Raw genomic sequence first — 248,745 nt, 5'->3', positions numbered from 1 at the left:
AATTGGAGCTTGCGTTCGTGTACGGTGCACACTCCAAATTCGACAATGATACCACATCAACTGACTATCGAAGAAGGGTTATTGCTTGGCTTCAGGATGGCAATACACAAAGAAATGTTGCTCTGAGACTTGGTGTCAGTCAGAGTGTCGTTGGCCGACTGTGGCAACGGTACCAAGCAACGAATTCTGTTCGAAATCGTCCACGTTCGGGAAGACCCCGAAGCACTACAAATAGAGAGGACCGCTACATCACCAATATGGCTCTATGTCAACGCACAACCACTGCACGCCGATTACGTGACAATCTGTGGACTGCGACTGGAACTCGAGTGTCTGATCAAACCATACGCAATCGTCTGAGAGCCAATAATCTACGCTGCCGTCGCCAGGCTGTTCGACCACCACTCCTACCACGTCACAGAACGGCCAGACGTCACTGGTGCACACTTCATCTGCGGTGGCAACGTGTTCAGTGGGGTCGAGTGATGTTCACTGATGAGTCCAGGTTTAGTCTCCAGTTCAACGACGGTCGGGTTCGTGTCTACAGACGTCCAGGGGAGCGCTTCGCTGACGTTAACGTTAGACAACGTCACCGGTTCGGTGGTGGCAGCGTCATGGTGTGGGACGGCATCTCTATCCACCACAGGACCCCCCTATATGTGGTGGATGGCAATCTGAATGGAATCCGCTATCTGAATGAGATTATCCGGCCGTTGGTTCTCCCAGGCCTTCAGCAGATTGGCGGCGGGGCAGTTCTGCAGGATGACAATGCCAGACATCACCGCGCCAGGGTGGTAACGGACTTTCTCAGACAACAAGGTATCGCCAGGATGGATTGGCCAGCATATTCGCCTGACTTGGCCCCAATAGAGAACGCCTGGGACGAATTAGGCAGGAGAGTTCGGGATAACCATGCCCCTCCGGCCAACCTTCATGATCTGGGTCAACTTCTTATGGCAGAGTGGCAGGCCATTCCCCAAGAGTTCTTCAGACGTCTGATCAACAGCATGAGGCAACGATGTGTCGAGTGTATTCGCGCCAGGGGTGGATTCACACACTATTAAACGAATGTTCTAATGTGTAAAATCCATGTTTGACAACCTTCAACTTTGACAGCATGTCATGTGACTTTCTTGTATACAGTGACGTTTATTTGTGTTTTTTTGTAAATATGGAACAATAAATTAAATTTTTGGTGTAGTTTACATCATCAATCTAATACACTCTGAAACTTATTTGGTTATAAATTTTTGACCCTTATATTCTTTTGAGTAGTATATATAACATAATACAACAGAGATGTATTAATTTTTATTACAATATTAATTAATGGTAAAACACAAGAATTCACGTGACAAGGGATTGGCATTAAAGATTATAGCCAGGATAGTGATGTAGGTCCAGAGGAGACACAGATAGGCAGCATGGGTGGTGCTTGTCAATTTGACGTTTTCAATATTTGCACTAGTAATAGGTGGCATGCTCCTGGTTAAACGTCCAATAACAATTTGAGGGATCCTGTCCCATTCCTCTTGGAGAGCGGCGCCTAATTCAGCCAAGTTGGTTGGCTGACGTTGACTTTTTCGGAGACGTCGTCCGATGATGTCCCACAAGTGCTCAATGGGTGAAAGGGCTGGACTTAGGGCTGGCCATGGTAGTGTGGTGATGTTCTGTTGCTGCAGATACGCAGTGACCAGTAGACTCCGGCGTTGTCGTCCTGAAAAATAAAATGGCGTCCAGCCTGACGTGCGAAGGGCACAAAGATCGGTGCAAGGATGTTGTCACGGTAGTACTTCCCAGTGACCCTCCCATGAACAATATTCAGCTGGGTTCTGGCAGGCATGGTGATGCCACCCCACACTATAACGGACCCTCCTCCAAATTGGTCATGAGGACGAACGTTGACATTGGGGTAGCGTTCATTGGGACGTCGCCAGACACGCTATCGTCGATCATAGAAGTCTAGTGTGAATCTGGACTCGTCTGAAAACAATACCCGAGTCCAACGCCTATTAGCCCAATGTATACGATCTTTTCACCACTGACGTCTGGCAGCAAATAAATAAATGTTTTATTTGACGACGCACTCAACACATTTTATTTACGGTTATATGGTCAGACATATGGTTAATGACCACACAGATTTTGAGAGGAAACTCGCTTTCGCCACTGCATGGGCTACTCTTTCCGATTAGCAGCAAGGGATCTTTTATTTGCGCTTCCCACAGGCAGGATAGCACAAACCATGGCCTTTGTTGAACCAGTTATGGATCACTGGTCGGTGCAAGTGGTATACACCTACCCATTGAGCCTTGCAGAGCACTCACTCGGGGTTTTGAGTCGGTATCTGGATTAAAAATCCCATGCCTCGACTGGGATCCGAACCCAGTACCTACCGGCCTGTAGATCGATGGCCTAACCACTACGCCACCGAGGCCGGTCTCTGGCAGCAATGTGTCTTGCAGTCAAATGTGGGGTAACGTAGAGTCGACATGCATGGATGTTACTTCTGTGCATTCTATGCAATCTGTTACGAATAGTCTGACCAGACACTGTAACACCAGTTGTAACATGGAGTTCTCTTGCGATTTGATTGGCTGATTGACCTCGATTTCTCAATGTGTAAGTCCTAATGAAGCGGTCCTGAACATGAGTTATGGCCCTTGACCGTTCTGAACGGGAACGATCATCCACATTTCTGGTTTGTCGATATCGTGGCCCATAATCGGCTAATGACTGATTGTAGCACATTAAGTCTACGGGCCACAATTCGCTAGGTGGTGCCTACTTGAAGCATGCCTACAGCCCCGAGACGTTCCAGACGTTGGAGACGTCGCATCGTTAGAAAGTTACACAATGTTGTAAAGAATGTGACAGCAAGGTTATGATTTAGTGTTTCAGTAACAAACAATAATGAATATTGCCACAGTGTGCACACAACGAAAATAAATGTTCAATTTCAAATCACACCCTTCGCACGTGCAACGTCACGTAACATGCTCGTGATCAAAACAATCGGTGCTCTTTGAGTGCTGGAAACATTAACGCACATAGTGCACTTATTTTGAGTTATATATATCTCATTTCATTCAATAATTATTGATATTTGAAATGGAATATGCCCTACTTATTTTTAACAGTACGTATATAAAACAGGTTTCGTCTTCAAGACTATATCTGTCAAAATTACCAAATGTTTGACATCCAGTAGCCGATGATTAATAACTCAATGTGCAAAACAAAACAAATTTTTAACATTTTCGAACATTTATTGTTACTTATTGAGAACAAAATGTCGTTGAATCAGCTATATACAAGTTTGGATGAATGATGTAACGTAAAGGCTCTAAGCATTTATATATCACAAGCACCCCCCCCCCCCCCCCCCAAAAAGCAGCAAACAAACCAGTTTTAATAGTAACAGGTCTCAGCTGTATGGACCTATAAGGTACGTACTGTCTTCATAGTACATACCATAAAGGTCGGTCACAAAGAAATGTTTTATTTAATGACACACTCAACACATTTTTATTTGACATATGGATAAGAACCACACACATAATGATGGAGAAAACCCATTGTTAGGCCTACCCTTTTTTTTTATTAGCAGCAAGGGATCTTTTACATGCATCATCCCACAAACGAGATACCACAGCCTTTTTACACTATTTAACACTGGCAGGGACAAGAAATAGCCCACAAGGCCTGCGAACAGAGATTAATCCTAGGTCAACTGTGTATCAAACACTTTCCCATTAGTATGACTTACCTACATCTCACCCCTATAGATTAAAATAGGTCAGATAAACATTATTTAGCAACACCTCAGTAGATTTTAATCTATGGCTATTTAGTGTTTAATTGCAACAATTTGCAAAAATGTCACATTTTTCATTAGCAGGTGAAATAAACATTACCAAAATATTCGGCCTACTGATGCTGGAACGGAAGAACCCATTGGATCTACTGATGTTGTTATGGAAAGAACTGGATCTACTTATGTTGAAACAAGGAAGAACCCATTGGGTCTACTGATGTTGTTATGGAAAGAACTGGATCTACTTATGTTGAAACAAGGAAGAACCCATTGGATCTACTGATGTTATGGAAAGAACTGGATCTACTTATGTTGAAACAAGGAAGAACCCATTGGGTCTACTGATGCTGGAACGGAAGAACCCATTGGATCTACTGACGTTGTTATGGAAAGAACTGGATCTACTGAGGTTGGAACAGGGTAGATCCAATTGGATCTACCATTTTGGAACAAGGGAGAATCCATTGGGTCTACTGAGCTTGGAACAGGGGAGAATCTATTGACGCTGGAACAGGAGAAACCATTGGATCTATTGACATTGTTACGGGAAGAACCAACTGGATCTACTTATGTTGAAACAAGGGAGAATCCATTGGGTCTACTGAGCTTGGAACAGGAGAGAATCTATTGGATCTACTGACGCTGGAACGGGAGAAACCGTTGGATCTATTAACGTTGTTACGGGAAGAACCAACTGGATCTACTTATGTTGAAACAAGGAAGAACCCATTGGGTCTACTGAGCTTGGAACAGGGGAGAATCTATTGACGCTGGAACGGGAGAAACCGTTGGATCTATTGACGTTGTTACGGGAAGAACCAACTGGATCTACTTATGTTGAAACAAGGAAGAACCCATTGGGTCTACTGAGGTTGGAACGGGAGAAACCATTGGATCTATTGATGTTTTTACGGGGAGAACCTATTGGGTCTACTTAGGTTGGAACAGGGGAGATCCAACTGGATCTACCATTTTGGAACAAGGGAGAATCCATTGGGTCTACTGAGCTTGGAACAGGGGAGAATCTATTGACGCTGGAACGGGAGAAACCGTTGGATCTATTGACGTTGTTACGGGAAGAACCAACTGGATCTACTTATGTTGAAACAAGGGAGAATCCATTGGGTCTACTGAGCTTGGAACAGGAGAGAATGTATTGGATCTACTGAGGTTGGAACGGGAGAAACCATTGGATCTATTGATGTTTTTACGGGGAGAACCTATTGGGTCTACTTAGGTTGGAACAGGGGAGATCCAACTGGATCTACCATTTTGAAACAAGAGAGAACCCCCATTGGGCCTACTGAGGTTAGAACAGGGGAGAACCCATTGGGCCTACTGAGGTTAGAACAGGGGGGAACCCATTGGGCCTACTGAGGTTAGAACAGGGGAGAACCCATTGGGCCTACTGAGGTTAGAACAGGGGAGAACCCATTGGGCCTACTGAGGTTGGAATACCGGGAGAACTTACATTTAAACAGCATAAGCTAATTAAATATTAGAATACTACCAATCATGTAGTTCATTAATACTCATAAGAGACTGTCCGAAGTTGGCTACCAGTGTAAAGATGAATATCAGTGTCTGGGATTAATGTAGTAGCCCAAACAAGATTTTACCTCTCTTATTCAGAAACATGTTAACAATAGAAGCAAACTCAGAAGTGTGACATAAGATGAGTAAAGAATTCTCGTCTTATAAATTTCATATCATCAATGCAGTACAAGAGAACTTTTCCTTTTTTTGGGGGGGGTGTGTGTGTGTGTGTGTGGAGGGTGGGGGGGGGGAGTGGGCAGTCATTAATCCTTCAAAAATTTGTACTCTAAATTACATGAAATATAAGTAATCTGGCACTCACCCTGAAAACATACCAATCCCTCCCTCCCTAGCAAAACAAAAAACTCAGCTGTAATACATATATATATATTTATTTATAAATCAACAACAGTGAAGTTTTCTCACTGCAGCTGTTTTTCTCATCAAGTGTCATTTATAATCTAGTCATCTGTGGAGTTCTGGAGATTTTCCATCAATGACGATTTCTTCAGTTTTTTCTTTGGTACCTCTGTATAAAGAAAGAAATCAGTATCTAACCAAGTTTGTATGCCAATATATTATATAAATATAATCATCAAAAACATTACCAAGAATTCTGCAGCATTAAATGCCTCGCTTATTACAAACGTATTTGGTGTTGCTCATAGTTTCATCCATAGATGTTCATTTCAAGGCATGTTAAAAAAACAAAAATCATGTATTAAAAAAAACATTAGCAATGCATTGAGATGAACATTTATAGTTCAGGGGTGGGAATTTGTGAACTGTAAAAAAAGAGGAAATCTAGAGGGTCCCAGAAATTTTTGAAATCATAGGTTAAAATCTGTGCCATCTGACACATTTTGGAGGAAAGTACGATTAAAATGCGAGGAAACGCAATGTTCCGTCAGACGAAAACAGCTGATCTGAGGAGAATTCCCACCCTTGATAGTTTAAAGTTTGTTTTTTGTTTAATGACACCACTAGAGCACATTGATTTATTAATCATCAGCTATTGGATATCAAACATTTGGTAATTTATACATAGTCTTAAAGATGAAACCTGCTACATTTTTCCATTAGTAGCAAGGGATCTTTTATATGCACCATCCCACAGACAGGATAGCACATACCACAGCCTTTAATATACCAGTTGTGGTGCTCTGGCTGGAACGTGAAATAGCCCAATTGGCCCACAGATGGGGATGGATCCCAAACCGACCACACATCAAGTGAGTGCTTTACTACTGGGCTATGAGGAGTAGCTCAGTGGTACAGCACTCGCTTGATGCGTTGTCAGTTTGGGATCGATCACCCCCATTGCGCTATTTCTCGCTCCAGCCAGTGCACCACGACTGGTACATCAAAGGCCGTGGTATGTGCTATCCTGTATGGGATGGTGCATATAAAAGATCCCTTGCTGATAATCGAAAAGAGTAGCCCATGAAGTGGTGACAGTGTGTTTCCTCTCTCAATATCTGTGTGGTCTGATGCCATATAACCATAAATAAAATGTGTTGAGTGCGTCATTAAATAAAACATTTCCTTCCTTATAAAATGCTTAGACCTGTCTCTAACAGTAACACCATACAAAACTGTATGCAGAGATGTGAGGGGCTGGAACAAAAAAGCTTACTGTGGCCGGGGTCCAGGGGCCGCTTAAGGGCCCCTGAAGGAAAATTGTTGTTTGCAACCCCTGGAACTGCCAAAAATTGCATTCAATGCTAACAAATCTAAACTGGTTCTGACTTGTAATATAAGGCATACATCATAAACTTGAAACCGTAAAACATACAAATGAACCTTGTGTGGTCAACAGTATTGAACATATGTCTTTGTTTTTTTAGACGAAATGGAAAAGCGCATTTACTTGTTTCCACATAGCTCTCGCATCCCTGTGCATGAACACAGACTGAGCTTGAGGATAGACAAGAGGTTTTATAACTAAAGGTTTTATAACTGACAAATAAACAAACCTCTGAGAATAATGAAAATTGGTGTCAGCCATTTAGGGATTAAGCAAAAACAAATTCATGTAACTCATTTTGTTTTAGCATAACCCATCATAACCATGTAAATGATGTGCACATTTTTATGCCATATCAAAAAAGATTGACATGCAAACAAAACCACTGTTCTCGCAATTTTCTTAGACTTGATAAACAAGCGACCACCTACCATCATGAAAGTGCTTGGCCGTCTTTTTCCTCAGTGAGTCAATGTCTTCCGCCATCTCGGCCCATTCGAGAACCAGCCTTCTGCCGTACAGATGAGTACTGTGACATAATGCATTGAAGGCTCTCTGAAAACAAATCATATTATTATTAAGTAAATTTTAAAAATGAATCATGCCAAACATCTCACGAAACAGTTAAAAGGTCCCTTTTTTCTTTTTTTTTAAATAGCACCAAAACATGTGAAATCAAGATAAGAGGCCTGGAATCATTGCTTTGCATTATATACACAATAGGGGCGAGATGTAGTCCAGTGGTAAAGTGCTCACTCGATGTGCGGTCGGTCTGGGATCGATCCCCATCGGTGGGCCCATTGGGCTATTTCTCGTTCCAGTCAGTGCACCATGACTGACATATAAAAGGTTGTGGTATGTACTTTCCTGTCTGTGGGATGGTGCATATAAAAAATCCCTTGTTGCTAATCGAAAAAAGTAGCCCATGAAGTGGCAACAGAGGGTTTCCTCTCTCAATATCTGAGGGGTACTTAACCATATGTCTGATGCCATATAACGGTAAATAACGTGTTGAGTGCATCATTAAATGAAACATTTCCTTACATACACACTAGATGTAACCCTTGTTTCGCACACAAACGTTTAGATGTGGTGGCCTTACACTGTGCTTTCCTCCCAAAAATACACCATGTAATTAGTCGGCCTTAATTAGCCACGGCTATGTAAAATGGCTTTCATGTATACAGCCACTTCTGTGTTAAGTTATAATCATAAAGATATCGGTTCGCGTGGAAGTTTTATGTATGGAGTTCATCTTTATTTATTTATGTGTGTACGGTAATCAACTGGAAATGAGTGCCAAAGGATCCTTGCAGCATCTGGCAAGTACAAAATTGGCAGTTGGCAGTGCAGATGAAAAGACGAAAATTATCAGAAGGATTGGAAACTGTTAAATAGTTCTTGCATGTGATATTATAGATAATCATATTATATTCAAATGGGAATGAGTGAGAGTCACTGAGTGAGTCAGTGAAAGAGTCGGTGAACTATTAAGTTCAAGGGCTATAACTCCGTCAAAAATTGGCAAATATCATGAAAGTCAAACTTAATCTGTAACTGTATATGATAAGGCTATAGACAAATATCTCGAGGCACTGCAAAAGAAAAAAGTCAGGAAAAATATTTGTGGGACAGACAGAAAGTCAGAAGAACAGAGAAAAAAAACCTATTGTCCCCTCCAGTTTTGATCGGTAGATGGACTAATAAGAAATCTAGTTTTGTATCACTGAATAATGAGACATGCTCACACACATATTCATAAATTAAATAGTATGGTCTTTAGGGGCTATTAAATGTACTATTACCATGAAGTAAAAGTAAAGTGAAACCTACCTTTGCATCCTGTTTGGTGAGGTAGTCAACAAAGGCAAATCCTCTGTGTGTTCCAGTGCCACTCATTTTCTTAGGTAGTCGTACAGTCTTCAACTGGCCAAACACCCTGTAAGAACACCATGTGTCAAACATTATAACTACATCTTTTCAAGACAAAATCAAGAACATATTTCATTAAACAACATCTGAACAACATATCTTTCTATATAAGTTGTTAGCATAAACTCCCAGACATTACAAAAGAAGAATTCTGGTGCGGAATTAAATGTCTGGCCTACCATTAACCTATTGAGTGTCACTCTTAGTTGCATCCACAGATGTTCATCTTCATGCATCTTAAATATAAAATTAAAAAAAAATTCAATTGAAACAAATAAAGAAAGAAACTTTTAATTTAAAAACAGATTTTAAAACATTTAACCACGCATTGAGATTTTTTGCGAGGGGGTCCATATTTGTTATCTTGAAGTCACACATTTTCATCCTTGCCTCTCCCATCCCTGTTCCTATGGGCCTGCTTTCACACAGACAGACTAGCATAGCTGACAGCCTAAACGAATTGTTTTTTAAAAGTGATGTGTCTGTCCATTGATGGGGGTTGATCCTACACCCTACATACCTTGGAAACACTCTAAAACTGAGCTACATCCCACATCTAAAACATAAAACAATATTATTGTATACTAATAATTATTGTCTACAACACTCTGGTGCCTAAAGCAGATAAATTAAACAGCTGGCTGTACAAACCTAAACAATTCAAACACTTCTTTCTGGTTTGCCTCAAAAGGAATGTTTCGAACTAAGATCTTGGATGATTTTTGTTTGGTTTTTGTCTGTTTCTTTCTCCCAGCAACTTGTGGCTGTCTAAAAAGATAAAAAAATAGGAAATAAAATGAATGCAATGACTAACAAAAATCAATATAACAGGAAGAATAACAGAGCTTTTCTAGTTGAGGGGATTATACAGAATATACAACAGTCAGAGATGCTTTAATCTAAAACATAAAGCATGCTCACTGGGAAAAAGAAGGCAGTTACAGTCACGTGACCAGAACTAGAGGGAGTATGCAGTAGAAGAATTTAGGCCATCCCATTGGCTGTTGGGATGTTCGGACCAGACTACTAGCCGTAGGAGGGGAGTGCACTTGTTTTGAGGACAGGTAATGTGAAAAGAAAATACAACAGTCAGAGATGTTTTAATCTAAAACATAAAGCATGCTCATTGGGAAGGTTTCTGAATCATAAATAGCGTTGGGTGTTTTCTAGGACATTTTAAAGTCCGAGTTGCACACATCAAATGTTTTTCTAATACTGGGTAACTCTGCAACCCTTTGTAGCTAAGATAACAGTTTCAATGGCATTTTCAGACCACATTTTGCAGTTATGTGTAAGAGAACAGTTTAATTTGTCATTATTACACAAATAAATAATTAACTAAAAAACTGTGACAAAAAAGTTGCATGCTGTGGAAAACCAAAAAAACTGTAGCAATCTCCACGGCATTGCCAATTGCCATGGTTAATTGCTAGAGTTGCTTTGATATTTATTGGCCATGATATTAAAAATATTTTTTAACTCGTAGATAGCCATGATATTCATAGACATATTAACTCACAGTGTAACTCTGTTTGATATCTTCAGCTCCAGACTATGACCATCCAGATGTTTGTGTTGTAAAGTTTTCAGAGCCTCCTGCGCACTCAACCTCTGCTTGTACTCAATGAACCCGTACCCCATTGATAACATCTGACCTGAAAAATTAATTTTAATAATTTAAAATTGTGTCATGAATATCTCATAGATAACAGCCAACATTAAAAATTATATCTCATAATGCTTAAAAACAATTGTGTGTTTCTGGATATAAGCCCCCAAAATTATGTAGGTTAGCTTTTTTCTTTTTTACTAATTTCACTCCTACACGTCTAGATAAAATGTTATGAAGGTACTCTTTTCACCTAATATATATTAATTAAAAGCAAAACACCTAAAAAACTAAATAATAATATAGCAAAACAAAGTTAGTGTCGGAACTTTTATCTAGGTAGGGTTTATGGATACACACAATTTACTTAGGCTTAATTAAGATTGATTTCCTTGTTTTAAAAAAGAAGAATATTAAATATTGACAACCAGAAGATATTTCTCACGTAATCATAATGACACCTCACCTTTGTTCAATACCAGTAACATTCAAACTCACCTGGATGCTTGAAGTCTTTCTTTTTGGCAATTGAAACCATTTTAATTTTCCCACATTTCTCAAACATCTGAAATTATGACATAAGCAATTAAATTTTACGGTCACTATACATTTCGGTCTTATAACAGTTCTTTAGGCTTAACCACTCGCAATTATTACTATAAAAATAATGTATCCTAAATTCTTAATGAATGTCTCTTTATTTTATTTGTTTGTAACATGAACATGATGTATTTACTCATATCCAGATATATCCAAATCGCACTTATTTTATTCTTTGAATTTAATGTGGAAATGTCTCATATTAGAGGGACAATCCTGAGTTTGCTGCAATTTTTAAGATGTTATCGTCTAACAGATACTTTTTAACGATTGTAATTACATATCAAATATGTTTTTCTGCATAAAATATTACTGGCTGCATATTAAACGTGTTTCCTAATATTTGTACCAGGTTAAATTTCATTTTATTTCCTAAAATATGTTTTTTCATACATACGAAATTATTTGAAGACAAAATCCAGTTTGGGCTTCTTACAAATATTAAGACGACCAGAAACACATCGAATATACAGACACTGATATTCTAAACAAGAAAATATATTTAATATGTAAGTTTAATCGTAGAAATATTTTATTAGTTGGAAACATCTTACAATGCAGCAAACTCGGGAATGTCCCTTTAATACTGTTTTGAAATTTGCAGATATATCATTCTATTTAACTAGTGCTAAATAAAATTAATAAATAAAAGTAGGTTTATATATCATGTATATAAGATGAGAACTTTACATTTTTAAAATATTTTTAGACATTTTACAATTTTAATTAAAGTCAAACCTTGCGAAGATCGTCTTCTGCGGTGTCAAAGTTGAGATTCTTCACAAACAGTGTGCTCTCGGGTTCCGTCTCTTCCTCACTGTCAGAATCAGAACCTGCTTCATCACTTGGTGTCTGTCAAAAATACATTTGTATCACAAACATTTCAAATACACTAGACCTATAAGTTTTTCCAAAAAGACAGAATATACATTATAATAGTAATGACAGCTCTTGATATTTTTGTCAAGTTCTGATCTTGTATCATACTGACTGACACTTCCATATACAGTGAAACCCCTTTAAACCAGGCACCCTCCTTACCAAGACAAATGTCCAGTTTAAGAGGCATCTGGTTTAGAGTTTTGTTCTGTTTTTTAAAAAGGGACTCTGTAAAACGACTGTTTTTGAGGGAATTCCGGTTTACAGAGTGTCCGGTCTTGAGAGGTTTCACTGTATATGATACACGTGTATATACATGTATTACATAATTATGTTGTCTAACAATAACTAGCATTCAGAGAGCAACTCCTGTAATTAAGAAAATGTCCACAGCCAAAAAACATGCCATTGAAAAGAAACTTAATAAAGGAAAAAAAGCACTGTGGACAATTAAAAACTCCACAGCACTGCTGATTGCCGTAGGCAATTGCAGGAGTTGGAGAGTACTCCTAAAGCAATACATGTTCCCTACTGGACTCAGTTCAAAAGCCATAACTCTGTAAAAAAATGGGTAAATGGCCATTAAAGTCAATCTTGTTCTGTAACAGTACATAATAAAGCCACACCCAAAATTTCAGCTTAATATCTTAAGGCATTGCAAAAAACGTCTGGAAAACAGTTTAATTTCTCTTACAATTCAAGGGCCATAACTCTGTCAAAAATGGGTAAATCACCATGAAAGTCAAACTTGATTTGTAACCATACATGATAAAGCTATATACAAAATTTCAATTCAATATATATATTGAATAATTGCGGAAAAAAAAAAAAGAGTCCAGAAAACAGTATGTGGGAGAGACAGATGGACAGACAGACAGAAAGAGAGACAAAGAGACAGATGGACAGACAGACAGAAAGAGAGAGAGAGACAGATGGACAGACAGAATGATGGTAACAAAACCTACAGTCCCCTCAGACTGAACTGGTAGGGAATTAATAATATGTTTATTTAATACATAAGTGTAAATGTTCTAATCTAAAGGCTAAATGTATTTTACACTACCTAATTAAAATAACTTTGGTCAGTATTTTAATAGAATTGAAATGTAGTAAACTACACTTTTTTTAAAAGACATTCATCAGACATTTTATGACGAACCTTTGTGCTAACTTGACTGGTCTCCCCAGTAGTTTCAGTCTTGTCACCTTCTTCCATGGGCGCCTCAGGTTCCGATTTGAACACACCAACTGGGGCCCATTCGAGATACAGTGGAAGATGGTGGAACTGAAATGGTAATACAGTTTAGTAAACAATGGGATAGAGCTAGCTCTGGGTGAGCAGAACATTTTGACAAATTATCTATTAAATTTCAAACATTATAGAAACCCAGTTATTTTCTAACAAAATATTAATTATTACATGGAATTACATGTATTTTGCCAACTTAAAATAAAAATTCACCACTTGTTTTTAAAACTTGCAAATGGCAAATGTGACGAGGGCAAGAGATAGATCGGATGGGAGATAACTCAATCGTTTAATGTAGGATCTAGTCATCTGTTAAATTGTCTAAAACATATAACATTATATATGTAACATTAAGAAGCTTCCTGAAATTGTGTGTTACGTTATGTTTAAGTGTTAAAGACAATATTATATTGATAGTAGTTAGTATCAACTAACACTGAGGTGATTGCCTTATTAATTGTGGTATCAAAACCTATGGTATGTGCTGTTCTGTCTGTGATAAAGTTTAATTTCAAACAACATGGCTGCCGTCTAATAATGTCAGACAATGCTCATGTTACACAATGTAATCAAGTTATAATTCTTACAGCAGTTACTTATACTCACTGCATGTTTAATGGCCTCCAAATTACAACTTACTTATTGACCACTAAAGCTACATGTCCATGTAATTCAGTGATAGAAATAAGAAGAAATTTTCACTAGTCCACTAGACAAACACATCTAGAAATCTACTTGTCCGACAATTGTTTTACTTGTCCAAATAAATAGTTTGTTTTATTCAAGTAGAAGGATAATATTTTTCATTGCTCAAAATGAAACTTCATTGAACATTTTCACTTGTCCACTGGACAACCACTAAGGTACACTTTGTTTGTTCGAGCAGAATTTCGCTTGTCAGGACAAACAGACAAGTGCTTATTTCGAACACTGTAATTAATTTTTAATCAACTTTAAAATTATTTGTCACTTATTTAAGTTGAATAAAATAAACATTTATAAAATGTTACAGTATTCTCTGAGACTGGCAAAGTTAGTTCTAACAGCTGCATAGCTATTAAATCGGGGGGTAAAAAAAAAAACTAAAACAGTTACCTTTGTGTAGGCCAGCTTTGTAAAGCCTGCCCGAGCTTCAGTAGGCTCAATGTATTCTATGATGGCGCAGATCCCAGATGGTGGTATAACCAGACGGCGAACCGTGCCAAATTTCTCAAACAACTCTCGCAGTTCCTCAGCACTAGTTCCAGCTGGCAGATTCTTGGCCAAAATAACAGTTTTACTTCTTGCTGCAGCCGCCTAGTGAAACAAGAAATGAAGGAAATGGTTTATTTAACAACGCACTTAACACATTTTATTTACGGTTATATGGCGTTGACATATGGTTAAGGACCACACAGATATTGAGGGAAGAAACCCGCTGTAGCCACTTCATGGGCTACTCTTTTCGATTAGCAGCAAGGGATCTTTTATATGCACCATCCCATAGACAGGATAGCACATACCACGGCCTTTGATGTACCAGTCGTGGTGCACTGGCTGGAACAAGAAATAGCCCAATAGGCCCACCAATGGGGATCGATCCCAAACTGACGCGCATCAAGTAAGCGCTTTACCACTGGACTATGTCTTGCCCCTATCTAGTGAAACAAGAAATAGTAGTAGTAAGAAACACTACTAAAAAACAAATCTATCTGAACATTTTATGTAGATTGTTTTATGATGAATAGTATCAAGAAGATGACCTAATAGCTTGTCTAAAGGCATATTTTTGTTGTACAAATTAACATTTGTTAGTTACAATTAACATAGTAAATATATTTATTCCAATTAACCATGCTAGAAGGCACATATTGAACAGATAATGTATGAAGAGAGTTACTTTTCTAAGAGAGACATTCAAGTATTTTTAAGAAAAACAGATAAACAGTGGGGTTTTTTTTTTAGTATCAATTAAATTTCAGTACATATGAAATAGTTTATTGTTATTTTAAAGTATTTCTATTACCTGACTAAAACTGTCAAGTGAAACTGCATTCTGTATGAGGAATTCCCTTGTTTCAGCTACTATCTGTGTTTCTCCCAGCGCCATCCGAACACCAAGACTCTCCTTTCCTTCCTGAAATATTTAACGTTACTAGCCTACATTTTTAAAACATACATTTAAATTTAGCATTGCCCAAAACCTATAAAAAAACACACTGTTAGTACAACATGGCTCAGTAATGAAATTTGTTCCTACTTAATAAATATATTTTTAACAGCTGTGAAAAGAAGCAGAATCTTCCAAATACAGTGAATCCTGTCTATACTGGACCCTCAACAAACCAGAATCCTGTCAAAACTGGCCAAGTTTCATGGTGCCAAATTTTTTTAATTCTAACATGTGACTCTCACAATTTAGTTGCAAAGGTTATATGACTATATTTTGTTAGATCCAAAGTATTTAAAGTTTAAAACTTGATATAGTTTATTTTTGGTAATACAGTCAAACTTAATTATCTACACTCTTTAATCTTGGAAGTCAAGGAAATCTTAAGGTAGAAAAATTGTTCAACAGCATAATTTTCACCAATAACTTTCATTATGTTTATCTCCAACCATCAATCTTTTCAGCTTGTTGCTTTGGTCCCTTCAGTATTATGATAATGAAGTTTGATTGTATTACCATTAACAAAATAAGTCAACTTTTAACCTTTAATTATTTTAGATCTAAAGACTAAGGTCTTATATTCGAAAATAAAAAGTTAAAATTAACAAAATAAGATGTTAAAAACTCCGATTTTAATCTCACCATGACAAAATTTTAACTTAGAAATTCAACTTACTGCATCAAGTATTTTACTTTTACTGGTTGCAAACTTTTCTGCCATAACATCAGCTATTGCATTAGCACCAAGAAAAAGAGTATTCCAATTGTAGGAGCTGAAAAATATAACATTTCAATAAATATTGGTAAGCATATTGGTAGAAACAAAAAATGTTTTATAAAAAATACAGCTAAATACATAAACTTAGCACTGAGCTAAAGAACAAGGAATGTTATATTTAATGATGCAGTCAACACATTTTAATCAGTGATATGGCATGAGACATATGGTTAAGGATCACAAAGATAATGAGAGAGGAAACCCCCTTTTGCCATGCAATGGACAACTCTTTTCGATTACAGCAAGGGATCTTGTATATGCCCCATCTCACAGACAGGATAGTACATACTATGGTCTTTGTTAAATCAGTCATGGTACACTGGCTAGAATGTGAACTAGACCAATGGGCCCATCAATGGGGATCAATCCTAGGCGAGTCCTTTAATACTGAGCTACACCCTGCCCTAACACTGAGCTAAATGTAATAATTGCCATAAGAAAAGTAATACCTATATTATCTCAGCTTCTGACATCCAACAAAGTGAAACAAAACCAGGATTAAGCCAAATGGACACAGTGACATCTTTAGCCAGTTATTATCCATCAAACATGAATTAAAACACATCTTTAATTTGTAAGAAAAGATACAATTCAGTTGTTATTATGCATTATAAATTTCACAACCATAGCTTAACACATCATTTTCTACAAGCACATTTAAACTTTGTAATATAACTACTTTATGAAAACACTAAATTTACAATACCTCTTGGCTAGAGATTTTTTCTCAGCTTCTTTCTTTTTCTTGAATGATGATTTCTCTGAAACATGAAACAAACATCATACAGTTATTTCATAATGAATGTTTAATGACAATCCAGCACAAACATAAACATCGGCAATACATTGAGTGTCATAAAAGCCAGTTATTTGATAAATATATATCACAATAATATATTTAATTACAATGATGATGAGTTTACAGTCTATTGTATTTGTAATATCAAAATTAATTTTAATCCATTATTTAATTTGTGAAATAATATCATTTACCTGCCAATTCCATTTCTTCAGTTTTGGGTTTGCCTGGCAGGATGTGTAACATTCTCCCCTAAAAAAAAAGAAGAAAAAAAAAAAGAAGCAAATTATAAAAATATCTTCATTTTTTCTTCATGATAAAACATTCTCATTGTAAATGTCTTTAAAAATACAGCCAATACACTGTTTCATTAGTTTTATGGTAACCAAATTATAAAGAAGGAATAAAATTGACCAAAGTGAGTAACATTTTATATCCTTGTGACAACACACATATAATAATATAATAATGTTGATTTAATATAATTATTTTTAAATTGTTAGGGGCAGATCCAAGTTTTTAAACACAATGACACATTTTTTATTATTACAGTCATTTTTGATAATTTAAATAAAAAGTACTTCCATTTTATTGTTTAAAATATCAATTTTCATACATCTTAAGCGCTTCTAGCCATTTTGGTTTTTGTAATACCCCAAAATACATTTTTCAGAATTCTAAAAACACACATACATTTGAGAAGTAATGATTACTGAACCAACTCTAGACTATTTTCAAGACGGTATATCTCTGTTTAAACATCACACACTTTAGTTTCACTCTGTGTTACAGGTTTGTACTTAGTGTCCATTTTCACGAGTTGAAACTAGAGTCTGCGCCTTTAAGGCCAACAGTTTACCTGGAAGACTGTTCCATCAAGCTGTGTGAAAGCCGTGACTGCATGTTCTGGCATCATAAACGTGATGTGGGCAAAACCTTTAATCTTCTTTGTGAGTCGATCTACTGGCAAATTCACCTCAGTTAACGGACCTGAGCAGAATAAACAGGTTGTCCATCACATGAGAATACATTTTATATAACAACTACATACAAAACACTTTACAGACAACTGTTTGCTTGTTTATTCTATTTAACGACACCACTACATTGATTTAGGAGTCATCAGCTACTGGATGTCAAACATTTGGTCATTTTGACATTTATTCTTAGAGAAGAAACTGCTATATGTTTTCATTAGTAGCAACAAATCTTTTAAATGCACTATCCAACAGACAGGATAGCACCTACCACAATCTTTGATATGGAAGTCGTAGTACACTGGTTCCAACTAGAAATAGCCCTACCGAGAATGGCGTATCTTTGGTACCACAGAATGCATGGATAAAGCGCTCACTGATAAACACCTTCATGCATTAAAATCAAGTAAACACTATTTATTAATGACACCAAAGAGAAAACGTTTGAGGCATGTTGATTTCACTTTTTACATTAATATGTTTCTTGTTTTAACTAAACTCACCGAAGGTTTTAAACAACTCTTCCAAATCATCCTCCGTACACGTATAAGAAAGATTTCTCACAAATAAACGTCCAGACTGAAAATACAAAAGGACATATCAGACTGAGTCGTATAATGGATGACAGACATCACAATAAGTCTAGCTAAGCCTGAGACCATGTCTCTGAACATACAGACCACAGTAATTATGGTGGAATAAAGGAATCTCACAATTTGTAAACTCTTTGACGAAAGGTTAATTTTCAAAAATATAAAACATTATTTGAAAAGTTCACATTAAGAGAACAATAACTTAATATTTTACTTCTTTAATTGTTTAGTTCATTCTTCTTTTCTTTTTTAAATGCACAAATCGCATTTACAAACTTTACGTTATCTAATGAAAATCTGAATGTACATTTGCCGCTTCATCAGAAAGATGACAAATAAAGGGTATTTTATACTTTTATCTTACTAACAATGTAGAACAAACAACTGCCTCTAATAGTTCACTAATGGAGGTTTGGCTTTCCATAAAAGGCTTATAACTTACTTAACTTATTATAAATGTTAAAGACAATTTAAACATTCCTCAACATTTTTTTCCCCCATAATAATTAGATTAATTGTTATTTATATTACCTCTGCAATACCCTCTTCTTCATCCATTCTGCCTTGTTGCTGCAAAATAAAATGTATACATATTTTAAATGAATCTTTGTGAACCCTATTTGGGAGAAATTAGATGCTGTAAAGTAATCAGATAGAGCATGATTCTGCAGAGTGAAATGAAATTATTGTCAACATCGAACTTAGCATTATCATGGTTGTAGTCATTTAAAGGTGAGGTTGGGGGTTACGTTGTTGTTGTTCTTCTTCTTTCTTTTTTTTGGGGGGGGAGGGTAAAATCTTTTTGTGTTTGTAAAGATCTGATTCCAACTAAACTCTTATTGCATTTATTTTTAAAAAAAACATTTTTGAAATTTCTTACTTCATAAAAAAACAAGTATAATTGTTATGTCACAGTCAGAACAATCAATATCAAAGAATGTTTACCCTCTCACATTAGCGTATTAGCACAAACAAATTATTACAATAAAACTGAATTCATTTTGGTTTACAAACTTTAATTTCAATATAATTAAATAAGGAAACAAAGACCAGACCAGACCAGACCAGATATTTATTCAGTTACTGAGGCCATATGACCAAGATAACTACTTTTAAAACAAATAAATCATTTATGTGTCTACAAATTACAATACATGTATATTCAATTATTAATTTCAATATAACATTAATTTCAATATATTTAAATAAGAAAACAAAATATGCTCCAAAAAACAAATTCAATGTTTATGAGAAGAAAAAAACACTATTATTATTATTATTATTATTATTATTACTATAAAACTTTTTTTGTTACTTAACAGAATAAATGAAGCTCTCACAATTTTTAACTCCCACGGTTTTGGCTTTGGTTCTGCAACATCAGCGGTTTCATCGGACTGTTTGGACTGTTTCAGAAAGACCCGGTGGGTACCTTCAGAGAAGGAAGGAAGGAAGGAAATGTTTTATTTATCGACACACTCAACACATTTTATTTACACTTACATGGTGTCAGACATATGGTTAAGGACCACACAGATATAGAGAGAGGAAACACGCTGTCGCCACTTCATGGGCTACTCTTTTTGATTAGCAGCAAGGGATCTTTTATATGCACCATCCCACAGACAGGATAGTACATACCACAGCCTTTGTTACACCAGTTATGGAGACTAACTGGAACGAGAAATAGCCCAATGGGCCCACCGATGGGGATCACCTTCAGAGATGACAAAATGAAAAATGAAAAAGCTTAACAAATTAAGCAGGAATAATATAAGAATGAAGGAAGGAAATGGTTTATTTAACGACGCACTCAGCACATTTTATTTACGGTTATATGGTGTCAGATACATGGTTAAGGACAGATATTGAGAGAGGAAACCCACTGTCGCCACTTCATAGGCTACTCTTTTCGATAAGCAGCAAGGGATCTTTTATATTCACCATCCCACAGACAGGGTAGCACATACCATGGCCTTTGATATACCAGTTGTGGTGCTCTGGCTGGAACAAGAAATAGCCCAATGGGCCCTTCGACGGAGATCTATCCGACACCGGCCACGCAACAAGCGAGCGCTGTACCACTGGGCTAGATCCCGCCCCAATATAAGAATAAGTACTGAACAGTAAGAACGAGCTGACACTGCAGTCCAATAGGGAGGATATTTCAAGGGGGGATGCCAAATTAGGACGGCCCAAAATGCATGTTAAAACAAATTTTTTTTGCCTCTTTTATAATACTGTTGTTTTTTGTTTTATTTTTATAAAAACCTCTGAATATAAAACTTTAAAGAAAGTACTTTTTCGGTTGCATGCATTCTGATCATCAAAACCTATTTGAAATTTTTGGGGGGTAATCATGTAACAGTGGATTATGTGAGATGATAATGGGTAAAATACTTTCGGTTGTGTGATTTTTGCCAACAAGCTACCAAAAACGATTGCTTCCATGAAATCTGAAGGCCTATCTATGGCATGACAACAAAGTAAGAATTACACTTCTCAAGTGGAATGGGGCAGAGATCCTCCCTCACCCAATTCCTATTCACCTGCACAGGACACAGATGGGAAAGGCTACACACTATTCATGAAATTCCATTAATCATCTTTCAAATTTAAATATTCTACCGAACATTTACAGGGCAAAGATGGGCATGGCTACACATTACTCATACAGTTCCATCAATCGACTTTTCAAATCAAAGTATTCTACCTGACAATGACATTTCAAATGGATAACCTTTGTGACACATTACACTTCATATAATGTCCTACATGTTGAGTGCTTCTGTCATTTTGCAACTTAATGAAACAAGTTGTGTTTTAAAATATTTCGGAAATCTCTTTCAACGGATTATCAAAGTGCATATAATGAACAATGCTTACCAGCAACTTACCAATAAAATTTTTGTTTCTTCCCATCGCTTGCTCGAGGACTTTTTCATTTGCAAATTCTACATATGCAACACCTAAAAGAATATGAATTAAAGAGAATAAACTCAAAAGTAAAATATAATCAATTAGTTAAAATATAATCTACAAAATTAATATAATGCTACACCACAAAGTATGCTTCAAGTTTTTTGTTGTTTTGGGTGGGGTTTTTTTTGCAATTTTATAACACTGAACTAAGACTGTTCAATCACATTTCTGGGGCAAAATTTAAAAGACAAAGAAAAAAAAAGATTTTTAACAAACTATAAGCTGGACCCCATAACCTCCATCATTAATCATGGGTTGAAATTAGCCAAAATTCTTGCCAGATATTCGGTCCGGCAAGCTATACATTCTGTCGGCCCGAATCAAACGCTACCAGACCAAACATGATCAACTCAAATGAATGTGTGAATATAAATGTAAAATACAGGACAACACGCAAAGAAATCTCACAGCCGTCTTTCAACCCTGTACAAAAATATATGAATACTACATTTTAACAAAATCCAGGCAAATGTTTCTATGCATGACTAAAATTAAAAACATCAATTTAGTGAAATACCAATGGGTCTTTTCTGAGAATTCCTTGGTATTCTTATACTTGTTGGTTTCAAGGGCTTGAAAAATTCGTGGATTGCTTTCTGCAATAAAATAAAAAACATTCTTCAGTGACTCTCTATATATCAGATATATTCATAGTCAATACAGTGTAGTTTTTTGTTGCATTTTTAATTTTAGAATTTTTACAAAATGAATGAAGGCTTAAAAAAAATTAAAATATTAGTTACACAAATCAAATGGCTACAAGTATTATAGATGTGAGAATGAATCAAAGATTATTCTCAATAATAGTGCATTGCAGCCCAGTAATAAACTGCAATATAATTATATGGTAGATGGTAGACCAGTTACTATCAATAATTAATATATTATATTAGGCAAATTTGTTAAGATATTTTGTTACCGCACGTCACGCACTGAATAAACATACCTCTCCAAAAAACTGCTTCATGCCTCTCATTTTTATCACAAATCTTTTACTGGTGTCAGTCTTCTAAAACAGAAGGAAAAAACAAAAATTATATTTATATTTTAGGTGGTCTGATCATTTTGCAAATGCACAACATACATATTACCTACACTTTGTTAGCCTGTGGTCAACAATTATAGTACAAGTGTCAATTATTAAAGGGACATACCCTAGTTTTTTTTAAACACTAAGGCATACTTTTTACTATTAGAGCTGTTTTTGATAACTGAAATCATACTTTACTTAGATTTTATTGTTTAGATTATCCATTTCCACACATTCAGAGTGTTTTTGGTCATCCTGGTGTTTTTAATATCACAAAATGCATTTCTCATATTTTTAAAAATGCACGTGTGTCTGAGAAGTAACAGTTATGGGTTGATTTTTAGAGGGTGGTATTTCACCATTTCAAAGTCACAGACTCATGTTTGACTCAATTGTAACTTTATCCAAATGTGTTACAGGTTTGTAGATTAACTAAACTTAGTGCTAATTTTCATGGGTTGAAACTAGGGTCTGTCCCTTTAAGAAAATTATACATGTTTTATTAGTTTGGATCTCATATTTTGAGTGAAAAACAGTGAACATCGAATACAAATATAAAAAATAAAACCCAATTAAGGTTTTCTGGTCATAGCCTTTAAAAATCAACACAAGATACTGTAGTAGGTAATGGTAAGAAAATCAATTAGGAGGTTTGGTGAAATATTGATTGAAGATGCTGCAAATTATATGGCTGGTGACTTTTTAACATTTCTAACAAAGTAGGCCTAATCACAAATAAAAACTAAACCTGAACAAATGTTTAACTTACCCAGAAATATAATGGAAGGAAAAAAAAAGAAATATGTTATTAATGACATTTCAGCACATTTAATGCTAGTAGGCCAAATTTACACAGGTTGTTTACGTCTCAAGTACAGGTGTCTGTCTTCATGTATTTACAATGCTTAAATACTTGCATATAAAAATAACAGGGGACGGGATGTAGCTCAGTGGTAAAGCACTCGCCTGATGCACAGTTGATTTGGGATCGATCCTCATCGGTGAGCCCATTGGGCTATTTCTCGTTCTAGCCAGTGCACCACAACTGGTATATGAAAGACCGTGGTATTTGCTATCCTGTCTGTGGGATGGTGCATATAAAGATCTCTTGCTACTAATGAAAAAATGTAGCAAATTTCTTCTCTAACACTATATGTCAAAATTACCAAATGTTTGACATCCAACAGCCAATGATTAATAAATCAATGTGCTCTAGCGGTTTCATTAAAACAAAAACTTTTAACTTTTAATAAAAACTGGTTATTTTTAAACTTCGTCATGAGCCAGAGGAAACTTGTTTCCACAATATAGGCTACTCCTACAGATAAGCAGCAAGGGATCTTTTATATGGACTTTCCTCATATTCCTGATATTAATCAGAATGAGAAAAAATCAAATCCATCGAGTGAGATTGATCCTACAACTCATTACACGTCAGGCAAGCACTCTACCACTGAGCTACATCCTGCACCGTAATGGAGGAAAATCGAGCAACAACAAAACTAAATTCAAACCTTGTCTTCAGTGTGAAGATTCTTCTTATCAGACCTTGTCTCATCTTGTTCAATTTTCTTCCCCTTTCCTGTTTTTCCTGTTTCACTCACACCATCACTTGCAGAGTCTGTTGGTTTGTTTTTTAATTTGACTTTTTTAGATTTTTCATCAACATTTTTACTAGAGTTATCTTTGTCCATTTTAATATTTTTCTGTTGTAAAGTCCCGAATATTTCATCATCATCTGAATCATCACTCAATTCTTTTGTCTTTTTCAATAACTGTTTCTGTTTAGATTTTACTTTTGTCTTTTTTTTATGTTTTGCAGTTTGAGTTTCTTCATCTGAATCACTTGAATCAAGTAACAGTTTAGAAGTTTTCACCTTGGATTTTAAATACTGAAAGTCAAAGAAAAGAGGTGCTAAAATCTGTATGACTATACAAAGTCTAAAACATATCTATGACTAATTAAAAAAGAAAACCCCCAAAACAGAACATTGTAGCTAGGAATGAACAGGATTAAAATGCAAATTTCCTAAGGAATAAATGGTAATTAGTGTGGCTAGACAAATAGTTTTGTTTTGCTGTAAGGATCTACTAAACCAGTTTTCAAGATAAGAGACAAGATGACTGGCTAAGTCATCCAGAAAAAAAGGAATACAATTTAGTCTCCTTTTGTTAATTAATAATAACAAACTGCTTCTTTGTTAGCAGTGAAACAAGAATTTTGCAGAATTAAATATCTCACCTACCATAAACTTTTTCAGTGCAATGTGTTGAACATCCATAGGTGCAACTATAAACCAAGTTTTACTGACCTATTTCTTATAGTTTTTTTTCACACAAAACTATAACATTAAAATTTCAAATGTTGATGCTGTTGTCACCGCTGCAATCGGAAAAGTAATACCAATACCTAACCTTATTAATTAGTAAATGTGAGACAAAGGTAACCACTATCCCTGTAATGGGAAAAACATTTCCCAGTAAGAACAGAACATTTGTCAAATAATTTTGGATGTTCTCAAAATTAGATAACACTACTTTAACAAATATTTTTTTTACCTCTAAATCTGAAAGACCTGTCTTGCTAGCAATTGATTCCTTCATTTCACATGACTCATCTTCTGCATCCTCTGAAAGAAATCAATTTAAAACATATTTGCTAGATTAAAGAGTAATTTACAATGGTATAAATTATTTATAAATAATCAAAACAGGATTCCATTTCCTGTCATAATGAAAACCAATTTATCAAAGCATTTGCTTATGAACTTCATCTGAAAAAACACTTTATTAAGTTCATAAACATATCATATGAGACTGGGGTGTCCAGGGCAAACTGTCTCCCAGTGCTGAAGAAAATCTTTGAATTCAGGCAAAAAACAATCAAAACATTCAAACAAACTAAGCTCTTCTACCTTTTCAACAGGTATTTTCATAATTCAACTCACAATATTAGTTGTAATCCAGGTAACATTTGCAACATTATATAACTGTTTAGTTGGAAAGCTAAGATGAATAAACATTGTTATCTAGAATGATCCTCTATGAATTGGTAAGAAAATATCCCCCCCCCCCCCGCTCCCCCGGAAACAAAAGGTTTATGGACATACTAATGGAAGTACGGACAGCCAACGCTATCCCATAATATGACTCGTCAAAGTTGGGCGTATAAAAAATAAATAAACCTTTTTCTGATGTTATTTCTTCTTCTTCTGGCATTTCTGCTTCTGAAGAGGAAGCTTCGAATATCACATCATTTCTTCCTTTGTTGACAGGGGACGTAACTGTTGCAGTTTTTATGGCATCATTACTCCAAACAGGTTTAGTACCAACATTTTGATGAGCATCCAAAAATTCTTGAAATTTGGGGTCATCTTTGAGCTAATGAAAGAAGAAATAGAACACAAAACACTCACTCTTTAAAATTTGTTGCAAAAGAAATATATATTTTTGAGAAAGCTTAAAATCTTTTAAATTTTAATATATATATAGGGCCTAAATAAGAACAGAATTTGTTCAAGTTACGAATAAATTTCTAGGTTATTGTGGTAATCAGTATTAACTATTAGTTGTGACCTTTTTACTTCAGTTTTGCATATCTGTAGTAATAAAATAATTAACCCATGTGATAATTTAGTGTATTAACCTGGTTAATAATGGTATGCAAATTTGCAAGGTCTCTAGATAATGTGTTGCTGTGGATAGGTCATTTGTTTACAAACCAACAAGATCTGTATATCTGAGCATAACATTTTCAAAGATTTTGTTAAAATGCATTACGTCAAACTAATTTGTGCTAATCGTGATGACATCCTATTCCCGATGGTGGTGACTTTAGTACTGTGATTTACTAAGAATTTAATTAAAATGTTATTTTAGAAGAGTTATAGGATAAATAGAATTTGCTACTCATGTTTTGTAATATGTAAAATATCAACCTCGTCTAGTTAATCAGTATTTGTCAAGGCTCTGCCGAGACAAATACCGATTAATATAGACGAGGTTAATATTTTACATATTAAAAAATACTTGTAACAAATCCTCTATTGACAGAACTTACATCTCCAAGAATTTCATTCAACTTTTCATCTTTGGCTTTCTTCTTTTTCTTTTTCTGAAACAAAGTTCAATAAATAAAGAAATGGTATAAATTTGATTTATTTCTGAAATCAATACATTTAATAGGTAAAAATGTATAATATATTTGAGCATTATTTAATCCCTATCTTTCTGTTTTCTATCTTTTTCTTTTGAAAATCCACTAACCAAACATAAGAGTAACATTTAGGCAAATAACAGTTACACTAATTCCTGTAGCTGTAACAGCAAAACAAACAGAACAGAAATGTTCGTTTCAGTATTCAATTTCAGGGCTAGCTCTAGCACTCGCCAAATTCACCAATTGCGAATTTCAAAAACAACTGGTGAATTTTATTTTAATTTGGCGAAATAATTTTATGTAATAATTGATATTTTGATACAAAATAACTGGGTTTTTGCAATTTATTAAAGCGGCAGTATCCAGAATATTTTTTATTATTTAAGCATATAGAACAGAAAATCCAATTATATTTGGTGCATATATGACAAAGCACTCCGCATTGAATCCACTACGCTGGCTTATCTAGGTCAAAAACAAAGCCAGTATTTCAAAAGTGGGACACTTTTGACGGGCTCCTACCAATCTCGGTTTTCATTGGCTTATCACAAGTGTGGAATTCCCCAACAAAAGATCACATGAGATTTCGCAATTTTTGAACAAATTTAACTATCTTGATTGAGGGGTCGTCTCATATCGCCAAAACATATTTATATCCATAGAGGTATGGTACAACGCCTTTCCAGGGGTCGGTGGATGGGGGATTTGCCTTAAAATTTTGACAGTGGCCAGCAGTTGGTATATGCGTTACATGTAAGGGGGTGTTAATAATTACGTAATGCTCTAAGGGTAGAGGAAGAGGGTGTTGTGTTCGATTTACGTAACATTTATCAAGACTACATGTTATTTCTATTCATTACTTAGACCTAAAAAGGTGTTTTATGTTTCAATTTATTTATTTTTTAGCTTGGGCAGGTAAGGGTTTCGACGCCCAATACTCGCACCCTGCACATGCACCCGTTTCCTCTTAAACCAATATGCTCTAACATTGATGTCGTGAAACAACACAAACTAACTTTACCCTTTCCAAACGAAAGAATATTTATTTGAATTTGTCGATTTTAACACACTTAAAATTAAGAAATGAAAACGTTCATTGTCTACGTTAGTATATTTTATTTTTAAAATATAAATATGATCAATGTGTTACTAGTATATAAACTAAACTTTGAAGTTCTACTAACACTTTATAAAATATTAATTCTGAAATAGGAAGATATGATTGTCGATAATATGTTGTTAAGATCAACCCGGTTTTAACAAAAGACTCTAGTACCATATCCTTAACCGAACGTTCTTCGTACAGCGTAAGATTTCTCATTTCATTTTTTGAGACGAACCCTACAATTTCAAATCCACAAGCGCACGTGTTAACTGAAACTGACAACAGGCTGTCGTTTGTGCTTTGCCAAGCAATGGCGGTACAGGCGACAAATCGAGCGTATACTTTTAACGATCTCCGTTCATGGCTAACACACGAGAGTTTTTTAAAAGTGCATAAAGTTGTACTTGTATTTCATACTTGTACATGATGTTATAATATGGTAACCAGAGAATGTAACTTTAACTTTAACAGATAATTTGGTAACCAGAGAATGTAACTTTAACTTTAACAGATAATTTGGTAACCAGAGAATGTAACTTTAACTTTAACAGATAATTTGGTAACCAGAGAATGTAACTTTAACTTTAACAGATAATATGGTAACCAGAGAATGTAACTTTAACTTTAACAGATAATATGGTAACCAGAGAATGTAACTTTAACTTTAACAGATAATATGGTAACCAGAGAATGTAACTTTAACTTTAACAGATAATATGGTAACCAGAGAATGTAACTTTAACTTTAACAGATAATTTGTACAAATTTGTGCTTGTATTTCATATTTGTACATGATGTTATAATATGGTAACCAGAGAATGTAACTTTAAGTTTAACAGATAATTTGTACAAATTTGTGCTTGTATTTCATATTTGTACATGATGTTATAATATGGTAACCAGAGAATGTAACTTTAAGTTTAACAGATAATTTGTACAAATTTGTGCTTGTATTTCATATTTGTACATGATGTTATAATATGGTAACCAGAGAATGTAACTTTAAGTTTAACAGATAATTTGTACAAATTTGTGCTTGTATTTCATATTTGTACATGATGTTATAATATGGTAACCAGAGAATGCAACTTTAAGTTTAACAGATAATTTGTACAAATTTGTGCTTGTATTTCATATTTGTACATGATGTTATAATATGGTAACCAGAGAATGTAACTTTACGTTTAACAGATAATTTGTACAAATTTGTGCTTGTATTTCATATTTGTACATGATGTTATAATATGGTAACCAGAGAATGTAACTTTAACTTTAACAGATAATATGGTAACCAGAGAATGTAACTTTAACTTTATCAGATAATATGGTAACCAGAGAATGTAACTTTAAGTTTAACAGATAATATGGTAACCAGAGAATGTAACTTTAACTTTAACAGATAATATGGTAACCAGAGAATGTAACTTTAACTTTAACAGATAATATGGTAACCAGAGAATGTAACTTTAAGTTTAACAGATAATATGGTAACCAGAGAATGTAACTTTAACTTTAACAGATAATATGGTAACCAGAGAATGTAACTTTAACTTTAACAGATAATATGGTAACCAGAGAATGTAACTTTAAGTTTAACAGATAATTTGGCGAAGTTTTCTGCTGACCCAGAGCTAGCCCTGAATTTGTTTTGTAAAATCTGTTTCACTGCACAATGCCGATATCCAACTTAAACCCTCACCTTTAAAGTCTGAGAAATCTCCGTCTTTTCCTCAGTTATTTCTACTTTCTTCTGATAAGTGGAACTCTCCGCTGAATACCTGCTCCATGCTCGCGGCTTAGTTTTATCACCAAAGTCTTTGGAAAATTCAACCTGAAAAAATATATAACATTTATTCATTTAGAGGTATCTAGATTCATCAGTGCAGAAAACAAAGCAATGTTCTTACTTAATAATCATTTGTATAGGTTTACATATTTTTAACATGATTAATTAACATCACTCATGTCAGTGCATGTACATTTAATTAGTGTTTTTGAATGTGTTCTAGTTTTTTATAGTTTATTTTTGGGGGGGTTTTGTAACAATTCCATGTAAAACTGATTATTATAAAAAATAACATAAAATAAACAAAATGCTAATGCATGACCTAGTAGTTTAGGTCGCTATATTATTATTACTATATAACAGCAACAGAAAGAAAATTTAGTTTGTGGGACATTATAACTTTAATTAAAGGGACTATACCACATTTGCTGCAATTGTTAATATGTTGCTGATGAACAGAGACATTTCAACAACTGTAATTACATATTATATATATATCTGTTCCTCCTAGCATTTGTACTAAGTCAAACTTCATTTTATTTACCAATATATATATTTTTTGTATGTATAAAATTATATGGAGATCAAATCCAGTTTGAACTACTTACAAGTATTAAGATGATCAAAAACACATTAAATTGTAATTTTAGTTGTTAAAAGATTTTATGATTAGCAAACAGAATATGCTCGTTAAACTGCTGAATTTCATCCACAATCCCAACAAGCAGTGAGAATGCATCATCTCTTTGGATACTTTTCTCCATCACTGGATTTTCAACATACTCAAGCCACAGGTGTCATTAAACATCCATCCATCCATCCATCCATCCATTCTTAGGTTACATGATAATGGGTAACATATTTTCAGTTACAGGCAATTTTGCTGACATGTTACAAGAAATAGTAATTTTCGTAACTTTCTATGGCATACATACTTTTACAAGTTAATTAAATGTGACATAAATAATTCCCTAATAAAAAATATTGAAAGATCTGCAAACCTGAACTTTGGAAGCCTTTATGTAAGTCTTATCAAACTGTTTCTGTGCAGTCTGGGCTTGTTCTGGAGTCTTGAAGCCAATAAAAGCAAATTTTCTAAACACACCATCTTTAGTAAACTTCAGACAGCAATCTGTAATTTGACCAGCTTTGCCAAAAATACTACGCAGATGATCCTCCTTGACCTATAAAGAAAAATATGACATTAGGCATTTTATTCTAGGTTACCTCCAACTAATTTTTTTCACATTTGTTTCATGAATTTAAATTATTTTAATATCGAAAATATACATGTACTAAGAAGCATTCAACAACATTACCATTTTATTTCATTTTTAATTTTAAATTCCTCTTAGGTACTTATATTACTGAATATATTACATAACCATAACCATTTTGTGGGGCGGGATTTAGCCCAGTGGTGAAGCACCCACTTGATGCACAGTGGGTCTGGAATTGATCCGTCGGTGAGCACTACGACTGGTATATCAAAGGTCGTGGTATGTCCTATCCCGTCTATGGGATGGTGCATATAAAAGATCCCTTGCTACTATCGGAAAAATGTAGAGGGTTTCCTCTCTAAGACTCTATGTCAAAATGTTTGACATCCAATAGCAGATTATTAATTAATCAATGTACTCTAGTGGTGTCGTTAAACAAAACAAACTTTAAACTTTATTATTATTGTATGCACAGGCTATTTAAATTTCCAGCTAGATGTATTCATATTTGAAGAGCATGCCATCACTAACTTGAGTCTTGTGATCAGTCTACAAGCATGTGCATGTGGACTGCAGCAAGTATGCATGCATGCAGGCCTACTGTGTATCAAAATCTACCCATTATATATATATATATATATATATATATATATATATATATTCTTTATTCCTCTGGTAGAGTTCGAACAGTACAGATTATGATACATACATAATACATAAAAGGCAATGCACAATGATTAATGGATAATACATAGTACTTGATACAAAATACATAATAGGTAATATATACAGTGGCATGGGAATAAACGCATGGTGAGAGAAGTACATGAAAAAGGTTATTGGTTGATCAGAATCACGCTCATATAAATTCACTCGCCATCCTGCCATTCTCTCTGTCCCTCTGTCTCCGTCCCCCCCCCCCCCCCGCTCTCTCTCTCTCTCTCTCTCTCTCTCTCTCTCTCTCTCTCTCACACACACACACCGCTATAAAGATCTGCACATTTGCACAAGAACAAACAGTCATGACTGTCTACAGTATATTGGTCTTCATATTGTTAACGTACTATATTTGCGTTATTTTATAAATGAAGTGTATGACAGTTTCACTATATAACATAGATGATTCATCATCAATATTTATTGGAGGTTTACAGGACAGGAGTTTTGTAATAAAAATATCATCGGGGCAGTTGTGTAATTCTACACTGAGGTCAATAGGACAGATATCAAGAAGCGTTGTCCTGAATGTATCTCTGGTTGTTGTTAAGTATGAACAACTAGTCATGACGTGTGTAAAAAGATCAGAATAGTTACTAGTACATAACGTACAAATACTGTGTACCGAGTTTGGCCTCCATGTAGCACATATATTTATCAAGTGATTTGCTTGCTCCTTTAGTGATATTTAGTGATATTTATCAAGTGATTTGCTTGCTCCTTCGAGATTTGCATGAATTTTTAGAAAATGTGTTGTATCGGGGTTTAAAGAAATTCGTAACTGCCAGTTAGTTTCCTCAAATTCTAAAACATGTTTTCTTACAATTATATTGCAAATATGCTTACTAGGGAATACTGATGTTAGAAAAAAATTCGTTGAGGTGATGCAGTAGATTATATTTACGAAGAATTGTGTATATATCCGGTGCAAAGCCAATATTTGAACGAACACACTGATTTTTAAAACTTAGTAGTCGAGTGATTGCTATTTTGTAAGCCAGAGTCCACATGGGGCATCGCAAAAGATGTCCTAAATAGTATAATTTGTTTCTATCTATATGTCCTTCAAGGGATATACTGCCAAGAAGTCCAAGACAAAAATTGGTTCGTGTTCTTTTAGGAAGACCCTGGATAATCTTTATTACAAATCTATATGCTCTTTCTAATGCCAATAGTTCATTTGTATTTAAATTATTCCATAATTCACTACCGTACAAGGCTTTTGATAGGCACAGCGAATGAACTAGTTTGACGCTAGTTACAGGATTAATTCCACGGCAGTGACAACCAGCCTTAACTAGAGACATGGCTGTGGATTTTATAGTTTTGCAACTCTCGAGTGTTCTGTCCCAATTATTTAAAGACCTTTGTAATTTAATGCCAACATGTTTTATGGTTGTTGAACATGGCAGTTCCTTTCTATACAGAATAAGTTTTGTATCCGGATCCTTACAGAAGTCAACAACTTGTGTTTTAGAAGCAGAGAATGTAAAACGCCATTTAGCGCTTTATCGCTCACATATTGAAATCATATTTTGCATGTCACTTGGAGTAGGAGAAATAATAGAGATGTCATCTGCTTGAGTTGGGCAAGAAACTCTACTATCCAGGATCATTGCACCTTTGTTGGATTGGGTTAAATTATTCAGCAATTCATTAATAAACAATACATACAATTTGGGGGATAGTATGCTTCCTTGACACAATCCTCTTTTCAAAGGAAAGTGTGAAGAGAAACTATTGTTTACTAAGACCTGTAGTTTACAGTTTGAATAGATTGCTTCTAAAGTAAGCCAGACTTTGGGGGATATACCAGTTTCAGAAAGTTTCCACAAGAGACCAGAGTGCCAGACAGTATCAAAGGCTTTAGCACTATCTAGAAATGTAACAATTACTCCATCACCTCTTTCTCTATAGTGATTGATAGTTTCTTGTAGAATGAACGAAGTGTCAATGCTAGAAAGGCCTTTTTGAAAACCACATTGGTGAATATTAGGAAAACTTTCTGAAGAGTTCAGTTCTGGCATTAACGTTTCAAGCACTCTTTCAAAAACTTTAAAGATTACAGATAGAAGTGCGATACCTCTGTAAGAGTCTCTGTTGGATTTCGACTTACTTTGACCTTTAAATAAACAGACTAAAACCCCTGAATTCCAACCTTCTGGAATGTGCCCACTGTTTATTACCAAGGAAAATAACCGAGAAAGGCAAAAATAAAGATAAGAACCTCCATATGTTCTTAGAATATTTTGTCTGGCCCACAAGACTTGTTATTCGGTAGCTTAGAGCAGATTTTGCTAACAAGAATGGGGGATATATCAACACTATCTTTACTTGTAGCGGCAGTTAGCTTAAATTCTGAAACTTTCTTTTCAATAGTTGATTTAAAATTGGCATCAAAATGTTCATCTTCTGTGTCGCTAAATACTCGACTAAAATGTTCTGCCATAGAACTACAAATTTCTTGTGGTTGTGTTATAGTTGTATTGTTGACCTTTAAAGACATAATATAGCTACTTTTTTTCTTATTTCTAAGTTTGGTCCGTAACATTTTGTGATTTGTTTCACAATCTTTATCCAAGGAGCTATAGAAGTCGCGTTCATAGTTTAAATAAGCTTCATTTAATTTCGTGCGGAATAAATCTTTTGCCCTTATTTCTAAGTTTGGTCCATAACATTTTGTGATTTGTTTCACAATCTTTATCCAAGGAGCTATAGAAGTCGCGTTCATAGTTTAAATAAGCTTCGTTTAATTTCGTGCGGAATAAATCTTTTGCCCTTTTATAAAATCTGTACACATTATATTGAAAACCGCGGGGCCTGTCGGCTACTATCCACAATCGCCTAAAATGTGACATATCTTTGTGGCATTCCATAACTGTTTTAGACCAGTATGTTTTTACATGCTTGTTAAACCTTGAACAAGGAATTGTTTCTTTGGCTGCCTGATTTAATGTATGGACTATATCTAAGTGGAAGCGCTCAATTTCTGCTTTATTTACATCGTTATTGGGTATGTGTATTGGCCATAGCATGTGGGACACCACAAACGTATAGTCCGACAATGTATGTGATCGCCTAGCCTTTTCCCATGATGGTTTTTCGGGCACTGTGCCTACTTTATTAGTTAATTTTTTTTCTTTACTGTACATATTATGGGTTTATGGTCTGATAATGAGAGCACATGATCATCTTTAACTAGAGCATTACTTATATAAGGAATTAACTCTTCGGGTACTCGATTGCAGACATCGGGCCACCTGCGTAAGCTTCGAAAGTGTAGGGAGGACCTTTACAAAATTCCTGAACGTGGACCGATACAAGACTATTTCTAAGAAGAAATGCGTGACATAGATCACTTCTTTTGTTTGTTATAAAGTTATATCTCGGCCCAGCTATTTTAGCATTTAAGTCACCTATTATATAAACAATACCTTTTGCGCTATAGGCAATATACAGTTCTTCTACAATGTTTAAATATTCGTTAAATAAATCATCAGATAAGTTAGACGCAGGCAAATATACACAAAATATATAAATATCTGAGGAGTCACCGAGCACAATTTCCACTCCAACTATTCTATCTATCACAGTCTACTTCAATTGCGTTACAGCAGTGCGCTGAACGATTGTGGAGTAAAATGGCGACACCTCCTTTATTTACATTACAAAATACTGAAGGGTCACGTTCTGTTGCACATTTTACGAATGCAGTATAATTGTTATCAATAGAATTTTAAAAACTGCAGTTGTATTGTCGTAAGTGGTGCTCAGTGATACCACATATATCTATTCTATGATTATTTAAACATTTGATTAAATAAGGAGTTGCTGTCATGATACCTCAACAGTTCCAGCACATAAAATTAATATTCTGATATTCCATTGTCAGTATTTCTGTATTAAATTGGCTAAGAAACTTGTCTTTCGGTAACCAGGATTTTACATATACCCCACTAGGCCAAAAGTCGGCACATTCGATTTTTTCACGATGTTCGTAACATATATTTATCTGAGCAGAAGCGGACTTCATTGTTTCTTTATTAAAAAATCTGAGAAAGGTTGGTTTCACACCTTTTTCTATAAGAAAATCTCTTAAGCCTGTTTCCGTGGAATATTTGCTGATTCCACCAATATAAAATCGGGCTACTCTAGGCTTTCTTGTTACACCACAAAAAACTGATTGTTTGGCAAACGTTGCCCTACACTGGTCGCCGGGTGCCCAGACGCTAATCGTGTTTAAACACACAGAAGAAGTATTACTTCGCTTGGAGTTTACAATGGGAGACTGATCGTCATGACTGGTGTGATGATTATCCGTTCTTTCGATCGTCGACAACTGTTCACAAGCAGGGCAATCTCGACTAGTGGTACACTTGCTAACGGGGGGTAATTTCGAAGATTGGTTTTGGTCAGTTTAAGAATTGTGACTCTCCAGCGAAGACGGTGTTTGGGCGTGTATATCAGGGAGTGCAGCTGTTGTGTAAGGTGACTCAGTCATTGTAGATGTTGTCGATTCACGTACTGCACGGCCCTCATCTACCGTTATGCCAGTGTTATATGTCTCCGTCGAATCAGTGGTTTCTTTTGATTCAGTCTGTGTAGTTGACGTCTCTTTATGCAGTGTGTGGGATGGACGACTTGTGTTGGCAGTCGCTTCGGCATAGCTTTTTAATTTTAGTTGATGTCTTTGTTCTTTTTCTAGATTACCAAGGCGTTTCCTTAGATCAGTTGTCGATGTTGTCACCGATGTTACTAACACCTTCAGTTCATCCACGCTGCTTTCCATGTCATTTACTTTAGAGTTTGTTAGATGTACTTTTGACTTCAGTGCCATAATGCAGAGTTCGACAAATCCGCTAGCCCAATGCCCGTGGCTAGTGGTTTTTAAGTTCGGGCTAGTGAGAAACGCAAAACCACTAGCCCGCAGGGCTAGTGGTTTCCACCTCCCTCCTTATTGCTCGATCGTGTTTGTTGTTTGCTTTTTGTTTTTTTCTCTCGGCTGAAATTTCGTTTAATAAATTTGATTGTGATGTTTGTCATCGAATAATATCAACAACGCAATCAGTATATAATAATAATCCACTTGAATTAGGTCTGCAACCTGCAGTAACATGCTATCTCTACACCGCCACAGTTACAGCATGCATTGTTAAGTTTTGCCCTTTCAAGTTTCTGGCACAGGAAATAAGTCTAATGACATGCGTGTTTTGATTGGTTGGACACATCACGTGGTAGTTAATCTCGCACATATGTTTTAGGCCAAGAACTTGGAAATCACCAATCGCGACGACAGGTTAATCTCAATCAAGTAAACGCCAGTCATGCTTTGAATTTCAGTTTGTTTTATTTACCTATTGTTTTCTAATTTAACACTTCGCTGACATGTGGTTATCGGCAATCAGGAAAACAATTTACTTTAATGGTAACTGCACATGCAATGACTCTGCTTGGCCTATTACGTGTAGCGGTCTGGATAATGCGTCACAGCTGCCGATACAATATGATACCTTTTTTGTTCATTAATTAACAACGGATTAGATGTCGCCGTTATATTCTTTTGATATCAGTCTGACACAGGATAATGCCCTGTATTTGAGCAATTGGCATCACCGTCCCTGGCAACATAAATAGTAGGGCCCTAAATGTATAACCCACTACCGAATACACTGCATCTATTACTGTGTGTCACACTGTCGTACCCTCATTTAAATTTTATTATTTTGATAGTGGTTTTAGATATCAACCATGAGTTTGCTCAATTATTTTTCCCCGGAGGGAGGGCAAAAGCGAAAACGGAACAATGACAATGGATCACACTTGACAAAAAAAAAAAACGTACAACACGACAAAAAAATGAAAGTTACAACATGATTTAAGTGTTTGTTTTATTTTACTGTTATACTCGAAAATGTGTTATGTTACAAAAATTATATAAAAATCCAACTATAATTGATCAGGAATTTGGGCTAGTGCTTTATCTTGGTGGGCTAGTGGTTTTAAAAATATTTGTCATACTCTGCATAATGCCCATACTTTTGTGATCTTCAACGCGAGTTATATTTAAGCATCCATTGTCGACTTTAGATTTTACATAGTTAAAGTCTTTCACCAGGGCTATATGCGATTCTCGTAGTCGTTTGGTTGCACCAAATAGTTCTGGTAAAGGATCGACAGTTTCTTTAACAGCAGCTAAAGTTTGAATTTGTGTTTTTAATTCACTTTTCAAGTTATCAGTGTCAGATTGAATATTTATGTTATTCTCATTGACCTTCCTAAACTCATTTTGAATTTGCTTGACTATGGGAATTTGCAACAAACGGCCAGGGTAATAGTGCATTGGGCACGTTATGTCAATACTTTTCTTAACGTGCACAGCGAGTTGCTTCCCTCTATGTAGCATATTTAAAATGGCAGGGTACTTTTGACGGTCAGCATTGGAAGATTTATTTTGTTAATAATGACACAAGTAGTTTTTAGTTTGTGTCTCCATTTGTTACGCTATTTCGGTTGAGAAACATTTCAAACATGGTGCCACAAGTTTTGAATACCAGCTACATAATAGGGTATGTATCAAGGTCCAGACGTAGAAGAACCACACATTCTATCATCTATCTAGGCCGGATCAGCGGGTGAGTACTGGTAGATGCTCCACACCATTGATCAATTGACAGCTCAAATTATTGTCAAATTTAACATTCCAAGCATGCGATCTTTTCTACAAAAATTAATATTTAAATAGTTTCGTGTATTTAATGGTAAACAAGCATTAGCCTGATTAGGCTAAATGACAATGTTTGCGACTTCATAAAAACGAGTTCACGAAAACATATTACGGAAGCATAAAAACCGTATTAAAATTTTTAATTACCCCATTTGGCAAATTTTTAATTATCAGCCTAGACATAACTGTGACGGACAAATGTATTCTTGTTATTTATTATATAATGTATATTATATATTAACAAGACTATGTTTGTTTTGATAATTTTCACATGTTCATCAACACATGGCAGCCATACCACCGGAAGTTGTTTTTTAAAGACTATTTCACCAGCAACCGGAAATTTAGGAACAATAGATAATTTGGCTGATTTGTTGATATATATAGTGGTTGGGGTTTTTGGGGTTTTTTTTGGTGTGCGTGTGCTGTGTGTGTGTGTGTGTGTGTGTGTGTGTGTGTGTGTGTGTGTGTGTGTGTGTTTGTGTGTGTGTGTGCGTGTGCGCGCGCGTGCGTGTGTGTGTGTGTATGTGCGCGCGTGCGTGTGTGTGTGTATGTGCGCGCGCGCATGTGTGTGTGTATGTGCGCGCGCGCATGTGTGTGTGTGTGTTTAAATAAATGTTTTTAAAACAAACCTTACTTAAGCGGTCACGCAAAACAGGGAGTAGATAGAAGTAGCAATCTAATTAAAATTAGCTCCACTATTACATGTGGATCTAACACCGGCCAGTTGGAGCTCATGTCCACCAATCAAAACCTTACTTGCAGAATCCTGCCAGTGATTTAAAAATAATTTGAAAACATTCCGAATTATCTTGAGGGTATACGACATGTTTCGTGTGTATTACGAATGCCTTAAAACATGTTTTATTTATAAAATAAATAATTTGTAATGTAAAACTGAAGACTGATATTTTTTTATTTTTTTTAAATAAATAAATAATTTTTAATGTAAAATTGAAGACTGATAACCCACCCTGTACGTATTGGTATGGTTCGCTGTACTGCGGCCACTAAAATAGACTCGCCCGATATTTTTAGAATTTGTATGCTCCCAAATAACGTTATAAAAGGCGAAGTGTGATTCGTCAATATTTAAATTATTATATTTACAGACGGCGAAGGCTGAATCCGGGGTTACCTGGACATTGGGGACTACGCAGTTACCCATACCCATAAATTATTATTTACAGACGAAATGTTACCTGGACATTGGGGACTACGCAGTGTTGTTAGTTTTAAATCACTGGCAGGATTCTGCAAGTAAGGTTTTGATTGGTGGACATGAGCTCCAACTGGCTGGTGTTAGATCCACATGTAATAGTGGAGCTAATTTTAATTAGATTGATAAAAGTAGCCGCTTAAGACAGATGGCCGTTGATTACAGGTTGCCACATATAGAGTCTTTTAAAAATGTGTTGTTGTTTTACTGCTAATTAATGGATGTGTGCTTCACAGTTGACTATAAATCAACTCAATACCGCCAAACATTGAATCAATACATGTTATCACACATAAAAAGGGTATCTATCATTTCAGAAACTGTGCAAGGCTCAATATTTTTTGACACCTCCTCGTACGCTGATGGTAATACTATATATATATATATATATATATATATATATATATATATATATATATATATATATATATATATATATATATATATACATATACATATATATATACAGGTTACGTACGTTTCCCAATTTTGGAGAAAAAAGCGCCTATTAAACTTGAATATTAAAGAATTCCTTAAATTGCACTGCTGGACAGTACATATCATGGTCTGTAATCTATTAATTTATTCATTGGGCACTGGTTAGAATGGGGAGCAATATTAGACCTATCACACCTTAGAAAGTTTTAAAGTGAAAGACCCTATAGTTTTTAAACACTACATCGTTTTTATGAATTTTAAAAGAAAACGATCACTGATCTTCGGTTTGAAATTACTGTGCACCCCATGTTCTTTAAAAGTAACTAAATAATATTCAAATGTCCATTCGTATCAACAAAAAAATTAAAACTGAAACAGTATGTAACGTTAATGGTAAATGAATCATTGATATTTAATAGATTATGACTATAATCACTGTGCGGATAATCTCACACATCACACGATTCTGTACAAATATGCAAAGCCTGTAGATTTTATTAATTATATATAGATAATAAATTGCATGATATTCCCGACATTTTATTAGTATTACAATATTTTTTTGTAAATATAAAAATATTACTTCGTTTTCTTTTAATTAAAAAAACTAAAAACAAACTTGGGGGGGGGGGTCGTTAAACATGTAAGGGAGACAACTATGATATAAAATGGCAGACGAGAAAAATGTTCATGCTCGAATGTTAATACAGTTAGCAAGATCCCTAGGTGTCTTGAAATCAACACCGGAGGAGAAGGTGGTATTTTTGTGGTACCATTAATAATAACAATTATAGCGTGATATTAAAGTTTATTGCATGGGCACTTGACTTGGGATTTCTGATGACATGTTTATGATTTATTAGACTGATAATCAGTAGTCTCTCACAATAGTTAATTATTGTGCGATTAAGAATCGGAGAAATAACTTTCTTCTTTTTTTCAACTGACACAGTTATTCCTTAAAAAATTAATTTTCCCATTGGACTTGTTCGGAATTGCTAGCACATTATAAGTGATGCTTGTTTCTTCTATATTTCTTCTTCCCCCACCCCCTCCCCCAGATCAAAGCCAGAACTACCTTCCGAACCAAATTGTTAACAACTACAATAAATTACTTTCCTACCTTTAATTACCGTTACATTTCCCCCAAATTTTGTTCAGACACAAGTTGTGAAAAAACCATTACAGTGACACAGATTCCACAAGTGAGACTAATGATGTCGCCAGTATCGACTTCACTGAGATAGCATAGGGAAAAATACATGCAGTTTTCTGCCATCTGCCATTTTGGTTTTTTTATGGAATAATCTTCAAGAGGGATGAAAGCCTCCAAAGTATGTCACATAATTAATATAAAATCAATGATCTCTATTGGTATCATTAACCTTTAGACTACTGGATTAATTTTTAACAAAAACCACGTTGAGTGGGTACAAGTTTATAATTTTTACTCACATATATTCACTTAAATATTTTATAAATACATGAAATAAAGTTCATATATGAATCGGTAAGTATTATTTTCGTGGGTTTGTTTTTGTAATTTTTATTATTTTTAGATCAGCTAATGGTGATTAAAATCAGGATTTTTTTTTTTAAAGTTGCATTTACTTACGGGCATTTGTGGCCAACTGTCCAGTATTTATGACCATTATTCCCGATAACTGGTTTTCTGACCAGAATTTTTTTTTTAAACCCCAACTCTATTCATATTGCAGTATTTGGTAATTTTCGTTGTTGGTAAAATGATCAAATTTATTATCAAATTAACTGTCACAATCAGCTATCGATCCCTGGAAATGAAGGCAACATGCTTGCCGAAAACCACTTTTTGAACAAAAAATTTCAAGGTATTTTCAATTGAAAAAATTTAAACAAAAGCCACCATTTTGAACTAAAAATTCTTTTTTCTTTTATTATATTTCCGTTTCCGTTGAGTGTCGTTTGCAAAACGGCGGAAAATATTAATTGGGGAATGCACTGTATACAGTGTACAGTATGTCGACTGACGTGACGTCGGGCGAGATATCTCGCCTGCAGTACTCAGAAGGTTAAATAAAAATAAAAATACTAATAATAAAATTAATATGACGTCATCACGTTTGCTTTTATATTATAACATGTTATGACGTTGTTAGAATAAGTCATATCCTTTTACCCCTCTTGGAGAATATTCCATAAAAAGTCAAAATGGCAGCCGTCACAAAATTACATGCTTTTTGCCCTATGCGATCTCAGCGAAGTCGATATGGGTGATATGGTTATCATCTAGTATGTGGAATCTGTGTCATTGTAATGGGTTTTTTCAAGATTTCTGTCTGGACAAAATGTGGGTAAAATCTAACGAAAAATAAAGGTAGGGGAGCACTTTTTTGTAGTTGTTAACATTTTGTTTCAGGACTTTAAAAGTCTGAACCAAGTTGTTAACAACTACGATAAATTACTCTGTTACCTTTAATTACCGTTAAAGTTTTCCCAAAATTTTGTCCAGACGCAAGTTGTGAAAAAACCATTACAGTGACAGATTCTACATATGAGACTGTAACAATGTCGCCAGTATCAACTTCACTGAGATAGCATAGGGCAAAATACATGCAGTTTTCTGCCGTCTGCCATTTTGCTTTTTTATGGAATACACTTCAAGAAGGGTGAAAGCCTCCAAAGTATGTGACATAATTAATATAAAATCAATTATCTCTACTGGTATGTTTAAACAAACAAAAAAATCATTAAAAATAATATTACGTCATCACATTTGCTTTTATATCATAACATGTTATGACGTTATTAGATTAAGTCATATCCTTTCACCGCTCTTAGAGAATATTCCATAAAAAGTCAAAATGGCAGCCGGCACAAAATTACATACTTTTTGCCCTGTGCAATCTCAGCGAAGTCAAAATAGGTGACATGGTTATCATATTTTAAAAACTGTTTTGTCTGTTCTCAACTGTACTGCTATCTAGTTATTGAAATCACATGATTGTCATAGAGAGGGTAAAAATGTGACAGATTCTTACTATACATTGAAATGTTTATGTAAACAAAAACAAGAAATTATTATATGCATAATGTTTTATACATTTTATTACTGAAAGTGAAAAGGTAAACATTACTGTTGGTAACAAGTTAGTGTGACAACACTGAGCATGCATATCAACAATTTGACGAGTGAAAAAGGAAATTTATTGTGTATGAAACCAAAATGATGGGAGTGTAAATTGTTGTTGACCTTAAATCCAATGTTGATTGGACCCCCCCCCCCCCCAAAAAAAAAAGATGAAAAAAAAGACATACAACAGTAAATAAAAAATAACCAGGGGGCCGTTCCAGAGCTTTTACAGTTTGCAACACATCAGTCGGCTGCAAGCAGCAGGTTTGCCTGATATAGGCCAAGAGCATAGTATATATACTGTAGGTCCTGAAATTAATGCAATCATAATTTTAATGCGAAAATGCTTGTGTTATTCGCATTAATAATATGATGCATTTATTTCTATGTTTTGTCTATGTGTCCCACGTTATTAAAACAAAACAAACAAAGATTAAAATTCTAACATATAACACAATTGGAAAACAGTTCATTGTAGGCAAGTCTGACTAATTGTTGACTAGTCCAGCAAGCTATGTGTCACACTCTTTTAAAACAAAGATTAAAATTATAATACATTTATAAAACAACTGTAGCATAATTCATTGTAGACAAGACATACTAATTGGACAATAATCTAACAAGATGCAGCACGCGTGATGATTGGCTATCCTATCAAAAGCGGACATGAATGGGTTTTAGCATGCTAATCCTGAGGTCGACCGTTGCTTTGATTTCACTGTTCAAGTTCACTGTAACTTAGTTGGGTGAATTGTTCTTTTGTTATGACTTTGAAATATGTCTACCTTCTTAGGAAGATACAGTTGTAATTGTACATATATGCTAATGTTTAACCAGATTTATGTAACCATACCCGTTATAAAATTGAACGCTGCAAAATATGCTTGGAGTTGATCTCACCAAAAACACTAAGGACTAAACAGGTTAATTGATGTGTGCACAGATATGTTAGTAAGTTGATCTCATTGAAGACAACCGTAACTTGGATTGAACCAAAAAGTACACGGACGTGTGTTGCTAGGAAAGTAATATTTTAAAGGGAGGCCACTTGCATTAATTTCATGTCGCATTTTAGTCTGCCCACCATCACTCACATTAATTTAGGGACGCGTTAATTTCAAGATCTACAGTGTGTGTGTCTATATATATATATATATATAGACACACATATATATATATATATATATATATATAGACACACACACACATGCACACACACACACACACACAGTAGAATCTCATTGTCTCGAACACTGTCAGTGCATAATTAATTGGCTTAGGGATTTTTAACTCCTTCAAATTGTCAGAGGTTGATAGCTCTATTCGTATTATGGTCCATTTTGGACTACCACCACTGGTACTTCACAATGAAGCCTCAAGTGACAGTCTTTGCCAAGTGGCAATTACACCATATGCAGTATTTTAGGAGATCAAGATCTCTCTACAAAGTGTATGTAGTTAGATGTGAGTACAGTGCTAAAACTTGTTATACATTTTAACGTAAAGTTCTGCAAAACATTTGTAGAATTGCTTGATTGTTACAGCTGATATATACATGTACCACTAACACATTGTATACTTTAGATAAATTTTAATATAAAGAAAAATGTTGTAGGTAAATCGTCTGCTGTCATTTTGTCCACCCAAGTCAACACGGGGATCTCTGAAACTTGATACCAGAAATCAAGATGCCATCATCGCCCTTGGAGTATACTTCTTGGAGTCGGGGCTGCAGGTAAAATGTCGAAAATACAGCAGTGTGGTTAAAATTTGGTTTTCAGTTAAATAGCAGACCTCTGTGTGATTAATGACTCCACTAATTTGCATTATGGAGAGCCATTTAAAAAATACCATATTGATACCATATAGATTCAAATGCTAAGGGGAGCTAAAAATTACTCCTTGATCTGAATGAATGAATGTTTAACGACACCCCAGCACAAAAATACACATCGGTTATTGGGTGTCACAAATGGTAAGTATATGAAAATGTTGTTTATATATATTTATGTGAAACCACAGCGTAAGTAGCTGGGGGAAAAGTATAATACAATACATAAAATCAAGATAAGTATATTTTAAAACTATAGAAGTCAAAGTGTTTTAAAAACTTTACAATTAATTCTGGATGGAATTTAAAGGATTCCAAAACATATCTGTTGCCAAATATATAATTTCTCTTTGGCTTGAGATGATCACACTCCACCAAAATTTGGTGCACAGTCAGTGTACGCTGACAGTGTTAACACTGAGGAGTAGGGTCCTTCTTTAAAATAAATGAATGCGTCAAATATGTATGGCCAATGTGGGCACGACACAAGACTACTTCATCCTTGCTGCACCACCTGTAGGGTGACTGCCATTCTCCCAGGACTGGCTTGACAGAATGAAACTTGTTTGCAACCGCACCGTCCCAATCATCTTGCCCAGTCAAAAAGCTATATTGGTTAATATGAAATTTAAAATCACTGTAGGACACCAACATGAACAAGGGGCAAGTTCAAAGCAGACTTTGCAGCATCATCTGCCTTTTCGTTACTTTAATGCCAACATGGCTGGGTACTCAACAAAATATAACATCTTTATTGGCAGTTGATAAAAAGACACACTTTCGTATCGCCATCCCAACTAAGGGATGCTCCAATAGTCTCGGGAGAGTGATGGGGAGCAAGAGTGATAGCTCTTCTTAAATGGTGAGGTCTGGTTTTAATTTACTATTTATAGTTTTCTTTCCAATAATTTTGCAAAACATGAATTCTGTTGCTCTTAATTTTATTAATAAAAATACATACTAGTATTGTTGGTGTATTAACAAATTATTTGAAAATTAATTGTGTCTTTTTGTTCCGTAATCACTTGTCTTTGTAGTACATGGTAAAACTAAAAGTTTTTACAATTATTTTTTTATTATTAATATTATGATTTTTTGTTTTAGTACAAGAAGAAAATACTTTCATACCTTCTCTTTGTTCTACAAGACCTGCCAAAGGCTCAGTGGGTGGAAGGACCTCGGGGGATGAACAGATACAGTGAGTGCAGTTGTTTTAAAAATCTTGATTAGCAGTGTTTCTAAAGTCCAAACCAAACAACTGCTATAAATTACTCTCCTACCTTTAATTACTGTTAGATTTTCACCAAATATTGTCCAGACACTAATCGTCAAAAAACAATTACAGTGACGCAGATTCCACATAAGACACTATAACAATGTCACCAATATCGACTTTGCTGAGATTGCAAAGGGCAAAAATACATGCCTTTTTCTGTTGTCTGTCATTTTGCTTGTTTATAGAATACTCTTCAAGAGGGGTGGATCAATATGACTTAATCTAAGGGACCGTAGCAAAAGTATATGAAACCAAGAGACTAAATCATTTAGTGTCTCTGCAGACCCTCCCCCCCCCCCCCCCCCCCCCCCCAAGAGACTAAAATAAGAGCAACTTTGGCGAAACATTGGTGGACGTGCCCAAAGTGCTATGTGAACCAGTTTGTTTTTGTTGAAAGAGACAGGGAGAGTCTTGTTCACCTAACAGGCATTTTGGTGGTTTTTATTCTCGGAACGAATGCGGAAATATTTCCTCGATGTACGTCATACAGTGTGGCCAGTCTACGTCATAACCAACAGGGTTTCCGTAAACAGCACACGGGCTACGTTACTAATACCTGCAAAGAGTTTTGATAAATCTCGAGTACGTTCAGTGTAACGGCACTCTTTCGAGGTAACACTCAAAGGAAACATGGCAAAAAAAAACCTTAATATATCTAATGTCTTTGCACTTTATTTCATGTAATTTGAGAAAGTGGTAAGATATTAACATAAGTGTAATTAAAATACAACCAATTTCAGTCGGGAAAAAATTACGTCACTATGTTGTTTTGTGACATAGATTGGCCACACTGTCCTATTTCGGCTGTATTCAACTTCAAGATGCATTGTAAAAGCATACGCTGCACATGGCTTCCGTTTCCGGTTTGGTATTGTCGTCTGTAATGAAAAACGTCGCGAAATTTGAAACTACACAGATCGTTTTTCAACTGCTTTTTTATTTTTAGAGGGTGAAGCCTTTTTTTGCAAAAAAAGACGAAATGACCCTAGTGGATTCTTTGACCCCCTTCCTCCTAGACAATTGTTTTTGTCTATTTTGGCTTCAAAATACTTTTGCTGTGGTCCCTAACAACATCGTGACATGCACTACGGTATAACGCACTCATCATGACGTCGGATTAATTACATAACATACTAAGGAGGCTTCCACCCCTCTTGTAGAGTATTCCATAAAAAAGCAAAATGGCAACGGCGAAAAATCACATATGGTTTGTCCTAGGAGATCTTAACAAGTCAATATAGGTGGTATGGTTTCAGTCTAATATGTGGAATCCATATCAATGTCACAATTTACTTTTGGACAAAAAGTGGAGAAAATTTAACAGTAATTAAAGGCAGGAGAGTAATTTATCGTAGTTGTTAACAATTTGGTTCAGACTATAGTTAATTAAAAATTGATTAGCAACTACTAATTAATGTTTTAGCATTGTGTAGCGATCTCTGAAACTTGTATAGCGAATCGCAAAGCAGTACTGAACAAAATGTTTCTTGGAGTGTTATCCTGTTTTACCAGAAATAATATATACAGTCAAACCTGCTCCAGTGGCAATAAACTGACCTGTATTAAGCAGCCGCATGTTGTATTTATTATTTAAAGTAATTATTTAGTATTCATATATAAATTGTTTGCCCATTCCAAGTCAGTTGTGGTAAATTATTAAAAGTGTAGACCACAGTTATGTTATTTTGTTTTTATGAGCCTGAATATTGTGACGTTAAGAATTAAATTATTTTCAGGATTGCCTATGACTGAATGTTTCAGCTTTTGTCTCAACACAATTCTCAGTGATGTAGCATTCAGAGATGCAGATTCCAAAGATGAAGTAAGTCAGCAAGAATGTTTAGAGACTCTTTAGAAAAAGAAATGTTCAGAGTGGTAGTGTAGTGATATGAAGTTCTATTGGTCTCGGCTAGTGGGAGTTTTATTATGTTAATTCAGGTGGTAGAACTCCGGTCTCTCTTCTGTTTTGACTCCACTGTGCATAATCTTTACATTAGACAAACCTTGATGTGATAAAAGTTCATGCGAGTGATTAATTACACCCCTAACTTAGATTATGGGGAACCATTTAAGATACTACCGTATTGCTACCATATAAATTTACATGCTAAATATTACTCTCCTTGAACTAGTCTCAGGGGAATGGCGAGGTCTGTTTAATCTGTTCCAACAATGAATGCACAGTTCTTCAGATTCACTTGATAGGGGAGTTAATGAATTCATTAATTCATTTTAATTTATTTTACAACTTACTTGTATGTTTTAACCACCAGACAACCTTTTGGCTTTTAGCTTTTAATACTGTATAACCCATCTTATAAGTGATTTTAAGTGTTGCTGTTTTTAGCAATTGTTTAATATAATGTGATATTATTACTGATACCACAGATAACAAACATGTTTTGATGTTTGCTCTGCTGTACAAGTCTATGATTCGTATTTCAGATAATATCAAAGCAGCTGGTTGTTATGGAAGTCCTGACAAAGCTGTGTGAAGGAGAATATGCACTACCAAAAGGTATAATTGTTCTCAGTTAAATAATTAAATTAGTTTGTTTTGTTTAACGACACCACTAGAGCACATTGATTAATTAATCATACCATGGCCTTTGTCCAGTTGTGGTGCACTGATTGGAACGAGAACAATCCCCGATCTGTTGAATAGATCCACCGAGGTGGTTTGATGCTGCAACACAAACATCTCAGGCGAACGCTCAACTGACTGAGCTAAATGCCACCCTCACATAATTAAACGTTTATGCTAGGATCACCTGTATTTTATCAGTTTCTTTTATTTTACCGATACCAAATGGATTTTGTTGATTGTATTCCTGTTATATCTTGTGTCATCGTCACCTGTCGCAACATTTTTCTGTGTATGAGATAGCCATAGTTACAAAAATATTTGGTTTCTTATGTCACCAGTGTTTCCAAATTTGTGCACAATATTTTATTTGTACAAAAAGGCAATGGTCTTTTGTTAGTCCCCTATTGGTCCAATCGGAGGGGACTATAGGTTTTATTTTCTTTCATGACGATTGACCCATTTTTGACAGAGTTATGACCTTTGAACTTAGGAGATAAAAAAATGTATTTCTGGGCTTTGTTTTTCCAAAGCCTCAAGATATTGAGCTGAAATTTTGTGTATAGCTTTATCATGTTCTTTTACAAATCAAGGTGGACTTTCATGAAGATTTACTAATTTGTGACAGAGTTATGGCCCTTGAATGTAGGAGATACGAAAATTTGTTTTCCGAAGTCTTTTTGCAATGCATCAAGATATTGAGCTGAAGTATTGTGTATAGCTTTATCCTGTTCTATTACAAATCAAGTTTGACTTTCATTGCAATTTATAAATATTTTACAGAGTTATGGCCCTTGAACTTGGGAGATATGAACATTTATTTTCCTGACTTATTTTTTCTTTTATTATTATTAGTTTTTTTTTTCCTGAAGATATTGAGATGAAATTTTCTATATAGATTTAACATGTATTGTTACAGATCAAGTTTAACGTTCATAGCAATTTACACATTTTTCACATAGTTATTGGTACTGAACTTCGGAGATACGGAAATTTGTTGGCCCCGGTAGGGGACATGTATTGCTGTAAAAACATATTTGTAATGGGTAATCTGTACTGAATGGATTGCAACTAAGGAATACAGGCCTTCTAACTGAAAGCTCAGTGCTCTATGGCTGAGCTGTTAAATGTATGACCTTTAGCTGCTGGCAACCTGAGCACTTTATACAACTATAGGGGCAGGTTGTAGCCTATTGGTAAAGTGCACGTCTGATGCACAGTCGGCTAGGATCAATCCCCCTCGGTGGGCCCATTGGGCTATTTCTCATTCCAGCCAGTGCACCACAACTGGTATGTGCTATCCTGTCTGTGAGATTGTGCATATAAAAGATCCCATTCTACTAATGAAAAAATGTAGCAGGTTTTCTCTCTATGACTGCCTGAAAATGACCATATGTTTGACATCCAATAGCCGATGATTAATAAATCAGTGTGCTCTAGTGGTGTCATTAAACAAAACAAACTTTAACTCCATACAACTATACTGTTACATATTTCATAATTGGTCAGAAAATCAAACAATTTTAACTTTTTAATTAATTTTTTCAGATACTCTTTGTTTCTCCATTGTTCCTGTTCTGATTGGCATGGCTCGGGCTATGGGGAGATCGAGTGATGAGAATCGGCCGTTGATATCATACCTTCTGTCTGTGAAGACCGGTCAGCCTTATAGCGAGCAAGAACAGGAAAAGGCAACAAGCAAGCGGTCTTTCAGCACATTTCGACCTATTCTGCCACGGACATTATCATCTTTAGTTTTAAACTCCGAGAGCCCCAGTCCACACAGCCCGTCACCTACGCCGTTTGATTATTCAGAAAGAGCTAAAAGAGAACGGTCACCTTCACCCTTGTTGGTGTCCTTCAGAGATTCACCGGGAAGTAATGACAAGGGTGATCCGGCGATGGTGTACTTTAACAAAGTGGGTTCAAGTTTTACGAGAACAAAACCATGGGGTTTTGAGATCATTCCAGAACAAGATCATATCAAGTTCTCTACATCACATCTTCAAACTCTTGTCAATGTTGTAAGTAGCTTATTACTCTGGCATTTTCCATGGTATTCACTCTCTTTGAAAGTTGGAGGTTCTTGTATATATACCGGCCTCAGTGGTGTAGTGGTTAGGCCATAAGTCTATAGGCTGGTAGGTACTGGGTTCAGATCCCAGTCGAGGCATGGAATTTTTAATCCATATACCGACTCCAAACCCTGAGTGAGTGCTCCGCAAAGCGCAATGGGTCGGTGTAAACCACTTGCACCGACCAGTGATCCATAACTGGTTCAGCAAAGGCCATGGTTTGTGCTATCCTGCCTGTGGGAAGTGCAAATAAAAGATCCCTTGCTGCCTGTCATAAAAGAGTAGCCTATGTGGCGACAGTGGGTTTCCTCTAAAAAAACTGTCAGATGACCATATGTTTGACGTCCATTAGCCGATGATAAGATAAAAAATCAATGTGCTCTAGTGGCGTCGTTAAATAAAACAAACTTATACTTCTTTTTTTTACTTGTGTATATATATATCTACTAAATATAGTCTGTCTACTAAATACAGTGTGTTGTATAATTCTATCCATGAAAAATGGGTGGCAGTTAGTTAAAATTTCAGAGTTCATACTGATTCTGGAAATCATTGAAAACTATGCAATTTATATTTTTCATTTTTCAGGTCTTGAAAAAGTATGAAAAAACTATTTTGCGTGCAAGTTTTGAAAAAGTTTGGAAAATGAGCAAATTTCAGTAACTTGTGTGACATCACCCGAACACAGTTTTCTTTTTCATGCATCCGTTAACATTTCTGGAAGCTAATCGGCAGTTTCCGATTTTATACACATGCACAGTGTGCATTCGGAAGTTGGTCATGAATATATCTTAAAATAAGCAGGTTTTGATTTGTGGTCATCATAATCTGTGAAAAGTAAGTCGGGGAAAATGGTTTAATGTGTTTTGGAAAAGGTATGGAAAAAGTAGGGAAGTTAGTTTTGAAAAAGGTGTATGAAACCTGAAATTTTCTTCCTACCACTTACTAATAATACATTTTGATTTCTAAAGGTTGTAATCTTTGCATTGTCAGTTTAATCTTGGGGTTATAAAAACAAATACTAATAATTAAAAAATCTAAAGGTTGATTTAGGTTTTTATATCTTTTATTATTCTTTTTACGATCTTAAAAGTATTTATTTTTTACAGGCAAAGAGGCTTCTGAACAAAGATACATTAAATAATTTGGATTCTGTGTTGTCAGACATTTTGACTGATAAAAGTGTGGTAAGTAGCTAACAGGGAACATTTTGTTTTCAAAATCTTGATTAGCAATATTTCTAGTCCATTGAAAATAGTAACTACTGTTTAATGTTTTAAAATTGCATAGCAGTCTTTGAAACTTGCATAGCAAATCGCTACGCGATACTGAACAAAATCTTACCTGGCTAATGTGTTAGTTTATTCCAAGTTTTATAAGTTCTGTATTCAGATTCATTTATTCAAACATGGATTATGTAATTATTGAATTCATTAAAATGTCAGTGATATATATTTTGTTTATCATATTAGTAATGTGTTTGATATTTAAAAGATATAATTATTAGTCCCCTACCAGTCCAACCGGAGGGGACTATAGGTTTCATCTCCATCCATCTGTCCCACATATAGTTTTCCAGACTTTTTTTTAGAATGCCTTGATATATCGAGCTGAAATTTTGTGTATAGGGCAATTCCACGGTTACTGACGGAACATTCAGACATTTTTTAACATCGTGATTTTTTAATTTTATTTTTTAAAGTATTCAATAAAATTCTTAAGAATGTTTTTGATTGAAATAAATATGTTGTGACAAAGTCATGTCAAAAGAAATTTTCATTGCATACAATCTCAGCGCAACTACAATCAGAAATGAAGTGTGGGTAACTGACGCAACAAAAAAAGTAACTTGTATTTGACATATCTTTGAACTTGCCAAAATTCTCTGAATCTGAAGTATCAAGTTTTCAGGTATATATAGAAATGTGTAGTGTACAGGTAATCTATGATCACTAGAACGAGAACTAAGTTTTCTACAAGGAATTTTTTATTAATGGGTAACTGACGTAACACTAAAAGTAACTGACACAACATTTGCGAATCATAAAAACTAATAAGAACATATTTTAAAAATAAAATATTTGTCTTTGGCAACTGGTTCATCCAAATTGTAAGAAATACATAAATCTTAAAGGGAATTAAAAAACTAACAAAAGGGGCATTTTTGGGTTGGGGGGTCAACCCCCCATTTCCCAACCCTATCCCTGCTCAAAACAAATTATTATTATTATTTTAATATGCATATACTACATGCATTTGTCATGATTAATTTTACTTGTAGGATGCAAGAAATTGCATTTTAAGACATCAGTTGCTCACAATTTTTCACAAACACCCCCCCCCCCCCAGTAACTTGGGCAGTTGCACCCTCAATGCCAGCCAGTCTAAACCCCCACTCCCTTCAAAACATTTTGCACACATGCCTCAACAATGAGACAACAGCTTACGTTTACATGTACATCTTGATTCGAAGTGTAATCATTTGTTTTTTTTTGCAATTTTCAAGTATATACTGCATTTACTTTCTTATGTCATTACCATATGACTGAACCAAACCAAATATTTCGTAAGAAATCGATGAGAATAAGGCAGATATTGTAAATAGCCCATATTCTTTCTTTAAAATCTGGGGTTTTTTTTATTCTCAGCATGCTGTCCTGTCTCATTTGTTGTTCTTGTTTGATTTAAATTTATCTTGCTCCATTTTTCACTATTCTCTGTTCTTTTCCCTCTCCAACCTCTTTCTGCCTTCATTCAAATGTGCTTGATTCTCGTTCATTTTTTAGGTTGCTGTCTTGGGAGGTATTCTACAAAAAACATCAGCAACTTGGATATTTTTAGGAGTAGTAATCCATTTATCAAATGAAAGGACATTTGCTATTTAGAACTATTAAAGGGGCAATCTAATACACATGTAGTTGCATAATATATTTCCAAAATTTATTATTATTATTTTATTTATCTTTTGAAATGTAAAGATTATTCTTGAAATAAGTTACATGCCCATAAAACATTACAACCAAATAACTTATTTACAGGTAAAAAAAAGAATTATATCATTGCAAAATTAATTTCAGGTGACCCAACAGTTAATTGCGTGAAATCACATTTTGAATTTGAGTTGCAATTGTACAATGACAAAGGATTGGCTTTTTTTTTTAATAACTGATGCAAACTGTTTATGTACTTTACAATTTTAGCTAAGAATTCATGGGAAACCACTGTGGCAGTAAGGTGTAATGTTGATTTATTTTTCTGAGTTAATTATGAAAGATTATGTATGAAATCATCTAATGTGTAGTTATTTATCATAAATAAATGTAAAAATAGCAAAATAAGTGACTTGCCATTACATGTATGAAACTGCAATTTTAAATTTGTGTTACCGGTAATTATTATTGAATATTATAGATACTGTTTACAATAAACGGTGCTGTACATATATTAATCTAAGCTAATGAAACAACGTCTACCTCTGCCATCACATGCAATAAAATATATCTAATGAAACAAATTCTATGTGCATCTGACGTCAAAAGCTATACAATATATATCTTGAAGTATAAGGGTATATACATTGATGCTTGTGAAACTGCTATCATCTACATACATGTATCTATTTAAAAACAGTGTTAACTAAGTCATGATTATTTTATTTTAGTTAAATAGACATCTTTAGATTAACTTCTAAGGAATTACAGTATTTGCAGTTCTTGAAAACCTTTTTTTTTTTTTAATAGTTTTACACAGATGTGATAATAAAGAAATTATAAAACTTACAAGTGCAAAGGTCAAGAAAATTCTGAAACTTATTGTTAATTTTTTTATAGTACTCACTCTAGTTTGGGAATTAACACATTTCACAATCTTACATTATGCCTCCAAGAAATATAACAATTGAAAATAATGTATGTGTTAATGTGTTGCGTCAGTTACTGACTGGGGAGTTATGTCAGTTACCAATAAATTTTAATTCTTGGTGTGCCCACTTAGATTACCGGTATTATGTTGCCATGTTGTGTAACCAAGAATATAAAAAAATATAATATATGGTAGCACTGTAGGAGGTCAATATTAAAATTAAGCTTCAAACGGTAACTGACGCAATGAGGTAATGCTATAAGTTTCAAGATTTTATTCATAAAAATCTATTCCAAATTTATTAATTTGTGTTGTTTAGGAATTACCATTATGATCTTAGAAACAAAATCCAATACTTACCTTTATCATATTCATCAAATTTTAATGACATTTTTGAAAAAAGATTTCAGTGCAATTTGGGTTCTATTCTTAGGAGGAAATAGCACAAATTAAAGATGGCCACCAAGTCACATGACACAGTTTTGAATTAAAACCTGAGTATTTTATGGTTTATTGATTATCAACAAATAATTCTATGTGAAAAATAAAGGCATAACAGTGAACAAAAATTTCACTCCAGAGGTATCATTTTTCGTGGAATTGCCCTATAGCTTTATCATGTATTGTTACATATCAAGTTTGACTTTCATGATGATTTACCCATTTTTGACAGTTATGTGCCTTGAACTTAGGAGATACGAAAATTTGTTTTCCATACTTTTTTCTTCAGATATTGACCTAAAATTTTGTGTATAACTTTACCATGCATTGTTACAGATCAAGTTTAACTCTTATGGTCATTTACCCACTTTTAACAGAAGTATGGACCTTGAATTTAGGTGATAGAAAAACTATTGGATTCAGTAGGGGACACATATTGCTTTAGAATACTTGTTTGTTTTTATTTTTATTTTTGGAATTAAAAGGAAAAATTTACATTTGTGTTACAGAGTTAAATTCACTACACATAATTAAAACTGCACATAATTATTGTTTAATGTGACAGTTTTATTGTGGTGACCATCATTAAAAACTACTCTTAACAACTGTTGGAAAATAATGTTAAATATTTTGTAAGCACTCTCATTGCTCCAGAATTTTATTTAAGAATGATTTCAGTACATCACTTGATGACTTGAAAATCATATTTGCAAAAAACCCACCTCAAAAACCAGCACAAAATAGCCTTTATTATTTACATCAGTGCACATTGGTTTCATTTTGTAAATTTTCTGTATTTTGCCTTAAAGCCAGTCATGTGTTTAGAAAAGTACCTTGACATGAATTGAGGTAATAACGTAAATTTTATATTTGTTAATAGAAAATATATTTATATATTTTTTAATCTTATTTACAGCAACACAATTTGTTTCGGTTTCCATACAAGTCATATCATGAGACAGTAACACTTGTTATCGTTACTGTGCTTCGGGATGTTTTGGAACAAGAAAAAGGTTTGATGTTTCTTTTGTAACAGGCGATTTTTTCCCTACTATTGGAAACACGAGGTTTCCGCCCCCAGAAATTGCCTGTTCCCCAAGTTCTTTTTATTTAGGACTCGTATTTTATCAAACTGGCTATCACAGAAGAACAACGATGATGAACAGAAACAGTTTATTACCATACGAATAACAAGACTAAAAACCCCAATACATTGCGCGCTGATACAAATAAAGAGAGAATGAAGGGATCAACAGCATTAATAAACAGCAGATAAACATTATTTTAACTTAGTTAATTCAAAATTAACCATTCCTGTTTCACTTTTATTATTTTTGTGAGCTTTATTATTATGTTTGTATTGTAAGCTTTAACATAGTTTGTTTGTAATTTGTCAGTAAAGGAGCAGATGGGTTAAGGTTTCTGTTACTGTTTGTTTATGTATGAAATTATTTACTCTTTAAGCTGATAGCTTTGACCGTATAAATTTCTTGAAAACTACTTGACAGTGTATTGACTAAATAGCAGCAGCATGAACATCCATACACTGTTATTGTTAATAATTGTATTAAAGAAAAATATTTTTTTCCTAGCTAAAACTTACATTTAAATTACACAAATATGTATATAGAAAAGTTTTTCCTTTATGCAAGTATTAATTATTTTGTTACATTTTCATTTTATAAATGTCTGTGCATAGTGAACATAATTTTCTTTTAACGCAATATTTGGACCAACATCTTGACAAGCCCCACACCCAAGTGTTACATAACATTTGAATAGCCCACATACACCCTGTACAGTCGAATCTTTGTTAAGCAGTCATATAGGGATGTATTACAGAGCTTCTAGAATTGTTATAAACATCCACTAGCCATGGAATCAGTCAGATGAACATTTTACTAGCCATGATTACAACTTCACTAGCCCCACACCCAAGTGTTACATAACATTTGAATAGCCCACATACACCCTGTACAGTCGAATCTTTGTTAAGCAGTCATATAGGGATGTATTACAGAGCTTCTAGAATTGTTATAAACATCCACTAGCCATGGAATCAGTCAGTTGAACATTTTACTAGCCATGATTACAACTTCACTAGCCCAACTATAAGTAAATACAATTTTACTAATAGGAATAATCAGATATGTTAACTAATGGAGATAGAGCTTAAAAACCCTTACATTGGGAAGGGTAGGGTAGGATATTCATACATACCAAATAGACTTAAATGTAGCATTTGACAACTTTTTTTTTTTCACTAGCCGTCAGGCATGGCAATAGTAGTTATTTACTAGCCCAACATTGAATATGACTAGCCATGGGAGTGGGGTTACCATAATCTAGAAGCCCTGTAGTATTAAAATGTAAACCATTAATATAGTTGGTTGCTAAACAGATGGCTGCTTGGTAAAGATGGCTAGTTTGAGCCAGTTCTGAAATATATACTGCAGACTTACTTGTGAATGAATTATATATGGATACAAACTTACATGAATAATACATAACCTGACCTTTCATTTAAGTGCACTCTCACACCATTTTGTTAGGAACATGTCAAAAAAATCCAACACTCAATGAAATGTCTTTAATTTTCAACTTTTTTATCAATAATTATCATTTCTGGTTGTACATATATGTGAAAATCTCTTCTTTTTTTCTCTTAGACCTTCCTGCAACATTTATGAAGGACATTGAGGAGTTTATTCGCAGTGTGTACTATGCCGGACAGGATGAGTTCAAGCATGCTACCAAAAACAAAGAGCATGACAAATCTTTCAACCCTCAGCAACTGATGGTCTACAGCAATGCAGCCTGTGTTGATCTCCTTTTTTGGGCCATTCGAGAGGAATCTGGTGGGGTTTATATAATGAATATAGCACATTTACCACATTATACATAATTATATATGTCTGTTGCAGTTATTGTAAATTATTAATATTATCAAACATAAAATACTGTTTAGTGAGTCCATATAAATGCTGATATTTCCTATATCAAGTACCAAATATGTTGCGTTATCTCTATTAGTGTGATATTTAATACTAATAGTATTCAAATGCTGATATTTCCTGATGGAAAAATATTAAGTACTAAATAAAGATTTTAAAATATTTCCAAAACTGGTAACTCCAAACAAATATGTTGCGTTATCTCTATTAGTGTGATATTTAATACTACCGTATTTGACCGGAAATAAGCCCAGGGGGCCAAGACAACTCATTGTGAGCTTGGCATGGGGTGGGCTTATTCCCAGACAAGGGGCCAGTTTTGTTGAATTTTTTTTTAATAATTATAATTAAAATAAATAACAATATCTAATTATCAGAAACACACCTTCTATGTTACAATTACTTACCAGTGCTGTTTATTTACATCCAAAATTTAATGCTGAGAAGACTTAAAACAACAGCAATTAACAACAAACTCAATAGCCTATACACACGTTTCTGACACGGGCAGCTAGCTTACACTGCAAAGAATTGTCAATCTAAGGTCATTGTTCTTAGCCAATCAGAATACGGTATTTGCTTAATTAGCATTAACTGCGGACCCAGTGTGGTGGTAAAAATAGACACTGGTTTTTAGTTCATACTTGGCTTGGATACTTCAGAGAAATACTGCAGGCATGAAATTGAAAACAATGTTACACACTGTTATTGTTAGACTGCTAAATCTCACTGGTGGTAAAATATTGTGTTACATTTGTGTTTAATTATCTGCAGGAGGTATGACCTTTTAAATGAACTTTGAGCAAACTTGCAATTTCATGTTATTTATAAGGTGACGAAGTTGGGGGTGGGCTTATTTACGAATGAGGGCCTAATTTCTTAAATGCTATCAAAACGGAGGTGGGCTTATTCAAAGACATGGGCTTATTTCCGGTCAAATACGGTAATAGTATTAAAGCATATTTAAATATTTCCTCAATTCACATATTCAGATTCATAGACACTGAAATTAGTTTTAAATCTATTGTGCCTTTGTATTTTTAGCAGTCACTTTAATGTTTGATCTTGTAATTGTTTTGTTGTTTTTGTTTGTTTTTTCACTTTGATTCACTTTGATTTACTTTGTTTTCAGAAGCTGAGAATTTGTGCCTGATGCTAACAGAAAAAATCAGCATGAATACAGACAAGAAACTGCTGTTTACACATTCACCTCTTATCCTTGTAGCTTTGGAGGTATTTTTGTTTCATGTTTTGCCAGTCTTGATACAGTAATTGGGCATTCTCCAGAGATCATGTTGTAGACAGTTTGTCTCTATCCAGTTAGAAAAAAGTATTTTTAAACGATCAACTATATATGCTGTGTTATTAGCCAAACACTTTAAATTAAGTTTACTACTTTTTCCCGCCTTCTCCGCATATTATAATTTTGTTTTCATTGCCGTGCCTGATTGTTGGAGATTGGTCTGTCCATGTTTTAAGCTCGATAATATGGTTAGGCAAATTTGATTTTTGATTGACAAAGTAGGATGCCATTAACTACATTGATATTTCAGTTACATCTTTGTCAGTTAATGGCAGGTAAAATATATTATTCTTGTATATATGGAGAGAATACCATGTGACATTATTGGTATCACTCGGCAATCTATAATATTAATGTATGTGGGATACCATTTAAAAACATTGATTGGCTACTCCATGGTCATGGCTAGATGCCAAAGTCACATTGCCAGTGAAATTAGCACTGCTGAAACTGATTGCTCTGTGATATGGTAACCTTGAAAGTGCCATAAATACATTTTGGTTAGAAAAGATATTTTAAATTCTTTTAAACGTTGTTTTTGAGGATATGTAAGAAATATAATACTATACTGGTCTTCATTAGGTGTTTATGTTCCAACTTTTTCTTTAAAAAATATATCCTACATGCTTTTGCTCATTAAATATATTTATCAAATAATAAGCTGTAAAATAAATAGTATTCTCTGTTTCACTAGTCTAGGATTGTTCCCTGTTGTTGGACCCATTGAGCTATTTCTCATTGCAGCCAATGCATCACGACTAGTATATCAAAGGCCGTGGTATGTGCTGTCCTGTCTTTGGGATGGTTCTTATAACAGATTGCTTGATACTAATGGAAAAATGTAGCTGGGTTCCTCTCTAAGTCTGTATGTCAGAATTACCAAATGTTTGACATCCAACAGCCGATGATTATTAAATCAGTGAGTTCTAGTGGTGTCCTTAAACAAAACAAATTTTACCTTTAACACTGTGTCACTAAGTTGATTTTCCATTACGATGACAATTTGATATCTTAACTTAAGCTCTGGTTCATCCGTAGTTTGTTTTCCGATATTCAGGCTGTTGGTAAACTGGCTGTCAAGTTCCCATCACTGGCACCCTCCATGGTATCATCTCTAAGAGATTTCCTGGTGAGTCCGTCACCCATCTTGAGCAAACTGAACAAATACGCTTCTGCAGACGCAGTGTCGGGAAATATCAAGATCACCGTCACTGATGAGGGCAAGGTATCTAACAGCATATCGAAGAAACCAAGAAACAAACTGTTCACAATGTTTGAGAACCTCAGGGATAACGCCATACATAATATATGCAGGTAAGAATTATTAACTGTCGAGGGAATAACTGCGTTAAATGCAGGACAGGATGTCCAGTATTGATCACTTACTAGGAGCATGGCATAACTCTGTGGTTGTTGAACTTGTAGAATTAGTACTCTTTGTGGATCTTTCAGGCCAGTTTCTGTTCAAAATCATTTTTCTGTTATTTGTATATTAAATGTCATGGTGTGTGCTATCCTGTATATGGGATATCCCTATCAAAGGTCCTTTGCAGCTACTTGGTAAACATAGATCAAGTATCACTTTGGACAATGTGCTGTGGTGTTATTAATCAAATTTCATTTCCTATATCATTATTAGTACATAATGTTATGATTTTGATTTCTAATCGCAAGAGAAGCTTTCTATTGTATACTGACACACTTTAAAAACGCAATTTAGTTTTAATGTGACACTAAAAACAATATCTATTGCATATCTATGAATGTATTACTATAACATGCTAAGATGTATTCCTGCATGTCAACGTGTGTTTCTGAATTTATAGCGATGATTAACTTTTCATTCAATTAACACAAAATGTGAAAACATAGAATTTGGTGTAAAACTGACAGTGTGTGCAGTATGTTCACAATACTTTGCACGTGCAAACTGCACACATTGGACACATAAAAAGCACAGATTGATTATTGGATAAGTTGGTGTGAAACAATGAAACAACTCAGCAATGATCAGAGGGAGCAAGCATTAGGAATGCTGATGGGTAGAATTTTGCAAAAACGGGTAGCTAGGAATTTTCAAGTGCACCCTTCAACAAGTTCAAGGTTGAATGAGCGATATAATCTGATTGGAATTGTTCATGACCATCCTCGATCAGGCCAACTTTCGGTTACTACCCAGAGACAAGACAGACAGATAAGGAGAAACAATACATCTTAGCACACTATAGTAATACATTCATAGATACACATTAGATATTTTGTTTGTCTCACATTAAAACCAAATTGCGTTTTCAAAGTGTGTCAGTGTATTATGAAAATGACAAGTAGTTTGTAATTTTTAATATATTTTTCGCTAATGCAAAGAATAACAAATCTAATATGTACTAATACTAGGGTCAGACTGTCAACTGCCAGCAGAAAGTTGGCTAACTCGACGGTTGCATTGAGTTGTGAATGCGCTCAGACTAACCAACTAGACATTGCATTGAGTTGCAAGTCATATACGATGAAAATCGAGTTGTAAGAGAGCTCAGACTAGCAACTGGACCGTCGTAGAAGTTGTGACAGCAGAGAGTTGGCCAACTGTCTGCTGGCAGTTGGTAGGCTGATCCTAGCACTATTTCAAATATTACAACACTTCCTTTCACTATTATGTTTGTCCAGGGCATTAAAGGCTGCCGTTCAGCAAGACCCAGACTGTATCCAGGCTTTCTTGGCGACCACCTCAAACAGACTGTACCGAGCTGAGATGAGTGACAGGTATGTTATGCTACCGCCTTTGTTATGTACACCTGTTAATGTATTTTTGTGCTGGGGTGTTGTTAAACATTCATTCATCCCTGTTAATGTATTTTAATATGTTGTACATAGCCCCCTACCCACCTAACCCTACTCCCATTGTTATGGTAAAAGATTTTAGTTTCATAGTTTTATGTCATTTCCCCATTTTGCTCATTTTCCCATCCTGAATTTAAAAACATTGTCTTAAGTGACAAGGTGTTTTGCTTTTGATATGTGTACAAATAAACTGATTATAATTTTGAAAGTCATGGCTTCATATCTTTAGATGAAGACTGAAACACATATTTGAGAAAAGCGATGCATATTCATGTAAAAGATAATCTAAGTATTTGGGTTTGTAACTTTAAAAAATAAGAAGTATATTGCGGGATTAAATACTTTAGCAACTGAACTTGTTAAATTTAAGGTTGGATTTTGACATATTTAATCTGCATGTTGTGCATGTTTCTAGGTGATGTTTTATTTCTTTTAAGGATGCATCTGTTTGTATATCAATAGGCAGTGTACAGAATTAACATTTGATGTAACCAGCCAAGGTCAACATTGTTAATGTTTTCACACATTGTCTAGCAATATATAAAGCCTGCTTAGTGTGTATTTTTTTTGGCAAATTATAATGGCGTGTATTACATATTTGCAGCTGACCGTGCTGTATTGGATATATAGTCAGCAAATTATAATCATTCCATGAGCATCTTAGCCAACAGAGGCTGGCTTCTAATGTTAAATTTGTACACTGATGAAAGTTTTTTGCTAAAAACTGTTGCTTGTTATATCAAATATGGAATATATACGTAGGAGAATTTCTCATTTAACATTCTGAGCCAACTTTTAAAAACAAATCTGATTGCTGTCTGAAGCACCATTTCAGTGCGGGTTTGTCAGCAGGCCTTTATAGACAGTTTTTCCCCAGGACATTTTTTGTTTTTTTATCATCCATTAAAGGCTTTTGTAGGAGATATCGCTGACACTATAATATTCAATATCTCCTGTGATATTATCCTAGAAGATTTTGCTTCTTATAATCTTGATTGGTCAAATTTTAATCACTGCATTCTAATTTAAATGAAAAGAATGATAAAAAGAATACCCCCCTCATGTCTTATGATATAATTTATCAACACTCATTGATAAAAGTATAAAAATACTCGGCAAGATTTTATACTTTTATCAGCTCGTGCTGATAAATTATGATATCACAAGACACAAGTCAGTGTCGTTAGTATGAGTCGGTCAGTTTATGAAAAATAATTATTCTTTTTTTTCTCTCTTCTTTTTCCCCCCAAGATTAATTTTGGCAGTAATGATGATGATCATCATACATATGTGTGCTTACATTTAATGCGGTCTATCAGAAAAAACATGCTAGTTCTTTCCAGTAAGCAGCATTGGGATTTTTGTCTCCACTTTTTCATTAAGATAACACAGAATACTGTCTTGGATATACTTCTCATGAAAATTAATGATCCCGGAAAGGTATTTCATTGATCTGTGACCTTTTGCACAGAAGTTATCCCCAAGCTTAATTCATGTTGATTGGTACTTAGTCTTTTAACAGTAATTCACCAGAAGATGGTAACTTGATTTTACTAAAAAATTATAACATGCTACCAGAGAGTTGTTATTTTTTTTTATTATTATTATTATTATTTTTTTTTTTTTTACAATGTCCACAAAAAAAGTAAAATGTCTTTCCTTTTATGCAAAACATATATTAAATACCAGACTGTAAATGGAAAACTTCCTCAAAGTACAAAGTTAAAACAAACATTTTGCAGTAATAACATGGGACCGGCCTCGGTGGCGTCGTGGTTAGGCCATCGGTCTACAGGCTGGTAGGTACTGGGTTCGGATCCCAGTCGAGGCATGGGATTTTTAATCCAGATACCGACTCCAAACCCTGAGTGAGTGCTCCGCAAGGCTCAATGGGTAGGTGTAAACCACTTGCATTGACCAGTGATCCATAACTGGTTCAACAAAGGCCATGGTTTGTGCTATCCTGTCTGTGGGAAGTGCAAATAAAAGATCCCTTGCTGCTAATCGGAAAGAGTAGCCCATGGAATGGCGACAGTGGGTACCTCTTAAAATCTGTGTGGTCCTTAACCATATGTCTGACACAATATAACCATAAATAAAATGTGTTGAGTGTGTCGTTAAATAAAACATTTCTTTCTTTCTTTCTTTAATAACATGGGACATTGTTTACATCATAGGGGCAGGACGTAGCCCAGTGGTAAAGCACTCACTTGATGTGCGGTCGGTCTAGGATCAATCCCCGTTGGTGAGCCGATTGGGGTATTTCTCTAAAAGATTCCTTGCTCATAATAGAAAAATTTACCAGGTTTCCTCCCTAAGACTATATGTCAAAATTATCAAATGTTTAACATCCAATAGCCGATGATTAATAAATTGATGTGCTCTAGTGGTGTTGCTAAACAAAGCTATTTTGTTGTGCTCATGTCATTACCATGTGTCACAATACTGTTCAAGCAATAGAATTGCAGAAATGTTTTATATACCTGTAGTCATTAAATCATTGGTCTTAAGGCTAGTAGGTTCTATGTACTTAACTGTTTGGGTGGGTTTTTTTTTTTTGTCACCGATATAGAAAATTACACATATGATGACACTGATAAACCAAAGCTGTAATGATGTTTCAGTGACTTTTGACTTTCTAAACAGCAATATTTAATATGCCCATTGTCTCGTTGGGTGTGAGTGTATTTCTGAATATATGGTGCTGGTATCTGTGAAAGCCAATTTGGTTATGTTCAAGGTCTGCCTATCCTTGTTGTGCATGCTGTAGTTCTACGTTTTGTTTAGGTTTTAGCGTTTGTTTTGTTTTGTTTGCGCCTTAGGCTTAGATTGAATAATGTGAAAACCCCACCACCAGAATCGAGATGGCATCAGTTGAAAGTCGTCATCAAATTCCTTCGTCCATCAGCATCATTACACGATTTCAAGCTTGCAGACTTACAAAGGCAAAACAATCTTTGTGTTACTCTAGCTTATACCTGTGGGCCATATCAAATTATTTTGTTTCATTTTGAAACTGAAATGGGGTCCGAATTCAGTCAGTAGTGTATGGAAAACATTCACTGGACTGTTTTTGGACTCATATTGAACTGAATGACCACATCAGGAACCAATCAAATTGTTCATGAATATTAATGTGATTAGCAGTGGCAGAATGTGGACATGTACTTGCTGTTTCTTGAACAGCAGGTAGTCTTTTTCTTATTTGTCTATGATGTTCATTGAACTATTAACAGGCCGTCAAGTATCCTACTTTTTCCTATTTATTCCAAATTTTTTTATGAGTCCCTATTTAGCCTTCTTTTTGATGAAAATTCCTATTTTTTCCCTCTTTTTTTGCACTTTTGACCAGTTTCATTTTTTTTTTTTTTTTTTTTTTTTTTTCTTTTAGTGACACCATATTTTTTCTCTTCACACCATTTGCTCCAGATAACTTGCTATGAGGCATATTGTGATATCTGTGGCATAGTCATTGAAATCTGAATATGCAGATGGGATACAAGGTTACAGGCTTCCAGTTATTAATCTTCACAATGCAATTTAAAGTCCTCTTATTTATAATTTCTGAATTTATGGATATGTTTCTGGTTTTTTGGTAAAAAAACGCAACAACAACAAAACAACTGCTAAATTGTGTGGGTGGGTGGGTGTTTGTGCAAATACTTACATTTTCCACATTTCTCATCATGTCTAAATTGTACGAAGTCAGGCTGAATCTGTTAGGGTTACTGATATACTGGTGCATGGTGTCTAAGGAAGTAAGATTTTAGTGCTCATTTGCAGGTTGTGCTTTGCTTACCGTAACAAGTATTGTATTAAATGTGCACACCTGCAGTATCATAATTATTTGACATATTTCTACCAATTCAGTTAGCACACAGCTACTAATTCCAGCTATATTATCCAGTTGATCTACCAAGAGAAAACTAATTTAAAAAGATAGTGTCCATACCCACATTCAATCACATATACACACACTACCATTGCTGCTGTTTTTGATGGTGTCACTGGGTCAGCAATGCCTTGTTGTGGGGGTTTTTCAGTCAACACCCCTGTCATTTCAGAGTTAAAATTTGACCTTGTAACTTGTATTATTCAATAGCATAAAAGGAATATTGCATTGTGTTGCTTTTTAAAAGTCTTACCCCAAAGAACCAAATTCAACCACTGCACTGTCTGAATAAAAAGTGGTGTATCGGGATGGCATTAAGGGGAGGTGGGAGGCCATCTTAAAACAAAATAAGTGCCTATTTTATTCCTATGATATACACATTGTCTTATTTTCCTGTATTATTATCTTTTCAATGGTTTTCTATTTCCATATTTAGTTTTTTTGAGATGGCTCACTCACTTGACTCCTGCAATATTCTCTATTTTAGGACATTTACTTTTATACAAAATTCCTATTTTCTTCCTATTTTGTGGGCAAAATTCTTATTTTAACCCTATTTTCAGGCAACAAAAATTCCTATTTTCCGATTTTTTTTACCCACCGCCTCACTTGACCGCCTGTATTAATTAACAATATTAATAGATGGAGAATTGTTTCAATATACAAAACAACTGTGTAACCTAATTCTATGTCTTTTAAAAATGTTTGTGATTATTGAGTAAAAATAATCCTTGTAATCTCCAAAACTTCTTACTGTTGATAAACTTGAGTTTAATCTTAATTATCTTATAGCTAAAAATAAATAATAAAATAACTAGCAGAAAGAAACAAAAATGAAAGTATATTGGAGATTTTTGTTTTGAAGTCAAGAAACCATTATCAGTTTTACATAGAATGTTATATGCTCAGCTCCTGGTTTGTGTTTATGACATTAATGAAATGAAACAGTCATATAATGAATTTTTAAACATTTGCTAAAAGTCTTGAGTAATGTGTCATTATTTGTTAGTGCTTTAAATTTAAAACATAATGGGTTACACAAAATAAAATATATAGGTCACCTGAAAAGTATTTTGCATAACTCGTAAATGGGTTATGCTCGTGTTCAATTCTCTGAATCCTGCTTAATGTTAAATAGTTGATAAATAACCAATCCAGGTAGAGACTTTCTTCAGTTCACAATGCATTGTACATTATTCAGATAAAAAGTTTAAGAACTAATAATGGTGGCGTTCTTCAGTTTATCATAATGTATTGCACATTATTCAAGTAAAAAGTTTTCTCTAATGAAATAATAGAACAGTCATGTTCTATAAAATTTAAATAAAATGTGTATTTTGGTCTGTGCAAATTTGACATGGTCCCACCAAGGTGTATGGCTAGTGTTTAGTGAGTGATTATTCAATTGAATACTTTGCACGGATCTAAGACTATCTTTCTTACACTATGCTACTACTACTACTACTACTACTACTACTACTGCTACTTCTACTGGCAAATTGGTTTCTGGCTTGGATTGCTTTTGCTACATGTTAATATTATTAAGATTATTATATGAGCTTGTGTGTTGTACCGATTTTATGAAACGAGTGTCAGGATTTTTGTATTGCCTGACCGAGAGCGAGGGTAATACATGAATCCTGACACTTGTTTCATAAAATCAGTATGACTCACACGTGAGTATAATAATTTCTTTATTATCCATATTATTATTGTTGTTTTCTTTATGAATAATAAGACCCAACTCAAAATGTTTCAGCCACAACTAGGAGACTACGAAATGACGTCATATTTCAAATGCACAGTCTGAGTTAGGACTGGAGAAGCAATGTCATGTTATGACGTTGCTTCCCAAAATTACGTCATTACACTTGTTATTACATGTGTGCTTCATATGATTATTATTAACCCAGTTATGTTGAACCATATGGATAATATTTTATTTTATTATCCAAATATTAGTTGGACGTTTAAAGGCTCTGAATCATGGTTATGACACCATGCTTGTATAGAACTTTGCGACATCTGGGGTTTTCATTATCATTAAAAGAAACCGAAAAAACTAATTTGCATGTTTTAGCATATTTCTATGTTCAAATAATAAATGATCTCAAATTACCATATGTTACTTACTTGTTATAATTGTGTTGTTCTCTTTACTGTCAATGAAAATAAAACATTTCACAAATATCCTAAAGTGCTTACAGCATTCATACTTGTTTAAAATGTATTTGTATAAATTGTCATAAATACTACTGACATGTGTTTAATACATGTGAATAACTATTAAAAGGTAATGTTTTGCACACTTATTTTCCTCACTTACTTTCCTCACTGTCATCCTCGGTTTTCATGGATGGGCACTACATCACCCTGGAATTTGATGTTATTAGAACTGTAATGATACGGGAGGTTGCGATATGCATCCCAATACTTTAGTCACAATAACATACTTATCGCGATACTTAAATTTTCTTATCAATCATTGATAATTAAACTGTTTAGTTTAAGTTTATGAAACATAATAATCTAATGCTTAGGAATTCCAGCAACTAAATGTCAAAATTATGTTTTCATTGCTCCACTGTGCATGTGCGTAAGTTTGTAAATTTCTGCTTCAACTTTTTTACCAAAAATTATTGAAGCATTGTATCGCAATACAGCTGTCCTGAATTGATGTATCGTATCGGGGCCCTCGTATCGCACCACGATACTGTATCGCAATATCATTACAGCTCTAGATGCTACTGCTCTCAGTCTACATTGTCACTAGAGTTCACAGAACCAGTTAAATAATTATGAACTAAAAATTAATATAGATTTACTGAATATCTGGGATTTTTTTTTTTTTTTAGATTCATTGGGGTATGAAAAAAACAACATGTGCAAACTGAATTGGCAAATTGCTATGCTTTTTGTTGTGTATACTCAGATGAATCTAAAAGAAATTGCATTTAAATGTAATATTTAAATAATCTTGAAAGGAAATAGGAAATGTTTTATTAAACAATGCACTCAACACATTTTATTTACGGTTAAATATGGCGTCGGAAAATTTGAAAGATATTTATTAATAAAAACACAAACGAGACCATATTGTATTTATTTTTTTATTTAAAAAAAAAGAGTTTAGTTATTGAGCAATGATGCTCAATAATACAAAGTACCACTATAAAGTGACGTCATTAAATATGACGTTTCTTGACGACTTTTTAACAAACTCAATTGCTATGGCTGGATTAATTGGGTGGTGTTTAGTTGTAATGAATGTAACAGAAATTTAATTATATGATCTTGACACGTGGTTGTTTTCTTGAGGTTTTTTTTTTTCCCTGACAAAAGCAGAAAAGTAGTAATACAAAGAGGTATCTACTTGCTATCTATTTCTTAAAATTGTTTTATTTGTAAACATTGTAACAGTAAGTATCACATGCAGTAGTCGGTTCAAGCCATTGATATGTCATTATACTCTTAAACTACTAATATCAAGCTGCATGACTACTGATTGAATAAAAAGGTTTTGTAGTAAGTTACACAATTTATTACATACCTATTCAGTCGTACTATAGTGATAAACACATTTTAAAACCGTGTGATAAATTTATTTTGTATCGCACATACATGTATGTGCGATCTGCACGGGAACTTTTAAATGGGGAATTCCCCTTTTCTTTTTACTGCAGTTAGCACTTTTTATTTGCTGATGTCATACATGATTTACAAATGACGTCACATCGTATTTGAAACATTACACATGGCTGCCGCAGAGTATGATTCTTAATGTTAAGTAAATCTATGAAAGGAGTTTTGATCATGGATTTAACAAAGTGTTGTTATGACATTAAATTCAATTTATTTTTTGTAAAACATAAAAGAAGGTATGTAATAAACACTACATTGTTTTCACTTCCTATTTATTGCACTTGTTTATTTTGCAAAAGAACATACCACTTGACTGCTACGCGGTCTCGTGGTATATATTCTTGTGCAATAAATAGAAAGCGAAAACAATGTATGTGAAGTTCTGTATATGTATTATATGGAAGTCAAAATGTGCTGTTTTATTTATCCTCAAACAAACTGTTGTATGATTCTGTTAAAGGATTTATAAAAAGCTTTTTTAAATACAGTAAAACAATTATCGTATTTCTTTTTATATAATTAAAGAAATATGTTCCAAACGTTAAAAAAAAAGAATAATTTAATCAGTAAGCATGACATTCTGTGAAATAGATAAAAGTTTCAAAAGTTGAGTTTATTTTGTTAGTATTTTATGTATTTTTACATACACTAATCGTAAAGATGTCTCCTTTAAAAAAAAAAAATCCTATCATGTGCTTTTAATTCTTTAACCCAAAATTCATTCATATTCATGTACTGTTACTGACACATATCAGTTTCAACTATTAGTGTGAAAATGCACCAGTTTTCTTATTCATAGTAGTCAAATATTTTTATCTTTGACATTTTCCAGCACATTTTTCAGCCTTTTTTTCTAATTAACGTATTTGAGAATATTGTAATTAACCAGTATTTTACACATTTTCAATATTACGTATATTGTGTGTGTGTGTGTGTGTGTGTGTGTGTGTGTGTGTGTGTGTGTGCATGTATTTCTAACATTATTACTGCTTGATTAATACATAAAACTTGTAATAGTACTAGTTCAGTACCTCCTATAAATATAATTAAAAGAAATAATTACTCAAACAGATCATTTGGACATTTATTTTAGTTATTTGTGTGAGAGTATACATTTCATGCATTCGTGGCATATGAACCATATAATGGGGAAATAGGAAAATTTTGCAAACATTCTAAAACAGTTTTTAGATTTTGTTTATTAAAAGGTGATAACTTAATGTTAACAAATTCTTAATCAACCTTTTTTTTAAACACCTTATAAGTTGATTAATTTAACTTTATGACATCATGTTACCTTGAAGGATTTTGAATTTTATATATCATGATTCATGCATATATATTTAAAAATGTAAATGTTTTTTAGTTTTTCTTTGTAAAGTATCATTTACAACTGTTGGAAATGTTTTGTCTTTACATACAACTTACATTGTGTCATAGCTGGCATGGCATGTACGCATAGGTATGTAATTCTATAATAGAACACTGCTTGACAATGTATGCTTTTATAACGAGCATACAGATGTTAAAACTGAACTACAAATATGTTTGCTTAGTGATCAAAGTAATTTGGAACTAGTTACTTAGATCATAATTAATATTAATTCTTAACCCGATTTTTACTAAATCTTCTCTGATGTCTTGTAGGGAATCAACATTGATTTCAACAAACACGATCTTGACACTCGGTCATCTCGCCGTGGGACTCAAGGATACACCGAAGACTGTGGAGTCGATACTACAGATATTACAGCAACGCTTCTGCAGCCCACCATCATCCTTGGATGTCCTTATTGTCGACCAGCTGGGATGTATGATTATGGCCGGATGTGTATGTGATTGCTAATCTTGTTTTTAACATCTCCATGTTGTACAATCGTAGTTGTTTTTTGTTGGGTTTTTTCCCTTTTATTTTTTATGGTTTTTTGTTTTTTCTTCTTTTTTTGTTTTAGGGGTGGTGGTGGAAGGGGGTCTATTCCAAACAGTGATTACAATTGGTATGATTATCATAGTCCTGACATGATATATACTGTAAAAAGAAATACATTTTAAAAATACCTGCTGTTACTCTTGTGAGTAGCCAATGCATAGGGGGCATATTAATGCACTTACAACAAATAATTCATAACTCTCTGCATGTAGCCCATAAGTTATTATATAAATGATGTTAATTTTTTATTTTATATTCTTTGTCTTTTTAGCCTGGCATCTACCAGGAAGTTATGTCCATGTTCAACCAAATCAGTATGGAGAGTAGTGCCCCCTACAGTCACACTGAGAAAGATGAAAAGGTTCGGGGTTACAGGTAGGTTATAGATTTTATTACCCCCGAATGGGTTGTAAACTCAGGACAGAAGCTTTAAAAAAAATCTACGTTCAGTGTTTATTTGTCAGTCTTCACAGTGTTTACTGCTTTTAGTAGTTTTCATTATCATAAACTTTATATACCATATTTTCTGGCCTATTACATGCACCAGAAAATAAACCGCACCCCTTGATTTTAGACAAAGTTCCAAACTACGTCCTTACATAAACCACACATTTAAATAAGCCGCGGTTAAAACCGAGCCACAGTAGTTTTCATTATCATAAACTTTATATACCGTATTTTCTGGCCTATTGCATGCACCGGTAAATAAACCGCACCCCTTGATTTTAGACAGTTCCAAACTACGTCATTACATAAACCACACCTTTAAATAAGCTGTGGTTAAAACCAAGACACAAACATAGTTGCAGTTGATTATTGTTTGTATTTAACAACAATAAAGATATCTATTCTCCCTTAAATCAAACAATAAATAATTGTTGGTTGTAACTTTAATTGTGTGGCTCAGTTTCACTTCAGATAAAATAGCTATTTTTTTTTCCGATACATAAAAAAGAACATGGTAACTCATTGTTTGTAATTAGCATTTATTGCACACACAAAAATATATGATGAAGTTTTGTTTGTTCATATTTGATTTTAATAACTTTTTAAAAAGTACACAAGTGATAAATACTCACAATCTATTACGGTAATACCACAACACGTTTCTCAGTAATCTAACTGATGTGCACTGGTGTGTCGTGTGCAAAAATTACATACCGTATTGTTCCTATTTGTAGCGCCCCCTCTAATATAAGCGCCCCCTATGATCACGAGAAATGTATCATGAAACGGTACCCGTAAAATAGTATAACTGGCTTACCTGACTGCCGACTTGCAATGATTATAATCGGTAAACAAATAAAATCCAAACAGGTGAAGCACTACGACACTAGTATGGGCGAACAGTATGTCACACATGTCGTTTATCAAATGTATATCACTGTTATCTCCACGCAGAATGAACGCACGACACTCCGTTAACGCTGTTCAAAACCGGAAGTACAAACATACCGGTAGGTATTTACACCGACACCGTAACACCGTTTTCAATATCAGTGTACTTAACTGGTCTTCCGGCGCCTGGCTTTCTTTTTTCTGTTTTCTTTGTCGATTTAAGGTGTTCTTTCGATTTACACCAATCTTGGACCTGTTTGCGGTGGACACCAAACAATTTTGCAGCATGATGCTTGCCTTTTTCTTCAGTAACGGATATGACTTTCAGTTTAAACGCAGCGGTATAAGACCTGCGCGTCATTGAACTACTAGTGCTCGCCATGTTTGCAAAGAGCAGACAGAGTGTGTACCGCAATCCTAGGGCATTGGTCGCTAAATAAAAATATATTCAGACTGGGTGACAAAATGAAGTGGGCGAGTATGAGGGGTCTCAATCACACACCCTTCCCCCATCCCACTTTCAAATACACTCCGCAGGCCCTATATGCCTACGTGCACAGTACCATGTATTTCGATAAATCAGCTGACGATGTACGGTACGCTACGTCATTTCAACAAGAAAACGTCACTGGTGGAGTGACTCAGCGACAAAGCTTTTGATGTCTTAGCGAGCCAGACGCATTGACAGTTTGATACGAGGATTTTTCACACGTATTACGAAACATGTTCTAGTACTCTAATTAGCGTGCCCCCTTTGTGTTTTGCATCGCGCCCGGGTGCTACAAATAGGAACAATACGGTATTCAAAAACGGTCATGTCAGTCAACCGAAACTAAGTAGCGTACTGTCGATCGTCATTCATAGTTGTAAAAATTGTTTTATAACTTTCAAATGACAGCCTTAGATATTTGCCGAGAATAATGTATTAATATAATTATAATTACATGCAATATAATGAAATACAACAAAACAATAAATATACGTAACAACATTTATTTGTACTCCCCACCCCCCTAACAATTTGAAGTCTGGTTCAAAATTTATGTTTTATCACTGATCGGGTAATTTAATAAACTAGTCTTTCACTCTGATTCGATATTGTCGGATTCAAATCCACTGAAACTTTCGTCCTCTGTGTCGGAATGAAATGCTTCAGCAACGTGACCAGGCAGGTCACTCACATGTCATCGTCAGATTCTGTGTTTGTGTCTGCATACGTCAGTTCGGCCGTCACAAATCCGCTGATAATGCAACTTGCTGGGACCTTTTTCCACGATTCAAGTAACCATTCTCAAACTGTAGCGTACGTCTCTCTCCTCATACGCCCTGTACCTGTATAACTGTGTGTTCCGCTGGTCATCCAGGTTTCCCACAGTTGTCTTAAGATGTGCTTTGAAACATCTATTTACGAAAATGTCCAGGGGTTAGAGCAGTTTCGTCATCCCACCAGGTATCACGGCAGGGATAGAATTCAACTGTTTTATTTGATCCTTGATGTCATCCATAATGTGAGCCCTCATAGAATCCATTACCAAAATGGCCTTTTTTTTAATGAAAAAATCCACCAGGTCGTTTCATGTAGCAAGAGTTCAGCCAGTCACTCATCATATTTTAATAATCCCTCCTTTTTTGTTGCATCGAATGATAACACCAGATGGAAATTTTTCTTTGGGTGTTGTTATTTGTTTGAAAATGACTATAGGTGGAAGTAGTTTTCCAGATGCCGTACATGCCAGTACTACCATCATTGATGATTTTTCATGCCCTGTTGTTCATACACTAACAGTGTTTACACCCTTCGTTTCTATGGTTCTACACATGGGTATATCAAATGTCAGGGGAACTTCATCCATGTTGATGATGCTGTCGTGGTTTATGTTATATTCAGCAACCGTATCACTTGCGTAAGTTTTAAATAGTGCCAGCTTTTCCACAATCTTCAGGCAGTTTTTGTGAAACTGTTGTCCGAGTACGGATTGACAAGGAATGTCGCTTCATGAAACGAAAACACCAAAATGGTCTGGCCTGGAAATCATCTATTCCCATCTCTCTGGCTATCACCTTGGCTCTTAGTCTGATGATCACCGTGTTTAACCCTCGGCATGCTGCTCATTGTAATAGGACCCAGTCGTCAATCTTCTCAAGTTCTGGCCATCTCTGTTGGCTATTTTGGTCTGTTTTGTCAATCGCAAAACATCTTTTTGCTTTCTCCAACTTCTAACCATCAATTCATCAATAGAGAATTCTCTGCCAGCTGCTCTATTGCCATTTTCTTCAGCAAATGTTATAACTTGTAGTTTAAACGACCCAGTGTAACTCCTTTTTTTGACAGGAGGCATGTTGAACATTTTACAGCATGAGTATAAACTGAACACAGGTATATAGTTCGATCGTACAGTATTAGTTTGCAAGTCTAAATTGCTGATACACCTAACCAAAAACTTAAACAAATATTCACAAGAAGACCCCTCAACTGTCAAAATAAAACAAAAAATATATTTTGCAAAAATATTTATCCACAGCGTTACTTGGATAAAAGCCCATAGAAATCAGTCTTTAATTTGCCCATTGTTTGCAGGCCGATTAAAAGGGAAATGTCGACTTGTAATAAAAACATTACAATTTACAAAGTCTCAGTTTATGTGATGTCATGCCACAAGCTTCATACTGAACATAAAATCTGATCTACTAATTATATTACAAACAGGTAACAAACAGAAGCATTAAAAGGATCAATTAAGTAATTGTTTTGTTGGCATTGTTATGTGACGGCTCAGTATAATTAGCCGTAAATGACCATAACATTGTAACCGTGTCACATGATATTGTGTAATGTGTAATTGGCCTTGCTATCAAACTAAACAGGTAACTGGAGTGTTTTTGCTACAAAAGCAAACAACATTATAGGCGAGTTGCTTTATTTTAAAACATCAGACAAACAAAACAAATGCACCACTTGTAATGAATGTTAGAGAAATCAAATTAATGAACTTCACGATCGAGTCCATTTTTGACGGTGTAAGTTGTAACAATACACCAGTGACCAGGGCAGGTGTTGTTTTATTGCTTCAGCCAAAGTTCAGGCCTGACTAGACAACGAAGGGTACCGGTATGGGGTGGGAACTCTATTTACGTGCCCATATCCACAGAGGTTCAGGCACGCCCACCCTGGACTTAGCCTCTGACTTCGCCAGTGACCAATTCCGGGGCAGGAAGGGGGGGAAGGGGAAGGGAAATTTAAAATGAAAGGGAGTAATTTGGAAGGATGGTATGACCAATTAAGAGCCGAAAATATATAGGGGACTTTAACATTTTAACTTAGTTTAATTTAATATATTTTTAAAGGCACCATAATTCAATATTAAATAAATCGGGTTGTGTATTTATATTTAGTATTTAGACGGTGCAAAAGATTTATTTTTCAGTCGGGCTAGTCTAAAATTGATTGGAAAAAAATAAATATATATATATATTTAATAATATTTAACTAAATAAATTTATCTCGCCTTCATGTAAAATTCTTTAATCTCATTGGTTGTTTGCCGTTGGACAAATCCCTTATACCCCTGTGGGCGGAGCCAAATTCTCTTATAATTTCCAACAGTTTCCAGCCACCCCAGTTAATGCTAAAGCAATAATTAGATTATAAATAATACTGATAATCAATCAAGTATATTAATATCTGTTTCAGACAATTTCGTATTACAAACATTTGAAGTTAAAAACTATTTTTCGTCACTGGCAAGTGGTTTCGTTCGCGTCTGCGTGGTACGGCTCCGTTAATAAATTGTTAACAATTATTGTCTGGCGTTATTTTGATTATTTGGCTATATGGTTAAACATGTCGGCAAGATAAATTCGTTGTAGAAGCATCTCTCGGGGTATATGGCTTTTTATGTACCCTCTGTGTGCTCTTTTACCCCCTCGCCTTTGGCTCGGGGTAAAAGAACACACAGAGGGTACATAAAAAGCCATATACCCCTCGTGATGCTTCTACAACTGATAATATCCTTTAAGCCCTGGAGGAATAAGGATTCACAAAGGGGGAGCGTCGTGCCCAATGTGGTCAGCGCTGAAACAGACGGGTAGCCCAGTTTAGCTGGTCCGGATTTCCACGGGATGGAGGTTCCGGGGGAGGGAGGCCTCCTAACAGGACAAAAACGCCTACGCCCTACTGCACCCAAATAGCACCCTACCACTAATCGTTAAGTGGGTACCCCCAAGTATCGGCCAGGTTTTCTTTTTTTTATTATCTTAGTAGATGACCGATCAAGTTAATAGCCTGTTAAAACCTATTTATCATTAAAAAAGAGCATAAATGCATATATATTAAAATAGTAGTCTAAAATCTGCTAAGAGGAAAAAATACTAACATTTATTACAATCTATATTTAAAAAGGAAACATGTATACTCTTAAATTCAGGAAGAAACTATTGCAACTATATACAAGCAACCTTCCTATCCTCTAATACTTAAAGTGCTGTGCCAGACCATACACTAAAATTTCAAATTCCACAATTAAATGCTTTCTTAATTCATTGCAATAATATTTTACACCGATATGTAAATCAATAATTACGAAAATGCCCCATAAAAGTATTAAAACATCACCCCCGTAGAACACTGCCGGAAACGACCGAGTAAAATTCTCGGTAAAAACATTTGCCTATAAATAGCCATGACGTCACGAAGGGAACGCGCTTCACAGAAACCTACCACAAGATGACTTCCAGCACAAGCGAAAGTGGGACCGACAGCGACTGCCAAGCTCATTGATCATGCAATTCTTCTTTCGATGATGAAGTATAGTAATCACGACTGGACTAATATGTGTGCAACACAACAAATAATGCCTTATCAGTTTGAACCTGGAACATCTTCCGACGAACCACCGGCCTGACAGATGACGATTAAAATGGTCGTGGAGACAGCTTACCACTAATTTACAACTTTTATTCTTGTTTTGTTCTTTAGCTTTTCGTGCGAATTATTTTGCTACACTGTATGTTCTAATACTTGTGATGTAGTAGAAAAGACGATAAATAACTCTTGAATTCTACGAGTCAAGTGGACCCGATATCGGTAATTTTAAGAAATAAACAAAAACGACTTTTAGTCCGTCCCATCCCTCTATGAAGATGGGTTTTTTAATGAACAATTTCAGTTTAGTTTGACGTAAAAAAAAGAAGTAAAAGTGTTTTGGAAATAACAAAACAATACTATTTTTTGTGTGCAGTTATGAAAACAGTCTGCTCAGAAATAAATAACTTATTTTAATTTTAAGAAATAAACAAAAACGACTTTTAGTCCGTCCCATCCATCCATGAAGATCTTTTTTTGTGTGAATAATTTCAGTTTAGTTTGACGTAAAAAAAAAAAAAGTAAAAGTCTTTTGGAAATAACAAAACAATACTATTTTTTTGTGTGCAGTTGTGAAAATAGTCTGCTCAGAAACAAATAACTTATAGCACATTCCATAGTATGAAAAAAGGTTTTCTCTGTGGGAAGATATAGTAAAATTAATTTAATGTATTTATAGTCTGTTTTACAGGGAACGCCTTTTTCCATACTATGGAATTTACAAGTCATTTATTTCTGAGCCGATTGTTTTCTAAGATGCATACAAAATTGGCTTCTGGTTTTTTTTGGGTTACTTACTTGTTTGTACTTTATTATTTTAATGTTCTCGAACTGTAAAGAAAAATCTCACAAATGAACAAGATGCAAACGACAACAAATCGGATCTCGATGATTGCACGAACCGTGCATGAAAAAAAAAAACTGACCGGAGTTGAAAGCATAACACAATTTGGGACATTGATGATATGCACCCCAAGGTTGTTTCGGTGTGGATGGCGTCGGCTTGTTGTCATTTGTTTTGTGTCGCAGAAAAATTGTTGGTACGGCATCTTTTTTTAAAAGCCATAACACATGGTATTCCCATATCTCGCTTAAGCCGACAAGCCAGTTCGGACGAATCAAAACTAATGTGCCTGCAGTCACAACGGTCTCCGGCATTTTCTTCCTGTCCAGTATTTTCACGTTGTTTTAATCAAATTCACACACAGATTTCTCACAGCAACATTACTAGGAAATGCGTGAAGACTAAATTTATCGGCTTTTGTCTTGCTACAGCCGCCAACAACACGCCGTTTAACCATAATAAACACAAAAGAAGCAATGAACAATGGCGCTGACTATCGAAAGGAGTTCCCTTCGTGACGTCACGGATCAAATCTTACGGAAATTCCCGAAACGAATTCAGCTGGTTCTGTTTTTCAGGGGAATATTTTTAAATGGAAAATATACCGGTATATAATTTTTTTACATTTTTTTTTTTAATTTTCTAATCATATTAAATAATATCTTGATTGATATAGCTCAATACATCATACATCTGGAACAGCACTTTAAAACATTACATTCATATACATCCACACCATTCACCAATGGCGGGAGGCGCAAACACTTCCGGGTGTATGCGCCGCCAGGCCACGGTGACATTTCATGCACTCATGCAAACAGTCTAATACTAGGCTTACCTGACACAATTTTAGTAATACCAGTGGTGTGTGGACTGACTAGTAGACACTAAGAAAAATAAGCCCATGAAGCCCTCGGGGAGAGCGATAGGGGAGTGGAGAAATCAAAATTATTATTATTATTAAATTTAATTTCATCGGGCACCGGATTACAGCGAGACAGCCATCCCAAAGAGCATACCCTAATGGACAAACGTGCATTTAGACAGGGGGAGTCCCGGCTAGGCCCGGCGCCGCAACAACCGAAGTATTGCTCCCCGCGCCCCCACCGGAACTTACCAAATGCCACTTCGGGACCTGTCATTTGCCAGCTGATCAGCCCGGCGCCGCCATATAGTTTATTATAAGAAGTAAGAAAAAAAGAAAAATAAACAGGATTAGTAGTCAAAAATTAGTAATATCAGTGGTACGCGGACCGACTAGTAGACACCAAGAAAAAGCAGCGATGTTATTAGCTAGGGTTGAACTCCTTGGATAGACCTGTCAAAAAGTTAAAACTACCAGTGGTGTGCGGACTGACTAGTAGACACCAATTAGGGCAGCGATGTTATTGGCTGGAATTGGATTCCCTTGTCTAATGCTGTGGATTGGAAAAAAACAAGAAAGGGTTAAGATTCACTTCTCCAGCCAAAGGCTAAATTAGTATGTGAGTGCAGGCATCCATATCTTTACAGTCTATAATGTCTGGCAACCTAGATAAAAATAAGAATATATAAAACATATCATTTAATTAATAAATAATAAAATGATTAAAAGGTGGTTCGTCATTGTCCCATGGGAGGGTAGCGTCGAAATAATCACCACCGGGGACTCATTGGCCACCAGCCACTGAGCTGCCATTGTAAAATTTATTTATATATTTAGTGCGGCTCTTGGTCGAATTATATTTGACGTAACCAGCGTCCTAGGGCCGTCCAGGGTATACTTCTTTTCTTTCTTTTTTAATATTGACTAATAGTTAATAGCTATTAGTATAAGTTAAGCTTCCATTATATATTATATTACAATCTTAGTATTGTCTACAAAGGTCATAATGGCCTGTTCCACTATTTGTTTATGAGCTAGGGGTGGATTAAATAGTTTAACTGGATTAAATTTAATGTTAAGATCTGTAATTAATTTTTTAAGAATGGTTCTTTCATTATTAAATTTAGTGCAATAAAACAAGTAGTGTCTTACATTATCCAGTTTGTTGCACACCATACAAATAGCAGTAGTGCTTTTTTTAATTCTATGTTTACTGTCGTTCAGTCCATATACTACCCCTAAACGAAGCCTAGTGATAATTTTTTTGGATTTAGGATTAGAAAAGGTGGGTTTTTTAGAGTTAACTTTAGGTTTAATTAGATAATGCCATAGTCTTGTTTTATTATCCCACTCAGTTTGCCAAAAGTTAAGGAAATTTTTATGTGCTATGGCCATAATTTCATGGAAATTAACCTTAATATTAATATCAATTTTATTATGTAGAAGTGCTTTTTTAGCAAGATAATCTGCGTGCTCATTGCCAGAGATGCCGACATGGGCAGGAACCCACTCCAAGACTATATAATAACCTTTATTATTGATATAATTAACGATATTGATAATTTGTTTGATAAGATATGAACTCTTGAATTTAAGATTCCGAATAGCTTGTAGAGAGCTCAGAGAGTCAGACAGAATAAGGATTTTTTGGGTTGCAGGGTAGTTATTAGAAACAGATAATAACCTTTTAAGTAGCAATGACACATGATTTTTAAATTTATTATTTTTCTAAAAAACATTTGTGTAAACCCCTTCAAAACAATGTCTATAACGAGAAAATGACAAAAAAATTCAAATAAAAAAATTATTATTTACACTGAAATGGTTATTTCTTTCTAAATAGTGGTGCTCCAAAAAATGACAATTTCACAAATTTCACTGGAAAGAGACCCTCATCAATATTTTTGTTATATATTAAAAATTAAGCAGTTATTTGTTCCAGTTGATTAATTTGGCATCCCAGCATGAAGAAAAAGCTACATTTTTATACCTGGCATCAATTTCTGATCCTTTATCAGGGCTTGAAATTAGGGCACCGATGTCAGCCAAACACTGGAAATGAAGGTAAAGACAAAAAAATAATTATTTAGCTACAATTAAGTATATACAATTAATATATATCCACAAAAGAAGTTAATGCTAAGCATTTTAATACAAATGATTTTCATTAATAGTCTTGAAGAAATATTTTAAACTTATAACTTGCTTAAGTAAGAGTCAATGTAAAGTACTTGACATAATATTTTCTTTCTTATTATTATTATTTATTTATTCATTGTTTTCATCTTTTTTTTACAATACTAAGTGAAAAATTATCTGGATAAGAATATGAATAATTAAAATAAAATCAATGAATAAATGTTCAACGACACTCTAGCACGAAAAGGAAATGAAATCAATATACTGTTTTTCACCAATAGCACACCGAAAACAAAATGACACATGCAATTAACAAATAATTATTTTTAAAAAGCTTTGTTAGTGATGCTGTACATGAATTAAATTGTTAGTTTTGCTAATAATGAAAATTAAGTACATTAAACACAATTCACAAATCACTTATTAATCAAGTGTCATGCACTTACATTATTTCATCATGTTCATTCATTTGTGCAAATAAAACAATGCCAACAAATCACAAAATGATCACGTGTGGATTTAGACAAAATGTCATTTGATTGGTTTGATTCTTAGTTGTGAGTATAAAGCCACCAATAAAGATACCTCAAATTATTACTATAAGATTCCCTTGTAGATAGTCGTCTTGAAGTGTGTATGTGTACACAGCTGGGTCACCATCATAAACAATGTTGTACCACTTGGAGTAACCAGGAACAACAGAGATGATCTTTCCTGTGTATGTTCCTTCACTGAAGATGTGGCTTACTCGCTTGCCAACAAGAAGTGGCCGACATGGATCGGAATCCTCTTCAGTGAGATTTAAAAGTGCAGCGTCAACTAAGGTGGTCAAGTTTTGTTTCAGTTCCTCTACAGACAGCGGTTGGGACTTTCCATGCAAATTTTTCTTCGTTAAACAATAAACCTTTTTATCAGAGACATATTGTTTCAAAACATTTTTTCGAAAGAATAGCTGAGTTTTAAGAGCTGAGCGTTGTGCGGAAACGTTTGATAATGACTTAAAGTTCTCTTCAATCTCTAGCCTTGTCTGCCATAGACCATGATACATTATTCTGTCACTTAGTTTACTTTTTCTTGCCAATTCCCGTCTACGTCTTTCTTCTATCTGTCTTTTCTTCTCTTCCATCCTCCTCAATCTCTCCTGATGTATTTCTTGGCATCGCTGCCTGAACCGTGTCCTTACAAGTCTTCCCTCTTTCCTGGAAGAAGCCAGGAGTTCCTCTTTCTCTGTTGGATCTAAATTCTTCAACCATTCACTGGTCTTATTTAGTGAATACATCAGAAATGCTTCATTGACAATTGTTGTTGCATTTGGTCTGTATCTTAGCAAAAAATCCAATTGTCCAAATATAAATTCAGGCAGCTTATTGTGTGGAATGACTGATTCACTTTCACGTTGTTTTTGCATGGTCACATCCCAATGCTCTCCTCCTGGTAAATGATCCTTCACCATGGACTGTAACATTTCTTTTAATGCCAAACACACGCACTGAGCAAGAGGCAGCGCTAATGCATCGGTATCATCTGATTGTGTAAGACACTCAAAGACATCATCTCGTTTAATGACTTCAGCATTGAAAGGGAAAATGGATCCATCAAGAAATTTAGAAGCATCTTGAGCGATGTTTCCAAGGTATTTCACCAGGGTTCTGTAATGTTCATTCATGTCTAAAATGCTGATTTTACTTTCTAACATTCTCCACAACGGAGCGCTTATCGATTTTGAGATCAGCCCAAGGACTCGTGATGCTGCTATAATGACAGGATCTTTCAATCCATTACATTTTGCAAGCTGTTTGATGGCTCATGATATTTTTGAAAAAAATCTGAAATTCTATCTTTGTGAAAGAACAAAATTTGTCCCACCAGAAAAACGATGTTGAACCGGTTTCCTCTAAACCTAACGAATCAGACTTTCTGATTCCTTGCATCGCAGTACGATTTGAATTTGGAATAACACCCACTTTTTTCATCTCCTCCACGGGAGAAACATTTGCTACAAGCCCTCAAGAACTAAATTGTTTGTGCCTCATGTGAGTCATCTGTGCCCGAGTCGAGTGGTAGACTACTTAATGATGTGCTATCATTGTCGTCAGCAGATGATTTTCTGTTAACTATTTCAAATTTGTTAATGGCTTTAGCAGCAACCTCTGCGAAATGAACTAATAAATGCAGTCCACAGAAAAAATTGTTAAGTTTCAAGATTGACTCTTGGTTTTCACCCATAGCATCCCAATTAGTAACAATTTCAGGCATAATTTCAGTCCGATAGTCGGCTAGCAGACGATTAAAGGCTACTTCAGTTGCAGCTCTGTCCGACATCGTATTTTTAATCTTGCTGATAATTTTAGTGCCTCCACTAGTGCCTTCACCAGTACCCTGTGCCTCAGAAATGTCAGAAATAATTTCTTTCAATGTGTCAAGTGTTGTTTTAGATGATTTGTTAGACATCTCTCTTAAGCCTAACAACAATGGTTCCTTTTTTTCATCTGTAATGGCAAAAACATTATACGTCTTCCCAAACTTGCCAGTTTCATCTGAATAAATAGTTGTATCTGACATATATGGAGCAACTGTACTCAAGTGTTTTTCTGTTTTTTAGCCCTAATGATGTTGTCAATGGTTGCGCATGATGGAAGTCGATTGGCTTCACAGTTAGCTAGTGTTAGAACTGTCTTAATAACATGTGGTATATTTTTGTTGGAAACATTTAAGTTATCCAGATCCATAACACATTCCATTACAGAGGTACTGAAGCAATTTCTATCTTCATCAAATAAATGAATTGATCTTTTTCTTTCTTGGTCGTCAGAAAGCAGAGCCTCTAAATATTGCAATGATTAATGCGATAATTTTCTTATTTCGTCTTTTTATTTTTTTCTTATCCTGTTTTAAAAGCTCATATCTGTGTCTAAGTTCAGTTGATACAGACTTGTCTTTTTCAGAAACTTGTTTCATTTCCTTTGTCTTAATTTCAATGACATTTTGGAGTTTATTTTTTGTATCATATAAATCTGCTGCTATCTCTTCAGCGATGGACTTATAAGTTTCTTCAATGACACTGACAGGAGTTTCAACCATGGTAGACATAGGTATGACAAAAGTTTCATTTCTGAATAAAAATTTACTTTCGTCTCATTTGATTTGTTCTTTTTTTTTTAACTCTGTACAGTTTTGAAATTAAAGCTGGGACATTGATGTCTTCCACAAGTAAACCACACTTGGATGCAACTTCTTGCACCAAAAGGTCCTGTGATATTATTTTGTTCTGAAATTGTGCAAATAACAGAAGTATCTCTCCTATTTGTATATGTTCCATTGTCAAACCGATATAGTTTGTAATGATCACTTAACTGGGAATGAAGATGAAAAGAAATATGAATAACTATGAAACTACAATGAAGTAAGCTTATGAAATAAGTTAGTGGTTTTTAGCTTGAGAAATGCACATTAGCTAAGCATTAAGTAGTGTGGTAATCTGCTCATAGATGTTGTTGCCAGGAGGTGCCGGCTTGTGTTATTTGTTGTAGAGAGAGAGAACGGTTGCTGACCTGATATATTACATACTTTTCCACCAAAGAGGAACTGATTTGAGTACACTTGGAGTCATGCTGTTAATAGTTAAATACACAATGTTCATGTAATAAAAGAAGTAATTGGCTATGGTTGCCACTTTAGTAGTCACTTGACCTGTAGATAATATTATTCAGTCTTAGTCTGTTATATGAAAAGTCTACGGTTTGTATATGCAGATGAAAGAATACAATGACGTATGTAGCTGAATACCTTAGAATCCAAGATATACTTCTTCAGTTGGAGACTGGCACAGCAGTCAGCATAGTTACTGAAAAAATAAAGTAATAAAAAGTAAAATGTAAAAAAAAAAAAAAAATCTCACAGCCCCAAGCATTTAAAAAAAAAAAGAAAAAAAAAAGAAGGAAAATGTATATGCATGTTATCCAGGTACTTTATAGGGCGACCAACGTAATGGAAATATTTTTCTGGAAATGTTCTGATATTTTAGTTTTTATGCATGCGGAAACCCTTTTCAAAACAATGATTTAAAGTGCGTGAAAACATAATTTTCATAAAAGTAATTTTAAACAGTGCGAAAAATATCATGTTTGATATATATTTGCAATATGACAATACAAATGAGTATATCATTATTTGTATGTGAATTGAAACTTCCTCATAAAGAGACCGCCCCATACACACACACAAAAACCCCCACATTATTAGCAAGTATTATATTAGTTTTAGACTCCCACCTACAGATTAGCAATCAAGTGACAAACAAACTTGGGACCAATGTCATTTTTATGTAAGTACATTGCCACATATGCACTATTTCGTCATATGCATGTAGTGGGGTCTAACTGATTTGTGGCGACCTTTTTCGGGAATGAAAAATCTGCTACCCACATTAACACAACATGGAGCTCAGGTTGAAATGAGTGATATAGATATTAAATTCTAAAAATGTAGAATGTAATAAGAATTAGTTGCTTAAAAAAAATTGAAGTGAATTTGAAATAAATTCCAGATATTTGGCATCAATTCCAGAATTCTGAGTATGTGATGAAATTTCTGGATTTTTAGGAAAATTCCTGAAAGTTGGTCGACCTGACTTTATAGTATCATTGATGTGTGCTGCCACATTATAAGTACTTTTACCAAAAAGCATCAAATAATATTTTATACAGTACATACCATGGCCTTTGTTATACCAATTGTCATGCACTGGTTGGAGTTAAAAAAAAGAAAAGAAAGGCCCATTGTTGATGGTCCACTGGGACTGTTCAGTCCTATGACTGCATTAATTCAGGTGAGCACTCAATTGAAGTAAATCTCTCATCACTTGTTTAAAAATGTACAACCATGAACACACACACACACACACACACACACACACACACACACACACACACACACACACACAATTACAGTAAACTAAAGGGAGGGGCCATGTTATAAAATTAGGAATTTATCAATTTTGTTGCATTGTGGTTTGAAATGTAATAATACAGGCAGAGAATAATGCAATTAGTAAAATATAATTGTATTATGTGGTAATACATCACAATGCCAACCACAATATCAATATTCCCAAGTCATGACTCAGTCTGGCTACATCTGCACTGGTGCTCCAGTAATGGAGGAATTTACTAACGTGCAAAATGTCAATTTGACTCGGTTTTGCAAAACATTGAAATATTACACTTTACGGACTTAATTCACAAAAAAAACATATAAATGGGATTTATAATTAATACAGAAGTACATATAACTGACAGATAGCAGCGTATTCGCTTTCTTTGTGCAAGTTTACCACAGTTCAGTAACTAACGCCGCTATCATTTTCACCATAGAACGTGTTCGATCGGTAAACTTCTCATTACGCAGACGTCTTTACCTATCAGATGCAGTTATACATACAGTTTGCATATGCTAAGTCGTATTCATATGGAAAATCACCTGTATAGAGGTTGGGGGTCCTCCCATTTTTTTCGTAAACCGGAAGTTATTCTTCTGCGCACCACTTAACGTCATGTGTCATTGCTATTTTAAGCGCAGAATAAAAACGGAAACATGGTCGGTAATTCTGGCTTGGCAGGAAACAGGTGCAGTGGGTAGGCCCGGCCTGGCATAAAAGGCCATACTGGCTTTACCCATGTCAGGGTCCTTGGAGCCATCTGTGTATATATGCATGTAGTCCGCATAAAAATCATTTAGGGCAGCTTTAAATATAATATTCTTAAAAGGATTAAATTTAGTTTTCAAGGTCTATTTCTTAAGAGCAATGAGACATTGGAGGGTTTAATTAACCAAGGTGGCTCCAGGTTTTAATTTATCAGAGCTTAAGTCCAAGAGTTCTAGGTTAGAAGCCATTCTATTGTTAAAATTAATAGCAGAATTAATATCAATATGTAAATATAGATCGTTATTGGGCTTCATAACCGCAATTGGATTTGAGGGTACTAGGTTTTTGGCTTTGAACCAATGTCTAAGACAGAGTTGGGTGTGTGTAACATTGAGTGGGAGGATATTGAGTTCAACATGCAGACTGTTGTTCGGGGTACCAGGAGAGACTTTAGTTATTGTTCTAAGCGCTTTGTTGTAGACTGTTTCCAGTCTATCCAACTGTGTTGGAGAAGCACAACAAAAGGCCTGAGCACCATACTGGAGTCTGGAGACTATTAGCGCTTCAAAAATCATTAATAAAGTATGTCTGTCAGCCCCCCATGTGGTGGCCGACAGAACCCTAAATAAATTAATATAAGTATTACAAATATTAACTACTTCATTTATATGTTTGACAAAAGAGAGTGATTGGTCAAAGGTAACCCCCAGAATTTTAACCGCTGTTACTTGTGAAATGGGAGAATTATCTAGTATAAGGTTTAATTTATGGGTTTTAGTTATATGATTAGTTGAAAATAACCTAGCAGAAGTCTTGGATTTAGATATGGTAACCCCCTAGGAGTCAGCCCAAGTTTGAAGTTTATTTATATCTTTTTGAATATCTATTTTAATTTTTTCTAAACACTTTCCAGGTCGCCAAAAGGCTGTATCATCAGCAAAATGTCCAATACTTAGCTTGGTGTCTTTCCTAGACGAGTTAGTCAAGACCGAAGCCAGATCGTTAATAAAAATACTGAAAAGTGTTGGGGCTATAACTGAACCTTGTGGAATACCGTTTTCTAAGTCCAGGACAGCAGAAAAGGATTCTGCTATGTTAACAGAAAAGGTTCTGTTAGCTATAAAGCATTCAATAAATGTAAACATGGGTCCCCTAATACCCATGTCATACACCTTAATTAGTAAGCCATGACGCCAGACCATGTTGTAGGCCTTCTCCAGGTCAACAAATATTCGAATCACTTTATCACCAAAACTAAAAGCATTAGAAATTTCCGATTGAAGCCTAAATAAGTGGTCGGTAGTAGAGTGGTTTTTTCTAAATCCACTTTGAAAACAGGTCAAAAGATAATTACTTTCTAGATAAAAGCTGAGTCTGGAGTTGACCATGCTCTCCATGGTTTTACAGATACTGGAGGTAAAGGAAATAGGGCAATAATTCGAGGGGTTAGTTAAATACTTCCCCTTCTTGGGGAGGCTAAAAACTTCGGCATGCTTCCATGCAAGGGGAAGGTAGCCCTGTTTCAAATCATATTATATAATTCCAGAAAAAGGTTGAAGATGGTTTTGGGCATATTCTTAAAAAATAAGTAATTAAATTTATTGGGTCCTGGGGCAGTCCCTTTCCTATGAGTGAAGGCCTCAACCATTTCCTGGATGGTAAATGGTAAATTATAATTAGTAGTAGTACTGGGGAATTTAGCATCCAGGGGGATTTTAAATTTCTTTTCTAAATGGTCTTTACGTTGGGAGAATTTTAAAGGAAAATTACTATTATTAAAAAAATTTTGGAATGTTTGTCCAAAAATAGTAGCGTTTTGTTGGTTATTAGGTATATAATTTGTTAGAACTGAGAAGTGAGAATTTAGGGACTGGTTTCCCCTGGATGCGTTTAATCTTTGACCAAACATCTTTACTATTGTTTTTATTATTGATTGATGAACAAAAATTAATCCAAGACTCTTTTTTGGCTTTAAGTATCCCTTGAGTAGCTTTAAATTTACTTTCTTTAAAAAAAATTAAATTATCTTTAGTCTTATCTTTTTGGTAAATTTTATGCATTTTATTTCTATGTTAAGTAAGTTTAACAAGTTCATCACTCCACCAGGGTACTGAATTATATTTAATTTTAGCAGTAGAGATTGGAATAGTTTTGTTAGCTATTTTAATAATACTATCTGTTAAATTTTTGTTAAAAGTATCTATATTTTTACTTCTAATATCATTTAGATTAAGTTTAGAACATAATTGGAAGAAGCCTGGCCAGTCTGCTTTATTAAAGTTCCATTTATCTTTTGCTTTTACCGGTTCCCTCCATGACCCATTGAGATGTAGTACCGGGGTAGGTGATTATGGGGAGGTGGTCGCTATTGAAGTCGTTCATGACCTGCCACTCACATTTAGGGGCCATCCCCTCTGACATGATAAGGTCAAGCCACATCCAGCAGTGGTAGGAATCTGAGTAGAAAGTCGGTTTACCATCATTAATGCAAGTTACTTGAGATTCTTCCATAAATTTGTCTAAGATGGACCCTTGTGTATCAGTATTGTCCTACCATGTACTGTGACGCCCAAGACCTCAATATTAATGTGTGTATCTTTTAGCGGGATGCGGGAGTAGGACAAGTCATTTCTGACGTAGGTAGCTATTCCCCCCCCCCCATATAGGTGCCACTTGTATTGTGGAAGAAGCCGAAATAGCCTGGGATATTGAAACTAGTAAAATATTTTTTAGTTTTAGTTTTATTTAAATTATCAGTGGCAAGCCAGGTTTCTTGTATACAAATTATATCAATAACTGGTTTAATATCTTTAACATATTTTTTTAGTTGTCTCCATGACCCCTGGATTTCAGGCCTCTAGCGTTCCATTGTAGAATGACCAAACCTTTATAACTTTCAATATTAACTTTATCTTTTTTACCATTATTAATATTATTACTCATATTAAAATTAATATTAGTGGTTTTACTATTATATAGGGGGGTTGGGGGTATTTTAGTTCTCGTGTCTCCCATTATTGGTTGGAAGCAATATTGTTATTGTTTAGTTATAATTATATTTATTTAGTCTATGTTATGATGACTTGGTGTGGAGACAAGAGTTGGTTTGGTCATTCTAGGAGTGTACCAGTCCAAATTATTGGGTAGCACACTTGGTTCACTAATTGATACCCCGAGATGGTGCTTAAAGGTAAGACAGGCTGCGTGCATAGCTAATTTAATCGACTCCTCATCAACGGTTCCCTTAGTGGGTGCCCCCAAAGAACCGTCCAGAAAGAGCCCTGTCAGTATGCACATAAGTTGCACTGCTGTAATAGGCTGGTCTGGACCGTTAATGTCTTGTTTTAATCAATTGGGGGGTGGGTGGGGGGGGGGGGGGTACATAGGCGCCCCCAATCTTATGATTAGAAGGTCCAAGGAGGGGGTGGGGGGAGCAGCAGCAAGTGTGTGTCTTTTGTGCATGACAGGAGTTTGCAATGGTCCCAACGGGTGGCCGGACGACTCCCTTGGCTTGGAGTTTAAAATCCTAACGGCCTCTTTGTAGTGGTGGCACTCCTGGCTATGTGAATAGTGCTGACCTCTACAATTGGCACAGTTAAGTGTCTTGGTACACGGATTGTCCGATCCCTGTTTTGGGTGCTTGTCCCCACACCTGAAACACACTGGATCCCCCCTGGACCTACACTTCCTAACGTTATGTCCCCACCTCTGGCACTGAGCACACTTGATTGGTTTGGGACAGAACGGCAGCAAGGGGTATGCATGCTCTCTAAAGAAGATAAGATCCACACAGTTATTGCTATTTTTAAGCAGAATATCCCAGTAACCGTCCTCCAGATGGTGACATTCTGTATCTCTAAATCAGAGTTTTCTTTTATGAGGACAGCAGACAGTGGTCCGGGTGGCATCCTGACCAATTGTCTGCTGGTAAAATCTTGTATTTTAGGGGTTTTATTATTAGGGTCCTTTTTAGGGCCGACCACAAAAAACGGGGGTGGTGCAGCAGCTCCCACACTTTGAAGGGGGGCGATCTCAGAACCGCCCCTGGCAGGTTCCACCCCTTTGTAAAAAAACATCGGGCAGCTGAGTACCCTACATCGGGCAGCTGAGTACCCTGAGTCAGTGGAGTGGGGATATTTTTTAGGTTTAGATTTTTGTTTTCCTTCGTTGGAGTCGGGTGTCCCCGAAGTGTGTACGACAGCTGTCACAGGCCTCCCGGCTGTCTCCGAACACACTTCGGAAGGTGTCGGAGACCACTGAGTGGTCTGCGAAACAGCTGGAGACCGTGTGTTACTAGTTTGTTGATGTTTATCGTCTGGTCACTGCATGTGTATATCTGTGGGTTGAGTGCAGACCTGAATGGAGCCAAACATTTCTGTTTGTTTACTTTGGTTGGGGCTGGTGTTAGTTTTCCTGGTTGGGGGGGGGGGGGGGGGGGGGGGGGGATTGAATTGTAAACATGATTATGGATAGATTGACTGAATTGTGGGTCTTGTGAATATCCTAGCTCTGAGTGGATAGGGGTTGAGGGGTGGGGGTGGGTAAGGTTCTTGTTGGTATCCGCGTGTTCTTGATAACAAGTTTCCAGCAGAACCAGCACTTTATCGTCTTTGACGGGGTCGGGGCGAAGGTAGCTACCGAGTTTGAGGAGTGGAATATCGGTGTTGGAATGGATAAAAACTCTACCATCTGAGAATCTAGTGTAGCAGAAAACAGAGGTTTCAAGGCTAAAGCAAGAGTTGGTTTAGATAAAGGTTACTGACTCCTGGAAAAAATAATATTCATACAGGGATGGATTATTCCCGGCAAAGAGAACATGTCTCATGCCGGAAATAGGGGGTAGGGGTGGGGGGTCTGTTAACTATTTTACTTTTCTTACAAGTGTCTTCACCTAGAAATTTTTCATAAATATCGTCTTCCAACAGCTTGTAGCGGTTGGAAGTAGGAATGTTGTACTCACCAACCTCTTCATCTGTCTTGGGGGTCACCAAAGGTCTAACCTGTTTCTTCCTGGCTCCATCCTGGTAAGGGGTGGGGGGTAGATATTTCTTCTTACGTACAATCTTGACTGGTGTTGGTGGTGGTGAAGGAGACCTTGGTGACCCACTGGCTTTTGTTGTTGATGTACCTAGTTGGGCGCTTACACCGCCGTGTACAACAGACTCAGAGGTTGGAACGGGAGATTTATTTTTATTTTTTCTGGGGGAATCTTCTGGAAGGTCTTCTTGCAGCTCCATAATAAGTACATCACTGGAACTGTTGGAAAGTTCAGCTAACTCCGAAAATTTATCATTAAGCTCATCGGGAGCTTTGGTGATCTTACCCCCCCGGGGGGGTGAAGAGTCAGAAACGGTTTTGTTGAAAATGGAAAGATCTGGTTTGGTATTGTAGGAGTTATGAAGCTTGTCAGCCATAATTCCTCGAATTTGGTTACAGTATTGCGGAGGTATGGGGGTGTCCGAGTCGTAAATGGAGGGGGTAGAGGCATCTAATGGTTGTTTTTTTTATTTTAGGGGTACCCCCCAACTCGTCGCACCACTGCAACTGCTTGAACAGAGTTTTATCGTTTGTTGGTTTGGTTTCCGCAGTATTACCATTGTTGGAAGTGTCTTTATGATTTATAGAAAGATTGTTTACATTATTTATCTCCGACACATCAAAATCAGGTTCTGTCATGGCGGCCGGGCAAAGGTTGAGTTGTGGTTTTAATAAAATATTACAATTTTGGCTTAAACTATGTTTTAACAGGGAATTAACTATTTTAAAGTAATTACGGATATAGTACAATTATCAATACTGTCTTAAATAGTAGCTGGCACTAACAAAAAACAATAATTAAGAGTTAATACTAACAAAAACAAGTTACAGTAGTTTAAACAGAAAGACAAGGGCAGCCATTTTTTTTCTAACACGAAGGACGGACTGAGGATGTAATAGTAGACAGTTTTAAAGGAAATTTCGAGCCTCAACTGGAGCCTGTAAAGGAAAACAATGGCAAACACAATAGCTAATGACTTACAACTTGTCCCGGGTGGTAACGAATAAAATTAAAGAGCACAAGGCGGTTAACTATTCTTCAACGCTGGAGAAAGATATGGACAATCTCTCCCAATGGTGACAAAGACGCAAGTGAAGTATAGAATGGGGTACCGGTATTATGAGAATGAAAAATAAAGTGTGCTTTATACACATGTCGGTTATCGTAAAATTCATAAATACGGTGCACCTTCTAATTCTCAGCAAAAAAAGTAGTGGCTTATAGGTTGGAAAATATGGTAATGTATTCACAGAGATGCAAATATTTTAGTTATTTCCAGAACCTAACATTTTAGTGCTACCCAAAAACTAATCCTGTTTTGATCTTTGACAAAAAGCTAACAAGAACCACATACTTTTCAAGACTTCAAAGTTTTGCAGATTTTTATTTTATATTTGGTCCAAGGTCATTGTCAACTCTGTTCTACAGATTGGTCTGTTTTGGTGTCCAGTGCCTCAGTATGTGATAACATTCTCATGCAATAGATTATTTGAATACTAAATTGTTTTGTGTTACTTCTAACAGACAGGTGTCCCATGCTGTGATAAACGCCTTTGCCAATATTGCTGCTAACATACAAGGTGACGCAGAACAACAAGACCTACTTATCCGACTCCTCGAGTTGTTCGTGCAGATGGGGTTGGAAGGAAAGAGATTCAGTGAGAAGCCTGGATCCGGCACTATGAAAGTATGATGTATTTATAGATAATTAGTCAATGGTAGTTTTACTCATAATATTGAGAATATTTTATTTTTATTTTCTACAAATAAGTACTACTACTATTATTTTGTGTTTTTTGACTTTCATAATTAGGATTCTGATCAAAATAATTGGAAGTCTTAATAATTATAATTATAAAAGATAAAACCAGTGCATGCACAAGCAAATTTTATTTTGTCTGAAGTTGTACAGGACAACTTAATGAGTTGGTGACTGCCAAAAAAAAAAGGAGGAATATATTCTATAATATAGTCATTTTTTTCTAAATAGATATTTATTTCTATTTTATTTGTTTATGTTATTTATTACAGGCTACCAGTAGCGCAGGGAACTTGGGTGTATTGATACCTGTTATTGCAGTGGTAAGTTATTTATTTGTTAATTGGCCATTGAGGTAGCTGCTTAGCGCAACTCTGTCTGTATTGGACATTTTATGATGGTCTGGGTGTATTTCAGTGGTAAATGGTGGGTCATAGAATAATTACCCTCAGCATATATATCATCAAAAAGACAGGTTTTAATAAATTTTTCAGCTAAAACCTATTTACAGCCCTAACCCTAACTTATGTTTCACAGAAAAATCAATTTCAGGTCAACTTATACATCACAGAGCAGTCAGTTTCATTTGTGCTTAATTTTCATTGGTAGGTATGGCAGTGGCAACTTGATTATCACCTAGGAGCAGCCAGTCATTTGTCTTTACATTGTTATCGCATGTATATGTGTTATTAGTATGTGTTATAAAAAACAATGAATGGTGTGTAAGAATTTAAATTTTACTAATTTTTTGTGTGTAAATTTATCTCCCAGCTTGTACGAAGACTTCCAGTGATTCACCATCCAAACCGTCGTCTTCATAAATTGTTCAGAGATTTTTGGCAATATTGTGTTGTCATGGGATTTGCTGAAGAGGAGTTGGGTAAATACCAGAGTTTTATGCCTAGACATTGTTGTTAAAGAATTTGCTTTCAGGTAATTTTGTGTCAAATCCCTCCAGAAAAAGGCAATACGTTTCACCTGATGTACTTCAACTGGTTTTCTTTTGGGTATTTGGTATTTAGGATTATTTAGATGGGAAAATCTGAAATATCAAATTTTAGCTTAATAATTATCAATGTATGGCCCATTGAATTTGGGGAAATTAATATCGGTGGCCAATTTTCAAAGGCCCATAACTCTGCATCCACTTTGTTTAAATATAGAAAGTATTCTCATCTTGGTTCAAATAGTAGAAATTGAGAATTGAGATATTTGACAGAAAGTGTTATTTCTGAAAATGAAGCTGAAAAACCAACATTTAACCCATGCTACCAAGTGTTTTTATTCTGAACCCTAGCTTCGACCAATTTTAAAAATTTAATTGGTTTGACTGATGGGAACTGATCTCTATATTTCATAATTTATTTATTAGGTTTGTGGCCACAGGACTGGTTTGAAGGTGTTGCAGAGATTGCCATCAAGTCGCCCCTCCTCATATCGCATGATCACTTGAGCAAGGAACTCAAGTACAATGCTGCACTAAGAAATGAGTGTGCTGCTCCAGTAAGTTTGCCTTAACCTTTAGACTACTGGATTAATTTTTAACAAAAATCACGTTGAGTGGGTACAAGTTTATAATTTTTACTCACATATATTCAATTAAATGTTTTATAAATACATGAAATAAAGTTCATATATGAATCGGTAAGTATTATTTTCGTGTCTTTTTTTGTAATTTTTATTATTTTTAAATCGGCTAATGGTGATTAAAATTAGGCAAAAAATCGAAAAAGTTGCCTTTACTTACGGGCACTTGTGGCCAGCTATCCAGTATTTATGTCCATTATTCCCGATAACAGTGGTTTTCTGACAGAATTTTTTTTTAAACCCGAACTACGATTCATATTCCAATATTTGGTAATTTTCGTTGTTGGTAAAACGATCAAATTTATTATCAGATAAGCTGTCACAATCAGCTATCGATCCCTAAAAATGACCGCGACGTGCCGCCATTGTTGTCAAGCGAAAATACTTGCCGAAAACCACTTTTTGAACTCAAAATTTCAAGGTATTTTCAATTGAAAAAATCAAAACAAAAGCCACCATTTTGAAAAAAATTCTTGGGGAATGCACTGTATACAGTGTACAGTATGTCGACTGACATGACGTCGGGCGAGATATCTCGCCTGCAGTATTCAGAAGGTTAAAGCCAGATATTTTTATTGGTCTCTGTAAGTCTTGGTGGGCGAGACGTAGCCCAACGGTAAAGTGCTCGCTTGATGCGCAGTCAGTGTGGGATCGATCCCCGTCAGTGGGCCCATTGGGCTATTTCTCGTTCCATCCAGTGCACCACAACTGGTGTATCAAAGGCCATGGTATGTGCTGTCCTGTGTGGAAAAGTGCATATAAAAGATCCCTTCCTGCTTTTTTTACGAAAGATGTAGCTGGTTTTCTCTGATGACTACGAGTCAGAATTACCAAATGTTTGACATCCAATAGTCAATGATTGATTAATCAATGTGCTCTAGTGGTGTCATTAAACAAAACAAACTATAAGTCTTGGTGGTTTTGTGGTTGATCGGACTGGTAGAGTCTTACATTCTTGTACCAGCTTCCATCTAGTTAGTTTTGAGACCTCAGTGTTGAGGTGTAAGGCTTTACGTCCAACTTCTTTCTCACTAACACATCCTCTACAGGCTGCCCAAGTAACTGATGTGCATGTGTGTGTGTGTGTGCCCAGGACAGCATACTTGAACCATAATTGTTTATAAGCATGAACATTAAGTTTAAATTAATGGATCTCTGTGGGAATATTTCTCTCTGTAGTGGAGCATTGTAGGTGTGTGGTTAGGAAATGGGCAAGCTTTTACAAGCTGAATGTTACATGGGCTTGATGTTTTAATAGAAATAGACTAGTGTATTTAAACTTACTTTAACTTGATATATCTACTTTATATAAAGTCAGATAAGATTTCTTCAAAGATTCTCTCTAAGCAATGAACTTGTTCTTGGGGGATAACTTTTCCCTTCAACAGTCACTAAACGGTCATCTGCCTTAAAAGTCCACCTTGTTATTTTCCACTCATCTAAAGTTCAAATGGACCTGGATTCGGCAGCCACCTGCATGAAGCGGTCATCTTACTGTTGTTTATAAAGTACAAATGGACCTGTAGACGTTTTGTCTAAGGAGACATTTTTAGATACATGCTTAGATGGTTGTATAATACAGGTTTCACTTAATTTAAAAAAAAAAAAGTCAATATTTTTAGTTTGATTACTAGTGGGGTGGGTTTTTTTTTTAGCATTTCCAGCCTGGTTTACACTAAACACATCTAACAGAGGCATGTTCAGGAGGGCCTAAGTTAAAATGAGTGTGATATGATAGAATATGATAGTACTAGTCAATGTTTTCGTGAGCACCTTCCCTTCTGAACACATCATGTGTTGACACATTTTACTATTTGCAGGTTGAGCTGGCCAACTTTCGAACAAAGCTCTGTCAGCTTCTAGATAACCCAGCTGATGTCGTTCCCATCATCAACAGGTTGAACTTCGCACAGTGTTCATACATACATTCTGTATACAGACTCGAATCACTCAGGTACAAAACAACAAATGTGGACTAGAATTGTTTGGGTTTAAACCATCATTTGTCGAATATCTATTACATGAAATTAAATTTTCAGATATATTTCAGAATAAATTTGTCAAAATGATATTTAAAAGAAGTTCTTTATTTTGTTGCATTTGTTTTAAGACAAACTGAATTTGGTTACACATTTTCATACAAAGTGTTAACAGTAAGTATGTGCCACTTAAACCCTGAATCTTGGACAAATTTGTTTTCCAATAGTAATGCAGTTATGTGATTTTTTGAACGTTTTTATCTGGTTTTAGCTTCTTTTTTTTGGGCATAAAATAGGTTTTACAAATTAGACTGGATTTGATCAGGATTGATAAAAAAATATAACAAATTGGCTTCATGCTTCTGATCACTTAATTTTTTTCTAATTTATGCTTTGATAGTTTTGCTAATGTTTTACTAGTGACATCAAAAATTCTACTTCCACTTGCAGCTAATTTTATAGATGTTTTTTTTTGTTTTTTTAAATGGTCAGAATTTTAATATTTTTATTCTGCCTGTTAATGCTATGACAAAAACACAATTTGTTATTTTGCAGAGTCACCTTTTCTACAGACCCATGTGCTTTTTATGGAATATTTGACTACCTTGAGGACAGAACACTGTTTAAGGACAAGGATGGTAAATTGTCTTGTAGTTTTTTTTGTGTTTTTTTAAATACACATGAATATTTACGTATAAAGTTAGTGAATGATTTGAAACTGTTAAAAAGGCCTTGCATATTATATTATAGATGGATGTAACACACTCAAAGTTTATTTAAATTGTATGTTATACTTGACCAAAAAAATTAGATTTTGTGACAAAATGTGCAGTTATTATTATGTGCTTCTTTGAGAGTGTGTGCATGCATATGTGTACACATACTGGTCTACATTAGTACATGTACATATTCATGTGGACTTTAATTTATTTTTTAGGAATGTGGCAGTGTATTTTATCAGTTGCTGACAGAATTTTTGAAGGCTTTCTGGATATTACTGCAGAAAAGGTAAATACAGATCAATATTTTAGTGATTGTGCAGTTACATTTATAGGGTGTATACTACCAAATCAAATCCCATAGACGACAATAGTAACATATACGGCTAAAACTCCTACCTGCAACGTATCAACCGACATAAACGCCACGGATATAAATACTACCACCCCTTACACTCAAAGTGAATCAGAAAAAAATGGGGGTCAAGCTGCTCGTTTCTGAGATAACGGGTAGCGTCTATGACTACCCTAGTTTCGCACAAAATTTGAGTACTTTTTTTTACAGGTACCCCATACATGTTTCAAGCACAAGGCTACCTGACACATTGGTACTAGATGAAATAAAATTGCACATTTATTTTACCCAGATGAAACTATTATTTTTTACAACCAACACACTCACATTTATAACCAATCACAGGACTTGTGGTGTTCACTTCTCTATCAAAAGTTCGGTGCACCTTGAACTTTGACCCAGCCGGAAGTTATTTGGTATAGTACTACCTATACTGATAACATACATTTTTCAAAAAGTGTCCAGCTATGTGTCTTTATGACAACCAGGATCTGGTGTATTCTGACATAAACTGACAACCTCACTGAAACTGTTGTTTCTACAGTGCAGCCTAATATAATGTACACCTCAAAAAGCATATATATTGCATATAGTTTTGTACAAATGCAATATGTCATATTAAACAACAAAATGTTTTAAAATAAAACTCCTGAAGATATTTACTTTCAGTTGGGTGTGTGTACTCAGGTATATATGTAGAGACATCAAAGATAGTCCGAGTACCTCTACCCCTTTAAAGAATTCCATTAAAACACATGCACTTGATTGACCCCTAGATTATGAAGACCTTAACAGGCACATCAAAGAAATATCAGTATTAAAAAAAAAAATACACTGTCTGAGGAAGGAAACACAAACATGACTGTACCTGTATGAAGTAATGACTTAATGTCCTGAACATTAGTGTTGGGAGGAAATCCTGTATGCTGGGTGTGGGTGTCTTCAAGTTACCAGGTGTGGGAATTTCAAATCCATCGGCCATGCTGATTTTCATAATGAACCATCAAAACCATTGGCAGCCACCAATATTCCTGACTATATTTTATTTATAGCCTACTGTAGTTGGAGGTTTTAATAGTTGTGATATCTGGAATAATCATGCAGCTTTAACACATTTATTTTTGATTAATTACTGAAAAAAACTATTTTTAAATGACAAAATTACCCGAACATCTATTTTCTTGCATTATTTTCTAATCCGGATGAATACAATATGTACATTAGATGTATTCCTACAATCTGTAATCCAGCAATTTATTTAGCTAGTAACATTAGGTAATACAGCTTTAACAATAAAATAAATTATCAACTTAATCCAAGGCAGATAATCAAATCTGAAAAAATTGGTTCTGAATCTAGTATAAACTCAAAATGCTTTTCATGAGAGCTAACTAAGTGATTATTAAGAAACAAAAATGATCTGGAGATCTAAGTATATGTTTAACAACCTTACTGTTATGTACAAATAAGAACAGAAGGCACAATAGTGACAACAAATTTAATTATGTTTTTGGTAAAGTTTTTCTTCAAATTTACTATAAATTTTGCATAAAACTACAAATTTGTCTAAAATATGACTTAGCACCCTATAAATATGTCAAAATGACAATAAAAATCAACTTCTTTACAAATTTGAGTTTTCAGAATTTCATACATAAAAAATTAACAATGTTAATGGAAACTAAAGACATTAACCCACTATTGGCACATGCTATTTTTAATATAAAAATAAATTGCTATTAAAATCTTAGTTCAGGTTGCCTATATATAATACCATATTTAAGAGCAGTTGCATATGGCAAGTCAAATACCATGTAAAAAGAAATTATTGAAATCTTTACAGTATGAATTATAGGCCAAAACCAACTTTTCTTCAGTGCTAACTTTGATTCAAACTCCATTCAGAGCCATGTACAGAGATTATTGTCAAGGTCAAGGTCATTGTGAACTTGCATGATCGAGTGATGGCTAATTAATCAACCAGTATAGTTTAATTAAATAAAATGACAAAATCATAATATTTTTTATTATGCACTGAATATGTGCTATAGGGTGTATACTACCAAATCAAATCCCATAGACGACAATAGTAACATATATGGCTAAAACTCCTACCTGCAACGTATCAACCGACATAAACGCCACGAATATAAATACTACCACCCCTTACACTCAAAGTGAATCAGAAAAAAATGGGGGTCATGCTGCTCGTTTCTGAGATAACGGGTAGCGTCTATGACTACCCTAGTTTCGCACAAAATTTGAGTACTTTTTTTTACAGGTACCCCATACATGTTTCAAGCACAAGGCTACCTGACACATTGGTACTAGACGAAATAAAATTGCACATTTATTTTACCCAGATGAAACTATTATTTTTTACAACCAACACACTCACATTTATAACCAATCACAGGACTTGTGGTGTTCACTTCTCTATCAAAAGTTCGGTGCACCTCGAACTTTGACCCAGCCGGAAGTTATTTGGTATAGTACTACCTATAGATGGCTCTGTGTCAGAATTATTGTTTGGTGATAAAAGAATATTTGCAAGGGACATTTCCAAATTTTAGATAACCAGAAATATGTACATGTGATTTTTACCTAATTAACCAATTGTTAGATTATATGAATTATATTTGCCTACCGTAACACACAAGTATTACAGTTTTGTCCTACACAGATGTTCCAAATGCATTTTAAACAAAATGATTTTGCAGTGAGGTAGTATTTTCAATTTGACTACCGTAACTGGTGTGCTGCTCATCAAATGTTAAAAGAACTTCATTAAAATACAGTCTTGAACATTTTTAGAATGCATGGATTTTTCTAATACATTAGCAGTTTTTTAGTTTAGAATGTATGTAACTGTTCATCGTCTAATTGATCAGCAGTTTGCATAAATGTAAACTTGCATAATTAACATGCAGACAGTATGATGGTTGACATAAATTATTGTGTCATGTATTTGAGTTAATGGTGAAATCAGTAAAGCATACATAGAGAGAGTGGGGGAATAATGTAATGGCCCTTAGTTTAGAACTAAGTATCCAGCATTATCAGTAATCCATAGCATCTATTTTAATGTGGAACTACCTTTCTTGCATTTTGTTGTTACTACAATCTAATTAACTTGAAATGGCCCTTAGTTTAGAACTAAGTATCCAGCATTATCAGTAATCCATAACATCTATTTTAATGTGGAAGTTTATGCTTTTCCTTACCTTTCTTGCATTTTGTTGTTACTACAATCTAATTAACTTGAAATCTTGTTTGTTACATGGGGCAGGATGTAGCCCAGTGGTACAGTGCTTCAGGGCTCGAACTTAACACCGGAAACGACGGCAATTGCCGTCGATGACATATAAACTGCCGTCGGTTGGGGGCGTCACCGATGGCACTTTTGTGCCGCCGGATAAAAATTACTGCCGTCTGTAAAGCTCCTCACCGACGGCAACATGTACAAATGTGTATGAACATTATCTGCCAGTATTTAACACGAGTGTTCAGATTCTGTTTGGAGTTAATAGGTGTTTAGTTACTACTACTTGATGGAACTAGTCATGCGCGTACCCTGTGTTTTTGTATAAGATACGTTCTCACTGCATTTTGCCTCCTTGCTTTCGTGTTATGCCACCCCTTTTTACGTTTGGCAGCCCCATTTGTTTTTATGTTTTCTGTGTCCATCTTTATTTTTCGGCACCCTGATATAATTTACAACACCCAGCTCTGCTATTTCAAAATGTACACTCTTTTTCACTTCTTTATCACCGCTTATAAAAACAACAAAAGTGGTAGTGTTCATTATTAAAATAATTTATTTTGGGTGTCAAATAATATATACACCGCCTTTACAAAAACGAAACTATTTTTTTATCAGCTGGTGATCGATTCATTCGATGAAGATGGAAATAAAAAGAACAGAAAAATGTTATCCCACAGTAGGAGATCACTTTTTAAAAACTCTTTATTATTTTTCAGTTATCTTAAAATCTTTATTTAAATAATAATATTAAAACTTTGATCTGTTTAGCAAAACGAATACCTGTGAACGTCAGACCGACACTCGGTTTTAACTTAACTACGTTTTAAATAACAGTGCATAAAAAAAATAAGACAGCTTGTACATCATACCAACATTTCAATACCAGATACTGAGGGGCAAAATAAGGGATAGGTATTTCCACAAAGTCGAACCAAATGTTCACTTTTTTTCTCTTTGCTTTTTTTTTTGAGAACACTATACAATTTAATGTCATAAAGAGAACAATTTTCATGTCATATTCACCGAAAATTTTGGCAAAATCGTCTCAGAAACACCAGGTTCAGTTAAATGTTAGCATAGCTAGTAGTCCATGATTCCATTTATAATAAATTCTTGTTTATTGAAATAAACTGAAGACATGTACATACAGAAAAATAATATTTCAGTCAAGTTTATTTGTTGCAAAAGTCCATTTTAAAAAATTGCCATCGGTGGGCCCTTTCACTGACGGCATTTTTTTTTTTAAATTGCCACGGGTAATAAATTCTTAAGTTCGAGCCCTGGTGCTTGCTCGATGTGCGGTTGGTGTGGAACTGTGGTATGTACTACCGTGTCTGTGGGATGGTGCATATAAAAGATCCCTTGCTGCTAATCGAAAAGAGTAGCCCATGAAGTGGTGACAGCGGGTTTCCTCTCAAGATCTGTGGTCCTTAACCATATGTCTGATGCCATATAACCGTAAATAAAATGTGTTGAGTGCGTCGTTAAATAAAACATTTCTTTTTTATTACAGCCAAGAGATGAAGCCAGAGAGAAAGAGTTGGACATGCATGCCCAGTTCCTTTTGATCAAGTTCAATCACATCCACAAGAAGATACGAAGAGTTGCAGATCGATATCTGTCAGGACTGGTTGATAGGTCAGTAAAGTGTTTCAAGATTTTACTCTTTATGTGTTTACTCTTTGGTTTAAATAATATTTATTAAGAAAAATTTATCAGTATTGAATTGGGCAATAGGCATTCTCTAGTATTAAGATGTTTCTGAATTCAGATGTAATATATAGAGGATATTTCTGTCAAATATGATTTATATCTCATTGAGTGAAGTTTGTAATCATATCTCACGAGTCCTCCTTGCACGATGAGTGTGATATGATTGCAAACTTCGCGAGATGAGATATAAATTATATTTGACAACACACATGAAATTTTCTATTTATTATATAACTTTTGGCAATTTACCTTTATTTTTAAAATGCCAGCAGCAAAATAGATCTGGCTTTCTTACAGTGAATATAACACTTTCTATAGTGATGATAACACATTTTAGAGTGAAATGTTCATGCTAAAATGTGTTATCGTCACTGAGTGACTTATAACACTTTTATTTCACTGATATTTCACTAAATGTTATATAATAAAGATATATATCTTTTAATATTTTTATGGTTATACATTGCTACCTTGTAAATTTCCACATTTGTTGTCCAGTGGACAACATTGGTGTTTAAAGTAGGGAAAACATTATATTTACCATTTGGGACTATATGTACAGCATTCACAACTGGTAGTTTTGGTCAATGTACTGTCCTATGGCACTGACATACGTATTTGGATATATAATATTGACCTTTCAGATTTCCACATTTGTTGTGGAGTGGAACATTCTTGAAAACAATTCTGGATATTTTACAAGTTTTGTCAAAGTCCTTGGATATGGTATGTTTGATTCTACAGTTATTATGTTTTACAAATTAATGACAGGTATCTGTTCAAGTATTGTTTTAAAATAAAGATTGGCAGGGTTTAAAATAAAGATACTGCATTTTTGTATGATTTTTTTATGATGAGGCTTTGATTACTTAATATTATGACATGTAATTTTTGTACAGAAAGCAACCATATATTACATCATAAAAGGTCCTTTTTCTTCAACTTTATCTCTGGTTGTTTTTTTTGTTCTTCTTGTCAGGATCCTCATCAAGATGCACCCAAGCTGTCTATCCCCAACCTGCCGTATCAGCTGCAAGTCATGGAAAATATGGCTGATCGAGAGGTAAAACACATTTAAAGTATAAAACTTGATGTTTTGTCTGTCTGTCGCAAATGTCTTAAATACGTGCTGATGTTTTTTTAGGGTGGATGGGTGTTGTGGTCATAAAGTATTATATTTAAAGACCTATCAATTAAACCATTACTGAAATTTGTTTCTATTTGTGTTTTTGTAGGGAGATATTCTTTGATATGTTTTTCAAAAGCTTGATTTCTGGACTTGTTTTTCATGGTTTGCAGAACACTGTCAAAGATTTTGCAGCCCGGTGTGGTGGTATTCTACAGGAGTCTATCAAGTGGGCCCCAAACGCCACCCGCTCACACCTGATACAGTACCTGCTACAGCTGGAGACGACATCGGAAGCCTTGCACCAGCACAGTGGTCTTGCACTCGCCACTGAGAGTGTGCTCACGTACGCAGGATACCACCAGACAGCCGCTTCACTTACAGTACGTTTGTGTTGGCTTGTATCTCACAGAAATACTTATTAAGTTTTGTTACCCAGGGTTCTGTCCATGATGGTTGGTATTGATCAGATCTAATTGGCAGTTTAGTTACAACCAGCCATATTGCTTTTATTTGCACCTCCAGCCATCACGGGCGGGACGTACCTTAGTGGTAAAGCATTTGCTTGATGCACGGTTGGTCTAGGATTGATCCCTGTCAGTGGACCCATTGGACTATTTCTCATTCCAGCCAGTGCTCCACAACTGGTGTAATAAAGGTCATGGTATGTACTATCCTGTCTGTGGGACGGTGCACATAAAAGATCCATTGCTACTAATCGAAAAGAGTAGCCCATGAAGTGGTGACAGTGGGTTTTCTCTCTCAATATCTGTGCTTTGCTTAACCATATGTCTGATACCACATAACTGTCACTAAAATGTGTTGAGTGCATCATTAAATAAAACATTTCCTTAGTTCCTTCCAGCCATCACTTACAGTACTATATCTGCATAATAATGTCATGAGTTTTACGATACCTGCCTTATGAATATATCTTTGTAATATTATTTCCATCAATTATAAGTTTATAGATGTCTGCCTGGTTATTGTTTGTTTTATGACCTCTGGAAACAGGCTTCCCCCCAGAAAAGGCATGTCATTGATATTTATTTAATTCTATAAACTAAGACATTGTATCAACAAATGTTTTAACATTTACTGTATAAATTGGTTTATAATATAGAAATGTGAATCTGTTTTACTTACTTTTAAACCATTGTTCAATGTATGGGAATAGTCTTAAATAGAATTACCATGCTTGTATATTTTAAAATATGCTTATTTGCAGGCAGCCACTTTAGATCGGCGACCATCTTGTGTCAATACTGATAGTTCCAACTTCATGGCAAATCTCAGCCTTAGAAGCAGATTCATGGGAGAGGTGTGCCATTTCTTTTTATTAATCATCAAAATTGTTGACTGAATGCTGTTTTACTATGATATTTAATATGTATTTTCGCTATACATGAAATTTTATGCTTTGTGTTTGCTCTTGCAAGTAATCCGTAACTGTTTTTTATAATGTAGAAGCCATGGTATAGATACAAAATGCTAAACTTTATACAATTCTTTATTATTAAAATTTGTATAAAATGTTTAACATTTACTACATTTTCAAAATCATAGAATACGTTCTGTGGTATTAAAAAAATAAAGTGTTAGCCACTATTAAACTTTGGCATGTTCAGGCAGATGAGCGCCTGCTGTTGGCTCAGTATGATTTAAGTCAGATTCTGGGGGAAGTGTTAACATGTGCCGGTATACACAGTGACAGATTAGACAAATTTCACCCAAGCTGTTGTTATTAGATTGGACTTTGAGATTGTACCGTTTTACTCAGAAATCCAGTTTACACAGCTACCTCTTTGGACAGAGTCCATTATATACTGAATCAGTCACAAGCACTCATTAGTGCTCATCCTCCTCAACGTGCTACCTATATTATGTAGCCTTGAAACACCACGTAGCGTTGTGTCCAATGTGCAACAACACGTATTGATACACATTTTGTTGTGTCGTTGACATAATGCAGATTAGTGTGAATCAATTTGGTTTTGGCTGAGACACCCCAAATACACTTGTGAAAGTTAACGTGGTTGAAATTCCAGCAAATGTCATCTAAACCAACCTGAACTGAAGCATATTTGCCAATGTACCGTTGACACACCAGAATCCAAAATCGAACTGTCCTATGAATATGCTGCTCTATCCACTTATATACGTGAATTGGGACCAAAGTGGATTGGTGCAGTTTGGTATTCAAATTTGGTGTATCACAACCCATATCCTATCTGGATCAATGCGCATTGTTGCAGTTTAGATTTTGGTGTGTCAGCGATATAAGATTCAGTTATTCACTTCAGGTGTTTGGGATGAAATCATTGGTGGAGGATGACCAAGCACTTGGAAAATTGCTTTGCCAGAAATTAGAGGAAGCTTTACATAGGAAAGGTCAGTAAATAAACTGTCAAACGTATTTAAACAACCAAATAATTATACAGTACTATAAGTGCTATAAGGTAGAATCTACTTTATTATTCTCCTTAATCATCTAACATTAACCTTTTGACTAGTGAATTAATTTTTTACAAAAACTGACATTGATGGGGTATAAGTTTATAACTCTTGCTCAGATATTTCACTTAAAATGTTTATAAATACCTATAATAATTTTTTGTAAGTGAAAAGATACATTGGGGTTGTTGGTGGGTGGTTTTTTTTTGGGGGGGGATTGAGGGGGGAGTTCCGATTTTGATATTTTTTAGCCCAAAAAGATCATTTAAGTTAGGCATACATTTGTGTGAATTTAGTCTCACATTGTCAGTCATTGCAGCTGACTGACCACAATTTGTGTTGGAAACCAAAACAAAAAAGAGTTGCTATCCAGCATATCTTGATATTTGTTAGTAAAACAGTCAAATTATTATCCAATTATCTGTTACAATCAGCTATCAATTTATCCAAATGACTGAGACGTTCATCAAGCAGAAATAATCAAAGGCATAAATCTGTTGATTTAAATTATGTGAATTATCATGTCATATGTTTTTTGAATACTTAACTCGATCTAACATCTTTAATAATGTGTTTCAGATACAGAAGGATGTAAGAAGTCAATGTTCAAAATATGTGCTCTGCAGATTTGTATGAATGGTATGTTGTAAAATTTATCATCATTCTCAACAGTATTGGTTGATGGACATATCTTCATAATGTACACATGAAGGCAGAACTTCCTTCTGCTGTTTATTTATTGTAACAAGAAACATTTTTATTTCAGTTTCATGAATTTTATTTTTTTGTGTTAACTTTGCTTTGTTTTATACAAATATTTTTTTCTAAAATATGTTGACCAAATATTTGTTTCAATGCCACTATATATGCACTGGTCAACTAATGAGCTTGCCATACATTTTGTTATAAATATAGTTCAATGCATTGGGATCCACTTGACAAAGGCAGTAAATATTATAACAGTATATCCTGCAGTTTCCAAAAGAAAACTGAGATCCTGCTTCCTGCTGTAGTTAGATTATAATGTAAAAACAAATTTTGAACATTGCAGAATTGAGCCGTCCATTGCTTCATGCTTTGTGTTGGACTCCAGTCCAGAATTTCAAAGTACCAACAATGGAGGTTGCTATTGCATGCTGGGAATGGTTGCTGTCAGCAAGACCAGATTTACATATTGAGGTACAGTTACCTTTTTCTCTACGTAGATGTCATTAGAAAATTGGTGCACAACATGTTGTGATTTACTTTTTAAATTATTATTATTAAAACAGAATTTAACAATATATGATAATTTTGTCTTGATAAGATTTGGTACTCTAAACTGTTGTTGGTCTGCTTTGTTTAAAAAAAAGGAAAAAAGTTTAAATAATAATAAAAATAATATTAATTATAACAATAACATCATTATTCATTGTTTTATAAAAACACTAGAAACACTTAGACACTGTTACTGTGTCACCCTTGGGTGTAAATAAACTGTTTCATATAAGTAGATGGTCAAAGTCTTGACCAAGCAGGGTGTCTGCCAGAGAGTAAAACGTGTATGGCACCATACCCAAATGTTTTTGCAGATTTTTTTAACCCTAACCCTAAACGTAACCCATTTTCTTTCTGGGGAGGTCCCCCATACTCCCTATTGACTGGTTGCATTCAATTCCATAACACCATACCCAAAAGGTTCTTTCTGGCAGAAACACTGCCAAGGACTACAGGCAGTTATAGCCAGATGCTTACTTATACCCTAATCCAGGGATGAACTGAACATAAAGTCAAACATTGAGAAAAATTCAATTTTGTTTAATTCAAGGGCTTAAGACAGATGGGTTTGTTTTAAAAAAAAAAATTGGGGTGGGAAGGGGGAGTGGTTTGATGGGTGGGGTGTTTTTAATTTATTTTTGTAAATTTTTACTTTTAATAAACAGTATTGATATTTTATTTGAGTAGACTGGGGTGGGATTTAGCTCAGTCCATTGAGGAGGTTCTTGTGTCACAGGATCGAACCACCTCGGTGGATCTATTCTGATTGCATTTTTTCTCGTTCCAACCAGTGCACCACAACTGGTCAAAGGCCGTGGTATGTGCTTTCCTGTCTATGGGAAAATGATTACAAAAGATTCCTTGCTGCAAATGGAAAAATGTATCAGGTTTCCTCTGATGACTACGAGTCATAATTACCAACTGTTTGACATCCAATAACTGATGATTAATCAATGTTCTCTAGTGGTGCTGTTAAACAAAACAAACTTAAACCTGAAAACTGCAATCATTTAACAAAATGTTTTCACTCCATTCAAATGTTTTAATTGTTTCAGTTTCTTTGTGAGATGGCTGCTGCCTGGCAAATGAGTGCCGACTTGAAGCTGGGGATCTTTTCCATTGATAAACCAATGTCGGATCCTCTGGCGAAGGCTGAAGATGAAGACCTGACACCAAATCCTCCTTCGACCATGCCTCATCAGATGTGGACTAAGGTGAGCTTAACAATCATTCAACCATTTTACACACATGATTAAAAATTTACATCCACTGAAGGTTCAAACATGTCTGTCTGAGACACATTGTCCAAATTTCACGGGGATATAGCCATGTGGGGGGTGGGTGGGTGGGGGGTGATGGGGTATTGAAGCTATAGAATTTACTATTTTAATTAGGAAATAATAATAATAATAAACTTAAAATCAAACCAAGAAAATAATTTGTTTGCCTTAGAACTAAATATGGAACAAACAGATCAGGCAGCCAATATTATCAAAGTACCATAAAAAAAACCCACACAATAGTAATAAAGTGAAAATAATAATAATAATAATAGTAATTGTAATAATTATAATAATTATAATAATAATAATATGATTTATTTTTCTTAACCCAACTTTAACTGTAAATATGTTGGACACCAAATAACTATAGTTCAAAATGTTAAGAAACGGTATTATTTAAATAGGCCTTTCCTTATTGTGTTTCTTGCCACTAATGGCAAAGATTTCCAGCTAAGATTTGTTTTTAGTAAGAGCACACATTTTTGTTATATTAATGTCAAGGGTTTTTGTCTCTCTCTTTTTTCTTTCTTTTTTAATTAAAAATCAGTGTGCACTAAAATATATTAAAACATTTTTTATTATTAATTTTTTGTTTATTTTAGTTTTTGGCTGAAAGACTTGAGATTGCCAAATACAGTAATGCATACCAGGTGGACATTTTCTTCAGTCTTCTCAACAAATCCCTTCCAGTCAGTGTTGGCAAGAGTACACCTTTGATATCAAGACATCCTGCAGCCCTTGGTCCAAGATTTCAGTGAGCTATACCATCAGAACAGTTATTCCTTTATCTAATGGTGAAAAAGACTGCTGCAGCATTAACCTTGTCCATCTCGTTAGGCACCACAATACCATTGCTTTAATTTGTGTAACAGCTTAATATAGTCTGGGCATGTGCTTTTAAAACATTTAGACTCAATCTGTAATGACATCACATGCATACAATTTGTATGACATTGCCTTGGCGTTGAAGTCTGAAGACTGTTATTTTATATGCACAGGGCCAGGTTTCGGGATTAAGTCTTCATTAAAATAACAAAAAATACTGAAATGCTTTTTCACTTCTTTTTTTCTTAGATAATTTCAAGTAGGCATTTAAAATGCAGTAGTGGACTTTTTGTTTAAATAATATTTAGAAATGTGTTCAATTTAATAAAATTCAGAACAGAATATGATGAGTAATGCCATAAATCATTGAAAAGAGGCCTGCCTTGAATAAAAGCTCAATTAGAGGCCTAGTCTCAGAGTGTCGCAAAAAACAAATAGATGCCTGCCTTGAGTAGAAGCTTGCCTTACATAGAGCCCTGTTTTTTCTGTTGTAGCCATGTCAGGTTAATGACCATGTTATACTGGGTACTCGTTACAAAAAGGTTACATAAAATCAAAAGCTTTTAACCACATGACGAGAACAACAGGAAAAGAGAATGATTTTTTTTTTTTTTTATTGACCTAAGAGGTTTCCATGTTTGCAAAACAGTTTAGAAGCCTACATTAGAAGATGACTTAACAACAAGGCTGTGTTAGAACATTTTGCATGCAACAAATCTGAAGTCTGCCTTGAATAGTGGCCTACTTTGAACAGAGGCCAAGTCCCAAAGCTTTGTGTAAAAAGAAAAATAGGAGCTAGGATTTACAATGTATTTGTGATGTATGTTATTGCAGTATCCGTCCTTTGTTTTACAGACTAATGTCAATGGGGCTATCCCTCTTACAAGGGGAAATTCTTGCTAACCCTACTGCCAAAACTGTTCTCAGAGAAAGGATTTATGCCTCCACACTGGACTACTTTTGGTATGCTATACAATGTTGTGTGACCTATAACTGTATATATAACTAAACTAATAAATAATATTGTCACTGCATTAATGTCAAATATTATTGTCACCTTAAATGTTTTTAATTTCATGTGTTAATTTGTACTTGTTTACTGCACAAGTTTATTGTATGTGAAAAATATGCCATGAGAGCATGTAACAGTTGAGTAATATATTCTTACAGGAACATTTTGTTCAGTATCGCATCGTGATATGCTACACTAATTTCAGAGATTGCTACACAATTCTAAAACATTAAATAGTAGTTGCTACTCAATTTTCAACTCATTACCAAATCAAATCAAAGCTAATCAAAATTTTTAAAACAAAATGTTCCCTGTCATACAAACAATAATTGTTTTCAGTGAATAAAAAGCAAAAACATTATTTATGAAATTCTGCATAATTTATTATATACCCTTCTTGTCTTCATTTCAGTTTAGTATTCAAACAGTATCAGGGGTTAAAAGGTGTTCCATCAAGGTGTTCGTCAGTAACATAATGGCATAAATTAAGGGTAGTTTGGGGGTTTGCTAGTGGTATGTTGGTGTTATTTTGTTTATAAAATATTTTTGCTTGTAATGAATAATATATAATATCTCCATTTGGATTCAATGGAGAATTGTTTTGTTCTTTTGTAGTCACCCAAAGATCTTGCCTACCCAGAAATGTTCTGACCTAAAAGGTGATATCATTACACTAGTGAAATTCTGGCAGCTCATGCATTCAGACAAGAAGTATCTCAGTGCCATATAATAAATGTCATATAATATCTCCATTTGGGTTTAATGGAGAATTGTTTTGTTCTTTTGTAGTCATCCAAAGATCTTGCCAACCCAGAAAGGTTCTGACCTAAGAGATGACATCATTACACTAGTGAAATTCTGGCAGCTCATGCATTCAGACAAGAAGTATCTCAATGCCAGTCTTTTCGCATTTCCAGGTAATTTACATGTAAAGAATATCAAACAACACATACTTAGATTTAGAAAAGAAACTCACTTGGAAATGTATTTATTTGGAGATAAAGAATGATGGGTTTAGTTGATTTCATTTTCCTCTACATTTTAATAAGGATTTAGAATTTTGGAATTTCAGCACTTCACTTCAGTATATGATTCCCATACACAATTGGGCAGTTTTACATTTAAATATCTACAGATATTAGAGAAAAACTATTGAGCTACAAGAAATTACAAATTGTCTGTTCTGAGTGAATGAATGTTGTTAACCTGAGCCTTTGGCAATAATTTGAAACTTCTCATAGGGAGTATGTTATTCTCTTTATTACCCATGGTTTCTCTGCTATTAAAAGCAGTTCCATCAGCCATTACATTAAATATCCCTATCTGTCAAAGTGACGTCATGGTATAATGGCTATCCTTTTATAATCAAATGTTTACCATATAAAATAATACATTTGTGATTGATTTAGAAAATATATATATATATATTTTTTAATACTATTTAAAGGAGGGGACAATCAAGGCATTTGACCTGGTATGCGTATTCAACGATATATAATGCACATTATTGCTTAATATCAACAAGTATAATCGTATAGTTAATTAATAAAACGGTTAAATGTGACGGCTATTATATATAACGGGCACAGCCATTTTGTATCATCCCAGTGAATACGCTCTCTGGCGAGCTGGTGGTTATGTAATACCTAACGTGTCACGTCAGGAATTAGTCTTCGAACTGAAGAAACAAAACATACCTGATTTTTGCGGATGCATCGCAATATTCTGTAATAATAGTCATCCCATTAAGCCAGCAACATATATATATTATAGTTAATACAAAATAAACCACCATTGTCAAAGTGTTGAAATAACTGAATTATGGTTTGGACATATATTAACCCTCGTACTGAAATAATAATCGGAGTGTTTTCTTAGTTAATTGGTCGTTTCTTTCCGTGGCCTGTATCTGTGGTTCCTGATTGGCAGGTGTATATTTAGACGGTCCCCAGACACTGTGTCTAGACACACTAAAAAGACGTGCCTCTTTTATTAAGACAACAGGGTATTGTGTTAACCGCACGGATATCCCTCTAATCATAATCGATCAATCGTCCTGCTTTATTATTGTAAGTAATTCTGTAAAAACCCTTGATTAAGTAGACTTTCCCATCTAAAATCACAAAACTTACCAATTATGTAGTCCCAAAGAAAAGAAAATTATCACTTGGGTATCGTGAGTGGTCGTTTTTGTTCGAACGTAGCATACCAATAGGCTTAATAATATGCTTTTTTTTTCTTTGGATTTTTTAAAAAAGAACAATACTATAACTCCATTTCGTTCTATTGATGCAAATTGAAATATATTTAGTTAAATAGTTTATTATACTATCAAGTCATTTATGTTGTTTTACAAGTCAGGTTGATGAAAGCGAAGTGCCTTGTCATAAATTAGAGCATTTGTTTACATTGTGCATAGAGCAGATGGACGGAGCTGACGTCAATTCGCCCCAAGCGAAAACGAAACAAAACGAAACAAAATGGCTGCCCCCAGTTAGCAGGAATAATCATGTTTTTTTATTAACTTTAAAATTACGCGTTTTTCATTTGTTAAAGTGTCAATATGTGTTGGTGGTCCGGGTATGCATCTTTCCAACACATAAATCTCTTATTTGAGTTTACTCTACCTTTAAGCCACTGCTTATAAAAATGTACAATTTCATATTAAATTTTATGAAATAAATGTGTCAAAATTTTACTGTAAATCTCTGTACATTGTATAACATATATATAATCTTGACTCCTGAATGAAAACAACCAAATGACAGGGAAGTTCCGGCCATATTAAACAACCAATCAAACATTGTCATTTATTAAGAATGTCAATCAGTGGTTATAGAAGCAATCTGCATACTTTTTTTTTATTATACCCTGTTTACAATTAACTGCCCCAATTCATGGCAAAAAAAAAAGAGATAGTTGATCTACATGACTCAGCAATCTGCATACTGATTGTCGAAAAATATTTCTGAATATTTTAACCCATATACAATGAAACCACTCAAAACCGGACCCTCTGTAAACCGGAATTCCCCCAAAATCAGAAATTGTTCAGTCCTTTTTTAAAAATCAGTACAGAAATTAACCTCTCTAAACTGGATACCTCTTAAAACCAATCATTTTATTTGGTCCCAAGAATGTCCGGTTTAGCTGGGTTTCACTGGACTTGATAATAATTAGAAATAAATTAATACTTTTAAGAACCTTTATGCACAGTAGTTTCAGCTTTTTATGGACGTTACCACAACTTTTTATTTATAAAAATTAAAGACTAATTAGTGTGAATTTTGGTTGAAATTATCTTATTGCTTATCAATTGTGTTAAACATTTTCAGATGACAGTGTCGCTGGAAACAATTTAACCATTGACAGCCTGTACCACGACCACACACGAAATCTGTCAGGTGCTTGGATGAACACAATCAAGAGCAGTGTGTCGTCGACATCTAAGCGATCAGCAAGTACGTACATGTTGAATATAGTCATTTATTCTATAACTTGCCCATAATATGTATGTTATAAACCCATTTGATAATTACCATTATTAACTCAATAATTCTTTGCTGTCAATGAGTCATTTGTTTACAAGCCAACAAGACCTGAATACCTGAACATAACATTTTGATAAGATAATGTTAACGTCATGTTACTGATGGAGGTAACTTTATAACTGATTTACTCTAAATATTGATCAGAATTACCAAATGTTTTACATCCAGTAGCCAATGATAAATAAATCAATGTGCTCTAGTGGTTTTGTTAAAGAAAACACATACACTCCTGTCACCTTAGTCTGCACGGCACAAAAGTCTGCGCACGTTAATGACGTTACATTATGTCTTGAAACAAGTGTCGGGGTATGTTTGTAAACAAACAAACAACGTTAATTTAATTCACAAAACCATTGTTAAAACAACACATCTTGATTGTGAATATGTGTATAAAACTGGTCGATAACACTTTTATTGAAAAAAAACCCTGAATTAATTTACTAAAAGTATACTTTTGCTAGCCTCGATCAACATGTTTTTCTATCACCTGTCAACACGTGTCTGTCAACGTTGTAATGATCAACCTTGCATATCAACTTACAGAAATTTACATAGAAGCTTCAATGCATACCTTATTGTAATTTATGAATCCATAAATGAAATGAATGTCTTATTTCATCTGTTGACGTAAACATCCAAGCATACTTTGAATTTCCCTCCGAGTGACACAATGCAAAATGGCTGCACACAGACTTTGAAGATTGTACTTACAGCATGGCCTATTTTAGCTATAGTCTGTTTCAAAATTATCATTGATCGTCCTATATGTCTAACGAACACTATTTGTGCTCATTTACACAGTTGACAATTTTTGTTGAATAATGATCAAATATTTTTACATTGGCTTTTCTTTATATTGTAATTTTGTGTTGTCCAAACTAAGGAGCATGAAACACCATTTATATTTATCTCATCTGCCCTATCTAAATGTTTCTGAAACAGACTATAATAGGAAGTGTTTGTTATTTAGAACTTATAAAAGTCGGATCCATTGTTTGTTGCTGTTTTATGTAAACATTAGCTACATAAGTGGTTGTTTTAATGTTTGCTGCGCAGACTTATGTGCCGTCATGCAGGCCAGTAAATGCAGGGGGGTCCCACTAAAAATGCGCTCATTACTTGAGTTTAAAAAACATTAAAATTAAAATAACTTTAGTTGTAACATGTTTATTGTTCCATTGTACTGTGGTGGTGAAACAAATATTTTTAAAGAAATATTTTAACTTTAAAATACAACACAAATGCTTAGGTGCGCAGACTTAGGTGCCACCAGTGTATTAACTTTTTATACTAAATATTGAAGTAAAATGTTACTTTAGAAGTGTTATAAGATAAATAGAATTCACAACTTGTGTTTTTTAATGTAAAATATCAACCTTGTATTGTTAATCTTGTTAATAAACTCAGTTGATATTTTTCATATTAAAAAACACTTATAATGAATCCTCTCTCTCTCTCTCTCTCTCTCTCTCTCTCTCTCACTCTCACTCTCACTCTCACTCTCACTCTCACTCTCACTCTCACCCTCACCCTCACCCTCACCCTCACCTCTCACCCTCACTCTCTCTCTCTCTCTCTCTCTCTCTCTCTCTCTCTCTCTCTCTCTCTCTCTCTCTCTCTCTCTCTCTCTCTCTCTCTCTCTCTACTCTGTCAAAAAAGAAACGCATAGGTGATAGGGAAAAAAGAAAAGTGTTTGATTTTACAAAATATAGTTTTTTTTGTACAATGTTGCTGAATTACCATGTTTGTTAATGTTCCTGGAATGGGAAAGCATGCCCAAATGCACCCTAAAACAAATTTAACGCATGTTGTGCGACAATTGCAGGAAATCGCCATGAATTGGTAAGATTTTGGCGAATGCATGTGAAACTCGGGGGGAAAAGATTGGGGTAGTGATGGGTATTTAAAGCTGCAATGCCCACAATGATGCCTCGTTTCCATTTCGACATAGACGAATTACAAGATACCAATACTAAGCCTGCCGAATAGAAACATTGCAATAGGCCGCCTCCAGTTAGGTGAATCACAGTCAGCAGTCGCACGCCACATGAACGTCCATCAGAGCACCATTTCACGTCTGGGACAGGTACCAGCAGTTCCAATCAGCTGAAGAATGGCCCAGAAGTGGAAGACCTCACATAACAACTGCAGCACAAGATTGCTACATCCGGGTTCTGCACTTGTGTCACCGAACTGCCACAGCAACGAACACTGCTGGACGCATACCTGGTTTGAGAAGGGTGTCTGCACCATTCGGAACCGACTTCGAGAAGCTGGTTTACGGGCTAGGAGACTGTATGTTGGCTCCATCCTGTGACATCAACATCCACATTTATGTGTTTGCTGGTGCACAAATTTACAGGGGTGGAACTTGGGAAACTGGCAGCAAGTATGGTTCAGCGACGATTCACGTTTCACGTTTCCTTCTACAGCGACGTGATGGACAACAACATGTTTACAGACGCCGCAATGAACGTTTTGCCAACAACTGCGTCGCCCAGGTTGACAGATTCGGTGGAGGAAGTGTCATGATGTGGGGAGCCATCTTATACATCGGCAGAAGTGAACTTGTGTTCGTACAAGGCAACCTGACAGCTGTACGCTACCGGGATGAAATTCTTCGCCGTCACATGCTTCCCATTTTGGATCAACAGAGAGAACTCTTTCAGCAGGACAATTCCAGGCCGCATACGGCACATGTAACAATGGATTTCCTACAGAATGAGAACATTAATGTGCTGCCATGGCCATCAAGATCACCAGATCTCAACCCCATTGGACATCTAAGAGACGAACTGGACAGACGTGTACACCAGCGCGACCCAGAGCCTCGGACGCTTTCGCAACTGTCACGTGCACTGCACAAAGAATGGGCTAAGATTCCACATGCCCGGATTCAGAGACTCATTCAGTCTATGTCAAGGAGATGTCGTGCAGTGATTACTGCTGCTGGTGGCCACACAAGGTACTGATTTCAGCACCCTCGTGCGACACCGTCAATACATATCCAGAACATTGTCACATACTCATGTCAAATTTGACTGTGATACGATCATAATTAACGAAATTATGCCACTTTGTATTAAAGAGATAATACCATGAATATTTCGCCTATGCGTTTCTATTTTGACGAGTATATATATATATATATATATATATATATATATATATATATATATATAAATACAGTCAAGCTTTGATAACTCAAACTTGAAGAGGACGAGGAAATAGTTCAAGTTTTCTAAATTAATATATGGGTTGAAATTTGCAACTGCATGGCAGGTGGATGATTTCGCTTGATATTGTAAGAAGCGTAAGCTTCACTGCCTACTTCAAAACTGTGAAAACTATGCACCCCCAAATGAAAGGCGAATTAATACATAACTGTCACCAATGCCTGTGGTAGATTAATTTTGCATATATTGTAAAAGTAAGTAAATAACAAAACAAAAATAATAACTCAGATGATATAGAAATACGTATGCTTGGGAATATACATGTATTTATTGACAAAAAAACAATAACGAAAAACGAAGGCCTTTACATACATACATACATGTACATATATAAATAACAGAAATTAAATGTTATAATGAATGTTGATGTATTTGGCATGTGTCAGAACATGGCGGAACGTAACTAACAAAGAAAACATTGAATGCCGAATAATACTAAGTACATTTGTTTTGCACAAAATTACTTTGAAATAAGAGAAATCACTAATCCAAATAAGGAACAAACATTTATTTATCAGTATCAGTTGACGATAAAGTTTTTACATTAACAATCATATACAATTGCTGTGAAGAAACAGCGCTAACAGTTATTACAAGTGTTCTTTGAAGTTAACCAGACTGTCTGTAATTATGTATTATGTAGCGAAGCCCTCTGCCATGTACGCAAACTGACAACCAAACACAGGATCATTTCATTCCGCTTAGTTGGCTATCTGTTATTCTGTAATTATCCCATTAATCCTCGACAGCCAAGACCACCCGAGACAGGCGCACTTCGTATGATTGACAATTCATTTGAGTTTGAGTTTTTAAAGGCCATTATTACTTGTTTATATAGCAATTTGGCCAGGATTATTGCTTTAGTGTGAGAGATCGAAGTTTAAGTTATCGAAATTTGACTGTATATATGTTCTTTTTTTTTCTTCTTTTTTTTGTATTGTTTGTATTTGTAAAGAATGGATTTTATTTAGATCAAATCTGGAAATATTTACATGCACCTTCTGTGTGGTTTTGTTTGTTGGTTTTTTTTAGAGTGGGGGAGGGGGCGGCGTTTTTGTTGGGTTTTTTTAAATTGTCCCAGATCACAAACATAGTAATGTCAGGAATGGGAATCCTGAATCACTAAATGTATAACACATAAATCCATGCACGCATAGACATACACACATATATACACACATGCCCGGATGTAGGTACAAGAGTAGTAAATATACATACATGTAATTGGTTTAATCTGGGATTTTATAAAGATGAGAACAATAATAAGAAAGAGGAGAAAGAAGTAGAATCCGAAACATGGTTTTACATCAGGGGTATGTTTCTTTTTCTTGTTTTGTGCTATCTGCAAGCAAACCCTAACAACAAAGAAATTTAGCTATTATCATATATTTCAGTTACTCATTATCATTAAATAGATTAGCCTATGAAGTCCATTGTTTATTAAATGTTTAGTACTTGCAATTTTTATATAAAATAAATCTTTCTATTTCAAACGTTTGTTTCAACACAATTTTACCAGCAGTGATTTCTAAATTCTTTTTCGGTATCTTTGTTCCATAAACATAATACTTTATGTTAATAATTAACCAATTAAGAAAGTTAGATTTTTCATTATTAAGGTGACATTATTTATATTGAAATTAATTATAATACCAGTCTAAGTCAATATCCAGTTTTGTACTGCAACCATAAGTTTTGAACCTTATTACATTGGAAAAATAGATGTGGTATGGTTTCTGGATGGTTATTACAAAAACTACACCTGTTTGAATCAACATAGTGAATAATATATAAGAAAGTTAGTAGCTAAGATTCAGTGTATTGAAACCATACTAATGTTGAATCCTTAATGCACTGAAAAAAATAGTATATAATATTTTGCCCATTCACTTGGTGCAAAGATAGAACCTTGATTGGTGTATTTAGCTTAAAATTTCAGAGTTATGGATTTAGAGTTTAATGAATTGTACATATCCTTGCATCCTCTGACTTTTTAATAAAAAAATTAAGTTTAAATGGAAGAATGGGATTATGAACCATTTTTAAGCTGTCATCTTTCAAATTATCTAAACCATATATGTATGTTTTTACTGCATTTTCCTTTGTTAAAATAATTTTTATATAGAAATAGCTTAAAGGTAGGGTCAACTCCAACAAGAGCCTTATGTGTTGGGAAGATGCATACCCGGACCACCAACACATACTGACACTTTAGCAAATTAAAAACGCGTAATTTTAGAGTTAATAAAAAACCATGATTATTCCTGCTAACTGGGGGCAACCATTTTGTTTCGTTTTTGTGACGTCCGGTGGGATAGCTTGGGGCGAAGTGACGTCAGCTCCTGACCATCTCCTGTATGTACAGTGTAAACAAAAGCAGTAATTTTCGACAAGGCGCTTCTCTTTGATCAACCTGACTTGTAAAACAGCATAAATGACGCAATAATATAAGAAACTATTTAACTAAATATATTTCAAGTTGCATTAACGGAACAAAATGGGGTTATAGTATTTTTCTCTGTTTAATAATCCAAAGGAAAAATGTACACTATTAGGCCTATTGATATGCTACGTTGGAGCAAAAACGACAACCCACGATACCCAAGTGATGATTTTTTTTTCTTTGGGACTACATAATTGGTCAGTTCTGTGGTTTTAGATGGAAAAGTCTACTTAATCAATACAGTAATAAACCATGTCCATTACAATTTTAGGGGCGACAGGTAATATTCCACAATATCGGTATGTATTTTTGTGTCTAGACAGCGTCAATTAACTGGCTCGTCTGGTTACCAATCAAATACACACCTGCCAATCAGGAATTACAGGTAGAAGCAACTAACAGCATAGACCAATTAACTAAGAAAGCACTCCGTGTATCATTTCAGTACGTAGGTTAATGCATGGGCAAAACATTGTTAATTGTTTCGACTTGTTGTGTAGCCGCTTTGACAATGGTATTTTATTTTGTATTGAATAATAATATATATATATAGTACTGGATATACTTATTACTGGCTTACTGGGATGTGTATTATTACAGAACATTGCAATGTATGACTATTTATCATCCCGCAAAAACCAGGTAGATTGTGTTTCTCTAGTTCTAAGGCTCATTCCTGATGTGACGCGTTAAGCATTACTTAACCACCAGCTCGCCAGAGGGCGTACTCACTGAGATGGTACAAAATGGCTGCGCCCGTTATATATAATAGCCGTCACATTTAACCGTTTTATTAATTAACTATACAATTATACGTGTTGATATTAAGCAATAATGTGCATTATATATCGTTAAATATGCATACCAGGCCAAATGCCTTAATTGTCCTCTCCTTTAAGATCAGTTAGTATGCTATCATTCAGCCAAATATTAATACATAAATATCATCTACGGTTTGAGTCCTCTACACATTTTCATTAAGGATCACCAACTGTCTAAAATTCAATTAAAAAAACATTACACCTTTATGTAAAAATCAAGATTTTCTTAACAGGACTTGCCATGAATGAAATGGCTCACCGACAGCAATTAAATTCTGTCCACGGAATTTAAGAAAAGAACACTTTTGCACCAAATAAATATTTTGGTGTATATTTTAAATGTATAGTGAACCGGACACCCTCAGGACCAAGTAAAATGTCCAGTTTTAAGAAGTATCCGGTTTAGTGATGTTAAGTTCTTTACTGATTTTAAAAAAAGGACCGTGAAAAATGTTCGGTTTTGAGGGAATTCCGGTTTACAGAGTGTCCAGTTTTGAAAGGTTTTGCTGTACTAATGTTATATACTGGCAGCTAATAAATACCAGATGTAAACATTTTGCTATCATTGGGGAGCTTTACCGATGGCACTTTTGTGCTGTATGTGATGCTCTCGCCCTACGGCAATTTATATCTCAATGACAGCAATTGCCGTTGTTACGTTCAAGCACTGCTTAATTTTGCATTGAGTAGGGGGATCTCTTTTTAAAATTTCAGGGAACCAGTTGATCAGTATTGTATCCCTATTTGTTACTTGACTTTCAGAGGTTGCTCGACAATTCAAAAACATTAAATAGTAGTTACTAAACAATTTTTAATGTCAATAATCAAAAGTTTGAAGACAAAAGTTTCCTAAATTTTAAGCTTAATATGTTGATATATATTCATTACATTTTAAAATCATTATTTGGTTTACTTTATAGTCAGTTTATTGTAAAATTTTAACATTTGCTTTGTGGAATCAATGTTAGTATTGTAGTATTAGGTGTAAAAATCACACAGCGATTTCTGGATTTAAGTAGGTACAGCAATGTAAACATTTACGAAGATTACAAATAATTTGTTCTCTAAAATTAAATGGACATTTTTTTTTTAGTATTTGTGTGGTTAAATGCTAAATAACTAATATTAAATTTTTTACTAAAATTAAAAGTTAAAAAAAAAAAATTAAATGAAGCATTAAATTTCAATTTTTCTGCTAATTTTAGAACGAATATATCAGTTTAATGTTAAGCTTGGAATTATATCAGTCATGGTTTGCCTTTTTTTAATTGCCAAGAACAAATAAAACTTGGTTGATAGCAAATGTGTCCTACTTTTGCTGTGTATTTGCTGATTTTGAAGAATTGAGTGAACATAACATTCTTGCATTCTGTTTTGAAATGATTTAACACCTTTTTGGTTATGAGATACTTATACATTAACACCTCTTGAACACCTCCAAACTGTTCCAGACTATTGTCAGTATAGGAATTAGAGTCGTAAACAATATTAGTAGCCTGTATGTACACAATGTCACTATACAGGACTGAGACAAATATGGGTTGGAGCCTGTATCAGGATGTGAACCCAGTACATACCAGCTTTAAGGCCACTGCACCACTGAGGATGTTTGGATTAGTATGAGAAATGGCTTGTAGACTTCAATTTCAATTTCTGACTATATCAATCCTTATTTAAACAATGTGTGATGGTTCCTGATCTGGTTGCCCTAATATTGTACCCTATGTAAAAGGTTGTAATGTCTGTAGCTGATTTGCATTAGAGCCTGATTTGCCTGAATTGTTCCGAGATGGGGACGGGACATAGTCCAGTGGTAAAGCGCTTGCCTGATGTGCGACTGGTTTAGGATCAATCCTTGTCGGTGGGCCCATTGGGCTATTGCTCGTTTCGGCCAGTCGATTGCTACTAATGGAAAAATGTAGCGTGTTTCCTCTCTAAGATTATTTGTCAGAATGACGAAATGTTTGATATCCAATAGCCGATGATTAATAAATCAGTGTGCTCTAGTGGTGTCATTAGACCAAAAATAACCAACCTTTAACTTTTGTTCTGAGTAATATAATCATATATTCATAAATTTTATATTATGTATCATTCTGTATTTGCATATGCATTGTCTAGTTTGGTAAAGTCTACAGTATTTATTTGGCTGGAATCAGACCATAGACACTCTAGGATTTGGCTGTTAGATTTGTTCTTTGTCTAGATTTAGGTGGTCGTCGCCGTTCTGTAGTGTATGGTCTCTATGGACATATAGAATCCCGTCACACAAATAGTTTTGGCAAGTATACCCTGAGTTGTGTTACTAGAGGTGTTATGCATGAGCCTCTGCCCGAGGCTTGCATTGTTCAAAGCTTGTTCTGTTCGAACTACAGACTGGAGACGTTTTAATGTGTCCAACATACTGCATGTTATGTTGCAAAGTTAACATTTTACGAATTACGGGAATGAATTATATACAGCAGAATCTCATTGGTAATAATATAGTCCCTTCAATATTCCATTTTAAAAAATCTTTAGAAAAGCATTTCATACATTACTGATGGGTTTGAAAACTTATGTACAAGGCAGTATGTGTTTTCAATCATTTGCCAGTGCTTTCATTGCAGATGTTCTCAGAAATATTAACGGCATTGTATCATGGATTGATTTTATACTGTGTCTTGTGTTCCTTTGTGGTTAATGCTAACCACCATGATCTGCCTTGTATACAGTTTAAAACAAACATCAGCTAAAAATAGTGAAAATTACCTAATAAATGGTTCAACAAAATATCTGAAAGAACATTTTATTGTTCCAAACGACTTGATTCAGCCATCATATCCCACTGATTTATGATACTTAGTATATAATTGAATTATGGCTGTGTAGCTATTAAATGGGGAAAAAAATAAGTTGGTTATACTACTGTTTTTAAATGTTATTTTAATGGATACATTACACTACATGAGTCAAACATTCTGATGGTGACAAGTCTTTATGCCAATGAGATTCTACTGTATATTATGTAACAGAGATGTGTATCTATTGAAGTTTCTTGTTGCAAAACATTAAGTCAAGTGCTAGTAATTATTACAAATAGCCACTTCATTTCTTCTTTTTTTATTACATTCATGCACAAATAAAAATGGGTTTCAGAATAGCTTCGGAATGCAGCTAGCTTGTAATTATGAATAGTGAAAACAAGTGCTATAAAAAAAATGTCAGGTGATATCTGCCCCGGATTGGGCCCCTGGCTTCCCAAAGACCGAACCCTGGGGCGGACATGCTCAAAACCTTCGTGGTATATGAGCATGCTAAAGTATAACCCATGCACTCAGGTGATAAAATTACTAGGGACTGGCTAAGATAGGGGTTTTTTTAATATTATTTAATTATACAGTTTTATTCTAGCATTCACAAGAATGTTATCAAAACATTGTCCAGTTTATTGTTTTTTGATTACAAATTTTAAAAATAATTTGTAAAATACTTTACCACAGAGTGTTTGGTCTCTTTGTTATTCTGTTGTTTTTTAAACACTGTTCTTGTTCATTTACATTTTTGTTATTGATTTTTCGGTCTCATCTTTCAAGAAGTATTCTGCTTCTGCATAGATGTTATTTTTGTTTACAGTGTTAACGTATCATCAGCTGCTTACACAGAACTGAATCAGGAGTTTATTACTGCTTTATTACTGGTTTTGTGATGAAGTTAAACTCAGTACTCTTAGTTGGAATTACATTGCTTCTAAACAAACAGCTGCCATTTTGATTTTTTAATTTATTTGATTGAAATGTTACTAATGTTAATCTTTGTATTTTGAATTAGAATCTTTGAATTGCATGTGTAATATTAAACTAGTTTGTAATATATTTTTAAATTTAAATGTACTACTAAATTGGTAGTAACATATTATGTTTTATGTCTAAACTAAACTAGTGGATAATATATTTATGTGTAATTCTAAACTGGTAGATTTGGTGGATAACACTACTGTCTTTTCCAATTGGCCCACATCTATCGGTTTTATTAGCGCAGATTTGGTTTTATTGGCAAAGCATTAGCAAAGCCAATAAAATGTGACAGTAAAATTACTGATATATGTTGGCAAATAGAAAAACATGGTAGGGTTATCCCTATTCTAATTCAACTGTTTATTGTTTTTTGTTTTTTTATTAACATATTGTCCCAATTTTATTAAGAAAAACTATTATAAATATCAGAATATGTTTATTTCTGACTTCAAAATGATTTATTATTTAAGGAATCCCACACCTGAAATTTTAGTAGAGATCCAATTGGAGTTGTTTTTACAAACATGTTGAATTAGAATATACATGTATATTGTTTAATTTATATGTGAAATTATTAATATTTTATTTGTATGTAATACTAAACTAGTGGGTATTATAATAATTATGTTTAATATTAAACCAGTAGCTAATGTATTGATTAATGTATTTACATGTGTACAACTAAATTAGTAGTAATATCTTAGTAAATTATGTGTGTAATACTAAACTAGTAAGTAAAATGATTTAATTTATTTCTGTGATACTAAACTACTTGTAGTAGGTAATATGTGTTTAACTTACTTAATTCAGGAGCTTGTCATTGATACTAAATTTACTAGTAGTATTTTTGGCTGGCATGCAAAGCTTAAGGAGAATACAAACTTGCCAGGTTGTATAATGAGAATGGCGGTTGTTATTAAATCTCAAAATGGTAGGTTAAAGTGGACACATAGTTAGTTATGTTAGTTGGTTGAGGTAGGCTTATTCTGTTGTCGAATGATTAACCATATAAAATATTTGACCAAATCCTATGACAGTATATTTGTTTTAACGGAATATTTTTGTAATACAGTATTTTTTTTTTTTTTTAGTACAAATAGACAACAAAAACATGCACTATTTTGCTAGCATGGTTCACCAGATTTATAGTTGTGTATTCAGCTCATGATATTTTAAACATGTTGATGACAAATCTTGAATTTTAATTTGAAAAAAGAATAATAATTTAATTTATTTCTTTCTGGTTTTATCAACTTGTAGTCAGCCATAAATTCTATTGTCTATTAATAAATTTTCCTTACTTTTCACCATGGGAGTTACATGCAAAGAGGATGTATGAGATTGTTTTTAGGCAAATGTTTTCCATTTCCTAATATTTAAGTATTAACTGTTCATTTCATTCAACTGACTATTATAACATGAAAGAGTTTTTTTCTTTTTCTCTGTGTGTCACTAGATCGAAGGACAAAAGTTTAATCTATTGAACATCATAATTCCAGCACAGAATTTTGATTGAGAACACTATTGTTCATATGTATTATTATAATAATAACTGCAACAACAATAATAATAGTGCTTGTAGAATCCTACCAATCACTTAGTAATGCAAGAGTGTCTCACACATCTTGTTCTAAATCTGATGTTTATATGTAGAATATATGTATGTTTACTAATTATGCCTCACAATTCATTATTATTATTATTATCATCCATAATTTGATTAGTTTGTGTTTAATGGGCTTTATACATAGCTATGATGCCATAGCACTGCTTACAGTTGTTTTCCTATTAAGTAATATTATGTTTTTAGAATGTATTTTAGTTTTAATAGAGCAGCTTTAATTTTTCAGTGTTATCATGGATATTTGATGTTCATTCTAAAATGTAACAAGACCATGGTATGATTGGTCAACTGACTTTTTATACACGCGCCTATGATGGGTCATATTATGGTATGGCATTGTCCATCCTTCTTTCCGTATGTCTGTCTGTTAACTTTTTCTTGTTGCTAATAGTGACTGTTTTAATATTTCAGGTGCAAGAAAGACAATGGGAACTGGGAGCAGCGTAATCAAAGAACATATCAAAAAGAGAAATCTCATTCTGACAATAGTGGTAAGGAGAAGCCCATTGTGATTATGATAAATTATGATAAATTTTTTATTTGTTTCAAATTTAACTACATAATATGTTAATGTGTTACACTGTAAACTGTTAAATAAATATATTATGATGAACGAAATGTCAGATTTTACAGAAATGCAACAAAACTTCTCTGATGTTGCCGCATCAGCTATTAATAAATTTCTTGATATCTTTAGGGTAATCCATGGTTGCCTTTGATTTGATTCACAGAAAAGGGAGTTTATGAATCAGAATTTTGAGGTGTGCAATTTACTTCTTTTCTTTCTTTTTACCATATTTTAGAATGGAAATTATAAGTCTTATTTATTTATTTATTATTTATGTTTTGTGGGTTTTTTACTTATTTACTTATTTACTTACTTACTTTATGTATTTTATTCTTTCAGTCGGCAGTTACAGGGTGTTCTTTAAATTATTTATTTATTTATTTTTATTTTTCAATTTTATTTATTATTATATTTTTTTAGGCTTGTCATGTTGAAGCTCTCATCACGTGGCACAATCCACTGGAGGCACCAGAGCTGAAAATACCGGATGAGGAGAAGATCATTGCATGGCGGGCAAACCCAGTGTCCGAGAAGCAGTGGCGAGAAATAGCAAGAATCACCTGGGAGATTTCACCCATCCTGGCAGTGTATCTGCCTTCAAGGTAAACCAAGAGTTACACAATTTATCACAATCTTTTGTTTGAGTAATCCTTTAGTCGTTTTAATCATTTTATCCATAGAATATATTGAAATGAAATGAAATTTTATTTTGAACAAATGGATGTTTGTTCGTTCATTCGTTCGTTTGTTCGTTCGTTCGTTTGTTCGTTTGTTCGTTTGTTCATTCATTCATTCATTTATTTCAATGTAAATGGAGATACATTTAATAGCTGATTTTATGAGCATTAAATTTTTTTACCATAATTGTTGATAAAGCAAAAAATTTTAATTCCATTTTTCAAATACATTTAGTCTAATACCAGTAGTAAAAAGTTACAGAAGCAATATTATTGGGGCAAAAGAACGTTATTAAAGAAATATTTTAATTGTTTGAACATGTTTTTTCTTCATGAATGGTTATAGTTGAAAAATAACTTGGCATATATAATTATAATAATTTGAATATATATCATCAGTGTGCATACTTGAATGATTGATATTTTGATATTTTAGGTTTGACAGTAATGATATTTTGACATTCTAGGTTTGACAGTAATGATATTTTGACATTCTAGGTTTGACAGTAATGATATTTTGACATTCTAGGTTTGACAGTAATGATATTTTGACATTCTAGGTTTGACTGTAATGATATTTTGACATTCTAGGTTTGACAGTAATGATATTTTGACATTCTAAGTTTGATTGTAATGATATTTTGATATTCTAGGTTTGACAGTAATGATATTTTGATATTCTAGGTTGACAGTAATGATATATTGACATTCTAGGTTTGACTAATGATATTTTGACATTCTAGGTTTGACAGTAATGATATTTTGATATGCTAGGTTTGGAAATCAAGAGAGTTTGGTGAAAGAGGTAACCAGACTGGTGAGGTCTAATCCCGGTTGTGTCAGTCAGATTCCTGAGGCTCTCAATTTCCTGGTCACACCAAGCAGTGTCGAGGCGGAAGCATCCGAGGTGGGTAATCTATTTAGCTAAACACTAAACAATTATTTTAAATGATGAAAAGAACCTAAAGATTAATAACATATATACTTACCTTTGAATCCAATGATGTGAGGCGTAGAGCTGCCAGAAGTCCCTGTTGTTTCGTTATCTGCTCTGAAAAAGACAGAATAACAATTTAAAAGGAGTGGGGGGGGGGGGGGGGGATCTATATAGCTAACAGGGTGGGTGCCCTTACACATCGAAAAATAATTACCAATATTGGCAAAATTTACTTTCAGAAACATCAAAATATTAAATTGCATTTACATGTATTTCTTAAAACATAGTATGGCAAGTGTTCTCATATTTTATAAATCTATTCAGTTTGATAGAACTGATAATAATTCCACATCAGCTTAATGTATTTATATATCTGCCTTAATATTTTTGTAAGTTATTTGACATTAGCCTTGATTAAAAAGTTTTACATTCAGTTTAGTACAAACAAGTATTTGCAAAATTTAAGACATTTTATTATATATTTTTTCAGCTCCCTCACATTTTGACCTGGGCAGTTGTCTCCCCTGTTTTGGCTCTGTCGTTTTTCTCACGGCTGTATCCCCCACATCCTCTCACTGCTCAGTATGCTGTCAAGTGTCTTCGAGCGCATCCACCAGTAAGTTAAAACTGTGCTCTTGGGTAAATTGATTTTTATAATTTAACTATTTTGAGTAGATCCGTCTGATATCTATCCATCCCACTGCGATATTTTGAGACTTAGCCTTTTACTGGGAGATTTGTCTGTTACGGACCACCTCATGGTTGTGTTTGATCTCAAGTGTATTTTTATTATTTAACCATCTAGAATAGATTATTCTGATTAATGTTCTTACCACTGGAGCTGTAATGATACAGGATGTCGCGATATGATATGTATCCCGATACTTGGCTCACAATACAATACGTATCGCAGTGCTTAACTTTTCATATCAGTCATCGATAATTAAACTGTTTAGTTCAAGTTTATAAGTCCGTAAATTTCTGCTTCAGCTTTTTTACCAAAAATTTGTAAAACATGAATGCATTGTATTGTATCACGATACAGCTGTCCTGAATCGATGTATTGTATTGTGGCCATTGTATCGCGATACAATACTGTATCACTGTAACGTTACAGCTCTACTTACCACCTCATGCCTTTCTTCGATATTTAGGATAGATCATCCATGCTCATTTTGTTACTGTCGCACATCATTATTCAATATAAATAAACTTTAGAATATTATCTTGTTATTGTGTACATGTTTGATAGGTGAAACTTCCTCCTCATTTTCTGTTCAGCATCCATGACAAACGGATCTTGAAGAAAACCTAATTTATTTCTTTTTTTAAATTTGTGAATGAAGACTGGGATAATATTAAATGTATGTTGTATTAATCACAATAAGTAGGAAGAAGTACAAACCAATTATTTAAACTTGTTACAGAAATATCATAAAACTAAGAAAATTCATTTATTTCAGGAAGCTCTGTTGTTTTACATACCTCAGATTGTGCAGGCTCTACGATATGACCCTGTGAGTATATCATAGTTATGTGATACCTTGTTTATCAGTCCTTTATGTACATCACACATTTTACAAGATAAGTTTCTGTGTTAAATATATCAAAGAGAAAAACATTGTTGGCAGGGAGGTAAGGGCTGTTAATTATAACTATACTTCTTTGTTACTATTTGTGTTATCTTGGCAATTGTATGATATATTGAAACATGAAGTTAATAAGTTTGTAAATTGTAAAATTACAGTGTGCATAATGTTTAAAAGATAACTTACTGTGTCTTTGAATTCTGTTTATTCAATTCAAATTCTTCCGTCGGTGGACCCATTTGGCTATTTCTTGTTCCAGCCAGTGCTCCACAACTGGTGTAGCAAAGGCCGTGGTATGTACTATCCTGTCTGCGGGATGGTGCATATAAAAGATCCCTTGCTGCTAATCGAAAAGAGTAGCCCATGAAGTGGTGACAGTGGGTTTCCTCTGTCAATATCTGTGTGGTTCTTAACCATATGTCTAACGCCATATAATCATACATAAAATGTGTTGAGTGCGTCGTTAAATAAAATATTTCCTTCCTTCCTTCAATTCAAATTCAAAATATTTTGGTGTTCCATTTTATGTTTTATGTAATCTATTGTTGGTACTGTGTAGATAATAGGCAAATTACTTATTTGTTGAGGTCATATAAGGATGATCATTGATGTTTAGATACTAAATTGTTCAACCAATCTTTAACTTGTAGATGGGCTATGTTTACGAGTTCATCTTGTGGGCTGCTTCAAGTTCCCAACTTCTTGCCCATCAGCTGTTGTGGAACATGAAAACCAACATCTACCGAGATGAGGAATCAACAGAAAAAGATGGTATTTCATTTCACCTCCTGTTGTCTCGCATTGCCAAGAATAACGCATTCATTTTGCTTTTAAAATTAGTTAATTTTGGTTCGTGTCAAAATTACCAAATGTTTGGCATCCAATAGCCAACAGGAGTGGGACATAGACAAGTGGTAAAATTCTCACCTGATGTGCAGTCGATCTAGGATCGATCCCCATTGGTGGACACATTGGACTTTTTCTTGGTCCAGCCAGTGTACCACGACTGGTATATCAAAGGCTGTGGTATGTGCTATCCAGTCTGTAAGCTGGTGCATATAAAAGATCCCTTGCTACTAATGGAAAAATGTAGCAGGTTTTCTCTCTTAGATCTGACTTTATGTCAGAATTGTTAAACAAAAACAAAAAACTTTTTTGTGACTGTCATGCTTTGCTGTTAGTGTTGGTGTGATACCTTATTTCATTTCATCAGTATAATGTTGTATTATGGGTCATTTATGACTATTAATTTGCTTTATGTATAGTTGATTAAATTCTTTGGAAATTATGAGTGGTGAAGTGCTATGACACTTGATTGGTATCTTGGGAAGAAATTGAGTGTTTTGTTTTGGTTTTTATTCCCCTGCTTCAGTGTCTCCACATCTCCTTTATTTCAAAGAATCGCCTTTATTTCATGATTCCGCTAGATCTCCTTATTTCCTCCTCTTTTTGACAAATCTCCTTTTTTGGAAAAAAGAAAATTGTCTGCATTTTTATTGGCTTATTTCCTCACAATTGAGTGTGTAACTGTATTCAACTGACTTTTATACTTTCAAATTGAACTCCTTCTGCAATAAGACACTGGTTTATAAGGGCGTATTGTTTACTTTCCCATTCATGTCAGACATTTAATTTAATACAATATCTTGTTAAAATCTTATAGATTGTGGACAGATTTCTTCAGGGCAAACCTTGAAATGTTGACTCTAGATGCTGTCAGAATGCATCTCAGGTCACTTGTTTTTTTACAAACATTTTGACAGACGACAAGGGGGCAACCCCCCACCCCGAACTCACCCCTCCCCATAGGGGTCCGCAAATAAAGCCTATGCCCGTATCTCCTTTATTTTCATTTCAAGTCTGTGGACACACTGCACTGGTCCAGCCAGAAGGAACTATAGGTTTTTTCTCTATCTGTCCATCTGTCCATCCATCTGTCTGTCTATGTATCCCACATATAGTTTTCCAGACATGTTTTTTCACCATGTCTCAAGATATTGAACTGATATTTTGTGTATAGCTTTATCATGTACTGTTATAGATCAGGTTTAACTTTGATGGCAATTTACCCATTTTTCACAGAGTTATGGTCCTTGAACTTAGGAAATACGAAAATATGTAGGGCCCGGTAATGGACATATATTGCTTCAGCAGTACTCTCAAAATGCTTGTGTAATCGATGTGTTTGTTCAGCTTTGTTGTATCTTTTTTTCTTCTTAATTTCTAGAGGACATTGGAGATAAATTGGAACAACTCATTGCGGAAATCAAAGTGGCCTTATCAGGTCCAGCTCTCGAATTTTATGCAAAAGAATTTGATTTTTTCGACAAAATAACCAATATTTCAGGATCAATCAGGTAATCTGTTTTAAAAGAAAAACTAAATCTGTATGTTCTACTTAACGTCAGTTTGTTTTACATGTTTTATCTTGTGTATACTGTTTTTATATTTAATTACATTTGTGATAGAAATAAAACAATTTTGTTTATTTTATTTTCAGAATACATTTTGCTGTGTTGTACAACTTAAAAAAAAAATGTTTGTGTAAATATTTGTCAGTGTATCACTTTCGTATATTTTAAAAGAACATATGTTTCTTTATAGACCAAATTGTTTTTCTAAATAATTGTCAGTATATCACTTTCGTATATTTTAAAAGAATATATGTTTCTTTATAGACCCTTTCCAAAAGGACCAGAAAGAAATGAAGCATGTTTAAAAGAACTCAGCAAAATTAAACTACAGCAAGGTTTGAACGAGTTGTTTTTATTAAATGCATATACAAGACCCTAAACTATAAGAAAAGTCATGTGACAAGCACAGGTTTTTTCAACTCATTATTTAGTCTGTGTAACCATGTTGACACCAAATGGGCATAGTTTTAAAATATCAAGAGGTGTTGTTAAACAAATATTCCTTTTCTAGACTACATGGCACAACTGCAATAAATTGAAAAGTGTGTTTGTTTTGTTTAACGATACCACTAGAGCACATTGATTTATTGATTATCAGCTATTGGATGTCAAACATTTGGTAAATTTTACATATAATCTTAGAGAGGAAACCTGCAAAAAATTTTCATTAGTATCAAGGGATCTTTTATATGCACCATCCCACAGACAGAATAGCACATACCATGGCATTTGATATACCAGTCATAATTTTTAAAATATCATTAGTATCAAGGGATCTTTTATATACACCATCCCACAGACAGAATAGCACATACCATGGCATTTGATATACCAGTCATGGTACACTGGCTGGAACAAGACCTAGCCCAATGGGCCCACAGACGGAGATCGATCATTGACCAAATGACCATACTGTCTTAATGTGCTGGGCTGAGGTGAGTTCATGGTATGATGAAACCCCCTCAGTGGACATATTCTCTGATTTGTATTTTTTCACATTCCAACAAGTACTACATGACTGGTTTATCACAGTATCTGCTGTCCCTTCTCTGGGAAAGTACATATAAAAGATCCCTTGGAAAAATGTAGCAGGTTTTCTCTGAAGACTACTTGTCAGAATTACCAAATGTTTTACTTCCATTAGCTAGTGATAATTAATCAGTGTGCTCTAGTGGTGTCATTAAACAAAACCAACAAACCTTTTTAATGTACTGGAATACACTTTTTGTGTTGTTTTATCTTGTATATGGTAATTGAAAATATTTCTGCGAATCGAAGTACATAACTTCTATAGACTCTCAAATTACCTTCATTTCTGCTACACCCTCTCTTTAATATTAAATGCCATTAGACCGTCTTCTTTAAATATGAACACATTAATTTTGCATTTCCAGGATGCTATCTTCCATCCAATCCTGAGGCAATAATTTTGGAGATTGACTACAAATCAGGAACCCCTATGCAGAGGTAGGATTGAGTACTGCCTGTTGTGTGCTTGAATGTGAATGAGATTCTGCATTGTACTGAGTAGTGGGTGAATGTTTTGTATAGTAACAGTGTTAACAATGCAGGGAGGTTCTAGACTGTGGAGAGCAAAGTTTCTATGGGATTATTTGTGTGATACTTCCCCGGGAAAATATATTGATTAAAACAAAATATTCGCAGTGGTGGTTATACTACCAAACACCCCCACCATCCCTTTGCACACATGCCTGCAGTGATATGCTCTTGTGAAAGTTAAAAACTAATGTTCAGTAATCATTGTAAGATTAATTGTCTCTTTGTTCAACTGGGGCCAAATTCACAAAACATTATAACTTTTCATGTACATGTGGTTGGTATCTGTTTCACACAGAAAGTTTTGGAATATGGATCATGGTAAAGATGAAAGAAAAATCTTTATATATATATTTCACACTCATTAAGTATTTTTTTTTTTTTTAAACATGGATTTTAGTAGCATGTCATGTACATAAAATGAAATTTGCAACTGAAAAACAATTGTAATAGTTACAATTGTCAATAGTACAAATAACACAGTTTGAAATATACATAAATTACTTTCTTCTGTGATCCATCTTCCATATTGACATAATTTTCTGCGTGAAATATATACTAAATACTTGTAAACATATGACTGTTTAAGCATACGACTGCTTTCTGTAAATGTAAAATTACAATATTTTGTGATAGTCTTGTTCAAATTACCGTACTAGCACAACAACAATGCTATACGACCCTGAGTTATAACATCCACTGCATAATTATCTCCCCTTGCCGGATGTATAACCTACACCCGCGCATGGGTAGACCGTATATCCTCGTTTTTGATTCTGCAGTCCTCCATTGCAGTCGTGTTCGAGTTCTGTAGTAAAAAATTTGTCAAATTGTTTATTAATTTGTCATTTTGTTTTACTCTGTCATACGAGGGGGGTTGTCTTAAACGACTGCCCCAGTTTGATCAGCATTTGTTATGTCGTTCTTGTTGTTTTGAACGCTAGTGTCATATCTGTGTAAATTGGTCCCCTTCCACGTGGGGGAAGGCTAACAAGCTGTCAAAAGACGCCGAGCGTAAGAGGATGATTAGACGTGAACGGGACGGGCGGAGCACAGTGGCAACCTCAGGGGTCGTGCTCCATACCGATTTGCTGTGAGTTGGCAAGTCGGTATCCAGTTCAAAGAGCTCGCGGACAAGTGGTAGGCGCAAGGGCGCCTCCTCGTCTGTTCGCCATCTTTGTGGTGATACCAGTAAACCCGAAGCGCCGCTTGGCGCGGAGGGGGCGCTATTGCCCCCTGCTTCGGCTGAAGCAGGGAAGGTTTCTTCCAGGTCAGGCTCCGTTCCACCTGGGGATTTGCTTTTGCCTCCGTCAGTGGAGGCGGCGCCTGTTACGGTTGTAACGGGGGCATCAGTCGGAGGGAGTGCAGTTGTGGCAGGAACGACTGTGTCTCTCAGTTCCGACTCCCATCTTGCTGATGGGGGCAGGGTTATTGGTCCTTCTGTGGAGAGGTCGATTAGCTCTAGGATGAAGTCCGCTTCGCAGCACCGTTTTTCTCACCAGATTTCTGGTGCAGGGTTGGTCGTGGCGTCCGAGGGCGCCGTTTTGGCCAAAGCATCTTTCGGTGATCGAGCCACTTGGCGAAGTCTCACAACATTGTCTCGGTCACGGAGCCGGGTGGCGTTGTTTTGGGTGCGACGCCGGTGGGCGTCCCTTCTGTTGTTGGGGCGCCTATACAGCGTCATCAACTTTTAGATCGTTCGCATGTGGCTATGTCAACTGGGTTGGCTAATCCACATGTGGTACGTTGGGTTCGGAATTCGGCGCAGGATTCGTACGTGTACGGATTTCCTGACGGTCCGGTTCAACCGACACCACCAGTCCCGTTGTCTGCTTCGGCAGAGATCAGGGAAACTGCAGCTTTCTTGGGTGCGCCTGTGTCTACACCGATGGTCAATCCGAACCTGTCAGATCAGGGTAGAGGTTCCAGGCATTATCCCTCGACTGCGTGGGCGGAACCTTTCGTTCAGGGTCCGATGGTCTCGGGGGGGACTATGTTTCTCTTTTTGAGAATTTCATGGCCTGGCTAGGGGAATCGCCTCTACCAGTCCCTCCACCGCCGGGGTTTCCAGCGAGACCGGAGTTGGACTAGATTGCAGATTCAGCCGTTCTGCATCGTCCTGCCCATGCAGTTTCGTTTCCATTATGGTCAGCGCATGTCGCGTCGTTTGAGAAAATTTCTACTTCTGAAGAGGATTTTTCCTCTGAATCAGTGTGTGGTTCGGGGGAAGGGTCGGCTCCAGGTTCGGTGCTGGATGAGATTCCCAATTTGGCCGATGGTACGCCAGATGGCGATCATAATTACCAGGTGGTTCTTGGTTTTGTACGGGAACAGGTCCAACTAGTGTGTGCGGATGCAATTCCGTCAGAGGAGGCTGTTCAGTCTTACAAGGGTGTTTCGTTTAGAAACCGGCCTTTAGCGACGGACGCTCCGCGGCAGGATTTTGGCTTGACGTTTGCGCACGAGGCACATGAATCTCTTGCGGAGATTGATGCTTTGATTGCAGGTAGCGATCGTATTTTGGGGGCGGTGGTGGAAGAGTGTCCGGCAGCATTAGCTATCGGGAAACGGTTGTCTGCGGCGAAGGTTTTGTCCACGTCTTCGTATAAGACATTGGGAGCTTCCTTCCTTTCACATCCAGCGGTCGTTTCCGCTAGGGTGAAGGCAGACTGCCACCCATCTCCTAATGTCAGTGTGCCACTCACGGATTTAGAGACTTTGGAGAGGTTATCTAAACTTCTTTTTCACGTCAATAACCATTTAGGTACGTTCCTATTTGGTTTAGATAAAGCAGTCACGGGACTTCTGCCGATGGCTAAGGGTTGTTTGTTGGCGGCTTCTAAAGCCTCTCATCACGTCGCTCAGCTTGCTGGGCGTGTTTTTGCCAACAGTCTACTTCTGCGTCGGGATCACTACCTGGCGACACTGAGAGCGACGGGTGTGGTTAAAACCTACTTTCGTAGTCACTCAGTAAGGGAAACCTTACTTTTTGGGACCAATTTTAACTTGGTCATGGACCAAGAAGCGGCGAAATTCGTCACTGCTGCTCAGTCCCGAACTGCTCTAAGCGCCAGGCGGCGTCTACTTTTAAGCCTCCACCTGTTAAGAAATTGACTTTTATTGACAGTTATCAGATCCCTGTGGTTTCTGATTCGGGCGTGCAGTGGGGTAATGCCCGTGGTTCATCGAAACAGGGACGTTTTCGGGGGAAGCCGGCACGTTTTCGTGGTTCCGCTCGGGGTAAGGCGCCCAGGGGTGGGAAGCAGCCGGGATGAGGGTGCGTGGACAATCGACATCTGCTTACGGAGGTTCTGTTAGCAGATCTTCCTGTAGGGGTCAGATTGCGCCATTTTGTTCAAAGTAGGTGCGAACTGCCAGATCTGGACCTATGGGTTTTGTCGGTTGTCCGCAATGGATACAGAATTCCATTTTCATCACCCCCTCTATTGACGTCCTCCCCCCGGTTACCTGCGGTACCGTCTGTCGACAAACGAGTACTGGTGGAGAAGATGGTTGTCGAGTTTTTCGACAAGAAAGCCATCCAGGAGGTAGATTTGGGCACTCCGGGATTTTATTCCCATCTGTTCTTCGCCCAGAAGAAGAATGGCGAGTGGCGACCAATTCTAAACCTGAAGCCGCTGAATTCTTACGTCGTTATTCCATTTATGAAGATGGAGACGGTTCAGTCTGTTCGTGCTTTGCTTCAGGTGGGGGAATGGGTGGTTTGAAGGACGCTTACCTGCATGTTCCAATCCATCCGGATTTTTGGAAGTACTTGCGGTTCCTCTACGACAGCAGAGCTTACGAGTTTCAAGTTCTGCCATTCGGATTGGCCACAAGCCCTCACGTCTTTACTCGGGTAGTAAAGGCAGTGGTGGGGCGTGTACATCTGTTGGGTATACGGATGCACAATTACCTGAACGATTGGTTAATTCCGGTGGCGTCACAGACGTCTTGTGGGCATGGAGTTCGTGATCGACATGATTCTCCGATTAGGGTTTATTCCCAATTGGGTCAAGTCAGAATTAGTGCTAACGCAGGTTTTCACTTAACTCAGGGTGTTTTTGAACCTTGTGGAGGTGTCCGTTCTTCCGACGGATTCGCGACTTCACAATTTCATGACGTTGGTGCAACATCTTCTGGTGGAGCAAAGTGCATCGGTGTGCACGCTTCATGTGTTGATAGGCCATCTCGAATCGCTGGCGGTGCTGAATGTGCGGTTCAGACGGTTCAAGAGACCGCTTCAATGGCATTTGTTCCGAGTGTGGGATGGTCTCAGCTGGGATTTGGTGATACCATTGGGGCCTTGGTTCATTCTTCTGATCCAAGAGTGTCTAGTGGACAAGTGTATGTCCCAGGCCGTTCCTTTACACCCACTTTCTCCAGAGTTGGTCCTGTTTACCAATGCTTCCCACGAGGGGTTCGGTGCACACCTTTTGGATCAACATCTGTCAGGGATGTGGACTCCTTCAGAGAGGAGTCATCACATCAACCTGTTGGAGATGGAAGCAGTGCGTCGTGCTTGTCTCCATTTCAGGACTGTTATTCGACATCGTCAAATTTTTTTGAGGTCGGACAACACGTCGGTCGTTGCGTATCTCAATAGATGGGGAGGCACCAAATCCCTGTTATTGAGTATTGCGGCTTTGGAGATTCTGGAATGGTGCGACGATTGGGGAGTGGTGTTATCAGCCAAACACATTCCTTCGTCCGTGAACGTCTTGGCGGACACTTTGAGTCGTCGTTCCCCGGTTCAGACGGAGTGGATGTTGCACCGGACGGTGGCTTATCGAGTTCTTCAGTTGTGGGGGAGTCCTCAACTCGATATGTTTGCCACTCGCCTGAACAGTCAGTTGCCAGTGTTTGTATCGCCGGTACCAGACTTATGCGTTGAGCATGGACTGGACGGGACTGGATTTTTACGCCTTTCCCCTTCCGGTTCTGCTTGGCAAGTTTCTGGCAAAGATCAGACAGCAATCTTGTCGTGTCACGCTCGTAGCCCGAGTTGGGCAGCTCAAGCCTGGTTCCTCTGCTCCTGTCACTTTTAGTGCAGGAGCCGGTGCGGTTGCCATTGATACCTGCTCAGTCAGAGACTGCGTCGGACAGAGTGGCATCCGAAGCCGGAGGTTTTCCGACTTCACGCATGGCGGTTTTCGGGGATTCCCTCTGAAACCAAGGTTTTTCTAAACGGGTTGCTGAGCTCGTCTCCTCTTCGAAGCGCCAGTCTACAGAGAGGGTCTACCAGTGTCACTGGCGCGCTTGGGATCGTTGGGCGACTGAGAGGGACGTGGATCCCTTGTCGCCTACTGTTAATGACTTAGCTGAGTACTTTCTGGCTCTTGTCCAAGAAAGACAGCTGAAGGTTCAAACAGTGAGAAGTCGCCGGTCGTCCATTTTCACTGCTCTGAGGCAGTGTGGACGTCAAGATTTCTCAACGAATCTCGTGTTGCATGACTTGCTTAAGTCGTTGCAAAACACGGTTGAGAAGCCTTCCATTTTGACTAAATGGAATGTTTTTCTGGTTCTGCATGCACTCAAAGGCAAGCCCTACGAGCCTTTGAAATTCGCCAGTCTTCGTCATTTGACGTGGAAAACTTTGTTTCTGGTCTCACTAGCGGCTTGCCATCGTATTAGTGAGATTCATGCTTTTTTGCATGATTTGGTGGATTACAATACGGACGGGTCAGTTACGTTACGTACTGATCCTGTTTTCGTGGCTAAGAACCAGGTGCCAGGGGAAGAGTTTCCTCTGGCCATCATTCAGTGTTTATCTCGTACGCTTTCTGTGGATAATTCTGATAGACTTCTTTGTCCGGTGCGGGCTTTAAAATTCTATTTGGAGCGTACTAGAAATCTCCGGCAAAACACTAAGAGACTGTTTATCTCTTTCACACGCCAACCAGGAGACATTACGAAGAATGCTTTGTCGAGATGGATTGCTGCAACCATCAAACTGGCATATTAGAAGGTGGGTGATCATGTTCTGCGGAATTTCTCCGTTCGACCTCATAAGATTCGGGCGATTTCTGCTTCCCTTAATTTCCATGATTCTTTGGACATTTTCAAGGTCATGAGTGCAGGGTTTTGGAAAGGTCAACACACGTTTGACCAGTTTTATTTCCGTGATATGGCTGTTGGTCCGGACAGAACTCGGCGGATTCAATCAGTCATTGCAGGGCAGCAAGTCGTTTCGGTGTGCAGGGCCACGAGTAGGGGGCGACCCTTATTTCGTCCGGTCGCTAGCGGCAGTCTTTCTGGGAGATAGTTCTCCACCTCCTGTTTGGAGAGTGGGGGGTGGATGGTTGACTATCTGGGGCAGTCGAGTGTCTTTTACCATTACTTGGTGTGCAAGTTTCCTCACCTTGTTAACTTGGTTTACTTTTAATTGGGGTTGTAGCTCTTCAATTTAAAAGTCACTTTGACATTTTATACCTCGTATGATGTGGGTTGCTTTTTCACTGTATCATTACTTGAGACGAACACTACTGGTTGAATGGGTAAGCCCTCCTTGTTTTCTTACCTCCTCCCTTTAATGTTAAATTCTCGTGCTTTAACGGTGTTATATCACGTCTGTTATAGCATTGTTGTTGTCAGAGTACGGTAAGTTGAATAAGACTATTAGAAAATTTGTTTCTAATTTTCATTATTATTCATACTTACCTAGTACTAGCACAACAACCGTTACCTCCCACCCACCCCGAGGGAGGTCTTTTTTTATTCAGTCATTCCGGACTTTGAATCGATAACGAGGATATACGGTCTACCCATGCGCAGGTGTAGGTTATACATCCGGCAAGTTGAGCTAATTCTGCAGTGGAGGTTATAACTCAGGGTCGTATAGCATTGTTGTTGTGCTAGTACTAGGTAAGTATGAATAATAATGAAAATTAGAAACAAATTTTCTAAATTTGGCTCCAGACTGTTCAACATGTTTCTTAGAATAGAGCAAATCAAAATCTTTTTGTGTCTGTAAGACCTTGAATGGACGTCATCCAGTCTAAATGTGTAACAAATGATTCCTTGAAGAATTTTTATTCTGTTTTCTTGTGCATGTAGTGTTTGTATTTTCATCTTAATACAGTGCAGCAAAGGCTCCCTACCTGGCCCGGTTCAAGGTGAAGAGGTGTGGAATTGCTGGTCTCGAGAACTTGGCAATGGGAGGACACTGTAGCAGTTCGTCATTGGATGCTGAAACTGGTTTGCAGTACTGGCAGGCCTGTATTTTCAAAGTGGGGGATGATGTTCGCCAGGTTTGTACTGCAGTCAGATCTTGTTACAGTGAAAATCAGTGTGCTCCAGTGGTGTCGTTAATAATGAAAACAAATTTGTTAAGTGATCAACTTAAGTCTTATTGTCCATCATTTTATTGCTTTTTCCGTAGTAATAAATTTGGAGTTATTTCCCTTACAATACACAGTAAAACATACATGCTTGTAAATAATGTACTAGTTATCTCCTTTCATTACATTATGAGTGTTGTAACTGACAGTACATCCAGGATTACTATATGCTTTCATCAGTTAAATAAGCTTAACATGTCCGTATCATTAATAATAAAAATGAGGCATTAGAAATGTTGTTTGCATTTGGAAGGAATTTTTCATTGTACTTGTTTGATTGTTTCCAAGATAATACTGGGTGTGTTGGAAGCTGCAGACAATGATGTAAAGAACACTTTTATGCTTTGTATATTTTTTTTAATCTAAGTTGTGTTTAGTAATGAAATTAGTGTGTCGTCAGTGGTCATAAGTTGGCTGACTTTATATTCATAACGAAACATTTGAATAACACTGTCTGTTCGTCTCTAATAGTCTTTTATTTTGACTTAATGTTTAAATTACTGGGTTTACTTTTATAAAATCTGGAAAAGGTATTGGTTATCTAAATATGGTGTGCTTCAATCATTCAAATATATGTTGGTGTATTAGGACTATTCAAGAATTGTTCACATGCAGTTAGGAGTAATTTCTTGCATACCCATCACCTACAAAATAATGTTTTAGTTTAACTAGCAATACATAAAACCCCCAAATTTGCTCTCCTAAAATAATAATTGCAGTGCCACCTACCAATTCTCCCTCATGTAGTCAGTTGAGAAACAACCCTTAATATAACTGTGATATTTTGTTTGTAGGACATGTTAGCCTTGCAGGTGATAGGAATGTTCAAGAACATCTTTGAACAGGCAGGTTTAGACTTGTACCTGGCTCCATACAGAGTTGTGGCTACTGCTCCTGGGGTAAGATAAAATAAATTTATCTTAAGCTTTACATAGTTCCACCATATTAAAAAATTATTTATATCCAGTTAAAGAAGTAATTGAATTTCTTAAAGGAGACAGCAGTGGTGAATCAGTTATAGATGATTTTCTTTAATATGTGTAATCCAGTTTTATTATTATTTTTAATATACAGAGAAAAAGAAATAAGGGAACACTTGGTATTGTAGACCAAATTTAAATCAGTATTAATGTCTCGTAATGTCTGTAATGTGGGCTTGAATGTCAGTAATGTGGAATAGACTGCCACTAATACAGTTGATTTTCTGACACTATGGGTGAGGGTTTTGGTTGCAGTCATTCTTTGCTGTCAGTGTGGGTTGTATCCCTTATTTCTTTCTAACCGTATACATAATTTTGAAGAATATCTTTTGCAGTTGTTTCTTCCAGTCTGTTAACTGTACATTATATTAAATTAAATATCTTTTGCAGTTGTTTCTTCCAGTCTGTTAACTGTACATTATATTAAATTAAATATAACTTTTTAATTATGTTTTGATCATCTGTTTAATCATTTAATCTAATTCCAGTCTTAAACACATGTTCAGCTCTTGTTTAATACAGAGAACTTTATGGATCTACTTTACAGTGTGGAGTGATAGAGTGTGTTCCTGACAGTAAGTCAAGAGACCAGATTGGCCGACAGACTGATTTTGGCATGTACGAATATTTCATTGCCAAATACGGAGAAGAACACACCTCAGAATTCCAGGCTGTAAGTTAGCCTCAACTTGTAATTATCTCAATAAGAAATTTATTTCATCAGCTAAAAAAGAAAGCAAGATAGCTAGTGGACCCATTAGGTCCTTAAAAGATAATGTCCAGGAAAAAATGTACATGAATATTGAATCTGTTGTCTCCTGAAGAATCTTAAATTGTGCATGTGGAATGTTGAGAGAGTTTTATCATTTTACAGTCAGGTTTATGTGAATTATCGTGTTCACACCATTCTTAATAAATAACGAAACTATTCTAGGCCTATTATTAAAATACACATAACAATTTTGAGTACTTGATCGATGAACTAAACAGTAACAGGTAATTACCTCTTCTTGATGTGCTTCATATAGTCACACTTCATAGCTTATGGAGGGGTTTGTCTGTCTGGTTCATTCTTAAGATTTGTCTCCAATTTCTTATTACACTTTTTGTTGCACAGTGCTGTTGTCATATTTTGTTAAAATCTGATATTCTTATTAAGTAATGCAGGTTTTAAGTCACTATATTAGTTTTATTTACATTGAGGGTTTGTGGTGGGGGTGGTTAATAAAGATTAAATTAGTTAATATTTGTTGTATGCAGGCAAGGCACAACTTCATTGTCAGCATGGCGGCATACAGCATCGTTAGCTTCCTGCTTCAGATCAAGGACAGACACAACGGAAACATCATGCTCAACAGTAAAGGCCACATCATTCACATAGGTGAGCTTGTCCAAATGTCTGAGGGGTAGAGTAGAACTAATGTACGTTAACACTATCTTAAAGTAGCTGATCCACATTTTCGAGGTACATATATTTTTTTGTTTTGGAGTTACAAATACCAGGATGAACAGCAACATTGGATTTGACAAAATTGATAATTTGGGCAGAAAGTTGTAAGTAATCTAAAAGTTTATAATAAAAAACCTAATAGTCAAAATGTATTTTACATTGTCTAATAACAAAGGCCAGCTGCTTTAAGAGACAATCTATTAACTGAAAATTTTAATTTATTTTCAAAAGTAATGTTGATGTAAAGATTACAAGTACATTTCATTTTGTTTTTAGGGGGTTTTTTTAAGGTTTTCTATATTGATTAAAATTGTCAGTTCAAGCTTGGAAGTACACTCAGATGTTTTACAGTTTCATTTACGATATGCACTAAATGTTTCAAATAATTTCTGCCATTTGCGAAAGGATTTGATCCATTAACCCTCCATCAGAGTCAAGTTAACCATATAAACAAACTAATTTCCAACAAACCTACAACATTACATACATGTATGTTGACTTTGAGGGACATTATTTCAGAATAGGATTTAAGGTAGATTTATCTTGAGAAATGGAACTGAAGGTTACGTTGATTTGATGACACCTCATATTTACTATTTCCATATGGTTACTGTGGCACCAGGGACCTAATTCACTAAACTCTCGCAACTTTGCAGTATCGCAGTGCCATGCAACAAGACTTGCAAACAGGATGCTTTGTTGTCTAGCAGAGCCTAAGAGAGCTTTGTGAATTAGGCCCTAGGTCTACATCCTAGGCAGTAGATCTAAGTTTTTATTGAACCATTTTATCCACATTCAAAATTTCATACACTAAAATTAAAACTAACCCTATGATATTTTTAATTTATATTTAACATTTACTAGTTTTACTTTTGTATATAATGATCACATTTTTTGGCATTTTATTTTTTAGATTTTGGTTTCATGTTTGAGAGTTCGCCAGGAGGGAATCTTGGTTGGGAGCCAGACATAAAACTTACGACAGAAATGTTGATGATTATGGGTGGAAATGTCGACTCGCCGCCATTCCAGTGGTTCATGGAGCTCTGTGTGCAGGGCTATCTCGCTGTCAGGTGAATCAAAATAATCACACAAATATATATTGTTACACTGTAGAGACACTGCTATTTTCTTTTCATACATAAACCTGATCTCTGACCTATGTGGTTAGAATGAAGAAGATATTACAGGACCGGAAGATGATTTTCTAAAAGATTCTAGCCAATTGTCTATTGGAATGTGTTCAAACCAGTCAGTTATTGAGGGGAGGAGTGTCAGAGGTCCAATTTTCTTCAGTTTTCTTTTAAGTATAAACCCAACTATTTACATCATTTATTAACAAATACTAAATAAATTCAAATATTTGTGTTTAAATTTGTATAAATATTTAGAAGGGTGGGAAGTAGCCCAGTGGTAAAGCACATGCCTGATGCACAGTTGATCTATTTCTCATTCTAGCCAGTGCATCACGACTGGTATATCAAAGGCCATGGTATGTGCTGTCCTGTCTGTGGGATGGTGCCTGTAAAAGATCTCTTGCCATTAATGGAAAAAAGTAGTGGGTTTCCTCTCTAAGACAGTCGGAATGACCAATGTCTGACATCCTATAACAATGATTAATAAATCGGTGTTCTCGAGTGGTGTCTTTAAACAAAACAAACTTTAAATATTTAGATTCTTGTTTATTATACACACCCAGCCATCTTCTTGTATTATTTGTAGTTACTTACAGAAGAATAGTTACCACTGTTATAATAATCAGTGTTTCTGCCAGAAATAATCTTTTGGGTATGGCGCTATGGAGTTGAATACAACAACAGTCAACTAGGGGTATGGGTGGCCTCCCCCAGAAAGAAAATGAGTTAAGTTTAGGGTTAGGGTTAAGAAAAGCATACAGTAATAATAAGAGTAATTAATTTTGTCAGAAACTTGAAATAATAAAATCTGTCAAAAAAATTTGGTATGGCGCCATACCTGTTTTACCCTCTGGCAGAAACCCTGGTAATATATGTGCCATTTGCCATGTGATATAGTTTGTTCTGTTAATGTCCATATTGTATTGTAATACACTAGTTTCAGTATTAAGTCACAACTATATAGAAATTTATTGTAGAATTAAACCCCATATGTAATTGTTTTGTGATTTTGTTTTTCAAATTATATTTTAGACCCTACCAAGAAGCAGTCGTCTCCCTTGTTTCGCTGATGCTCGACACGAGACTGCCATGTTTCCGAGGTCAGACCATCAAGCTTTTGCGACAGAGATTTGCTCCCCACGTTGCAGAACGCGAGGCAGCCAACTATCTGCTGAAGGTTATCCGCGACTGTACACTCAACTGGCGGGGAAAGACGTATGACATGCTGCAGTATTACCAGAACAAAATCCCTTACTAAGAGTTGGACAGTCAGTGACAGAAGACTTGTTAGTCACATGGGTAGAAGTAATCAGCTGTAGATATTGTGTGATCACATGTGTTTTTAAGGTTTCGTTGTGACAGAAGACTTGTTAGTCACATGGGTAGAAGTAATCAGCTGTAAATATTGTGTGATCACATGTGTTTTAAGGTTTCAATCTGATTAAACTGACACTAGAACAAAATCTCTTACTAGAGTTGTACTGTCAGTAACAGAAGATTTATTATTCAAATGGTTCGAAGTAATCAACTAAAAATATTTTGTTTTGCACTGTGATTCAACTGACATGAATAGACGTATGGCATTCAGCACCATAATAAAATCCCTTACTAACTAAGAGTTGGACAGTCAGTAACAGAAGACTTAATATTCAAATGGGCCGAAGTAATCATCTAAAAATATTGTGTTTTAAATGTTTTGCATACTGTGATTCAACTGACATGGATAAACGTATGACTTGCAGAACTTTAACTAAATTCCTTATTAAAAGTTGGATAGTCAGTAACAGAAGATTTATTATTCACATGGTTCGAAGTAATCAGTCGTAAATATTGTGATATCGCTTGTGTTATAATGGCTTTTGCATGTCATTGTGATTTAGCTGACATGGATAGATGTATGAAGTTCTGCACCATAACAGAATTTCTTTCTAAGAGCTGTACAGTCAGTAACAAGATTTATTATTCAAATGGTTTGAGTAATCAGCTGTAAATATTGTGTGATCACTTGTCTTGCAAAGGTTTTGTATGTCACTGTGATTCAGCTGCCATGGATGGACTTCCCTCCCATGCATGTGATATTGCTATATAACCAGAGAATATTTGTAATATATAACAATAATTTGTGCATGATCAACTTGACGATATTGAATTGTTTTGCTTCGTAGCTGTGATTTTCTTTGTGGTCAGTCTTCTTTTTACTGTGTTTATTCTGTGCCAGTTCCTTATCCTGTAATAATAGTTCCTTGTCACTTTTGCCTGGAATAGCCTGCTGTTTTTAGGAGACATCTTAATATATAGTAGTCTTACTGGTTAGTGTAGCTGGTGTGAAACAAAACATTTCCTTTCAAATATTATGTTTGGGCATTATAATTAATGTAAATAAAATATATTGTGTAACTGTGGATTATATAAATTTGCAACAGTTGAAGAATATAAAGAAAAGTTATATACTTTTCAAAGGAAATGGAAATAATGTTATTTGAAGAGAGGCATGACTTGGCACATTGTGTTCATTGAACAGAGGCATTACTTGGATTTCTAAAACATTGTGTTAAATTAGTTAGTTAGGTGGGATTTACCTCAGTCGGTTAAGTGCACACCTGAGGTGCTTGTGTCACAGGATCAAACCATCTCGGTGGATCTATTCAACTGACTGGAGTTTTTCTCATTCCAATCAGTACACCACAACTGGTTAAAAGCTGTGGTTTGTGCTTTTTTGTCTGTAAGAAAGTGCATATAAAAGATTTCTTGTTGCTAATGAAAAAATGTAGCGGGTTTCCTCTGATGATTAAGAGTCATAATTACCAAATGTTTGACATCCAATAGCCAATGATATCTTAATCAATGTGCTCTAGTGGTGTAATTAAACAAAACAAACGTTTAACTTTTAAATTAGTTAGTGGTTTGATATATTTTGATAGTGTGATTACATCCTACATTTTTGAACAACTACATATTAAAAGTTTAATATTTGATTCTATATCCTAGAATTGTGTATTACAAAATGTATATAATCTTTTTATATATATATAATCTATGATGTGTTTATTGTGTATTATAAAAGAATATCAAATGGACTGGTGTGACTAAAACTGCTGTAGCTAAGTAATCTTACCTTGCAACAGTACAATACAATACTACAGTCTTTTTGTGTATATATGATCAGTGTATGTTTATTGTATAGTGTAATATGTCGGATGGATTGATGTGGCTGTTATTGTTGCAACTAGGTGTGTACAGCTGAAACACTGTTTATCATATTATTAGCATTAAATGCTATTTTGTTTTTCTTAAGAAAATATATTATAAAGTGATGGATAAATATTTACATGTAGTGAATGTTCATAAAGACCGATGTTTTTTCTGTTTATGTTCTTATGTTTTTGAACTGCTCTATTAAACCAAATACTAGTTGTGGCTAGTGGACAACTACTACAGTATATTATCGATGGGCCCAATATCACAAAATATCATGTCTAATTTGGCACGTAAACGTAAATCTAGGACATAACCACAATATTTATTACTATTATAGTACAACAAATATAGCTAAAAGTACACATTTCTTTTTCATTTGTCCTTAAAATGCTCCATCTTCTGTAATAATGTAATTTTCTGTGTGAAATAAATGCCAAAAACATGTAAATATATGGCTGCTATAACTACTAGTTGCAGGCGTAAACTTGCAATGTTTTGTGAAATAGGCCTCTGATCTTTTTTGTATGGTTTGTTTTTTCTGTAGTAATTTTATTTAATAGTTATTTTGTAATTTCTGTTTTGTACCATATATAAATAGTGACTTGAATTGTACAGTTCACCAACTAGTAGAAGTGGCAAGTTGTAGCCTCTTTTTTATATAGTTCCACCTTTTATATTTGCCTGTTGCCCCATAACACTGCAAAATATGGTGTGAATGCACACACACACACACACACTCACACACTCACACTCACACTCACACTCACACTCACACTCACACTCACACACACACACACTCACAAACACTCACACTCACACTCACACACACATACACACACACACACACACACACAGACACAGACACACACACACACACACATACACACACACACACACAGACAGACACACACACACACACAGACACACTCACACACAGACACACTCACACACAGACACACACACAGACAGACACACACACACAGACACACACACACACACACACACACACTATAAAATCTACGCAAATGGTTGCATCTTTTATAGATTTCTCTTCATTCATATCTGTTTTTCATATTTGTTCTATAATATGTTACACTAATTTTTATGGATGTTTGTGTTTGTATATATCATATTTATCATCTATAATAGTTGTAACTTACCCATTTTTATTTATTATTACAAAATTTAGTATGATCTTGAGTTGCAAATGCTGTTAATGACATTCTTGTAGTTTGTGATTTTTTTGTTTTCAGCTAAAGCCTGTGATTTATATAGACTTGACTAGATGGGCACTGGCAGGCTCTGAGAGTTAACAATTTGTATAGCCCATTGACTAGATGGGCACTGGCAGGCTCTGAGAGTTAACAATTTGTATAGCCCATTGACTAGATGGGCACTGGCAGGCTCTGAGAGTTAACAATTTGTATAGCCCATTTACGGGTTATGCAAAAATTAATTCAAAATAACCCATTTCATTTTTTGTGTACCTCATTAAGACCATGCAAATGATGTCCTAAATTTTATGAGCAAATGGAAAATGGGTCAAAACTAGACTTACATTGACGAAACATCATTCTCACAATTTTCAGAGGATATCTTTTTTAATGTATTTAGGAAAATATATGATCATTGCCTACCGATACCTACCGAAAACAATTTTGCTTTTCAGGTTGAGTTTTTTGTATTTTGTGTGTGTGTGTTTTTTGTATTTAGAGCAGGGTTTAAGAAATCCACTAGCCTTTGATACCGTTTAGAGAAGTATCACTAAAAGAAAGGTGATAATTCAGCTTTAATGAAACAAAATCTACCCGCTGATGGAAACTTCATCCCAGAAGATTTGAGAGAATTGAGTAAATTTGGCATTTAGCATGTTGGTTATCTAGACGTACAATATTTCAGAGTCTGTATTATGATCTGTTATTCTGTGTGTTGGAAATTGCATGTAAAACATTGTTTACTGAACTGGCTGGTTTCAAGTTAACAATTACCATATGCTTTTTTTTTTGCTTTTTTTTTAATCCCACTGCCCCCTTTCCTTTTTCTCTCCTTTGAATTCCATCTCATTTCTTCCCGTTCTGGCAACTCTTCCTATCTTTCAACTTCTTTCGCTGTCCACCTCCACATTCCAGTCCTTGTCTCTCCAAGCGGGACAGGTGCTTGTCTCTTGTGGCTATCCATGCCACACCCCATCAGCTTTTAGCTGTGGGCTTAGTCTGACCACTTAGGGGAGTGTTCAGTAGTTACTTCTGGCATTGTTAAGAGGCACTTGTAACCACCTACTATGCACCTCTACTACCGGCGGTCGTTAGTTAGTGCCATGGGTCAGACCAGCTTTATTAGTGGCAGAGGACGAGGATGCCAGGTGGGTGCAGAGAAATACACAGAGACTGCACCCGTGGAGGGAGTTGAGACAAGTAGGCGATATGCTTACCATATGCTTAACATTAATATATGTTGATAAATAATGTGGTGCAGTGTCATTAAATAAGCATTCATGTTTGAGTAACATATTCAATTAATATTTGTTAATTCCATGGTATATGAAGTTTATTCCACTATATATACCAGTATTTTTATGTATATACACAATATGAGTTGGAATCAGCCTTACAACAATTGTAAACTTTTGTTAATAATTATGATGCTTAAACAGTAATATTTGTGTTAAATTGCACTTGAAGAAATACTTTAAAAAAAAAAAAATAATAATAATTATCATACAACAAATAATTTTGAACGCTTGTTCTATTAAACATTCCATATATTATATATTTATGTTCAGTATTCCAGTACATTTGAAGAATAATTGTCATGAGATGTATGCTCTTTATGAAATATGTGTATGTACAAAGGTGAAGAGGAGATCAGATATTTTTATGATTCAAACTAAGATTAAGATCAACAGATGCAATTAGCAACTGTCAAGAAAGTTGCCTTTAAATTCTTCCCCATGCCGGCACTGCTCGGCGAGCAGCATGAAACAGTCCCTTGCTGTGGCTTGGACCAACATGGCCCGAGTAATAAATTCTGATTTAACGGATAACTACTAAACTACCAATGATCTTTTTGATGATATTATTTTGGGGATTTCCAGCAAAATTAAAGTCAAAACATGGAAAACAAAAAAGAAGAAGAAAAAGCAAAATCCCATATCAGACTGTGTGCCTATATTTTAATGAATGGTAGTACTAGTGGTAGGACTGATAGCTGTAAGGATTGGGATTTAGTTTATAATTTATATATTATGATGTGCTACATTCGTAATATAATGCATCAGGCTATTTCTTTAGTAAGCTTTTTGTTAAATACTTAATTTCATTTTGATCACATGCTTGGCAAACAGCTTATTTATTATTCAATCTATATTGGGGGTTTTATCGAGAGAGATGTAAACTGGATACTATTCATATAATTACTGGAAGTAGTTCTATTGTTAATATGTCTTTGTTACTTTGTTACCTTTTTTTAAAATTAGGGTAAATAAGTTGGTGCAATAAACTGTATAACCATTTTTCTCTATGTGTGTTGTCATTGTGTAATGTTTTACCCCCATACAGTGGTGGCATGCCATGATCTTGGAAATGTTTGAAGACAAGCAATGGTTAGGAAAGTTTCGAATGAGAAGACACACATTTGTTTATGTTGGTACATATTAGTAATTAGTCTTGATACTGATAAATAAAACTACCGTAGTAACAATCTTGATGTTGAAAGCAAGTCATACTTACTCTGTATTGGCTTGTGTGTACATTGGAATACACCTGTGACCATTATACGATTTACATAAACATCGATTTTTACTCGTGACACAAAATGCACACAATAAAAATGCAAATATGTTTTTGCACTAAATGCAAAGTGGTATTGAATGTAAACATATTTTTTAATTTGGCCTATTTGTATTCAAAAGGGCATCTATAGTTTTTTTTAAGAAGGCGTGCAAAGGGGAATTTACAATATTCTAAACTACACAAACAATGCATTATATATGGCAAATCTTTCACCAAAATGCCATCCTGACAAAGATGTTCGACGTCACTCTTCGAAAACAGTTGCATTTAGTTTATTAATTTGCTAAACACTGGATTTTTTAGGGCACTCAAAATTGAGGGAGGGGTCCTACTATTGCAGCATCTCCTTGTATCTGTGCTTGGTGTTTAATTTTTAAGACTTAAAAATGCATGCATTTCCAATTTGATGTTATTTATTTCTGTAATGGTAATGATGGCTTGTCAAGGATCGGTTGTGATAATATTTGATGGTCAGTATTTTTGGTCTATACTACCAAATGTTACCTTATTATTGCTTTCTCTCTGTATACATACGCCGGGTATCAGTAACAGTTTTGTGGAAAAGGGCATCAAACAAATCCCCCCCCCCATTTGTTAAATAATAAAAATTGCCCCTAATGATTTGGTAAAACAAAAATTTCTTTCAGAGCATAAGCTCGGGATGAGTGTGCCTGAACCTGAATAGGATATAGACATGTAAATATGTTTGATGTCATATCAAACAGATCATTAGAATTCGTTGGGGGTGTTTGGTTGTGTTTTGTTTTTTTGGTGGAGGTTTTCTCGTTCCAGGCTGTACTCTAGTGTACAACTAGTGTAACAAAGGCAGTTGAATGTAGTCCTGTCTGTGGGATGATGCATATAAGCGACCCATTGCTGGTAAATGAAAAGAGTTGGCCTAGCCCATGGCATGGCGACAGCGGAAAAAAGTCTGCCTAGTCCATAGCATAGCGACAGCGGATTTCCTCTCTCATTACGTATGTGATCCTTAACCATAGTATTGTGTCCTATGCCATAAAACCGTAATGTCTTCTTTCTTCTTCCTGGTAACAACAAAAATTGCCATTCCTTCATGAGTGCTATCAAGACCACAGGGAGGGCCTTGTAAGTTGTTTTAAAGTTGTTTTTGGGTGGGTTTTTTTGTTGTTGTTGTTTAACGACACCACTAGAGCACATTGATTTATTAGTCATCGGCTATTGGATGTCACACATTTGGTAATTATGACACTTACTCATAGAGAGAAAACTCAGTATATTTTCCCATTAGTAGCAAGGGATCTTTAGCACATACCACGGCCTTTGACATACCAGTCTTGATACACTGGATGGAACGAGAAATAAGCTAATGGGTCCACTGACGGGGATCGATCCTAGACCAACCGTGCATCAGGTGAGTGCTCTACTACTGGGCTAGTTTCCTCCCTTTCATAAGTTGGGTAACTTATGTCAAATTCTTTTGTCTATTATATGCAACATAATATGTTTCAATCAATGCCTGTAGCAGTGTACATGCAAGACACGCCTTGTTCCTATGAAGTTTAAAGACCGCACGGAGGGCCTCGTAAGTTGATTTCAAATTTGTTTTTGTTTAACGACAATAGGTCCATTGACGGGGATCGATCCCAAATCGACCGCGCATCAAGCGAGCGCTTTACTACTGAGCTAGTCCCCCCCCCCCCCCTTTCCTGTTCCTGTGTAACAGAAGCGTGTTTCCTCTCTTTCTCGACTGATGAATGAATTAACGAAGGTTCAACGACTCCCCAGCACAAAAATACACATCGGCTATTGGGTATCAAACAAATGTATTATTGACCAAATGTTAAACACCAAATAGTCGTAATTTAAAATGTGTTGAGGTGTCGTTAAAAAACCTACCCTTATATTCCCTTTTCTAGCTATTTGGGCTGTAAAGCATAACAAATATAGTTTATCATCATTAGTCAATCTCCTGAGTGCTATCAGCAATGGTATATAAATATTATTTTTATAACAACAACAAAAAAAATTATTGAGGGGATATTGATTAATTGTTACCTTAACTTTGATTATAGAAAGTCATTTAAAAGATTATATTTATACCATAAACATTACTACTTGAACAAATCTCGGGGGAAAGGATGATGGGGAGAAAAAGTGATCGCTCTCCTTAAATTGATGATGAGATCTGTAACAACAATTTACGTTTTCAAACAACTCCCAAGAAAATAATTTAATACGCTTTTAAACGAAACATCCAAGATAGATGATATCTAATGGTCATGACTTCAATAGTTTGTTTCGTACATACCCTCCAAAGTAGTTATTTACGGCTTTTTCGCTTGTATAGGTTTGCCTTTGCGTATCAGTGTTCATTTTATTGGACGGCTTTTGTCCAAATTAAACGGAAATGCCTGAATCTGCATAACAACATTTAATCATATTAGCATTACTATTAAACAGCTATATAGGGTTGCAAATGAATATCACTACGCATTTTCACATGGATTACAGCTAATTTTGAAGGTAGAATTATGGGAATACATGTGCATGATAAAAAGGTCTCAGGTTAGCACAATTTTCCCGAATATCTGTATACATTTTGCCCGAATTTGAGGTTTTGCTCAAGCACTGCGGGGGGGGGGGGGGGGGGGGCATTTGCACGCTTATGGAAGGAAGGAAAGAAAATGGTTTAATTAATGACGCACTCAACACATTTTATTTACGGTTATATGGGGTCGGACATATGGTTAAGGACCACACACAAATATTGAGAGAAAAAACCCGCTGTCGCCAATTCATGGTTTACTCTTTCCGATTAGCAGCAAGGGATCTTTTATATACACCATCCCAGACAGGATAGCACATACCACGGCCTTTGATATACCAGTCGTGGTGCACTGACTGGAGCGAAAAATAGCCTGATTAGCCCACCGACGGGGATCGATCCCAGACCGACCGAATATTTTTATGTACTTAATATTTTTTGTATCATTAATCCTGCCGGGGATTATTACTGTACATGTTAGTTCTGCGCTACTTTTATTCCCTGTCACATTATGGTGCGGATCCAGTGGGATGGTGCTGGAGGTGCGGATCCAGTGGGAGGGTGCTGGAGGTGTACATCCAGTGGCAGGGTGCTGGAGGTGTACATCCAGTGGCAGGGTGCTGGAGGTGTACATCCAGTGGCAGGGTGCTGGAGGTGTACATCCAGTGGCAGGGTGATGGAGGTGTACATCCAGTGGGAGGGTGCTGGAGGTGTACATCCAGTGGGAGGGTGCTGGAGGTGTACATCCAGTGGGAGGGTGCTGGAGGTGTACATCCAGTGGGAGGGTGCTGGAGGTGTACATCCAGTGGCAGGGTGCTGGAGGTGTACATCCAGTGGCAGGGTGATGGAGGTGTACATCCAGTGGCAGGGTGCTGGAGGTGTACATCCAGTGGGAGGGTGCTGGAGGTGTACATCCAGTGGGAGGGTGTTGGAGGTGTACATCCAGTGGCAGGGTGATGGAGGTGTACATCCAGTGGCAGGGTGCTGGAGGTGTACATCCAGTGGCAGGGTGCAGGAGGTGCGGATCCAGTGGGAGGGTGCTGGAGGTGTACATCCAGTGGTAGGGTGCTGGAGGTGCGGATCCAGTGGCAGGGTGTTGGAGAGGCGGATCCAGTGGGAGGGTGCTGGAGAGGCGGATCCAGTGGGAGGGTGCTGGAGGTGTACATCCAGTGGCAGGGTGTTGGAGAGGCGGATCCAGTGGGAGGGTGCTGGAGAGGCGGATCCAGTGGGAGGGTGCTGGAGGTGTACATCCAGTGGCAGGGTGCTGGATGTGTACATCCAGTGGGAGGGTGCTGGAGGTGTACATCCAGTGGCAGGGTGATGGAGGTGTACATCCAGTGGCAGGGTGCTGGAGGTGTACATCCAGTGGCAGGTTGCTGGAGGTGCGGATCCAGTGGGAGGGTGCTGGAGGTGTACATCCAGTGGCAGGGTGCTGGAGGTGTACATCCAGTGGGAGGGTGCTGGAGGTGTATATCCAGTGACAGGGTGTTGGAGAGGCGGATCGAGTGGGAGGGTACTGGAGAGACGGATCCAGTGGAAGGGTGCTGGAGAGGCGGATCCAGTGGGAGGGTGCTGGAGAGGCGGATCCAGTGGGAGGGTGCTGGAGGTGTACATCCAGTGGCAGGGTGTTGGAAGTGCACATCCAGTGGGAGGGTGCTGGAGGTGCACATCCAGTGGGGGGTGCTGAAGGTGTACATCCAGTGGTTGGGTGCTGGAGAGGCGGATCCAGTGGGAGGGTGCTGGAGAGGCGGATCCAGTGGGAGGGTGCTGAAGAGGCGGATCCAGTGGGAGGATGATGGGGGTGTACATCCAGTGGGAGGGTGCTGGAGGTGTACATCCAGTGGCAGGGTGCTGGAGGTGTACATCCAGTGGCAGGGTGCTGGAGGTGTACATCCAGTGGGAGGGTGCTGGAGGTGTACATCCAGTGGGATGGTGCTGGAGGTGTACATCCAGTGGGAGGGTGCTGGAGGTGTATATCCAGTGACAGGGTGTTGGAGAGGCAGATCGAGTGGGAGGGTGCTGGAGAGACGGATCCAGTGGAAGGGTGCTGGAGAGGCGGATCCAGTGGGAGGGTGCTGAAGAGGCAGATCCAGTGGGAGGATGCTGGGGGTGTACATCCAGTGGCAGGGTGCTGGAGGTGTACATCCAGTGGCAGGGTGCTGGAGGTGTACATCCAGTGGGAGGGTGCTGGAGGTGTACATCCAGTGGGATGGTGCTGGAGGTGCACATCCTGTGGCAGGGTGTTGGAGGAGCACATCCAGTGGCAGGGTGTTGGAGGTGTACATCCAGTGGCAGGGTGTTGGAGAGGCGGATCCAGTGGGGGGTGCTGGAGAGGCGGATCAAGTGGGAGGGTGCTGAAGAGGCGGATCCAGTGGGAGGATGCTGGGGGTGTACATCCAGTGGGAGGGTGCTGGAGGTGTACATCCAGTGGCAGGGTGCTGGAGGTGTACATCCAGTGGGATGGTGCTGGAGGTGCACATCCTGTGGCAGGGTGTTGGAGGAGCACATCCAGTGGCAGGGTGTTGGAGGTGTACATCCAGTGGCAGGATGTTGGAGAGGCGGATCCAGTGGGGGGTGCTGCAGAGGCGGATCAAGTGGTAGGATGCTGGAGGGTGCATATCCAGTGGGAGGGTGCTGGAGAGGCGGATCCAGTGGGAGGGTGCTGGAGAGGCGGATCCAGTGGGAGGGTGCTGGAGGTGTACATCCAGTGGTTGGGTGCTGGAGAGGCGGATCCAGTGGGAGGGTGCTGGAGAGGCGGATCCAGTGGGAGGGTGCTGGAGGTGTACATCCAGTGGGAGGGTGCTGGGGGTGCACATCCAGTGGGAGGGTGCTGGGGGTGTACATCCAGTGGCAGGGTGCTGGAGGTGTACATCCAGTGGAAGGGTGCTGGAGGTGTACATCCAGTGGGAGGGTGCTGGAGGTGTACATCCAGTGGGAGGGTGCTGGAGGTACGGATCCAGTGGGATGGTGCTGGAGGTGTACATCCAGTGGGAGGGTGCTGGAGGTGTACATCCAGTGGGAGGGTGCTGGAGGTACGGATCCAGTGGGATGGTGCTGGAGGTGTACATCCAGTGGGAGGGTGCTGGAGGTGTACATCCAGTGGGAGGGTGCTGGAGGTACGGATCCAGTGGGATGGTGCTGGAGGTGTACATCCAGTGGGAGGGTGCTGGAGGTACGGATCCAGTGGGATGGTGCTGGAGGTGTACATCCAGTGGGAGGGTGCTGGAGGTGTACATCCAGTGGGAGGGTGCTGGAGGTACGGATCCAGTGGGATGGTGCTGGAGGTGTACATCCAGTGGGAGGGTGCTGGAGGTGTACATCCAGTGGGAGGGTGCTGGAGGTACGGATCCAGTGGGATGGTGCTGGAGGTGTACATCCAGTGGGAGGGTGCTGGAGGTGTACATCCAGTGGGAGGGTGCTGGAGGTACGGATCCAGTGGGATGGTGCTGGAGGTGTACATCCAGTGGGAGGGTGCTGGAGGTGTACATCCAGTGGGAGGGTGCTGGAGGTACGGATCCAGTGGGAGGGTGCTGGAGGTGTACATCCAGTGGGAGGGTGCTGGAGGTGTACATCCAGTGGGAGGGTGCTGGAGGTACGGATCCAGTGGGATGGTGCTGGAGGTGTACATCCAGTGGGAGGGTGCTGGAGGTGTACATCCAGTGGGAGGGTGCTGGAGGTACGGATCCAGTGGGATGGTGCTGGAGGTGTACATCCAGTGGGAGGGTGCTGGAGGTGTACATCCAGTGGGAGGGTGCTGGAGGTACGGATCCAGTGGGAGGGTGCTGGAGGTGTACATCCAGTGGGAGGGTGCTGGAGGTGTACATCCAGTGGGAGGGTGCTGGAGGTACGGATCCAGTGGGAGGGTGCTGGAGGTGTACATCCAGTGGGAGGGTGCTGGAGGTGTACATCCAGTGGGATGGTGCTGGAGGTGTACATCCAGTGGGAGGGTGCTGGAGGTGTACATCCAGTGGGAGGGTGCTGGAGGTGTACATCCAGTGGGAGGGTGCTGGAGGTACGGATCCAGTGGGATGGTGCTGGAGGTGTACATCCAGTGGGAGGGTGCTGGAGGTGTACATCCAGTGGGAGGGTGCTGGAGGTACGGATCCAGTGGGATGGTGCTGGAGGTGTACATCCAGTGGGAGGGTGCTGGAGGTGTACATCCAGTGGGAGGGTGCTGGAGGTGTACATCCAGTGGGAGGGTGCTGGAGGTGTACATCCAGTGGGAGGGTGCTGGAGGTACGGATCCAGTGGGATGGTGCTGGAGGTGTACATCCAGTGGGAGGGTGCTGGAGGTGTACATCCAGTGGGAGGGTGCTGGAGGTACGGATCCAGTGGGATGGTGCTGGAGGTGTACATCCAGTGGGAGGGTGCTGGAGGTGTACATCCAGTGGGAGGGTGCTGGAGGTACGGATCCAGTGGGATGGTGCTGGAGGTGTACATCCAGTGGGAGGGTGCTGGAGGTGTACATCCAGTGGGAGGGTGCTGGAGGTACGGATCCAGTGGGATGGTGCTGGAGGTGTACATCCAGTGGGAGGGTGCTGGAGGTGTACATCCAGTGGGAGGGTGCTGGAGGTGTACATCCAGTGGGATGGTGCTGGAGGTGTACATCCAGTGGGAGGGTGCTGGAGGTGTACATCCAGTGGGAGAGTGCTGGAGGTGTACATCCAGTGGCAGGGTGCTGGAGGTGTACATCCAGTGGGAGGGTGCTGGAGGTGTACATCCAGTGGGAGGGTGCTGGAGGTGTACATCCAGTGGCAGGGTGCTGGAGGTGTACATCCAGTGGGAGGGTGCTGGAGGTGTAGATCCAGTGGGAGGGTGCTGGAGGTACGGATCCAGTGGGATGGTGCTGGAGGTGTACATCCAGTGGGAGGGTGCTGGAGGTGTACATCCAGTGGCAGGGTGCTGGAGGTGTACATCCAGTGGGAGGGTGCTGGAGGTGTACATCCAGTGGGAGGGTGCTGGAGGTACGGATCCAGTGGGAGGGTGCTGGAGGTGTACATCCAGTGGGAGGGTGCTGGAGGTGTACATCCAGTGGCAGGGTGCTGGAGGTGTACATCCAGTGGGAGGGTGCTGGAGGTGTACATCCAGTGGGATGGTGCTGGAGGTGTACATCCAGTGGGAGGGTGCTGGAGGTGTACATCCAGTGGGAGGGTGCTGGAGGTGTACATCCAGTGGGAGGGTGCTGGAGGTGTACATCCAGTGGGAGGGTGCTGGAGGTGTACATCCAGTGGGATGGTGCTGGAGGTGTACATCCAGTGGGATGGTGCTGGAGGTGTACATCCAGTGGGAGGGTGCTGGAGGTGTACATCCAGTGGGAGGGTGCTGGAGGTGTACATCCAGTGGGAGGGTGCTGGAGGTACGGATCCAGTGGGATGGTGCTGGAGGTGTACATCCAGTGGCAGGGTGCTGGAGGTGTACATCCAGTGGGAGGGTGCTGGAGGTGTACATCCAGTGGGAGGGTGCTGGAGAGGCGGATCCAGTGGGATGGTGCTGGAGGTGCACATCCAGTGGCAGGGTGCTGGAGGTGCACATCCAGTGGGAGGGTGCTGGAGGTGTACATCCAGTGGTTGGGTGCTGGAGAGGCGGATCCAGTGGGAGGGTGCTGGAGAGGCGGATCCAGTGGGAGGGTGCTGGAGGTGTACATCCAGTGGGAGGGTGCTGGGGGTGCACATCCAGTGGGAGGGTGCTGGAGGTGTACATCCAGTGGGAGGGTGTACATCCAGTGGCAGGGTGCTGGAGGTGTACATCCAGTGGCAGGGTGCTGGAGGTGTACATCCAGTGGCAGGGTGCTGGAGGTGTACATCCAGTGGCAGGGTGCTGGAGGTGTACATCCAGTGGGAGGGTGCTGGAGGTGTACATCCAGTGGGAGGGTGCTGGAGGTACGGATCCAGTGGGATGGTGCTGGAGAGGCGGATCCAGTGGTAGGGTGCTGGAGGGTGCACATCCAGTGGGAGGGTGCTGGCGACGCGGATCCAGTGGGAGGGTGCTGGAGGTGCGGATGCAGTGGGAGGATGCTGGTCGTGCGCATCTCAATCGTATTTCGACATTTTTCGTTTAGAAAATTGCCGAAGACGTTACCATAAAACGTCGACTTTCCTTTGACGGTGACGTCAACAATGCGTTTACGTTTTAATATGCTTATTGATGTGAAAGCGATACTACGTACATTCGTCTGAATATAGTTTAACTTCACAAATGTGTGAAAGAATCGCTGTTTGACATTTATAATCATATTTATTATATATATATATATATATATATATATATATATATATATATATATATATATATAAATATTAAATACCTGTGCATGGATCTAATACTACCTAATGCTACCTAACTAGTGTGCTGTTCTGCACTGGACAATATTTCCTGCAAATGTTGAGGGGGTATGTCGATAAAGGTAAGTAAATGTTGATTGATTGATTGATTGATTGATTGATTGATTGATTGATTGATTGATTGATTGATTGATTGATTGTTTGTTTGTTTAATTGTTTCTTTATCAGAACCTATGAAGTCAGAAGTGGGGTGTGTAGGCACTGACATAGCCAGTTTTTTTATATTGTGTGTGTGTGGGGGGGGGGGGGGGGGGGAGTAACCCACATTGGAAGGAGGAACCCACACTGTCTTGAGTCGTGTTATGGGGCGACAAAAACATACAAAAGATATTAATGGGAAAATGGGCCAATACATTTGATATATAATACAAGACATGGTCACAAGGTTAAATCATTTCAGTTCAGTTCAGTTTGTTGCATCAAAGAACTGCTCTCGAAGGGCTGCAAGCTCGGATCCAAGAGGAGGATGTTGGAGGGACGCCCCCGACTCCAAAATTCGAAGTTGTCCCGAAAAATCCAGTGTTTAGCAGATGAAAATAAAGCATTTATTGTTTTTTAGCGGTGAGTTCACATGCTTACATTGTTCATCTTAATATTTCTGTGGATGTTTACAGATAATGCATGTTAGTTTACTTTTAAATACTGTAGATGCGCCTTTAAGCGTTGCACCATCTACTTTGAAAAATCCTGCATCTGTCCGTGCCGGGGGCGGGACATAGCCCAGTGGTAAAATGTTCGCTTGATGCGCGGTCGGTCTGGGATCGATCCCCGTTGGTGGGCCCATTGGGCTATTTCTCGCTCCAGCCAGTCCACCACGACTGATATATCAAAGGCAGTGGTATGTGTTATCCTGTCTGTGGGATGGTGCATATAAAAGATACCTTGCTGCTAATCAAAAGAGTAGCCCATGAAGTGGCGACAGCAGGTTTCCTCTGTCAATATCTGTGTGGTCCTTAACCATATGCCCGACGCCATATAACCATAAATAAAATGTGTTGAGTGCGTCGTTAAATAAAACATTTTTTTCTTTCTGTCCGTGACAGTTATGACAATATTAAAAACAATTTACCCCCACCATCACCACCCCCTTCTCCATCGCCAGCTTCACAGCCTTGTTGTGACCACCGCTAGATTTCAAGCTGGATCCACCACTGGTTATGATTTTACATGCAGGTTATCACCATGAACAAGCCAATCATGTCTTTAGACTGATCTTCAACATGTTGGATATCGCCGTGTGATACGATATATATCACGCGGTGTTATTTCAAGAAAACCAAAAACATCATCGTTTCAGTGTTGTAATGGATAATCTAAGGGGTAAGATTGGGAGCACCTGTCCACCCCCTAAACATCAAGTGCTCCTTTTTTAAAAAGAGAATCTGTTTACAATTTTCATTCACGAGTGCCACAATTTATTGGGGTGTCCTTTTAAGGATTTGGACTATATGCCCTTTTGCCTTTGGTCCCCTCTATAAAAATATCCTGGGACCGCCCTTGAGTTGTATCTTTATCTACTTCCCTTTGGCACTACATACAAAAATAACACAAGATATTATGTTCACAATGGAGTCATTTATTGATACAATAATTTTCATAGCATTACACTGTACTTCACATTAGCATGGGGTCTTACAAGTACGTAGGGAGGGACTGTAATTAAAGCTGTGCTCATGGATATTCATAGAAGCTAGACTTTTTATAACATTGTATAAATAGGTGATGATGTGTCTAAACATAATAATAATAATAATTAATGTATCTTTGAGTGTAAATAAATCAAAGAAATATCTTGTACTGGAAAAACCACACAGCGATGCAATATTTATCTAAGTTATTCGTATTATAAGTGAACATGACATAAAAATAAAAAAAATTACGAGAAGAACATCTTTAATTTATTATTATTATTTTAATATTTATTGTTAGATGTGTGGTAATAACACATTTTAATATATAATAATAATTCATGTGCTGGACATAACTTCAATGGAATATAATATTACGGACAAACTTTGTAAAATGATACGGTGATTTTATTTCGAAACGAATCTAAGATGAAATGTCGATGAAAGACTCGGATGCACCAAGACATGGCGAAATCAAATGATTTACCTACATACAGACATACAAAAAGAGACGCACATTCATACCATTCGGAACTCCTCGGCCGATCTCACGATTCAAACCCCGGACGAACTACAGCTGGCGACGTGTTAGCGTCTCTGTTAGTCCATACACAAACCCAGAGGTTTTTATTAAACAGTAATTTCATGCTTCAAACAACTGTTAAAGTGTCTGTGTTTGTTATTTTAAAATTACTATGATTTCATTACTATATTATCTTCTAACAATTGTTTTAGCATCTGCATGTTTGTTGTTATTAAGAATTTTAAAACATAACTATGGTGCCATTTCTATACTAGTTGTTCGTAGTTAATCCAAATGTGTGTAACATTCGGCAAAGACGAATTTGACGTTTCAAATAAATTACAATGTTTGTATACTATACTGTTTAATACATAATGGTTAGATCTCACAAACTCCGTAATCGGCCGAGGTTTTTCGTATACTATACTGTTTAATACATAATGGTTAGATCTCACAAACTCCGTAATCGGCCGAGGTTTTTCGTATACTATACTGTTTAATACATAATGGTGAGATCTCACAAACTCCGTAATCGGCCGAGGTTTTTCGTATACTATACTGTTTAATACATAATGGTGAGATCTCACAAACTCCGTAATCGGCCGAGGTTTTTCGTATACTATACTGTTTAATACATAATGGTTAGATCTCACAAACTCCGTAATCGGCCGAGGTTTTTCGTATACTATACTGTTTAATACATAATGGTTAGATCTCACAAACTCCGTAATCGGCCGAGGTTTTTCGTATACTATACTGTTTAATACATAATGGTTAGATCTCACAAACTCCGTAATCGGCCGAGGTTTTTCGTATACTATACTGTTTAATACATAATGGTTAGATCTCACAAACTCCGTAATCGGCCGAGGTTTTTCGTATACTATACTGTTTAATACATAATGGTTAGATCTCACAAACTCCGTAATCGGCCGAGGTTTTTCAAATGAAACCCATACAAAATGAATTGGAAGTCCATATGTTTGGAACTTGGATTAAAAAATAATGTATAACCAACATTAAAATAACCAGACAGATAAAAGACAAACATTTCGGGTTTTTGTTTTCTAACTGTATTTGCTTACTACCCCTACACCTGACCCCTAGGCCTACTTCGCTTCATTCCCTCGATTCTGAATCCGGTTTACTGCTTTGCTGCGCACAAAAAAATACATGGTTCTTAATATACTAATAAAATTTCGGATGCATTTATCACCACGAAATTTAATTTTAAGTAAAACGTTAGCTAAAGACCCGAACATTTCCGAACGCGCACGTCAGTATCAAATACGGTATGGAAAAATAATGGATCTCAAAATTATATTACAACACCAACTGTTCTCCAGATATTAAAATCATAACTGATTTCTTAAAGAAAATATTGCATCTACTTAACAAGGTAAATAATGTTTACGTTAAATCGAATTTTCTATAAAGAGTATTTTGACCAAAAACTGCTTGATAACTTTATAAAGAGGGACTTTAAATAGCTTCATTGTGCAAACAATGCATAAAGTTTGACCCATATACAAAGGCCACCTTCTAAATAAAGTAAAGTAATTATTGTAATCCATATTCATTTTGGTAATATTGCACAGGGTAAACATAAAAAAGGTTTAAAAGAAAAATATATTGTCTAAAAAAATTAATTCAACTATAAAAAAAAGAAGTTCAAAACGAAATCGATACACCAGTCCGCATCTAATAACATATATTTAAATTCACATGCATGCACTTGTTTCTAAGCATAAACATTATTACAAACATCGTTCAGATATTCCACTTAAATAATAATAATATCATCCTTAAACCGAGTATCTGTGTTTATATGGTTTTAAATCTATGTGCGATATATAAACGTCTATACAAAATATTTAACAGCAAATATTATACATACAAAAATACATTGATAATGGAGTATTTTTACTTGCATTCACCAGGTGCAGTTTCTGCTATAAGCAACATTGAGCAAATTATATGCAGTGGACTGTTCTATGCAGAATATATAGGCCGAATTTACGAAGTCTGTTTTTGTGTGTGTGTTTTTTAACGCATATGTGGTATACGCGGGTAAGCCATAAACAAGCTTTGTAAATCCGGCCGTGTATTTCTCTTATTATAAATGATACTAGATAACAGCTGTACATATTATGGTTTAATTATTTGAGTATTGCATATTTATATAACGTATCCGTAGATGCATTCAAACCCAGCAACGTACTTAACCTAAAATAACATGGTGGAGGTGGTTGGAGGCAGTAAAAACGCTGGAGTCTAAATTGTGTGAGAGGTAAGCAAGTGCCACAGGCGCGAAATCGCGAAGTCCATGGCGGGTGGTCAGAGTGCCCTCTTCCATGAGATTGTAAAAAAACCTAAAAACGTACCCCTTTGTGATGCTCTTATCTGCATAAAAAAAAAAAATGGTACTTTTAAATTAAAAGGGTACTTTTTTTATTTTTTTTCGTATAATTCTGAGGTGACCTATGCTCCCACCCCAGCATCCGTGGATTTGGTTTATTAAAATAATATACTCTGAAAAGTAGTTTCATTCTCTTATTAGAAACAAAAAACACCTCATAAAAACACCTCATGTTTAATTATGTTTTTCTCCAGTTGAACAGGTATCAAGCAATACTGATGAACTTCAGGCCACATAAAAAAAATATGGTAAGCATGCCCACCCGACCACCTGAAAAAACCACACCCAAAATTTAAAAAATCATTTATTTTTAATATGTGACGGAATGCTATGACCAACGTCACTCTCCAAAAACCAAAAGCATTGTTAAAAATAAAATTTCCCCTCAAATCTCAAACCCATTACCAACATGACATATGGTATAAATCCTTTCTGTTGTGAAGTTTAAAAGCATAATAACAAAAACATCCCGCACGTCCACATTTGTGGAAATAAAAGAGGACACTCGTCAGCAAAATGTGTCAATCTATACAACGAAATCTATATCAACGAAACGGCATCTAATAGTATTTCTCTATTATATAACGGGTGTTGTCTAATTCAGAATACAAGAAATTTACATCTATGCTTTTAACTATATATACCAAAATAGTGCAATACATTTTTCAACTTCTTCAGCACATATATGCTGTACAGCATACATCCAAGCAATGATGTACACACACACAGGCACGCACACGCACGCACGCAAGCACGCATACACAAGATTAATCATTCAAACATACAAACACACGCACGCATATACAAACGCACGTATACACATATTTGGACAACTTTACGAATACAAAATAGTTGTGAGGAAATAAAAGTACCACATAGATTAGTATTATGCACTGAGGTTATCACAAAAGCATGACCCATATCCGCAGAAGAAAACAAGAGAGATACAGTGCACCAAGTCTGTGTAGAGTATATAATAATGTCAAACTTAGCTAATGAGTATTTTCATTTCAAAATTGTACAGTTTTCTTCAACCAACTACAAGCATCCCATTCCTCGCTGAGGGCTGTTGTAGAAACGATCACGTGTCACGTGGGGGTTGAGATAAAAAGTTAGTTTGTTTAACGACACCACTGGAGCACATTGATTTATTCATCAACGGCTATGGATATCAAACATTTAGTAATTCTGTCACACATAGTTTTAGAGTAAACACGCTAAACACATTTCCATTAGCAGCAAGGGATCTTTTATATACACTTTTCCTCAGACAGGATACCACGGCCTTTGACATACCAGTCGTGGTGCACTGGTTAGGACGAGTAAAATCAAACAGAGAAAGGGTTCACCTCAAGCAAGCGTTCTACCATACAAAAGACAACTGACAATAAATTGAATAAAATGAAATATATATCTGTTTTCATATATGATCTGCTTTTACATTGAAATCTGGTTGATTGGAAATTTATTATTTCATTTTTTGGTGGTAAGTATTAAAACAAGTTACAACTTAACATTACCCACACCCACCTCACACGTGATCATAAACAACCCAAATAAAGGTGCACAATAAAACAAATATATGCCAAAATAAGCAAATGTAATAAGTACACCATAGAAATAAAATGGCTTGACCCAAAGTAACTAATACTGTAATAACAAATTGAATACAAAAATATCCATACGAACGTAAAATACGTAAATGGCGTGGATGTGTCTGTTCGTTGGTTTTGAGCCGATCACAATATATTGTTTAAATTTAAATAGTGAAAATTAAATTCAGGCATTGGTCTATTTAGTCTGCCCCGCACCACACCCATTCCGGAAACAAAATTACTGAATTCAACACTGTAAAAGACTTTGGACTTAATATTCAGAAAGGTATCTCATGATTGAGTCTTGCTTTTATTTGGTAGCCATTTTATATATATAATGGCTACCAAATAAAAGCAAGACGCAATCATGAGATACCTTTCTGAATATTAAGTCCAAAGTATTTTACAGTGTTGAATGTATTATATATATCGCATTCACTACACCATTTAGAAATCATTACCACTAGTCTGGTGCGGACAAGACTTTCAACCTCAAATGAAATCATTTAGTTTGAGCTGACACTTGGCAAGTCAGGGGCTCTGGCAGGATCAGTAGATAAAGATCTTCCGAGGTGTTTTTATTATCACATCCTTATCATTGTTGCATATCTCTTCAAACATTTACCACATGACGTCACATATTAATGTTAGATATGGAACCCAAATCCAACGTCCTAATCTTCATACGAATAAGAAGTTTGAATATATCTTAACTCACACATACAAAACACATTCGAGTATTCACTGATGTATTTGGTATTATAATTATCACACACATTCTAATTAAATCAAACGATTTTTCTTTCTCTAGGTCTAATACAAATCGCCAGACAATCCATAGCCAATGCGTAATTATTTACTGCCGCCTATGCCCGTTCCTGTTTCAAAATGGTCTGGTTCTAATCATTGTGAATTTTTTAGATTAAAATCTCTTCGGTTTTTAAATAGCGATGAGGACCAGTCTACTCATAAATAATGAAGTTTGGAAAATGATTGGTAAAACTTGGTTGATGGATAAAGGTGCATTCATTCTGAGGAAAGTACTATTTGCGGTTGACTATCCTAGGTCTACGTATTTCACCTAAGTCATAGATTCAATAATCATATTTTAATTGGTATGATGATATATAATAAACGTAGACAAAATACTTTATTAGGAAATATTTTGTTGTTGTTCCACAATATAATCATTGTTTTAATGATCTACTAGCATTATCGAAGGTTACTGTTTTAAAGACCACTTCTTATTTCAATGTTTTACAATACATGTAATCAGTAATATATATATATATATATATATATATATATATATATATATATATATATATATGTATATGTATATGTGTCTCTCTCTGTGTGTGTGTGTGTGTGTGTGTGTGTGTGTGTGTGTGTGTGTCTGTGTCTGTGTGTGTCTGTGTGTGTCTGTGTGTGTATTAAATATCATCTCTATGGTATTTACATCATCCAGTAATCAACCACATTAGTCAGTGTGGAAACAACCTAAAAGATATATGAATAAAATAATCATACCAAATTATAAATGCAAGCATATTCTTCTGATCATTTTTGATTTTTTAAATTGAATGATAGTTTGTTACAGAACTCGTGGATTTTAGTAACAAGTAAAGTTCTGAATGGCCATTGCCATTAAGCATAGCATATTTTGTAATTAACAGAAATACCGTTAGATAATGTTAGTGGACACTAAAACTATGTAACTGGTCTAATTTCAAATGGTAATGACATAAACAACAGAATGATAAAAGTTGGTCTTGATTAACGTTGTTGATATCATAATCTCAGGTCATTACACATTATGTATTCATATAAATGAGTAAGAAGGTTTTCTTTCTAATGCTGAAACACAAAAACAAAATATATTCTGTGTTAACATTAAGGTCAATATTTATATACACGTGAAATAAATAAATAGGTTGTAAAATTAATTACAAAAGATCTTTTAAAACATGTGACAAAAAAGAGTGTTATAAAACTCATAATTTACAACTTCCACAACACTTGTAAAGGATGGACGAATACGTGACGTATTCTCTCGTCGTCTGCTGAACATGTATATCTATAGCATACGACACTAAAAACAGAACAGCAAAACATCATGTTTTCAACTAAATAATAAATAATTAAAGCAAAAAAACCCCAAAAAATTCAGTACCATTATACACTGTGTAATATACACACAATACACATTATTCTAATTCCTTATTTAACTTTTTTTTATATATGTTTACTGTGTAACAGATAAACAAATTAATTCTTAAGATATAAAATATTTTAAGTATTTTTTTCTCAACTATCTGTAATACATTTTATGTTCTGTTTCAATTTGCGATTTTTTTTTTTTTTTATTATTATTTCTTTTTTTTGTACAACCTCCACAAAACAAATGCGGTTGTTTAAAACACTGTGTGCTGGGTGTTTTTTTTTGTCGCATACTACATGTATACATACACACCGAGACAAACTCTTGCTTAATATCGTTTTCCTTATAATATATTTTCTCTCTGATGAGGTAAGTACCTTGGCTGTTATTATTAAAACTAAATATTTTACAGTTCAAAATATTTCTAGATTAAGTAATACAAGTGTGGCTAAAATGAGACCAGTTGTATGGGGAACATTCATCAAACTATTACACCCACCCGCCCCGTACTGGTTCGCTTTTCCCGCATGCGCTTCATTGTACACTGTGTAGTTCGTGTGTGCTCCGCTGCATTTGAGCCAGTCTCTGGCTGTGGATTTGGGGTAGCCTCGTCTCTTTTTCATCTTCAGATCATAAAATTCCCAGTACTGTCGGCCTTTAAAGAAGTATGTTTTACCTGGAAGAAAAAATGATAGAAATTCTAACTAGGTTCAGACTAGGTATCAATCTTTACCTACTGAAGTATATTTCGTGTCCAGATTACCTTCTGTTGAGAACATGCATTCTGAATGCTTTAAGCTCTTAACTGATTTTTGCCAGGTGTTTTTTTTTTTTTTTTTTTTTGGTCGAATGAAAGATCATACATGTATTGGTACCTCACACGGGCTGACATTGGCTTTGAACAGATCTAGTATCGGAAGGAACAAGATCTGATATTAATCAGATTGTCAACAGAAATGCTTCATTGGAAGGATTTGTAATCATATAAGTTCTCTGGAAAGAGTTATAATTATAGAAGTTCCCTGGAAGGAGTTACAATCATAGATGTTTTAAGGAAAAGAAAAAATAACAACATTTAAAAGTCCCTGACCCTATTACCAGAAGTGTTCACGTCTTTTGTTTCGAATAGATTGTGCTTTGAGCTACTATTAACACCAGGACGACCAGAACACACTAGATAATATAAGCAACACCTTGCAAGTAATGTGTCATTTAACGGTAAACAAGCTGCAGTAGCCTAATAACTAGGATCGGTGCCTTGAAATAACGTTTTGGCAGAAACAGGTAATTAGCAAGAAAACTATGGTAAAGTTTTTTTAAATAAATAAATAAAAATAAATAATATAAATAAATAAATATATAAATAAAAATAAATAATTACATTTTCTTTGCGTCTATACACTTTACGGCAATCTGATTGGTCCAGAGGTACTTTTTTGTTGTTGTTCATATCTCGATGAACCGAACAAATTTAAGCCACGCCCTACTCTCCCACCCCCCACCCCCCCCGACCTGACTCGCACTACTTTTGTGCAACAAGCCGGATTATTCAGGCAACCATATTTAGATATTTTGAAGAAAACACGTGAAAGCTACAAAAGCAATAAACTATATATATATATACGATAAATTAATGGAAAATGCTACAGCAGAGTAGACATGTACGCATGATTTAAATAATAATAAATAAAAAACCTCCTCGCTAATCATGACATGAGATTGTTGGTGGCTGGGGCGGATCCAGCTTTTTTGATGAGGGTGAGGAGGGGGGGGGGGGTCCAAGACGAAAAGGGCACCATAACATTATGAAAAGGCACTATTAAAAAATTACCCACGGTTCACATGGACCATAATATAATAGTACTACAACAGGGACGCTGGCAGACGTATTCTACAGTGTTCTATACATTGACAGAATAAATAAATTTGTAAAAAACCTAAAAATCCTAAATAAAAGGGGCACTTCTCAAATTTGAGGGGGGGGGGGTCCGGAAACCTTGGAACCCCCCTCTAGATCCGCCCCAGGGTGGCCAAAGAAATCATGTAGGAAACGTCACGCCTACGCGGGATCATACAGTGTGCACATCGTTTTTTCGGTTCATACTTACTTCATAATAAATAAAATAATAAATAAATATAAATAAAAACAGACAAATAAACAAAATGCAATCAATTAATATACATACCATCCCAGTACTGAAACGCAGCATCAACCGGAACCGGAATTCCCCTCCATATGCTCATGTCTCTTGGATAATCGTACTCCACGTACGTGTTGTTCACGTCTAGCTTCCAGTACATGTCCCCGCTCACTAGGTACGTCCGTTTGTTGAAGCCCCACACAAACACAGTGTCTATTTTCTTGACGTCAGGAGGGATTCCAAACTCTGTGATTGGTCGACCAGCTTCTGGAAACCCGGCAACCAGATGATTGGCGTTCAAAACCCAGTATTTGTCACCTGAAAAATATTAAGATTAAAAAAGATCACTAAAATAATTTTAAATGTTTCTTTTTTTAAGTATACTAGTACTAAGTACATCTAATTCAATGTTGAGAGTTTTAGAAACCCCCCACCAGAAACCCCAGAAAGGATTCAGTAGTGTTATGCCTGTAAACTATTTTGTTTGATTTCTGCTTACTTCTAACACCTCACAAATTCCATTAAGGGAACTCCAGCTTGAATGTTGAATACACTCTAACTTTTAGCAATGATCATCATGAAATAAAAAAAATGCATGCACACCTTTTAACAATGTATTCATGGGTTGAAATTTTGAAATAAAGATCGTCAGAGACGCATTTCCAGAGCAATGTAGTCAGTGCCGGATTTATAAGGGGGCAATTGCCCCCTGCCAGAGGGGTCCCCCAGACTAAGGACTTCCATTATAAAAAAAATGTAATAATTATAAAATTAGTTCATTTTTTTTATTTGTCATGTAATTTAATTTCTATATTGAGGGGCCCCCGAACCTGAAGTGTCCCGTGCCCCTGCCCCGGGCCTCTCAAGGTCTAAATCCGTCCCTGAATGTAGTGTTGTATATTGTGAATGATGAATTTAAACAACAAAAAGTCATTAAAACCGGCACTTCAAACGGATGGGTTGGGGTATCAGGTTCACCAAGATGGCGCTATCCTATAAGAATTCATACAAACGCTTTACCACTGATCAACATCCTGTCTCGAGTAGCTAACTATACCTCTATCTTTACTCACCAACAAAGAACACAATCTTGCCATCAGTTGGAAGTTCAAACACAGCATCAACGTGGTCAATATCTTTTGGTAAACCATACCAGAATTTGTTGATGTGCACTGGGTCACGGACAATATTTCTAGAATCTAGCCGCCAAAACCACTGAAAACAAAAACAAATAAAAGATTGGTGGTTACTAAAACATACAAAAATTAAAGTACTCTTATTCACACAGTGAGCACTAAATCAGTAATGTTTGGTCTTGGAGCAAATATCCACACATTTCATTTGCCGAAACTGAGAAATTTAAGAAATTGTAGGAAATATGTAAATGAACGGTAGCCAGAAATATTATGCACTTGGGTCAATGTTTTTAATGCCATCGCATAATTAAAAAAAAATTGCACAAAGACACACATCATTCTAGTAAAGATTAAACACCTTATTTCCAATAGCAATGACTACGACAGACAGTTTTAATGTTAACTTGTTACAGGAATACAAAGCACTTACTCTTCCAATAAAGAGAAAGACTTCAGTTCTGATGACAGTGATGGCATCAAATGAATGAGCACAGGGGTCCAGTGGGTTGTCTGTATCGTCAACTTTAGGAGGTTGATGTCCGTCTGGGTTGTCTTTGGGTAGAAGTGTTGGAATGATAGACACCGTCGGCTCATCAGGAAACTCTATATCTCTATGTCCTGAAATATATAGTTTGTCTTTATATCTCCGAGTCTACAAAGCTGCAATACCTCATAGTCTACAAAGCTGCAATACCTCATAGTCTACAAAGCTGCAATACCTCATAGTCTACAAAGCTGCAATGTCTCCGAGTCGACAAAGCTGCAATCTCTCCTCATTGTATTATAACATCATTTACTAATGCAAAATATAAATACAGATACTTTTTTCACAAACGTGTTATCGCTATCAACGGTTATAGTCAGTTACTTTCATACAGCATGTGATGTTTTTAAATAGTCAACTGTGAAATAACACTGTGTTTTGGGGTTTTAAAACGGACACTAAGACGTTATATGACCTAGTGTACCAAATACAGCAAGCCTTTGAAAATTGCGAGAAAGACACTTTCGTTCGTCGATCGCACAAGTTAATCAATCGGAAACGATCTGCAGCTGGACAACATAGCGCAAGGGTAAAAATGAATCTGACTTTCTATGATCAATAACTGAATTGTGTTTCACATAAAGGCAACATGAACCTACCATACAGGGCCTGTATTCCCAGTATATCGTCTCGGGGAAGGGCGAACTTCTTCTGAAAGCCTTGGTACCACGGATACATCAGCGCTCCCGGCTCGCTGCTGTGAGCCAGACCAAGGGCGTGGCCAAACTCGTGGGCCGCCACCATAAAAAGATCGACTCCTGCAGAGAAATAAAATATTACATGAACATGATGGAATTATTTAACTTGGTTTCCGTTTATATAAATGATCTATGTCTTTCTCTCTCTCAACTCTGTCTGTCTGTCTCTCTCTCTCTCTCTCTCTCTCTCTCTCTCTCTCTCTCTCTCTCTCTCTCTCTCTCTCTCTCTCTCTCTCCTTCAACACATGAAAACTCACCATCAGTTGAATTATACGTCCAGTTTTCATCATCATCGAAATGTGTATCTCCACCTTTACCTTCACCGGGGAAGAAAGCGTGAGCAAGAATCATACCTGGAACAAAATATATGGGAGGTAAATAATGGTTTACTAACGCAAATCTAAATAACAACGTTTATCTCCCTTGGTTAATATGAAAAAACGGGTTTGGGGGGGGGGGGGGGGGCTATTGTTATCTTTTAGATGTCAGTATTTCCCATCTGCCACCCGAACTGGAACACACAGTTCTTAAAATATTACGACTATTCTTCTGATAAGTTTCAGTATGTTCTACTTTGTCTTTGGAAAAATGGACTCACAGTGTATGAGGACTGCCACTCCCAGGACGCTATATCCTTCCTACTTCATCTTTAGGAAGAATGTCACCCCTAAGAATAGTTTAACAACAATCTATTTTGTAGTATTGGATATCGAACTAGATATGAACAAATCCTTTTGCCATCAAAATGATACAGCATGACTGCCACTCCCAAGCTTCGTTTGACAATCCATTTTATGATATCGGGCATAACACTGCATCTGGCGACTTAAATGTGTTACTAAAATTGATACACGATGACTGTCACTCCCCAAACATGTTTGGCAATATATCATGGATCAGACTGGATCAGACTACATACCTTTGCCATCAAAGGGATATCCGTCCTGGTGGTATCTGCTGGCGAACTGGATCATGATGTCAGCGTTCCCATACATGACCTCGCTGAAGGTCAACATGGTGGCGTCGCTCCAGACCTTGAAGGCATCGTATATGACCGTCCGTATGTCCCTCATCGGCATGTCCGGGGTGTAGTTCAGGATCCTGCAAAAACAAACACTTCACTTGATGATAATGTCGAGAAGCAATCATTAATTCATCACATAAACCATGTCATTGCATTTTTGTCTGGTAGCGTTTTGGAACAGATGTTGTTGTTTTTTGGGGGGTGGGTGGGGGGGGGGGGGGGGGGGGAGGGGGTATTATATAGGAGCTTAGAAGCATATTTTTTTTTAACGTATTTTAACAATTCATGTGCGGTCACTTCAATTAAAGTTCATGCACGCGGACTTGTCAAATATATACATCAGTTATATGAGCAGTTTATACAGTTAAAAGTTAAAGCTAAAGTGTGTCTTGTTTAACGACACCACTAGAACATACCGATGTTGTTAATCATCGGCTATTGGATGTCAAACATTTAGTAACTTTGACTCGTTTTCTGCACAGGAAACCAGCTGCATAGTTTTAGCAACAAGGGATCCTTTATATGTAATTTTCCACAGATCCAACAGACAAGACACTAGGGCTTGCACGAGTCCAAAATATTGGACTAGAGTCTTCGAGGGTCAAACTCGACCCGGACCCGAGTACCCGACTAAGGAATACAGTCAAATACCATTATACATCTTAATTCCAGTGCTGAACATGGATGCCAAATCATGCCATTGTATTGCATTCCACATGTTCCACTTTTGTTGTCCCTCCATGTATCATAACCCTATAATGTAACCGGCGACAAGCAAAAAAATATGACAAAATGCCGTAAAAATTGTTTAATAATAATCGGGAGTGCTCTTCTTTGCTCAGGTCCTGTGAACGGATTCGAGTCTTGCTAGACTCGGCCCGTACCCGAGTACTCGAGTACTCGTGGAAACCCTACAAGACAGCACATACCACGGCCTTTGATATACCAGTCATGGGGCGTTGGCTGGAAGGAGAAAACTCCAATCACAGAATGAGTCCTCCGAGGTTCAATCCTGCGACGAAAGTACCTCACGCGGGAGCTCTATCGCTTGAGCTAGATCTGGCCCCCAGTGTTGTATAGAATAAAGGTTACATGTTAATCATTAGTGGTTAATGTCAGAGAGATCGGGATTGTCACTTTACATCGGTTCCGATTTAAACATTTAAGAGATAAAGCCGATACTGGGACTTGAGCCCAGCACCTTCCAAACTTAAATCCGATGGATTGGCTATTGCACAATCGAGGGCGGTGTTGACAATGCTTGTCAGATGCGTATCATCCGACATGCGGAACTTGCCACCGTTCAGCACTGACATGTTTCTGACCCTAAAAGCTTTGTGATACTAAACAATTTACCCTTTCATTCTTAATGACAAACAATAGACCTGAACCTTGTTCTTTGTTTAGCGTATCCCACCATTTGTTCAACCAAAAACACAAGCAGGAATTTTATCATAAATACACGTGTCTCTGTGTTTATTTTTTAATGCGTTGGCAACTAAGATGGCTTCCAGAACGTAAATTCAGCGTGGCAAGCGCAGATCACGTTTCTGTCTTAGGTAGTATTTCTCATCAGAATAGGCATGTTAGATAGAAGGGGGAAAAAAAAGAGTTCTTAATTTCAATGGATCTCAACATATTAGAATAGAATTATCAGTGACTGATAGTATCAAACACAAATACACGTGGCTTCCAGAATGCAAACTCAGTGTGAAAGATCACGTATCTCAGGACTGCTTTACCAGAGCTGATACCTAGGATGGCCGTGTTTGAAACTTAAAACTGGGAGGGCGGGACGTAGCCCAGTGGTACAGCGCTCTCTCTCTATGCGCGGTCGGTGTGGGATCGATCCCCGTCGGTGGGCCCATTGGGCTATTTCTCGTTCCAGCCAGTGCACCACGACTAGTATATCAAAGGCCGTGGTATGTACCACTCTGTGGGATGGTGCATATAAAAGATCCTTTGCTGCTGCTAATAATAATAATAATAATAATAATAATAACTTGATTTAATGAGGGTGACAGGTTTAGCACAAGCTAATCTTCCACTAGACCCTCAACAATACATTGAAATCGAAAAGAGTAGCCCATGAAGTGGCGACAGCGGGTTTTCTCTCTTCAATATCTGTGTGGTCCTTAATCATACGTCTGACGCCATATAACCGTAAATAAAATGTGTTAAGTGCGTCGTTAAATAAAACATTTGTTTCTCTTTCTTAAAGCTGGCTGCCGTAATGTTATCATACAGAAAAATAACTGTATATTTAATTTTAAAACATTAGTAATATTATGGTTACCAATTTATATCTGAACGACAAAATCATTCCTTGCAAAATATTTCTGGCATTATGAAAATTCATGCTCAGGACTATCATGCTTGAGCCTTAAATGGATCTAGACGGAGTTCTCAGTAGGTTTTAAAAAAATATATATATATATTTATTGACGTTTAGTGCTAACGTTGGGGATTGACCAACAGGCGATGGCTATATTAAGGTCTGTCCCTACATTTGACAATTACAATTTTCAGTGGTTGCATGTGATGGATAAATAACGCCATGAATGAGCTGACGGTCGTCTAGAAAACATGCGCACAGAAAGCCAACCGGCAGGTTCACAGCATGGCTGGAACAATAAATAAACTTGTACTGACGAGGAACTGCAGGTTGGGCAGGAGGCCGGGCGTGCGATACTGAGAGCAGAGACAAAGTCTGGCAGGAAAGTGGGACAGTGCAAGGAAAAGAAAGGAATGTTTGCTCTCAGCGATTTCTCACACATGCTTTTTATTTATATTACCCGCTATATAGGCGGTGTCTTACAGGATAACATGTTTGAATCTTGAATGAATACATGTGCGGATCCAACGGAAGGGGGGGGGGGGGGGGGCGGGTATTGGGATGTGCAATCCCCACGAACTTCGAAGTGTCACGAAAACCATCCTGTTTTATGGATGAATACATTGAATTTATTCCCCTGAGATGTAATATCCTGTAGGGCTGAGTATTTCTGAGAAATACTACCGACATATTATACATGCTATTGTACTTTGGAATACAGCTAAAGTTACAAATCTCACATCCGCCATTGGGATGAAAGTACAACAGTAAACTATCATCATCGCCGGAAATATACAGCGAGTAAATTCACTGAAGACGGATTTGAAAAATTTAAAAGAATAGGATCGTTAAGTCGAGTAGGATTGTCATTTGCAGATACAATAGTTTGTCGTTTTAAAATATGACACCAAAAGAATAGTTTTTGTTATTATGAACATTCAGAATCCGGCCAGTTAAGATGTTATTACTGTTTTTTTAGTGTGATGGACGATACATAAAAGTATTAAATTTTATCCACAATGCATTGACATTTTTTCTTTGTTTTGTTAAATGTTTTGTACTGGTTGTTTCAAACTTGTTCTAATGTTATTTTGTGTACACCGTTCCCAGTGAGGACGTTTATACACAATAAATTTATCTTTTTATATCTTGTCCTACAGATCCATATGTACACATCCATCCGTACAATGCACACCGCCCTTTAGACACACCCTAATAATTAAAATTGTGTTGTTAGATCATGTACATCGCAATTTTGTATTCACCCTTGGAAATAAAAACATCTTTATAGGCCACATCTTTCCATGGATACTTTCATAGCGCTAGTATATTATCATTTGTTGGTAAACAGTTTAGATAGTGTAGCAGACGGTAAACAGAGTAAACAGAGACCTCTGGTGCTAACAGCTGATGTCTCGGAACCCACTTACCAACAGGTGGCAGCACTTGAGCGATCACCCCCAATCTTAGCTGACCGCACATGGCTGAAACAAGTGGAACCGGGACAAAAGGTCAGCCGCCAACACGATGTTATAAACATCGATACGACACGGTGTCCTGTTGGGCTCAGCTAATGCATCGAGTATGGTAAATGTATTCAACTCAGGAACACTTCAGTAAAGGTAATAATACTGTTCTTCTTGATACATAAATTATGCCTATCAAAGTTTTGATAAAACCAACCATCAGTCAAGTCGTTAAGCACTCGGTCTGGTTGTCAGTCAGTCAGCCAGTTTTGCAGTCAGTCAGCTAGCTTCGCAGTCATTATTAATCGTTTAGTTAGAAAGTCAATTAATCAAGTAGGAACTTAGTCAATCAGTCAATAAGTCAGTCATTTAGTTCAATCGGTGAGTCAGTCGGTTAAACCGGTTGGTCGGTCGGTCAGCGGGTCAGTCGATCAGTAACTTAGACCAGTCAGTCATTTAGACCAATCAGTGAGTGTCTGTCCAATAAGTCATTCAGTTACTGAAACAGTCAGCCAATTCAGTAAGTCATTCAGTAACTTATATAAGTCATTCAGATAAGTTCGTCATGAGCCAGTCACACAGCCAGTCATTATAAACCACCCAGCCAGGCAGCCAAAATACAGATAACTACCAGGCCTCGGTGGTGCAGTGGTTAAGCCATCTAACTACAGGGTTGGTAGGTACAGGGTTTGCAGCTCGGTACCGGCTCCAACCCAGGCGAGTTCTTAACGGCTCAATGGGTAGGTGTAAGGCCACTACACCCTCTTCTCTCACATAACCACTAACGAACTAACAATTAACCCACTGTCCTGGACAGACAGCCAAGATAGCTGAGGTTTGTGTCCAGGGCAGCGTGTTTGAACCTTAATTGGATATAAACACGAAAATAAGTTGAAAATGAAACAGATAACTGTGACTGGAAGAGACACAGAACTGTACAATCCAGTTAATGACGTATCGCCACTATCATCTTATACAAATGGCTCCACACTGACCACTATTATAAAAAGGATATATTGTATAAAACAAATGCAACAAACACCAATATCACAAGTCATACTATAAAACAGTAGGTATCCGTTCGTAAAATACCGCATGACATGATGTATTATCACAAGTGATAAGAAAACAGCAGTTATTTGTCTGGATAACTCATAACTGTCAAAATGTCATTCATTAAAATGTTCATGTACCAGCCTCGGTGCTGTAGTGGTTAATCCATCAAACTCAAGGATGGTGGGTACCGAGCTCGCATCCCGGTACTGGCTCTTACTCAGAGTAAGTTGTAACGGCTCAAAGGAGAGGTGTAAGATCACCTGGGGCCCAATTCACTATACTCTTGCAACTTTGCGATCTCGCAGTGCAATGCTAAAAGACTTGCAAAGAGGATGCTTTGTTGTCTAGCAGTACACAGAGCCTAAGAGAGCTTTGTGAATTAGGTTACAGGGCCCGTTCCACGAAGCGATATTGGCCCTAAGATCACCGTAACTGCACAGCTAACATACGTACTTAAGGTGATCTTAGCGCTAAGATCGCTTTGTGGAACGGGGCCCAGCACACTGACATCTCTCATTAGCCACTAACCATGCAGCTCTGTCTTGGACAAAAGATCGTTGATGGCTGAGGTGTATGTCCAGAACAGTGTGCTTGAACCGTAACTAGATACTAATATATAATTATGAATTTGAATCTGAAGAAAACTGGCATCAGTGTTGTAGTGGTTTAACCATCGGATTAAGGTTGGCAGGGACTGCACTGACATCCCGGTACAAGCTATTCCCACTTGATTTTTATCCATTCCATTTGGTAAGACCACATCACCCATTTGTTTCTTACTGACTATTAACCCACTGTCTGTACAGACTGTATACGGTTAGCTGGGGGGGGGGGGGGGGGGGGGGGGGGGGGGTCCAGGACAGCGTGCTTGGACCTTAATTGGATAATAAAAGTACGAAAATAAGTTTTTAAAAGAAATAACAGCCGATCAATTTTTGTGTTGTTTCTGAACAAAGAGCACGGTTAGCTGAAGTGTGTGTCCAGGACAGCTTGCTTGAACCTTAATTGGTACGAAAGTACGAAAATAAGTTTTTAAAACGAAATAACAGCTGATAAATGTGTGTGTGTTGTTCGTGAATGGTTTTCTCCAGTCTATCACAGACGTCTACGTTTTGCACTGTTAAAAACCTGATAGCAAGTATCAACCGAACTGATGCTCTCTGTTGATACAGATATAAAATATCGGTCATTTTCGACACGTGTGTTTCTTTTGGTAAGTAGTATCAGTGGGAAATGACTGTTATTTTTACTAACAGGGCGGCTAGTATAAGTTACGAGGTTGAGACTGTTTATCTTGACTTCCTAGCTACTTTGTCTAATCTACAGTACAACAGACATCACAAGCGATCACTTTGGCACTGCAAAAGTGGTAGTAGACTGTTTTATTTGCCAACCTTGAATCATGAAAGGAATTGGCCATAGTTATTAGGCAGAGTAAACCATTTTTGGCCATTGCTGATTTTTTTACCTTTACAGTTATATATTAATGTATTTACAATTTGTTGCTTAAATTATCAATATTAGCAAAACCAATGTGCTTCTAGTTGTTCGGCTGTTTGTAGTAACTCAAACTGCATTTTTATACAAAACAAAAAAGTTATTTATCTATGAAACTAGTATTAATATATGATCAGTGGCCAACACATCACAAAAACATTCTGGCAAATCATAATGTGTTAGGGTAAAAGATGAAACATGCTCACGCCTCAGTGATGCGACACATTTACCTATTTTACTTTTCGTTATATACTACACCAACATTTCATACGAGGCCTTTGGAATACCAGCCGGGTAGCATCAGTCAGTGCTTAGGGTCAAATTTTACCTTTCCCTGACAGAATAAAATACCACATCGGCATAATGGTATATAAAACACTAAATGGCTTCTCCCCAGAATACATTACATCTCTCCTTACCCTAATATCTGAAACCTGTAATTATAACCTAAGATCCTCTAACAAAAACAAACTTCAGCTACCAAGGCCTCATACTGAACTATATAAAAAATCCTTCAGTTACTCAGGTGTTCAGATATGGAATACAATACCCCTTGATATTAGACAACAGAATTCAGTTGCGAACTTTAAATCCAGCCTGAAACAATATCTCATGGATGTTTATTTGGCTAATTAGTTTTTATTCTATATAATAATTATGTTTTGAGACTTTAGTGTCAATATTACACAACTAACAGATGTCTGTTAAATGTAAGATTTCTCTAGTCAATATGTATGTATGCATTATTAAAATAGTATAGTACTTAGTATATATGTATTTTCTTTTCCAGTATTTCAATGTATTGTTGAGGGCCAAGTGGAAGATTCGCTTGTGCTAAACCTGCCACCCTCATTAAAACAAAATAAAAATAAATAAAGTTATTATTATTGTACTGTCCGTATTACATATGCAAATACGGATACGTAATCTGCCGTCCAATTGCATACGGTTCAGGGCCCAATTTCACAAAACATCTTAAGCCTAGTTTTGCACGTAAACGTAAATCTACGACTAAAACACAATTCTTAGTACTATCATAGTACAACAAATCTTGTTTTAAGTACACATATTTAATTTTCTTTTGTCATTAAAATGCTCCATCTTCCGTATTGATGTAAATTTCTGTGTGAAATAGATGCCAAACACAAATGCATGTCCGGTATAACTGCTAGTCGCAGACGTAAACTTACGATACTTAGTGAAATTGGCCCCAGATTCCACATATACGCAAACACACCCGTCAATTATTTTTGCAGCTGTTTTTAAAGTGATCTAATAAGAATAAGAAAACACACATGCTACTTATTTGCATAGAAAGTGATTTTTGCATACAATGCTTTACGCATTACGTAAGCGCATACGGAATGCGGACACTGGGACCTGTCTCTCGTACCGGGTGCCTTGACCACTTCACCATCGAGCTGTTACCCAACACGGCCATGTGGTAATTATAATATCCATAAGAGCTTCTTGCGCATGCGTTGAAAATGGTGGCCAGAAAATCCAGAGCTCCGAAAAATATATAAAAAACTATGTAAAGATACACACTGGAAGTGAGCAGATTGCTTAAAACTCTATGAAACAGACTGCCGAGAAACAGAAAAGAGACATGTAAGTCAATAATGCGAAATATCTATTAATTATGACAATTAAATCTGTGAATCCGATACACGGCTTACATTCGGAGCACAATTTTCAAGTTCGAAATTGCGTTGTTGGATAAGATGTCAGACTGTGATGCAGAATAGAAATTTATACTGTTTCTAAATTTACTAGAACATGAACTATAACTTCCAGATACAAATAAACTACCTGGTATAATATAAAAGAAGCGTTTGTAGCGAACTGTGAGAACTACTCACTAGAAAGAAACATGGCGACAAGCGATGAACTGTCTACAGTTCTCCATAACACACGAGAGGTGATATATGGAAGTAGCGCCAAGACTGAGACACTACCACTAGATCTGTTGATAGATTTAATGTCAAAAATGAACACCAGACTTTCTAACATTGAAACGTATGCGAAAAAAATTGAAGATGTTGAAACGTATGCTAAAAAAATTGAAGATGTCCAGTCGTCTATCTTGTCACTTGCTAACAAAGTTTATTCGTTGGAAGCTGACGTTAAGAACGTTATCACCGATAAACGAAACATGGAATCCAATTTCCAAGGTCTGAGTAATTTGTACGATTGTGTGAAGGAAACAGGTGACAAAAATAAAGCGGAAATAGAAGCGATAAAGCGGACAATTAAAAACACTGGTAATGACAACGCGGAATACAAAAAAGAAATAGAGTCGCTGAAAAAGGACAATTATGAAATGAGAGATTTGATAACCGATCTACAATGCCGATCTATGAAATGTAACCTCATCTTCACCGGTCTTGCCGAAAACCCTAACGAAATTACAGAGTACGTAATAAGAGAATTTCTTGGAAATGAACTTGGCTTGGATTACGATTTTGAGTTTGGTAATGTACATCGTTTTGGCAAAAGACGACTTGGTTCATCTCGCCCCATTGTTGCTCGCTTTCTGTACCACAAGGATATCGTACTGATAAAGTCGAACGCGTACCAGCTCAAGGGAAAACCTTACGGTATCAGTGAGCAGTTCCCCCCGGCGATCGAGGAACGCCGTAAGAAACTGTATCCCATAGCCAAACGCCTGAGACAAGCTGGACACAGGACGAAACTGTTACGGGACAAGTTATTTGTAGATGGGAAACCTTACGAGGAGGCAAATTACACCGATTATCGGTCGTTCCGAGATGTAGTACAAAAACAAGCCACGCCAACAGCGACCAAGTCCTACACACGCGAGGGATACCAGACCGGCACAGAAACGACCGCGCGTTTGTTCATCGCCAACGGTAACAACCGACCCCCCTCACCTATCTGGCGCAGACCCCCATCACTTATCTGGCGCAGACCCCCCTCACGTATTCGCCGCAGACCCCAATCACCCATCCGCCGCAAACGGAGCGATGTCGGCTACATAGGACGGGCTGGAGGGTGAACATGTGATCAAAATTATGACATGGAATGTTCAAAGGAGACTAGCTTTTAAACTTTGCGACAGCGAATTTGTTAATATTATTTCAGGATGTGATATTTGCTCTTTTTAAATGAATGTTGGATTGATAACACTGATGATCTCAATGTAAACGAATTTATCTTAGCCGCCCGCATAGTACGATCGAAGTGTAAGGGTGGTGGCTGTGTTTTGTATTACAAAAATTGGTTACATAAATATATATCTATTGTCAAGATATGTGCCGATACATACTGCTGGGTTAAACTTGACAAATCCCTGTTTGTAAATAAACTTCACGTATTTATTTTATGTGTGTACATACCTCCTGAAAATAATGTGTTTTATGTTAAATATGACTGTGACATTTTTGATATGATATACAATGACATTTTGATCTTTCAAACCCAGGGCGAGGTATTGTGTATAGGTGACTTTAACGCGCGCACTGGAGCGGAACCGGATTATATCCCACTGGATCGGCTTGATGATCAAGTGTTGCGTAACATCGGTGAACTGTTTGACTAGGTCTCTGACGAGTGTTCAACGCCAAGAGTGTCTCAAGACAAAACTGTAAATAACTTGGGTCGTAACTTGCTACGCTTGTGTAAAGCTACTGGTATCCGTATTGTGAATGGCAGATCACCTGGTGATAATATTGGTCGTTTTACTTTTTATCATAGAAATGGATCAAGCTGTATTGACTACGCTATATGCTCCAACGACATACTTCATATCGTTAGCGACTTTACAGTGTGCGATTTTAATATGTTTTCTGACCACGCGCCCTGTTTGATCGAGGTTGTTTGCTCATTGAAATTTTTTAACAAAGTTGTAGTTAATAAAGGTAATCCTTTATATATGACTTTAACTATCTGGAATGAGGAATGCAAGGTTGATATTTTAAACAGTTTAAGCGGAAAGTCCGAACAATTACAGATTCTCTTTCAAAATATTTGTCCCACCAAAGAAAGTATTGATAAATCAGTTACTGATTTAACTCATCTGATAAATGACTCGACCAAACAATACTGTTCCCACACTGTTAAACGTAAAACTGTTGGAGGTCATTGTTGTTTAAAATCAGTCCGTGACAAACCATGGTTTGATGATAAGTGCCGTGAGTTATATCGCAGTTACAAGGAGGCTCTATATTTGTTTAACAAGCATTCTTCATTCGAGAACAGGTATAATTTAGCTGTAAAAAAGAAAACATATAAACAGCATATAGGTAAAGCAAAACGAATGTATTTATATCAGGAAGGTAACATGTTGCATTATTTGAAAAAACATAACCCAAAGCAATTCTTCAAGCGTTTTAAGAACAAACGTAAGCAAGTTAATACGTCATTAACAATCAACGATTTTTTTATACATTTTAAAAATTTAACAAACACCGATCATGTTGAACAGGTTAATATTACCCAAATGATAGATGAATTTGACGATACCTCAGTTAATACCCATAATGAAAGTGTTTTTGAAGAATTGGATAAAATAATAACACCTGCTGAGATTGAACATGTTATTTCAAATCTTAAACGAGACAAAACCCCTGGCCATGATCTTCTGTTAGTTAACTGAATATTTCATAGAATTTAAAGACATTTTATTACCCGTTTTAAGCAAGCTATTCAATAGCATTATTGATTGTGGTTATTTCCCCAATTCTTGGTCAAACGGGATCATCCTACCCTTATACAAAAAGAACGACCCTAACGATGTAGGCAACTATAGAGGTATAACTTTATTAAGTGTTATATCCAAAATATTTACTTCTCTTATTAACAATAGACTTCTACAATGGAGCAGTAATCACAATATTATATCTGATGCCCAGTTCGGATTTAAGCCTGGCTATGGAACTTGTGATGCAATTTTTTCCATACATAGTCTGCTATCATCCACTTTAGCGCATAAAAAAAACGTTTATATTGTTGTTTCATTGATTACAAAAAGGCCTTTGATAGTATTAATAGAAATAGTCTTTGGTATAAATTAATCGGATACGGTGTCACAGGAAAACTATTAACTATAATTAGATCAATGTATAATGATGTTAAATCATGTGTTAAACACCACGGGTCCTTCTCTGATTCTTTTTTCAACTAGTGTGGGTTTAATGCAGGGAGACGCACTATCGCCTATGCTCTTTTCTCTTTTTGTCAACGATATTGAACTTGACCTGTTAAACCACTGCAATAACTCTTACGAATTGAAATATTTGAACTTATTATTGCTAATGTATGCTGATGACACAGTTATTTTTTCAGAAAGTATAGAAGGCTTGCAAGAAATGTTAAATTGTCTAAATATATATTGTTATAAGTGGAATTTATGTATTAATACCGATAAGACCAAGGTTCTTATATTTCGTAACGGAGGTATTATACGAGATAATGAAAAGTGGTATCTAGGGGATAACGAATTGGAAATAGTAAATGAATTCAATTATCTGGGATTGGTATTAAAATTCAATGGAAAGTTTGTTGAGACACAAAAATGCATTGCTAATCAAGGTCGCAAAGCTTTATTTGGTTTGCTGAGAAAATTTAATGATTGTAATCTTAATGTAGAAACTAAGTTATATTTGTTTGATACTTATGTTAGCAGCATATTAAGCTATTGCTGCGAGATTTGGGGATACCATAGCGCTACAGATATTGAAAAGGTACACATCGATTTCTGCAAAAGAATACTTGGTGTAAGTAAAAAATGTACTAATATGATGGTATTCGCAGAACTTGGTCGCTTTCCTTTAACCACTTCTCGAAAATTCAGAATTATTAAATATTGGCTGAAAATATTAAATACTAACAACTGTATTTTAAAGAGCTGCTACGAATTATTATTAGATGATATCAATCTCCCTAGATTTAATTGGGCAAATTCTGTGAAAAATATTCTACTAGAAGTAGGCCTTCCTCACATATGGGATAGCCAACAGGTCGAAAATAAAACTTCTTTCTTATTCACAGTTAAACAACGTTTAGAGGATCACTTCATCCAGGATTGTAACAGAATAATTGATTCGTCATCTAAAGGATTCTTATATCAACATCTAAATCCTACTCATAATGTCAAGAACTATCTAAAAAAACGCCTTGAATTTGTATACAGCAAACTGATTACCAAAATACGATTATCTGACCATTGCCTTTGTATTGAAGTCGGGAGACGCCAAAATACCCCAAGAGAAAACAGATTATGTACACTATGTGATAATGAAACAATCGAAGACGAATTCCATTTTATTCTGAGTTGTCCTTTTTACCATGATCTAAGAATAAATTACATAAAGAAATACTTCTACGTCAGACCTTCCGTGTTTAAGTTAATCAAACTATTGAACTCGGAAAATATAAAAACTTTAAACAATCTTGGAAAATATTTATACAAGGCTTTTCTAAGAAGGGAAATGTTCATTAAAAATTAATATATTATGTTTACCCTCCTATTGACATTTTATATACTCTATTCATGTAATTTTGATTGTTAAATATCACACTATGTATATATGCACAACTGTTACTATGATAATAATATTGATGTTTATGTCGCGCCTATAGCCAGGATGGCTTTGGATAATAAAGAATTTGACATAATTCAAGGCTGTAGTTAATTCTATTCATCAGGATTATGTAACACATACCACCATCTTTCGTATACCAGTTCTGGAACACTGGATGGCGATGAGCTTGCAAAGACAGGCTACCAAAGGTTCAACAAGGTTGCCCTTTGGAAGACAGCGATAGCTGTTTGCTGAGCAATGTTATGTCTGAAGGAAGACGCCACGTTGTTTGTATATTGATGGATCTGGAAGCTGCCCTCAAGGTAAACGAATAAAACAGAGACGGTAGATTGTGCATCACTAAATACCACTGCTATCAGACGCTAATTGAGCGAGATAAATAGCGTTCGTGCATCCCACAACCTGCTACTGCTACTGTGAATATCTGTATTATAAAGTCTTGTGCCAAACTTTCATATTAATAAAGTGACTGAAGTGAAATTTGGCCAAACTTTGCACCTTCTGTTTGAAAAAAATAACAACATGCAATTTGGAACAAGAATATATTATTATCTAGATTTTTATTGAGTTTGTAAAATTCTACTCTTTTGTTATGTGTGTATTAATGATGTTCTGTTCTGTTCTGTTCTATTTTGTTCTCTTTTTAACATACTGCTTTATTTCTTGCTTATATTTAAAGGTGAAGTTTCGTTTCACCATATTATAAGATCATTTACTAATGCAAAATACAAACACAACTACAGCTTTAATAAATGTATATGTTATTATTACCAACGGTTATTGTCAGCGGCTTTCCTACAACGTAAGAGTCTACAAGTCATCATAGTTTTAACATTTGTAACATATAAAACTTGAATATCATCCACTTAGAGAATAATACCATAAATATTTCACCTAGATTACCGAACATAGCCAAACGATGTCAAAGAATGGATGACTATGTTAAAAAAAGTTACTGTGGTTGATCTCTTTAAAATGGTTAAATATTTTTTTTTAAATAGACATGCCACTGTAGATTTAATGTAAAACAAACATCATGAATAAAAATATTGTTAACTCTTGCTTATCAGGTTCAGTTAAATGGCAGTTAAATGATTTCTTCGTCTTTTTTTAGTTTGTAGTTGAGAACCATATGGGTTTGGTATGCCACTGTCGGTGTCGTGTACTGTAGAGTTTTAAATAGATGTGTTAAAAAGCTCTATACATACACTGGCTGACAGTAACATAAAACTGGAGCATGGAGAACACGTTTAAAACAAAACGTCAACCGCTGTTACTGGCAGGAAGCAAGTGATTGATGCTAAAAAGATCTGAAACCCTGCACTTTGTAATGGAAAGGCAACAGTTTCCACTGAGGAATACTTCCAGTAAAACAAGACTAGGACTGCAGGTCATGACAACCAGTGTGGCACAACAGCAGTTTAGACGTTAAGCTAATGAGCTGAATAATAGGAGTTAAAAGCTCAATCAACACATTTTAAAACACTTTAATAATGATACCAGGGATGGCAAACGAAAATGGGATTTGTTTCTTTCTTTTCTTATTCCTTTTTTTTTTTTTTTTTTTTTTTTTCAATATGTATCATGAGATACAGCCTTTTAAATTGTTTGTACATTAAACGCGATTTATAAACTTATTTTAATTAACATATTTATTTTTACATCATATGACATCATGTACTATTTTAACATCACTGTAACAAACATGAAATCAAAAAATCGTCAACTGAACAACCCATCTGTATGTCATATCTGTCAAATATTTGATATTAAAGAAATGTATTGTTATTTTTATTACTTTGGTTTTGCAAACAAAAAATTTACATTTAAATTTGTTTTTCATTTTAAAAACCATTACATTTTTGTTTTTCTGTGATACATGTAGTATTCTCATATGCAACAAAAAAGTGTCCGTTTAAGAAATAGAAATCGAGATTCAAAAATTATACAACTATGTCAACACATACGTTGGAGAAAAAACTGTGATTACTGTATTCTGAATGAAATAGCATTACTATTTTTTTTAATTTGGCCGATTTTGTAATTACTGATTAAGTATTGCGCCAACAGGCTTTCAAGTCAAAGAATGTCAATACTCATAGAACAGACACGTGTCTACTAGTATATCATGATCGCAAGTCGTAGCTGCAAGCAACAAAAAACAAACATGGAATGCATCCAGTGTGTGTCCGCCTTAACTGCTGTAAGTGTTCCATTTGGCGTGTCGTGCACTCCAGTCTTTAACTGGCTGGGTCTCAACACATGATTATTTTTACTGCTAATGTTGAGTCGCCCTGACATGCAGTCTTACGAGTAATTAAGTGGTTTGTTTTCAGTCTGTTGCGTCAGATGTAATCATTCTATCAGCAGGGCATAGCTGTCTAAGTAAAAAAGCAGCAACGGTTTTAAAAACAGCGTTAAAGATTTTTCACTTGAATTTGTAATGCGTGTGTATACCGATTTTGATGGTGCAGAGGTCAGTCTTGCCATCAGGTTTAAACGTTTTGGTCATCTTTGATCTTTGTAGGGTATTTTGGGTTAAACCGTAATTTCTTGTTTGAAATGTTGCTGTCTTGAAATCTTGGTAGACAGGCAGATGATTTGCATTACCAGACCAGCATATAAACATAGGAATAAAATAGCATCTTGCGTGCCAATGTCATCGTTACCATTATCATCACCATCATCATCACCATCAGTTACGAGTATCATCATTGTCATCATCATCAATGTTACAATTATCACTATTTGTGTTATTATCAATTCATTATCATCATCAGCACCACCACCATCATCATCTCATCACCACCACCACCATCGTCATTATCAAAATGTATATATGAAAGTATGAGTATGAGTCAAATGAAAGTTAGGTCAGTTACAATATTCCATTAGTAGTGAAATGGAGTGGAGAGAAAATGATATCAGAACACTGTCAATCAGGGACTATTATGTGTCAAATATATATATAGTATTCGTGTTGTCTAAAGCACGAGAATAGGCAAGCTGCAGCCACACAGGCTACTCTTTTTCACACTGCAGCAAGGATATTTTAATGTATAATTTCTATCAGACAGTATAGTATGCAGCGCAGCCTTTTTAGATATATCGCTACGACAGCAGAGCATTGGTAACAGTAATCATTTATAATGGAGTTTTCAGTTTAAAGACATGTTACTACATAACCGATCTCACTCACGAAACCTTTATGATATTTATAATACAAAGAAGTGCTTACTTTATACAGGAAACAACCGTTTACGTACAAAAACATTTTCATATTTCGTTCTCTCTTAGGAAAAAAAAGGTCTACCAATCTGTCACACATTTTGGTATTGCGTGAATGTGACTGGCCCGGGGCCAAACTCCTGGTGGAGCGGATGCAGAAATGATCCCATTCACAAGGTTTGTTCCTGGCCGTTGTTACGAAACTATTGTAACATGCACCCTTCCCTCGACCATAAATAGAGAAGGCAAGCAGACGCAAGGAGCGATATGCATTTTCTGCATGTTTATAACGCAGCGCCCCCAAGTGTGAGTCAGAAATACTAGTATTGCAAGGTCAGCAGCATCCCTCAAAGTCCGTGGGTTAGATATAAACCATGTGGCCATACCTTAGAGCCTGATTAGAAAAGAAAACTTAAGTGCAGACTAATCGCATTATTGTGTTTTACGTGTTGTCTTAAAATTAACAAACACGTTTCGTTCACCATGCGGCTACTAGTGTTGCCAGAGCTGTCACTGCGATTCGTGGAATATGTCGTTTTAAAGACGAGGGCGTTATCCGCCAGAATGCAACGGGAACGACGAGAGAACGGGTTATGGGATGGGGTTGGGGTTGGGGGGTGTAGTTTCCTAAATTAGTTCATGTTTTGACCTAAATAACACCGAAAAACCGTGTGTTCACAGATACCACGTTCTCCATTCTTCTCATGCAAGGTGTTGGCTGACAAGTGAAATCTACATAACAAAATCATTAAACTATTCAAAATCGTACATTGGTACAAAGCAGAGTCCAAAGATGTATTGATTTTGTCAAAAGGTCGTGACAACTCCCCATTCAACTACTGTAATTTGTTTCCACAATGTTTATGTCATATATTATCAGTTCATCAAACCGTATAAAATGTTTTAAAACTTTTTGAACAAATTTTTCCTAAATTATCCTATTTATAATTAATAATTCTATATCAATATTCTAATTCTATATAAACCAGAAAACTGGCAACAAAATATACTGTATTACAATTACTTTTTAAATTTTGCAAAATAAACAAAAACTACCAACGACCTTTAACCGTGTGACGCTATGACCAGTATTTGACACTACCAGTTAAAAGGCGGATTTGGCGCGGATATCGACCCCTTGTGACATGATTGTAAAACGGAAGTGTTCTCCATTAACAGGAAGAGGTATCGGTAGTGCAATTAAGTGTCCGCGCCATTTTGGATTAAGTTTACAGTTTGTCAACTTCGACCAGTGAACCTTGAAATTCTTTTATTGTAACCTTAAAGGAGCACCTTCTCCTACGTGTGTGTTTCTCTCTCTCTCTCTCTGTCTCTCTCTCTCTCTCTCTCTCTCTCTCTCTCTCTCTCTCTCTCTCTCTCTCCCCCCCCCCCCCTCCCTCAGTGCTAAGATCGTTTCTTGGAACAGGGCCTATGGATATTAAACAAATTATTTAGTAGCCACTGCAACAGAATAAAATACCATATTAAATAATCTAGCTGTTTGCATTTTAAATAATTCCATCTAACCCACAAAACACATCATCACTTCATCACTAATGGGACGATCTTTAATTCAAAATGTATGTTCAAGTTTTAGATGATAAATTAATACATCAAAGTATTTAGTGATTACATTTTCTCCAAAAAAACACCCTGTTCCGTTGTACCTGATTTTTCAGTTTTGCAATTAGCACTTCGGCAAGGAGTTCATCTTTTAACAATAATTATTCTTATCAGATACTGTTCGGAAACAAAATCTCTGATAAGAAGGAAAGTAATTTGTAGACTGAAAAATGTCTTAAAAGCAGACGAGACCTGTGTTATGTGAAGACACTTGTAACATCAATCAAGTAGCAGATACTGCCCGAAATGTGGACATAAATCTCCGATAAGACAGGATAAATAAATTAATCAATCACTATTGCGATTTTAATGGACGCGTTCGGGAAGTATGGAATAACCAGCAGACAGGTGGGGGATTCTGTTGTGGGTAATTACTTCTCTGCTAGGTTTTACTGGCCAGGCATTTCGAGTACGCTCCATGTTACTGCAATACGATTTCATCGCTGCTTTATAGCTTCCAGGAACAGACGATGGGCTGAAGACAACCACTTCCAAATTTGATGAAGAAGATATAAAAGTAGAAGAAGAAGATGATGATGATGATAATGATGATGATGATGGTGGTGATGATGATGATTATGATGATGGTGATGATGATGGTGATGATGATTATGATGATGGTGGTGATGATTATGATGATGGTGCTGATGATTTTGGTGGTGGTGGTGGTGTTGATGATGGTGATGATGATTATGATGATGATTGTAGTTGTTGTAGTGGTGGTGACGGTTATTTTGTACCTGCTAGTAAATACAACTAAACTTCAAGCACGCTCTCCTGGACACGTAACTCACATACATGGGTTATCTGGTTTATGGTTTAGTTTAGCATAGATCTGTCACTACATGATACGGGTATTCTTATTAACGAATATTAGTAACAAGAAGGAATCATTTATTTGTAATTTGTCAAAAACTGGTCAACATTTGTTACTGGATTTAGTTTACCAGTCTTGAGTCAATGACGGGGAATTTAATAATTATTTTATGGGCTCAACAAGGAGCGTTAATCCTTTGACCTACTCTGCTAGTGGCACACGCCTCGCGCACTAACAACTGGTTTTTGTCTCTCTAAATTATAGCACTAACAACTGGTCTTTAATTTATCGCCATCACTGTAACCGTCTCATACGCGGTTTGCCACAAAAACGTAAACCAAGCTTAGTAACCTACAACATGCTAAATTCGTTAAATCCCCCATAGTAAGATATATTTTATCTCTTTGTTGTTCATACATAGGAACTGAAAGCTGTGAACAAAGAGTCGGATAGGTAACCTAAGAATCTCGGGGGAGGCTTTTTCTAACTGGGTCGCGGGGGACAAAAATAACAAGTGTGTGCTGATTTCTGTCTTATTGTCAGAATATGCCGGTTGCCATAGCAATGAACCATATGTTCCGAGCACCTGTTGTGCACGATATGCCGTCGTCTCCAAAGCTATTTCTCAGAACTGTGACAGAACGCTCTGGAATAATGAGTGGAAAATGTCGCCGACACTGTAGGAGGTCGCTTCACTTTAAATGTGCATTTATATATGTCACTATGTTGGTGTATTAATAGAGCGAAACCTAGCGTTTAACGGGGGGGGGGGGGGGGGGGGGGGAGGGGCATTGCTATACAGAATTCTCCAGATGGACAAGAGAGAGAGAGAGAGAGAGAGAGAGAGAGAGAGAGAGAGAGAGAGAGAGAGAGAGAGAGAGAGAGAGAGAAGCAAATCTAGACTAAAAGGGCACGTTTAGCATATTTCTGCAGACACCCCCACCACCAAATGGCCTAATTAAACTGTAGACTACCAGAACACTTGGGTTCTGTATTACGAAAAACCAAATCGATGGTGGGACTGTAGACCACAAAGCTACATTGGTGAATAGCCTATTTGTGTATGTCTGTACGTTTGTGTTGCCTGAACCTATTATATTGTGAATATAGTTATTGTGCAATACAAATGGATGCTTCTGTGTAATTAGATAATTTAGTGTATTGTTCCATAATTATGTATTTCATGTATTGGGGTATTTCATTATGTTTTTGAGGGTTGTTTGTTTTTGTTAAATTGTTTTGGGGGTTTTGAAGTTATCGGATTGGTATTATTATTATTTTTTAAAACATTCTTAACAAAATTACTTTCTTTGTGCGCTGGGTGTTTTTTTTATTATTTAATTGTTTTGTCGTTGTTTTTGGCTTGGGGGAAAGGGTGCCCAATAAAGATATTTTATAGAGATATATTTGCAACATAATACTATTATACTGAAATCCAGGAGCAATCACAGAACCTTTCCGACAAATAAAAGCAAATCTGAACTGTTAATTGAAACTGAGCGCTTCTTACAGGGAAGACTGCGAACGGTCGGAGCCAGACGTCGTCTTCCAGTAGCGGTTTGCAGATAACCTTACACCGTGTGAAAGTGGCGCACACTGTGACCTTACCTAGATTACGCCGCGTCGGGTTACAGTCGGGTTACATACAGCTTCTTATTGGAGACGCGCAGGGTCTTGGGGAATACTAGTTGTTTTGTGAATTCATTTAAATTTTGATTCCGTGTGTAACATTCAAATAAAAATGGAGGATTTTTCTTTTTAAATAAGAATAAAAAATAAATAGATAAAGCACATTATACAACCATTATTAAGTTCTGTAGACAGTAGACATATAACATATGGTAAACAAATCCAAGACAATCGCAGTTATTTCAAAATGAGAATATACATGAGAACTAGACGAGATTTGTTTTTGTGATGGTTTCTTTCCTTCTTTTGTTGGTAAATTTTGAAACGTTACTGGTTAGGAAAAAATGGCGGTTTAATACCGAGGTGACATTGTTGTCGTTATATCAGATTATTGACTTCAACGGAATATTGTTGTCCCACTAGAAAAAAAACATATCTTTATAAAATTCCAATTCGATATTCCCTTTGCTGACGCACTTTATAAACTTTTTCGCGAGTCACATTTTTTGTTGTTGCAATTATGTCCATTATGCATTCTGAATGCCATCATAACGACGAAAAACACAAAAACTATAACAATCGCGATATCAGACAAAATATTGCAACGCAACTGAAAAAGACAAAATCGTCTGAATTATATTTTTGGTAGCAGACGCAAACGACAATTTTCCCGCCATGATGAAATTCACGCGCCTCTGTCCTCATTCATGCAGGTTGTGATGAGGTTTGATTACATCACAACCAAGCTGAACAAGGACACACACACGTCATAACAGAATCTTCCTTTTCTCTGCTTACAGCGTGACAAGAATCCCCTAAAACACCACAACTACCACAATGAATCCATTGTGACAACACTCTCAACACAAGTCTCGTGTCCACAGGCCTAGCTGCCTTCCCCAGCAGCTGAAAGTCTCCCAGTCGTCATCTCCACGGAGCGAACTGTTTGTAATCTTAGATGGAAATTTGACAATTAATATGCCCCATCTGGAGGAGTTCAAGAAACCGGAAACGCGCTCCGATTGGCCGTTTAAAAGTCGCTTTCGAAGTTCTCACCATAAACTCGGTGGTTTAACACTGATGACTAATCCATCCCCTCCAAGAGTCAGCTTCCTGAACACTCGGGATGACGTTCGTTATCGTCCCCTCCCCCTTCTCACAGGCATCCGCCCGTGGTCCTGGTGCACATACGATAACTTGCAAAACAGGAAAACGCGGCTTTTGAAGTTGTACACATCGTGCATAAATTATGTTCATTATATAACTGTCAGTAATATGAGTCTCATGTATTTTAGTTTTTTTTATATATATATTTTCAAATTTCAAATTCACTTTACTGCTTGAACAAACAAATGGGTGCTGAATAATGTTTATAAATTTATGTAACTTTTTAAAATTATAAACAGGACATTATTTTTGTGTACTAATATTTTTGTAATGTCCTCGTTTTGAATAGTGTATGCTATTGTATATAAGTGTATGTAAGTTTGTGACTGTGTGTGTATCTGTGTGTGTATCTGTGTGTGTGTCTGTCTGTCTATCTGTATGTATGTATGTATGGATGGATGGATGGATGGATGGTTTGATATCAATATATTGTATGTATGTCGGGTTTGACTCTTTCATACTTAGATAATAACGCACTGACGCAGGGGATAATTAAATCCTTTTTGCCTCGCAAATTGTCTCATGCCGTTTTTGGGACTCGAACCTCGTGTGTATGTGTGTGTGTGTGTGTGTGTGTGTGTGTGTGTGTATTGATGTATTGGTGTATGTATTGTATGTATGTATGTATGTATGTATGTATGTATGTATGTATGTATGTATGTATGTATGTATACATAGACGAACGTACGCATAGATAGATGTATGTACGTGTTTGCCTGTATGGATGGATGGATCATTGGACGGACGGACGGATGGACGAACTTGAATATAAACGCGATCTACATCTGTTTTATATCCAGTTTAAATCCGAAATACTGACCTATTTATACCTACATCTACAGTTACTATGAAATCGAAATTCATGCTTTAGTAGTTTATTTGCTTTCACAATGATAGGTTCAGCGCCTATACATTTAGTTATAGATGTCGATAGGGGCTATTTGGATATAAATGTTGATACGAGATACTGTGTTGGGGCGTCTTCCCGTTCAGTTCTAAAACAAACATCATCTGTCAATGGGAACACAAATAAACGACCAGCATTGCATAAGTTCTTGTGTATCATCAAATTACCCTCAGGGCGCACGGGTTTCTATTGAAAGGGAGCTAGGGTATAATTTGTTTTAGGAGGTAATAATGACCCTTTTTTTTTTTTTTTGAAACTTTAACGTAGAAAGATAACACTAACCGCATTATCAACTAACATTAAACGTTTGGAAACCGTCTATTCTAAGACGGCCGATAATTAATTAATCAAGTGGTGTTATTAAAGCAGAAACAAACTTTATCTTTAGGTCATCTATTGCTATTTTAGTTAGTTACAATTCTTATATTTAATCTTCTTTTTTCCCCGACTATGTTAAAAACAATAATTGTTATTTCTATTTACACTGTAGCAGGATTCAGCTCTTCGTCGTATTTGAGATTTCAGCAGATCAGTTCTCGATACTGAGATAACAATATTTAGTACACACATATAGACAAAACTTCACAAACATGAAAACATAATAACGATTAATCTAATAATTTATCGTATAACTTGACCTGTACTGAACAGTCATCAGTCTTAAAACGCCACATTTTGATATAACATTACTGATTTCTGAAATTATTTAATAAATATTCCAAAATTATTCATTATGTCTTTCAATGAATGAAATCGGAATGGTTGTGAATTAAAGTGAACAATTTCATGTTGGTGACATCATTTCGCTCCTTATCCATACTGCATATTTGTGGAAATGTAATCATGATTATTGGACAATGTATTCGCAATCTTAATGGATTACTTTCAATTTTCTTGCAATTGTAATCAGGACAATCTTAAGTAATCGTAATCGATTGCTTTTGTCGAGTAATCGACTGATTTCAGAACATTAGGTAGCTGTTTAATGTAGGTTGACAAAATACATACTGGTCAACGAGCTAAAATTTTAAAGATGTTTTATTAACTTAAAGTCTGTTTTCACGATGCGACTTGTGGTAACGGTCTGATGCATGCGACTTTGATTGATCAAGAATTTTACGGTTAATTCTTTACAGAATTCTTTAACTCGCTTATAATGTGCTGTGTGAAAATAACCGGACTCGGTGGCGTCGTGGTTAAGCCATCGGGCTACAGGCTGGTCAGTACAGGGTTCGCAGCCCCGTACCGGCTCTAACCCACAGCGAGTTCTTAAGGGCTCAATGGGTAGGTGTAAGGCCACTGCACCATCTTATTTCTCACTAACCACTAACCAACTAACAACTAACAGTGGGTCCTGGAAAGACAGCCCAGATAGCTGAGGTGTGTGCCCAGGACAGCGTGCTTTGAACCTTAATTGGATATAAGCACGAAAATAAGTTGAAATGAATGTGTGAAAATATAATAATGTTGTGTTCCTTTAGGAAAACTTAGTAGAAATTATTTTACTGTGAAAGATAGTTCATGGGCTACTTTCCCAAAGAATTAACAAAATGCATCTTGAATCAATGTCTAGACTCTAGGCTCTAGACAATGGTGATAACAAAATGCACCTTGAATCAATGTCTAGACTCTAGGCTCTAGACAATGGTGATAACAAAATGCATCTTGAATCAATGTCTAGACTCTAGGCTCTAGACAATGGTGATGACAAACGAAACAGATCCGAAATGATTCACCATTTAGGCGTCACAGCAATAAAACTCAGACATTTGTTAACCAGCATTACAAGTTTTACAATAGAACTTGAACATTGGCTTAAAATTGTTGCAGTTTATGAATTCTCACAAAACAGCCAGATCGTAATTTTATATATTTGTTTAAATGATAACAATTTACACTGTTTAACAAATGTTTGAGAAAGTCACCAGCCCTCAAAGAAGCCTTGGCCAGTGCCATATGTATTATAGTAATATAGGTGAATATTTCCACTATTGAAGACCAAAAATGCATTAGCCGGAACTGATGGCTAGTGGATTTGTCGAAGCCTACAATTTAGATGCTTTCATATTGAAATTCAATCGCATGCTAAAAATCATTACAATTTAACCATTTTCACAAAACAGCTTAATCGTATGAAAAAAGTCGTTACAATTTAGGCATTTTCATTTACAAAAGAAAGAAAGAAAGAAAGAAAGAAAAGAACCATTGAAAAGAAAGAAAACGCGAGAATATTGTTTCTACATGTCGCATCGTGAGAACATGTCTTTACTGTTTACCTGAACGTGAGGTTCTGTGTGTCCCATTTCGACGGTGCAATCGTGTAGCGTTTTTTCCGTCTCCCTCTCCTGGTTTTCCTGAAAATCTCTGGCGAGTCCTGGTTTCCACAGCGAGGGCGGTGCATGAGCTGGATGGTGCGCGAGTCCACCACCCCTGTCTGCGGGATGCCGCCCATCTTCTGGAGCGTCTTGATGGCGTCGGAGAGATCGGTCTGAGACATGAGGTTTCCCGTCTCGCGGGACGGACCTTCGAGATAGCCGAACTTCGAGAGATATTCCTGCAAGTAGAAGAGAGTCACAGTTTGGTCAGACTTGTGAGGCAACAACATGAAAGTTAAAAGTCAAAGTTTGTTTTGTTTATCGACACCACTAGAGCACATTGATGTATTAATCATCGGCTATTAGATTTGAAACATGTGGAAACCTGTACATTTTTTCATTAGTAGCAAGGGATCTTTTTTTTTATGCACCATCCAACAGACAGGACAGCACATACCACGGCCTTTAAAATACCAATCGTGGTGCACTGCCTGCAACCAGAAATAGCACTATGGGCCGATGATGATGTTAAGTGTTTGGTTTATGTGGGATTGTTTTTTTTTTTTTTTATAGTTGTTGGGGGGGGGGGGGAGGATGTTTGTTGTTTTTGTTTTAAGTACAGACAATTTTTCTATACAATGAAAGAAATTCACGTTTTGATAATACCGTTATGAGGGTAACCTAGCTAAGTTTATAACGTTTTATGGTACCGATGTTTCTGTAAACTGGAACACATTCACGTTTTAGTAGGGTTGGGGGGATTTAAAAGAAAAACAGAAAAGAATCTAACGTTTATATAAATAAGAAATGAAACGAATTTAGTTTTAATTGCACATACAACTGTAATTACGCATGCCAGTATTGTGTTTGTAACTTACATGGTCGACGCAACCTTTAATAGTGACAGTCATAATTATGCATAAACCAAAACATTCCATGCATATGCTTATCAGACAGTTTTGCACCGAAATGGATATATAGTTTTGTTCCATTATAATGCTGGTCGGACTACATAATAATTATATTGTTGTAATAACACACTCAAAAAGTAATATCATCATATGGAGATCGCCATAATGTTCTATGATATTATATGTCCGTCAAGTATACTAATACAGTTTATGTGTGGTAATTTTTATTAAGTTATAGCTGTATTACAGTAAAGTATTTTCGTCCCGGTCGGTGGCCTGTCGTGATGTTAGAGCTTGTCACAACGATATACCAACTTGAACTTAGGTTGAATTCAAGTACGTTAATTGTTATGTTTTGGCAGACAGGAAACAAGTACCAAACGGTGTATTGTTTTAATAGGAAAATTAATACACCAATATGACGTGCATTTAAAATATACTGAGCTAACTATGGTGGTACTTCCACATGATTAGTATGTGAAAAATCATGTAAATACAGTGAAACCGTATTAAACAAACACCCAATGGAGTTTCAAAACGTGGCCCTTTAAGAAATGAAGGAAGGAAATGTTTTATTTAACGACGCACTCAGCATATTTTATTTACGGTTATATGGCGTCGGACATATGGTTAAGGACCAAACAGATATTGAGAGAAGAAACCCGCTGTCGCCACTTCATGAGCTACTCTTTTCGATTAGCAGCAAGGGATCTTTTATATGCACCATCCCATAGATAGGATAGTACATACCACGGCCTTTGTTACACTAGTTCTGGAGCACTGACCCTTTAAGAGTACTGATCATAAAGAGTTCTCTTCTGTAGCTTACCTTTTAAGCAATCGGCATTAATAAAAAAATATATGTGTATTTAACGACACCACAAAAACACACTGATATATCAATTATCGGTTATTGGATGTCAAACATATACTAATTGTGATATACAGTCTTAAAGAGAACCGGCTACATCTTTACATTAGCAGAAAGTTATTTTTATATGCACTTTTCAACAGACAGGACAGCACATACCATCCCCTTTGATATTACCAGTCGTATGGCACTGGTTGAACAGAGGAAAACCCAGTTAGATAATGTGTCCAACAAGGGGTCTCGATCCTTCGACCCAAGGACCTCAGTAAGCCACTGATGTGCATACCAGTACTAACATCTAGCCATTAACCATTGTTCTGGACAACTATCTCTGATAGCGGAGCTGTGTGCACAGGACAGCGTGCATGAACGTTAATTAGATATAAACACAAAATTATATAGTCCGAATCGTGGAAAATGAATTGAATCCACCTTGGATTAACAAATATATCCTAAAATAAACAAAGACGTGTTTAGTATTTGAATGTTTTTTGACATTACTACCAATACGAATGTCATTTTTTTTTTTATCCCTGTATACTCTACTTTAGTGCGATGGAAACTTAAGTGGACCACTTTGTAGGCATCTCTTTTTTTCTGTACTAGTAGCAATGCTCTTTTATTTGCACACTTAACTTCTCCGCAGGCAGGAAATAACACATTAAGACAGTTTATGTTGTGGACACTGGTCAAAGACATTAATGCAAAGTGAACGGAACAAACAGTGTCTGGTCAGTAATTACATCAGTAGTGGCCACTTCAGGTCTGTTCTTCATTAGTAAACACAGACTTGAGCGATCTTCAGTAAAAGGCGGAAACTTTACGATTTGCTAATCTCGCAATCCTTCCGCCAGATCACGCACTACCGCCGACCGGGAAAACGCTTGTCGTTTCAGTGAAGACGATCTGATTGCAAGACATCTTGTCCCATTGTGTCTTAATTCTGTTCCAGGATCATGCAACATTTGTGTCACTGAAAGTCACTCATGAAGCTGAACATTCTCCGTAATTTGGCAAGTCGCAAGAACTTGGGTTTTTTTAAATTTAAAATCAATTTAGTTTCGTATGAAATGATTTGGAAGATGTTGGTCGTAAAAAGTAGGTTGCGAAAAACGCGATTTCAGTAAAAGCGTGACAGAAAATGAGAAAGAAAGATTTTGAATACCGTAATTAAATAGTGATTACTATGTTATAGATGTCGTATTTTGTCAGTGGATTAAGCAGCCATCTCCTATTTCATTAAAGTTTGCGTGACCTCATGGAAGGTTGAACGATTTGAGAATGCAAAGCAAATGTTCTGACATTTTCATCATGTAACAATTGCCCGAGAGTACACAGAAGATTTAATTATTTTATTCATTCATTCATTCATTCATTTAGTCAGTCACATTTATTCATTTTTATTTACTATATCTATATGTCTGTTTATATGTCTATCCATCCATCCATCCATTTATCCATCCATACATACATCCACCCACATACATACATATATAGATAGATATACATATACATGTAGATAGATGGATATATAGTAGATAGATAGATAGATAGATCGATAGATCGATAGATCGATAGACAGATAGATAGATAGATAGATAGATAGATATATATGCCTGTCTGTCTGTCTGTCTGCCTGTCTGTGAATATATTTATTTATCTATATAGATATAGATATAGATATATAAATACAGATATAGATATATAGATCTATCTATCTTTATCTATTTTCTATAACAATCTGATTATCAGCTCTCTATAAATGATTACTAAAGGCTGTGGTGTGAACTATCATATGATCATATCTAAAACAAAGCACAAATAACGAAAATATTGCTTATTTGGTAGCAGAAGGTTTCTTCTCTCATTATCTCGTGTCACATAATTTACCAAATGCTACTCAACAGAAGTTGAGTAAACAAGATATCGGCGTCGGCATTCTTTTTACTTTCTTTCTTTCTCGTTCTCTTTTTTCTTTCTTTCTGTCTCATTCTCTTTTTTCTTTCTTTCTGTCTCGTTCTCTTTTTTCTTTCTTTCTGTCTCATTCTCTTTTTTCTTTCTTTCTGTCTCATTCTCTTTTTTCTTTCTTTCTGTCTCATTCTCTTTTTTCTTTCTTTCTGTCTCATTCTCTTTCTCTTTTTGTCTCATTCTTTTTTACTTTCTTTCTGTCTCTCATTTTTCTTTCTTTCTGTCTCGTTCTCTTTCTTTCTGTCTCATTCTCTTTTTTCTTTCTTTCTGTCTCGTTCTCTTTTTACTTTCTTTCTTTCTCTGTCTCTCTTTTTTCTTTCTTTCTGTCTCATTCTCTCTTTTTCTGTTTCTTTCTTTCTTTCTTTCTCTTTCTCTTTTTTCTTTCTTTCGTTCTCTTTTTTCTTTCTTTCTGTCTCATTCTCTTTTTTTTTTCTTCTTTCTTTCTTTCTTTCTGTCTCATTCTCTTTTTTCTTTCTTTCTCTTCTCTCTTTCTTTCTGTCTCATTCTCTTTTTTTTCTTTCTTTTCTTTCTCTTTTTTCTTTCTTTCTCATTCTCTTTTTTTCTTTCTTTCTCGTTCTCTTTTTTTTTACTTTCTTTCTGTCTCATTCTCTTTTTACTTTCTTTCTGTCTCATTCTCTTTTTACTTTCTTTCTGTCTCATTCTCTTTTTACTTTCTTTCTGTCTCATTCTCTTTTTTCTTTCTTTCTGTCTCATTCTCTTTTTACTTTCTTTCTGTCTCATTCTCTTTTTTCTTTCTTTCTGTCTCATTCTCTTTTTACTTTCTTTCTGTCTCATTCTCTTTTTTCTTTCTTTCCTTACTTGTTTATTTACTTATTGATTTTATTTTATTTATTTTGGTAGTTTATTTCCTCATTTGTTTCTTTGTACAAACATTGCAAGGAATATTATAAATTTATTTCTGCAAAATAGTGCTACGTTATTTTTCATTAACATATTTACTGTGCATGCACGACTTGTAATATGCAAAACATATGGCGGGAAAACAAACATGAAATGGGGGAAAAAAACCGGAGGGAAAATGTTAACGGTTGCAGATCGTTGCGAGATAGCACTGAATGCATGTACATGCACAGATGTACTGGATATGTCGTCTGATAAGAAAATAAAAGTACTTTTAACACACAACAAATCAATCGCACTGTGTTTATAAAATGCTTCCATCGTTTGTTATAAAATGAGAAAGGTTTACTTGAAATAAATAGACGGATAACTGAATAGTTAAACAACATCCACACGACTCGATTGAAGTTTTATAAACTGATTTGAGTATATTTTGTTTGAAAACGGAGTTACAAAAGAAAAGAAGGAGGTATTTGCCAGAATGCAGCATCTTAAAAGAACATTTAATTACACCGGTTGATCTTTATACGTATTTACTTTTATGTTTATTTATTTATTTATTTTTAAACTGTGTATGACATTATTGAGAGGTAAAATCTAGTTTGTGATCCTACAGATATTAGTTCGACGAGACACAAGCAAAAACAATATGTAATTAATATGTAATTTTGATCATCAGCAAAATCGTCTTTTAGCAAAAATAGTATACAAAGTCAAGATTGTCATTTAAACTTTTTATAATTTTCTCTTCAAATTCAAACTTCTATGGGTGTAATGATGACGAAGGTATCCTAAGCTAGTCTTGGGTTTGTGAAAAGAAAGATTATGGTGGTCCTAAACATTATTTCAAGTTCATAATGTGAAAAGATTTGGCGTCTGCGTTACTTCATGAAAGTGTTCCTTATTGATAATTTAATTCCTAACATGTAAGCAACACGCGATGGGACGCGGTGACAGTAAACCTGCAAGAGTTGTCTCCCCACTATTAAATTCCATGTCATTAACTGTTTGGGTTTCCTGACAGCAAACCAATTTCCAGTGCTAATAAAGTTAACATTTTGGAATAACATTAAAGTTGTGTTTTTTTTCTTTCTAATGACACCATTAAATAACACTGATTAATTGATAATCAGTTGCAGAGTTGATATAATCAGTTATTGGATGTCAAACATTTGGTAATTCTTCAGAGGAAACCTACATTTTTTATTAACAGCATGGGATCTTTTGTATGCACCTTCCTACAGACAGGAAACCACATACCACGACATTTAATATACCAGTTGTGAGGCACTAGTTGAGACGGAGAGGTGTGTGTGTGTGTGTGTGTCTGTGTGTGTGTGTGTGTGTGTGTGTGTATGTGTGCGTGTGTCTGTATGTGTGTGTGTGTGTCTGTGTGTGTGTGTGTGTGTCTCTCTCTGTGTGTGTGTGTGTGTGTGTGTGTGTGTGTGTGTGTGTGTCAGAAAACGGGTCAACCCAAAGGGTTTGATCCTCCGACCCATGCGCCCCAGGGGAGTGTTCTGCTGTCGAGCTAGATCCATTGCTTTATATCAAACTGATAAAATAAAGTATTGCATCAACCCACCGAAGCAGTGCATTTATAAAAAGGTGCGACTCCTTACATTTAATCAATCTACAAGACAATAAGACGTTATAGGACAGTTCAGGGATTAAAGTATACTGGGTTGGTTTTGTTTTGTTTTAAGAACTCAAGTTTCTAAATAAAATGATATTAATTTAGTTAGAATAAATAAAAGTATACACCGTTTACTCATCAGTAGCAACAATAGCTGAATTTAATTTTACATCTTGAATTGGTCTATCTCTCGTTCCAGACGGTTATGTACTGTTTAATGAAAAATACGTATAAAATCTGGCTACGCCAATGAATTCAACCGGAAGTAACGTACAGTTTTGTAAGAGAAGCATGGACTGTTAATGTTAGCATTCAGGTATGCACACCCTACCGTCGGTGAGCCCATTGGGTTATTTCTTATTCCAGCCAGTGCACCACGACTGGTATATCAAAGACCGTAGTATGTGCTATCCTGTCTGCGGGTTGGTGCATATAAAAGATCCCTTGCTACTAAAGGAAAAATGTTTCTTCTCTAAGACAGTATGTCAAAATTACCAAATATCTAACATTCATTAGCCGATGATTAATGAACCAATGCGCTCTAGTGGTGTCGTTAAACAAAACAAACTTTAACTTTTTACAACTTGAACTATGACACGGACGGGCTTGATTTAGTAGAAGGCAACCTTACGCGAATTCGTGCCAAATAGTTTGTTTACAACGATGACCCAATTACAGTGTTCGTCATTTCCGCTCCCCGTGAAATTACGCCGTGAAGAGTCTGTCTGAGAGCACTTGCCCGAGACTCGAGCGTGCTTCATTAACACGTGCAGACGTTTGAAGTAACCCATTTAAGGGCGGAATGTCACAGGGTGTGTGTCAACAACGCATTCAAAATGTAGTTGAACTTCAAAAGACATTAAATCTACGGAAATAATAACTACCAATGTAGCTAGAACGCTCCCCCTTCCCCGCCCCTCCGTCCCCAATTCTGGAAAATTGAAAGATTCGAAGTTATCAATAGGTTTTTCGTTATATATGGATTACGTGTACAGAGAGAGAGAGAAAGAGAGAGAGAGAGAGAGAGAGAGAGAGAGAGAGAGAGAGAGAGAGAGAGAGAGAGAGAGAGAGAGAGAGAGAGAGGAAGAGATGGGGTAGTTAACAAGCAGGCTTTCATTCGAAATGTTGAGAGTAGGAAGAAAGTATATAGAAAGGAAGTGTAGTTTGTACAGTGAGATTCGCATTGGTTTTCAACCCTCAAATTGAACTGACAGGAGTCAAGAGTCAAAAGTTGTGCTTGGGTCCACCAAAAAGGAAAGTCTGAGACAGACAGAAAGACGAACGAACGGACGGTCGAAATAAAAGGGGAAGGAAGATATAGAGATACAAAGACGGTGATGACAAATTAATTAGTAGAAATGTGATCTTGGTGTGCAAAATGATGGTCATAATTATTTTCAAATAATGTTCAAACATGCTGTATATACCGGGCCTCATTCTGGGACAACTTTTGTATACAAATTTTACCAAGTTGGCAATTGACAGAGTAAGCTCTGATATATACATTATACTTTTTTCATCTTTAAAAGTACGTTACGCTGAATATAATGATACGCTAAGAGCAGATTATATTCATAATATTACGTTTACAACGTCTGCGCCCTGGGCATTGTTTTCGCTTGATGTCGGAAGAGGGAGATGAAAAAAGGGGGCATTAAATGTCTGTGATCGTTCATTATAAGGTACAAAATGTGTCGAGTAACACAGGCAAGAATTCGTTGGGATCATTCATAAAAACAAAAGCAGTACATTCTTGCCGAAGTCTGGAGATGTATTTGCCCAACTAATGACGGCTCTAACGCACCTTGAAAACATCTCCCGTCCAAAAATATGTTATATAACCTCAGAAAAAATATAAAAGAAGAAATACTGCAAGATGTTCAACGAATCAGGGAAGATAGGAGACGACATTGCTGACGTTGCTAGCTTCATGGATATACAAGTTCTCTAGACTTCGTTACATTCTGCTATGCCGCTTAAATGTTACCTGGGTGTATTCTTTACTTCTGTGGGGTATACATTTCTACAAGAGCCATTGCTATACCTGAGAAAATGTTTTTAAAAGAAACATTGGCTGCTTCAAACAATGCATGTTGTACGAAATAAGGAGAAATAAGCCAGTCACTTGATATGCACTTACATCCTCCAAAGATCCAAGCACGTATATCATAGACAGATAGAGGAAACCACATTGGGCTATTTCTCAATTCAGCCAGTGCACCACGACTGGTATATCAAAGGTTGTGGGATAGTGCATATAAAATGTTCATTGCTACTAATGAAAAAAATGTAGCGGGTTTTCTATCTAAGAATAAATGTCAAATTTACCAAATGTCTGACATTCAATAGCTGATGATTAATAAATCAATGTACCCTAGTGGTGTCGTTGAACAAAACAAACTTTATAACTTTAATAGAGAAAACAGAACACAGGGCAGGTATACTGTTTAAGTGTTACTGTCCGTATGTATTGTGAAATGTCAAAGAACTTGACCATGTGCAAGTTAAATTCGTACTCAATATCTGGTGTAAGTTTAAGGCGCAAATTTCATTTGTTTGTAGTTCGTATGAGATACGTATGTACATAATCCACAAGGCCTAGAGTGATAGGATACGCGTACAGAGGGCGTATAAATGGAATCTAATCAACCCATTTGCATAGAAAGTGATTGATACGGATACCCATTACAGAAATGGAATTTGTTCCAAATAGTTAAACATTTAAAAGAGTTTTATTTTCTTCCAACAACGCTCAATGAATTTAAATACCGGTTGTTATATGTATTATAATTGTTATGCACATTGTGCTAGGCAAGTCTGGTGAGGCGAGGGTTCGTTCGATAGTGAATCTCGGCATTCGTTCTGTTCAGTTCTGTAATCTCGACAGATATTCTTAGCTGTAGAACAAACCGCCAAATCCTCGCATCTTAAAGAGACATCATGACTATTTAAAGGTAATTTACATGGCATAATGAAGAAAAACGAATTAATTAAACAGCAAACATATCACATGCGAGGGATATAGTGTTTTACAACAGCGCATTATTTTACCTTTATTATGAAATATGACTGATTTCCTAGTACTGGCAAACTTTTATAGTGAAAAATTTCAGAATTTGCAAACTACTAGTCGGTATCTGCAAAGAATGGACAAATACAAAATAATGATGTAGGCCACCTAACTCAGTTTAATCACCGATAATACGATAATACATTTTCTTTCTCCGCGTAATACGTTTTCTCACCTGCCCTTTTCATCTGGTAATTGGTGGTTACTTAATATTATTTTGTAATAGGTACTGATAATAGTTTTTGTAACAGAACAAGATACTTTTAAGATTTAATATTGTGTTTGATTATACGATAAAACTAAGACTTGGATGAGTTAGATACCAAAGTGTTCCAGTTTTCCAAAATTCTACTGTAACACGGGTGTCGGAAGCGGACAGCTAAGGAGGCATTGCAACCCCAACCCCAACTTTAACGATAATACATTAACCCCCTCTGTTGAAAGTTTAATTAATAAATACGCCCCACACCTACCCCCCCACCACCACCAGTCACTGGCATCTCCTGACGCCCATGTAACAAGCAGTGGTCTATGAACTGTAGACTGATGGAGTCTGTTGGTGTACGAAGATCGAATATCCATCCTGGCGGGCTAATGAAAAACACGTGGCCATAAAACACATGGCGAAAATTATTGAAATATACACATTTATCGAATTATCATGCAAGAGCCAATTTCGAGTATGCTCCGCGCCAATGTCTGTTAGGTGAACGAACGCGTGCACTGCGAACTGTATTCTGTGCCTGGTCACTTGATGGCTAATATTTTCCAGGATAGAAATTAAAATGTTACTCGTAAGCGTCGTAGTTGCCAGGGCCCCGTTCCACGAAGCGATCTTAGCCCTACCATAGGGTAGCTATGCGCTTAAGGTAATCTTAGGGCTAAAATCGCTTCGTGGAACGGGGCCCATGTCTGTCAAAAGTTATAGGTCATTCATGTTAGGTTGGGCTATTAAATGTTTCTTTTGTGTTTATGTGTTGTGGCTTGAGTGATTTTGTTCGTTTCGTTTTGTTTTTGTTTTATAAGTTTTTTCGATGTGTGTATGTGTTGTTTGTTTGGGTGTTTTGTTTTGTTTTGTTTGTTAAGTTTTGTCCTTTGTGTGTGTTTTTTGTTGTTGTTGTTAATGTAATTGTTGTTGTTGTTGTTGTTGGTGGTGGTGGTGGTGGTGGTGGTGGTGGTGATGGTGGTGGTGTTGGTGGTGGTTCATTTTTTTTTTTTTTTTTTTTTTTTTTTTTTTTTTGGTAAGGGCTGTTTTTAGTGAATTACTTTTGTGGTTCTTTGCTTTGTTTTGTTTCCCTAGGCCCCGTTCCACAAAGCGATCTTAGCCCTAAGATCACTTTGATCTTAGCGCTAAGATCGCTTCGTGGAACGGGGCCCTGTTCTGTTCTGTTTTTGTTTTTGTTTGTTTTTATTTTTTATACAAAACATTTTATATTCAAATTAGGTACACACAAGAAAATTAATATTCAACGTTTACAAGAGCGTTCACCACGTCCAGCGAGTGTCCAGAACGTGACTACAGCCCATGAGTATAAGTGACGCGGTCTTCTTGGTAATTTAGTTCGGTTCATAATTGTGTCAAGGCAATTTAGGTGGTATATAGACATACCATAATGCTACGAAAAATATACGCAATTTACCCACTTATTTATAATTAAAGCGGAATGTAAATTATAATAGCCACCATTACGAAAATAGAGAGAGAGAGAGAAAGAGAGAGAGAGAGAGAGAGAGAGAGAGAGGGGGGGGGAGGAGGAAGGGAAGAGGAAGGGAGGGAGGGAGGGAGGGAGAGGGATAGAAGGAGAGAGGGAGAGAGAGGGAGGGAGAGATAAGACGTTTAACGGCATCCCATCACAATGGTTATTATGAGATAGAAAGAAGAGAAGAAAGGAACGAAGGAAGAAAGAAAGAGAGTAGAGAGAAAGAAACTTGAATGAAGAAACGAATATTCATTATATTGATAAACATATAATGATCTCTTTTAAAGGACCATATTATAGCTCATTTTAAAAGCAAAATGATATAAAAATAATATACAAATAACTTTATAACAATAAAATACGTGTAGTTAACTTAAAATGAAGAAATTACGCTAATCAGTATCAAAGTACGATTTATGCATATTTATTCGTGAGCGTTCGGGAAAAAAAAGGGAAGTGACGTCAGAGCCGCTGTACTCTTCCATTGTTGTTAACTGTTTAAACGATCGGGATTGTCTTTTTATGGTTTTCCAAAGGATTGTATCCAAAGAAAGACGCGTGTATTTTATCGCAAAAGAAAAGATTGGACACCAACACCGCATAGTATTTTGGTGTCAGCCTATTTACAGCCCGGAGCCCGAACTTTACCCGGCGACAAAAACAGTACTCGGTTGCGAATGCCGAGGTGTACATTGTACATATTTGGCACAAAGATACACCTCAGCATGATGTATTTATATATGTTAAAACAAAAATGTAGAAATTTTTATTTATTTATTTTTTTGGAAAAAAAGAGGATTTTTCATGTTAGGGCTGTAGGCCTACATAACAAAATCTGTATTCACCGTCCGAAGAAGGAAACGTCAATAAGTAATTAAATATGGCATATACAAACATGGGATTTGGCATGAGGATACATCTCAGTACGATGTATTTAAATATGTTTTTAAAAGAAACGTGTAGAAAACAATAATAATTTTAAATAATGTTTTTAATCTTCGGGCACGAAGTTCAATACAAAATAAACCATTACTGTCGGTGTCGAAATAACTATTATGTTTCATCCACGGGCTGACTTGAGAATCGGAGTGTTGTTTTAGTTAATTGGTCCTTTCTTTCAGTGGCCTGCACATGTGATTCCTGATTGGCAGGTGTATATTACAGGGTATCGACCAGGTAAGTGATTACCACGGTCTAGACATACGTACAAAATACGTGCCAGTTTTTTTAAGATCACAGGGTATTGTGGCGTAACCTGTCGCGACTATAGTACAATGTTAATGGACATTATCAGCCGCCCTGCTTCATTACTGTAAATAATGCTGTAAAACCCTTGATTAAGTAGACTTTCCCATCTAAAATTACAAAAATGACCAATTACGTAGTACCAAAGAAAAGAAAATTATCACTTGGGTATCGTGAGTGGTCGTTTTTACTCTAACGCACCATACCAATAGGCCTAATAATATGCTACTTTTTTTATGAGAGAAAAATACTATAACCCCATTTCGTTCTATTGATGCAAATTGAAATATATTTAGTTTAAAAGTTGATTATACTCTCAAGTCATTTATGTTGTTTTACAAGTCAGGTTAATGAAAGTGAAGCGCCTTGTCGTAAATTAGAGCGTTTGTTTACACTGTGCATACAGATTTCATTATGTACAGCCCGAACATGAAAAATGCGATATTTTCTAAAAAAGAAAAAAAAAAATGTTTGTCCTACATTTATATTTTGTTACATATTTAAATACATCATACCGAGGTGTATCTTTATGCTAAATATGAACAGTATACATCTCGGCATTAGCATCCGGGTTTTGGTTTTGTCTCCGGGTTACTTTCGGGCTCCGGGCTGTAAATTGGTCGACCGGTCTGGTTTGGCACCATCGGTTTCTCCACCCTCCGACTCGCTATCCGTTTTTTCTTAAGTATCACTGTTGTAAGTAAATGTGTGTCTTTCTTCATTTACTAACAGCTCAAAATTGATACGGCAAAACTTTTGCGAACGAACACTCTGTGCAAGTCTTAGATTCTTTATGAATGGTACGGACTAATGCTTTTAAGTGTAAGGCTTCAGATCAAGCGACGCGTCTCTGACGTCACGGACCTCGTGATTGCCCTGCTCATTAAAGATCGGCAATTTCCGCTAAGAGTTCATATCTCAGGGTTTTTTACGGAGATATGTTAAGTAATTAATGTTTTTTTGTTTTTGTTTTTTTAGGTGATTCAATTTATAATTAATTGTACATGGTTGGTGCCAAATATAGGTCACGTGACATGTTTCCTTTAAGCTTCTCATTCGATTTTCATACCATATTTAAACAAATATAGTTAAAATATTGATTTGATAAAACAGCTCCGTACCTGAGAGAGGAAGGGGCAGGTGCTAGATAGACAGGGGGCTGGGGTGATAACTGCCCTGATAATATAAAACAGTGACCGTTTTATTTTAGAAGTCACCTTTTTGTCTAACTGGACAACACCCTCCAATACTGAGCCCTGATTCCTTTTAGTCTACCCTCCCGTTATTTTACGTTAGATACGGCCCTGTAATATAAATTAAATAAAGGATGGAATTTTAATACAGCTATATCTGCGTTAAGACTGCTAAACACAGTGTTCTTTTCTTTAATATGCCCGGATGTGCTGATTCTCAATTACACTTCCCGTGAAATGCGAATCTCACACATCATTCCACTACATTGCTATTAGTATTACCATCTGAACTATAAAGAGGTTTGACCTAATTAAGGTACGTTCACATTAAGTTATTTATAGTAACGATTTTTCAACACACGGTCGAGGTGTCAAAACGCTTCAGTACTAACAAACAGTGTTTACCTAACATGAGCAAGATCCATTTTGAATTGAACTTAGCAGTTTAAATGGGGTATATTTCCACCAGGAAGGTGGAAATAGCCCAACGGTCTCTCAAATTGCACACTGGATAAAAGTCGCACCGTAATAACGTATCTAGACTGTGGTTTCCCTAACGCTTGGCGTGAAATGCTAGCGTCCTTGCCCTCTGTTGTTTATAACATCTTACCTTTATAAACTAAATTAACCGTTCAGTTCACATCGGCGGACTAAACCGGAAGTAAACATTTACGACGGGATGTGTCTGTGAAAACTAATAAAACAGCCGACGAAGCATTCTTCGTAGACTTGCCAAGCTCTCGATTTCGTAACACACTGTTTAAGACAAAATATTTTACGTATATGCCTGAGTAAGCTTTTACTCAGCACGTGTATGGCAGTTTCCCCAGCATATATTGCTTTAAAAGCAATTCGGAACTGTTTAACACTTGTACAGTTAGAATCGTTACTTAATTTGATTTTACCTGACATTTAAAACCAAATTTATTTTAGGTTTGCTTAATGACACCATTAGATAATTTTCATTGACTTAGTAATCATTGGCTATTGGACGTCAAACATTTTATCATTAACACACGTATTAGACGAAACCCGATACATTTTTACATTAGCATCGGAGGCTCTTTTATATGCATTTTCCACAGACAGGACAGCACATAGCACGGCCTATGATATACCAGTCGTGGAACACTGGTTGGGACAGCGAAGATACAGTAGAGTTGTATGTATGTGTATTACTTTAGTAAACACAGTGTTATCTTAGGCCAGACTTCAGATGTAAATAACCGCGTATTGTCAGCTATACCCTTTGAGGATAGGATAATTTGTGGAAAAAAAAAGAAGAAGAAAAAGTACAAAACATCAAGTTATGAGTAGGCTAAATGTTTTATCATTATCATTATTTTATTCTTAAATTGTAAAATTAGTTAAAGCTAAACTTACTCGTGATACGTATGGTTATAGCACACTTTCGATGTTTTGATTGACAACCGATAGACACGAGTGTAATAGCGAATATCTGCTGGTGATGAAAACATCGAAAGTGTACAATAACTATGCATACAACGAGTGCGTTTATACGGTAACTGACTTATACCACGCCCCTAAGTGACGTTGTTTGACGCGATAAGAAAAGTTTGGCTCAGTGAATAGTGAGGTTTTGAAAAAGTGGGCGGTTACATAGATTTATTACACATGTTTTTGTTAATGGAAAGATAATCTAAGAGTAATACAAATATTAAAAACTTTATCATTCTAGAGACAAACTCTTTAAATATATTCTAACAGGCAGGTCCAACATGTTTTACACGTCCATATCCACTCAAAGTTCAGCAGGCCTTTGAAAATTGCGAGAACGATCGTTTCGTTCACGCGTCGTTCACATAAATCTAATTTAGCGTAACCTATTTTCCATTCGCGCATTAAATTTAGGACATTATTTGCATGGACATAACGCGTTACGCAAAAAGAAAATGGGTTACCTGAATTTAGTTTTGTGTAACCGATAAATGGTTTACGCAAATGTTCAGTTCTCGCAGGCCTGTTCAGGCATGCTCGCCCTGGGTCTTGTCTCTGGCATGATCCAGAATATGACAGTTTGGTAAGTCTAGTTCTATACCTGTCATATCATAACGCATGAGGCTGTCAATACCTGGCAACCTTCCAAACACACTTTACAGTAATAATTTACATCTTATTGTGGATATTTACAACATGTGCACCAATTTCAGCCAGTCGTTAGCATGTTTTTCATCTTCTGTAGCACTAATCCGAGAGCCGTTCGGACGGCCAGGGTCATGCCGTGGCCCGAGGAAGAACACTGACAGTAATGAATTCTGTTTGAGCGTGAACTACTAATTGGCAGGTGTCCGCCAACTGACTTACAACTTTAGGAGATGCTTTAAAGCATGTTCGCTGTTCGCCCATAACAAATAGTTCACATAGTATTTACTAATGTACACACTATAGGACGAAACCTGACAGCACCCCCATTTAAACAATATTTCGGTTAAATATATAGAAGCTCTTTTTTTTTGTGTGTGTACATGTTTAGCTTAGCTAGGTGCCGTAGGTCGTAAGATCTATTCCCGCCATCAGACCCATTGGACCCATTTGTCATCACCTAAAGCTAATAATGTTCAGTGGCTTGTAATATCAATATATAAACAAATAAACAAAGAAAGGAACACATGATACTGTAGACCAGATTTAATTCAGTACTACCGTAGTAATGTCTGTATCTGAATGCCAGTTACTGGCGTAGGAAACGGGGGGGGGGGGGGGGGGGGGGGAGGAGGAAGGGGCAGGGGGAAGGGGAAGGGGCATGTGCCCCCACCTTTTAGCAGCAGCGATGTTTTTTTATATTTATACATGTATTTGTGCGTGCGTGTGTGTGTGTGTGTGTGTGTGTCTTTCTCTGTGTGTGTGTGTGTGTGTGTGTGTGTGTGTGTGCGTCTTTCTCTCTGTGTGTGTGTGTGTGTGTGTGCGCGCGCGCGTGCACGCGCCCCGCTTTTTGGCACCTTCCTACTCACGTGCCAGTAACGTGGAATGAGCATCCCGACACCATAGATGAAGGTATACATTGGTTGCAGTCATGTGCTACACGGGCGAGACGTAGCCCAGTGGTATAGCGCTCTCTTGATGCGCGGTCGGTTTGGGATCGATCCCCGCCGGTGGGCCCATTGGGTTATTTCTCGTTCCAGCCAGTGCACCACAACTGGCATATCAAAGGCGTGGTGGTATGTGCTATCATGTCTGGAATGGTGCATATAAAAGATCCTTTGCTACTAATGGAATAAATGTTTCCTCCCTAAGACTATATGTCAGAATAACTACATGTTTGACATCCAATAGCCGATGATTAGTAAATCAGTGTGCTCCAGTGGTGTCGTTAAACAAAACAAAGAAACAAAAATCATGTGCTACAAAAGCTTGTTCTGAATGTGCACATAAAAACCTATGACCTAACCTAATCTGACCTGACCTGACCTGACCTGGTTGTAGTGAAAAGTATGCTATAGTGTTTAAAAAACTGTCCCTTTAATTATCGTGATGGATAGAATGAATAAAATAAAACAGATGTAATTTCAAATGGGCTGAGGTGTCAATAAAGATACATTCCTTTCATTTCCTCAAAATCCAGCCAGCTAAAAGTGCCAACGACCCTTGTGTGCGAGTTCAAAGCCAAGTACATTTTCCTGTATTCAAGTGGGAACAAGTGTGGTGCTGCATCCTGCAATTAGGGGGGTCAAAACGTCAGGGGTACAATACTATTCAAGTAGAGCATAATAGTATGAACCAGTTTTCACCTGGTAAAGTATTTCTCGTATAACTAATATTAGTTTATAAAAAATACCATATAAAAATACCATGTTTTTTTTACAATTTTCCATACATGTATGATGTTGATATTGTTGTTGTTTGTTGTTGTTATTATACTTTTGTGGTGTTTGTTTATTGTTTTGTTTTTTGTTTGTTGTTTTTATTGAGTTCTTGTGGTGGATTTGGGGTGAGTGGGTGGGGTGGGGTGGGGGGGGGGGGGTAGAGTTGCTGGGCTAAATTGTTTTGTTATGGTTGTTCAAAATAGTTTCGATATAAGATATAAAGTGGAGAGAATTTTTTCGTTTTTTTTTTTTTTTTTGTTTTTTTTATAAAATATATAACAACTATTTGTTTTATATTATGAAATATATAATAACTACTAAGTATTTGTTTTATATATAATGTTTATTTGTTGCTCAGTTTGCTTTAGTACCTATTATATGAATTATGTATGCTTTAGAACAGTGCTCAACAAAAGGGAAGAATTCAATATTGACTCCATTAAAACAATTTCTTTGTATTTTCCTCCAATTCCTGAGGGGCCAGCCTTAATCCGTTACCGCACGCTTCACTGGCCATTCACAAAGTGGAGACACGTGGGGCAAAATTTAACAAGTCATTAACCATTCATCAGTTTCATTCTAGCGACAGACTGTAACAAATGAAGTTCAGTGCAGTCGTGCACTATCCATTACCTTTGATGTTCGCTCTAATAAAATTTGTCAACTAACGGCTGCTGCTAACGTTATTGGCAGCAGACGACAGCTAGACTGCATCATGGCGAATTGAGTTGTGTCCCTTAGAGCAAAAAAAAAACCCAAAAAAAAACCCATAAAGTATTTTAGGTAATGGGGTTTTGCTTTGCTTTTTTAGGGATATTTGTGGGGATTTTTGGTTTGTTGTTGGGTTTTTTTGTTGGATTTGTTTTTTTTAGTTTGATTATTATTATTATTATTATTATTATTATTATGTTATATTATTATTATTATTATTATTATTATTATTATTATTATTATTATGTTATATTATTATTATTATTATTATTATTATATGCGCGCGCGCACGTGTGTGTGTGTGTGTGTGTCTTTGAGAGTTATTTGAGAGTTATTGTTTTTCATTGTTTAGCTTTTTTAACGTTAAATTTTCAACCTCGCTTCCTCATCATATACCATAGTTTACTAACATAAAAGGCAAAACACAACCACAGTTTTAATAAATATAAACTCATGTACCTTCGCTATCAACACATACCATCTCTACTACATAGCTGATAAGCGAGTGCTCTTACAGCACAATTTATGCTTATGTGACTGAAGACAGAATCCAATTTAAAACTAAGGCATGATCGTCACGGAAAACGTTGGTCAATGTATAAAAAGCAGAAGTTTATACAATACATTATGATGAGGTATCAGAGGTTATATGTACAGTGAAATCTCTCAAAACCGGACCCTCTGTAAACCGGAATTTCCCCAATACCGGACATTTTTCACGATATTTTATTAATAATCAGTATATAATTTAACCTCTCTAAACCGGATACCTCTTAAACCGGACATTTTTATTTGTTCCCCGGGTGTCTGGTTTATAGGGGTTCCACTGTATATATCAATATTTTTTTTTTTTTTTATTGTTTTACAGAATAAGCCTTCGTTGACCTCACATTGGCCTCACGCTAGACGTTGTGCAACATCCTTGACCACCATTGACCGTCCAGCTAATTCACTAAACTGCCAGATAACTTACCATCTATTATCGACCAACACATAATGCCGGGACCGAACAATGAGTTATTATCACCTGTATGAACGGACATCAATCAAATGGGTGCCACCGCTATGACCTCACCGTGTCAGATGAAGTATTAACACTTTATGAGCTGTAAAATAGCAAGCGCATAAAATAAATGGGTATAATACGGGCCTGTCGGAGAGAATTGTAATCGTCGGGGTGTGTTGTGGAGACATAAACATAAATAATGGTTAAATATGACAATGCTAATAATTGTTTTATATATGACTCCAAACCTACCCCCACCCACACACCCATCCCCAACATTATCTCCAAAGGACCGACATTAGCTTAGTTATCAAACGTTACTAGACTAATACTAGGGTGTGCCACGGTTGATTTATTCATCATCGGCTATTGGATGTCAAACATTTGGTAATTCTGAAATATAGTCTCAGAGAGGAAACCCGCTACATTTTCCATTAGTATCAAGGGATCTTTTATATGCACCATCCCACAAACATGATAGCACATACCACGGCCTTTGATATACCAGTCGTGGTGCACTGGCTGGAATAAGAAATAACCCAATGGGCTCACCGACGGTAGGGTGTGCATACCTGAATGATAACATTAACAGTCCATGCTTCTCTTACAAAACTGTACGTTACTTCCGGTTGAATTCATTGGCGTAGCCAGATTTTATACGTATTTTTCATTAAACAGTACATAACCGTAACCTCTTTAATTCACCGAGTCGCCATTGGGCTATTTCTTGATCCAGCCAGTGCACCACGACTGGTATATCAAAGGCCGTGGTATGTGCTATCATGTTTGTGGGATGGTGCATATAAAAGATCCCTTGATACTAATGGAAAATGTAGCGGGTTTCCTCTCTGTGGGATGGTGCATATAAAAGATCCCTTGCTGCTAATCGAAAAGAGTAGCTCATGAAGTGGCGACATCGGGTTTCCTCTCTGAATATCTGTGTGGTCCTTAACCATATATCTGACGCCATATAACCGTAAATAAAATGTGTTGAGTGCGTCGTTAAATAAAACGTTTCTTTCTTTCATTGCTGTAGCCAGATTTTATACGTGTATTTCATTAAACAGCAAATAAACTGAATCTGTTTAATTAACCGAGTCGAAACTGTTACAAGACTATTTGTACCTGTGTACAGGGGCTGTCTTTCAGACATATCTCCTGAATGTTTTACAGATCATTTGTAGACAAGTTGGAGTTGGGTGTAGAAAATTGGTAGATCGTTCGTCTGAGATGTTAAGGGTCGTAGAATCAAATCTGAATCCGATGGGTTTCCCTTTTCCACCCACTAGCTAACTACTGGTATGTTAAAGGTTGAGTCCTTAGTATGACGAAGTGTTCATAAAAAAAATCACTTGCTTCTATCCGGTTGTGGTTCTAGCGGGTTGCCTTTCTCACTATCTATGTGCGTAATAATCATGCTAGATATCAAATAGCAGTAGTTTTTAAATATAATATTTTGTTTGTTTGTTGAAGAGTTGTTAACTATTCCTCTTCTTTTTTTCCACATTCGGGTTTGATAAAGCTAGCGGTAAAGTGGTTAATCTATGTTGATAAACATGAGAGCCAGTTCATGTGGTTCACATGTGTTATTATTAACCAGATGCTCAAATGGATTCCAAATGCGACCTCCCCCCCCCCCCTCTCCCTTCCCCGACCCCCTGCAGATTTATTCGTGATTAATCACACTGGACAATCTAACAGCATGAAATTGAAGATTAATGATAATTCACCCCCATACGATTTAATGCTGTTTTAATGAATAATTAATATATGAAAGGAAAATTATTGATCAAACTTGACATCATGAATTCGAACCTGATGAGTTGTTTGCGTTCCAACCAGTTCATCATGACTGGTGCTTCAAATACAGTGTTATACATTGTAATGTCCACAGGACAGTGCACACATAAAAGATCACTTACTGTTTGTTTATTTTGTGGCGAAAGTGAGATTCCTTTTTTCTGGACCCCTCCCCCGCCCACATAACTTTAGAGTACCTCTAAAAACGTCACTGTATAGCAAACGAATACATTGAATGCAATGCAATGCTATGGTCTGCTTTTTTCTGCTTCGTCATATAGCTCGAGACACCTCTAGCCCTCCCCTTATTAATACTACAGCATACCAATAAGGGGAAGGCTAGAGGTGACTTGAGCTACTATATATATGTTAGTGTACCTTTGAATTTCTGTTGGTGACCAGCCCCCCCCCCCCCCCTCACCCCCCTTTTCAATGTTGTACCACTCCCTGAATACTGTAGGTGCTCTTCTCTTCCTAAAAAAAAACCTACTTCCGCTCCTGGCAAGTGTCGAAATAACCATATATTAGATAGCCGTATTCTTTTTACAACTGAAGATTATCAACAACACATGGTAAAACGAACCCTCTGCATACCTCACATACTGTTGCTGGCCTCCCACAACTTGTAAAAATTCATCACTTGATATTAACCTATTAGCACCTGCTTTCATGCGAAATCGATCTTAGTACGCCGACCTTCAAGCGTTTTAGCCGACGTCAGCATCTATAGAAGATTCAAGTTCTCTACTGAGAAAGACCTCTTCGCCATCAACAAACTGACTTGTTCTAACATTTAGAAACGTGAAACCAGGACCACATCAAGCAGTGGTGGATTTACGTAACCAATAAAGTGTTGATGTTACACACTTAAAAAGAACCAGATATCGGCCTTGGTGGCGTAATGCTTAAGTTATCCACCTTAAAGGAACTATCCCCGGTTTGTAGCCATTGCAAGATGTTGTCGATGAACAGAGTCGTGGTATGTACTACCCTGCCTGTGGGATGGTGCATATAAGAAACATTTTGGCGAGTAAAATGATTTATTATATAACATTTTGTGAAATATCTTAAAATATCAGTGAAATAAAAGTGTTATCAGTCACTCAGTGACGATAACACATTTCAGAGTGAACATTTCACTATTTCACTCTAAAATGTGTTATCGTCGCTGTAGAAAGTGTTATATTCACTGTAACAAAACCGGAACTATTTAGCTGCTGGCATTTTAAAAATAAAGGTAAATTGCCAAAAGTTATATAGTAAATAGCAAGCGCGACTCGTGAGATATGATTGCAAACTTCTCTCGGTGAGATATAAATCATATTTGACAAAAAACATTAAGTATCCTCTATATATTAAATACACGTTCTTGTTTAGAATATCAATATCTGTATATCCAGTGTGTTTGCGGCCGTGTGCTAATATTTGTAGTAGTCAATTTTCATTTTACTTCGTTATATATATATATATATATATATATATATTATCGTACGTACAAGGTAAAATCCGGTTTGTGCTACTACAAACATTCGGACAACAACAACCACCTTATTTATACAGACACTAATATTTTAAACAAGAAAATATAATTAAAATTTAATCATCAAAATGGGGATGGATCCTACACTGATCACACATCAAGCAAGCGAAATGCAAAATAGTGGGCTGTTCTTATTTTCGCAAAGAAAGAACAAACATACCTAGTTCTGGTTTCCAGCCCTCGAAACAATAGATTGCTTTATTTTAAAGAGAGAAAACCCCCTATTATTGCTAATACAAGAAAAAGAGTTCTAACACTACAGCACCTGTTTAAAAGAAGATGGTATCTACAGGTTAAGTCAACCCGATTCCTTTATGCCATCCGCCAGTTCAAATGTCTTTAATCTGCACTCGTAGCATCTGTTTCCGGTAGCCGGTCTATTCCTATGTGAGATTACAACTGTATCCCCCTCCTTTGTTGGAGCCCTGCCAGTATTACGTGAACGATAGCAAGGTGCCATTCTCACCTGTCTAACAAAGAAGCGCTCCTAGCTTCCGAAACCAAACATGTACATGTATGAAGACTGGTAAATTATACATTAATCTTGTATAAATCAGGAGAATATGCTGTAAATTGGACAAGTTGTCACTATTCTTTCCTGTCTGACAAGAATCTTTCGTAGCTTCCGAAACCAAACATGTACATCTGTGTAGATAGGTAAATTATACATTAATCGTGAATAAATCAGGAGAATATGCTGTAAAAAGAAAGAAGAAGAAGATAGTTTTATCTTTTATTGTGGTGTATTATTGTGGTGAGTATTGGTGATCAACAAATGCGTGTTGCAATAGAAAAATAATGCCACCAGATTTTAAATTGTTCGAGCGAATGCTGTACCACTGGGCTATGTCCCGACCCAGATGTTTTGTATACAAATAGTTCTACTGTTTGACACAAGAAACCAAGTTTTACTAAATGTTTAAATATAAATACCAGTGTTGCAAAAGAACCACGTGTATTCAAGATTAAACTATTTAATCTAAACATACAGGTACATCATCTAACTTCGCAATTCATTTCAACTTATTTTCGTGCCTATATCCAATTAAGGTTCAAGCACGCTGTCCTGGGCACACATGTGAGCTATCTAGGTTGTCTGTCCAGGACAGTGAAATAGTTGTTAGTTGGTTAGTGGTTACTGAGAGAGAAGAGGGTGTAGTGGCCTTACACCTACCCATTGAGCCCGTAAGAACTAGCTCTGAGTTAGAGCCAGTACCGGGCTGCGAACACTTTACCTACCAGCCTGTAGTCCAACGACTTAACCACTGCGCCACCGAGGCCGGTTTGACTTCGTAAGATATTACACCCATGATAATCATAGAGAGATTCAAATTGATTAGCATGCGCATGTACACAATGTATTTCATTATCAGTTAGATTTTATCCACATAACGGTATCCATTAGAGATAAAACATAGTACAATGTGTTTATCAGAGTACAATCCAACCAATAAATCGATTTGAGTAATGCGATAAAGTGGATTATGGGATTGCGATCACTGGTAGATAATATAATAACGTACGTGTCTTTGGTAACCAATATGACCGTAGAGTTTTTAACAAAACCACGGATTAAGTGTACGTATAGGCATAACGTCATCTGATACTAGGAATAAAACATGGCTTAGACGAGCATAGTTTACATACATTGATTATGTAAATAATTTACGAAAGGAATAATTTTATTTTTTTAACTTAACAATCAGTAATGTACGGATCCCGATATTGTAGCCTACATGGTGTGGCCATATGTTCACCAATTTTAGTTAGCAGGCAGAAATACAAGAATGATGTTTGGCTCTGAAACTTTATACGTTATATAAATAAATTATACATATGTTCTGGGAACATATTGTGATATAGCATTGATTCATAAACCTTTCTTTTGATAACACAATGACCTATATTTCATGTTTTTTTTTTTTATTATTATTATTTTTGTGGGGGAGTGGGGTTCTAATTTTTGGGGGTCCATTGTAAAATGTGGTTAACATTCATTCAGTCATTAAAAAAGTTATTTAACGTCGATTTACGTTATAAACTTTATATTAAATACATATTGACGAAAGGCACAGACATGTAGACAAACCGACAGACCGACAGATGGACAATTTTGCCTCCACCATGATATATCACGAATTCTCACAACAATATATCGATAAACTGCGTGGGTAAGGCTATACATAATATACAGTTTGACATAACCGGACGAATTCCACAATTTACGTATTAACCGGCAATCTCTACACCATTGGGTAAGAAGGTTTTTCAAATACGGATGTTTGGTTGCCTAGCAACAGTGACATATGAATCTTGGTGTTAATTGACGATCCATGTAATTCATTTTGCACTCGCCTGGGGGCAGGGCAGGGTCGTATTTAAAAACAAGGTAGCGAGAGGAGAGGCGGGAGGGGAGGGGGGGGGGTCTTCGGGCAGAACCCTCTCAAGCGACAGAAGATCATTGTATGGTAATCGAGACCACATGTTCTCGGTTTGAAACAGTACTAGAAGACTTGCTCCACGTCTTCGCTGTTTATTTGTGTTTATACTTTTCCAGCTTGTATATAAAAAAAGCTGGAACCCATGAACACGGAAGAGCGAAAGTCGGGTTCGCAGAACGTTTTTGAAATTGAAATTGATTCAGTATCAATAACTCTTGAAGTTTGGAAATTGGTCCTAAACGTTGAAAGAAAACGTAAAAAACCCCTACAAATGGAACTCCTTGAATGAATGGAACCCAACTTGAAGTGTGTTTATTTGATAACCTCCCAAGGCGAGACGGAACATGGCGAATTGTGTGATATAAAAGAAATAGTCACGTCTCGTTGAAATCAATATGATTACAATACCAAACGAAATAAACATGTGTCAAGACGCCTGGAAATTCTAAAATATTTGTTAAGATTTTCAAAATACATAAATCTTGTCCCATTTCGTTCTAAATTCTTTAGAAACGCAAGCCCAGGTTTGTTGTAAATTGTCCCGTAATGTTTTGTATCAAATTCAAAATCCATTTCGAAACGATGCAAGACATATCATGATGGCTATTTATTTAAACCTGAGCGAGGTCAATAGAAACATAGAAAACAATCTGAGGATGAGTAGGAACCAGAAAGTATTTAGCTTTATATATATATACCTGATTGGTTTTCTTATTCATGGATGCTAGAGTTTAATTATAATGATACATATATGATTTAGTTTTGAGAGTGTGGGGTGGAAGGATGCTTACAAGTCGATCCTTGATTGGTGTTAAAAATTAATTTTTTATTGAAAGTGGTCTCAAAATCGTTTAAGTGTATTTTGTACGTGGACGATATTTTATAAAATCCTTCACACTGTTATGTTTTGAGAGTTGGGGTTGGGATATGTTGCTAGGAATGTTGGTCCTATACTATGGGCGAGTGGTAATGTTGGTAGGGTACAGATCGCCTCCAAAAGATCGGTCACCAAATCAACTACAGTTTTGTAATTCAGGGTATTCTTTCAGGCGTATGAGCAGGGATTTTAGCAAGGGGTTTCTAGACTGTGTCGAGCAGGGAGGGTTTCAACCCCTGACATCCCCCTTGCGTCTGCCATTTCTGTTTCAACAGCAGCAGCAGCAGCAGCAACAAGTTTCTACTCCACAATAAACAACACTTTCCATGGACGCCATGAAAAAGGGGGTGGTGGACAGTGGTACTAATCCCCATTCCTAAATCTGCCACTGGTGATCATTTCTGGAAACGGACTAAGCACTTTGTTTTTTTCATGGAGCGACAACCACTTCGAGCAGAAGACAAAAGCATCGACAACAAACTGAGATAATTCACACATTGTGTTCGCCGCGGTTACAATGTGTCATTAATTACCGGCGGAATTGCTCTAACGTCGTTACCGAGATACGAAATATTTCCCCTCATTGACCGATCATCGCAAGACAAAGAGATCGTGGACATCGGCCAGCCATCTGCTCCGCAACATCAAAGTTTTAGTCGGCGACAATCATGGCGTGATGGTTTTCAAATTGTGTTTCAAACCACTTCCGTATTCCCTGAACACTTCTACAACACACCAATGCGACCCCTTGTTTCCGTGGTTAGTCTGTCTAAATGTTTAAAGCTCGTGGAAGAGAGATATACAAATGTAAATCGATTTACAAAGCAATCCAGTCAAATTATTGACAATTCAATATTCAAAAATATTATCAAGAGATTTTAATAATTTTGAAGTATTAGAAAGGGACTAACTCAAAAGCAGAGGTAACTACTTTGCAAATGAAATTGTCGTTTTTATTTCATGCTTATTTGTACTATTATGTTGTACAGAAATAAGACTAAGTACATGTTTGCAATGTTTCTGTAGTCGTGTTATGACTCTGTTTAAATATCTCATAAGTTCTGTCTTGTACAGAGATACGACTCCGGGCAAGTTAATGGCTGTAGCTGTTTTGTTGCAATGTGTTAAACCATAGCTAGACTTGTAAAATTTGCGAACCAATGATAACAACTAACATAAGTTGGAGACGCTTCAAAATTTTGAACCGACCAAATGCCAGTTGGTATTGTGATGTCTTTCTAGTTTTCGTTGTTATATTGCATTGTAACATTTATAAAACTTGTAATATAAAAGCCGTAAGCAGAGAACTCAATACTGCCTTCGAATGTTCAAGCAATGAACATCTGGATGACTCACAATATTTCCATCTGTCTATTATAACACAGTATGAGAACCGTGCCTTGATAAACCTGCTGATACATCAATCCGAGGGATTCTGACGCAAGCACCTGCCAAGAGTACGACGGGAAATACAAACATGCGTGAAACTGCAGGATGGAAGTGCAAGAAGACCAACAGGGCTTCTACATACGCGTTTTCCGATCACCTAGCTTAGATGGAAATATAGTCAGAAACACCGCTAGAGCGTCTCCTATTTTCCGATCACCTAGCTTAGATGGAAATATAGTCAGAAACACCGCTAGAGCGTCTCCTATTTTCCGATCACCTAGCTTAGATGGAAATATAGTCAGAAACACCGCTAGAGCGTCTCCTATTACCAAAGCTGAGCTGTCAAATTTGCCTAAACCATTGTATTAGCAATGTATATATGTCAAAGTTAAATGTCAAGGGACCGCAGAGAATGTAATTTGCCAAGCATATGTCAAATAATTCGAAATATGCACAGTAATAGCTGTACAAATGCAGCAAGCGTGGCAGATAATAGCCGTGTTTGGCAAACCGGTTAGACACAGTGATATGCCAACATGATAAGCGTACTTGACTGCTAGTATTTTGAACATTTGCAAAATTGGGGTGCCATCATATGACTATGTTTGGTTTAGAATTATTTGTTCCTGCTATACACAAGATACATAATAGAAAATGATAGATGTTGCTCGTTTCAAAGATAAGAGCTGTGTGACTACTCTTATTTAATATAAAGTTGTCTTATTAAATCCGGTTGTGTTGCACTGACTTTCTATTATTCGTATGTATGGCTTCGCAATAAACATGTTTCATTCTGTTGTGTTAATTGTCAGATTTAGAACATCTTATAACCTATTAAAACAGACACCATTTGATACAAAACAAAAATAGGGAAAAATCATGTTCTTTTAATGACAATTCAAATGAAAAACGAAATCCGCTGCTGTTACATGGCATACTCACATTACCACCAAGTGGTCTTTTATATGCACTTCCCACAGACATGACAGCACATACCTCGGCCTTTGATACAGCACTGGTTAAATCGACACAGGAGATATCTAATGCGATAGAGAAGTGTGTTTCAATCGATATATTCAATTATTCAAAACTATTCAAATACAAACCATCAGCTGATGACCGTGTCTAAAAGCAAGTTTAAAAGCAATCAATTACTTCTCTAAGTGCCAATACTGCTTGAAGCCAGTGATCCGATATGACCCGGGAATCGTTTCCCAAAAGTACCACTTTGGTGCGGGCAAACAATGGTAACCGGAGCTAAATGGATAACTGCTATCGCCCAGAATGACCTGACAATCTTGGAACATGTCATTAACTCCTTTGTGATTACACCCACAGATGAAGTAAGATCTATACTGGGCAATGGTGTAACAACAAAAAAAGGGTTGTATAAAGAAGATAAATTACAGCGCCAATAATATGCAGAATTGCATCATGTGGATGAAGTGGATACAAGAGGGGGAAGGAGGGAAAGAGGGATCAGGAGGGAGGAGATAAAGAGGGGTGAAAGTGAGAGAGAGAGAGAGAGAGAGAGAGAGAGAGAGAGAGAGAGAGAGAGAGAGAGAGAGAGAGAGAGAGAGAGAGAGAGAGAGAGAGAGTTTGGTAATGGTGGGAAAGAAGGTACAGAAACAAAGAAGGAAAGAAGGTTACAAAGTAACATAAAACTCAGTAAAAAAAATTATAATGAGTTTGATATAATAACTTTTAAGTAATGATACATTTTATCGATAGTTTGACATTTTTCTTACTTTTTAAAATAATACTTTTAACAGTACATAAAAGAAAAGAACGATAAATATATATTCAAAATGGAAAGATAGGAACAAAAAAACTGCTACAAAATAGTCATAATATTGGAACATAATAACATTTGAATTTGTGTCACTTAATTTTTTGTTTGTCATATTGATTTTGTTTTTGTCAGAAATGCATATGCTATTCTCTGTAACATAAAAACTCGCACAATACGTCACACATCTGTCACATTAAATATTTCAAAATTCGCTTTCAATATTTTCCTTCAATATTAAAATACAACAGCGTCTATCGAGTTTGAACAGAAACATCACATGACATATTGACCAATGATGTTCTGTGACAGTTTCCAGTTTTAATACCCGAACTCTGCATTGTAAACCTCCAGCATGTTACACTTACAAATGGTACGTTATGGTCACAGAAAGGTTGGTCTGTCATATCGTTCTTCTCAACCATACAGATGTCGAATATCAGTGAATTTATTAACAATTTCCACAGCACCTGGGATTCCAAATCGATGCCCACATATATATCTGGTATAGACGTGTGTACTGGGAACACTAATAAGTGTGGATTGTGTTTATAGCCCAACATGACTAAGAAAACACAGGTGGCACTACTTCTGAGGGGCCCCAGACGTCTAAAGTCAATACAATGTGTACGGAGAGGGTTCATGAAAGAAAATGCATGTGTTGCAATACTTTTAATAAAACATATTATCGGATTTGGGGTTTTCTTTTGTACGTGGTAGCAATGCTGTTACATGCGGACCTAGTATCCGTTTTACGAAGCGATCTTATTCACTTAAGGTTATCTTAGTGCTAAAATCGCTTCGTAAAACGGAGCCAGGGAGCCCTTTCGTGAAGTTAAAAATAATTGAAATAATGTAAATTGAAATAAATATACTCCACATGGCTTAGTCATTCGACTTATTTAAACCGATATTAATTCATAATTATTATTGTCAGTGTTCTTTTGAAATAGCCACCTTCAGATGCAGAAACTGTTTGAATTAGATTGTGTAGCCTAACAAAGAACATAACTGAAATATTGTAGGTAGAAATAAATATACTAACAGTCTTTGAAATGGCAGTCCTCTTATCGACAATAAGAAGGAATATTTTATTTAATGACACATTCCATACATTTGAATTACGGTTATACTGAGTCTGACATATGGTTAAGGACCAAGCAATGGGCCACCCGTTCCGATTAGCAGCAACATATATTCTATATGCCCCTACCGACAAAGTTGGAAGGACAGACAGACAGACCAGACCGACCGACAGACAGACAATTAGATAGTTTATTAAAGTCTCACCTCATTACAACAGAATAAAATTTAGCATATAAATACAAGCAATGTAAATTATAAAATTGTAACGAGCCACTCTATACTGAATTATGAGAAACTATTCGCTAAAAGTATCTAAAAAAACCAAATAAACTAAACAACCGAATACAGTAGAGTTAAAACAATGGCAGCACAAATAAAACAATAAGATACATACAGTAAATATACGCTTGATGGTGATTCATTGCAACAGTCAGACCATGTCATAAATTTTCTTTAACTCTGCCTTGAACTGAGATACGGTTTTTAATGATTTGTCGTTCAGAATTTAAGAAGAAAAAAGTTTGTTTTGTTTAACAACACCACTAGAGTACTTTGATGTATTAATCATCGGCTATTGGATGTTAAACATTTGGCAATTTTGACATATAGTCTTAGAGAGGAAACCCGCTACATTTTCACATTAGTAGAAAAGGGATCAGATTTAAGAATGAAATATTTCTAACATATCACTTTATGACACAGTAAAATATCACGTTACATACGTAATTATTTTTGTAACGTTAATTGCTTTGTTTTCAAATAGAAGACTTTGAAGTATTTCTTTTATGATCATTTTATGACACTGTAAAATATAATGTTTTATACATAACAGTTTTTGCTATATTAATTAATATCTGACGTTAAGATTTTTATCAGACGTTTTCAACACAATACTAGCTAAAACAATGATTAAATTTGAAGAAAACGCTCCTTTTAGTCAAATTAATCGGCAGAATAAAAAGTGGAAGAAGAACCTCACATGGCTTAGTCATTCAAACGATCTCAAGCGATATTAATTCATATCATTGTCAGTGTTCTTTTGAAGAAGCCATCTTGAGATGCTGAGGCTGTTTGAATTAGACTGTGTAGTCTAACAAAGAACATAACAAGCACGTGTTAAAAGCCGCCATTATTAAACGCATTGTAACGATGTTTAATCAAACCAGCTGGTTTGTCTACTGAATTTAAAATATTATAAAATGCAGGGCTCACACTGGAACGAATTTTGGTTTAGCCAATGTTCATATTTGTAGAGAATTTCCTTGACTATTATTAAATTGTAGATAATTTAAGGAATATTGTATAAGCCAAATACTAAATGTTGTAGCCACTTTGTAACATAAATTTAGCAGTTGGTTAATTTGACAATAGGCAGGACGAGCCCTGTAAACGCTATTGTATACTTGTAATACAGACTCTTTACATGTTCAATGTTCCTACTATTTTTTATATAAACTTGCCATATGGTTGTTTTTTTAATTTAACTAAACAAAATGATTTCTCGACCCTTTATTGTCATGGAGACATCATGTTTCTATTTCTAAATCATTACGTCTTTGTTACATCGGGATGACTGTATTAATAGGTTAAATATTGACAGAAGAATATTGACGTGTATCTAAGAAAATCCATCAGTACTATTTAATACAGTGTTTATCTTCTCACTTCTCCACACAAAAGGAGACTCAGAAATACCTTGATGAGCGCATAACAGCTCAGAACGTGTACTTCAGCAGAATACATAGACGACAATGAACACTCATAAACAATCATCTCAGTCAACAAACTGAGTTCGGACTGGTCTATAATTGATGACGGGGTAGGTGTAATAGGTTTATATACCTACCACCCACAGAATAATATTATATTTAAACTATGTAGGGTTTCTGCTCAGTCAGCTTAGCGCTCACCTGAGGTGCTTAGGTCGTAGGCTCGAACCACGACTGGTTTATCAAAGGTCGTGGTATGTGCTGTCTGTAGGGAAGTGCATATAAAAGATCCCTTGTTACTATTGGAAACAAAATTTAGTTTCCTCTGATGATCACATGTCACATAAATTACCAAATGATTAATTAATCAATATGACCCATAGGGTCAAACAAAACAAACTTTAAACTATGTAGACACCGTTCACGCGAGTTCAATAGTCGAAGTGGGTAACCAGGAGTGCGTGCTTGAACCGTAATCAAATATAAGCACAAACTATTCGAATAGAAACATTTGCCTCAGACTTTTTTTCGATTTTTTTTTCAAATACAAAGAATTGATTACTATACAACATGTCACAATTCCATTTGCTAGTTCACCAGTTGTATTTTAGTTCAGTTAACTGTTTCGACGTAGTTCACGCGAGTTCGTTTACATAAAACGAGAACGGTAATTTGATCAGCGGAGGTTTATCTCGGCTATCAGTAAATGAGAAACTCGTATGTGTCACCTGATAGTTTCTGTCTGGTGTGCCATTACCGTTAGTATCAGTAAAGATTAGTTGTCACGGTGCAACTTTTAGTTACGATTTGTAGAATACGATTTTGACTGGTTGGGAGTTTAATATAAGCTATGGGAAACTAAACATATTCTAATTAATCCTAGCTGTTCGCAGTTTGTCATTTGTGACAATTTAGTTGTCTTTAAGATACGTAACGTTCGCATGTTGCGAATGGTTACTATAGGTCGAACCGTTAGAACGAACTTTATTAATGTTCACGCACATTAAACATACATTTGTGTCAGGTGAAGACTGCTCTGCGTATCAACAATGTTAACAAGTTTTGATAATTCCAATGCTGTATGTATGATGAAGATAAAATATATAGAATAGAACAAGACTTGGTTTCCATTATATACATATATAGGGGCGAGACGTAGCTCAGTGGTAAAGCGCTCGCTTGATGCGCAGTCGGTTTCAGATAGATCACCGTCGGTGGGCCCATTGGGTTATTTCTCATTCCAGCCAATGCATCAAAACCGGTATATCAAAGGTCGTGGTATGTGCTATCCTGTTTGTGGGATAGTGCATATAAAAGATCCCTTACTGCTAATGGAAAAATGTATCGGGTTTCCTCTCAAAGACTATATGTCAAAATTACTAAATGTTTGATATCCAATAGCCGATGATTAATAAATTAATGTGTTCTAGTGGTGTCGTTATATATATTTTTTTTATGTCGAGAGAGAGAGAGAGAGAGAGAGAGAGAGAGAGAGAGAGAGAGAGAGAGAGAGAGAGAGAGAGAGGAGGGTGTAGTGGTCTTAGCTCTGGGTAGGTGCCTTATGTCCGATGGCTTAACCACGACACCACCGAGGCCAGTTATACACAACAACCGACCACACACCTGCCTCTATACATAATTAGAAAACAAGCTTTATGATAATTAAATCCAGACCGGCACTTGAGTCGCATGATATTACCCTTTCAATTTTTAATAGGCCAGTGTGGAAACCCTCCGACCCGGGGTGTTCGCCAGGGCGTCCCTCTGTGATAATAGGACATACCGCCGACAGATGGAATTATTCCTTCATATTGGCGGCGGTTTGAGTCATACTCTGACTGTATCGTTTCATTGTGTCGTCACTGTCGTCTGATTATTCCTCGGTCTTTGATTCTGCAGACCATCTCATGTTTGTCATCTCTTCTCTGGAATGACTAATGGCGTGATGGTGTCGGGTCTTTGTTCTTTGAAAATGTTTCAATCTGGGTGGCCAAAGGATCTGAGTTTTTCGTAAAACGTGGCTGAACAATAATTGATCGTTGTAACCATTGCAAAACCAAGACAGGTATTTTCACAGAAATATGAAACATGCATCTGCTTTTCGCAACAAACTATAAAAGATTGCGTTTATGTATGTCTAGACTTCCTGTCCTGGACGAAGGAGCCGAGCCGGCGCAAGTTGGCACCTGCGCCCATGACAGGCGTGCGTAACAACAGCTTGCTATGAATGTGCACGTAAAGCCCTATGACCTGATCTGATGTCTACCTGCTCCAGTGGTGTAGTGGTTAAGCCATCGGACTTGAGGCTGGTAGGTACTGGGTTCGCCTCCCTGTACTGGCTCCCATCCAGAGCGACTCAGTAGGTAAGTGTAAGGCCACTTCACCGACTTCTTTCTCACTAACTACTAAAAGCTAACTACTAGCCCTCTGACCTGAACTGACAGCCCAGATAGCTAAAACGTGTGTCCAAGACAGCGTGATTGATATAATTGGATATATGCACGAAAAGAACTACAAATGAATGAATAAAAATGTTCACAAAAATATTCCTCTCCTTTTTGCAACAAAATATAAAAGGGTGCATTCTTGTATGTCTATTGGTTATGCCTACATAGTTAAAGTTTGTTCACAAAGCAGTTTATGGCAACGAATTGTGTTATGCTATTTTATTGGTGAAGAGCTGACAGCAAATAAACATGCTAGCATTCTTTGATTATCCCTTCTATTATTCATTTATGGATAGCATACAACTCAGGTTCCTCCAGTGTGTGTCTAGACTGTGCTTTAAACTTAAATCATGATGCTAATGTTTGTATACATGTACCAGAAAACCGCAAATCATTAACGTGCTATAACTGTTGTTCATTAACCACCAATATCCCTCTACCGCGGATCATTGACCGGCTCCTCTGTCCGCGGATCACAATGCTGGCAATGTCACAAGCTGGACCCGTGGTTGTTGTATGAGATATATAAATAATTAAAGTTAAAAGTTGAAGTTATTTTTGTTTAACGTCAGCACTAGAGAACATTGATTTTATTAATCACCGGCTACTGGATGTCAAACATTTGGTAATTTGTTTTACATATATAGTCTTGGAGAGAAAATCCGCTGCAGTTTTCCATTAGGTCAGGTCACAGGGTTTTACGTGTACATTGAGAACAAGCTGTTCTAGCGCACGCCTGTCATGGGCACAGGTCCGTTCATTGGCCGGCTCATGTGTCCAGGACAGGAATTTTTTCCATTAGTAACAAGGGATCGTTTATATGCACCATCACACAGACAGGATAGCACATAACGGTCTTTGATATACCAGTCGTGGTGCACTGGCTGGAATGAGAAATGGAGATCGATCTTAAACCGACCGATGTCAGAAGCTGGACCCGTACTGGTCGTGTGTGATATATGCACAGTGATAAAAGTGTACCCAGACCCCAACTAACCACTAACTCACTGTCTTGGACAGACGTGCCAGATAGCCGAGGCATGTGCCCAAGGCAGTATACTTCAACATTAATTCAATAATTGAATATATAGCATAATTTTTTATTTCTTTTTAAACAAAACAAACTGTTATCAAGTAGCGGGTCTGAGGGCAAGAAACATAATGATCTACGTTGTATTTGGAACCATAAGCCACTCATTATTTTGGTTCTCCCTTCCAGACAATTCTGAAATGGCCACTGGTTTGAGGTCGCCATTTTGCAACCTATCTCTTTCAAAAAGAGAATTAATTTATCATGACGAGGATGTCATGCACTATCATTTCCTGTTCTGATTTTGTCGACATTTTCGAGGAGGGAATGCGATTAAGTTGTCACAGTAGATTCCTCGTGTGTTTTATCTGTCTGTGGGCAACACGGAATGCACCTCCCAGTATCTCGCGTGATCGCACACACACGTTCGAATTCTCGCTTTAACACTCTCTCATTTACATCGATTTTTTTATCACAGTGCCAAAGTGAAAAAAAACAACCTTGCATCTATAACATACGGAGTGGGGGGGGGGGGGGGTGTAACTCAATGGCAGGCACTCATCTGAGGTGCGATGGGTTGTAGGATCGATTGACCTCAGTGAACTCTGGTTATTTCCCATCCCAACTAGTTCCCATTGACTGGAACATCAAAATTTGTGGTCTGTACTGTAGATAAGCGCATATAAAATCTTCTTGGACGCTTTTTGGTAGGAATAACATTTTAGATGACCTTTTCTGTTTCCATCCTTCTCTCTGTCTGCCCCCCCCCCTCTCTCTCTCTCCTCTCTCTCTCTCTCTCTCTCTCTCTCTCTCTCCGCGCCATGTGTTAAAATAACTATATATTAAACACCAAACAGCAATAGGCTAAAATCTCTCTCTCTCTCTCTCTCTCTCTCTCTCTCTCTCTCTCTCTCTCAGCGCCATGTATTTATTTTACTTTTTCTGTTTCCATCCTTCTCTCTGTCTGCCCCCCTCTCTCTCTCTCTCTCTCTCTCTCTCTCTCTCTCTCTCTCACTCTCACTCTCTCTCTCTCTCCGCGCCATGTGTTAAAATAACTATATATTAAACACCAAACAGCAATAGGCTAAAATCTCTCTCTCTCTCTCTCTCTCTCTCTCTCTCTCTCTCTCTCTCTCTCTCTCTCTCTCTCTCTCTCTCTCTCTCTCTCTCTCAGCGCCATGTATTTATTTTACTTTTTCTGTTTCCATCCTTCTCTCTGTCTGCCCCCCTCTCTCTCTCTCTCTCTCTCTCACTCTCTCTCTCTCTCTCTCTCACTCTCACTCTCTCTCTCTCACTCAGCGCCATGTGTTAAAATAACTATATATTAAACACCAAATAGCAATAGGCTAAAATGTCGTCAAACAAATGTTCCTTTTCTTGCCATTGCATACACTACATAATGTCGATTAGCAGCAAGAGTTCTTTTATAGACATTCGATCTCCAAACAATATTAATAAAACAGAATATAATACTAACAGTAAACCAAGGACAGCACAGATCAGTGCCTTTGATATTCTATGTGGGGTACATCGCTCCTTGTCAGCGTCTGTGTCCAGCAGACACGTGCTTCAACCTTCAGGGGATTAAGTACACATGAATCAATTACATTAGTTTTTTTTTGCCCCTCCCGCCCCGGAGTCGGTCACTGGCGAAGCCAGAGGCTGAATCCGGGGCGGGCGTGCCTGAACCTTAGTGGATAGGGGCACGTAAAATGAGTTGCCCATTGCCCATTAGTTTTTCAAACATTTCTTGAAATGAGGAGGGGACAGTTGCAAAAATTGTACTTAGGGACCCATCCTTAAGTCTGACAAAAAAATTTCGTCTCTGACGCATGCTAGGTTAGGATAGGTTTAGTTAAGATATTACATAACGAAAACCGTGTCAATAATAAGACAGAAAGACGAACATATCAATTGTAGAAAGTGTATTTTGCTGAAGTAAAAATATAAAAAATATATTAAAAGGAAAACGGAATAAACGAATGAACTAACGAATGAATCAATGGCTGGAAAGAAAAATGAACGAATGAAGGAATGAAGGAATGAAGGAATGGAGTAATCAATCAATCAATCAACCAATCAATCAATCAAAAAAGTAGGGGGGGGGGGTAAGAAAGACCTAAAAGGAAGAAATACAAACGCACAAGTGAACTTTCGCAAAACCAATACGAGTATTATACTGACATACATTTAATGTTATTAATGCACACTATTGGCCAAATATCACGTCCAACACACAATGCTTGTGGGTCTTGGCACATCATTTTGAGTCTCGTCCATAGCAGACTGTTGGCAGGCAACCAAAGGCACGTCACAACATTGCAATTACCCACTCGACCATTAGTGATTTAATTACGCGGGTTTGTACTCGACAAACAAAGCCAATTACCATGATTAGTAGACCAGTACCACGTGGATTTGAGAAACTAATTAGCCTGTCGTTAAAGTGTTTGAACATTCACTAAATATATGTACGTCAAATCTTTATCTTGTTATATACTTAAAGAGTTTCTTAAATTTAGGTACTTGTAAGGAATGTTTAGTTTTTTTTTGTTTTTGGGTTTTTTTTAAACAAAAGAGCAAATGAAACCAAAATATTTGAGTTTACTCTATGAGTGATAGGTATTGCTGCCTACTCCCTTCTGAGATTACTTTTTTATTATACAAAGGTGGAAGTAACATATAATTGTTTCTAAGATAAAAGTGACTCTTTTTTATACAAATAGAGACCACAAACCCCATTAAAATCAACAAAAGGTTGAGAGAGGCAGACACAGACAGACAGACACACAGAGTAAATAGAGAGAGAAACAATAAAAGGAAGAAAGAAAGAAGTACAAGAAACAAAGAAAGAAAACGAAAAAAGAAAGAACGAAAGAAAGAAAGAAAGAAAGAAAGAAAGAACGAACGAACGAACGAACGAACGAACGAACGAACGAACGAAAGAAAGAATTAATGACAGAAAAGAATAGACAAAAAAATTTAATCAATCAATCAATTAATTGATTAATTAATGAAATAGATAGAACAAAAAGAAAAGAAAGCAAGAAAGTGGCGCTAAAATTAGCGCCTTCGCACATCTCGAGTGTCAAAGATCAAACAATAAATTCCACCTCTTAACCAGATTGATTGGTTGCTAAATATGTTGAAGACTTGTTAGGTCTTAGACAAGGCATTACACGTGTAATAGGGTTAAAAGAAAAGACTTGAGGGCTTTCTGTGGGTTTCTCTCATCTTTGTTTACTTTGACAGTGGGGACCTTCGGTACCCCGTGGAGCAGTGGGTTCAATATGTGGAATTAATTAAGCATTTGGCAAAGGAGAAATTACGTAATCATTTTGAAGTGGACTTAGCACTGGGTAGTCACATTAGAAGCAGCACACTTGGAACTTGGAGGCGGTGTGTTAAAATGTCTGTTTCTTTGTTAAGTAAAGTAACGTAATGGTGTAATTTATTCATTGGTATTATCTTTTTCATAATGAATATGATTCAAAGACGATAACTAGGTAGCTAGCGACGACAAGACGTGGTTTCCCTCCCCCATAAATATAAACAAAAATACAACGTTTGCCATGCTAGATATTTTAATATTTCTACTAGGCTTGTTCCTAGATAGTCTTTGCTATTATGTCTGTATTGTGGTATAATACGCCAGCGATGCAGTCGTAAAATCTGGAATCAACATCGATCGTTCATCATTACAGTGACTGTTTTATGTGACTCATATCCCTAGCTAAGGAAGTAAGCCATAACTGTCTGTTATACTAGAACTCATAGAATGTAGAATATTTGTAAACAACTATTTGCACAAATTCCCTCCACCCCCAACCCCATCCCCCAGAGCACCCCTAAAAGCGTCTCTTCCTCTATGAATTCCAGGGTATTCTCCGATATAGAAATACTCCTCTGTGCATATATATAATATATATACATTGTATATATAATAATTATAATACCAGAACATAACGTAAATGTTTAGTATACATGTTCTATGTTGATCCAGCTAATCCTGTATAGGTTTTTTGCCTCAGTGGCTAATCTGTGACACTTGCGTCATGATATGAGCATATCAAACCAAGATGTAGTATAGCATGAAGCTTCGTGAGAGAACAGCGGGAAGGGAAGTTTGTTGCCAAGGAAGTAGTTCAAGGGAAGTAGGGACTTGTCCGTGGGAACACAACAGGGAAGTCAATGCGAAGTACTGTTATTCACAACAACACGTGCATATGCCTGAAACTGTGTGCATATAAGTGTACTGAAACGTAACACTATGTTGGTAAATATTTGCAGTTCGTCTTATTCGAATTAAATACTTACAGGGTTGGGGTTATTGTTGGGGTTATTGTATGTGTGTTTGTTTGTGTGTGTGCGTGTGTGTGTGTGAAAGAGAGGGGGAAGTAAAATACAATCCGTGTTTATGTAATACGCGTGTGTGTGTGTGTGTGTGTGTGTGTGTGTGTATGCGTGTGTGTGCATGTCGAGTTGGTATTTTCAAATATTGTTTACACATACATACTAAAACAAATTCAGCGTGATGCCAGATGTTTTGGACCAAGTAATGTGTTCTGAAATCAATGGCGTAATACAAGGAGGAGCCTACCCAGCCCCAGGTGACAGTTATACCCCACAGGACTCCCCAAGTGACAGTTATACCCCACAGGACTCCCCAAGTGACAGTTATACCCCACAGGACTCCCCAATACAAACGTCTATAATTAAATAAGCTCATTTAGGATATTATAAGTGCAGACTAAATCGACATTATGACAAACTGGTTTCATTCCAAAGTGCGCTTTTTGAAGTATGAGACATCAATATTACGATATTTGATGCTTTTAGCACTGACGTAGTTGGGGGTGGGGACTGCTATGTGGGCCATGTCACACACACACCCACCCACCCACCCACCCCTCCGTTACATGTCTTTTCCCCACCACCTTTAATACTGCCCTATCTCTCCATAACACGACTCGTAGACAATGTGGTTCCCCGCCCGATGTGGGTGCCCCCAATATAATATCATGGTTACGCCAATGGCTTTTAACCACAGCAAAATAGTTGATATTAAATGAAAACATAGGATGTTTTATATTAAAATCCATGTTCTACTTACCACACTTTTATGATACATTTCTTTCAAATGCCTATCCGGATCTGGAAACGCTTGCGAGTATCCCAAAAACAACACTAATGATAGAAAGAGAATCATGAAAGACTGGGGTAAGGATTTCCACCTTTGAAACGTGGTCGACGACGACGACGATGACGACAACGATGACGATGTACACTTTCTGGACGCAAAGTCTGAACAACGGCTACTCCCACTTCCACAACAACATCTGGACACACCATCATCATCATCACCAACACCAATACCAACGTCATACACGTCCGCACTTTCAGCCATGTCAACAACTTCTGGGATTCGGGACTCCATGTTTTGAAGACATGCACCTTTGAGTTTGAATTTCTTGTAGGATGGTCTACTTCTAAAGAACAGAAATGGACAAAAAATATATATATCTAAGAACTCCTATATTCCTACAGTCTTCTGGCTGTTTTTCACTTCCTTTATATATTCTACATAAATGTACAGAACTACACACAAAAAGCTTCAGTCGATATATTGTCAGGTCTTCATGTCATGTTTGTCGGTTCCTCTTCGTTCATAGTATAATCCCAAACGCACGGCCAGTCTTCACTTGCACATGGCAGGCTGTCAAAACGGCTCGATCTGGCGAAGAAGGATCGTCTTACGGTAGAAGATCCAAACAACTGGAACTGCCGTCAGAAGCCCCGGCGTAGATTGGGTTCTAAATATAGCGTATACCAGTTCTCTCTCTCTCTCTCGGTTCTACACTTATTGATGTGTGGCTGGCAGTGTAGAACATGCGATAGTTTTCTTCCTCGGCCGCCGATCACAGATGTTGTAACGTGTGCGGATAGAAACAGCAATGCTCAGTCATTCGTTCCATTACTAAAAAATCAACTTTCTTTCTTATTCAGTTTTTTTTTCCTTCACAACCTGGCGTTCCAGTTCTGTCTAAACTCCTGGGGCGCAAGAGGTTTTTAGAGTTCTATACTCCAGCTGTTCTCAGACTGTAAATAAAGCAGACGACTTCCGGTCTGAAACAGAACGCCTGTTTTGCAGGTTGTGCCAGTTGACCGTTATATGTGTACGTACGCGCGCGTGTGTGTGTGTACTCGTCATGCGACGGAGCCGTCAAGAACATCCCCAATCAACTTGCCTGTCGAAAACTCTCCAGATGATAATTGGTTCAGACGTTTCGCGACATATGCATATTTAATCTGACAAGCAGTGAACCCGTGTGTGTAACTCGCCGTGTGTCAAAGTCCGTATGTGTGTTGTGCTGTGTGTATGTATATACTACAAAACCTGTTAGTTAACTAGCACAGGTCATGGCACGTCGAATAGTGTATTACGGTAACCACCGCTGCGTTTACTTGGTCTAACAGTTGTAGCCTATTATAGGAGCAGGAGTGTTCATTGAAAAGAGCTCACTGAAGAAAAAAAAAGTGACTCATCCATCTCTCTCATTCTCCGTGCCAAATGGCGCCCGATTCCACGTGGCTTGTGTTGACAACCATCAATTCCCATTCCTTGTTATCATGGGCTTTAAAACAAAGACATAATAATACTTCTATGGGAAGGTTAATCGGCAATGAATGGAAACTGAACAGTGTGGTATTTTCACTAGCCGTTACGGCCCAGTGATTGCGATCAGCCATTCCCCGGGCATTCCTTGATAGCAGACTGTGAATCATCCACGTATATTGTAAAACATTGGCATCTGCTTAGATTAACTTGTATCGATCCGTTTCCATGGTAATTGTATTGTAATGATCCCTATTCATCACAGTGACCATATTAATCTATTTGAATACAATTACAACGGAACTGGCAACGATAATCTATTATTTGCGTTCCTTGTCATATCGGTTTTTTTTCTTTTTACTTTCTAAAGCCGAATGAATGAATGAATGAATGAAAACAATTAATAAATGAATGAACGAAAGAACGACACCTCAGCATGATCATTATATTAGTTTTCGGGTGTCAAGCAAAGATAAATAAATACAAATATATATTATGCAAAATAAATGGTGCGTATACGAATCTTTCCCAATGTACAAAAGTTAATCTCCCATTTAAAAAGTGACGACACATGTTAATCTATGAGACATAATACACAATACTTAACTATATGTCTGACAATACAGACAGGATAGTACATATCACCGGCCTTTGCTACACCAGTTGTGGAGCACTGGCTCGAACGAGAAATAGCCTAATGGGTCCACCGACGGGAATCGATCCTAGACCGACCGCGCATCAAGCGAACGCTTTACCACTGGGCTACATCCCGCCTCTTTCACCTACGAATAGTTTTGTCTGCATGATATTCTATGAACAAAACGTGGTTATGTACTCTGAAGTAAAATGAAATATAATTATAATTAAATTACTACACTAGCGTATGTGTAAAGAGAATGGAGAGGCACTGTTAACTGTAGACGAAAGTCATCTCGAATAGATGCTGTTGGAGAAATTGTTTGTGAGCGGCAGACAAAGGGGCCTATTGAAATGTGGTGTGAGCGCTAGTTCAACGCATTGTAAAGAATGCGTATGAACCAGCTTCACTGACGCACTAAGTAACGTATGAGAAATATTTCTTAAATACTTTCATACTTCTATTTAAAACCATTACAAGTCATTACTGGCTAAGGTACATTTTAACGAAGCAGTATACCCACATAAAATGTTGTGTAATGTTCTGACCCATCCTGTCCGTGAATACAAACTGTGATACCGTCAGATACGTTACTACTCATATATAGCATTCGTTATACATATCTTCAGTCACTAACAAACAACGATGGCGAATTGCTATGCTTTAAAAATGCACACACACGTTGTGGGTGTTTTTTTCTATTATTCTATTATAGGGACGACCCAGCGAGATGTGAATGAAAAGCTTTGTACTCTAACACCTGGTGGTATGTTACGCTGCGTTTTGGTTGAGTGAGCCCCAAAACAAGGTCTCGGTACGGCACACAAAGGATGAATGAATCACATTTTTATAATGGCAGTGACTGGCTAAACGGTTGTAAAGCAGAATGACATTGTGAGCGTTTGTCATTGTTCACAATTTTTGTAATATCAGGAAGTGAGTTAACTTTAAAGCAGATTTTGTTTCACAATAGCAAAATGATTATACAGAAAAAAAGAAACAATGATTTTTCAAATAGTTTTTTAGAATGCTCACATACAGGGTAAATGGGGTAAGGCTGAGGGTTTGGGGTTTTTGGTCATAAAGTAACGTTTAGATGAACGTTTGATAATGGGATACATTGGTATCATATGAATGAATGGATGGATGCATGCATGCATGAATGAATGAATGAATGAATGAATGAATGAATGGATGTATGAATGAATGAATGAATGAATGAATGAATTAATTAATTAATTAATTAATTAATTAATTAATAACTATTCCTCAGCATTTAAAATACATTGATTCTTGGTTGTCAAAGGTACTTGTATACAAATAAATGATCAACATAAATATACAAATTCAGTAATTATTAATCATTTAAAAAAACATTGTAAAGAACTGTAAAAATTCAAGTAGCAAATGTAAATATATTTAAAGTTTTGAATTCAGGTTGAAACTGATTCCTCCACATTTCGTCTGTTAAATATATTTTTTCTCATCAACTTGAAATCCACAAAATGTAGCGGATCACTTGTATTAATTATGATGAATACGGTTTAGAAACAAACAAAAAAAAAACAAATGTTGTCTTATTTTATTATTAATAAATCATTAAATTTACAGTTATAATTGTTAACACACTTCCCAGGATCTCGGAAAACTGGCTTCGTTGTGATTGGTTGTGACTTATTAGAATATTTCTTCCTCAAAGATTGAAGAGTTTTGCACTAATTTTTGGCGCGGCGAAACTGGTGGTACGGTGGCACTGTTTTTAGAAACGGAAGTTATGTTTTATTTAATGATGCACTCAACACATTTTAATTACGATTATATCGCGTCGGATATACGGTTAAGGACCACAAATAATGAGTGAGGAAACCCTCTGCCGCCACGCAATGGGCTACTCTTTTTCGATTAGCAGCAAGGAATCTTTTTTATATGCCGCATGCATACCACAGACATGATAGTACATGCCACGGCCTATGTTACAATAATTGTGGGGCACTGGCTGAAATAGAAATAGCCCAATGGGCCCAACGCCGAGAAGAGAACCTAGACAGACCGCGCATCATGGCCCGGCAACACAAGGCACTCGTAACACTTACGTCAGACGTACACCGCACATTATGTACGGTGTACGTCTGACGTAAGTGTTACGACTGCTTTGTGTTACCGGCCCAGGCGAGCGCTTTACCGCTAGGCTATGTACGACCCGCCGCCTTGTTTTGAAGAACGAGTCGCGATAACACTTGTATAATACTACTACAATTGTTGGATTATGCTGAATCGACGTGTTGTGTTCAAAGTCAGCCAGTTCGGGTCAGAAGGCGGGCTAGACTAATAACGTTAAGACTCGGCGAACTTATACACGGAACATCGAAACACCATTTCGATATGGTGTACAGGTCTTAGGGCTTTCTTTGACGCTCAGAATGAGTGCAGCCGGTGGCGTATTCAGAAAATCCATTTAGGGGGGCCCCAATGACATGAGGCGGAATGCCAATGGAACTTTGGGGGAGGTTTGGAGAGGGGTGAAAATTAATATATAATAAAATTATAACTGTTGCAAAATTGAGGGGGGGGGGCGGGCCCCTGCCCCCTCCCCCACCTCAGATCCGCGTCTGGCAGCATCTGTTCAGAAGGAACAGCCAATTTAATGGAGATGTATTCATAGAGTAATAAAACGCACTTCTCTTCGATATAAAACAGTTATCTCTATAAACCAAGTCATAAATTTTAACCGGGGAAAATACGGAAAATATCCAATAATTTTTCAAATTATTTTTTATTATTTTGTTTTCTTTGACAGGATAAGACATATAAATAATATATAGCTGACGCTAAAGTACACTGACATTGAAAAGACATTAACTACAGAGAACAAGTACAGACGAAAACATGTCTATCAAACAAATATAGTTATGTTATATGCATTATGCATTATATTATTACGGCGACTTCGACTTCTCACTACTGCTAATAAGTCGGCGACTTGAGCTGACTTTTGGCGAAAAAAATGCTAATTTTGCCGGCAAGATTAAATATTAAACATCAGCCAAAGAAGCAGACGTGACATTAATGTAATGTCTACGAGTGTGTATAATTATGTTATTTCAGTTTATTATAGCCGGTGACATGGTTGTGTATGTCAAACTCCATTGATTACCTGCTTTGACGCTTGTGTAATACTAGTACACGTGTGTCTAATTTATTACAGCCGTTGGTCTGGATTTTAAGTCACTGGTGTGTCTGTACATATTTGTCTCGTCTTAATAATACATGTACATGTATATAGATATTGTGATGAACGATGAAATGACTCTAGACATATAGATAGATAGATAGATAGATAGATAGATAGATAGATAGACAGACAGATATTATATTGATATTTAAAGTATGTTTTGTTTAAAGACACCACTTGAGCACATTGATTTATTAATCATCGGCTATTGGATGTCAAACATTTGGTAATTTTGATAGTCTTAGATAGGAAACCCGCTACATTTGTTCATTAGTAACAAGGGATTTTTTATCCCACAGACATGATATACCAGTCGTGGTGCACTGACTGGAACGAGAAATATCCCACCGACGGGGATCGATCCCAAAACCGACCGCGCATCAAGCGAGCGTTTAACCACTAGACTACGTCCCGCCCTCTACATAGATACAGACAGTAGCAGGCGCGTGTGCTGGGGGGGGGGGGGTCGGGCGTCGACCCCCTTCCCTCCGTTCAAGCAAATTTCCCCATAAACTTCGCTCGCCACAGTCTAGACACCTCCCCTGTTAAAATTCCTACACACACGCCTGAATATATCAATAGATCGATAGATCGATATATTTATACATATCGATATATTTATAGACATATCGATATACAGTATTTATAGACATATAGAAAGAAAGCTATCCAAATACTTTATTACATTAGGCTATACTAAATGTCATATGAGCACTTATATATGAGATATCATATAACGTGTATTAAGATACAATGACACGCACAAAACAAAAACACAATGGTAAATACATACAAAGAAGTGGTTTAACCACACACACACACACACACACACACACACACACACACACACACACCAAATAGCCGTATATCCAAATGTGCTGAGATGTTGTTTCTCTAATTAATCTTCCTATGGTTATTGATGCGTACATTATGTATGAATTTAATTTATATCTTACTTAGTTTAATAATAATACACTAATACGTCTGTATATATGTACCTTGGTAAAACAAAACACTGGCTTGTCTACAGGTCTCCAACCCAAGTAAGTATAAATATCGACATATCTCTAACAGGTTGTCGATTTTTCCTTTTTCCGTATTATATACTTAAGTATATCAGGTTAGATTTACTATATTGTAGTTGACGTTTCTGTATATACCTATATTGTTGTTTGTGGAAAGGCACTTCGCCCCGGGGGACATGTGGTAAGTAAAGATCGCCCAGCACGGCACAACTGTTTACTCTCCACATCAAACGGATGGCCGCGAACCCGACAACCCACCGTGAGACTCGGGCTACAAAGGAATTGCATTTATTTTCTCAGTTGGTGATACAGGTAAAATTTCATCTTCCAGATTTCTGGCACTTTCTGTTTCATTGCTTCGTCGTGGATAAATTTATTTTGACTGCGGTATTCGTGGTAGGCCGACATTATTACAGGTACGGGCAGCACGTGTACCTCTAGTGAGTGAGACGAGTGCAGAATGCACGGTCGTAGTTAATGGATGGGGGTGTAAATATTAATGGACGTTATTCAGGAGTTGATCAAGGCCGCGATTCCAATACACCTGACCGGCCTCGATGGCGTTGTGGTTAGGCCATCGGTCTACAGGCTGGTAGGTACTGGGTTGGATCTCAGTCGAGGCATGGGATTTTTAATCCAGATACCGACTCCAAACCCTGAGTGAGTGCTCCGCAAGACTCAATGTGTAGGTGTAAACCACTTGCACCGACCAGTGATCCATAACTGGTTCAACAAAGGCCATGGTTTGTGCTATTCTGCCTATGGGAAGTGCAAATAAAAGATCCCTTGCTGCTAATCGGAAAGAGTAGCCCATGTAGTGGCGACAGCGGGTTTCCTCTCAAAATATGTGTGGTCCTTAACCATATGTCTGACGCCATATAACCGTAAATAAAATGTGTTGAGTGCGTCGTTAAATAAATCTTTTTTCTTTTTAGACATAAGAAATTAGAAAATATGAGGACATACAACTTGTGTTGATTGCATAGGCGTATGCGCTCCCATCTTTGTAAGGGGCAGTCTGTTTTTTTCCAGAATTAAACGAAAATGCCCGAATCTAGATAACAATATTTATTCATATTAGCATTACTACAAAACAGCTATATAGGGTTGTAAATGAATCACTACGCATTTGTACACGGATTAAAACTAATTTTGTTGGAAGAATGATGGAAATTAGATGGTAAAAAGGTTTCAGGTTAGCACATTTTGCCCGAATATTTCTATCACTTGCTTATGGTTGACTGGTATTTTAGACCAAATTGAATACACTACTAGACTAGGTATGCCTGTATAAAATACAGAGATGTAATGTGGGATTGAATGTCAGTAACATGGTCATCTTCCTCATACTGTGGGTGAGAGTTTTGATGGCAGTTAATATTTGCTATATATATAGTCGCTTATTTTTTCCCATCAGTATACAATAATCTACTTTATATAAAGCTTGTATATTAAAGATCACATTTGCTTTTTAGGAGTAACCTATGTGGTGACAGCAGATATCATTTTTCACTCGAGACCACTACCTACATTAGACACCAAACGGCCGCAGTTTGAAATGCCCAGAGGTGTAAAACAAGCATCCATTTCCTTTGTAACCTGGATGAAGTTTTGAAGTACATGTATTTAAATGTCAAATCCTCATCTTTTTTTTAAAGAAATGAATTAGTAAAAATTCCCAAAATTCCCTTAAAAGCCCAACCAAACACTTTCAGTTTTTAAAGTGTACTTGGTAACTTAATTTGAACCTGCCTTTTCTAAAGTGTGGATTCGGCATCTCATCTGAAACACCATTGGGGATTAGTAGTGTCGATTGGCTGCATCAGGGGAGATAACAATGGACTAATCAATGTCTTTTA

The 248,745-nt window shown here is 36.6% G+C and overlaps 3 protein-coding genes and 1 long non-coding RNA gene across 5 annotated transcripts; 2 read left to right on the top strand and 2 right to left on the bottom strand.

Moving 5' to 3' along the window:
• Positions 1–5,726: 5,726 nt before the first annotated feature.
• On the bottom strand, positions 5,727–38,679 carry LOC121367728 (probable RNA-binding protein 19). Of its 2 annotated transcripts, none has more exons than XM_041492067.1 (27): positions 38,536–38,679; positions 30,729–30,911; positions 29,641–29,772; positions 26,738–26,791; positions 25,863–26,058; positions 25,237–25,307; positions 24,192–24,569; positions 22,594–22,656; positions 22,165–22,243; positions 21,563–21,634; positions 20,006–20,097; positions 19,197–19,235; positions 18,576–18,651; positions 17,955–18,085; positions 17,290–17,347; positions 17,003–17,057; positions 16,195–16,291; positions 15,375–15,485; positions 14,465–14,665; positions 13,280–13,405; positions 11,980–12,093; positions 11,140–11,206; positions 10,552–10,687; positions 9,684–9,800; positions 8,934–9,039; positions 7,532–7,655; positions 5,727–5,882 (listed from the first exon to the last, which is right to left on the bottom strand). In XM_041492067.1, exons 1-27 carry the CDS (start codon positions 38,569–38,571, stop codon positions 5,815–5,817), a joined length of 2,982 nt encoding a protein of 993 aa, XP_041348001.1. In that variant the 5' UTR covers positions 38,572–38,679; the 3' UTR covers positions 5,727–5,814. The 2 variants fall into 2 exon arrangements, with proteins under 2 accessions (XP_041348001.1, XP_041348002.1); XM_041492068.1 differs by having other exon boundaries at positions 22,594–22,653.
• A 2,038-nt stretch (positions 38,680–40,717) lies between these two features.
• Positions 40,718–149,980, top strand: LOC121367727 (phosphatidylinositol 4-kinase alpha-like). The gene is made up of 49 exons (XM_041492066.1): positions 40,718–40,800; positions 44,773–44,892; positions 46,093–46,186; positions 48,001–48,086; positions 48,710–48,782; positions 50,397–50,872; positions 52,033–52,110; positions 56,142–56,238; positions 57,895–58,083; positions 59,312–59,412; positions 60,540–60,796; positions 62,147–62,242; positions 71,502–71,685; positions 72,056–72,159; positions 94,038–94,200; positions 94,545–94,595; positions 95,044–95,152; positions 95,645–95,775; positions 97,680–97,813; positions 98,394–98,476; positions 98,776–98,846; positions 103,691–103,815; positions 104,535–104,616; positions 104,870–104,953; positions 105,190–105,399; positions 106,245–106,337; positions 107,320–107,407; positions 108,050–108,109; positions 108,522–108,649; positions 109,783–109,941; positions 110,613–110,764; positions 111,691–111,798; positions 112,637–112,764; positions 115,183–115,308; positions 127,710–127,789; positions 128,287–128,468; positions 129,318–129,450; positions 129,971–130,096; positions 130,944–130,997; positions 131,720–131,840; positions 133,297–133,426; positions 133,748–133,818; positions 134,878–134,950; positions 142,122–142,290; positions 143,175–143,279; positions 143,908–144,033; positions 144,621–144,741; positions 145,724–145,883; positions 146,979–149,980. The coding sequence occupies exons 1-49, from the start codon at positions 40,744–40,746 to the stop codon at positions 147,202–147,204; spliced, it is 6,174 nt and encodes a 2,057-aa protein (XP_041348000.1). The 5' UTR covers positions 40,718–40,743; the 3' UTR covers positions 147,205–149,980.
• Positions 149,981–163,360: 13,380 nt separating this feature from the next.
• LOC121367725 (matrix metalloproteinase-2-like) lies at positions 163,361–241,266 on the bottom strand. Its single transcript, XM_041492065.1, has 9 exons — positions 240,490–241,266; positions 200,237–200,514; positions 175,565–175,746; positions 174,903–174,998; positions 174,547–174,705; positions 173,834–174,021; positions 173,341–173,482; positions 172,313–172,585; positions 163,361–170,802 (listed from the first exon to the last, which is right to left on the bottom strand). Exons 1-9 carry the CDS (start codon positions 240,811–240,813, stop codon positions 170,540–170,542), a joined length of 1,905 nt encoding a protein of 634 aa, XP_041347999.1. The 5' UTR covers positions 240,814–241,266; the 3' UTR covers positions 163,361–170,539.
• On the top strand, positions 179,322–219,604 carry LOC121367726. Its single transcript, XR_005957425.1, has 3 exons — positions 179,322–179,626; positions 211,034–211,141; positions 219,131–219,604. It is a non-coding gene; the product is annotated as an uncharacterized LOC121367726 (long non-coding RNA).
• Positions 241,267–248,745: the final 7,479 nt, after the last annotated feature.

The sequence above is a fragment of the Gigantopelta aegis genome, chromosome 3, assembly GCF_016097555.1.
Source record: "Gigantopelta aegis isolate Gae_Host chromosome 3, Gae_host_genome, whole genome shotgun sequence".
NCBI lineage: Eukaryota > Metazoa > Mollusca > Gastropoda > Neomphalida > Peltospiridae > Gigantopelta > Gigantopelta aegis.
This window is presented reverse-complemented; position numbering and strand designations above follow the sequence as displayed.

Excerpts from the sequence above, each read along its gene's own strand:
- LOC121367725 (XM_041492065.1), bottom strand. The coding sequence starts at position 240,813 with ATGGAGTCCCGAATCCCAGAAGTTGTTGACATGGCTGAAAGTGCGGAC. Across the intron at positions 174,999-175,564 it reads ATATCCCTTTGATGGCAAAG|GTATGATTCTTGCTCACGCT; the intron begins GTATGTAGTCTG and ends ATTTTGTTCCAG. Across the intron at positions 174,022-174,546 it reads GGGAATACAGGCCCTGTATG|GACATAGAGATATAGAGTTT; the intron begins GTAGGTTCATGT and ends TATATATTTCAG.
- LOC121367728 (XM_041492067.1), bottom strand. The coding sequence starts at position 38,571 with ATGTCTAGGCTGATAATTAAAAATTTGCCAAATGGG. Across the intron at positions 18,086-18,575 it reads AGAGTTGTTTAAAACCTTCG|GTCCGTTAACTGAGGTGAAT; the intron begins GTGAGTTTAGTT and ends TATTCTGCTCAG. Across the intron at positions 16,292-17,002 it reads AAAAAATCTCTAGCCAAGAG|CTCCTACAATTGGAATACTC; the intron begins GTATTGTAAATT and ends TATATTTTTCAG.
- LOC121367727 (XM_041492066.1), top strand. The coding sequence starts at position 40,744 with ATGTTAATACAGTTAGCAAGATCCCTAGGTGTCTTGAAATCAACACCG. Across the intron at positions 98,477-98,775 it reads ACTGTTTAAGGACAAGGATG|GAATGTGGCAGTGTATTTTA; the intron begins GTAAATTGTCTT and ends TTTATTTTTTAG. Across the intron at positions 130,998-131,719 it reads AGGCTCTACGATATGACCCT|ATGGGCTATGTTTACGAGTT; the intron begins GTGAGTATATCA and ends TTTAACTTGTAG.